At 39.4% G+C, this 288,358-nt stretch overlaps 4 protein-coding genes and 1 long non-coding RNA gene across 12 annotated transcripts; 2 read left to right on the top strand and 3 right to left on the bottom strand.

The window, feature by feature from the left end:
* Window positions 1-70,803: 70,803 nt before the first annotated feature.
* On the bottom strand, window positions 70,804-203,431 carry FNIP2 (folliculin interacting protein 2). 6 transcript variants are annotated; one of them, XM_026499566.4, is made up of 18 exons: window positions 203,094-203,431; window positions 138,435-138,561; window positions 135,397-135,534; window positions 132,898-132,998; window positions 132,724-132,795; window positions 130,835-130,935; window positions 130,572-130,661; window positions 128,943-129,014; window positions 114,650-114,779; window positions 107,837-108,038; window positions 107,430-107,518; window positions 104,713-104,859; window positions 104,426-104,595; window positions 96,562-97,915; window positions 95,505-95,661; window positions 80,182-80,382; window positions 76,597-76,712; window positions 70,804-74,589 (listed from the first exon to the last, which is right to left on the bottom strand). In XM_026499566.4, exons 1-18 carry the CDS (start codon window positions 203,204-203,206, stop codon window positions 74,511-74,513), a joined length of 3,459 nt encoding a protein of 1,152 aa, XP_026355351.3. In that variant the 5' UTR covers window positions 203,207-203,431; the 3' UTR covers window positions 70,804-74,510. The 6 variants fall into 6 exon arrangements, with proteins under 6 accessions (XP_026355351.3, XP_044240335.3, XP_026355349.3 ...); XM_044384400.3 differs by lacking the exon at window positions 203,094-203,431 and adding an exon at window positions 202,155-203,069; XM_026499564.4 differs by lacking the exon at window positions 203,094-203,431 and adding an exon at window positions 163,854-165,342.
* A 1,612-nt stretch (window positions 203,432-205,043) lies between these two features.
* Window positions 205,044-236,075, bottom strand: LOC113255805 (uncharacterized). 2 transcript variants are annotated; one of them, XR_008958658.1, is made up of 4 exons: window positions 235,880-236,075; window positions 232,148-232,428; window positions 208,318-208,416; window positions 205,044-205,575 (listed from the first exon to the last, which is right to left on the bottom strand). It is a non-coding gene; the product is annotated as an uncharacterized LOC113255805 (long non-coding RNA). The 2 variants fall into 2 exon arrangements; XR_003316447.4 differs by lacking the exon at window positions 205,044-205,575 and having other exon boundaries at window positions 208,063-208,416; window positions 235,880-236,073.
* A 30-nt stretch (window positions 236,076-236,105) lies between these two features.
* PPID (peptidylprolyl isomerase D) lies at window positions 236,106-248,680 on the top strand. Of its 2 annotated transcripts, XM_026499562.4 has the most exons (10): window positions 236,106-236,324; window positions 237,575-237,715; window positions 239,487-239,593; window positions 241,507-241,695; window positions 242,589-242,711; window positions 242,827-242,933; window positions 244,876-245,017; window positions 247,288-247,374; window positions 247,467-247,509; window positions 248,294-248,680. In XM_026499562.4, the coding sequence occupies exons 1-10, from the start codon at window positions 236,240-236,242 to the stop codon at window positions 248,380-248,382; spliced, it is 1,113 nt and encodes a 370-aa protein (XP_026355347.1). In that variant the 5' UTR covers window positions 236,106-236,239; the 3' UTR covers window positions 248,383-248,680. The 2 variants fall into 2 exon arrangements, with proteins under 2 accessions (XP_026355347.1, XP_044240334.1); XM_044384399.3 differs by having other exon boundaries at window positions 247,467-248,563.
* On the bottom strand, window positions 247,381-280,407 carry ETFDH (electron transfer flavoprotein dehydrogenase). Its single transcript, XM_026499561.4, has 13 exons — window positions 280,147-280,407; window positions 273,191-273,331; window positions 272,550-272,779; window positions 271,202-271,283; window positions 270,663-270,781; window positions 268,332-268,409; window positions 260,459-260,605; window positions 258,431-258,571; window positions 257,005-257,148; window positions 253,612-253,780; window positions 251,127-251,309; window positions 250,503-250,724; window positions 247,381-249,466 (listed from the first exon to the last, which is right to left on the bottom strand). The coding sequence occupies exons 1-13, from the start codon at window positions 280,178-280,180 to the stop codon at window positions 249,303-249,305; spliced, it is 1,854 nt and encodes a 617-aa protein (XP_026355346.1). The 5' UTR covers window positions 280,181-280,407; the 3' UTR covers window positions 247,381-249,302.
* Window positions 280,408-280,435: 28 nt separating this feature from the next.
* Window positions 280,436-284,862, top strand: CUNH4orf46 (chromosome unknown C4orf46 homolog). The gene is made up of 2 exons (XM_026499563.4): window positions 280,436-281,059; window positions 282,714-284,862. Exons 1-2 carry the CDS (start codon window positions 280,874-280,876, stop codon window positions 282,867-282,869), a joined length of 342 nt encoding a protein of 113 aa, XP_026355348.1. The 5' UTR covers window positions 280,436-280,873; the 3' UTR covers window positions 282,870-284,862.
* Window positions 284,863-288,358: the final 3,496 nt, after the last annotated feature.

The raw sequence follows: 288,358 nt of genomic DNA, 5'->3' as shown, positions 1-288,358 counted from the left end.
GTGTTTCAGGAGAAAGAGATCCATCAAGAGTTAGGGCCACTTGGGGTCACATACTAAAACATGAATGGATTAATCCAAGAGTGCTTTTCTCATTTTTGTTTTAAATTGTGGTGAAATAAACATACATAAAATGGTCAATCTAAAACTTTAAAACAGAAAATGGTAAATACTTAAAAACATACAACTCTGTATCATTAAGCGCATTTACACTGTTGTGTAACCATCACCACCATCCATCTCCAGAACTTTTTCATCTTACAAAACTGAAACTCTGTACCCATTAAACAGTAACTCTCCTTATCCCCCTCCCCCACCCCTGGCAACCACCATTTTACTTTTTGTCTCGATGAATTTGGCTACTTTAATAATCTCATAAGTGAAATCATACAGTATTTGTCTTTTTGTGACTGGTTTATTTCACTGAGCATAGTATCCTCAAGGTTAATCCATGTTGTAGCCTGTGTCACAATATCCTTCCTTTTTAAGGCTGAATAATATTACATTGTATTTATTATGGACTGAACTGTCCCCCTACCCCAGTCCACATTCATATGTGAAGCCCCAGTCCCCAATGTGACCATATTTGGAGTCAGGTCCTTTATAGAGATAATTAAGGTTACATAAGGTCATCATTCTAATCCCATAGAACTGGTGTTCCCATAAGAAGAGGAAGGGACATCAGAGGGCTTTCTCTGTGTTTGTTCAGAAGAAAAGCCACACAAGAAAATAGAAAGGGGCCAACTACAAACCAAGGAGAGAGGTCTCACCAGAAACTGACCCTGAAGTTACCTTGGTTTTGGACTTCTAGCCTCCAGAACTGTGAGAAAATAAATTTTGTTTAGGCCACCCAGTCTATAGTATTTTGTTATGATGGCCCCAGCAGACTAACACATACGTATATAGCACATTTTTAAGAAAGAATTATTTATTTGAGAGAGAGAGCGCACACATAGGTGTGAGCAGGGGGAGGGGCAGAAGGAGAGGGAGAGAGAGAATCCTCAAGCAGACTCCATGCCGAGCATAGAGTCTAATATGGGGCTCCATCCCAGGACCTGAGATCATGACCTGAGCTGAAATCAAGAGTCGGTCACTTAAGCACCTGAGCCACCCAGGTGGCCCTATCACATTTTTTTAAAATCCATCCATCCATTGATAGATGCTTGGGTTGCTTTGTATTTTGGCTACTGTAAATAATGCTGCCATGAACATGCGTGGACAAACACCTGTTCCCGTTCCTGCTTTCACTTCTTGGGTGTATATCCACAAGTGGAATTGCTGGGTCATATGGTAATGCTGTGTTTACTTTTTTGGAGTAATCATCCCATCCTTTTCCACAGCAGCTGTGCCATTTTACACTCCCACTGGCAATGTGCAAGGGTCCCAGTTGCCCTGTGTCTCCCATTTTAAAAACATATAAATAGAAATTTTGGTTTCTGCAAGGAACCTGTGATTACTCAGTAACAGTTGGAGACTTGGAACTATTGACCACGTAGTCAAATGTGTAAAATTAATTTGCTTTCCTATAAGCAGTGATGTAACAGTACACGATACTGCTTTCGAGGAGGAGATTCAAAATAAACAGGAATGTTTCATGCCATTTCATATCAGCATTACTTCCAAAATTATTTCAAAATTCTGTGATGTTAGGTTAGCCAGGGTTATTCATGTTTAAAAGAAAAGGTCACCTCCCCTGCCCCCTCACCCATGTCATCTGAAACATATTTCTAATTTTTCCTCCCTGGGTAGTCTAAAGTTGCCAGATCCGATATCACCTCAGAGACCACCCTCGAATTGAATTACGGCATTTGTGATCTTGACGTTATTTGCTTTCAGCTCCACATCTTACATAATCATGCAGCTCGTAAATTGAGTTTAGGAATATGTTTCTTTGCATAACCTATAAACTCTACGTTCTGCGCTAAACAGGAGATTTTTTTTAAAACTTAATCATTATTTTCAATTTTTATGGATATAAGGGGCCACTGGAGGAGCAATTGCCGTACACATAAAAACAATTCGAAGAAAATTTCAAAGAAACAGATTGGTAGTAACGTTTTTAGTATAGTTATTATCCATGCTAAGTACCTCAATTAATCCAGGATTATGATCAAAGCTTTTAATTATTCTATGCTATTCTTAAACTGTCTCTTGCACACATCAAAGAATGGAGATATATACGTCAAATAAATCTGTTAAAGTACCCTAACTATTCCCTAGGAATTATTTACAGCGATTGCAGCGTTTTCGTTTTTCGGGCTACAAGGCAGACTGAGGTACAATTGGCAAGTGAAAGTCAATATTTAACTGGTACGTCCCCTGGACATTGTATTCCAGTTTTAAGCTTTGACGTTTAATAATTGAGGGAGGAGAGCATGAGTGAGCTCTGTTTTGTTCAACAGTTTTCTCAGTGATTTGAATAGAAAGAAGGCATGCCATTAGGTTTGCAGAAGGCATAAACCTAGGAGACAGAGAAAAGGAAAGAGAGAATAAAGTGAGATGCTGATTTGGGTCATAAAAGATAGTATTTCAGAATTAGGGGCTGAAACTAACAAGATCATAATTTAACAGGAATAAATATGAACCTTGCACTTAGGGTTAAAAATCAACAATACAAAGGAAGAATAGCTAACATGTTGTGTAATTGCTTGGTGTGGAGGTTTTGGCTGACAGGGGATTCAAGATGAGCCCAACTCAGGTCAGCTAACTCACGTTAGCACAGGGGCCGACAAAGCTGAAGCAATCAGAGAGTTCCGTGTTCAACAAGCAAGCCAACTCTGCCCTGACTGGACCACACGGTAGCATTATTTTGGGTGATGAGTGCTACATTTTAAGGAAGAGATTAACATATTGAAGAGCATCAAGAGACAGGATAGTGAAGAGTCTGAAAATCATGTTACATGAAGAATACCCAAAAGAAATGAGGCAGCCCAATTTGCAAAAGAAGCTAGGGTGAGCCTTTCCTTTATCTGACAGGCTGCCCACTAAGAGATTATTAAATAAAATTCAGAATTTAGATGACTATTACAGGAAGGCAGATTTCAGTTCAATGTATGGAAGAATAATTAGACCTGTCCAAAAATAGAATGTGCTCTGTGGCTGGAAATATTCTGGCAGTTGGGTGAACGTCAGCCGCAGGACGGAACCCTACTAGGGTGTAAGGTTGTACCTGCTGACCTCTAGAGGCCACACCAATCCAAAGCCCCCCAAGAAACCACTGGAAACATGTACCTCTCTGCCAATACTGCGAATGCAATAACTGGACTTAGGGCTGTATTAATGTGATTTCCAAAACCAACTGGCAATCAAAGTTGATTAATATAACCGCTAATGCAATACGACATCTATTTATTTTAGCATAGGAGTTTTGCCCATGGTCTCTACTGCCAAAGCCACCGGAAAGAAATCACAACCAGTCGCACTTAGTAACCCATTCTCAGAGCCGCTGAATAGCAGATGAAACACGGAAATATTTGAAGATGAAATTACCTTGCTCCCTTCCCATAAGAGTAGCAGCTTGGTACCCTTTCTTGATTCCAGGAATATATGAGTTACAGTTGCAGAGGCCATAATTAGATGCTTTTAAGAATCAAAACACCAACATTGTTAGTCATTAGTTGGCACACTAATTAATATATGTTAGAAGCTACTTTGCATTCTTGCTCCTTCGGAAACAACAGCAGTAGGATAAGGCTGTGGTTTTCAAACTTGGGTATGCAACAAAATCACATGGAGGGATCGTTTAGACACAGACTGTCAGCTCCCCCCACTCACAGTTTCTGTTTCAGGGATAGCAGGAAGGGCCTGAGATTTTGCATTTTTAATAAGTTCTCAGGTGATGCTATGCTCTTTCCACCCCTGCATTCAATGACATCAAATTGGTAGTTTTAAATTGGCCATGGTGGGAATACTGACACCACAAAGTTTGGTATACGTAAATGCTAAAATCATAGCTTTTTCCGAGAGCCAGTTGTTAAACATTTACAGGGAAACCACTGCTACAGACTCCGAGCAGAAAGAAAATACTGGATGATCCAATGTCTAGTGCAACATTGCTCACATTCACTTCATTCATGGATTTAATGAATGTTTCTTGAGTCTTAGCTCTGTAACCACAGCAGTATTTTTTCAATTAAAACGTGTTGAAAGAATTTAATAAGGATGGAGTTAGCAAAATAAAGTGTACTGTTGGATTAAAGTGGATAATGAAATATGATTTACTATCTTAATGATTTGCTGTAAAAAAGTCAACATTTGATCCATTTTGTAAATATGTGTTAAAATTTTAACATGAAAATGATCAGACCAGTGATCATTAAATAAATGTACGTATCAGATCTTCTTCATCATCATCATCACTATCATCTAACACTGACGACATAGAATATGCGAGGCACCGTTCTAAATTCTTTACATGAATTATCTTAACGTAATTCTTGTAAAAATCTGTCACATGGATATTGTTATCCCCATTTTACAGATAAAAAACTGAGTCACAGCAGGGGCGTGTGTGTGTGTGTGGAATATCTGGCAGCCATGTATCAGGTGATCTCACATGTAATGTCCTGAAAACCTCAAATACAGCATTTTTTAAAGACAGTTTATTGACAACTACATTATTCTTAATCACTATATTCTTAAATATATTTTTAATATGTCTTAGAAGACAATACTGCTAGCATCAACACTTGCACAGAACTATACTAGAAAAACACTGGCGTTCCAAGGAAAGCAATGTGCAACATTGATTCAATGGCATTAAATCATGATAGCCTGACCCTCCTCACTCTCCTCTTTGAATAACACCTCTCAACGGGAGATCCCTCAGCCCTCTTTTACCATTAGCAGACACTATCAACATTTGCCATTGTAACTACCTAATTTCTATGCTTCCATGAAGTTGGCCTATCTATACTTGACATATTTTTTAATTTATACCTCATTATTAGGTTATTACTAGTCTGCAATTGCTCTGACTTAAAAAAACTTCTGTCCCTAAAGTCCTCTTTTATCTATTTGATTACAACTCATATAGATCCAGGGGATTTCTATTTGTCACCATCTAGTATTGCCTACAACCATCTTTCATACTCAGTGTTTTATTCAAAGCCATAACATGACCTAAAGTGAGTATTATGTGGAGTGAAAACTTAGAAACTCTCGAGATGTCAGCATGTGCAACATATCCTGTAGGGAGTGTAATCGCACCTTAAAAGGGATCCAGCAGTGAGCAATTAGCTATAGAAACCTGGGAGGCAGGTTTCAGGGATGAGTAACAAGTTGAACATGACATTGCACTGACAGGGCGTGGTCACTTATCCACACATTAAAGCCACTAGCTCTTCCCTTGCATAAACACAGTTGCTCAAATTAGTTTCATTTTGGTCTCCTGAATAGACCCTTCTAGACTGCTTCTGTCTGACTCTTCAGTGAGTTATGCTCACTAAGACCTCGCCCTCTTTAGCAAACATTGAAGCAAATACTCCCGATCTTAAGAGCCACATTATAATTGCCCACAAGCTTAAGGATCATAGAATTTCACAAGTTTCCAAACTCGAGACTAGCGCTGTTCAACAGGACTATAAAGCAAATCACAAATATATAATTCAAAGTTCCCTAGTAGCCACATTTTAAAAGTTAAAATAGGTGAAATAACTGTAGTAATAGGTTTTATTTAACTCAATATATCCAAATTCTTACCATTTCCATATGAAACACATATCACAAGGTATTAATGCAATGTTTTACCTTCTTTCTTTTCTACTCAGTTTTGGAAATCTGGTATGTTTTCAACTTACAGCACATTTCAATTTGAGCTAGGAACTTTAGTACATCATACCACTTGTGGCCATGGCTAATACATTGGAAGGTTCAGCTCAAGAACTGTTAAAGCTCAGATTAAAATTTTTGTGGAACATCCAAATATCCAAACACCACGCCTGTCGATGGGTTTTTAACTAAGTTTCTGGAATGAAGGAACAATGAAACACACTCGACCTGTAGCTTCTATACCAGGTCATCATTTATAATTAGGATGAATAACAAATCAATTATATGAAGAACAGCTAGACGCTTACCACATGTAAGTAAAAATGAGTAAATGTATTAAAATTGTGATACGGTACAAAAATAGAACAACCATGCTGGCTGTCAGAATTTCAACTAGGCATAATCAGGTTGTGTGTACCTGGGCTAGGAATGCAGGAATTCATAGAGTGGTTCCTTGATTATTTTTAATATTTAAGGAAGCAAACACAACAAATATAGTCTCCAAATCCACTTTGCAACAGACTCAACAGATAATAACTCTTAGACAGACAGTGGTTCTGTCTGAATTTCTCTTCAGTGCCGGACATTTTCTCAGCTGGTATAAGACAATAGAATAATAGTCTTGCCCCCATTAGCAATCATAGAACATTCTAATTGGTGACTTTTAGGTTCTAGGGAATGGTAGTTTCAGCTACAGCTTTGGTCCTTTGAGCTGAATGGTTTGCATTTCCGGCAGCTGCGTTCTGTCTAGAGGGGAGTATTTTTCTGTCTACCTTGACCATGGGAAGAAGATTTTTAAGGTCTCTTTTGTGGAAGAAGAATTTTTCTTTTTTAGATTAAAATTAAATCTGATCTCCATCTGTTTGGCACCATGATACTTCCTGTGTAATAGCATTAAACATTTCTCACTACAGTAGCCCAGGGCGTTGTATTTACTCGTCTCAGGGCTAATCTTGTAGAAGCTACAATAGCATTAGCGTGGAAGAAGGAACAGGCCGGGCAGAAGGTGACGGGAGTAATAGAAATGGTGGTCAGAAGGTATATAATATGACAATAGCTATCATCAGGCATCTGTTACGTGCTAGTTACATGTCTAGGCACGGAATACACATGCTACATACAATATCTCTCATTTCCTGCAAAAACTGTATGAGGTTATTAGATGGTGGTTTCATAGTTCAGATAAGGAAAAACTGAGCCAGAGAAACTAAGTATTTTGAAGAAAGCCACAAACTTATTATGAAATAGAATTCAGATGAGGTATGGTCTCTTCTCTTTTCTCCACATCATGATGCCTCCCAACAAAGCAAAACAAATGAGAAAGGAAATGGTTTGCCATAAACCACCTGCAAACCACAAGAAATACTGAATGAAAGGGCAGAGTGTGAATTACACAGGGAGAGTGATATAAACTCAGTGGGTAGAAGTAAAGTAGGAGAGAGGGAAAAAAAGTAATTTGAGTGACCATTATATCAACAGCTTTCAAACTTTTCTGACTGCAACCCACAGTAAGAAATGCATTTTATTCAGGGACCCAGTAAACTACCAGTGTGTGTGTGTGTGTGTGTGTGTGTGTGTGTGTGTGTGCATTTAGTGAGGTATATAGTTAGTGGTATATATATCACTAAAAAAAGGATCAAAGGCAATTCAGCAGAGAAAGGACAATCTTTTAAACATGGTACTAGAGAAACTAAATATCCATACACAAAAAATTTGAACTTTCGAAATTGCATCTCCCATCATATATACAAATGAACTTGAAATGGATCATAGACCCAAATGAAAAACCTAAAATTATAAAACATCTAAAAGAAATCATAGGAGATAATCTTTGTTAGACAAAGAAATTTTAGATTCAACATCTAAAGTGTGATCCATAAAAGAACATGTAGAAAATGGTCTGTATCAACATTACTCTCCATAAGACACTGTTAAGAGGATAAAAATACAAGGAGAGACTAGAAGAAAATATTTGCAAAATACGTGTTGATAAAACACTTATATCCAGAATATATAAATAATTCTCAAACTCTCAATAAGAAAACAATGCAATTAAAAAATGAGCAAAAGATTCGGATAATTCATCCCAAGAGATATATAGATGGCAAATAAGCACCAGACGCTCGACATGATCAATCACGAGAGAAATGCAAGATAAAACTGCAGTGAGACACCACAACCCACCGATTAGAATGGCAAAAATGAAGAGCAGCTCTAACAAGAATTACATGGATGTGGAGAAAATAGAACTCTCATACCATGCGGGTGGAAATGTAAAACGATACAGCCACTTTGGAAAGCAGTTCAGCAGTTTCTTAACAAGTGACTACACCCACCATATGATCCAGCTATTTCATTCAAAGGTATTTACCTAAGAGAAATGAAAGCACATTTCCATACAAACATCTCTACACAAATGTTTATTAGTAACAGTTACACACTGAAAACAACCTCAAAGTCCATCTGCAGGAAAATGGATAAACTGTTGACTACCATACGGTAAGATACTGCTCAGCAATAACAAGGAATAAACTGTCCGTACATGTCATAATACGGATGATCTCAAAATAATTTATGCTTGGTGTAAGAAGCCAGACAAAAGAGAGTGGATACTGTATTGGTGTCATTTACATAAAATTGTAAAAATGCAAATTAATTATAGTAACAGAAAGCAGATAAGTGGTGCTTGGGGTACGGGAAGAGGGTAGGGAGTGAGAAAAAGGATTTGCAAAGGGGCATGACGAAACTCTTGGGGGTGATGGGTACATTCTTTTTGTTGATTGTGGTGATATTCCATGACTAGGGTTGCCAGATTTAGCAAGTAAAAATATAGGATGCCCAATTAAACTTAACTTTGGATAAAGAATATGTACTAAAAACATATTCTTTTGTCTGGAACATACTTAGACTAAAACAATTACTCACTGTGTACCTGAGATACAAATTTGACTGGATATCCTGTATTTATCTGGCAAACCCGTTACCTGTGTACATATAAAACTTAACAAATTGTACACTTTAAATATATGTGGTTTGTTATATTTCGGTTATACCTCAATAAAGTTGTTGGGAAAAAAAGAAGAAGAAATTGAGGTTAACCAAGGAAGACAAAATGACTTTCCCAAGTTCACTCAGCCAATGGCAGCGAGGCTAAAACCAAAATCCCTGTTGCCATTCTCCTTGTCCAAGTGCTCTTTCTATTATACCAAGTGGATTCTAGAGGAACTGTTTGCTCACAGGGATGGAAAATAGATCCCAAAGTAAGGATATTCAGATACGGAGTGGTAAGGAAATTTAATTTATAATTTGTAAATCTCTGCTCTCATGTGGCTTTGTGAGTCTAACAGTTCACCTGTTCACAAATCCATTTCAAAAGCAAAATACTGCAGCGTAGTGAAATCTATTCTAGGAATAAGTAAGCAGTCATTTTATTTCAATCCTTTTAACTGTCTGGGAGCACAACCAGTTCCCCAGGGGTCCAGGTAGAAAGGGCTAAAGGTGTAACGAAAAAGGTATAAGAAATAAAAGAGTACCTATCTGTTGATTACTGCTTTCTTGCTTTTTACAATTAAATATTTCTCAATAATTCAAATGGCAGGTTTCATATGTTTTTCTTATAGCATAGCTTCAGCCATTTCTACTTTTTTTTTTTTTTAAAGTAATCTCCTCACCCAACGTGGGGCTGGAACTCATGACCCTAAGACCAAGAGTCACATGCTTTACCAACTGAGCCAGCCAGGCATTCCTGTACTTGTTTATTGTATCATTTACAAGGTGAGAAATACCACTTACTAGTCTAAATTGCCCTGGTCTAAATTGAATTCCCTTGCTGGCATCTAGAAATAGACAATCCTTTCCTGATACACTGTTTATCGAGGCAATACAGAAGGAAATTGCCATATTTCACTTAGGCTAAAAAGTATTATTTTATTTTAATAAATTACATTTTAACTTGTCTGTAATTGTGATGTGCCTTACTATCAATGTCTACATTTAAAGTTGTAAATTTCTTTTCTTTTCTCATTTGAAGCAAAGCTGGTATTAAGTCAATGGTACATTTTCTAATTCATGGCACTGTAACTGGTGTAGCTGTTTCTCCCCGGTCCAGTGCTGGTTACGCTCTTCTCCTTGGATTAGGTGGTAATTACCGTCATTACTCAGAGCACCAATGGAGCAATGTGGACTCTCTCGGCTCTTTCCAGTGGGGTAACACCAGTGTAATTCTTACCTGACGCTATTTCTAATCTATCTGTATAATTTAGTATCCCACCCCACTTTTTTTTGGTTTTTATTTGCACTGGCAGGATAACTATGTTTGCATCTTCTCCTTGGTCACTTAGGCAAGCCTAATAATAAAATTAAGATCACAAAGTCAGAAATGAGATGAGACCAAATTCACACCAGCAAAGTAGAATAAAACAATGCTCTTTACTGGGACCTATTATACAAATAAAAAGTGAACACTTCCATGCAAAATAATGCATTTAAATGAAATGGTTTTTTTAAGTACTTTTGCTGTGAAGTAATCAGCACAGAAGCTTCTTATCTAAAATGTGAATGGCAGCTTCCTATCTAATGGTAGCTTCCTCTGTAAAATAAAAGGCAAATATGAGACACACTCTAGATCAGGGGTTAGTTAACTACAGCCTGTGGACCAAATCTGTTTTCACACCTAGTATTATGCAGCCAAAAATCGTCTCTAACTTTGTAAGTGGTTGGAAAAACTTAAAAGAGGAATATTTGTGACATGTGAGATGACATAAAATTCTAACTTCAAGGTCCATAAATCAAGTCTCGTTGGAATGTAGGCACACAATAGTTCACATATTGTCTATGGCTGCTTTTGTCCTGCTGGGGCAGGGTTAAGGAATTGTGACAGAAATGGTGTCACGCACAAGCGGAAAACATTTACTCGCTGTCTTTTACAGAAAAGTTTGCGGACTCTGCTCTCTTTCAAAGGGTTGAAAGAGAGGGGTGCCTGCATGGCTCAGGTGGTTGAGGGTCTGACTCTTGATTTCAGTTCAGGTCATGATCTCAGGGTCCTGGGATCGAACCCTGTGTCAGGCTCTGTGCTCAGGGGCGTCTGCTTGTCCTTCTCTCTCTCTCTCATTCTCGTAAATAAATAAATAAAATGTTTTTAAAAAGGGGGGCGGTTTAAATAGAGAGGAACACCAATGACTGCTCTCTCTCCCTGCATTTTGAGAAGATGAGTTCTGATGGAGCCCCTGGTTTACCTCCATTTCTATGTATCATTTCAAGATAAAGCTCTATCTTCAGGTAGGAGAGCAAAACACCAAAACAGATTATAATGGTTGGAGATCATGATCAAGAACCAAAGGAGGGTGAAGTAGTGACTCCAAATAATTGATTCGGTCTTAAAAGTAGATTATAAAGCAGCAAAAAGTTACATGATATGTGTGTGTGAGATTTCTTTTTCTTTCTTTTCTTTCTTTCTTTCTTTCTTTCTTTCTTTCTTTCTTTCTTTCTTTCTTTCTTTCCTTTCCTATGAAGAACATTTCCCTATATTCTTTGCAGCAGATAACTCAGAGGTCAATACACCCTCTTCCTTTTAGAGAACCTCCATTTTGTTTGGGTGTCTACACTCACCTCCCATGACTCAGGGTTAAACCCTGACTCATCCAAGCCAGTCACTGAAATCTCAATCCTCTTCCCAGTGCTTGGTTTTCAGAAGAAATGAATGACTCAAACCTGGCCAATAAAATGAAAGAGGAACTCATCTGGGGTTTTCTAGGAAAGGCTTCTTCACTGACGAAACACCCCCCCCCCCCCCCCGCCATGGGCATTATGGTATCTGCATTTGACACCTGGAACTGACAGCCTCGTTGGAACCTCAAGGGGAGCTTTGCTTGAAGGCACCTGATGCAGAAAACACAGATGGCAAGACCCTACACTTCTGAAGACATCACTGAGCTACTGAATTAAGCAACCACACAATCTTCATACCGCAGATCTTATTATGCGACATAATAATTTTCTTTATTATTAAATCCATTTGCCATGGATTCCCTGTTATTTATAGTACTCGTGATGAGTTTTTATTAGTGCTACATACATAAATCTTTCAAAAATCCTTTTTCAATGGGACATCTAGAGCCTGTTTCCATGAATGGTAAAAAGTTCCTTATAATACAATTGACTATTTTATGCATGTTTATACTAGGAAAATTCCCAAGACAAAAACCAAAAAGGAACAATGAAACCTATTCATTATTATCTCCTTATATTTCCCCTTCAGGTGAGATGAACCTGTAGAGAATCACCTGGTGGCTAAGTTTTGTCAGGATGAGGCTGTCAGTTTTATTTTCCAACTAAAAGCCCAGAGATGTTTGCAAAACTTCTGATCTTGCCTTCTTCCTGCACTCACCAGGAGAAATACAGAATTGTATAGTTTGGGATTATATCAGCAACCTTAATGATAAAGTAGTCATTCTTTCAAGAAATATTACAAAGTGTTTGCTTAGTGTATTGCATTGCTCAGGATGCTGTGGAAGTTTCAAAGCAAACAGAAGACCGTTCGTGTCTCTAACAGGAACTAACAAGGGCTGGCTTGACAAGCAGGGAGACAGGACGTGCAATCATGAAACAGCTAGGAAACCTAAGCAGACACATGAAACATAGATCAAACTGTACTTTAAAGTTTCAATGAATAACAATGTCTGTCATGAGAGCAATGTTTCCTAGCGGAGATGAACACAGTCTTCTTTCGATTGTATGGTGTCTTAGTCTGTTTGGAGTTACTGTAATAGAATATCATTGCCTTGGGTGATTTATTCACAACAGAAATTTATCTCTCATGGTTCTGGAGGCTGGGAAGTCCAAGATCAAGGCACCTGGTGAGAGTAGATTCCGTGTCTGGTGAGTGCCCACTTCCTGGTTCATAAACGGCTGTGGTTTTTGCTATAACCTCAAATGGTAGAAGGGGCGAGAGAGCTCTCTGGGTTCTCTTTCATGAGGGCGCTAAACCCATTCACGAGAGCTCCACCCTCAAGACCTAAGCACTTCCCACAGGCCCAACTTCCAAATATCATCATGTTGGGCCTTAGGAGTTCACATATGAACTTGGAGGGGGACACAGTCGTGCAGTCTACAGCATATGAAAAAGCCAAAAGACAGAGGTCATGTCTTATGAATCTTTGTTCACCTTGACCCAGTTCCAGGCACTCAGGAGGGTGCCATTAATATGAGTTCAACCATTGGCTGAACTGTGCATAAGTATCAAGTGAAATCTCTATTTCTTTATAACTCTAAATTCCAATTTATAATTTCATATATAATTATCATATAAGTTACCTTATTGACACAATAATCCATGAATTTATTGGAGGCACTTTGAGTTTATTGGAGACTGCTTCCAGTTTCCATGTTTTCGGATTATCCACAGGAGGTTTATTGTTTGACACAAGAATAGATGCATGTAGCAAGGATGTTTCTGCCTGATGTTTATTTGGCTCTTTCAGAAATCTTATAAACTTAATCTTTCAGTTCGCTTAATGGTTAGACCCACTACATAATTGCACCAATGGGATTGAAATGAATGAAGTCCTTAAGATTTTTCCAGTCCGTGGGTCCATTCTGTGGTAATTGTTGGAATTCAAGAGTCCTATTCACATTAGCAGTTGCAAAATTTAATTTCTAGCATCGTCTCCTCTCTTCTTCCTCCCACATGCATATGTGAGATGTATCCATTAGCGTTCATTTCATAGTTCTGCATTCTTACTGTCACCTCTGACCTCTGTCTTGCCTTGAGTCTCCCAATAAGCCCAGCTGTTCTACACAGCGCATCTGTAATGGCAAATTTATGCCCGTATTGTCAACAGATTTCCAAATATACTTATTAAAACACTCATTTCCATGTTTCACTTGATTCCTTTCGATTTATTTCCTTGGAATGTTTCATTTTGGTCACTGAAGTGGAGAATTGGCCTCATGAGGCAATATTATAAAATGAAGTAATATTACTGTGAGCTCTCATCCTTCTCTCTGCCTCTAACTAATAAAAATAAATGTTGTGAAAAGCAGTTCTTCCTCTGACCTTATCCTTAAGTGTCATATCATAAAATCCAAAATAGGAGGATTTAAGGCAGCTCTGGAAAGTAGATTGCTCTTTAGATACTTAAAGAAGTGCTTGCTTCTCTTTTAATATGAGTTTCTATGCTTCCTGTCTTATGATGGATTTCTGTTTAAGTTTATTGGTTCATTTATCTTAAGTAATCTCTACACCTGACATAGAGTTTGAACTCACGACCCTGAGATCAAGAGTTGCACGCTTTTCAGACCGAGCCAGCCAGGTACCCCTTTTGATGGAATTTTCAAACTCGTTTATTCAACTAACAACTCACTTCAGCATTCAATGCATATTTCTTGAGGACCAACTATGTTCAAAGCACTCTGCTGGCAGCTAAGAGTTTACAGAGGTAATACATATCTACAGTGGAATATTATTCAGCCGTGAGAAAGAAGGCCATTTTGCCATCGGCAACAATATGGATAGAACTTGAGGACATCATGCTAAGTGAAATAAGTCAGACAGAGAAAGACAAGTACTATACGATACACTTATACATGGAAACTAAAAAAGCCAAACTCATAAAAATATAGAGAAAATGGTGGTTACCATGGAGACTGGGGGACCAGGAGAGATGTTAAGGATACAGACTTGCAAAGAGTAGTAAATAAGTCCTAGAGATCTAATGCACAGCATAGTAAATATAGACAATAATATTGTATTATTTGTATTATTGTATTATTTTCATCAAACTTGCCAAGGAACTAGATATTAATTATTCCAACCATTACAAAATTATAATTATGTGACAGGATAGATGTGCTAATTATCACACTAATGACAATCATATTACAATATATGTATCAAATCTATATGTTGTACACTTTAAATGTACACAGTTATATATCAAATATATTTCAATTGACTCTTTTTAAAAAGTTTATAGACATAAATAAGACATAGCCTTTACCCTCTAGGAAGTTAAAAATAGAGAAGATCCAATAAATATGATATAAAAAGGAGAGTGAAGTTAAAAGAAACTACTGTTGAGGCAGTGTGGGAGTGTCTAATTTTGACTTGGGGGGTTAGGGGTGTTTTCTAGAAAAGCATCACTCACAACAAACCTTGAAAGATGAACTCTGATAATGAGAAAAAGTGACAGAAGGTAAAAATCAATTCGTAGGCTAGGGTCAGATGATGAAGACACTCAGCAGCCATCCTAAGAAGTCCGGATGGAAAAAATTATGAGTACTGCAGAAAACCATTTCATGTTTTTTTAGGAGAGGAGGTATTTATTTTAACTGAGCTTTAGTTCCCTTTAGGCAGCTGTGTGGAGGATGGATTGGACAGGATAGAAGCCGGAGCCAAGGCTAGTTAAGAGGTTATTGTGATAGGGGCGCCTGGGTGGCACAGCGGTTAAGCATCTGCGTTCGGCTCAGGGCGTGATCCCGGCGTTATGGGATCGAGCCCCAAATCAGGCTCCTCTGCTATGAGCCTGGTTCTTCCCCTCCCACTCCCTCTGCTTGTGTTCCCTCTCTCGCTGGCTGTCTCTATCTCTGTCAAAATAAATAAATAAAATCTTAAAAAAAAAAAAAGAGGTTATTGTGATAAGTCAAATGAAAGCTGATGAAAGACTGTTTACTCTTACTGCCTGCCTCTTAAAGGAAACACAAGCTCCATGAAGGCAGGGTGTTTGCTTTGCTCACTGCTATATCCCCGGCACGCAGAACAGTGCCTGACATATAGATCACTAAACACTAGTTGAATAAATGCATAAGTGAAAGAATTAATGAATGAATGAGTTCATTATTAATTAAATGAAACCATGCAAATGTAAAGAAGTCAAAAAAAGACATTTGCCTCAAAGATGGAATTTTCTCTTTTCCTATTGACACATGCCATAGCTGGGTCCTTCTCAAGGGTTGGCAACAGATGAAGCTTGTTGGGAAACCTCCCAGACTGGCCTGTCTGTGCTCTTTTCAGCCTCTGTGGCAATCTGCTTCCTTAGTGTCCACCATCTTTCCACCATCTAGAGCAGAGGTCAGCCAACTATGGCTCCTGGTCCAAATTTGTCTTGCCACCTGTTTTTGTAGGGTTGGTGAAAAAAGAATGGCTTTTACATTTTCAAATAGTTAGGGAAAAAGCAAAAGAAGAATAATATTTTGTTACATTCGAAAATTCCACGAAATTACAATTTCAATGTCCATAAATAAAGCTTTATTGGCACATAGCCATGCTCATTTGTTTACATGCTGTCTACTGCTGCTTTTGCCCTACAATGAGAGAGTTGAGTAGCTGAGACAGAGACGGTATGCCCTACGAAGCCAAAAATATTTATTCTCTGGTCCTTTATGATAACAGTTTGCCAACCCCTGATCTAGATCCTTTCCTCTCAGGAAACGATCTGAAGTTCACAATAAGGAGTAAATCGTTCATCAGTGAAAGCTCCTAAAATATGTTTTTTAAAAATGCAATAGGTAAGACAAAACATCAAATAAAAATAAAAAACAAACAAAAAAAAGAGGAAAAGGCGCAAATAATAATATTAACTATATATTATATGCTACATTCTCACCTAAGCAGTTCTTTAAATAAAATTGATTCTCTCCTCTCCATCAACATGGCCACAAGATAGGTAGGCATCACCATTCTCATTTTACAGATAAGGAGCCAAAAACTCGAAGGGTGAGCCACCTTTCCTGGGTCACAAAGCCGCCTAAGACAAAGCCAGGATTTGAAACTACAGTAGTTTAGATTCAAAAACCACATCCTTAACTGCAAATCTAGAATTTCAACACAAATGAGCAAATACTGTTGGGCACATGCAGAGGGGAGAGGAAATGTACACAGTTTTTCCATGGCAGGAGGATGGAGAAATGTGGAGCCACGAGCCTGGCATAGGTTTTAATGGAAGTACATCTTCCCCCATCATAATGGGGCTACACAGTCGGAAGAGTTCCAACTGATTGACCGACATGGGGCAGATCTGTGTGAGCACCGTAGCTGCCAGTGGTCCCACTAGAGCAAGCCTTTAGACAGAAAATAGAACTTTAAAGAAGATAAGCAAGCGAGGGCTTTATTAACCCCAGAGCTACCGACTTCACTTTGGCAAAAGAGGGCTGAAGTTTGGGGAAGAGGATGAAAGAACCAGGAAAACTTGCCATAGGATGAAAAAAAAAAAAAAAAAACCCCAAAACCTAGAAACACCCTAAGGGCTATAGCAAATGTAGTTGAACAGAGATGATCATTGTTAACGGAAAAATAAAGAGACCATGGATTGCACACAAGTTGGAAGTTTTACTTTTAAGCAGGGAATCAGAGCCAGCATTGAGTCTAGGATCTGGAGGATGAGGTTTGGAAGAGCAAAAATGACACGCTTAAAGCCAACCACCTGTGCAGCAGTCTCATTAAGGAAAGCCCCTTTCTGTGTGCTGCTGGCTGGGCAGTGAGATGTGGGCGTGTGGGTCAGGTAGACACTGGGCTGGCTCTGGGCCATCCGCTGTGAATGTGGACCTGTCTTGGGCTATGACGTCTAGCTGCCTCTGTCTCGTAAGGCAGATGCCTGAGTCCATTATGTGCCCAGGGCAGGGTCTTCCCAGGAATCTCCCGTTCCACGAATATCGTGTCACACTATTTCTAAAGCACAGATGAGGAGACGGGAATTTAGAAAAATCCAGTGGCTTGACTAAAGCCACAGGGAACCCTGAGTGGAGCCCTCTCCCACCTTAAACACACTCTTGTTTGCAGATTATTTGTACCTTCCGCTACACTGTTTAAAACTAAGTGCTTTTGATTCGGCTGTCAAGTCATGGGTCTTTTTAAAAATGGCTTGCAGTCCCCAGCGTGACTAAGGAACTAACTACAGATATATATCTTCTCTCACATCTGTAGTAGCATGTGGTGATGACAAAGTTTTAATGATAACTGAAACATTACACAGAGGCTCCGTATTTCCCCCAATCCATTGGTATCTGCAGAATGTGTAAACATGACCCAGTATGGAGAAAAGATGCATGTTTAAATAAGTTTGGGAAACACTGGGTTACCTAGTTGTAAACACGTTTATTTACCACAGGATTTCTCAGAACTTTTAATATGCTTTCATAGGCTGTGAATATCTAAAAGGCAAACGTAGCAAGCCGTGTTCCCAGATGTTTTTGACTATAAAGCACCCCCGCCCCCGATACATATATCTTCAGGTGCACTCATGGGAGCAGCATTTGACAAAACATTTGGGAAAACACTGGCCTAAACATACACTGAAGTTTTAGCAAGACTAACCACAGTTCTGTATTTCATTGCCTACAGAAGAGCTTGCAAAAATTCCTTATGACAGGAGTTTTGTAGGTAAGACCTCAACCCCTACCACATTGAGAAAAAAATAGTTTTTCATGCTCTGGCCATTCTGTTCTTTACCAAAGTCGTTACACCTGAGGGAAAACCCGACATGAATACAATGTAAGCCCCAATGTATTCATCAAGGGAAATTAGCCACAGTGAATCCTCAGTGCATCATGGGGAATGACGGTGATTAGGAAGCTGTGATAACACCTGCCCAAATCACGTGTCTGAAGAGCGATTTCTTATGTTTCCAACTTCCTGGGAAAGCTTAGAGGACTTTTCCAAGCACAGACTTGTTAGCACGTTGACCATTCCATCGGAGTACCTGGTCAAAGCCCTGACCCATCTGTGTGCTCTGCAAACACTGAGCTCCCTGAGCCGAAAGCCAGATGAAAGGAGCCACAGGGCCGGGAGGGACCCAGGTGACATCACGGCCATAGCACAGCTTCTGCCTCCAACATCTTTGGTCAACTTCTGGTAACGAGAACGAAGTTTCTTCTTTGCATCCCTAACCTGTCCATACAGTCTTGCAGCTCTGTTGGTTCTGGGATCTGAAACTCTTCCTGGCCTGCAGCTCACTTTCTATTTTAAATCAGTACCATTCTTCCCATAGATCTTTGCTCCCCTTTACATTTCACATCCTCACCTTTCAAGACCAGGTTTATTTAAGTGATCCTTTCCCAGACCTTCTCCTATTTTTGCTTGTTTTACCCACTTCCACAATTCATGGATTCCTTTTTGTTCCCTGTTTTGCATTTAAAATACTACTATTTATTAAATACCCCTGCATTTGGCCATCATCTGTTATAAGCTGCCCTTCTCATCTGAGAGTCTCCATTTTCCCATTGCCTCTGATACATTTGGGAAATTTCCTAATTCTCATTTCAGGATTTTATCTATCTACATCAAACACCCCAATGTCTCAAAGCCCACATCCTACAAGTGTGGCACGAGTGAGGGTTTTTGGTATCTGAGACATGTCTGTGTTAAGTTGATTCTAAACAGAGCAGTAGACTGTGGGACAATTAAGAGCCCAACCTGTGAGACAGCCTGTCTGGCAACGAAGAGCTTGTTAGCTGTGACTCCAGAAGAGTAACCAGTTCTTCTGTGCCTCATTTTCCTTATCTATAAACTGGAGAAAACAATATTACCTATCTCATGGTTATAAGGATTAACTGAAGTAATTATCTAAAAGACTTATACTAGCACCTAGAACATGGTAAATGCCATATAATCATTAGCTATTCTTATTTTCACCATTTAAAATGACAAAAGCATTGGGGCGCCTGGGTGGCTCAGTCCTTATGTGTCTGCCTTCGGCTCAGGGCGTGATCCCAGAGTTCTGGGATTGAGCCCCACGTCAGGCTCTTCCGCTGAAAGCCTGCTTCTTCCTCTCCCACTCCCTCTGCTTGTGTTCCCTCTCTCGCTGACTGTCTCTCTCTCTCTGTCAAATAAATAAATAAAATCTTAAAAAAATAAAATAAAATAAAAAATAAAATGACAAAAGCATTTTAGAGTCAAGTGTAGAGTTGTTTTTTTAAGTAGGCTTCATGCCCAGCATGGAGCCCAATGCGGGGCTCCAACTCAGGACCCTGACATCGAGACCTAAGCTGAGATCAAGAGTCAGACGCTTAAACAACTAAGCCACCCAGGTGCCCCAAGTGTAGAGTTTTTAAAAAGTCTTTCTTTCTCTCTTTTTAAGGCCCCGATTATATAAAGGATCATCTGCCTAAAGTTCATCAGCACACTTCGTATATAGGAGAAAAGCGCCCAGCATTGGAAAAGACTGGAGATCTCAGATATTTGTGGAGGCCTGCCTCAAACAGAAGCTTACCAGCAAAATATAAATATGAGTATGTTGGTGAAGTTGGTTGGGGAATACCAGAGTATGGTTTTATCAACCAAACAAGGCTTCAGACTGGCTTTCAGATCAAGGTATTGCTCTTAAATACGCTCTTCATAGCATATTGTTTCTGATTTGAATCCTTTCTGAGTATGCTTCCACAGGAAATGTCATGTTCCTGATTTGTCATTGAGAAGTAATGGGATTTGAGTTTTGCAGAAAAATAAATGTGTGAATAAATGGACTTGCTATGATTCCCTTTTAGGCTCTTTAATACATGAGAGGAGAGGTGTGAAGAGAAGGAAGCCATGCATAATCCGAAAGCATTTGTGTTGGCTCTGGAATGCACTCAGATTCACATTTATGCTGCGACATTCACACATACTTCCCCCATCCTAGCACTGCATTCTGAGTGGGTGGTATAAAAGAAGCCTGCGCTGGACATCATCCACAAGCCGAAATAGAGAGTTCCAGATCTTTAAAATGCACTGTGTTGATAATGCCTTTGTATCAAATAATTCAGGGTAATTAGCCAAAGGGTTCTTAGAAATCTTGTCTTAGGTCCTTTTAGTGATGTGTATGTAGGCATGAGCCCAGACAGGCTCTCTGAAACAAAAGAGAACCCAGGTGATTTTAGAAGTAAAATCTGAGAATTCAGACTTTTTTTTCCAGGCAGGCCTTTGCATTATCTGAAAATTGAACAAGTATCAATCATGAAATAACTGGATTTCCTCAAATGCTTAAGGCAATATAGTACAGCCTCATATAGTAAAGGATAACAAAAGAAAAAACCCTTTTTCTGGCTCAATCTATGGCAGTGGGAGAAAGTACTCGCGAGCTCAGGCTTTGAAGAGAGAGTCGGATTCAAATCCTGACTCTGAGTTGGGTTTCACTGTGTGACCCCGCACTAGTGAGTTCACCTCTCTGGGTCGCTGCTCCCTCCTGGTCCACATGAGAGTAGGTGGTACGGTGTCTGCGTCACAAGGTCACCTGAATTCCCATCCTCGTTCTGCCATTCTGCCGCCGGCTTGCTGTGAGTGGCCTTGGGCAAGTTCCTTAACCTCTTTGCTTTCTTCGTTATGAGTCTTAGTATTTACCTTCCTGGGATGTTGTAAACATTAAGCAAGTTAATATCCATAGAGGGCTGGGAACAGTATCCAGCACATATCAAGCCCTCTATGTATTTAATACTATTTTTGTTATGTTGTGAGGATTAAGTATGAGATTACAAGGAACACCCTAGGTATGATGCCTGGCACATGGTTGACAACCAAATGTCAGCTCTTAGTACTATGGTTGTTGTACTTAATGTTACTCAGTGTCATTTAATGGAACTAAGGCTCAGGTTCTTAAACTGTGTCCTATTCCACTTAAGCAAGAAAGATGAAGATCAGAGATCTGATTAAACATCAGAACTGGCCACCATAAGGAAGAATACAGCCCAAGCAAGGTGCTGGTTTGAACAGAGTCCGTAACTTTGGTTGCCTTTTTGCTTCTCGTTGGGTGATGCCCTGCATCTGTCTGCCCATCTTGAGTGTGCATAGCTTCTCTTCCTTCTTTATCTTTAAATTAAGAACACATTTGCCTATTCAAATGAAGTGTATTCAAGTACTCGTTGGACTTTGAAACTAGCTGTGAATCCAAAAGAGATATCAGCCACAAGCTAGCCTTCCAGGAAGGAATTTATTCTGTTTCTTCCATTCATATTTCACAGACAACTTTAAATCACTACTCTGTTCGGTAGCACTGTCTTCTTAACCCCTGTGAGATGGTCTATACCACACAAAGTATTTTCTCCCCTGACTTGTGGCACATTCAGAAGCTGGTCTTGTTTGGAATAAGCTGTGAGAGTTGTCGCCTATCCTCTGTGTACTTTCTTGGCCCTGGCATTTTGACAGGAATTGTTTCCAAAGATGTACCTGTTTCATAACAATCTTAAACAACACCTTATAGGTTTCCTTGGACTCAGAACTCGATAATGAGAACAGCAAGATTCACTGAGAATGACTGTACATTTGACTCTTGAACAGTGAAGGGGTTAGGCGTGCTGACCCAACAGTTGAAAATCTGGGTATAACTTTTGACTCCCCCCAGATTTAATTACTAATAGCCTACTATTGACCAGAAGCCCATGGATAATATAAAATGCTCAATGTTGATGATTATGACATTTTGAATAGGTATTATATACTGTATTCTTACAATAAACTAAAAAAAGAAAATGTTACTAAGAAAATCATAAGGAAGAGAAAATACATTTACAGAACAGTACTGTATTTGCCAAAAAAAATTCCTCATCAAAGTAGACTTGCACAGTTCAAACCCATGTTGTTCAAGGGTCAACTGTACATATTAGCAAATAACCATCTATAATTTATCCACCGTGTAAGGCCTAGATTTTGTCATCAAGGCTCCTAATCTTCCCCTCCACACCCAGGCATGGCTCCCTCTCTACATCTAAGGCAATATTTGTTTTTGAGTCTAGCCTCAGACTTAGATTCCTTACCAACCCAGCGCTTCCGGCAGCTACTTCTGGTCCATATGACTTGGTGTGAATTGACATTTGAGCTGACACAAACACACACACTCCATGCATAAAAATGAGCTCCTAATTACAAACAATATACGAAAGTCAGTGGCATTAACTCACACTCCTCCCTCACCAGGGAGCTGGCTAATTCCTTAGTTTGATGTAACTTAGGGAAATGGGGAAATGTCTCAATGTCCCTCCTGTTCTTTCCCTGGTTCCTTGTCTTTAGTGGACCCTTTCTACATCCCTCCACCATCCTTGTGCATAATAACCCCAGTGAAGTCGGCGCTTTGTTTCAGCCTAACTTCAGGGATTGCTCAGTGTCTCTCACTGCAGTTGCTCAGAACTTTGATTTCAAGCACAAACCTTCATCTAGTGGGTTTTTATAGCCTGAATAGCTACTCTTTCTAATCCACTGCTCCAGGTTTGTATAAGACCAGCAGCTAAGGGCCCTCAGGCACCTCCATTAAACTCTTGGTAAAATGCCTGGGGCAGCCGCTTCCTACCTGGGAATGGTCTCTCCTATTTGGGGCATTAGGAAGGGTTTTACAGATCATCTGCATTTTGGTAGAAAGATAATAACTTCCAGACTGAGTGAGACCTGAAAAATGTCCCCAGATCACAAAGGTCAGTAAAAATCACAATATCGGGTTTCTTTTCTGGATCTTTTTATGTTTAGCTATTTCCTACTCATATTTATATGGGCTGCAATGTCATCATAGTACGTGTGTATATAAACCAGTAAAGATCATTGCTTTTGTTATTATCTCAGATTTAAGAGCAGTACATTCCTCTTCTTCTTCTTTTAAAAAATGGATTTAGTCTCTGCCAAACTATATGTGATGTTTTTCCAAGAATATATGAAGACCAGGCAACCCTCTCGGGTCTCTTTCCTCTTCAGAGCTTTGTACTATCACTTTATTATCGTTCAATAAACTTTGCTTTGCTGCCCACCAAAAAAAGAATATGTGAAGACCATTGAAACAATTTTGGTTTCAACCCCATGCTAAACTGAGGGGCATTTCTAACTCCTTCTTAGCTGGGCATGTCTCCCCTCCCCCTGGTTTTCTCGTTAACCCAAACCTCAATAGTATGAGCTGGCTTCCTGGCGCCATTTTCTGCTCCTGCACTCTGACCTCATGACCAGATGATTTACTGCATTTGGTTTTCCCAGAGAAACAATGTTATACTGGACGCGATAACTAGCTCTTCATAGGTGTGATCCCAAAGACAATATTAAACTGATTAATCATAACATATATTACAACCAATATGTCATGGACTATAACAACTGGAAAATCTATAGGAAGTAATAAAAAGAACTTCATGGGAACCCATCAATATATTTATATGTGATACAGTATAGTATAATAAAAAGTAAAATCTTCAAGACTCTGAAACTTCTGCCTCATTGGTAAATGCCACAAATTCCAGGGTTCAGAAGTGCAGAGGTCCTCTCGATGATGGTTTCAGGGATATTGGAACAGACTTTTGATGAGACGTTGAGCTTCTTGATGGCTGTGAGTAAACTGATCCAGGTTTGTTTGCTTCATTAGACATTTTTTCTGTGAATGTATTTAGAGAAAGCAAACGTAAAAATAGCTTGTGTATTTATCATGTGAGAAAGTTTCTGTAATTATCTCCATTTTACAGTTGAGAAAACTGGAGGTACTGACAGGTGGGTTTCTTGTCTGACGTCGTGCCGCTAGTAAATGGTAGAGCCAGGATTTCAACCCAGACTGTGAATTCAAGGACTCAGTGGGAGTACAGTGTATATGAGATGATAGCATTGAAAATGAGGTCAGAACCTTTGACTCGGGGGCCACCGTGTGAAGCGCACATCTGCGTGATCATCATTCCGTGAGGCAGTCTGGGGTCAACCCCAACCGCCTTCTCTTATAGACAGTGCATCATTTCCTCAAGTTTCTCTCAATTTTCTCCCAGCTTTCCATTCTGCTTCATTGGCACCCCAGAGACTTCATTTACACTATTAAAATGAATGATGAGTAGATATTACCCACATACTTGATATAGTGAGAAATAGCTTAGTACCAGTTATTTTTGAATTTCTATTTAATAAGCACTTTACAGTGCTTCAAAATATATCATCAAATTCAATCTTCAGCATTATGGAAAACAAGAAGACAGTGAGGTCCTAGTGAACCGCCCCTTGTTTTCTTGTCCTAGCACGACCCCGTGCATTCTTCTAAACTATCCACCTTCACACAACAGTGTCCTAGAAAATCTTCAGATCCACCTGGGAAAGAGGATCGCCAGCATGGAGGTGGTCAATATGTAGACCGCCAATCACATATTTCAGAATTTCTGAGTGTTTTCCACACCAAATTTCTTATTTACCTCTGGGTTTACTTGGGAAAAACCCATACAGTCTCATTAGAATTCCTAGAATCTCACATTCTTAATCTGCAGATTTTTAAAAAAGGTTTTATTTATTTAACAGAGAGAGAGAGAGAAAGCAAGCAGAAGCAGGGGGAGTGGGAGAGAGAGAGAAGCAGACTCCCCACTGAGCAGGGAGCCCAATGCGGAACTCGATCCCAGCACTCTGGGATCATGACCTGAACTGAAGGCAAACGCTTAGCCGACTGAGCCACCCAGGCACCCCATTGTTATTATCAATATAGAAGATTTTAAAAAGATAACAAAACTCCTTTTATCAACCAAGTTATAAAAGCAAAACAGAAAATAGCTTTTCTAAAATTAGGCACCTCCTTGCATTGCTGCTGTTCTTCCCCAGATGGGCGTGTGTTTAGCTCTCACTTTATACTTCTTAGAGTTATTTGCATCCTAACAGTTTGTGGTTTCATATAAAAATAATTACATTAGCACCTTTCATCCTTGAGTGCTGAATAAAGTCATGCATTTTCTGATAGCACAGGAAGCCCTCCGTGAGGGAGTGCCACATGCTGACCATCTGTGAGGGAGGAGAAACATTGGTGAGGACGGCCAAATAACCCTCCTTCTTCTCCAAAATAATATATTAATACCATTAACCTCCTGATACATAAATGGTATATTTTCCCCATTTTACAAAACATGGCTTTATAAGATGCCTCAAATAAACTAAAGGAACTAATTTCCTTATAAAATCTTACTTGTAGCTGAACTTCTGGAAAATAGATTTTATGTTTGATGTTTCCTTTTTCTAACAGACCATGAAAACAACAAGGGAGGCATGTATCACTGCTTTGCATTCTGTATTGTGTTCAGAGCAGTTCCGTGAAGAATAACACATTTGGGATGGAAGCGTCTGTGTTGGTAGCTAGGGACACTGCCATGCCACATTTTACCGGGCAGCCCAGCCCCGGTGACCTGATGCCCTAACCAAACACGGCTTTCTCTCTCTTGTTGAGTTGACTTTATAGAGACCATTGGCAAATTGGGAAAAAAAATACATCTTAATTTTCACATCTTTTGTTAGGATGTGGAAATGTAAGAAAGAAAGAAAGAAAGAAAGAAAAGAAAGAAAGAAAGAAAGAAAGAAAGAGAACTGTAATTTAGAGCCTAGGGGGTGATTTTATTCCTTAAGGAAGGCCTAAAATATGCCATGGTGGTTACTAACTTTTGCAGGACTTAACATAACATCTTGAGTATGTGTCTAATGGTAAATGTCACTTTTTTTTTTTTTTAAATCACACTACCTAAAGTGAGTAATGAAGCATAGGCCATCAGTTTTTAACAAATGTTATTTAATGATGATAGGGAAATACAAAGCTAAGAATGAGTAAATTAGAACACATTCTAGTAAACCTGTGGTTTAACTCCATAGCCAAGCTCCTTTCACCGTATTGCCAAAGAATTGTGAAATTTGCATGTGATCTAATACCCTCAGCACAGGTGGCTAAAATACCAGGACATCTGTTGTTTAAATCTGGCATTTAGGGACACCTGGGTGGCGCATTCGGTGAAGCGTCTGACTCTTGATTTCGGCTCAGGTCATGATGATCTCCGTGTTGTGAGATTGAGTCCTGCATCGTGCTCTGTGCTGGGCGTGGAGCCTGCTTAGGAGTCTCTCTCCTCCTTGCCCTATGCCCCTTCTCCCTTGAAAAAAATCTGGCGTTTATCCTGGCTTTTGAAGATCGTTGGGAGAAATTCTAAAATTAATATAAATTGAGGATTATAGTTTTCCCTACTATTCAGGGACAACACTCCCAGGGTACTTTGGTGGTATTGACAAAAATGCATAGAATGCATAGCAGGTAAGACTAGCAATCTGGAGTAACCTACTCTTTTCCTGGGATTGAACCTAGGACATCAAGAAATCTTAATTGAGCAAAGTGAAAAGGTTTCATTAAGTACAGGGGGTCCCTGCTATGTGGTCCCAGCTACATCCTCAGGCAGAAAGAAAACAGAACTAAAAGTAGATGCTGTTAGGGATCTGCATAAGCTCCCTCAGCTGTTGGGAGAACTCACAGCAAAGTCTCTTGTGTTGTGGCGGTGGTGGTGGTGGAAGTTTTTAGTGTGACTCTAGTCAGCAACTGGACTGCACAAGCCCAGCCACATTTTATTTTTTATGTTGTTAAAATTATATATTTGGATATTTACTCAGGGTTTTTAATTTAAATTCAATTTAATTAACATATAGTGTATTATTAGTTTCAGAGGTACAATTTAGAGATTCATCCGTTGCATACAACACCCAGTGCTCTTTACATCATGTGCCCTCCTTAATGCCCATCACCCAGTTATCCCATCCCCCCACCCACCACCCCTCCAGCAGACCTCAGTTTCCTATAGTTAGAAGCCCCTATGGTTTGTCTCCCTGTTTTCATCTTATTTTATTTTTCCTTCTCTTGCCTTATGTTCATCTGTTTTGTTTCTTAAATTCCACATAGGAGTGAAATCCTATGGTATTTGCCTTTCTGTGACTGAGTTATTCTGCTTAGCATAATACCCTCTAGTTCCATCCATGCCCTTGCAAACGGCAAGATTTCCTTCTTTTTGATGGCTGGGTAATAATCCATTGTATCTATATACCACATCTTTATCCATTCATCTGTTGATGGCCATCTGGGCTCTTTCCATAGTTTGGCTCTTGTGGACATTGCTGCTATAAACATTGGGGTGCAGGTGCCACATTTTAAATGGCTTTAAGCAACTTGAGTCTGAGATCTGTTTTATTTAACTCTGTACTGACAACATCAACACCACTTTCCTGCTGCTTGGCAAGGTGTTGATGATTACCAATAAGTAATGGGAGATGGGCGGATATGGCTTCCCTTCTCATGCAGTGTCTTTGTGCAGAGACGAAGTTGCAGAAGGGAAGAAATGAAGTTTTAAGTGTGCATTAGATTAAGAATTGTTCTACTCCTAACTTATTCCATAGGCATTTGAAAACTATTCACCATCTTTTTTTTTTTTTTACTGAGACTTAGTTACACTGTTACTATTCATACAGCCCGAGTTGCCAACCCTCTTGTAATTCTGTGTTGTAAAAGCTAATTGGACAATTAACTTGGGAGAAGCACACTTTTTAACCTTTGAATTAACAACAGTGCCAACACATTAGAAAACTCCAAGGGTGAGAACACTTGCAAAGCACGCACTTGACTGTATTTCAGAAACTGTGTCCTGAGCACAAACAGAGACTTGGGAAGCTCCTGTGTAGTTTCTCTGTATCTCCAATACTTGAATCTCTGCAGACGTCAGCCCCTGGATCAACAACCCACTCTGGATAAACGGCTGATGGTAGAATTCAGCACAAATCCTAACGATTTCCAACAGATCAAGTTCTGGTCTTGCTTTAGGAGAAAATCCTTGGGTATCTTGAATAGAGAATGAATAAGGAGAACATTTATTGTCCTGGAGAAGTATGGGGAGAAAATAACAGACATTTGCCTTCTCTCTGAGAATAAATGGGGCAACCAGCACTCTTAATGCTTTTCAGGGCAAATCTATGTTTGTGGCTTTAGTGAAAAACTGAATGTGACTTACAAGCGAAAGCAGCCAGTTGAAGAGCCTTTCATTTTCCCCATTTTCTCCCTTTGCATGCTAGGCTGCCTATTTTTTATAATGTCTCAGTTTTCCCATCTGTAAAATGGGGCTTGTATTAGTTTTCTATTGGGCACAGCAAATTACCACAAATTTAGTAGCTTAGAACAGCACCCATTTATTTGTTCACAATTCTATCGGTGAGAGGTCCCAGAAGACATGGCTGGGTTCTCTGCGTGGGTCTCAGAAAACTGGAATCAAGGTGTCCGCTGTAGCTGTGGTCTCATCTGAGGCTTGCCATCTTTTCCGAGTTCATGTGATTATGGCAGATTTCAGTTCCTTTTGGTTGTAGGATTGGGGTCCTACTTCTTCGCTGGCTCTTCGCCGCGGGCCATTCTCAGCATCTAGAAGCTGCCCACATTCCTTATCATGTGGTCCCCCTCTATCTTAAAACCAGCACAGAGAGTCTCCCCCATATCAAATCCCTCCCACACTTCAAATCCCCTTTGCCAGGAAGAGCCCAGAGCTCACTTTTATGAGCTCACTTGATTAAGGGTGGTCCACTGAGGATAATCTCCCTTTCTTAAAGTCAACTGATTGAGGGTCTTCATTACAGCTGCAAAATCCCTTCACAGCAGTAATTAGATCAGTATTTGGTGGAATATCAGGGAGAAGGTGTATACACCAAGGGATGAGAATAGTGGGGGTCATCTTAGAATTCTGCCTACCATAGGGATAATAATAATAATAATAATAATAATAATAATAATAATAATACCATAGAGTATTGTTAAATGGATTAAGTGAGGTACGTGTGTAAAGCTCTTATCACAGTATCTAGGATAATGTCTCAATAAATGGGATCCAGTATCACTAATGCTTATATATACTATACTTTCTTGCCTACGTGGATTTTTGAATTATATTATTATAAGCACATAAGAAACATGATGGAATATGTTGCTTATTATTTGGATACTCCACAGAAAACAGAGATGCCGGGGCCATAGTCAACAAACTCATTAAACCCAATGTTTAATCTATTTGCTGAAAGTGGATGTATTAATTCAAATTATTTAAAAACACTGCAGTTAAAAAAAGAGATACCAGGATATAATTTATGTTTGAACTCAAGCCCATATATAATGTAGCATAAAATGAAGTATGGGTCTCTGCATTGTTCATTTTTTTGCATTTTAATACAAAAAACACATCAGAGAATCCATGCCTTAAATAGTGACATTTTTCAGAAAGAATTGTTTTGTTTCTACTCATGCTCTGAATATAAAATGAATACTTCAAATGCACCATTCATACAAAGGCCTTTATGCCCCCTTTCTCCCTTCAATAGTTCCAGTCTAGAATAGGCAACATTATGCAATTCGGTGATCCAGCTACAACAATGAGAACGCTTCTCACAGGCTGTGGGAAGAAAGACACCTAAGGGGTTAACAGTAATATTTTGCAAATTGAAGCAAGTGAAGAAAAAATACATTAGCATAAGAAAAGGTAGCCTTAGGGAATTTTCCACTCAAATGTTTGGTACTAAGAGCTCTATGTTACCAAGGAGGAGGGTAGAGAAGAGAAACCCTAGTGTCTATGCATTCTTGAAATGCATTGCCATTGTATTCATTCTACTGGTAAGAAAGACCTCATAGTTACAGAGATGAAAAATAGTTCTTTCTAGTAAAATAAATAAATAAATCAAAATTGGCTATATTAAGAAAACTATGTTGACTCAAGTACAGTAGAAAAGCAAGAGGATTCTTCAATGATCAGTCCCAAAAAGATTTCTTAAGTATGTCAGGACTAGACTAGAAGTGGTTTGAGATTAAAAGTGAAAGTATTATATAACGATTTTAGTTCTTAACTAGAATGGGCCCCAAATGTCTGCAATTAACTCAAATTTAACAGATTTTAACTCATTTCAGAAATCATATCTAATTCACAGGACCTGAATGTAGTTAGTAGATATTTCCCTTTTATTAATGCCTAGACTTCTTTAAAGATTGCTTAATAGGAAATACCCACTTTTGAGTTATGATTATTTGGGCTCGTTAAACATTCAAAATAACTGATTTCCTTAAGATAGAGACTGTACTAACCCATTGTTACCTGTTTCTGTGAAGATGCTGAGTTAGGTTTTGAGTCAGTCTTTTCTTTACTCTTAGGAACAACTGACCAGCTTAAAAACAAAAAAGATCTTTTTGATTCTGAATTTTATTAGATTTAACACCACAGAGCAGCATGACTATCCAAATAAATTGTGATGGATTTCATTAATAAATTGAGAAGGGACAGCTTATTTTAGGCAAAATTTTTTTTATGACATTATACACTAATAGCTAAAGGACAAAAGGGGGAGGTAGCAGAAGAATCTGTTGCTTGTTTCTAATGAAAGTCTTTCCAGATTAAGACGATGTAATTTTTGAGTTCTAAAAATGGGAACAAAGATCAAAGAAGATTGTCCAATTCCTGGAAAACTTGTCAAAACGCTGATAACAAAATTATTTATAAGTCAGTTGATGAGGTCATTTTTAGGGAATCACACGTCAGAAATAACTGAGAAAGTTATACCACGATCTATACAGACTACTACTTTTCAAATTTTCTGTAGAATAATAGCATTTAAACCTGTAGAATAATTGCATTTAAACCTTGTTTTTCTTGTCCCTTCCTTTATGTATTTTATACATGAATATTAAAGAGCTAGAAGTGATCAAGGTTTCAACTTCATCTCTGAGAAGATGACAAGTAAATAGATCTGTTTTCCCAGCACAAATAACTCTGAAGGACTTGATCAGGAAAGTTCTAAAGTAAAGCTTGAGGGAAAAGGAAGAAAAGGGGAAGATAAAAAAAAAATAATAAAGTACTAAGTAATTCCTCTGATGTTCAAATTATAATACGATCTTGCGACTTTTTGAGGTGTTATGAATATAGCATCCCACATCAATGTAAGTGAAAAATGCATTCCAAAACTGAAATGAAATACTTTTGATAATCCAGATCATTGTTTTCCAACCCAAGTATGGAAAATTGAGTAAGGATTATAGACTGAAACCCTTTCCAATATACATCTGATGCCCCTATTCCCCTGGTTTATTCATAAGACATGCCATCCATTGGCTAGTTCCTGGGGTAAAGGAGCCCATAGAGAAAGGTCATTTGTTCAGTGATAATAGATTATTTCAATGTACATGAGAGAGTGTGGGGACTGTTTTTATTTATGTGGGAACTGGTCCTAAGCTACAAATATTTTATCAATGTTCTAAATTATGCTTTCTGAAGGGAGTTTTCAGGTCTATATTTTACCACAGGCTGTCTGTAACCCAGCTCTTTCCTACATTATTCCCACCACATTTGCTAATTCTGTGAGGATAAGGTGAAGTAAAAAGAGCTAGACTGTTTGAGTCTCAATAGTGGTTTGGAATGCCTGCTCATTTACAGACAGAATCTTAGAAACAGAAAGGAGCTTTGAGACTATGGGCTACACTCTTCCTACTACCAATATCTGTCCTTTTGCAGAGAGGGAAAATAAAGCACACAGGATCATATTTATTTACTTGCATTTTTCCCCTCTATTCAAGAATCAAAAGTCTATGTTCTTTTAATTGTATTTACCATCTACTATTTAACTTCCCAGCCTGACTTCCTTTTGGACTAGGAATACAGACTGTTAGACATGTTGGTGCCGATTTACCCTGGAATTAGATTACATTAGTTTTCTTTCTTTTACAGTCTGGAGAACTAAGTCAAGCCAGTATTGATAAAATGAGCCACAGATACCAAAATCCATGGTAAGCACATGCTAATACTTTTTAATTAATAATTTAGCTAATTAATTAATGTGTTTCCTTCCTAAACTAGTAACAAGGTTACTTTTTCTTTAACTTTTGAGTATATTACCACTTTCTTTCTTTTTATTTCAGGTAGTTTTCTTTGTAAAATTACTAATTCTAATTCGTAATAAAAACATAAAATGTTCACGGTCTGTTAGGTTTAATTAGGGGGAGGAAAGGGGCAAAGCAGGCAGAGAGTAAGCAACTGTGAGAATATAGCAGAAAAAAGAGAGCCCGCCTGCAGCTATTCAGAACAGCAAATGGAGGAGTAAGATAGAATTAACTACATAAATAATTCCTTCTGTGAAATAGCAACAATATAATTTTTTTTTTTTTTTTGGTTAAAAAAAACCCTCATTTCATGCTGTTGGCCTAGAAACCGTCATCATGGGTAACCTGGGTTAATAAACGTAATCCTACTGAAGTCACACAACGACTTGAATTCATGCTATTTAAAGGCAACCTAATTAAACATGTCTTACCTCAAGGTATGCTAAATTATGGGAAAAGGGCAAAACCTAGGCTTATCACCTATAATTCAGATTCCTAAGAGGGAAGGGATCAATCAGCATTGCTCTTATAAGACTTCAGATTCAATATGTCTTTGTTATCCTGACATTTTTGGAGGTGAGAGTTTCTGGAGCCTATTTCACTCATTTTTATTTGTTGAAGGACACAGCGATGATCGTGTGCAAAATTAATGAATTCCAGTCTCTTTCTGCTCTACCACAACATAAGCTGTGTCAAAAAGAGAAAAGCCCTCAAACCCCATGTCAAAAGCCTACTAGTTACCACAACAGAATCCCAGGACAACAAAAGATCTCATTGGACAATTCCTGTAACTTACAAAGCATATCCTGTGTTTAAAGCCATAGAGAAATAGCTACAGTTTATTGCTTGCAAAGCACAGGTTCTCATTAAAATATCAACTTCTTCTATTCAGATAACATTGCAGACATCTATCAGCAAATGCTCTATCAAAAATTTCTAAGCCAAAGAAACCCATTAAATTTCACTGAAAATCAAAGAAATTTCCACAAACATTGGTGATATAGGTGTGAAAACTTGCTGCATTTATTTAAATATAGAAAACTTGTTAGAAAGTATCTGAGAAATATTGAAGCTTTGAAGACTTCCCTTGGGTGAAAGAATGTGAGCTCTATTCATTTCTAGGGAATATGATACGCATTGTGTCAGGTCAGGACATGCAAATGTTTATAAACAAAGACCCTGTACTTAAGGAACTGTGGATTCAATTGGGGGAACTGGAGATCAGATATATATTTGTATAAATTATAAAACCAACCTGCATATGTTAAGTGCGAAAGGCATAATGAAGACAATTATAATTACAAAATGGTAACTAGAAAAGTTTAAACTTTTTAAAAAGTATAATGATGACCCCCTAGATTTGCCTGTAGCCTCTGGCCCAGGTCCTTTTTTAACTAGTCAGATGCCAGTAACCTGAATGCTGCCTCTGTCTTGAGACTTCAACCATAGCCACTGTTTAAGAGCCTTTCTGTCCCTGTCTTGGGCTGGTGGGATGCTCTTGAATAAGATGCTGACTCAGACAGGCCCAGGTGTGCCCCACCGCCTTGTGTTCTCTAAGTGGGACTAAGGGCCATTGACTTTCTGGGCAAGGTTAGTGCTTAGCCTCCTATTCAGTTTTCATGTCCTGTCTTCTCAATCAATGGCGTTCACTCAATAAATCCAGGACCTCCTGTGTTTGAAGCATAGGTCGATTCTGTGGCTAGAGTGGTGAGCAGGACAAGCCCAACATATGCTCTTCTTGGAATTTGTATTCTAGGGGAGGAGATAGACATTAAACAACTATATGACTTTTAAAAAAACATTATGCTATTTCTCATGTTTTTTAATAACTTTTAAACATTACAAATATAATTCATGCTGTGGCAACAAATCAAACCATATAGAGGTTTATTAAGAAAAAGTTAATATCATACTCTATTCCATCCAGTGCATGATAAAACATTTCATTGCAAAGGATATTTATGGGATGTAAAGAGAAGATCTTTCTAGGGACACTACTGGGACCGAGGGTCAGAGAAGTGTTCACCAAGGAGGTAATTATCAAGGTGACTTTGGAAAGGTGAGCATAACATCATTCTTGGCAGAATGAACAGTATGAGCAAGTCTCTGAGGTGGGAAAGAGTATATCAGATTAGAACCAGTGGGACAAGAGTATGAAAATCAGTGAGAGAGAAACAAGATGAGGATCAGATTTCATAGAACCTTATAGCCAGGTTAGAGAATTTGGATTTTAACCTAAGAACAAAGAGAATTCATTGGAAGATTTAAAATAGAAACAATGTCAAAAAAAAAAAAAAAATAGAAAGCAACATGATCTAATTTTTCTTAAGATGACTCTGGAATGTTGGATTGCTGTGTAGAGAAAGAATTGAAAGGTAACAGTAACAGCTGTAAGAAAATCAGTGAGGAGGCTTTCATTTTTACAGGTCCATCTTGAGTTTTGAGTATGATTTGCAAGCAAGAAAAAATAAATTGTGATTATGGAGACTGGGGGAAGGAGGAAGGATTTAGTTGAGTTTTCAAGGAAACGCAGGCTTTAAATAAATGAAAAAAAAAGAAGAGACGATATTTGCTGTTATGATGGGGAATAAGAACGTATTAGGCAATCTGATGAAGCAGATTTTAAAGTCATCTTAATTTTACAAGTGAAGAAATTGAATTTTAGAGGTTAAGTTACATGACCAAGGATCACAGCGCTAATATTTCAGCCAAGTTGACTGATCCCATTGATCCAGGCTGGGATCTGGGCTTGGACATTTTAAAACGGCTCTCTGAGTGATTCTGATGTGCAGCCAGGGATGAGAAACACTACTGAAGCCTGAAAAAAGAAGGGAACTGAGCTTGGGACGTGCCCACATGGAGACAAAATGAATGAGAGCCACAGAAGGAGAAAGAAGTCTTAGAGGAAGGGCCCTTGAGACAATAGAAGGCCATAAAGCCAGGGAGGAATTTTGAACAGAAGTGTTTAATATAAGGAAATGGAAATCCAAGAAAACAATAACAAATATTTGGAAGTTATCAGTGGTCTCAGAAAAAGCACTGGGGGAAGAGTAAGATGATTTGAGTCAATACAACCAGCACTGAAGAATTTTTGTCCAAAAAAAAAAAAAAAAAAAAAAAAGAATTTCTGCCCACTGACATAATGGAGGCGAGTCCACTCTGTTTTGGGGACCAGAAGTCAAGTAAAGGACAATTAAAGGATTTCCTCCATTCTGAGGCATACTTTTTAAACTTTGACTTTCTTGAAATCAGGATGTGTTTTATAATAGCTGTTTACAAATGTAGTATACAGATGTGGTGCCTCTTTTTTTCCTCCCATGTAAAGCTGTTATTAAATCAAGGGTGTGTTATATAATTTATTGCATCCTAAAGACCAGTAAAGATATACTTCAACAAACATGAAATGAAAATCTGCTCTGTGCCTGGTGCTCAGAATTAAAGAATTAATAAGCAGGGTCCTTACTTGCAAGTAGTTCACCAAGAGATGTAAACAGAAGATTTCAATACAATAGACATTGATGGAAAATAACTACAGTAACAGGGTGTGGGTTACCTCCTTTTATCCTTCTGAATTAAGGAAAACATTCTTGGGGCGCCTGGGTGGCTCAGTCGGTTAAGCATCTGCCTTTGGCTCAGGTCATGATCCCAGGGTCCTGGGATGGAACCCTGTGCAGAGTCCCATGTTGGGCTCCCTGCTCAGTGGGGAATCTGTTTCTTCCTCTGTGCCCCTCTCGGCCCCCCACCTCCCCTCCATGCTCTCTCTCTCTTGCTCTCTCACTCACTTGCTCTTTCTCTCTCTATCACAAGTAAGTAAATAAACTCTTTAAAAAAAAAAGCATTCTCTTGTTTTAAATATCTTAGGTTTCTCTAGATATGTAACCCAGTGATAACTCATTTTCACATGGTCTCTTCTATTTGCAATTGGGTGTTTTCCAGTATATACGTACTGTATTTCTAATTTCAACAAGAAGGAAAAAAAGCACAGATAGGAAGAATAGTTTACAGTCAAATTAAAAGAGGTTGTAAGAGAATGCACCGAAAACAGTGAACAAGCAGGGATTTTTGTTTTAAGAAGCAAGTAAGTTTATGGAACTAGAAAAGACCCCAAATAGCCAAGGAATGTCGAAAAAGAAAACCAAAACTAGTGGCATCACAATTCCAGACTTCAAGCTCTATTACAAAGCTGTAATCATCAAAACAGTATGGTACTGGCACAAAAACAGACATATAGATCAATGGAACAGAATAGAGAACTCAGAAATGGACCCTCAAATCTGTGGTCAACTTATCTTCAACAAAGCAGGAAAGAATATCCAATGGAAAAAGACAGTCTCTTCAACAAATGGTGTTGGGAAAATTGGACAGCAACATGCAGAAGAATGAAACTGGACCATTCCCTTACACCATACACAAAAATAGACTCAAAATGGATGAAAGACCTAAATGTGAGACAGGAATCCATCAAAATCCTAGAGAACACAAGCAGCAACCTCTTCGACCTCAGCTGCAGCAACTTCTTGCTAGACACGTCTCCAAAGGCAAGGGAAACAAAGGCAAAAATGAACTATTGGGATTTCAAGATAAAAAGCTTTTGCACAGCAAAGGAAATAGCCAACAAAACCAAAAGACAACTGACAGAATGGGAGAAGATATTTGAAAATGACATATCGGATAAAGGGCTAGTATCCAAGATCTATAAAGAACTTATCAAACTCAATACCCAAAGAACAAATAATCCAATCAAGAAATGGCAGAAGACATGAACAGATATTTCTCCAAAGAAGACATCCAAATGGCACATGAAAAAATGCTCAACATCACTCGGCATCAGGGAAATACAAATCAAAACCACAACAAGATACCATCTCACACCAGTCAGAATGGCTAAAATTAACAAGTCAGGAAAGGACAGATGTTGGTGAGGTTGCGGAGAAGGGGGAACCGTCTTACACTGTTGGTGGGAATGCAAGCTGGTGTAGCCACTCTGGAAAACAGTATGGAGGTTCCTCAAAAAGTTGAAAATAGAGTTACCCTACAACCTAGCAATTGCACTACTAGGTATTTACCCCAAAGATATAAATGTAGTGACCCAAAGGGGCACCTGCACCCCAATGTTTATAGCAGCAATGTCCACAATAGCCAAACTAAGGAAAGAGCCCAGATGTCCATCGACAGATGAATGGATAAAGAAGATGTGGTATATATATATACAATGGAATACTATTCAGCCATCAAAAAAAGAAATCTTGCCATTTGCAATGACACGGATGGAACTAGAGGGTAATATGCTAAGCGAAACAAGTCAGTCAGAGAAAGACAATTATCATATGATCTCATTGATATGTGGAATTAAAGAAATGAAACAGAGGATCATGGGGAAGAGAGGGAAAAATGAAACAAGACAAAACCAGAGAGGGAGACAAACTATAAAAGACTCTTAATCATAAGAAGGAAATTGAGGGTTGCTGGAGGGGAGGGCAGGGATGAAGGGATGGGGTAACTGGGTGATGGACATTGGGGAGGGAATGTGTTGTAATGGGCATTGGGTATTATATAAGACTGATGAATCACAGACATGTACCCTCAAAACAAATAATACATTATATGTTTTTTAAAAGATTTTATTTATTTATTTACTTATTTACTTATTTATCAGAAAGAGAGAGAGAGCACAGCAGGGGGAGTGGCAGGCAGAGAGAGAAGCAGCCTTCCTGCTTAGCAAGAAACCCGATGTGGGACTCGATCCCAGGAATCTGGGATCATGACCTGAGCCAAAGGCAGATGCTTAATCTACTAAGCCACCCAGGTGTCCCAAAACTATATGTTGATTAATCGAATTTAAATAAAGTTTTTTTAAAAAGAGGCAAGTAAATTCTGGAGAAGCTACACGCCATCACTGAAGATTGTGGGGCATGGAAGTATTTTGTTTTCTTCTTCTTTCCATTACATTTCACACAGTGCTTGACATGTATGGGCACTCAATACATACTTGCTGAATCAGATATAAAAGACAAATCCCACTTCTTATACTCATAATGGCACAAATTGGTATAGCTCAGGCCAAAAAAGCTGGACAAATTCAAGCCATGAGGACTTCCTGAGAGAGATGAAATTTAAACTGGGTTTAAAGGAACATTTTAGGAAAATCTCTAGCTGCCTACTTGGGTGGATTTTTTAATCCATGCAAACAAAAGACTTGCTGAGATGATGATATCAACAGAATTCTTCACAGGTAAATATCCTTCCAGAAAGGAGTTGCTGACCTGCCTCTGACCTAATGTCATGACAAAGTTGCCTCTTTGCCAACCAGGGACGATGATATTGGCCACTTATTTGCTAATTTATAGATTTATCTTAGGAATAATGTCTTAAAGAACACTTCAAGTTCCTGTGGACAGTAGATGGGGATGGAAAGCAGTTGTCAAGGAGGCTGCAAATTCCAAGGGAAGGACAAACGAACATGATGCCAGCCATGAAAAGAAGGGTAGCATGGGTTTGAAAGGATTGGAAGTAATGACAACCTTCTCTAACTTCTCATGTACTTGAGACTCACAGAGACACAGCTCTTTGCAGAGTTTTGGCTCTCCCAATCTACTTTCTTATTGTGTGCCTTTTCAGAATGACAGGATTTGTTAGCACCATCCTCAAGAGGTGCACAGCATGGCATCGTTGAAAAAGTGCTGAATCGAAGATCACAAAAGCTGGTTTTGCTAGGAATTTTTCCTTCCCAGTGGAATAATAAAGGACATCACAAAGGTTTAGCTAAAAGGAAGTCCAACAGCGTTTACAGTAATACGAAGTCAGAAACAACATAATACCTCCCAAATAGGGGATTGCAAATAGTTATAAAGCAGTACCTATACAACCTGGGCTCTGTGGGTGCCCGGGTGGCTCGGTCAGCTAAGCAACTGAGTCTCGAATCTGATTTTGGCTCAGGTCGTGATCTCAGGGTCATGAGATGGAGCCTCTCTGTGGGCTCTGAGCTCAGTGGGGAATCTGCTTGAGATTCTCTGCCTCGCCCTCTGCCCCTCCCCCGCCACTCTCCCATACTCTTTCTCTCTTTATCTCTCTCTCTCTCTCTGTCTAAAATAAATAGATAAATAGAATCTTAAAAAAAAAAAAAAATCCTGGACTCCGAGGACAGACTTCCTAAGTTCAAGTCTCAGATTCATCACCTATTAGCTGTGACATCTTGAACAATTATTTGAATTATCTATGCCCCAATTTCCAAATTTGTATAATATGGTAGCAGAATCCACTCTATTTGGTTGTTGTATAGATGTGTTGTTACACACATAGCACTTAAAGTAACACTTGGGGGCGCCGAGCCAGCTCAGTTGGTGGAGCATGCAATTCTTGATCTCAGGGTTGTGAATTTGAGGCCCATGTTGGGTGTAGAGATTACTTAAAAATAAAATCTTAAATATAAATAAATAAATAAATAAATAAATAAATAAATAAATACAACACAACACAACACTTGGTACATGCTAAGTACTCGGAAAATAGTGTGGCCATGTAACTTATCACCCAAAACAGGATACTTTTGGAAGTGAAACAGAAAGCTAATCAAATAGGTCACCTGGACAACAAACTAAAGTGAACAAATCAGGCCCATCTATTAATAAATGTTATTATTAGTTAAATAAATGAAGTATATTGAAATAATGTAGGAAATGCACTTCTCAGAATTCATATTATATTGTTAGCTAAAAAAAAATCACTATAGAGATTCAGTATGGGATATAAATTTCAAACTATATAGTTGAGTTAATCTCCCAAAAGTAGAACAAAAAGTCCAAGAGATGGAAAAGAAAAAAGGGAAAAATATGAAAATAAGAAATCAATTAAAATTAAATTAGTTTAATATCTGACCAATAAGAGATCTAGAAAGAGATCAGAGAAAACAGAAGTAAGGAAATCAATATTATAAGAAAATTTCTCAGAAGGGAATAATATGAATTTCCAAATTGAAAGTTTCCATCAAAGCCAAAAAAAAAAACCTCTATCCAAAACAAAATATATCACGTCATATCACTGTGAAACTTTGTTATGGTAGGGATGAAGAGACCATTTTAAAGCCTTCAAGAGGAAAAACAGGACATATACAAATGGTCTGGAATCCATAAGGTATCATACTTCTCAACAGCAATACCGAACTCTAGAAGACAATGGGGCAATGCCTTCCATGTCTGACAGAAAATGACTTTCAACCTAGAATTCTATACCCAGCCAAATAATCAAGAAGGAAGGTGGAAAAGAGACACTTTCAGGCATGTAGGTACGCAAAAAAAAAAAAAAAAAAAACCTCAAAGCATTTTTTTCCTAGGAAGCAACTAGAGAATATTATCTAGCAAGACAATAGAAGGATACATCAAGAAAAGACAAAAGAAAACAAAGCAAGAAACACATTTCCCTTGACAAGAAAAGGGGATTCCCAAGATGGTGTTAAAGGAAAGTACCAGAAATATGGCCATGCAGGGCCTAGGGAACTGTCAAATCAGATAGGAACAGGACAAATGGAGGCTTTGGAGAGCACGTTTATTGTATACAAATACTGGGTTAAGTTCCAAAAGAACCAAAGGAGCTAAAAAGTGGTTACTTCTGGAGAAGAGAACATGGGACAGGGAGCAGGGAGAGAAAGGAAGTATTTTTTTACTATAAGTTTTTTAGTACTATTTATATGTGTTATATACATGTACCTAAATTATTTCATTAAAATTGAAAAAAATTAGGACTACATTATGTACAATGTACAAGCATTATATTTTGATAAAAGTAACAATTACAATAGTCAACCAGAATTTTAGTAGTTTGGGCTCCTAAGTGGAAAAAATTTCTGTCTAAAACTAGGACTTTTAGTATGAAAGAAATACTCACTGACTTGAATAAACAGGGCTTTCTGTTTATTCAGAGAGGTGTAAGGTGTGCCTGTATTTGGCATTAGTGAGGGGGTGTATAGAAGATTGCTTGTTTTATTCCGTAATGAAATACTGCCAAAACCAGTTGTTAAACTAGTACAGACTTAATGACAGCCACTATTTTAAAAATATATTGGTTCATAAATGTGAGCCTTTTCCCTTGGAGTTGTTTTCCTCAAAACAGCCATAAATCTTGACAATTTTCTATTTTGAAAGCTGTCTGTGCCTGACCCATTGGAGGGATTTCCATGAGTGTTAAGTAGCAAAGTTCTACAATTTTTGAGATCATCAGCACCTGCTTCTACTTCGGCCCCCTTTTTTTTTTTTTTTGGTCCATTACCTAAAAACTGTCTCTGCACTTCCATCCACCAAGCCTCCCCTCCGTCAGCCCCATCTTCAGCTGGGTGGGGAGGGAGAAGGGCTCTCATTGAAGCTGCAGGTGCTGTTCAGTCAACAGAGAACTCCCATGGTTATCATTGCTTCAATGCCACAACAGTAGTTGGCGCCTGTCTATCCATTCAATTAATATCCAAGCGCCAACAATGTGCTGGGCACAGTGAGAGGCCTGGGGATTCAGGTGTGAACCAAACAGATAGAATTCCTGCCATTCTTGCGTCCTATCAGCAAGGCAGGACAGAAACAGCTGAAGATATCATTGACAATTTAATTGTGGGAGGTGCCATAAGGGAGAAATGCAGGATGTGTGTAAATGTTTCTTACGGAATGAATGAATATTCGTCATCCCAGGATGCAGCACTTGAGCAACAGGGTAAGATGCAACTGTTTTTGAAAATCTACTGTTTTTAAAAGAAAACTAGCCAAAGAAGAGATGGTGCTGTTATGCTTTATATATATATATATATATATATATATATATATATATATATATATATATATATAGAATATATATATATATATATAGAATATATATATAGAATATATATTCTTTATATATATATAATGTATATTTGGTTACCTTTCTTTTTCTTTTTTAATTTTTTTTATTATGTTCAGTTAGCCAGCATATAGTACATCATAAATTTTTGATTCATTAGTTGCATATAACAACCAATGGGTAAAAGGCGGTGCTGTTATTCTTAAGAAACTTACTAGGCTACCACTTGATGCCCAGGTGGAGAAAAATTTAGTTCATTTCTGAATGTGGCGCTTTACCACGCATTATTCTCTGTATAATTTATGAAAGATACAGATGTCTGATGTGCGTAAGAAAGAGGCGCTATCAATTCCCTGGCTTATCATCTATAATTTCTCAGCATTTCAGATATCAGAACTGTAGCTCTTAGAGCCTGTTCAAGAGACCTCTCAACCCAAGGGAGAAAGAGCTCTCAGGGTTACTGAGAGCGCAGCTGCTGGGCCTCACAAAATGGTTTATGGCAATGAAATTCAAGCACGGATTGCAAACTAATAGTAAACAGATGAGCTAAAATTTTAGGCCCAGGCAAACAGAGTTTATGTACTGAAAAGAGTACAGAAAAACGAGGATGAGTTACGTTACAAGGGCTCAGATTGTCTTTATTTCACTATTACCTATTCAATTTTGTGAAGCCACAAACATGCCCTGATCATGGTAATTTTAAACATTCTTACATCACCAACATTTATATAAATGGCTCATGAAAGATCAATAGTATCACTTAGCTAATATCTATATTACCAGACGAAGCAACAGAATAATAATCACTCCAGTCCATTTAATATGCATTACTTATTATCATTCCCGCTTTTCATTATGTTCAATTAGCTATATGTTGGCTAATTGAACACAATAACTTTTTTATTTTTTATTTTATTTTTTTAAAAAGATTTTATTTATTTATTTGACAGAGACAGACAGACAGTGAGAGAGAGAACACAAGCAGGGGGAGTGGGAGAGGAAGAAGCAGGCTCCTAGTGGAGGAGCCTGATGTGGGTCTTGATCCCAGAACGCTGATGTGGGTCTCAATCCCAGAAAGCTGGGATCACACCCTGAGCCGAAGGCAGATGCTTAATGACTGCGCCACCCAGGCGCCCCTGAACACAATTACTTTTTTAAAGTAGACTCCTTACCCAGCATGGAGCCCAACACAGGCCTTGAACTCACAACCCTGAGAATTAAGACCTTAGCTGAGATGGAGAGTCAGGTACTTAACTGACTGAGCCACCCAGGTTCCCCTCATTACTTCTTTTACTTTTTATTCTAAGCCCATTCATAACTTCAGGTTCCCATATCTGGAAGAGCAAGACTCTGAAATTGGACAGAGTTGGGTTTAATTCCCTTATCTATGAAATGTAGATGCTCTCTGAGCCTCAGTTTCAAAGGAAAAGGGGGAGTGATAGTATCTATCTCATAGGCTTGTCTTGAGAATGAAGAGTCAACGGAAGTCAAGCACCCAAGCATGGATCTGACATGCAAAAGATTAGCTCCCTTCCCCATTTTAAGAAAGTCTCAAAATGACCACAGAATTAGCCACTTTCTTAAGGCTTTCTATTCATTTTTTAAAACTATCACCTCGAAAGTGATGAATTCTAATTTTATTCTCTTCTATAAAATTTTCTCTAAGAGCACTATTTTGAGATACATTATTTGCTTTCTGCTTTAAAAAAAATGATCATTAAAATTTTTTTTTTACCATCTTCCTGGTGAGGGGTTAAACTATTTCAAAAAATTTGAGGTTAGAAAAACTTCAGCTGTTAGTAGTGGTGAATTTATTATCTGTGGCATATAATTTCTCATTGAAGTCATCATGAGGGCTCTGGTACATTTCCCCAAACATTCATTGAGCACAGTGATGAGAAAGAGAGCTTCAGTGCCCAGATGGGATATTTAAAAGACGGGGGAAAACAAACAAAAAACAAAGCAAAAAAAAAAACAACAAAAAACAACCCACAAGAGCTCCTGTAGCAGGGATATTTTGAAATTATTAATAAGCAGAAGGAAAGTTCTTGTTCAGCACAAAATTTTTTTTAAAGATTTATTTATTTATTTATTTATTTATTTATTTATTTATTTATTTGACAGAGATAGAGACAGCCAGCGAGAGAGGGAACACAGGCAGGGGGAGTGGGAGAGGAAGAAGCAGGCTCACAGCGGAGGAGCCTGATGTGGGGCTCGATCCCGTAACGCCGGGATCACGCCCTGAGCCAAAGGCAGACGCTTAACAACTGTGCCACTCAGACGCCCCTGTTCAGCATAAATTTTATTCCAAATTAGTCTCCTTGATATTTAAAGAGGAAATACCCTCTTCTGACTAATTTAGTTTATAGGCTTTAATTAGACCACTCATTTATTGAGTCAATTAATCAATAAATAAGTTTGGGGCACTATCCTCTCCATCAAACAGCTCATACATAGTGTAGTGGGGAAAAAAGATGTATAGATAATTCTAAAACACGTCCAGAGCAATGCTATAGCTGCACAGGTGTATTATGCAAATAACCGAGCACAGGGGTGAGGGGAGGAGTCTGAAAAGGTGAGGTTAGATAATAGGGGATGAGTGGGGATGCATGGAAGGAGTGTTTTAAGAAGAGCAGATACCAGTAATAGAAGTTCAGAAGTGATAAATAACACTGATGGATGCACAAATATTTCAGTGCTACTGAATCCCAAAGTGTTATGAATGGTGCAGGGACAGGTGAAGCCAGAATTGAGTCAGGAGTTAGATGAGTTCACTTCTTTTCTTTTTGTTTTTAGTTTTTGTTTAAATTCCAGTTAGTTAAGATGCACTGTAATATTAGTTTCAAGAGTTCACTCTTGATTCCTGACTTTTAGAGGATGGAGAACCCCAAGAAGAAATTCAAATTTTATCCACCCCTCCTTTTTTACACAGTACCCAAAGTGATAAAGTCATGTTTAAATTTTGGGTAGGGGATGTGTATGAAGGGGCATTACTGGAGACAGGCAAGACCAGGCAGGAGTCTGTCTTTTAGGCCCAGGAGAATGATGGTAATCCAGAGAGATAGGAGTTAAGATGCAAAGGAAGGAACAAAGTCCAGAATGAAGAAAGACAAAAATTGGCAGGACTTAGGTATTGGATGTAGGAGATGAAATTAATAATGCAGGCAGCGACAACTCCCGATTTCTAGTCAGAGTGAATTATTAGATAGTGGACCAACTGAGACCAAGCATAGAAGGAGCATCTCCATTAAAGGGAAGAAGGTGATGAGATGATGAGTTCAGGCGGATCTGAAGTACCTGTAGGACATCCAGTAAGAAGAAGATAGATAAATATGTGAAACTACATGAAAGAGCTGTGCTGAGGAGCTTTTTCTGTCATCATAATTCTGTTGTATCTGAAAAAACATGAGTGGATGAGAATAGGGAAGACCAGAGAAATAAAGACAGAATTGTAGGGAATTCAAACTCTTAGTGTTTGAAAAAAGAGAAGAGCCATGAAAGAAGACATAGAAGGGGTGTCTGAGTGGCTTAGTCAGTTAAGCGTCTGCTTTCGGCTCAGGTCATTATCCCGGGATCCTGGGATCGAGTCCCACATTGGGCTCCTTGCTCAGCAGGGAGCCTGCTTCTCCCTTTCCTCCCTGCTTGTGCTCTCTGTCACTGTCTCTCTCTCTCTTTCAAAAAAATAAATAAAATCTTTTTTTAAAAAAAGAAGAAACATAGAAGAAATAGAGGAGAACCAGGAGAATCAGATGTCCAAAGTGAAATAAGATGTGAATTGTTCAGTTCAATGTCTACTGAAGAAAGTAGACAGAAAGTCATCAGAGAACATAGTGAGACCAGAATAAATAGAACAAGTTGGGAAAAGTGGAAGGAAGAGAGGGATGGAAGCTCCAGTAGAATGGGTTGAAGTATGAATGGAAGATGGAGTCAACAAGTACAGGCATGGTTTTGAAAAATTTTGGATAAGAACAGAAGAAAATATAATAGCAACTAGAGGGGATAAAGGGCCAAGTGTAGGCTTTTTTAGGATGGGAGAAATGTTATCCTAGAGAAGTTTTCACTACTGTGGAGCAATGTTCCTGGGTAAGTGGTGATGCAACTAGGGGTTCAAGGCCCGGGGTCAATGTGGAGACCCCAGATGAGAAAAACTCCCTCATTTCCAGAGACCGAAAGGAAGAAGATAGGGTTTCTTTGGCTATGTAGGTGGGGATGTTCTTGTACATGTAAGTGTGGGGTAGGTATTGATGGTGGTAGTTGAAGGAGTAGAGACCTGATGGCCTCAGTGTTCTTGATGGACTCCTTGTGTATAGATTTTTTTTATAGTGGTAAAATATATATAACATAAAATACTGTGTTTTTTTTTGTTTTTTTTTGTTTTGTTTTTAAAGATTTTATTTATTTATTCGACAGAGATAGAGACAGCCAGCGAGAAAGGGAACACAAGCAGGAGGAGTGGGAGAGGAAGAAGCAGGCTCATAGCAGAGGAGCCTGATGTGGGGCTCGATCCCATAACTCCAGGATCACGCCCTGAGCCAAAGGCAGACGCTTAATGACTGTGCCACCCAGGCGCCCCCCATAAAATACTGTTTTAATCATTCTTATGAGTACAATTCAGTGGTCCATGAAGTGTTATGCAAGGCTCTGTCCTCTAGAGGACCAATGAAAATAGTGGGAATGAGATGCAAGTAGGAGTCCTGAGGAAACAAGGAAGGTCTAGGGCAGCTGTTGAAGATGCACACTAAGGATGAGTAAAAAGCTTGCTGTTCTGTAGAGTACTGAAGGCTCATCTGAGGTAGGAGAGTACATGTCTATATCAGCAAGGATATCTAATGTCCCATGGAAGAGTTATCCACCGTGACATAGGACCCAAGGAAAACTGGAGTTGGGGCAACTGGCTCAACTTTTAGAAAAAGTAAAATTACCTCTATACTTCATAACATATAATAAGATAAATTCCAGATGGACTACACAATTAACTATTTTTAAAGTGAAATAATATAGAATGAAGTATACAGGAACATTCATATTACGTTTATATAGTCTAAGGGTACAGATGTCAGGCTGTAGTATTAAGCCAGTTGAGAATTTATGAGTGTGTTATTCATCAATTTATCTTTAAATGTTGCCTCATACTTATAATGTGATCCTCAAGAGCATCTTGTGTTTACACTCAAGAATTCTAATTCAGTTTTCAGTAGTATCACCCCTATTCATTATTCCATCCAAACTATGGGCAAGTGTAATACTGAGGAAATAAGACAACTCCTGCCCTCAAAAAATTATCTTATGGAGGGAAGAGATACATCAACAGATAATTATACTAGAGTATATTAGGATGCAGTGATAGAAATATTGAGTCAATCAATATTTATTGATTACCTATTTCTGCTGTTGTCTGGTGTTGTGTTTAGATACTTAACAAAAGTGTAACATTGAAGTACAATGCCTTTTACAATACAACAGGAGTATTTTAGAAGGTACAGGAAAACATGTATCTGGGAAACAAAACTTTGCAGGAGGATCAGGAAGGCTTCATAAGATCCCCTGAGCTTGAAGCATGGATAGCAGTTAGCTTCTAGAACTGCTGTAGTGGGATTGCTATCACTTTAGAGATGGAACTTCACATATTCAGATACATTACCTTGTAGCACATTATCACATATTTGACAAAACTTTTCATTTCTGGCTTCTATAGCAATGCATAAAGACGGTAGGATTTTACAGAATGCTGCAGCTTGCTTTCTGTCTAGCAGCCTAAAGGCTAACTCATTAAAATTCAAAGATGAATTACATGGTGGGTGGCAGAACAAATGTTTTCTTCACTGAGCCCAGCTAAGGCCTTCAAGACAGTTTCTCCCAGAATCAAATTCCCTCTCTGCAGCTGTTCAGTAGGACATGATTCTGGCTTCACCTACTCCTGCAAATCTACCATGACACCATCCAACCCTTCTGGTTGGAGGTTACATACGTATGGTAACAAGAAAAGAATTAGGAAAACAACACTTGGTTTGACTTTGGAACCATGTGCATAACTTACAGGTAAGATACATATCTTACCTCATATCTTACCTTTCATTATAAAATAAATTTATTTAAATACAAAATTAAAAAAAACTAGACATGTACCCAGTTGATGGGTTACCCCACAGAGAGGAACTAACCCAACGGACTGTAAAGCACAGTCATGTGAGTACAAATCTCTGGTGGGGTACACTCCAAGAACAAAAAGAACTGCAAAACGCTGGGTGGACGTGTTGGTGGTGTTACTCTGACTCTGTTGTGGGTGTATTGTGGGACAAAGCAAATGAGCAAGAATGTGGTGTTCTTATTCAATCATTCCCGGTTTGGTTGAGTACCAGGATTCCTGGAGTGGGAGAAAGGAAATACAGATGTTAAGATAAAAGAACTGAAAAACAATCCCTGAATGTGATTGGAAGATATATATGTACATATCGGTATGATTGTATGTGTTTACATATATTTTTTTCCTCACTCTATTCACTCTGAAGACCTAGACATAGGAACCAACTCGGTAGCTATGAGCTCCTCTACTACTCAGATTCTATCTATCTATCTATCTATCTATCTATCTATCTATCTATCTATCTATATACCTAGATTTGTATCTATTTTTAAGTAAGCTTTACACCCAACGTGGGGCTTGAACTCACTATGTTAAGATCAAGAGTTGCACGCTCTACCAACTGAGCCAGCCAGGTACCTTGAGATTCTAATCTTCGAATAACTTTTCCACTAAAAGGAATTGGGGCTTTTGGAGAAATGATTGCTTCTGGATCTGGAGAAAGAAATGGAAAACAGGACCATAGTACATCATGCCATACCGGATGAAGAAACTATCCAAAACTGCTACAGTCCTGTCTAAGGGACCTAGGAGCCAAACTTGAAGAGAATCCCATCAGCCAAAAATAGGACAACTGGAAGAAAAGGGTAATAACCACAATGGAGTAATAGATATCATACATACATATACGTGAACATTTATGAACTCATAGTGGCTACTTTAAAAACCACAACAAACTGGCCACATTGCAGGATTCCAATAAAACAACTTATTATTTTAAAAAATGGGTAAATACAAGGAAAGAAATATTAATCTTGCCTTTCTCATATTAACTGTACCACTGCAAACCAAATAGAAGATGAGATGACTTTTTAGAAATCATTGTAATCTAGCTAATAAAGAAGGAACAACAGAATTAGGGCATCAGCTCTTTGCAAACACCAATAAATTGATGAATCTAGGGATTCATCATCAATGGCTACCAAAACCTCAAAAGAGAAATGATAAGATATTATGTACCTCTTGATGGAAGAGAATACCACCACCTGGAAAGTTATTATGAGCTGCACTGTGTCCCCCCCAAAATTCATGTGTTGAAGTCCTAACCCCTAGTACTTCGGGATGTGACTGCATTTGGAGGTAGCGTCTTCAAAGACGTAATTAAATTAAAATGAGGTCATTAGGTTAGGCCCTAATCCAATATGACTGATGTCCTTAAAAGAGGAGATTTGAGCGCACGCGCGCGCGCGCGCGCACACACACACACACACACACACACACAGAGGGACGATCATGTGAAGACACAGGGAGATGATGTACCATCTATAAGCCAAGGAGAGAGGCCTCGGAAGAAACCAACTCTGCCAACACCTTGAGCTTGGACTTCTAGCCTCCAGAATAGTAAGAAAATATATTTCTATTGTTTTAGCCACCCAGTCTGCGGTATTTTGTTATGGAAACCTCAGCAAACTAATACAGCAGTCTTGCTGCCAAAACCCAACTTCACTTAGATCAAGCCTCTAAATCCAATTAACAATGTATAGGAAATAAGATGGCAGCAGAAAATGTTAAATGACATCATGGAGATGTCAGAAAAACATATTGTGGGAAGTTTTATAGGACAAGTGACCCAGTCACTTCAACAAATAAATAGTGAGAAAGAGAAGGAGAGAGAAAAGGAGGCAGTGGGGAGGGCAGCAGAAGGAGGACGAGCAAAGAGATGAAACAGAACCTATGAATGAAAAGAAACTCAAAAGATTTATCAACCAAATGCAAGGTGTGAAACTTACTTGGATTTCGTTTCTAACAAACTATCAAAAATATAGCATTTATGAGACAACTAAAATTTTGGATACTGAATATACGGTCAAACTGTAAAGCTTTTTGGAGAAATTACAGCATGGTGACCATGTTAAAGAAAAAGAGTTTTTAAATTTTTGAGAGTCATACCTATAAGATATGATGTCTTGGTGGGGAAAGATTAGTAAGTAGAAGTGAAATAAGACTGGCTATCAATCAAAAGTGTTTGAAGTTGGGTGATGGGTGCCTAGGGATCTTTAAACTATTTTGTCTGTTTTTGTGTATAATATTCAAATTTCCAAAGTAATTAAAAAGTAATTGTATCAACTTTATCCTTAGTTGATAAAGGTCAAGATTCACCATCTGGATAGATAAAACTTGTCCAAAACGAAGTTGTGTCAATACTGTTGTAGTCTCCCAATTACCCTTCACCTGGGTTTCTGCCAAGCAGCTGAAATCAATGTTGCTCTCCTTGCTTCCCCTCGTCGTTCTCCTTTCCTCCCACAAATAAGTAAGCGATGCCCAGGAAGCACCAGCACCAAGAGAAGCCTTGGACTTGATATTTCAGGACTCCTTAGCTGCTCAGATTGGCAGAACTTCCTGAATGTCTTATGCAAAATCTCCCCTATCTCTAGCAACACTAGGAATTATATTTAACATTCCTAATAGGTGACCCTCGTCAATCCAATATGCTGCATTTCTGGTAAGATTTTGGATGGCGCCCTCCGAGGCCACGTGCACGAGAAATAGTCACTTCACATAAATCATTTAAAAATACAGAATGAGAGTCAATAAACACCTCTGTGTATTTCTACATTGTGGACACGCTCTTGGCAACAGGAACCTTTTGGAGGACGTTATTCTGCACAGGAAGACAACATGTTGGATTTCGATTGCATAACCCGTGGAACGGGAAGCCCAGCTGGCACCCATAAGGGCAACCAGCAATGTGCTGGTGACATCACTGTGGCAAGGACAGCATTTTTCACAATCTGGCAAAGTCATGAAAAAGTGTTCATTTAGGGTAATGCAAAATCTTTCTTGTTTCAATTAATTCTTTACTTCAACATAGCGGTAGACTATTTAACCAGCCTTTTGAATAAAGTGGTTGTGTTTCCTATGAAATAAAACAATAAATCAAACCAAAACGATCCCAATCTGAGGTCTGAAGCAGATGGTGTGTGTAATTTTACGGAACTGCACAAGCCTTTGATACTCTCCTTCTAGAAGAAAGTCTGAGAGTGGGCTTTTTCTACTTAAAAGAAAAATACTCTTACAGTTAGCGATCTCTTTCGGTCCTTTAAAAATAGCTGTTAAGCAATATTCTCATGTTTGAAATACGCTGCCGTTTGGAAAGACTTCTCTCGTGTTTTCCCAAACACTCCTTTGAGAAGCAATTTCATTTCTATCCTTGAGACAGTATATGTTTCATACTAGTGTGAATTACACACATTTTGTTTATAAATTTAAATAATCCCACCTACTTTTGCAAAACAGTTTGTGCCCATAGATACGCAGACCCATGTAATAAATTTGGTTTTGAATTGTTAATGACATAAAACTGATCATAGGCATTTTTGCTATTTTGGAAAGGAGGGAACTATTAAACAAGAATAAAAGATTCAAACAAATATAAAAATTTATCTTCTACATTTCATCATGAATGATTAACTTTGTCATGAAATATATTGTAATCAGATAAGCTCTTAGTAAGGATTTCACTCATTCATGGGTACAGCAGTAAATAAGCAATTGCTTATTCTTATACTAATGTCCTTTTGACATGTGTCCATTTTATGTAGACTCTCAGCTTTCTGTAAGACCCCCCCAGAGGACCTGCTACATTGCCAAACACAGACTAGGTATTTGGTCAATACACTCTAGCGAAGACTATAGCTGTCTAAAGACAAAATCAGCAGATAGATAGCTCTGGATCTTCAATGCTATAAATTACTCAAATTGTCCTAATCATTCAGTTGAATATTACTTTGGACTTCTATCTTAAATAGGTTAAGTTACAACTCAGAGGCAGCACCTCAATTTTCCTAGTATCCTGAAGACAGAACATTAAACAAGTAAGCATGACATATGCCTTCCAGATAAATCTCTATAAGCTCCTTTGGTTGTGAATTACTAAAAATTAGCTTCTTCCATAAGCCTCTTTTTCTTTACACTCAGTAAGAGTCTCCTGGGCAACAACTAACCTAGGACAAATTCTATTAGCATTAAATTTTTCTCCATTAATAACTGCTAAATATAATTGCACACTCATTTTGTTTGTTCAAATATGAAATACTCAGAAAATGTCATGTTTTTAATCATCTCTATGACAGCCATTGATATAGGATCAAACATGTGTTAACCCAGAAGATTAAGATTAGGTCTTTTGGAAACAAGACAAAACATCATTGTGCATGATTCTATAGGGCCAGGGAGAGAAGGAAGATCACAGTGTAAGAAACAAGGTTGGACTTAACTAAATGCTGACCTGTGGCACCCCAATTTCCTCAGTTTCTCCTTCGTGGTACTGCCCCTTCGAGATCCATTCTCTCTAGAAGGGCCAGGTGAAATGCTTTGTAGTGCCTCTCCCCGACTGTGTGCACTGAAAGCCTGGTCTCTGGTTGTGGAATAAAAGGAAACAGCAAGGGAGGGTCGAAGGGAGTATTTTCTCGGGCAGCTGGTGTCTCTGAAATCACACGACATATGTGGATGCCTATGTCAGCAGGAACACCCACTCCATCGATGTAGAAGGCCAATTCAGAAAAGGAAAAATACAATTAAAAACATCTTTAAAGCCCTAATGCTAATTCCTTGGCAGAGTCTGACTTTAGGTGTAGACGACACCATAAATTCAGAAAGATCTTTCAAAAACAGGGGTCTTATTTTCTTGCAAATGTTCCAAAGAGAAAATAACAGGGAGAGAAGGCCTGTTCTCCCAGAAAGCAGAGATCCTGCCAAATGGTTTCTAAATGTGTTTCTCAAAAATTTCCATGTGCCATCAACGGCTTTTGAGTACTTCTGGAAATGGAAAGAGCAGAAACCAATGACCCTGTGAGAAAGCAAACATTTAAGGTAACTCGCATGCTGAGAAAATAGGTCGTCGTGCTTTTCAGTCACCACATATACTGACCAGACACAGCACTAGTCTCCTCACAGGCTAGACAGGTACCGTTCCATCCCTTTGTGACACTGCACAGAAAATACTGAGGCCCTCAAGGGAAGTTTCCATATATTTCTCTATTTGAAACTCAAGCAAATAACTGTTTTCTGGGTCTATATTAGGCGACCAGACTGACTCACTGGAACCTAAACAGTTAGTAATTTGTTTCCTTAACTGTGGAATCCAGAAGACCGTAATTTTACCACTTATTAGCACTATTTTTAGCCAACCAGAGGGATCCAAAAGATGTCCAAATAGTGGAAAAAGCTTCGCTCCTGGGCAAGACTGATGCTGGGTGGTCAATCTCCAGAATAACCAGCTACTTTGATCCGTTTAAGTAAACATATTAATTTAGGCTGGTTATTTCGCCAACGTACTGAGACTTCATTGACTTGTTTGGTCATGAATCAAAGTGGCTGCCCCAGAGTCTCCTATGGGTCCAGCTCTAGTCACAAAAAGGTGGGAACCCCGAAGACTAAGCAGAGCCCCACCCCTAGCAGAGCCCTGTCCTCAGCTCTCCAGAGTATTTTCTCTGGCAGAAGTGTCTAAATGAGAGTTGTTTGTCCCATCAGTTTTAGATGGTTACATAAGCGAGGCCCAGCCAGTTACTTCCTAACTTAGCACTGAATCTGTTTTATCTTCTCAGCCCATTTCTCTGCTGCCCAGGCTGTGAGGAAAATTTTGGTCATTTTCCAAGTAACCAACAATTTTTAAGGAAAATTCAGACATGTTTTATTATAAAAATAATACCTGCTCACGGTTTAAAAAATTCAAACAGCAACAGGGAGAGTATGAACTTAAAATCAATTCCACGTCATGCCAAACCCTCTATCGTGCACCGTCACAGACCCCCTCGCTGGAGATGACGACAAAGCATTTTTTTTTCTTTGTATCTTTATAGAAGCAAGCAAAATTGACTGAAAACATGTTCTGTGTCAGGAACTCTACTAGACATTGAAAACACAAAAAAGTAAGAAACAGTTCCTTCCCTTTACTTACAGACTTGCTGAGAGTCACCATGATGACACCAAGATAATAGGTATGAACAACATAGTAGTAGTAGTATGGGGAACAAAAGCGCACATGACTGTGGCCCACTGTGGAAGGTCAGGCAGCTATTCAGGAATGCTTTGTAGGAGAGGTAACATGCGCTGCATTATAAAGGCTGCATGGGATATGAAAAGGAGGGCTTAAAAGTGGAGCTAGGAAAGGAACTCCCAGCCATAAGGAATCGCATAAGCAAAGGCATGGAGGAGTGAACCCTCATGATGTGCTGAGGAAATGACTGGGAGTCTGGTGTAGCTAAAACAGGGTACTGGTTGAGGGGTGTGGTGGGAGGCAAGACTGGAACTGCAGCACAGGGGCCAGATTGTGTAGTGTTTCAAATTCCATACTAAAGATTTTGTGCTTAATTCTGTAGGCAACAAACTGTTGTTTTTATGTTTTTAAGTAAGGAAGTGATATAATCAAATCTGTGTGTTAGAAAGGATACCTGGCACATAAGGGGTGTAGAAAACTGTTTGCTGAATGGATGGAACAGAGAAAAGGGAGCCTGAAGGAAGGAAGACAAGTTAAGTGATACTCTCATCATTACAATGAAGGGAGCCAGAATTATAGAGGTGGGGATGGCGAGATGGTTTAGAGAAAGACTCAGTGACACTTGGCAAGCAATTAAATGTAGAGAAATGGAGGGGATAGAAAAGTCAAAGGCAGTTCTTATGATCTCTTCTGGGTGGCTGGCTATTCGGTTATGTCATTGACCAACACAGAATACAGGAAGGAGAGGGTATTTGAAGAGGGATAAGAAATAGGGAGATGGGGAGATGAGTTGAGAAGCAATATATGGCCAACACTTTCTTGAAATTTTACCATGGGCCAGATACCATTTTAAGTGATTTATAAGTATTAACTCATTTAACTCTCATAAAGAGTAGTAGTATAATAATATCCCCATTTTACAGATGAAATTGCATAAATTCAGAATCTGACAACTCTGAGTTCAAGTCCCAGTTTGATCTTGGATGAAGTATTTAATCAATCTAACCTCAGATGTGAAAAGCAGAAAATGATATCACCATATGGGATTATTATGAGATGAGAGGTAATACATATCAAGCAACTAGCATAGTGTCCAGAAGCTCATATATCTTAATGAATGCTAGAAATTATTACTAGCTATGAGGTATCCTGGTACTATGATCAGAAAGGAGCTTGGAATTTCTATTTAAGTTATAGAGGTGAAAATAGAAATTTTATACATCAGTATATTGTTGTTGGTTGGGTCACTGGTTGTAAATGCCATTTCCTGGTTTGGAGATGGGTGGTAGTGTACCAAGAGATGAGACTCAAGAATGGAATTCTGGGAGAATACCAATGATAAAGGAGCAAAAAAGAAAAAGAGATTCTTCCAAAAGAAATGTAGATGAAATAATACAAGAAGAGGAGAGACATAAAGAGAAGAGCTCTAGAAGCCTAAGTGGGAGGAAGATAATGTCAACAATTGCAAATGGTTCTGGGAAGTCATACTAGAAAGTCTGAAAAGAGATGATTTGATCTGGCAGATGGAAAGGAGTTGCTGTTGGCTGAGGTAAGAATTATCACAATGAAGTAATGGCAACACAAAGACAATGCAGTGTATGGAGGAGGTGAAAATGAAGAAGTGGAAACAGAAGACACAGGCAATTTCTCCTTAAATAGTCAGTCTCCATTTCACTTCAAAATGATTTAATTTAGGAAGCACTTTAAGAATGCTAGAGTGAGGACCTCCAAAAATCTGCTCCTCCAAGAAGAAATAAGAGCAGCGGCAAAAATTATCAAAATTACTTTTTTTCAAAACATTGGAAGTTAATAAATAAATGCTTCCAATAATCCATGAAGTATTTTTTTTAAGAAAAATCACTGGATCTCAGAAAGAACAATAATGTTTGGGCATTTTAAATTTAAATTGCTCTATTCCCCAGAGACAAGCCAAGAAACAGACTCTTAAGTACAGAGAACAAACTGATGGTTACCAGAGGGGAGGTGGGTGGAGGGATAGGGGAAATAGGTGATGGGGATTAAAGAGTATATTTATGATGAGCACTGAGTAAGATATATAATCGTTGAATCACTACCTTGTACCCCTGAAACTAAGAGAACACTGTATGCTAACTATACTTGCATTAAAATTAAAACCTTAATAAAAAATACAAAAAATAAATTGCTCTATTCCCATCCTCCCTTCCCACCTCCATTTTGCCTTTGAAAAACCAATAGCCTCACAACCATGGTAGCTGTGAAAACTAGCAGCCTAATAGTCACTGGAAGGGAAACATGGATTTGAAGCTCCTTGAAAAGACTCATGCTCAGAGAAATGTCACGTTTGATCCATCTTGAGAATCCCTGGAAAAGCTCCATTCTTAGGTTTTGTCATTATTTGACCTGATTCTGTGTGAACAGCTCTATCTCATGGGCATTCATCAAAAATCATCATCAGCAACTGTTTAATACCACAGCTGCCTGAGGGGACAGCACGAGCTGGGGCAAAGAGGAGCGGATTTAAAAATCTTAAAATGAAAAACTGGGAGATGAGATGTCCATAGGGGATTTTGAAAGGCTCCAACATATTCCTAGAAATCTGGAAGGCTATGAACATGCACAGTGCTGTGCACATGCTCAGGAAAAATCTGAGAAGGTCCTAATCTCTCATCTTTGGCTTATCCTGAAGCTCTATGCAAGCAGGAAATGAAGGCTAAGGTGGACTTGTAAGATACCTGCCAGTGCACTGAAGGTATGCCTCAATACAAACAAAGGCCAGAAGACATATTGATTTGAGACGTTTAAGGAAATTTCTATCCAATCATTAGCTGACCACTAAGCTAACCAAGCAGAAAATTTAGAAGGCACACATGACAAAATTTAGACAATTAGTCCAGGAAAGTCATTGAACAACTACCAAAAACAATAAAGCAGCCGTAGGGAGGGGAAGGAAATCTCATTTCCAGAATTGACACATTATATTATTTGAACTGTTAATTTTTTAACACAAAATGATAAGACAAAGTGTGGTAGTTCAGAGTAGGGTGAGAAAGACTGCAAGAGGGCATCCTGAGTTGGGGTGTTGGATCCCAGATGTTGTGAGGAGAACACGCACAAAGTGGAGGGGGTGGTGGTAGCAGCGAGACATTGGTTTTTGACAGGAAGACTGATCAAATAAGTAGATACATAAAGAGAATGGGAGTCAGGTTTGTCACTGTAGGAGAAGAGAGCTACAAATATGGAAAGCGAGGAATCTAGAACAAACACCGGTTAACGAACCCTAGGTAATACTGTCTGAGAAGCTTGTGTGACAATGACACCTCAAGACAAAGAGAATGCCTAGCACCTGGCTCTTCATTTGTAAATACTATTTCCCACTAAAAAGAACCAGAGTTCCTTCAAGAAATGGATTATTCCAGGGCTGAGGAAGGGAAAGATGAGCCTGGAACATCTTTTTGTGCTAAAAAATAAGGAAGTGCCCAAAGAATGATGGGGGCAGTCAAAAGGACACAGAAGTGAGATTGAAAGAGCTCCCTCTAGCTGAACCTGGGACAAACTGAGCATTAAAATGAATGCTCTACAACTTAAGCCAAGTTCCAGTATGGATGTGCTTAGCGGAATACCAGGAGCCACACATGAAACAAACAATTGTTGTTTACCTGCAGCCAGCATTTGAAAGAATCTTCCAACATCAATTTCTAAATGTATGATCATCATCACTTTTGGTTTTGGCTTTGAAACTTGATCTCAAGAGACTTTTAATAACAATACAAGTTGGCTGACAACCAAATTCTATTTCAGTTTATAAACATTTTATTTTTAAATTTATTTGGGGGGGGAGCAGGGGGAGAGGAAGAGAATCTTAAGCAGACTCTGTGCTTAGCGTGGAGCCAATGCTGGGCTCCAACTCACAACCCTGAGATCATGACAGGAGCCGAAACCAAGAGTTGGTGGCTTGACTGACTGTACCACCCAGGCGCCCCATCAGTTTATTAACATTTTTGAACACACAGTTTGTGCCTGTAGCACTCCTTTTTTTTTTTTTGCTTTCTCCTGTCTTTGCAGGTGAAGGTGCACTTGGAGTCTCAAAGTAAGTTAATTTTACCTAATTGGTTAAATTGGTTAATGGTTCAGCTGTACTTACTTAGTTTTTAACATATTCCCATTGCATGTTTTAGACTACTTTTGAGGATGAAGAATTAGGTAATGGGGCACCTGGGTCGCTCAGTCAGTTAAATATCTGCCTTCGGCTCAGGTCATGATCCCAGGGTCCTGGAATCAAGTCCCACATCAGGTTCCCAGCTCACCAGGAAGCCTGCTTCTCCCTCTCCCTGTGCCCCTCCCCCAGCTTGTGCGTTCTCTCTCGCTCTCACTCACTCTCTCAAATAAATAAAATCCTTTTTAAAAATTAAAAAAATGAAATAAAATGAATGTTATGAATGGATGATAGCCCATTGCGCAAAATAGGAAATCCTGAGTCCATATTGACATTAATTAACTAATTGAACATTTGACGTGGAATGAAGTCATTACATAAATTCCAAGTATTTTCTCACAAAATACTAATAACAAAAGGGAAAAGTAATTTTACAAAGGAGAAGCCTGGCGGGTAGAACCTGAATCAAGTGACCTTAGTGAACCTCGCCAGTAACGGGACAAACCACACCATCGCCATCCCCTGTTATTCGTGCCCAAGGACGCACAGCCTAAATCTAATCGAGAGAAAACATAAGATTCACCCAAATTGAGGGACATCTACAAAATAACCGGCCTGTGTTCTCCCACAGTATCAAGGCTGTGTGAAAGTCGCAGGATGATTGGGAAAGTGTTCCAGATTTAAGGAGACTAAAGAGATGAGAAAACTAAATGCAACGTGTGGTTCTTAAATAGATCCTTTTGCAAAACAGACATTATTGGAAAACTTGAATGGTGTCTGAGGATTGGGTGGTAGCGATACAAACATGTTAATTTCCTGATTTCCTCTGCTTTGCCCTGCAGTTTTATTGGGGAATAATTATTGACATACGTCCCTGCATAAGTTCAAGACGTAGGGCACGACAGACTTTACATATATTGTAAAATGATCACCAAGCAGGTTTAGTTAATCCATCATCTCATGTGGATTCAAAAAAAGAAAAACAAATTTCTTTGTGAGGAGAACTCTTAGGATTTACTCTCTTAACAACTTTCCTACACATCACACAGCTGTGTTAGCTCTAATCATCATGTTGCTCATGACACCCCTAGTGCTTCTGTATCTTGTGCCTGGAAGCTTCTACCTTTTGACTGCTTTCCTCCAATTTCCCTGCCCCCCAACTCCCACTTCTGCTTACAAGTCTGATTTCTTTTTTTCTATGAGTTTGGTAGTTTTTGTTTTTAGATTTCACATATAAGTGAGATCAGACATTATTTGTCTTTCTCTGTCTGACTTATTTCACTTAATGTAATGCCTTCAAGGCCCCTCCATGTTGTCACAGATGGGAGGATGTCCTCACTTTTTATGGCTGAAGAATATTCCATTGTATATATATATACCACAACTTCTTTATTCCTCCATCCATCAAGGGACATTAAGGTTGTTTCCATGTCTTGCCTACTGCAAATAATGCTGCTGTCAACATGGGAGAGCAGATTATCTTCCTGAGTTGCTGTTTTTGTTTGCTTTGGATATACTCCCAGAAGTGGAATTGCTGGACCATATGGTGGTTCTATTTTTAATTTTTTGATGAACTTCCATACTCTTTTCCACAGTGGCTGTCCCAATTCACATTCCCACCAACAGTGCACAAGGGTTCCCATTTCTCCACATCCACACCAACATTTATTATCCATTGTCTTTTTGATGATGGCCATTCTAACAGGCATGAGGTGATATCTCATTGTGGCTTTAACCCGCATTTCCCTAATGATTAGTAATGTTGAGCAGCTTCTCATGTGCCTGTTGGCCCTTTGTCTATCTTTGGGAAAACGTCTATTCAGGTCCTTTGCACATGTTTTAATTGGATTATTATTTGTTGTTGTTTGCTGTTGTAAGTTGCTTGAATTATATATTTGGGATATTAACACCTTAGCAGATACATGGTCTGCAAATAAATTTTCCCATTCTGTAGGTTGTCTTTTCACTTTGTTGATGGTTTCTTTGGTTGTGTAGAAGCTTTTTAGCTTAGTGTAGTCCTACTTGCTTGTTTTTGCTTTTATTGCTCGTGCTCATTTTCTCTGATTTTGATAGTTATATTGAGGTTATGTAGAATGTTCTTATTTGTAGGAATTAACAGACTCAAGTATTTGGGGATGTGGGTATCATGTCAATTATGTACTTTCAAATTGTTCAGGAAAAAAGCTTTTGGACTGTGCTTCTACTTTTCTGTAAGCTTGAAATTATTTCAAAAAGAAAAAAAATCTGACTCTTAGGGGCCTACTTAATGTAAGAATAGTAAGATTGTTACATGAAGAATATTTGGTTTTGTTATTTATTTTGGCATGTGTGTGTGTGAGAGAGAGAGAGAGACAGAGAGTGAGTGTGTGCGTGTTTGCCTCTGAGTGTTTGTATAACATCGAATCGTTGCTGATGGCCTCGCATTCATACTCCAAACCATCCTGGAGCCAAAACTTCTACTCCTTGATTTACCCCTTTTGACTTTGGTGGCTCAGTTGTAAATTCAATTCTGCGTATGTAAATCTCCACAGTTCATGTGTCTATTATTTTTGTAAGATTTTTAAACTCTTTGAAATACAACTAATTTTTAGCTTTCCATTGCTCCTGGGGATTCAAGATTCAGGGATATAGGATATTCTGAAATTAAAATAGAAGACAATAAAATATCTGACTACATGTAAGGATTTTCCTTTTCTATTCAGTATAATTACTTCTATAATACATTATTTTTATTAAATTTTTTCAAGTTTTTATTTCAATTCCAGTTAGTTAACATATACAGTGTAATATTAGTTTCGGTTATAATACATTTTTATAGAAGATGTGGCACATTTGCATGAAATGATTCTCTTATGAATCATTAATCGAGCTACTATAAAAAAATACCTGTCCCATACATTCTACTCACTAGTTCTCTTGTCCTTTAAACTTCCTTGAAATTATTCCCAGCTATTCATCTGTGTTTGTAAATAATAGCACTCAGACAACCCAGACTATAGGAATCCACTCCTCCACATCTGCTGGGGGTAGGAGGAAAAAGAGGGTGCAGAAGGATGGTTGAGTGGCTCAGTGGGTTAAGCATCTGCCTTTGGCTCAGGTATTGATCCTGGAGTCCTGGGATCCAGCCCCAGGGTGAGCCCCAGGTTGGGCTCCCTCCTTGGAAGGGATTCTTCTTATCCCTCTCCCTCTGCCCCCTGCTCATGTCCTCTCTCTTGCCCTCTTGCTCTATCATCTCTATCTCTATATCAAGTAAATAAAAATAATCTTTTAAAAAAAGAGGCTGCAGAAGCAGGCAAATGGAGAGGAGTGGGAGGGAAGGAACCTTTAGAGTAACTCAGCTCTGATCTTCTCCCTCCCTTCCTCATTACTCCACCCACCATAGACTAGCTGAGTGTCCACGGTCAGTCAGGCCAGGTAATGAGCACTGCGGATCTTGTGATGAAGGAGACACATTCTGGGCTCTTTAAGAAGCCCTGAGTTCGGAGGGAGAAAGACTGCTGCACTAGACATTTAAGCAGATTCTAATAGTTTCTACAAAAGAAATCAAATACAAGGTGCTATCAAAGGAGAAAAAGTGCTGCCTGATAGGAATAAGGAGTCTTTCCAGAAAGGATGAGGTTTAAAGCCTCGGTTGCAGTTTGTCAGGAGAGGAGGAGGGAGGGAATTACAAGCAAAAGGAAGAGTTGCAGCAGAAGGCCGAAGGTCTGCAAGCGTGACTTCTTCAGAGCTCACACAGGGACGGGTGAGCGCACAATGGAGCGCTCTGTGGGTGTCTGGGAGGAGGGAGGGGCTGAGCACAGACCAGAAAGGCCCATGTGGGCAGACCATTTAAAAAAAGAAAACAGATGAAAAACAAACAGCAACAGCACACACCCCTGTGTGCTGTGCTAAGGAATTTGGACTCAATTTTGAAGGCTATGGGGTGTCAGCGGAGGGTTGCTGGAGAAAGACATGCTCAGCTCCCGCCCGCTCAGGGATCTGTGGTTCTAGGACGTGGGAGGGAGTGTCCGACCCCCGTGCACTGCGAGAATCCCTGGCTCCCTCCCTTCAGTAAGCTCTCTGCTCAAGTGCTACCTCCCCCTCCTCAGCCCACCCCCATAAAAACAGCAGCCTGGCATTTTCTAGTCCTTATCTGGCTTTTGTTTTCTTCATGATACTTTCCCAATACTTGACTTACCTGTTTGTTGTCTGCCTATTATTGCTGTCTCCCCACCACCTCCTCCGGTGCTGGGCATATAGTAAGCACGTATCTTCTCGAATGAGCAAAGGGTAATGCAAACCTGCCACTAATCTTGGTCCAAAGAACTTGGGAGCCCATAAAGCTCAGATTCTAGGAAGGGAAATCTGCAGTGGCTAAGAGGCTCTGAGCACTCAGGGAGAGGGATGGTGGGGTAAGAAGCTCCAAGAAGTTCTTCAGTACCACAGACGTCCAAACGACATGGCAAATCCTATCCTATCATCCTTTTTGCTCTTCCCCAGGGCTGGCCCTTTATAATGGGAAGGCAGGACTTAGTATTCTAATTTAGGGATGTTGGAACCTAGAGGAGGATTTCAATGGGGAAGAAGCGTAGATCTTTCCTCTAACGTATTGTCCAAAGCCGGAGTCTGGAATCATGAAGCTGGTGTTTTTCTGAATTCGCCTAAGATCTTAAAATGGATGGACCATATCCTGCCGAACTCTCAGGCCACATGAGGTCTCAGCTTGAACAGGCCACCTTCAGCATCTTGTCTGTATGGCTCTAAAGGACAGGAGGATCAGTTATGATACAGGGGTGACTTCATCAACAAGATTCCTAGATCAGTATCTATCCTGGGAGGTAGTTTCCTGAGCCACCACAGCTACACATCTGGCGGAGTAGGCAGAGTCAGAAACTTCTCAGAACACTGGCTGATGGGTCAGGTCCCTAGCTTTCTTGAGCCACTATGGCTAAAAATCACCTCGAATCACAAGAGAAACAGACAAATCTCAACTATCTGAAAACTAGTAGTGGCCTAGTTTCTAGATCTTTCCAATTTGAGAACCGACCAATTTGTTCCAATTGCAGGCAACCCAAACCTGATATTATGGATATGCAAGGAAAATACAGTCGTGGTTCTATTGCCTGGCATATGGGTGATTATGAGAACACTGATGAGAGAAATTCCAAAGGAGCTGTCCTTGTCAGGCAGAGAGCAACAGCGTTGCCAAGAGCTTCCAGATCACCTAAGCTGTCCCAGCTGCCAAGAAAGGAGGAGGTACGATCATTTGCTTTTCTGAATCATCACAGAAAACATAAAATTATTTTAACATGAATTAGAGAACGATATTTAGTAGTAAGACTACTAATAATTAGTTTTATAGCTCCCTTTAACCTATCAGAACATTTTGGAATTTATATTGGATTTCCACAGTAATGTCCATACTGTGGGTAGGTGGGTATTATTCCCACTTTATAGCTGAATAAAACAAGAGGTTGTAGAGTTCAGTCCTTAAGATTATTTATTTATTTATTTGAGAGAGAGGGAGAGCACGAGTCGGGGGGGGGGGGGCAGCAGCAGAATCCCGGCTGAGCAGGGAGCCCAATGCAGGGCTCAATCCCAGGACCCTAGGATCACAACCTGAGCTGAAGGCAGATGCTTAACTGACTGAGCCACCCAGGTGCCCACTATATGGGTTTTTCAATATTGAGTATGACTAATTTCCATGATAGAAAGGGAATGGGGTAGCTTGGATTAATTCAGAGATTCCTATTTCCTACATGAGAGAGTCTCCTTGCTCCATCCAAGAATCTTGCCAACTCCCTAGAATATTGCTTGCCCCCTGTCACCAGAGATCTGATTCATTAGCAGTTAATTATATCTATTTGAAACATTCTGTGAGGGAACCATGGAAGTCCTCCTTGGTAGGTCCTGACTCCAGGGGCACTTCATATAAAAAAAGGGGGGGGGAGCAGTTCAGATGCTTGCATTCCTCTGTGGTCTGATTTTTGGGCTGGGTCCAAATGAAATGATTTATTGCAATGTGTGTGGAGGAGGCTTGGGCTAGTTACTTCCATCACTGAACTAATTTTGTGTAGGATTAGAGCAATCATAGATTAAACGATCCCAAATGCCTCCTCCTATCATTCACTAAATCCAACTGAGATATTTTTGTGCATTAAAAAAAATCTGTTAAAAGACTTTTCATTTTGGAATGATTTCAAAATTATAGAAGAGTAACAAGAACAGTACAAAGTAAATTCTGATATTCTTTACCCAGAATAGTCAGTTGTTTATTTGCTTTAATGCTTTCTTTTGAAATGTGTGTGTGTGTACATATATACACATAAACACACACACATTTGTTTTTCCAAATCATTTGACGGTAAGTTGCAGACACGATTTTTCTTTACCCGTAGACATTTCAGGGTGTATTCCTAAGAACAAAGATGTTCTCTCATATAACTGCAGTTCAATGATAAGATCCACAGAGTTTAACATTGATTCAATATTATCTATAGTTCATAATCAAATTTTATTAATTGACCCAATAATGACCTTTGTGTTTTCTCCTCATCCAGGATCCAATCTAGATTTTATACATTTAGTCCTCATGTCTCTTCAGTCTCCTTCAATCTAGAACAGTTCCTCAGTCTTGGTCTTTCATACACGGACATCTTTGAAGAGTATAGACCAGTTCTGTAGAATAGCTCTTAATTTGGGTTCTGATGTTTTCTCACGAGCAGATTCAGGTTATATGCTTTTGGCAGGGATCTCAGCTAAGTCACATCATGTGATTCTCAATGCATCACATCAAAGAAGCACCTGATGTCAGTTTAACTCATTGTTGGGAAGGTTAATTGAGCAGCTGGTCACATCTTTTCCCTTTCAGAGACCAACAAAATACTGTATCACCCAAACCAATCTCTTTTTATAACCTAGGCTTTATTCTAAATTTCTAGATATACATTAGAAACTTGTTCCGTAAGTCCAATTTTTGGACCAGCCCACAGGATTCTAGTGGAGATACTTCAATAAGTACTTAAGCTTGCGCCTCTGTAATAGAAATCCTCTTCAGGGAAAATAACTTGAAGCAAGTGTTCTTACATATTCCAAAGCAAGTAACAAATACAATGTGTGTAAAGCCTCCAACATAATGCTTTACCCCAGCCACCAATGAGTGGCTGCCTCGACTATACTTAGCTGCAGTGCCAGCACATTTTCCATTCTTATACTGAAGGAATCCAAACCACGCGCAGAAAGCAGTCTCAACAGAGTAAATAATTGTCAATGGTACTGGGGGACTTGAGGGAAATCCTTCTTCTCATGAAGACAGATGGTTGAAAATGGGGATATTTTATATTCACATTCTTGAGTTTGGACCTTTACTTATAAATCTAAGTTTAGATCTTAATTATAATGTTTCTAAAACTGCAATTTATGATATTTAACAGTATGTATCATTCTTGTATACATTTATCCAAAACAAAACGGGCACAAATTGGGCACATTTCTTAACTGCTTCTACTGTATTTCCCCAAATTTCTTTTTTCCCCTTAATTTCAAGTTCTGTCTCCCAGTATGTGTTGTTTTCCCTTCTTGATTTTTGGTTCTTTCTTTCCCCCCACATAAATAATAGCCATGTATGGGTTGTCAAATTTACATATATGTTACACACACTTTTAACACCATTCATTCCTATCTCATTTCTTGGCTTGCAAATTCTCTCACTGCCCCCTTTCATTCCAATACATGGACACAATCTCAGTGATTAGTACTTCCTTTCCCTCATCCATTCACTCACATCGATTTTAACGTGCATATCAATCATTTAGGGATCGAAAGAAGGCACAGATTCTGAATCAGTTGGGCTGGGGATCTGCATTTCTATGGAACTCCCAGGCAAACCAGCTGTTGCTAGTCCAGGACCTTGAGTAGCAAGGTGCTTGAGGATTTGATACGGAATTGCAGTCTGAGCTAGGAACAGGAGGGGCTTGGACCAAAGGGGAGAGGGAGACAAGAAAGAACAGCAGGGCAAAGGTAACTTTAATGTAGTGCCTTTGGGTAAGTGCATGTGGTTTAATCCGGCTAGATAATAGCATGCAAAGAGGGGTATCTGGTGAGGAGGCTGGGGAAGAGGAACCAGCTGGGGCATTTGAGTGCAGGGTGCCAAGGAACTTGGATTTTACTGGGCTTTCAAACAGAAATAACAGTATTAAACTTTCATTTTGGAGGGGTTCAGATAGCCTGGAAGATTGATTGGACCTGTTTGATATGACAGGGAGATGAGTTTTGAGGCATTTTGGTAACTCAGTTGAGAAATGAGGGATTGAAAGAGGCAAGAGAAAGGAGAAAAGGTGATGCATTTGAGACGCAAAGAAAGTAGACCCATAGCTCTCCCCATGGGAAGAGAAGTGGAGGCCAAACCACACTGCAGAGTTTGTGAGGGGTCCCCGGGGGCAACAAGCAGAGAATGAGTAGGAAGCAAAGAAGTGAGTGCCAAGTAAACCTCTCTAGAAAACACTTAGTTGTTAAAGGGAAGAGAAATTTGGGATCAAGACTAGGCAGGGAGACACAGGACAAAACATGGGAGAAACAATTTTTGCTTACACTTTGAATAGAAAAAGTCTGTAGATTGAACCCTTGCAGCTGAGAAAAAGGGAGGATAACTGATGACTTGAGGTCCCCAGAAAGCAGAGGGAGATGCCCAGCTCTAGGAATTAACACACAAGGGCAGGGATTAATCTTTGTGGGAAGGGGGCATTTTTCTCCCACTTCTGTGAATGAAGTGTCACCTCCTTCCTTGCCATCTGAGAGGGTTATTTCTCACTCATGCTTTTCCTGTTCTCCCACATCTCCTTTGCCCCATATATCCAGAGACTATTGTGACTTGCCTGTCAGCCTTTAGGGGATAACTCTGAAATCTGTACGGTGTTAAAGCTCTTTGCTTCCGAGTCTACTTCCTATAGTCAAGGATGACAATATGCTGACTACCCAACTCCTTTTTTTTGGGTCGTAATATATATCATCCGACTGGTATCTGAAGTACCTGTATTAGTCAAGGTTCTCCAGAGAAACAACCAAAAAATGGACAGACAGACTGACTGATTTTAAGGACTGGCTCAGACGATTATGGAGGCTGGCAGATCCAAAATCTGCAGGGCAGGCCAACGGGCTGGAGACGCAGGCAAGAGTGATGTTGCAGTTCCAGCCCAAAGGCAGTCCGGAGGCAGAATTCCCTCTTCACCGGGACCTCAATCTCTTAAATCCTTCAACTGACTGGATGAGGCCCACCCACATTCTGGTGGGTAATCTGCTTTACTCCAAAACTACTCATTTAAATGTTAATCTCACGGAGCCCTATTGCGGCCCGCGGGAGATGGGGGCACTGGAGGCGGCCAAGGTCCACCTGCCTCCCCTTTACCCCCCACGGGCTCCCGGCCCAAGGCGGGAGGACTGGGCTTGTGGGGCAGGACGCGGTCTGCGGTAGGGAGCTGCGGGATGAGAGCCGTCCGTGGGCTCCGAGAAAGCCTCGGGGTCAGAGGGGTGCATCGGCCACCAGGCAGGGCCCGACCCGGGGCGGGGAGCGAACTAGAGCTGGGGTAGAACCGACGGGAACTGGGCGCGGGTCTCTGCCCGACCCACCTCCCCCTCCGCCGCGCGTCACTGAGCCCCAACCCCTCTCCCCGGCTTTACCTGGCGGGCGTCTCTTTCTGGCCTCGGTCGGTTCTCCGCCAAGCCTGACGTTAGCTGTGAGGGCTGTGGGACTCGCACGGCGGGCCATCAGCCGGGCGGGCTCTTCAGGTCTGTGCCGCCTGCGCGGAGAGAACCGTGCTCGCACAGCCCGCGAGCCGGAGGCGCTGCGCTGCAGTCTCCCGTGTGCGTTTGGATCCTCAGCACTTTAGAGCAGGTTGAAGCCATTACCACCCTCACTTCACAGCTCTGATAACCGAGACCAGAGAGGCTGAGAAATTCGCCCAGTGTCACACAGCTAGAAGGCAGCCTAGTCGGGATTTGAACCCAGGCAGCCGACCTGCGACCCTCACCCTGTCTTTGGACACCACCTCTGTCTGGAGCACAGGCCATGTTAACTGCTGGAGTCCACAAGAGGGAAGCCTTCAGAATAGGACGTACACCCTGGAGGGGAGAAGCGTTGCTGGTGGGACACACGGGTCTGCAGGAGCGAGGCCTGTAACACGATGGTTTGCTGAAGGCGGGTGACATCTGGTCCCGGCCTGACCCCGCCTTGGCTCTTGGCTGTGCCTCTCCCCTGGCCTCGGTTTTCCCTTTCTGCTGCCGGGCGGGGGTTGATCGCTCTTTCACTTGTTCTTGGGGCAGCACGGAGTTTAGCGGGACCCTAAAGAAGTTACTTTCCCGAAGGTTAGCTCTGAGGCCCTCTGTGGCAATCAGTGCCCGGCGGGAGTCAGCCCTCAAGCAGCCAGCACCACAGCGTTTTTGTCAGTCACTTCCCTCAACCTTCATCTCCTCGCTGGAAATCAGGTCCTAATAAAACCTAACATGGCGGGGTGGGGGCGCCTGGGGGCTCAGTGGGTTGTGTCTGCCTTCCGCTCAGGTCAGGATCCCAGGGTCCTGGGATTGAGTCCCCTGTGCGGGGAGTCTGCTTCTCCCTCTCCCTCTGCCACTCCCCCTGCTCGTGCTCTATTGCTCTCTGTCAAATGAACAAATGAAATCTTTACGGAAAAAACCCAAAAACCTAACATGGGGCCTGTTTTGAGCAACCTCCCTTCCCACCCCCACCAGAGGTGCCCCTGTCTTCCAACCTGGTTTTGAGCTCCTCCGTAGCTAGCACAGGCTCCGATGTTATAGGTGCTTTGTCTGTAACCCTGCACCCCCTCTCCCCACCTGCCCCCTCAGCTACCAAGAAGATCCCACTTGGAAAAGCTTTTTCTACTTCTGTCCTGTGCACTTCGACTAGTGCCTAGCACCCTAAATATTTGTTGCATGGCTGAGTGCATGGGTAAGGATTAAAGGAGGTGATGTATCAACCAAGCTTAAATAATAAAAAACAAATATTAATCACATCTAAAAAATATCTTCACAGCAACTTCCACATTCATGTTTGATCCGAATATCTGGGTACCATGGCCTAACCAAGTTGACATGTAAATTGAACTATCACAGTACCTATCTCATTCAGGTGTGAGGATTAAATACATATAAAGCATCTGACAAAACTGTCCCCACACCGGGGAACCAAAAAGCTATGTGGTGTGTGTGTGTAAGTTCTTTATCAGTGGCATGGTTTTAAAGTTGCTTGAGGGAATATTGAAAACACTTTTGAAATTTTCATTTAATCCAAAAAGGAGTTTGAAATACCCAAGGTTACTTCTCCCTATAGTCTTAAATACAGCATAATTCAGTATGGCATTATGTATGTTACAAAAGTTCTACTTAAAAGCATTTTTTTTTTCCTGAGACTATATATATGGATGATCTCATCCTTTACATAGCAAATATTATATAATGCCCTTTACTTTCCTAAAATAAAATTCATAAATAATATAACCTCCTTACACACATAATTTATAACAAACCAATGTAATGCCCTAGATGTACTATTTAAAAAGTAACATATTAAAATATATTTTAATAGAGAGACATTGAAACACTAGAAAACACAATGAAGCAGGCAGAAGCTTCCATCTCTATGTAGTCTCCATGAATGCTACAATTACAAAGGAAGATGGATATACACCACTCAAATTCATTAGTACAGTAGCTGTTATTAATGTTGTTTTCCAAATTTATGTTAATTCTTTTAAAAACCCTGAATCTTACAAAGTAAAATCTTCCCTCGATTTATACAATGGTGGCATTCCTGGAAAATTCAGCATATACTAAAATCATGTGAAAAACACATTGATCTTTTATGTAAAGCAGAATTAAATTCTTAGCTTAGATAATTATAAACAGCTTTTTCACCCACATGAATGTCCAGCAGAACATTTAAAAGTCATGCAGGAGTGGGGGACAATTCCTCATTCTGTGGGGTGTCCCATACATTACAAGATATTTCTGTTACCATCCTCAGCCCCCATCCACTATGTGCCAGTAACTCTCACCCACCATTATGCTAACCAAAAATGTCCCTACACTTCCAAAACATCCCTGCTGAAAATCACTGACATATGTAACCACTCGTTTCAGCATGAATTAATGGAAATGAGACCTCTAAGTTTTTAAGAGCTAAGATTAAATGTAACAAATCACATGCAGTACCAGGAAAATGTTCAAGATAAATTCAAAAGGTTTATTGCACCAAATGCCACAGAAAAATGGATCAAAATAATACATGAACAAGTTTTAAGAAAAAATTTCTATACATTGACATTGATATCTATTTACCTGATCAAAAATATAAAGTCCTATCAATTTGTCTTACTGGAGCTTAATAACAAATCTCAGAATTTTCTCTTTTTAAACACCACTTAAATTTAAGCATATTGCAATCTTGCTCCCAAGATATATATGGTCACCAAAATTTTGACATTTAAAAATTAACACTCAGAGGGGGCTGCTTGATTTAGGTAAATATTGTATTAAAATATCCCCTCCCCCACAGCACAATAAAAAAAACAAATGCTTCACATTTACCAAGAGAAGCTAAAGACTTTTTCAATTTAATGGTGAAAGTATGCATGAACAAAATACTTTCAAAAGTACATATTAGTGGGTAAATCCAGACATTTAAAAGAATTTTAGGGTCACTTTATATTCTTTATTTTTATGTACAACCAACTCTAGTGAAGAACCTAAAAAGCTACAGACTAAATTTTTTATAAAATCTCAGGACCTAATTATAAGAGCCTAAACAACAGTTTAGTATCACTTAGCAAGCGGGGACTTTCCTCCCTCCAAAAAAGTTACTTTTGAAAAATATGGTAAGTTTAAAAAGTTGCGATGTGTAAACGGCAGTTCCATGGGATGTGAAAAGATTATAGTTACTTTTATTAAAAAACAGCACACTTCAGAAAAATGGATTGAAGCCTGTACAAAAAGCTATTTAACACTGATAAAAATAAAATACTTTGGAATTATGCACAAGTATGGAAGCTACATTTTAAATTTTCATTGTCAGGTTTAAACATACACAATTATCTTTACATTCATATCACTCATCAATCTATTAAAAATAAAACTGCAACATGCTAGAAAGAGGTCCATCACAGTAACATTTACACACTTCTGCTGTCATGCCTCACTAGCTTGCTTAAAAAAGCAAGATGCTACAAAAGTTACACTCGACAGGTAAGACTGAAAAGTTGAAGAAACCCTAAAGGTGGAATCCTGTCAACTGAGGTAGTTTTCTTTTCTTTTTTTTTTTTTTAATTTTAATTTTTTCTTTGAGGTGGGCACTGGGAGGGGGCGGGATCCCTTTCTTGCCTCTTGGGCTACTACAGAATGAAGCCACCGGGTGGTGTGAGGGGGTGTATCTCAACGCAATTCCATGAGATTTTTTTTTTTCTTTTCCACTTTTGGGAAGAGGTTGAATTTCAGACAAAACTTGAGTGTTATTTAAAGGAGGATTATAAAAGAGCAGCAACATTCTTGGTCTGTTTTTGTAGGCAATAGATGTGAGGATTAGGTTCTGACTGGAATCCTGAGTGTCACTGGGACAACCCCCACACGTGACCCACCTGTAGTTTTCCAACAGACATTTTCCGAGAGAGAGTTTTAGAATAGTAGATTGAGAGGCAAATTAAATTTTCTCCGGCTTTGAGAGGACTGGGCTAAATTTTGATGTTTGGAGTTTAGAATCAACCATTTAAAGCTCCATTTCCCTCTACACGGGTCTAATTTTCAACATGCCGCTATGTATACACATTTTGAATGAAACTGGTTTTGTATCTAGTTATTTTCTATGAATCCCTGGAAAGTGGTGACTGAGGGAAAGTGCTCAAAACATGTAAACAAGGAAAGGGGAAAGAGAGATGAGGGGTATGCTCTAAACTGGTACAGACGGGAATGATGTAACATCAGCTATTATAATTTATTCACACGTAATGAGAAACAAATGATGAGTGAGCTGAGCCACAGGTGAGGTTCATTCTCTGTGTAACATAACAGCAAGCAGTGATGTCACGAAACTGGAGACTTTGAAAAACCAAACTCAGATGTCAGACAGAGGAAGTAAGATAAACATAAAAAGGATGGAAAACGTCAATCTTGTGAAGGAAAGGCATAAAATAAAAAAATTACAGATCTTAAGAGCCTTAATGCACCCACCTACATTTCACATCATAAAGAGAGAGGGAGAGGGAGAGAGGGAGAGAGAGAAAGGGAAAGCAGCGGTTCTGACATATTCCTAAAGAATTGTTACACCTATTTTTCTCCATTGGTACTGCTGCAATACTCTTTCAAACAAATAACTTGCATTTGTAAAAGAATAAACAAATTTATGTAACTTGGTGTTTAGAATCAGGATTTTATCAAATAAAAAATCTGAAGTCATTCTAACCCCTAAAAGCGAAGTTACTTCATAATCTCAGGTACGAAAGGGTACACGAGAAGGACCGGAATTAATTCATACAGCGGTGAAATGAAATCAGAGCCTGGTTATAATCAACCTCACTCAGGATCTGCAAGGTGCTAACAATGTTCTGATTTGTGAGATTAGCGCCTGTCTTTTCACGATCTAGTTTTGAAAAGTCTTTTCCTTTACCCTGGACGTCAGTATGTGGTCTGACGTGGCCAGAGTTCATGGCCAGTAAACTAAGTAAAGTTTCTTTTACATTTGACAAAAAATTAAGGTTTCTAAAAAAGTGAACCATGCTAATACACACGCCTTCATTTTGGCAGATTTTATAATGGGTAAGTTAATTTCTGGAGAGGTGTTTTGCAAAGGACTTAGGGATTAGAAGGCACAGAGATGATAATGTAAAAACTGAGATCATTTATGGATTGTTGGTAAATGTACAAACTAATTCCTACCATTAGTCGTCCTGAACTGTTGCAAGTTCATTTCCCGCCAGGCCAGTTGTGCCTTTCTAAGTACAAATAGTCATTTGTATTAACTATTATAAGAAGAAAGTGGCTTCAGGCGGAAGAATTTAGCAACAGAAACACTCTTGCGCTTATAGAAATAACTTTGGTAAATGGCCTCTCTTAAAAAGGCTGCTGAAAGCTCTGAAGTATGAGGATAAAACATATGGTATGAGACTGTGCACTCTGCTGCTCTGAACTACATCTTGATGAGATTAAGATGCTACATTGATTCCTGGGTTTATTGCACCAACAGTCCGTCTCTAACCTACCTGTGGCCGCATCTGCAACAAGGTAAACTCCAAGAAGATGTGGAAACAGTGGGTCCCTCAAGCACCCTCTGCCCAACGGTCGATCCTCTGTCTTGTCTTCTGTCAGGCAGTAATGCCTACAGCCGCCAGAGCGGAAGATGGCACAATGCGGCTTGCTTGCTTTCAACCTTTTGTAAAAAGCAAACTCTACCCTGGAATCCAAATCCCTTGTTCTGACTGTCTTCTGAGAATAGCAAACCGCACGTTCTCCACTTTGGAGAGCTCATGCTTAAACTGTGAAACGCTGTCCTACTGGAATGGTGTGTACACCGGTTACCCCTGCTCCCAAGTCCCTTGTCATTCTGCCCAAACACACAAGGTAATCAGTACCAGCAGCTTAGTGTTTAGTGTAGTGTTTACGTCTCCTCCTACCAAAAAGGTCACTCTCTCTGTTGATTCATGGGTAACAAAAGGCCAAAGAGTATTCACGAAAAACACAAATGCCATTATGTCAAGTAAACCTAAGTCGTCCAACGAAGCATCCACCTGAAAGCAACAAAACAAAACATAACAAAGCGCTGGAATGACTGTTTCCGTTCGCTCTTCTCATGCTTTTGACGTCACAGAGAGCTTATTCCTTTCACCTTCAGTTGAGAATCGGATTTTTTTTTCCTTCCAAGGAAGAACTGTCCTGAGCTTTAGCTTATAAGAGTATTTGAGCGACATAAGGAGAATGAGTACTGGCAATAGCAGTCAACAGAGGCAGGTCGTTGGATTCAATCCTGAACAGTGAAAAAAGAAAATATTAAAGTAGCATGATTTTACAGGAAAGCATTATTGCTAGGTACCAAGCTTGCCAGAACATTGCTTAAAACTAACGACAAAGTGAGAGATGGAAAAATGCTAAACCTGGTCTTTTAATGTGATCTCCCAGTGGCCGCCACCCGACAACGCAGAGAAAGATGCAGGTGTGCTGTGTGGGGGGGGGGGGGCGGGGCACAAAGCTCGTCTTCCCACAGCCAGGGTCGCCCAGTTTAAGCCCAGAACTTGTCTATTTTCCTCAACAATGTCATCGGGCTGTACTCTAACATCCTCTTCTCCAGTATCTCCTCACTCATGCAGTGGCACTCGAACACGTACTGAGATTCTGCTACCTGGGCTGGAATCAGGCTTAGGAGAATGATGAAGGTGGGAGAATTTTTCCAAAAACTTGGGGATTTGTTCAACAGGTTAGACAATTTAGATCCTCACTAAGCTGAGCTACAAGATACTGAGAGCAAAGTGACACTAATAGATATTGAGTCAAGAGACATCACAGCATCAAATGGACGCGGCTTTGGCTGCCTCTCTTACAGCAGAGGCGGATACAGCATGGTCACTGGCTAAACACTGCCAAATGTCCTGAAAAAAATTAGGACTGCTTCAATCCGTGGAATATGTCCTATTTTTTTTCCCTTGAATTCCAAAAATGAAAAATCAAAAATAAAATTTAAAAAGGTAGCTGGCATTACTTTATGGAACTTTCTATGCTTTCTCCAGCAACGCTGCCTACAGATCTCCTTTCAGGGTAGATAAGAAGTTCTTCAGTACCTTTTGTGCTGCTGGCTCTGACTAGGAGAGGAAGGGGCTAGAGTGAGGCTGATGTGACCCCCATTAATAATGCACCAGGAGGACCGACAGATCAGGAAGGTAAATAAATCCTTATGATCCTTCTAATAGTGTCGATGGACACCTGCCAGTCAGGAGCCAGGTAAAGATCCTAGAAATGTAAGGCACACATCTGGCAATGGAAACCTGGTGAGGCAGGGCTCACGTCTGAGGCTGGTAAAGAAACCTAAACAACAACTAAGAACAACATCAACAGCAACAAAGATACATCGCAAGTTAACTGCAAAAGCAAAGGCCTCAAAAGGGAAAAACGTTTTTTTAAATAAAGTATGGGGAAAAAAAGTATGACAGGAAATGCCAAGAGCCAAACAAAACACTAAGTCATATCCTGGGTGTGAAAGATGAAAAGCCTGACAAGAATGCAAAGGCCCGAGTGTTGAAATAGTACTTTGATTAGCAGGCTTGATAGAGAATTTCAAGCCTGACATTATATACACAATATTTCCTTGCCCTGAATTAGGAGAACCATCATCACAGAAAAGGGGGTCAATTCCCCATAGACACAATGTCTTTTTGTTAGCTCTCTGTTGAAACATTAAGCCGAGAGTAACATAAGTCAGAATTTCTTCTCTGAGAGAAGGTACGGCCAAGACCCAACCCTCTGGAAGAGGTCTACACTGTCAGTAACATCAGTAGGTCTCCTCTTCCAAGGGGCTTCTAACGAAAGAGGGGAAAGTACGGTCACCCTGCGGACATGCAGGTGGCCCCTGAGAGTCCAGGAGAAGGCCTTTCTTGCCTCCTCCAGGGAGCGAAATGTAAACACAAGCTCTGCTGCATGTCTGACAGGCTGCACTTTTGATATCTTACCGAAATGACTAGAAGTGGGCAGGCAGAATGGGATTAAATTTTTCACTTTCAAGCATAAAATAATCCAGGGAGGAGACTAACATAAAGTACCACTAGCTTAGAGTTCTGCCTTTGTTCGCAGGTATGAAACTCCAGTATCAGAGATACAAAGATGGGAAGCATCAGAGGCACACATCTCATGAACCCCGAACATTTCAATGGGGCACTGGGGCCCGCGGGTTCTGGGTGAGACAGGCTAAATGGGTCAGTCAGTGGGTGCAGTGCTAGGATCAGCCCTATCACAGGGGGAAACAGTGGCACTTCACAGAACTCACCCCAGTACGACACCTAATTCTTTCACATGGACTCGTGTGTGTCCACGAAGATATTCAGACAGCATCTTACTTTTAAGGTACATCTCCTGTAGTCTATCTTCAAGATGCATGATGCACTGTGAAGCCAATAACATTCACAATGAGGGCCAGGATTCAAGTCTCTGCCAATATTCTAAGAGCTGGAATTCTCTTAATTCATTTCTAAGGACATGGCTATAATCTCATTCCTTCCCAATACACTTAAAAATTACAAACCATATCAAACCATTGGTAGGTGTAAGAAAAGGTTTTTATAAAACAAGAGTTTACTTTTTCTAATGACGATTAAGATTTTCATACATATCGGCTAGTCTTTTTTAAAAAGCATTTTTAACGTAGCTGAAATCATTCTGTAAGTGTAATTATTTCCTACTTTTTAAAAACTTTGAAATAATCCTTTCCCTATGTTATTAATAAATTATCAATGTAATTTTTGTTAAGTAATTTTTGAGAATGTGAATTATCATTATTTACTTATCCACATGGCAATCTGAGTTTTTGTTACTGTAAGTAATTTTTTAAAGAATATCTTTGTTGTTTTCCTATAGCTAACATTATTTTGGCGAAATGTATCCCCAACAGTAGAGTAAATGGAACAAGTTTACTTTAAATTTTTTTTTTCTCTCAAGAGTGTATTTTAACTAGGTCTTTAATAACAATAAAGAAAAGGCAATTATTCTCAGGACATCTCTACCCTTGGAATTGTGTCCAACTTCATTTTTTAGAGAATAGCAACCATCTGTGTCTTTCACCAGAGGCAAATGCTTTTGCATTTGGCAGGCAGAGCCATCCAAGCATCTTCAGTAAGACACCTGATGGCTTTGGCAAGGGTAATTCCATCATACATAATTTTCTTCTAGACCATTACGCCTGTTATTTTCAAGGTAAAAAGATTAACAGATGCATTTGAAAATGTTGATCTTGATCTGGGCTGATCAGTGACATGGAAAAGTCTCTATTCGAGATGCAATCTTTTCAGTTTTTCATTGGTTTAAAATCTTAAATGCATTGTGTTGAGTGGATGAAAAAAACTGGTAAGTGACTAAGAGTAATAATCGAAGCAAGGAGGATTTCACCAGTTCTCACGAAAATGTTCCTCCAAATAAACACAGTTAAATGGTAAAAGGATCTCCTGCTAAGTTTCAGTTCCTTAAGTAGTAAACACGAGTTTTTAATAAGAGTGTTATAAAATATTAAAAAGAACATTCACATTACATGGCATCCTTTGTTTTAAATCGTTAATTTACGGTGTTTTCATAATCCCCATGAAAACTGTAGGTTGTAATGTGGAAATAAAGACAACACTGGTCTATATGGAACTTGAAATCAAATCATTTAGAATTTTTTTTTTTTTTTTTACAAAAGGTTTGATTATCAAATAGAACTGCTTTGGGTTCTGCCTTCCCTTTTCTGGGATTTTATTCCTGAGATGGATTTCTTTAATTTTTACCTTCTAAAATTTTAAATAGCTAACTTTCTCCTTTCAAAAATATTGAAGGCTCTAATAGTCATTTAGTCATGTTTCATTCAAGTGATTTTTAAAGGAGAATTTTAAACTGCAGATGAAATTTTCTTTGCGGTTTTATTAGGTTAAGTAAGTCATTCATAGTATCAAGTAGCTAAACATACTTCTGTCCAAAGGAAGTAAAAAGAATTAGCTATAGCAATTTAGCCTGGATAACTAAAATGTCTAATGTAGCTATGTCATAAGAGTTATGTATTATAGAATAAAATATGAAAGTTTGGCAAATACTTCTAACAGTAAAAGAAGTATAAAATCTAATGTATCTTCCTTTCCTTACAGAAAAAGAGAGTTCAGACTCCAAGTCAGCGTGATGCAGCTTGCTACTAGGAAAAAAACGGCCTGCAAATATAGAACAAAAGTAAGGTCGTCATAACCCTTAAGTGCTTCTCACATTACCCCCTGGAACAGAGGTCCGGCAAGAGTATGCTTCAGTCTAAAGCCCAAATAAAGATTATGGTGAAAAGCTGTTGTCAGTCTTTATAGCCAGTAAAATTATTTCATGAAACTAATTATTACTAGCTGTTTCCTGGGAACTCATGACATGTAACGCTGTTCCAAGTGCTTTACCTGAATTGTTTAATTTCATTTTCATAACTGTATGAGATAAGCTCCAGCATCTCCTCAGTTTTATAGATGTAGGTACAGACTGAGACTTTGAGAAGTCACACAGTTAGGAAGTAGCGGAGCTTGGATTTGACCCTAGACTACTGGACTCTAAAGGCCACACTCTGCTGTACAGTGGCTGTTAGAGTGTCTCATATTGGCATAGTGCTTTGCCAGTTTTTTAAAAAGCAGTATCTCAGACCTAATTTTCAGAGGATTCTCACAATATGCTTGTCGAATGGGTACTATCTCGCTTTTACAAGTGAGAACACTGAAGTTCAGAGATGCTCAGGACTATCCACCATCACAAGACTCACTGATGGCAAAGCCTAGACTTTAAACCAGTTGCACTGAGGGGTCTCCCTGTTGTGCCACACTGCCACAGCTTACATGACACACTGTATTTCAAATCACCTTCTTGAAGGCCATGGGAGCCCTGGGAATTCCAAGGTATGTGGTGCAACCGTAGGTCATTAGAACCTGGGGAAAATTACCACTCCATTCACAATTACTGTAGGTAATTAATACCCAGCTTCCTCCTTTGTTATTAAATAACTCTGTATCTGCAGAAGGGAAGTGAGGGATACTCTGGTCTGGGGGTATACTGCAGAGGGCAATGGAGTTTGGGGCGGGGGAAGGGAATAAGCCGAGAAGGTGGGCGCGCTCTCACCTCAGCGCAAATCCCTGAGGTTGGCCATCTCACTTACGCTTCTCCTAGCTATCTGCCCTTGAGCCTCTCTTCCACTTTTGAGACCTTTCTCCCTCCTTCCCAAAATGTATTTTTGCTCAGTCTCTGCACAGACACACACATATACTTGAAAAGTATCTGTTTTATATATTCATTCCAATGCCTGGGGGAGAGCTGTTAATCATTTTCTAGGAGTTTACTGGCTCTATTTGCTGTGTTTAATATAATGTTACGAAGTCGATTTTAAAATCTCGTTTGAAAAGGAACAACTGATACCATCTTCTATGGGTATAGTACGTCAAAATTGTGTTTATACAAATGATACTCCGTTTTATCCTTAGCAATTTTATGAGACCAGTCCCTGAACAAAAGGAACTAAAATCCCTTCAGAAACTGGCTTGCTTGATGTCGATCTGATAAAGGAGAACTAATGAGTTCTCCAAAGCAAGATTTTAAATTTCCTTTTATGCCTGATCCCTTCCCCCATACCTTTTTTCCTTTACCATATAACTTATTCAAGATTCCGTGTCACTGTGTGTTGTTTCATGGAAGAGCTACTGTTACTGAAATCTACCCTGTTTGCTGGTGTTATGTTGCACGTTCTATTTTTATTTATGCTAATATCCAATTATACTAAAAACAAAACATTTGGATCTGTGATTTTTTAATCAAGGTACTGTTAAAAGTGCTCTAACTATCTTTCTTTGGTGATATGAGAACAAGTACTTACAAAATCAGCAGGGAGGTGAAGCTTGTAAAGCTGTAAAATGGAGTGAAGCAAACTGGACACCTGACTCGAGACCAAGACATCCTGGCCCAGTTTCATGCTGTCCGTCACCTTCCTCTGACTTGTGGCTACCTGGACACTCCACTTGTCCGTGTCTGCGATAATACAGACGGCTTCAGCGATTGGCTCATCAAGCACTGGATGCTGGAAGACAAACACAGGGGGTCAACTCTCCACAGCACTGCCAAGTGGGACTCAGAATGTCCAGAATGTTTCTATAATTTAGCATTAGCCTAACGGTTCACAAGTTGCCAGCAGGAGCTACAGAAATTGAGAGTGTTACAGGGACTAAAATAGGAATGTCATCAAATTGTCATTTGAAACTCATGTGATAAAAACTGCATTTAAGCAGTATTTTTTTTCTTCCACCCCGGAGGTACGCTATAAATGTTGTTAATGTTCACAGATGAGTGAAAAGATATGTGCCTTCCCTACATTCCAGGATAGTAAAATTCCTTTCCTTTGAAAGACTGCACTTTCCTTTTAAAATGGAGAAAATTAGAATAAGGTGTAGGATTCTACTGCCATTTCTTCAAAACAGGGTCAGGGCAACTTAATATTCCCTTAAAGTTATAGCTTTAATCATTAAGCAGTATTTATTTAGTGACCATGTGTTACATACATAAATCAACTCTAACAACCAACTAAAATCAGATGGGGGACAAATTTTTCTAGAGGAGTCCAAAAGGTCAATGATGACTACTGATGAGTAACTTAAAATGCAAAATCCTCAGTAACTATGTAGTTACAGATACAGCAGGTTGATAACCAGTATATGGTGCCATTGGGCAAACAGAGTAAACACTGAAGCAGTCAAGGAAAAGGGCCTTAAAAACAAACAAACAAACAAACAAACAAACAAACAAACCACTAATGGCCTGAAACTGATCAAAGTGTAACTGCTTCATCACCAGCACCTGCAACAAGGGCACTGTGGCTCACTGGGGAGGTCATGGATGGGGGGGTTCTCCAAACGAGTTATTTTAGAAGGCTGCAGATCCAGATATGGTAACAAAAAGGGACAGAGAAGTTGGCTCAATTATTTTAAAAGGAGAAACTTAATGGGCACAAGAAATGTAAAAAAAAAAAATCAAATGTGAAAAATGAGTCATTTTTAAATCACTGGATCAAAGAGAAAAGACTAATGACAAAAGGGTGCAGAGCTGAAACAAACCGTCAGGAATCTGTGAGCCCGTTCTTGAAGAAGGGGCCTGAATCTTTTCTGCCTGAATTCTTAGCCCCTAGCATAGGACCTGGCATTTGAAAAATGTTACGAAGTTAAAATGAGACAGGTTAGGTACAAGCAAACGACAGAGTTGATGAGCACCCTGTATCCCCTAACACAGCATGGTGTTGCTGACTTCTATGTTTGCAGGTTCCAGCACACAGAAGAACCGGCCAAACGTTTACAAAAGAGTACTTTAAAAGAAATATTTGAAGCCTGATACATTCTCAGGCTACTACATATCTAACACAGAGCTCCCTGAATATATCTGCAGGGCAATCCAACGTTTCCATCCAACCGTATCATTTAGTAGCTACTCACTTATTTACTGAAGAGTAAACACTTTTATTTATTTTATTTTATTTTATTTTTTTTAAGATTTTATTTATGTGACAGACAGCCAGCGAGAGAGGGAGCACAGCAGGGGAGTGGGAGAGGAGGGAGTGGGAGAGGAAGAAGCAGGCTCCCAGCGGAGGAGCCCGATGTGGGACTCGATCCCGGAACGCCGGGATCACGCCCTAAGCCGAAGGCAGACGCTTAACGACTGCGCTACCCAAGCACCCCAACACTTTCATTTTTAAGATTTTATTTATTTATTTGACATACAGAGAGAATGAACACAAGCTGGGGGAGCAGCAGGCAGAGGGAGAGGGAAAAGCAGGCTTGCTCCCAAGACCCTGGGATCATGACCTGAGCCGAAGGCAGATGCTTAACCAACTGAGCCACTCAGGCATCCCAAGAATAAACACTTTTTAAAGGAAGATGGAAGTAAAGGAAAATGTAAATTAGTCAAGGAAAAAAAAAGAAAAGAACGCTGGAGAGATAAAAATATCATGAGCAACTACTTTAGTTACAGTTTTAAGGGATGCCAGGGCTACTGGTGGTCCATCCCTGACCTGGTCTAAACTTCTATGGGGTCAGAGAGTTGAAGCTTAATTAAGTTCCAATGATTCTGGAGATTTCTGATATATATCTTTCCAAAGAAAACACAAACTCCCCTAAAGAGATTTGGCTTATTAGTCTCTAAGCTTTCAGAATTTGAAAAACTCTAAGATCCAGAAGACCATGTTTGGATTTATCACAGAAACACACACCCATACACACCCTATGCCCTGGTATTCAATTAAAAATTCCTCTTAGGAAAGGCTCTACTTTTGAGGCACATGTACAACTACAATAAACAAAAAAATTACATGTATGCTTTTTTTTAAAAAAGATTTTATTTGAGAGAGAGAGAGCACAAGTAGGGGGAGCGGCAGAGGGAGAAGCAGGCTCCCTGCTGAGCAGGGGCTCAATCCCCAGGACACCGGGACCATGACCTGAGCCGAAAGCAGATGCTTAACCAACTGAGGCACCCAGGCACCCCTGTATGCTTCTTTTTTAATACTAACTTTTTCTTATTCACTGTGTCTTAATCATAGAAGTAACTAACAGTGAAATCTGTCGGGGCGATTTTTCAAGTTCACGTGTACACCAGGGTACATAACAAACACATACACTTAGCAGCAGTAACATACGTGGAGCAGTACTTCTGAGAAATTAAGTACCTTAAGAAATGCTGTAAAACCTAAGACTGAATGATTCAAGCGCTTATTAAAAGCCAGATCCATCCATCTGCTATTCTTAGGGCTTGGAGTTTGGGTGTAGAGACTAGAAAAAAAGAAATGGGCAGGAGAGGCAAGTCAAGGCTGCATGCTGGTGGAGACTTTGGTCTCCTATGACTCTTAAGAAAAGAAGATACAATATGGAGAGCTATCAGCTGGGCAAGTAATTTTACTTAGTAAGATTCCTCTTCTTAATGTTAAAAAACCCTTAAAGGGATGGGGGGCACTTTGTTAGTCTGACTAAATATCATCAGAAAACCAAAAAAGCCCCCAAGTTCTCCTTCCCACCATTAGTGTCTGAGATTAAACAGGACCTCTGATGTTTGAGTTTTGAATGAAAATCTGAAGGAAATATTAATATTAAAAACAGTCACTTCCCCTTAAAAATGCTTGTTTGGTTGAAAACTTTATGAACCTTAGGGACACTGTTACGTTTTCCTTTTCTCTCTCAAACCGAAAAGAATTCATTCCAAGGTAAGTTTCTTGCCCACAGAGTTCACTAAATTTTCTTATCAGAATGGGTCTGCAATCGCTTCTCGGCCTTTTGGCTAAAATCAAGTGCAGAATGGGTCTGCAAAGGTGCCTGGGCGGTTCAGTCCGTTAAGCATCTGCCCTCAGCTCAGGTCATCATGTCGAGCTCCCTGCTCCACAGGGAGTCTGCTTCTCCCTCTGCCCCTCCTCTCACTCGTTCTCTCAATCTCTCTCAACTAATAAAATCTTAAAAAAAAAAAAAAAAAGTCTGCAGTACCTTTCTACATTCTCCATGATCTGAGACTTCCAAAAGTGCTGCCCTATTCCCACCCTTACAAGGGCTCACACCCCGCTGAGCGCACATCCACAACCCAGGTGGCAAGGCAGAGCTGCCAGGCCCTGCCCCTCCTGCCCCTCCTGCCCCTCCTGCCTCCTCTTCCACAGGGCTCCCAGCAGCCTCCGTTTCCGGGCCTCCCTCAGAAACTCAATCAGATAATTGAGAAACTCCTGACAGAGACTGGAGGACTAAAGAACACTGGAGATCAATAGAGAGCTAGGTGATTGTTAGGGTGGATGGCCAATCTCCATCAGAGGAATGAAGTAGCGGCAATAAGCCAATTATCTTTTTTGCCTTGCTCTGCTCTATGGAAGTTAGAAACAGTCATTTATTTAGCTCCACTATGTCAATATCTCATTTATTCAATCTACTTTCCTGTGCAGATTTCTCAAGATAAAGTGACAAACGAAATGCTTTGTAATTATAGGTCTTTAAAGGTCTCTCAAATATCCTTTGGCTACTGTATTTTGTTGAATCATCAGATTAAGTCTGGTTAATTCATAGCCACTAGGGATATGTGGGTCTGTTTTCCAGGAGTTCTAGATGTCCAGGACATTCCAATTTCAGGGTTCTGGATCAGATCTCTGAGTACACAAAATATGCTACCTTGGCTGATACACCATGACTTCTGCCTAACTTAAACTTCCAGAACCAAGAAATGTCTACAAGGTTTGAGTAATCAGAAGAGCCGTGATTCTGATATTTCAATGAAGGGCCACAATAAGACAACTGCAAGGGCTCTCAAATAAGACAATTTGGGGCTGAATATTACTTAGTAGCTGTGGGACCTTAGAAGCTCGTTAATCTGGGCTTCAGTTTCTACATCTGTAAAATATGACCTAATTCGCAGAGGTTCTGTGACGTTTAAGTGAGGTTTAATTCATGGAGCTTTTTTGTGAGAAAAATGTGTATGAAATTTGTGGCACAGACACTTACCTGTCATGTTCAATTTGCTCTCTTATACCACCCCCCATCTGTATTAATCACATCCATGAAACCCGCAAACTTCCTAATACCATGTCATCATTTCCCTTACCAACTCAAAAACCTAGTTTAACACCTGTCACCCAAACACCTAAGTTCAAACTTTTCTTTTTTTCTTTCTTTTTAAAGATTTTATTTATTTTTGTGAGAGCGAGAGAGCACACAAGCCGGGGGGAGGGGCAGAGCAAGAAGCAGATGCTCCCCCCTACCCCATCCCCCCAGCCACTGAGCAGGGAGCCCAATGTGGGATTCGATCCCAAGACCCAGGGATCATGACCTGAGCAGAAGGAGGACGCTTAATCGACTGAGTCACCCAGGTGCCCAATTCAAACTTTCCTTTTTCCATACTTAAAGCTCTTCACAGTGTGGGCCACATTTACCTACACATATTTACTTCCGGGATTAAGAAACCCCCTCTCCAGGCTGGGAGGGTCCCTGCCTCTTACCTCAGGCTGTGCCCAGAATGTTTTCCCTGATCTCTTCTAAATTTTTCAATCTTTTGGGGGCATCTCGGTGGCTCACTTGGTTAAGCATCTGCCTTCAGCTCAGGTCATGATCCCAGGGTCCTGGGATCAAGTCCCACATCGGGCTCCCTGCTCAGCAGGGAGTCTGCTTCTCCCTCTGCCCCCCACCCTGCTCTCATGCTGTCTCTCTCTCAAATAAATAAATAAAATCTTTAAAAAAAAAATAATGTTGCTGGAGCGGAGGGGTGGGATAGGGTGGCTGAGTGGTGGACATTGGGGAGGGTATGTGCTGTGGTGAATGCTGTGTATTGTGGAAGACTGATGAATCACAGACCTGTACCCCTGAAACAATTAATACATTATATGTTAATAATAAAAAAATACCTTTTTCTAAAAAGAATAAATAGATGTTAAAAAGATAAAAATTAAAAAATCTTAAAAAAATAAAATTTTCAATCTTTCAAGGGCCCAACTTTGGTCCCACCCCCCTCAATCCCACCTTACTCCACAAGACGTCTTTCCCACATTCACTGCTCTTCGTTTGACTTCTGAGGGGTTTTACAATCTACATTTTTAAAAAAAAGATTTTATTTATTTGAGAGAGACAGAGAGCATGAGTGGAGAGAGGGAGAAGCAGACTCCCTGCTGGGCATGGAGCCTGACACAGAGCTTGAACCCAGGACCCAGGGATCATGACCTGAGCCAAAGGCAGATGCTTAACCAACTAAGCCACCCAGGCACCCCTACAATCTACATTTTGACATTTAATCACACTGTCTTAACTTGTTCTTGATTTCACATCTGTTTGCCTACTCAGTGATTACATAAGTAACTCAAGGAAAGAAATCACATTTTCTTTTTCTTCTGTAGCCTCTGAAATGAGCATAACAAAACGCTAGGCATGTGCTAAGTAACATATGCTGGCTCTGTTCAAGAATTCTCTATGCAGATTTCTTTATTTTTGGATTTAGTCCAGTTCCTATTAAGTCATCTGCACATTTATTAATTTATTTCTTTTCCATGTACCACATTTAAATGACTAACATTTCACGTAATCACCTATTTTTAACTTAAGGGCAGGAAAATACTATTCTCACATACATGCTTCCTATAACTACTTATTAATTCATCATGCCATTTTTCCTGTAGGTTGGCCAGGAACACAGCACTGCTCTACAGACAGAAACACTGAGGACAAAAAATGTAAGAGCTTATTAAGTATCTTGGGATGTCAGAAATAGAAGCTAGTAACGCACACAAGTGTTTCCAAATTTTAGCTCAGTGAGCCTGCCAAACCCTCCACACTTTGAAATCCTAGGACCTTGTCAGGGTGGAAATCCCTCGAAAGGTAAGATTGCCAAGTGTGGATGACAGTCTCAACTTAACGTCAAAATAGGAGGAAATAACAAAGTCTTAACAGTCGCCTCTACTAAGACTTTGTTAAGAAACTTGCCCATCTTTACACTGTTGGCATTGCCCAACACATACTCTGAGCTGACCCTTTATCAGTCCTCAAAGATGTCCAGCTCCCACGTGTGGGAGTGTGGACAGACTTCTGTACTCATAACCAGCTCCAAACTACGCACACTAGTTGTAATGGGGCAGGTCTGATCACCAGGGATGAGCCACTGAGCGGCCTCTTTCCAACATACAGGGAGCAAGTGAGTTATGATTCAGGCGATTGGAAACACCTCCCTCTATCTTTTATTTTTCTCTGAAATATTCTGAATAAAACATAAGATTCCTTGGCATCATTTGAGTGTCAATTTGTTATTCTATGTAAGATAATTCTGGTACATTTTGTAACTTCATTAAACTGAACTTAAATAAGACGATGCCACGTGACAGAATGCCTTTCAAAAAGATTCTTGCGCCATTCTGTTACAGCACCATGACTTAGTAATATTGCCTTTTACATAGCGTCAGGTGAGGCCTTTCATTAGTCCTCCGAAGACAACGGGATGACTAATGCAGTGAGGTTCACCTTCTCAGCACCTGCTCTTGGTTAAATGTCTTCAGATTCCCCCTTTTTATTCTTCTGCCTCATTAGAAGCAAAGGCCCACCTGCTTCACCATATTCTCCAGCGCCCTGGAGCTGATGACTTAAGCAATGTAACACAGGCCTGGGCCAAACCACCCCTCTTCTGGATGGATAAGAGCCACATATAAGGACCGCAGCCACGTGTGGACTGCTGAACGGTTTTGTCTGGTTTCAAAAAAAAAAAAAACCAGAAAACGATTCAGTGTCACGTTCATTCAGAGAAAAAGGAGCCTGGTTATCACTCACCATTCTTAAACACTTCCTCTGGTCTATAAAATCATGCAGATTACTGTCTTTTACTAAATGCTTGGCATCTAGACTTTTCTGACAGCACTTTGAGCAAGAACCAGGACAGACAGAACCTCCCGGGATGGCGGAGCCAGCTCTGCCTGCAGGTTCAGAAGATGCCCGTCAACACAATCAGGCAGAAGGATCTTCTGTTGCCTGACAGAGGCACATGGTCCCCTGCACCCTCCCGTGGTGGCGCACGCTCACCCCCTACGGACAGCACCTGGTACAGACACCACTTCCAGAAGTCCTTCCACGCCTGTCCTGTGCTTCCCACTGCAGGAGACGCTACTGCACTCTTCTTACTGCTTACTGACTTCTCTGTACTTCCTGTTATCGATTTCAAACTCCTTGAGGATAGGTGCCGTATCTTCTCTCGGGCTGCTTACAAGTTTTCTTTGTCTTCGATGTTTTGTAGCTTAAGACTGGACTTGTTTGTATTTACACTTACTTAGGAGTCAGCGTGCTTATTTAATCTGAAAACTCGCAGTCCTTCCTTCCTCAAATACTGTTTTCCTTCGCCTTCTCTGTTCTCACCTTCTAAATATGCTATAGAATTTTCTCGTCCCAGCCTCCATGTCACAAAGTCTGATTCTCTCCAGCGGTATTTAATCTGCTCTGCTCTTCAACCTACCCCTTGGGATTCAAATCTAATGGCCGTATTTTTCACTTTTAGAAGTTCTTGTTAGTCCTTTTACGAATCTAAATAATCACTTACCACACCGTCCCATCTCTTTATTAAAGTTCCAATTCCTTCTTTTTTATGACTGTAACCATTTTAAACACAGTGACTTAATTGTTATTTCAGATTGTTCTGGGAGTGCTAATTGTCAGGCTTGTATTTGCTTACTCTCCCTCACCATGACTTCCTAATCTTTGAACATGAGCCCATCTAGTTGGGGTTGTTTTGTGTGCTCTGTGTGCCTCTTGGAAACAGGTTCAATGGCAGTCACTAGGGTTTAAGAGTTAAGGTGGAGAAGAGGAAAAGCAGCAATGTGTGTCTTTTATAAGCTGGTGGTGTCCAATGTGCTTCTTTCCGCCAGAGTCCTAGAGTCTGAATCTTACATTTATTTCTTGGGCAGGGATTCCCAAGTCACTCGGGTAGAATAAATCTGGACCTCCAACCCACTCACGGAATCCGCCTGGGGCTTTGATTTCTCACAGGTGACTTTATTTTCTCCCACCCAAGTTTCCAACTTGTTTCTTTGTTGCCTCACTGTTTATGGGTGGAGTTTTCTAATCCCCTTTTCATGGAAGGATAGCTCTTTGAAGCTCCAGGCTTTATGTAAGGGGCTCAGTTCCAGGTCCCAAGCCTCATATACATATGAGATCACATCTTTCGCCCTGAGTAGATCTTAGAAACCCAGTACCCAATTTCTAGGACCTGTATCCAGACTGAAATCCCAGAAGGCCATGGTTCTATCAGCCGAAACTTACTGTTCTGGCTTTGATTTTGATTTGTTTCTGGCACAAAAGGATTTCTGCTTTTTTTCATGCACAGGTATTAGAACAACTGGGCTGGGTGGGCATGGTGTTATTTTAGCCATGTCTATAATTTTAGAGAGGACGCAAGCCATTTGCAGCAGCCCAACGTGGTGCTACAATCCTCCCACCTCACACCTTGACCATGGCTGTAAACACGGCACCTAGCACGGAAACGGTACTCAGTAAGTATTTTCTGAGAGGAAGTAAATTTCCAAGGCATGACTCTCCTTCTCTTCCCCAAAAGTCATGTCCAGGCTCCCTGCCTCATTTCTAGCCAAACAAGTCAGCCAGACCACCTGACATGCCACCATCAGAGATTTCTAGTTTATATCAAACAGACTGTTAACATATGAAAATACCAGAAGAGGTAATAATTGTATGTTCTTATCATAACTCTATAAGCATTTCTTTAGCAGAATTTTTTTTCCTCTTGGAAACAGTTTCAATGGCAGTCTCTAAAGGCTTAAGAGTTGTTATAAGGTGGAGAAGAAGAGAAAGAAATCAATCATTGTGGACCACAGACACTGCTGAGGGATCCTGGCAGGTACAGCAAGGTGGGGGCTGTGGGAAGCCCAGAGACATCATGAAGACATAGGGACCTGGTGGCAGAGGGAAGGAGGGGAGAGTCTGGTGAGGTGGTCTGCGAGGGGCTACAAAGGAAACATCTGACTTCTGTGGGTTTGTGCCTGCGGCTGTCATCACCAGGCTCACTAGGCTCACTCAAGTTCAGCCTACAGCTTTGTAGTTATAATGCACAATCTTGGGCACAGCTTAATTATCAGGCCTGTCACTTGCTGAGAAAAGAAACAATTTAAAGTCCAGGAAAGGAGCTCAAGGTCAAAAAGAATCATCAGACTCAAGCCATGTGATGATGTACAGGACTCCAAAATAAAATGCAAGAATGTTGATCGTTTCTTTACAAAGAATGGCACAGATGTCCAAATATTTTGTACATGGTGAACAAATTTAAGAAAACATCAAAATTAGCCATGTGTCTACTATTTACAAAATGCAAGAGCACTGAAGCCTGAGTGACCTATAATAAGCTTTTTACTCTCCTTTAGGTAAAGAAAATGAACACAGAGCCAAAGGCATCATGTCTAAACACATTACTCTTCCTTTTATTCTAAAAGGCTATCTGCCATTTCTCTTCTCTTTAGAAGAAACAGACAAACCAATCGTCACAGTTTTAGCCATAACACAGATTCCTAAATTCAGTTCTGTAGGGAACAGTCAGCTAACGTCACTGAGCACTTTCTAGGTGCACAGAGTGAGCTGCTGGGAATATGAAAGAAACTAAGTCTTCTTTCTCTGCTCCAGGGGCCTGCAACCCAAGTGGTAGAAAAATGTCAGAAGTAGAACAAAGCTGTGGTGCAATGTGCTAAGGAGCCTGCAGGTGTAAAGTTCTACCTGGGGCCAATTCCAGCCAAGGAGTTTATATTTTACTCTCTGAAAACAATGGGAAACTATTAGAGCAGAAGAGTAAATGATCATATTCAGGGGTTAGCAAGAGCCCTCCTTGGCACTGTATGAGTTGACTAGAAGGGGAAAAACTCAACACAAAAATTTTAGTTGGGAAGGTTAAGGGGAACTTACATAAGACTATATTGTAGTCACTGTGAGAAGGAGAGAGAATCAATAAGATTTCAGATTAGAGTTGGTGCTACCCGGAGATCAATATTTCTTTTCAAATACTTAAAAAAAAAACACAAACCACTGTAAGAAATCCATTTTAACATCATAACCCCAAGTACATGCTTATACATGTGTGAACATGTATGTCCATAAACACGTGTGTGCATGCACATGTTCCTTACATACATACACACACAGATTTTATGAAACAGTAAGACAGGCTCTAAGCCCAAGGCACCGTCATTCTCATTATCCAGCAAAGGAAAATGAAAGCGACGAGAGGTGTTCTTAGATAGCTGATCTGTCCTATGTGGATGTTTCCTTTGCAACACTATTGATTTTAAGGTTGTTGTTGACTTGCGGCACCTTAATGTTGTCTGCATTACTTAAGTAATGATTTATCATTTGATGCGACTTGCTGTTCTTTTGTAGCCTCCTGGCTGATTACACTGCATGGCATAATTAGGTATTCATGAGCATATATCACAGCCAAGCTTTTAGCAAAGCTCCTTATCTGTGCGACTGATTCCTGCATGGTATTTCTGGAGTCAATCTGTTGCTACTCTTAAAATTAAATGAAAGAGGCTGCAATATTCAACTGTTAACTTTGTTTTATAGATTATTCTGTAAAATGCCTGAAGCCCTGGAACACAGTTTTTTAAAAAGCATTACGATGTGATGTTGATTTTGGTCTTGATGACCCTACCCTGCAGTTAGCCACTTGGCCTGCTCCTTGTGATTTCATAGGCAAGGAGAAGTGGACGCCTTTAGCCCGGAATGAATGTGTATATGGGTTTTCTGTTCCACTATCTCTAACAGGAGTTTCCTGGGAAACTCAATTACAAAGCGCTTTCACATATATTAATAGCTAACATTCACTGGGCATTAGAAATGTGCCAGGCACTGTGCTAAACACTTGATATGCATAATCTCAGTCTTCAAACCAGACCTGTAAGTACTGTTCATTTTATAGAAGCTGGAACTGATGCTTGGAAGAGTAAAAAAACCTGCCCAAGGCCACAAAGCCAAAAGGGGTGAGCCATGATTCAAATTCAGGTTTGTCTGTCTTTAGAAGCCAAACTCTTAACCAGTGGATTGTATTTCAGCTGTTCCTCTAAATACATTTTTTTGAGGCTTAGTGATACCAATTGATTTACTTGACCATCAGCAAATGAGTGGTAACACTAAGACTTGAACCCAAGCCATCAATGCTCAACCAGTGCCCCTCCCCCACTACCCCATAATTTAATACCCCTAACATCGCCCTAGGCAGCAGTATTCGTGGCAGACAAGCACATGGGAGGAAAAAAGAGAGAAAAAGCTACTTGAGGGTCATAGGCACAAAGTGAAGCTGACTCTCTCTCACTCTCTCTCTCCCACTTTAACATTTAAAGTCAAAAGGAAAACAGAGAAAGAATGCACAGTTAGATATGGCAGGGGGGAAAAAGTGAAACTAAATAAATATTACTTTAGCCTAATTTAAGGCAGCTGTATAATCTACATGCGAGGAGACAGAGAAAACAGTTCAAATGACAGAAAAGAGGTAGTATATGGATTAAACAAGAACACGTGTTTAAATATTTAAAGACCATCACAATCTTGATATGGAAAAGCCAATAATAAAAATGGAAATAAAGTTAATATATCTTTCCTTTAATGAGACAAGAATAAGGAAACGCATAAAAAGAAATTCTTAGTATTGGAAGCTCTAGAATGCAATCCCTCAGTGAGAGAAGAAATTCCATCAACTCGTCCACCATGGTTATAAAAGCGCACATTTACAGAAGACATTTTACAATCCACTCATGCACAGGTCTAGAAAATAGATCAATAACTTAAATCAATTGCTTTTAAACAGTTAATAAAAATCCTTCGCTAAAAACGATTATGAATATCAAAGTCCAATGAAGTCTTGCATGAACACTAAAAAATATTAATGTCCAAAAAATAGGTTTTTGAAAGCTAGTTAAGTAAAGCAATTTATCCCAATCTCTTCTACCTCAACAAGTTATTATTTCAGCTCTAACTGTGGTCATGTATTTTTGTTCTTGGATCTTTGCTTCCTTCTCTGGCAACATACTCAAGAATTTAAATAATTACTAGACTTTACAGAGCAGTAAATTCAATGGAATGTTTAAAAAAAAAACCCTAACTTATTTTTCAACAAATATTTGTAAATGGCAGTTGAAAGTAAGGTTACTTTTATTTAAACACTGTCACAGACCAGAGTCCCAATCTGAGAGGCAGTTTAAATGGAACACTACTTCAAAAGCAAAATTCATTATGATAAATGTGCCAAGTTGAATTAGAAATCTACTAATGCTAATTGGATAAATTCTGAATGTATTAAATTTCCAAAGATATTTTTATGAACCCTTTGCAATTTCCTATTAACACCCATGCATGGCTGCACTTTGGATGTCACCACAATTTGACACAATATAGGTTATTATGCTTAATAACTTTCGATCTCTCAGGGTGATTGCATAGTCTAAAGAAATGAGAAAAGCCTACAGTGTGAAAACACTACTTCGGAAAGGAAGGGAAAATGATATATGAAAAATCTTTAAGAGTACTAATAGAGGAAACATGGATTTGTTTTTTCCAAATGTAAGAATTACAGAGCTCATGGTCACCATTAAAACCTAATATACAAAAAACTGGAAATTGTCAGCCTATGGAAAATAGTTTTAAAAAGTCATGAATGGTTTTACAGATAAGTTCAAGGAAGGTTATCAATCAATTAATGATACTTCCATAGAGGTAAGTGAGCAAGTCCAGGGCATTTGGGCAACACCTTCCACCTCCCCGGCTAGGAAGATCAATGGCACTGAAGACAAGCCACCCTAGTTCACACTGATCTCCTGGCACTTCTGTCAGAAGCAGAACACAGCGCTTCATGGAAGAAGGGTCCAACAAGCAAGAACACCAATGTTCTTTTTCTTTTTAAGATTTTATTTATTTATTTGAGAGAAAGTATGAGCGGGGGTAGGGGGGGTAGAGGTGGGGTGGGGGGAGGGGAGGAGGAGAGGCAGAGGAGGCAGAGGAGGCAGAGGAGGAAGCAGACTCCCCACTGAGCATGGAGCCCAAAGCAGAGCAGGGCTCCATCCCATGACCCTGAGATCATGACCTGAGCTGAAACCAAGAGTTGGACACTTAACCGACTGAGCCACCCAGGCGCCCCATAACACCAATGTTCTTACAAATCAAACTGACAGCAGAACAGAAAGAAAAACCCCACAGGCTTTGCATATATGGATATAAACACAGAGATCGCTGATAGAAAAGGAAAGGAAGGCCTCTACTTCCCTGCCTTAATGCCACCAATGGCTACAGAATGTATGCGAGTCTCTAACATCACTGAGACTTCCACGGTTCAAGACAACCTATACAGTATCACACAATGAGGACACTGTTCTTATTCTAATGTCACTGACGTAGGGACCTCTGAAATGATAAACAAGGATACAGTGTTCATTACAACTATGAAAATTAAATGTTATGACATTTTTTACAAGAGAAGAAAGCAACCTCGTAGCTTCATTCCTGGAATATTCTGGTGAGGGGTGGTGTCTGACCACAAAGCAGGGTGGAGTTAGGAATGTTTGGGTGTAAATGTATACACTGGACTGGCCTTCCCAGCTTCTAGTCACCCCTTCCCTATCTCTTCTCCCTCCCCATTCAGGGGGGTTTATGAGGGCATCGGCTTCACTAACTGAGCTCTTCTTCCCATTTCACATAAATACCTTTAGCCTGTTTGGCCTGTGTCTGATGTATGTTTAGTCTTCACAGAGGAGATGCTCAAGGCCAAAGATAAGATACGTGCCTTCTGCTCCACCTCTCAAAAAATACTTGTTGGGTGAGCAGGTAGGTAACAAGCCAAATTCCAATTTTCTTAATGCAGTGAAGACTTTCCCTATTGCGCAAGACACAGTATGTTTCCAATGCACAGCATCTATTTTTGCACATCTGCCCAATAGCAGCTCAATTAAAAACAGGCCCATCAGACTGACACAGTTTCCTTAACTGCTCAGTTCCTGTCATGCTGCAGATAGCAGAAAAGCACTTAACGGCAGCCACAAGGCAATTTTCCAGTAAGACTTGTTAATCTTTATACAGTCATCCTCGTGCAGCCATCAAAGTGAACTTAATGACAAATCAGTTAAAATAAATTACTCTTAGGAACTTGTAAGGATCGGATAAAAAGCAAACCATATGTGACATCTCTTCGGTCCTCCCCGTGACGGCATATAATTGTCACCATCTGTGCTGTTTACTCTATTCTGCCCAGCCTATGTGCCCCCCAGATCCACTCTCTGCCCTTCTCTCTCCTGTGCTGGCCCCAGGAGGCTGACCTCTGTGGACCTCGGGACTGTATCTGCGTCAGTTTTGACCTTGCTCTCTGGCTTCCAGCTGGGCTCAGCCAATGGGAGGGACAGAAGAGCTCAGAGGCTGAAGGCAAGAGATGGCAGGGAGCTATCCTCCACCCTCCTCAGTGCTCGTGTGGTGAGGTGGCCACAGTTCTGTGTTACTGCGCCCCACTTATCCATCAGGCCCAGGTGTGCTCATAGCTTTCAGCTGTTGCTAACCCCTGGGTGCTTCACCAGTCCTTGCCAGCGTCGCTAGAAACAATCCTGTAATTACACACTCTTCAGTCTAAACATCTGTTGCTCGCCAAGACCCTGGCTGACATCGTGTCACCAGTCAGGGGCTCCAAGATGGGATCACTTACATGGACTGTGTGGACCAGATCAGCCACCAGACACTGCTTCAGCTTCTCGTCGCTGCTGGTCCCATGAAGCACCAAATCAGGCATGTACGTGGGGCAATAACCTGCCAGAAGTGAGCGGCCAAAGTTTCTTACATTTGGGTTGCTGATGCTCTGAGACCTAAAACAATATTGGTCCATTAGAATACACAATTAAAAATGTACTCCCTTCTTGCATTACAGTTGGAACAAAAACCCTAGTAACACAGGTCAGAAAAATAGATCCAGGGTGGTCCATTTCACCAATCCTCCAGGAAGTGGATCGTCGACGTGGGAAAGGAAGGGGATAGGAAGAGAAAAAGTATGTTTTGTTTTTTTTTTTGGATGGAATGGTAGAAAAAACAGTATTCTGATGGCTGGTTATGAGTTTGTTCTTGAACCTCCTATCAAACATCTACCAGGCCGTCTGTGTCAAGAGAGTGAAGGAAGAGAAAGTCTACCGAGGGGGGAAACTTGCCAAAAACCTGGCTTTAGGAACTCGACACATCTGCACAGGGTGGTGCCCACGACAGTGCAGAAGAACAGAAGAAATCTCTAATTACTGCTTTCAGTCATCACAGACCAAATAATCAACCTGATGGAGTGTTAAGGAAGAGGTGTTGTTTCCCAACCCCTTCCTGCTGCTCTGACCTGCAGGAGAGAAGCCACACGGTGAGGGGAATCCACCACCTCCGAGGCAAGGCATCTGCTGCCAGCCATCTAACTTCCACGCGGATGACAGAAAACTAAAACCCCTCTCGCCGCCACCACCTCCACCGTATCCTTTAGCTTCCCCAAATGTCACAAGAGTTGCGAAGGCAACAACTTGCCTCCTCCCTCAGAGAACTCGGATGCACTAGGCCACAGTGATGGCCCTCGGAGAAAGGGGGGGCTTGAAGCTGTGTGCATCGGGTGGATAACACTGCTCCTCTCTGAGGAAAAAACCCATTATGTGTGAAACAGCCGACAGTACCTAACGTGCTCACGCGTGGTAAGTCAGAACCGCACCTGAACCCGGTTCCCAGTAACCTGCCAGTGTTACCTTGGCAGAGGCAGCTCCACCTCCAAGGACCCTTCAGTGCGGTCATCGCTGGGCTCTAGATTCAGCGAGGCTGACGCACACGCTTCCTCGTCACTGTCTCCAAGAGCGCTATCTGAGCTTTCGTTTCTGGGAATGTCTCCTTCCATCCTGAAGCTGGCCTTCCTGTCGGCATCCCCACAGGGGACATCTGCAGTGCCCGAGAAGCCAGAGGCCTGCTGTGCACACCTGCTTGGAACAGGCTGCATCAAAGGTCCTTCTGCAGCCTTCAAATGCAAACGTCTTGTTTCCTCCAGCGGCCTCGTTCCAGCTCCTGCCGCACGGCCCTCGGGTGCCAGCGAGTCAGCAGACTGGTCAGGCTGCCCAGCAGCATCTGCCACAGCCTCGGTTTTCATGCCTCTGTCCGCGGCAAAATCCCTCTCAGATTCACCTTCATCCCTCTCACAAGATGGACTCTGAGGACAGTGGACATTGTTTTGGAAGCCAGGTGTGAAGGAGCACCTAGAAACCTGCGGGTCCTGAGGCATGTCGGCGTCCATCCCGGGCTTAGCCGAGGGATGGCAGGCTAACTCCAGATATTGTCTACAGGCCGAGAGACGCTTCTCCATTTTTTTGGTGCGGCTTTCCAAGTCAGACTCTGGAGATACGGAGCTTCCAATTTGGAAAGTGACCTTTTCTAAGGGAGGTTTCTCCCAGGAATGTCTGTCAGGGCAAGGCCAGGCTGGTGACCGGTCTGTGAGTTTCCTGGGCATCTCCCCTTTCAACTCCTCACTGACAGTCTGCTGGCTGACCTTCGCTCCTGCCCCCAGCCCTTCACAGCTGGAGAGTCTTGAAGAGCCATCTCGCGGCACCTCCTTCTCACTTCCTTCCTCCCCACAAAATGTGCCCTGAGGTTTCCAGGAGCTGTCCGAGCCTGGCTCTTGGAATCCCATGCTGCAGGCCTGAGAACTCTGCTCTGGCCTTCTGTGTCCTTCTTTGTCAGGTTTAGAACACAGGTCTCTGATGTCAGAGCCCTCTGGGGACACATCCAGCCCCTCAGGCCTGGGGCTCCTTCCCTCAGCCATACTAGGTGGCAGGAGAGGGGGAAGGAGAGCAGGCTCACTCCTCACCGTGACCACCACATACTCAGATTCCTCCACTTCTCCCCTCTCCAAGGCTGTGGTGATGCTGCTCCCGTTTAACACCTGGTCACCTTCGCCGTGACTCCCACTCCAGGTCAGCTGGTTCTCTTGCAGCTCAGAGCAACGGAGAAAGTAGGTCAGGACATAAAGTATGCGTTGGACCAAATCCTTCTGCTTCCCCACCACGACAGTGCGAGTCAGCCTCACTGGAGAGCCAATGGCTCCGTAAAGATCACCTAGAGAGCAAAACAGACACAAAGAAAAGTCGTCTGGGGCAAGGCATGTCATGGATAGGTCAGCCTCTACGAGAGGACAGACGACTTACACTCCCAAATTAGAGCTGCTTCTTCACACACCTAGCTGAGGCAGAAAGGTAATTCCAGTAATGACCATGTTTTAGTTTTGCCTCTCTGATGGAAAGTGCGCCTGGAAAGGCTGATGCCCAGCAGGCTCGGGGCACGGGTACAGTGCTGGTGTACGCAGCCCCTCCCTGTGCTTGTCAGGTCTTCCAGGCAGCTCACGGGGCTGGCCGGCTCCCACTAAAGCCAGCGGCCTCAGTATGGGACCAAATCAAATACTGTATATTAAAAACTAGAATGATGAGGTTTTTTTTTTCCCAGAAGAATCCCAGGACAATAGGCCTTGGGGTAAAATCCAAATTCAGAGATCTCTGAATAAAAGTGCAGTGAATCAATTCAAAATACTTAATGAAATGGCCGCTCAGAACTCCCCCCCACACACACCCCAAGTAGAATCAATCTGATTAACAAGAAGAAATCATTTAGTCATGAATAATGAATCTGAGTATTTTCTATCACTTCACACGAAAACTCTACTGGAAGAAAATATGTCCCATAAGTTATATCCTGACAAGTTGATTAAAAACTACCTAATGAGCCACAAAAATTTAGCTTAAAGGTGGAAGAAGGCCAAATAAGGGCAAATGTGTCAATGAGCCCAGCATTATAAGCTTTTCATCCAAAGTGTTTAAGTGGCTATTGAAATTATTGCATTTGATAATCAGTTTATTACATTTGGTAAGTTGTACATTTGATGCTTTGATAATAACAGTGACACTTATAACAAAAAGCCAACATTTACTGACTATGTCGGCACAATGCTAAGTGTTTCACCTGGATTTATCTTGTTTGTATCTTAGAAACCGTTATGGGGATAATCAGAAGGCTGGAATACATCAAAACTTGAAAAGATACTAAATAAAGGAGAGGAGGTACATGGGTACAGTTATAAGTAAGAACTCAGGAAGTTAGAACTCATCTGAGAAATGCATCTAGAAAGGAGGGAATGCATTTCTATAAAGGCATATACTAGATAAAACTAATTAAATCGATAGATTAAGACAGGAAAAAGTGATGGAAACCATTAGGAAGTACTCCCCCGGGGAACCATCTGGAGAGCATTCCCTAGTGTCAGGCTACCACTCCTGACGACATACAGAGGGCAGGACACAACTGACTTTAAAAGATCCTCTCTATAAAAAAGACTACAGGTTAACAGAGCTTTATCTTTGAGGCTTTTGCAACTGACAAATCAAGAATTCAAAAAAAAAAAAAAAATAGCTCAGGACTATAGTCTGAGGCTAGGACGAGTCCTTCTGTTTGAGAAAACTTTCCTGACTGATCATTGCTGCACGGTGTCACAGTCATCTCGGGAATCCATGGGGCATGCTTGTTAAATCAGTCTCAGTGCTAATAAAGAAGATAACCATTACAGATCTGAAACCTGGTACAAAAAAACCACAGAGGAAAGAAAGGCCACTCAGAATGACAATACTGTCTTTCAGCAATGCAATTAACATTTGCTTTATACATTTTAATAACTAATAAATGGAAAAAAGAAAACAAGGAAAGCCATTAAAATATAATTTATAATAATTTAAACTATATAAAGTAATGACAGCAATATGTGTGAAAACCGTGCCTTTATTTTAGGGTCAACCTTCATAAAATAATGTATCATTAAAACAACAGACCTATAATATTCAAGATTTACAGGACCCTGAACTGGAAGACAATTTTTTGAGTCCCTGTGCTGACACAGCTACTAATTTTAGAGTAGATTCCTTTGTTTTCATGAGTATAATTTTACAAAATGAAGAAGTTGCACAAGAGGGCGAATAGACAACACTACTGAACTTAGAAATGGTTAAGATGCAAACGTTATGTTCTGGGCTTTTTTAAAACCACAATTTAAAATATAAATTTAAGGGACGCCTGGGTGGCTCAGTTGGTTAAGCATCTGTCTTTGGCTCAAATCATGCCAGGGTTCAAGTCCATGCACTGGGCTTCCTGCTCAGAAGGGAGGCTGGTTCTCCCTCTGCCTGCCCTGTGCGCTTTCTCTTTCTTTCACAAATAAATAAAATCTTTAAGAAACAAAAAAATAAAATATAAATTGAACTTTTAAAAAGAGAGAAGATGAGAAGATGACAGTGGGAAAAACAGGGTAAAAAGAGTTATCTGCAGGTGAAAGAGAGAGGCCAAAGGCAGAGTGTGCATGGAAGCAGGAAGGGATCTGGGTGTGGGGAGAGGAGAGACCCAAAGGGAAGGAGACAAAAGGGCACCAGCAGGAAGGCGCAGGAGGGAGTGGGAAGGAACGAGAAGGAGCGAAGAGCAGGCAGAGGAAGAGACAGAGCCTGCCCAGAGAAAAGAGAGGGGAGTCCAGAAGGAGGAAGGCGACAGAGAAAAGGGTTAGAAGGAGAAAGAGAGGAGGTGGGCAGTGAAGAGGTATAAACAGCAGAGAACCTGAGAGAAGCAGAAAGACGTGAAGAGGTAAGCAAAGCAGTGAGGGGGAGAAAAAGTATCAAGGAGACGGTGAAAAGATAGAAACTAGAAAGCTGAGAAACTGAGAATTCAGAAGCACTGTAAAGAGAGGGTGATAAACAGAGAGAGGGTGGGGGGCAATATGGAGGCAGAAACAGAGACAGAAGAAGAAACTGAGACAAAATTTTTATTAAGGGCTACTTACTCCTGGATGACATTCTTTTTTTTTTTTTTTTAAGATTTTATTTATTTATTTGACAGAGAGACAGCCAGCGAGAGAGGGAACACAAGCAGGGGGAGTGGGAGAGGAAGAAGCAGGCCCACAGCGGAGGAGCCTGATGTGGGGCTCGATCCCGCAATGCCGGGATCACGCCCCGAGCCAAAGGCAGACGCCCAACGACTGAGCCACCCAGGGGCCCCCTGGATGACATTCTAATACACGTATATATGCTATGAAGTTCCCTTTACACAATGTTTCCCTAATCCCACGCATGGTAATTTATTGTATCTTTATTATTATTTAGTTCCAACTGTCTTCTAATTTCTCTTGTGAAGTATTCTTTGGTTTCTGGGTTACTTAAATGGGTTGTTTAATTTCTAAGCAGGTGGGAATTTTCTCCCTATCATTTTTTCTTATTCATTTATAGTCTAATTCCACTGCATTCTGAAAAATACAATTTAAACTTTAGGAGAAAAGAAAATGAAGAAATTTCAGACATTTTTACTTATATTAATTTAAACCAATGATCCCCAATGTTTTATGAGGAGAAAAGCTGCTTTTCACTTCCACAAATTCTTGAGGTCATTAGTGTCATAAGAGAGACCCACATGGAACTCCTTCATCAGTGGTGAAAGAAAGTGACTTTCTTTTTTTTTTTTTTTTTAAAGATTTTATTTATTTATTTGACAGAGATAGAGACAGCCAGCGAGAGAGGGAACACAAGCAGGGGGAGTAGGGGAGGAAGAAGCAGGCTCATAGCGGAGGAGCCTGATGTGGGGCTTGATCCCATAACGCCGGGATCACACCCTGAGCTGAAGGCAGATGCTTAACCGCTGTGCCACCCAGGCGCCCCAGGAAAGTGACTTTCAAACTACACCTACCCATCCCAAGAGAGAAATGCATTTCTACTGCAGCCTCACTCACCCTCTGAAAGAAACACTTTACAAAACTGTATATGTGTCACTCTGATATTTTCTACTATATTGACCCTTCTAAATGCTTTTTTGACCCACTAAATTGCTTCCACAACCCACCAATGGCTGGTGATCCATTTGGAAAGCCCCTGCGTGGAGTGCTCGTGTGAGGCAGAGGGGAGGACGGCTGAGCTCCAGGAGCCTAAGCCAGGGAGGGTGTGAAGGGCTCAAGCGCTAGCTGCTTCCAGCTTCTCTCCTCCCTTCTCCGGCAATGCCAGGGAGCCAGGCAGAAGTGGGCACAGCAGTGGTACCGGTCCTGGCAAGTGCTCAGATAAGCCTTTGAAATAATTCAAGATAAAGTCCTTTCTATTATTTAGGAACCTGGATTAAAATTACATCCGCATCATTGTGTATTTCTAGAAACTTTTATTTTCCTGTTTATTGTGACTCAGTAAATATTTATTGAAAATAATAATAATTAGAAGTGGCTCCCCTGTCAAATTACTGAAGCCGCTTGATTTTCTGTAATAATGGAAACTCAACCATCATTTACATTTGGCTTTACAAAGCTATCACATGACTCTGTGCTAGGGTCTCAGCCCCTCTCACACTGCTGTCAATAGCCAGACCCTGGCTAGATTGTCTGAGGGAGGGAGGATTGGAGACTTTCAATAATACGTAACCTACTGGGGTACCGGGGTGGCTCAGTCAGTTAAGTGTCCGACTCTTGATTTCAGTTCAGGTCATAATCTCAGGGTCATGAGATCGAGTCCTGTGTCGGGCTCAGAGCTCAGTGGGGAGTCTGTTTGTGATTCTCTCTCTACCTCTCCCTCTGTCCCTACCCCCCAACTCATGAGTGCATTCATGCTCTCTCTCTCTCTCTAAATAAACAAATAAAATCTTTTAAAAAAAATAATACATGATCTACTAGATGACTGTGAGCCAATGGGAAAGGACTTTGCCTTGTTATACTGAACACAGGAAATTAATGGCTCTCAGTTAGTTAAATTTCAAATGAGAAGCATGTCTAATGACAGATACATTTATCTAATTAAATGCAAACTGCTTAATTAGCATTGTTTTTAAATGGGTGACCAGGCAGCATGGAACACCATGTTTCCTTAATACCAAGCCCCCTTCCCTTTGCCACTGAATGATACTACATTTTTTCAAGACTATTGTTCCATAACAAGAACAATAATGCTCCATCCTCCCCAGAACTGTATAACCCAGGGCGAGGCAAGCTCTGAGTTCTTTTCTGAGCTCAGTACTGACTGGTTGTATTAAATCCATTTTTAACATCCATAAATTCTTTAATTAGTTCATTTAACATGTACCTATTATCCCCCTATCTGTGAGACATATTCTCTCTTTCTTACAACCAGGGCACAAGGGCAAGACATCTTTATTATCTATAATATGAGGACAATAGTAGTAGGTTTGGAATGAGAATCTAAGAAATTAGTAACATAAAAAGCACTAAAAACAATGCCTGGCTCACAGCGTCAGCTTTCATTATTGTTATTATAACATGCTGTTTTCTAAGATTAGAATGCGCCTCCCTAGGCTTCTGAAAATGTCTTTTTAACATTCCTCAAGTATGCTTTCCTTGAAAATCCCCTCCATCTTCTCACTTTGTCTCCTGGTGTCCCTCTAATGTCAATATCTTCACCAGCAGCATAAATAACAAAAGTACTGTATGTAGAACTAATTCCCACAGCAACCATGAACTAGTATCATCCCATTTTACAGATGATGAAACTGAGGCACAGAGAGTTCAGTGAAGTCACTTGCCCATGGAGACAAGATTTGATCTATGTAGTCCAGCTCTGGATCGCATGCTCTTAACCTTCACACTATACTGTCCCTCTCTTGCATCCTTCCACACACTCCTATCGAAGGAGTGATCAGGTTGTTTTGAGGTCGTCTGAATACAAATCTGCCACCTCCATTAGGCAGCTAGCTTCCCAAAGCTAAGCCATGTGTGTTAACTCCATATCCCTGGCATCCAGCATTGGCTCCAGATCAGAGTGAGCAGCAAGTATAACTTTGCCACTCTCTGTTTGATCAGTGAGAAGTCCCAGAGTAGACACGAACCCAAATAGGCCACTCTGCTGTCACAAGCCCCAAATTCTATAACCAACTGTGCCAAAGCATGAGGTTCCTATACCGTGCCTAAGTACGAAGCTGTAAGGGAATACACACCACCAACTAATTGCAAGGAAGCAGTACAGAGAAAGACAAGGTTCCTAACATAAGCCAAAATTATAAAGCTAGTAAAATTAGAGTGCATTACTTTCTTTTTTCTATTTTTTTCCTATCATGTCCATCCTTGAAAACAGTGGTTCTCAGCCAGGGAGTGTCTTGTTGCCCAAGAACAATGTCTGGAGACATATTTGATTATCCTAACTCTAAAGGGAGTTTTTCCCAGGTAGCTAGTGAACAGAGCCCAGTGACGCTGCTAGACATCCTACAACATACAAGACAGTCCCCACCCCCACCCCTCAACCCTGCCCCCAAAGAATGATCTAGTCCAAACATAACGATGCTGAGCTTAAGAAACCCTGCTCTAGGATGAACTGCCACTGTGGTAGAGAGGTGGGAGAACAGTTGACCTGTACTGCTTTAGCGGAGCACAACAAAGCTGCCAGCAGTGGGAAGGAGAAGAACATACAGACTTACAACTAGAATCTGTGGGCCAGGCTCCTACTGCCTGTCCGCCCAATGACAACTCCTGAATCGCCGGGATGGAGAGCCAATATCCACAAAAAACTCAAGCATTTTCTCCACTCCATCCCACAGAGTCTCTCAATAGTCAAATTAGGTACTAACCCAGCTGTGCCCAGAGAGGATTATATGGATGTGTTTTGGCCAGCGTGTTCACTGACTGAGAGGTGCGTTTCTCTGAGAAGGCTCTAATGGGTGGGTGATCAACAGGCATGACAGTCGGTACCCAGGCCAGGTGGTAGGTTAACACTGCAGTCAGTAAGGCAGCAAAAAACCTTGGAGAAATGGAAGAAAATACAACCAGATGAGTCAAAGCAGGAAGAATATGTCACATGCAGCAAATACACTGGCTATGGAAGTTGCACTCAAGGCTCCAGAGAGTTGACGCTTACTGGTTTTTGTTGATCTGTTCTATCAGAAGTGTAAACTCCTTGAGAAAGCGCTGGCAGAGTTGGGTTTTTTCCAAAGTGCTGGACATCATGGTAAGCCATACAGGTTCAGCTATCCTTGGAACAGAGTATAAGTTCCAGATTGTTCCTCTACAGAAAAGAGAAGGGATACACAAAGCTGTCACAAATATCATTTTGGATACTCTCTGTATAAAGGAATAAAGATGAAAACAATAATCTGAAACTTTGCGGCCCTTAAGGGATTCAAGCAGTATGTAAGTCAGAGACCGGCAAACTATGATCCACAAGCCAAATCTCACCACCACCTTTTTTGTAGATAACATTTTATTGGAACATAGCCACGCTCATTTGTTTACATATTATCTGTCGCTGCTTTTACATAATGGCAAAGTTGAGTAGCTATGACAGAGGCCTTTTACAGAAAAGGTATACTAACCCTTGACATAAAATATTCATTTTTAAAGCAATTTGTTTTCACAAAGCCTAGTATAGAACTTTATGGCTATTTTTTTAAGATTTTATTTATTTGTCAGAGAGAGCACAAGTGGGGGAACAGCAGGCAGAGGGAGAAGTAGGCTCCCCGCTGAGCAAGGAGCCCGACGCGGGACTCAATCCCGGGACCCTGAGCTGAGCTGAAGGCAGACGCTTAACTGAGCCACCCAGGAATCCTGACAGCTGTTTAGATAGGTAGATAGATAGATAGATAGATAGATAGATAGATAGATAGATAGGGAGGAAGGAAGGAAGGAAGGAAGGAAGGAAGGAAGGAAGGAAGGAAGGAAGGAAGGAAGGAAGGGGCAAAAGGAAGAAAGAAAGTACATGCTATATCAAAAATGTGACCAAAGGCAACTCAACACTCATCAATTGCTAGCTGGTGCTTTAGTTCTCGAAACCAAAGCATTCTGTTCATTTCAGATGGAAAAACTACAGTAAGTGGCTCTTCTTCACTATAATATATATACTGAGTTTTTATAAGGATTAACGGAATCAAATTCTTAGAACTATAAGCTATTAGCAAAACTGACTAATATAGTTCTATCACCTTACCAATTCAGAAACAGCCCTAGAGAAGTTAAGTTACTTGTATAAAACAATGAACGACAAGGTCAGGATGAGACTTCAGGTCTCCTAACACCTGGTGCCCAGGGTTTTACTGCAAGCTTCATGACTCACAAGCATATTTCAAAGAACACACGAACTTAGCTTGGGATCTCCACTGGAGAACACATCCACTCCAAGTTAGAGAGCTGAGACATATTCTGACTTGATTTTCTGGGCTTGAGATGCAATAGAATTCCACCTTGGCCAAAAACCTTTGCTGAGTTAGGCAGCAATGACAAGTTAAAGTCACATGGAACTGGGATTTATTTACTAAAACTAAAGTCTCCAATTGCTAACACTTTACTTTGTCACCGTTTCTGGAGGGGCAGACTGCTGAAGAAAGAGTAAGACTTGTCTATGAACAAGTGAGGCTCTCTGGTTCTGTGTTTTCAGATTCCTGACCTCTGAAAAATTAATACTTTCATTAAACTAGCCACAACTTCATGCTATTTTCAACTATATGACTTAGGTCTTAACAACCACCAGATAATGACTGATGTGTTACTTCAGTACTTTATACATAACCCAGGATTCAAAAACTACTGAGGATTTTGCTCCAAGAAGCATTACAGAATTCACCTTAAGTATCAAAAAAGTGTTCTAAAATTCTAAGAACTGTAAAAAATATTTTTTTAAAGATTTTATTTATTTATTTGACAGAGAGAGACAGCCAGCGAGAGAGGGAACACAAGCAGGGGGAGTGGGAGAGGAAGAAGCAGGCTCCCAGTGGAGCAGGGAGACCGATGCGGGGCTTGATCCCAGGAGCCTGGGATCATGCCCTGGGCCGAAGGCAGACGCTTAATTAGCCACCCAGGCATCCCCTGCAAAAAATATTTTTATCCTTCAGCTACAGAGTTAACAGTTTGACTCATTAGCTCATGACCCATTTGGAGTGTGATTCCACTCCCCATCAAGAAACCAGCTCAGAGAAACGGTGTGAGAACGCCAGCTCAGCACCATGAAGGAGAACCCCACCCACTACACTACACCTTCCCACCCAGATACCAGGAGCAAGGACAATAGAAAAGCAGTCTCAGGAGTACAAAGATCATGAATGAAAAACTGACAACGAAGACTCACTAGGGTGATCATATAATTTGGTGTCCAGACCAGGACACTTGCAAGAGGACACTGGGTACAAACAAGGATCATCCTGGCAGACTGGAAGGTTTACATCCCTGACATACACTCTCTCTCCAGCTACGCTGTGGATAAGCAGCCCTGAACCCAGGTTTCCACATCTGTAAAATGGGGCTAGTTAATAGTACTTACTGGCAGGGCTTTTTTGAGGATGACATGAAATAACAGACTTGTAAGAGACACCTAAATATTAGTTTTCTCCATTTATCCTGTTAAAAGCAATCAAAGACTGGATGACAGGCAGCAATGTGGATTACACAGCGCTGAGTGACCTAAACTTTTTGCTCCAGTTGATCTCGATTTCCATCTTGAGGGAAGAAGCTGCTAGGTCAGTAATAACCGCCGGCCCCGTGATTCTTCCACGTAATGGTCTCTATGTATCTCTAGACCCTCGGCTGCCGTGGCTACTGCCATTTATCAATTTACCCTCTGGGGTTTGCCAGACGCTGCCGATATACCTGAATTCTCCCAGAGCTTCCATCAGACGGCTGACGTAGAACTGGACACGGAGACTTGATTCTGCTATCTTCCTGCAGGAGATCATGGCCTTCGTGGAAGAGAAAACAAACCAAATTACTCTCCGAGAAGAAATTCCTTTATAACTTGTCTACTACTGGGCTTTTGTTAATAAAATAATATTATAACCCAAACACTCAGTGTGGTAATGACTTAAGGCATCAGGAAGCAGTGATCTCCTTTCCTGAAATACTCTAGTATCTGATATCTGCTATCAATGTGCCTAAGGGTCTATTCCTGTTACAATTTAACTTCTCTAAAAAAGTGATCTGATACATAAACCATGAGATGCTACCTTAAAGCCCCCTAATCACTTCTCTATTTGACACCAGAACTACATTCTTATTACCTTTTCAATGGCACTCTTCAACCTGTTCATGTGAGATTCAAACAGGGGAAAATGAGAAAAAAAGAAGTCCTGGAAATTCCTCTGTGCTTCTTCTTTCTCACACAGAGAAAAGATGATGCTTATGGCAATTTTCTTCCTCCGAACTATGGCCGGATTAGAACTGCAGGTTTCTTCAGCCAGGCTGAATGTCTCATCTGTCGACCTGAAGGAAAAGTAAGTTTGAAAAGTTGCCATGCATCAAAAAATCACATTGAGGATAAACTGTAATGCCAGGGGATGACATTCAGAAAGCGAACCCAGAACTCTCAGAGTCTTAAACAAGAGTTGTCTGCTTCCAATTCATTCTCTTCTCTAATTCTCTGTCATGAAAAATGAAAACATCAACTTACCACATGGTATTTTCTAACATGAAAAGAAACTTAAATAAAACCTAAAAGTAACTTTAAATGTCCTCTTGTTAGACTCTTAGTCTTTTTCCCTCGGATTATTTTACATCAGACTGGTGGTATTTGGGGAGGGGGGAAGACACATCTGGTCACTCAAAACACAGGCCCTTTGTTTTGGTTGATAGATACCAATAGATAGGAACATTAGAAGGGAAATGATCCTGTGGTATTCTGTTTAACCAATGCGTCATGTTTGGAAATTTACTGGTGGTTGAGGCTTACTTTCCCAAGGCTATTAAAACCATTAGATGAAGTAACTCCAGTAAATGTTCAGATTAAGCCATGCAATTGATTAAGCTCTCTGGGAAATCCCCCAAGCAGAAAGATGTATCTCTCATCTGGGTAGTCAAGTTCTCAAAAAAACTTAAGATTCTTTTGAGAGACTCTGCTTATATGAAAAGGGAGAATCATGAAGCCAGTAAATTATGAGTATGTTCTCAATCTATTTTAAGGGATAAGACTCACAAATATGACCTAACCCTGCTTCTTACTGAACTACTCTGAAAAACCAACATTGACTACCTCATAGCTACTAACAGCAAAACTGAAAATAATTTTTTTTTTTTTGCACAAAGATACCAAAAGCAAAGTACATAATACATTGCACATGAAAGCACCTTGCCTGGCACATAGGAGGTATGCGATTAACTTTCTCTTTCTCACCGATTTTCACTGTTTAGTCTCATTATCTCCGCCAATATGGGAGGGTACTCCTTCCTGTTTTCTTTACCACAAATTACCACAAAACAATTACTTATGCTTGGCAGGAGTCAAGGCAGTTGGCCTTCATACTCCTGATCTTAAACTCATTTGGTACTCTACGACTCACAGCCTATAATGTTCCTGTGATTTCAAACATATCCATATCTTTGAAAACATGCATACATCAAAAGTTTTATGGTCAGCAAAGCCATTTTACTTTTGAAGGAAAGGAGATAGACATCTCGTTCTAAGCTCAGAAAGGATATGCTATTGTTCCTCTTAACTTTAAGCAAGATCCCCGAGATGCAGATGTGGCTGATAAATCAGTACTAGGCTCTCACTAACACACACGCCACTGGCAGGACATGAACTCCAGGTGCTGCTGGAGATGCTGTGCGTTGTAACAAACCATCAACAGTTTTTTCTGAAAAATTCCTAGATCCTAATCATCTGCTCATCAGAAAAAAAATCTTGAGCCTCTTTTAGAATTTTACTTAATTTCATGCAATGAAATTTCATATGGCGAATACTCTTCTTTTCCCAAAGTACCTGTACTGTAACTTTGTTTTTTGCACGTTTATTTCTGTTTTTATGTAGGAAGTTCTGAGCTTATACATGGCCAACACTTCCTTGCAACACTTTTCTTGTCTGGCATCTCATTTTTTCTCTTCTTTTTCAAAAGTAAAATGACCATTTCAGTCCATTCACCTTCAGCCAATGTGGTCCTTAATAATGAAATTGTAATAAACACTTAACCGTATGCAGGTTTGTGCCTCATCTTCATCTCGCTTATAAACAATCACTAACTCATCTTAACGTAGCAGAGAGTGCCACCTGCTGCATTTCTGAAAAATCTCCATAGCTGCAACAGTGTGGATAGCTCTTACATGCTTCGCTGTCTCTCTCTCTACTGACTTCCAAAGCAACTGAGCTTCATTCTGTAGTCTTGGATCAACCACACAAACTAGAATAAATCAGTTCACACAGTACTGTGATTATATTCTGGAGATTATTCCACAATGAAAGAACGTTTCAGAATGTTTTAAAGCATTTGAGTATGTACCCTAATACTTTATCGTCTCCTCCTCACCCTCAAGTCACCACGTAAGGTACACAGGCCTTTTTGCAAATGTGGAAACTGAGGCAGAGGAATTCATCAACTTGCTTCAGGAACAGAAAGCTTCATAGTGACCATGCTGGAGCTAGAACCCAGGGTTTCTGTCTTCTAAGCTAGGCTCATTGCCTAGACATTGGCAGTGAGCAGGGACCCGGCCCCGTGTTGGATCCATCTGCTGTCTTCACGCCATCAGGTACATCCTGCCAGCTGGAGCACGAAGAGAAAATAGGTGGGAGCAAGCACACCAGCTGACAGGACTTCAGGTCAAGGAAAGACCACTGCTATGCACTTAAGTTTTCTCCTTACAAAAAAATCAAATAGAATTTTGTTGACACTTATGAATAAGTATTTACATACATTATTTTTACCTCAATATCATAAATAAAGCAAAAACTATGATTATTTAAGTACCTCTCAAGGATCTATAGTTGATATCAGGGCTGCTTAGTCTGTTTTTGTCAGCTTTGAACTTAATCTGAATCTATGTATTATATTGGGACATAGGAAATTGCCATTTTTGTAGGTCAGAAAACAAACCCACAGCAACTTTATATGGTTGGTTCAATTTAGTAATTCAAATCAAGGAGCGCCTGGGTGGCACAGCGGTTAAGCGTCTGCCTTCGGCTCAGGGCGTGATCCCGGCGTTATGGGATCGAGCCCCACATCAGGCTCCTCCACTAGGAGCCTGCTTCTTCCTCTCCCACTCCCCCTGCTTGTGTTCCCTCTCTCGCTGGCTGTCTCTATCTCTGTTGAATAAAATAATATAAAATCTTTAAAAAAAATAATTCAAATCAAAAGCCCTTCTGGGTATTTAATACCTTGGTCCTTTAGGGTTTCTCTTACCTCACTAAGGGATGAAATCTCTGCAGTTTCTCTTCTATTACAGGTGGTACTTCCCCACCAGGTGGGAAATGCCCAAACTTGACTCCCCATCCAGTAACCAAAATTTACCACCTGGCACAGCAAGGGGCCTGGAGACAGGAGTATCCAGTGCACAACCAACTGTTAAGGATTGTGAAATCATCCTTTTTACCTTTAACTCTCTTAGGAAGTTTTTGATTACTGTGAATTTTCTCTCAAAGCCAGAGGCAATCATATATTTGGAACCCACTGTTCTTCTGTCTAGCAGAAAAAAATTAATTTTCCTACCTGCATACCTGCCAAAAGTAAGAGATCAACTGCAACATCTTTAAATGAAGGGATCTTCACAGGCGTAGTGATCAATTCAAAATGTCAGCTGCACTGACGTTCTCTATGTGTCAGCTTCATGGGCATGAGACCCCACTCACACAGAGTCCCTTTCCCGGATGGGCTCTAAGGCCTGATTTAATGTTTTGCGGTTGCCATCTTGAATTCTTAGTAATTTTATCTTTGAGCCTGTATTCTAGAAGTGAAGTCTGATGGGACAATGAAGCATGTGAATGAGCAGTGAAGACACCGGGCTGCAGAGTGCACAGCGGGCTCAGGCCTAAGGGCATATAACCCAGACGCTGAGCCACTGGCTGGGCAGCCAGGCACACACCCACATGTCTGAAAAGTCCAGGGTGCCAGGAGGCCCCAAGGCGGTAAACCTGGGACCTGAGCCCAGACTGGTGGCTGTGACAGCAGCAGCAGAAGCAGCAGCGACCACAGCCATGGGAGAGAGGAAGGACTTGGGTAGTGCCGTGACCCATGGTGTGAGGCCAGCTTACCCATTCATCATTGGAACCTGTCCCTATAGAGTGTGCACAAACATTTAATTCTCTGACCCAAGCCCCAAGATAGTAAATTATCACAAAGAGACTACAGTAGACATTGCGCTAAAGCATATTCAGGAATAATCAGAATTCTTCAGTTTTATCAAAATTTCCAGTTTTGAAAACTATTGCAACATTGCAAAGTAAGTATCTACAGGCATAGAAACAAATTAAATGTAAAGCTTGTTGCACTGGACAGAAAAAAAACCCCACTATTTTCATATGAAGCTTCAGATAAACAAATTATTAATAAGGAAGCCCACTTTAAAATTAATTTTCCTTTTAATTCAAGATGCAGTGATAGAATGCAAAAACAGGCATTTTGAATTATATACAACTCATGAAGACACTTTCAGTTGTTTTTAAGACCTCCATAAGTTACAGAAAATGTCAGAGGAGACATTAAAATAACTTTGTATAAATTTACATTTAAAATTAAATTCAGTCTTAAACAAAATGGATTTGTGTGAAGAATTAAATCTTTTTAGAAAAACTGTTCCATAAGAATCATCAGATCTAGATGTACCGAAATTTATATTTTGAAAGTTTATCAGAAACTTAATCCAATGTTTTCATAACCCATAAAGTTTCAGTAACAGTTATATCAGCAGAAAGATCTTTCTCAAAAAATTGTCAAAAATTACTTGCCATCTTGCATTTGCCAAGAGTGATTAACGCTGCTTTCAATTATATCAACTGAAAGCAAAGTTGCTAAAAAGTATAAATTTTGATAACCTAACAAATGAAGATAGAAAAGTGTGCCAGAGAAGTCTTGATGAATCAAAATATAGCATTATTATTTATTATATTATGTAAAAATATGATACCAAAATATTATTTCTTGCAATTTGTAAGTTTATATTTAATTCATATTTCACTACTCCTATTACATTTTGTAGTAAAATTTTTTAAAAGAAAAGCTTTACATTTTAGTACCTTTAACAGCCCTTTTCCCCACTTTTTGAACAAAGGGGCTCTGCATTTTCATTTTTGAACCAAAGGTATTTATTTTAGGTGTAAGTTTAGTAGAGATTCATTAGTTCCCAAAGCCAGATCTCAATTCAAATTAGAGTTCTGAAGAATTTTCAGAGGAGTGGGCTGAAGAATGCTATTCAACTTTGGATTTAAACCTGAAGGGATAGGGGGAGCATGGGTGGTTTGGTCGGTTAAGTGTCTGCCTTTGGCTCAGGTCACGATCCCAGGATCCCGGGATCCAGCCCCACATCGAGCCCCACATCAGGCTCTCTGCTCAGTGCGGAGCCTGCTTCTCCCACTTGCTCTGCCTACTTGTGGCTGCTCTTTCTGTCAAATAAATAAATAAATAAATAATCTTAAAAAAAACAAAAAACAAAAACCTGAAGGGATGGAAAAACATTTTTAGTAAAGAGATGTCTAAAGGGGAAGGCTTCTACAACCCATCATTCTCTTCAATCACAGAAGCTGTTGTAAGGACAGTGAGGATGGTGGGATGCCTTCTCCTGACAACTGCAGTGATGGCAATCATAATGATGGCAATAATTGTAAATAAGTCCTACTGGCCAATATTTTCTTTACTATATCTTGTCTTACCTTGGCCTGACTTGCTGTATGTCATTTAACTTTCCCAACAACACTGTGAGGCTGGTACTAGTACGATGATAATGCGGACGAGGAAGCAACACTTTGCATGCAGATTAATTCGCTGTCATGTACACCCTAGTGAACGGCAGAGCTAGGACCTGTCCTCACACCGAATTCTGAGCTCTTAACCATTCCACTCAAAGCCCACCAACCACAAAGCAGTTCCTCGGTGAGTGAAGCAGCTCTATTTTTTTCTTGTTGTCGAGCTTGCTAGGACTGTGAGAACAACAGGAGAGAGGCAAGCATCCTGACATGTGCTACACACAGGCCCTGACCCTCGTCTCTTGGCTTGCCCTTTAAGCACCATCTCTCCCATGAAGGGGTCTCCAATTCCCCGCCTGACCACCAGCAAGTGTTCTCTCCCTCCTCTGAATCCCAAAGCACTCGATGCCCCGCCTACGGCATTTGTAGTTCAACATCTTTGCGCTGTTGTTTATGTGTATATGCTCTTCCCCTAGTCAATAAACTATACTAATGGTCCACAGATGCAGGTGTATATCTGAGTCATCTTTACACCCTCACAGACCCCTACACACAGTGATTACTAGCAGACTCATTAAATCAAACAACTGACATGTAAATCTTTATAGATACGACCTATGTTAATTCCCTTTTAAGGTTTTGGGTTATAGGGAGAAGGAGGTGGAAGCTACTGATGTAACATCATAATAAGCCAAAACGTATGTTTTCTAAAACAAGTAAACTTTAAATCTAAAATTCAACTGCAATGAAGGAAGAATATACCTCGATGCCATCTTTATAATCAGATTCATGACCATTTCACATTTAAGAATTTAAGTTTTCTGAAAACAGTATGTCACAATTCTTGAGTTCGTATGTTTTCAAAGACCGCATTGGTGTCACAGTAAGCCAAGGAAGGGATTTATTCCACCCTTCTAACTCACGAGAGCTACAACTGGAAGGGAGCCAATTCAAAGAGGGACCATACTCATTTTAAATTAACACCAAGTCTCGCTCACGGCTCATGTTTCCCAGTGTCTTCCAAACCAGACTGGTTTTCAGCTTTTATATTTACTGTTTATAAAACTTCTAACTTACTCATTTTCAGCCTAAGCTGAAGCTAATCCAGCTGTTTTAGTTCTTTTTCCACTAGCAACAGGTGAGCGCTGCCAGTTTGTTCAAGCGGTCTACAACTAGTACCTTTCTCAGCAAGAACAAGCTTGCAACTCACCTCCTTGGAATGATGCCATTTTCCAAACTGGTTGTCTGACTTCGAAGCCAGCGGCGCTGGTAACTGCTGGAAGAGGATGTAGAGGAGCTTGGAGATGGAAAAGGTGTAATCAAAAGGCTGCTTAGTGAGGCTATAAGGAAGAAAAGTTGAAAATTTAAAGTTGAGGTAAATGAATCCTCATGTAGCTACACAAAATCATATGTGCCAAGTGACCTAAATTTTCAGGTTCTACCAGTCACATCCAGCAGGGGGAGACTCTAACTTCTCTCTTACTAAGACTTCTGTACCGCAAAGAAAACTCCTTTAAGAAGGAAAATAAATTTTAAAATAGGGATTACAGACTACCAAACACACCAATTATCAGGCCCTATATTTCAAAGGCAGCATAATTATTAGTCACTTAACCAGAATGCAGATTTCTGATAAAAATAGTCCACATAGCATAACTGTTTATATTGCTACCTGATAACTAATGTTACACACGATGTTTATTTACATGTCCTCTTAACTACTTCTTCACTCCTATTTTGAAGTGAAATCTAGGCAAGTAAGTAGTTTCTTCACAGAGCATCCCCTCTCCTATTGCCTATCTCCAAATACACAATACTTATCCTCCTTCCCTCCACCAACCAGCTCCCCCACTAACCCATCACCACTCCCCTTGGCTGCGAAAAAGCAACCTCTAGTCTTAAATGTATTTTCTGCTTGGATTACTTACTTGCCTCGGGGCCTCTCTCTGCTTCTTTTTGCTATATAGGATTAGATGCCTACAGCCCAGACTTCTCTAACAGGCAGGGAAGGACTGGTCCCTTTCAGGGTAGGCAAAGGAATTCTTACAAATCAGAGCTGCTTGATGGATGTCCACTAGTTTGGAAGAATGAAAGAAGAGATAGACTATTTTCCTTTTACTTTCCTCAGGCTAAGGCATTAGACACTGAAATGTCATTCAGTCCAGTGGAAAAGGAAATGAGGTGCTATGAAAAGCTGGTCAGTGTTTTCAGAGGCAAATCACAGACAAAGGAAATTGATTTCAGCACACATAGTATACTATGCTCATGGATATCACGTGAAAAGGCATTTCCCCATATGAAGTTTTACATTTTAATTTACACTTTTATAGGTAGATGTACATTACATGACTCCTTGACCTGATTTCTTAAATACTACAAGAATTACTTGGCTGTTAGTCAATACTCAATAAGCAAATGCTGGAGTGTGTACAATGTGCCAGGTGTGCCAGGCAACTGGGTTGCAGTGGTGGACAAGTCAGACATATATTTGCCTGCACGGAGCTTCAAGTCTACATGAACAGCAGTGAACTTGCCAGGCTACAAAATCAGATGTAGAATGGCTCAAGGTTCTTTCCGCAACAGAGGTATACCGAGATACTTTTCTTCTAATCTAGTCAACACTTGTAACAAGTTTGTTTGGTAGATCTAAATCATCTTTGTATCCCTTGTATCCAGGACAGCCCCCTGGATAATTTATTAAAGCAATTAATAAATTCTTAGTGAATGTATGGCACTTCTTCACTACAGTATTGCCCAGTTATGGCTGGCACCAACAGTCTGCCTCTGTTCTGACCTGGTTTCACCCTTTGAAGCTGGACTTAAATCTCCAAAATCAAATCCATATTTGAATTATCAGTGGTGGGTAACTTTACTGAGAATTTTGAAGGGAGACAGAGTAGAGTTTTACTTAATAAAAAGTGCCAATCAGACATTTGTGCCCCACCCCCAAGCTCTAAAAGTCCCCTATAAGGTACATAAGCTCCTCATTCCCTATTCCTAAATCTTCAGGGTCCCCTGTCTCTCTTCCTATCTTACACTGATCAAGTCAACTTCTTGTCAGGTGGACGACAGGTAGTACTTGTATTATAAACATTTTTTCCCTGTCACAGAAGCAAGATGGAAATGACTCTGAGGGCCAAATCTATTCTGGAAATTGTATGTATTGCTATATAATTCAGTTTAGCAAACTGAGTGAAAGCCCAGGCTCCCGGTTCAAATCCTATCTCTGCCCCTCACCAGTTGTAATACCTGGGCAGTTTCTTAACCTGTCAGCTTTCTCATCTGTAAAATGAGGACAGTAAAGTATCACATCTCAGTATTTTTCATGAGAACTGCAATCTGCTAGTGAGTTGTGAATTACTTAGTGAACTGACACCAATAGTTAAAAGAAAACAAGAGTATATTGCAATGCTAATATTAACTGATGAAACTTGTTATACATAAAGATGTTTGTTGCTGAATCATAACATAAAATGCATTAGCATGAACTGCAGACAAAAGAAAAGTTTGAGAAGTACTGACCTATTTCATAAGGTTTCTGCGAGGATTAAACAAATCAATACACTTAGTCCAGTGCCCTACACAATAAATGCTGGCTATTTACTCCCTCTGATAATTCCTGAACAGGAAAGCTAAGTAACACATTCCAGAGTACTAAAAGGTTATTGGTTCTGATTAGTTATCATAAAACCACCTAGGACTTGTAATAGACACATGAAAGGGAAAGGAAAAAATTAAAATAATAAAATAACAGAAAGAATATTCTTTTTTTTCATTATAAAATTCTGAATAAAAATTTGTAACGTATACAAATGAAATATTAAGCTAAAAGTGTTGGCTTAAAGGAAACAGTCAGAAAAACTAAGAGGCAGCCCACGGAATGGGAGAATATATTTGCAAATGACACTACAGATAAAGGACTGGTATCCAAGATCTACAAAGAACTTCTCAAACTCAATACACGAGAAACAAATAAACAAATCAAAAAATGGGCAGAAGATATGAACAGACACTTTTCCAATGAAGACATACAAATGGCTAACAGACACATGAAAAAATGTTTTCAAAATCATTAGCCATCAAGGAAATTTAAATCAAAACCACATTGAGATACCACCTTACGCCAGTTAGAATGGCAAAAATAGACAAGGCAAGAAACAACAATTGTTGGAGAGGATGTGGAGAAAGGGGATCCCTCCTACATTGTTGGTGGGAATGCAAGTTGGTACAGCCACTCTGGAAAACAGTGTGGAGGTCCCTTAAAAAGTTAAAAATTGAGCTACCCTATGATCCAGCCATTGCACTACTGGGTGTTTACCCCAAAGATACAGACGTAGTGAAGAGAAGGGCCATATGCACCCCAATGTTCATAGCAGCAATGTCCACAATAGCTAAATCGTGGAAGGAGCCGAGATGCCCTTCAACAGATGACTGGATTAAGAAGTTGTGGTCCATATATACAATGGAATATTACTCAGCTATCAGAAAGAACGATTTCTCAACATTTGCTGCAACATGGACGGCACTGGAGGAGATAATGCTAAGTGAAATAAGTCAAGCAGAGAAAGACAACTATCATATGATTTCTCTCATCTATGGAACATAAGAACTAGGATGATCGGTAGGGGAAGAAAGGGATAAAGAAAGGGGGGGTAATCAGAAGGGGGAATGAAACATGAGAGACTGTGGACTATGAGAAACAAACTGAGGGCCTCAGAGGGGAGGGGGGTGGGGGAATGGGATAGACTGGTGATGGGTAGTAAGGAGGGCACGTATTGCATGGTGCACTGGGTGTTATACACAACTAATGAATCATCGAGCCTTACATCGGAATCCGGGGATGTACTGTATGGTGACTAACATAATATAAAAAAAAAAAAAAAAAAAAAGTGCTGGCTTAGGGCTACCCAGCATTTCCTTATCAAAAATATTTTAATATTATTTAATACGATTTTTACATTAAAGTATTGTGGTATATCATTGTCATGTCATTGTGAGGAGGCCCCTTATTTCCTCTCCAACCCTATCTTACACCACTCTCCCCTTACTATATTCCAGCCTTCTCTCTATTCCTTATACACAAAGCTCCAAAGCCTGTTTCCACTCTAGGTCTCTGCACTAGCTGTTCCAATGACAAAAATGCTCTGCACTCTGATCTTCACGGAGCAGGTTACCAAACAGCAATCCAGTCAGATGAAAACTTCACCTTCTTGGAGAGACCTTCCATGAGCACCTCCTATGTTTTACTTTCCTCAGTGATACATGCTTACCTACATTTTACTGCCTGTGATCTGTGTTTCCTTTATTGAATATAAACTCCACGAGATCAGGGATCATGTCTATTTGATCACTGGTCTATCCCCATATCCTACGAAAATGCCTGGCACATAAAATCCTCAAGAAATACTGCTGCAGGAAGAGTGAGCGAACAATTATGCAAAGGACAATGATGTCTGTCTCAATCGATAATTACGACAGAAACGAAGCATTAGAGAAACAAATTTCTAGAGAGAATTCCAAGTCTGAATTTATCGAAGGTCTCCTATGGTCAAAGCTGTATACACAGCACTTGGATTTTCTCTTTTTCCTCCTACCTTCATTTTTAAAAATTCGTTTTTGTTGTTTGTTTTGTTTTGTTTTGTTTTGTGGGGGTGGTGGTGGTGGTGGATAGCGGTGGACCGGCTCTGAACCTGAACACGTTTTCTTTCTGTTTGACACAGAGGGTACTACATCCAGAAGACAGGAATGATCTTTTTTACTGTAACACTGACAGTACTTCCCTTACAGTTTCTGCTTATTTAAACACTTAAAAAGTATAAAGTTCCTTAAAGGTTAGCAGTTATATTTCTCAACAACAGAAGTATTTAAAAAGGTCAATTAATAGAGCTGTGACTATTGACTGATAGGAAAATGCCATTTTTAATAAATGGAATACATTAATAGGCAAATAAAATTTTAGTTAATACATTGTAGTTACCAAATCACAGAGTGATTTTGAGACCAGAAAGGGTCCTCAAAAGCATCCCAAGGAACTTCAAGTTTTAACACAATTCCTACAAAGTCCTCACCATCATGATTTCAAAACACCTTTATTTTCTCTAAACGGACTTTATTTTTTTAGAGTACTTTTAGGTTGACAGCAAAGCTGAGTGGAAGGTACAGAGATTTCCCTCCATGTAGCCCCTGCTCTCACATACAGAGAGCTTCCGCACCATCAGCGTCACTCACCAGAGTGGTGTACTTGTTACAACTGATGAACCTACACTGAAACGTAATGACCACCCTTAGGGTCACTCTTAGTGTTGTACTTTCTATGAGTTTGGGCAAATGTATAATAACAGGTACCCACTACTACAGTATCAATCAAAACAGTTTCAGTTCCCTAAAATCCTCTGTATTCCAACTATTCACCCCTCCCTGCCCCTGTCCCCAACTCCTGGTGACCACTCTACAGTTCTGCCTTTTCAGAATGTCATACAGCTGAAATCATGCAGGATGGAGCCTTCTCAGATTGGCTTCTTTCACTTAGTAATATGCAATTAAGTTTCCTCCATATCTTTTTGTGGTTTGATAGCTCATTACTTTTTAGCATTGAATTATACTCCATTGAAAACACCTTAAATCTTAATTTCTTACCTGGGACATAAACTCTAGCCCAGCCTTGGTGATCAGCTCACTCTCTACATTTATTTGCCAAGTTATTTAACCTTTCTATGCCTTTTAATCCATAATCTGCAATCTAAGACAGAAGTGTCTATAGAGACTTTTGGGAAGTATAAATACTCTTGGTTCTTTGCCCCTTCATATAAATAGGAGTTTTTCTGTCTGGCTGCACAAGGGATTTTAACTGAAGTTACACTGAATTTATATTTATTTGTGAAACTTCATCTCTTTCTCCATCTCTTTATTTTTTAATTTTTTTCCTTTAAGACATAGTTTCTTCTACTTTATTTTTTTTGAACATTTTTTAAATTTAAATTCAATTAATTAACATATAATGTATTACTGGTTTCAGAGGTACAGGCCTGTGACTCATCAGTCTTCTATAATACCAGTGCTCATTACATCACATGCCCTCGCCAGTGTCCATCACCCAGTTACTCCATCCCTCCCACCCCCATCACTCCAGCAACCCTCAGTTTGTTTCCTGAGATTAAGAGTCTCTTATGGTTTGTCTCCCTCTCTGGTTTCGTCTTGTGTTATTTTTTCCTCTCTTCCCCTATGATCCTCTGTTATATTTCTTAAGTTCCACAGATCAGTGAGGTCATATGATAATTGTCTTTCTCTGATTGATTTATTTTTGCTTAGCATAATGCCCTCTAGTTGCAAGTTTTTAAATCTCTCCAGAACTGTATCACATGTTTTGTTTTTTGATTGTTTTGTTTGTTTGTTTAGAATTATTCCTAGATCCCTTACAGTTTGGGCTGCTATCTGCATTACTTTTTTATTCTAATTTTTCTTAAACGGGTAATAAGAATGCAAATGTAGAAAGGAAAAAATACTAAAGCAAAAGCTAGCAAATTTCTGAAACTGAAGAAGATACCTATCCATTCCAGGAGAATACCAAAGGTCTGACTAGAAATATGAGAATTATAATGAAATGAAGAAACTGAGCTCTGTCCAAGCTACATTACAGACTGCCAACTTCATATATAGAAAGCAAGGCAAAACCCAAAGTAAAGATTTGACAGTAATGATACAATAAGACATTTTTATATTGGGACAGTTTCTTACATAGACTGTGGAAAGAAGAATAAGCCAAAAAAAGTGCTAGTCCCTAGTGATCCTTGCCCCACACACCACAAAGGACCATACTGACACAAAAGAGATCAGATGCCCGCTCCACGATTTGTAGGAGACCCTGGTGCTGGGGAGCCAGTTGTAGACTATAGCTAAGCGGTCTTCTGTTCTGCACCTCAGTCTCAGGTGGGCTGGCCAGAAGGATCCAAATCTTATCTGAACCTTGGAGATGATGAGAAACTGTTTCATGACAACTTCCCAGGGGAGACAGAGAAGTGAGTGGGGGATGACCTCCCAGCAGCTCCTTAGAGGCCTCCCATTCTTTTGTGTTCTCTGAGAAGTACGAGTTGTACTACCAAGACTCAGATAAGCTGAGTTCAAGCCTTACCCTATATGTGTACACGCAAGGTCAACAGGACGCCATGGCCAGACAGCAAACAAAGCAGTACCCTCCTGGACTCTCGCCCCTCATTACAAAGCACTGTAGCAGTTAAGTCAATAAAGAATTCAGATACAAACAGGATGTCAATTTGCATCATTCAATGGTGACCCGAGTTGCAATAAACAGTGTGACTCCATGTTTTCATGTTTAACTGCTGATACCTTTTCAGCTTCTCCCCCCCAACTCCCTTCCCTTTCTGTCTTCCATCTGGGCAAGGTGATGAGAAAGCCCAGGCTCTCCCCTTTGGAACCAGTGGGAAGTTCAGCCATGTGTGGAAGCCCTCACCCTGGCCCTACACCCCAACCACCATAAAAAACCCAAGATCATCTCCCTTCCCTTTCTCTCATTTGCTGACCAGCTTAGGAAGCCCACCCTGCTCTCACCAGAAAGCCATTATGTGAATGATAGATATTTTCATATCCTCTTGGCATGTGTGTGGTGTCATGAGTCTTGACATGCAAACTGTATTTTGAGTGGGGTCCATTCTGTACCTATATATGGCCAAAACACGTACTATTCGAATACTATGATGATGCGTATTCTCACGCTGAAGGTTCATTTTAAAATACCTGAATAAAGAGGCCCCTGGATGGCTCAGTCGGTTAAGCATCTGACTTCGGCTCAGGTCATGGCTCAGGTCATGATGTCGGGGTCTTGGGATCTAGCCCTGCGTTGTCAGGCCCCCGGCTCAGTGGGGAGTCTCTGCTTTCCCTCTCCTGCTGCCCCTCCCGCCATTTATGTGTGCTGATGCTCTCTCAAATAAATCAAATCTTAAAAAAATAAAAATAAAAAAACACTTCAATAAAAGTATCTGAAAGTACATTACTGAAGTTTTTCTCATATTGATCTTCTGTTTATTTTACTACTTTTAAGAACAGAGGAAATGCAGTTGCTCAGTGAATGAGGAAATTATTTTTCTTGTCAATGATTTGAACATTTTGATGAGGAAGAGAATTGAAGCCTAAATTAGGGTGATGGATTAACAAGGCTCAGCGGCTCTGGTCTCAATTCTGGCCCTCCAAACCTTATTCTACTCATGCACGCGGACTTCCAGATTCTGGCTCCTGTTGCAATCCATCTCTTCAGAGCCTGTTTCCTGTTTCTAAATTACAGCTGACTACTCACAGCTAAAGGACTTACAGACACATCTAACTGAAGAATTATCTCAGTATCTGTCTCCCTGGACTGGCCTCTGCTTTCCCTGTACTAGTTAGTGCCATTATCCTCCGCTTGTTTACCTGAGTCAGAAAGTGTAGACGCACCCTTGGTTCCTCCTGCCTTCTCCACATCCGGTGCCCCCTTAGTCACCAAGCCTTGCCAATCCTACCTCCTAGCATGGCTGAAACCTTCCTTCCCTTCTCCCAAGACCTTACTCAAAAATTTTTAATGGTAACCATTAAAAGAACCACCCCTGAAAAAATAATTAATCTTCTAGGTTAACATATGCATACAGCACACATTATAAAATATCCAAAAGAGAATACGATGAAAATGCATTTCCCCTTCTTCCTTGTCCCAGCTTGCATCCCTTCCATAGACATTATGAATATACTTTTCTATCTTTGTATGTAGGAAGAGGGCTTGTATACGTCTTTGTTTTGATGGTTTACTGAAACACACTGTTGATACACTTTCTTCTTCCACTTAAAAAGACATCTAAGAGAACTTCTCTATTTCAAGGCACGCTGAGCTGCCCCGAATCTTTTAACCACCATGTGGTATTACTTTCCTGGAAAGTATAAAATTTCACCAATACCTAGTGATGAACATTAAGGCTGCTTCCAATCTTTTTTAAACATCTCATCCTGTCTCCTTCTAGTCCTCATCTTCCAGAATGATATCAGAAACACAGTTCTTGGGGTGCCTAGGTAGCTTAGTCGGTTAACCGTCTGCCTTCAGCTCGGGTTATGATCCCAGGGTCCTGGGATCAAGCCCCACAATGGTGGCTCCTTGCTCAGTGGGGAACCTGCTTCTCGCTCTCCCTCTCCCTCTGCCTGCCACTCCCCCTGCTTGTGCTCTCTCTCTTTCTATTAAGTAAGTAAATAAAATCTTTAAAAAAAAAAAGAAAAGAAAAGAAAAATCATTCTCAAACCTGTTTATAGGAAAAAGCCCATGAATATGAATATTAAATTTTAAATAAAAATGTTATGTATTTCTCACATCCTTACTACATTCCAAAAATTCAGAAAGTAAGGCAAATACCTTTAAGTAAACTGCTGGTCTTATAAGGAAAAAACATTATAAGCTTATGATTTACTTTGTTCCTTTACTAAAGAAGCTTCTTTTAAAAATTCTAGTTAAGGCAGTAAAGAAGTTAGATACTCTTTTTTTTAAAAAATATTTATCTATTTGAGAGCGAGTGAGCAAACGCGAGTGGAGGGAGGGCAGAGGGAGAGGGAAAGAATCTCCAACAGACTCCCCGCTGCTTATGGAGACTGATGTGGGGCTCAATCCCAAGACCCATGAGATCATGACCTGAGGACACCTAACTGACTGAGTCACCTGGGTACCCCCCCTTTTTTTAGTAAGTTAAATATTCTTGTTATTGCTTTAATTCTTATTCTTTCTGTATGTTATAAGCTTATAAAGAGGCACTGGAGTACTTAATATGAAAAGTAAAATACATTAAGACACAGATCAGAATTAAGTTTTGATTTCCTGTCTGTTATTACAAAAAGCTACTGGGTAACTTAGAAAAAAAAAGTTGCATATTTTTCAAAGAATGCTATTCCAAAAAAGGGAAGAGAAAAAAAATGGACTGTTTTTCAAAATTTTATGCTAAATCAGATTTTATACTAGCTACATACATACTCTCTCTCTCTCACAACATATACACACACACACACAGAGTGGTGGGAAGCCCCCAAAATTTGGGAAAACTATATTGAAAAAAAGTTAATGGAAAAAAACCAAAGCCCCTTCAGCCCCTGCTAAATTAGAAAGCATCCCCATTAATGTATTTTAGCAATGGATACATTGGTCCAGCTTTTTCTGGAGCACAGTTTGTGAAGTACCACATGGATCTCAAAAATAGAGCCAATTATGCTATATCCCTTAGCTGCCCCTGCTAATAAGATTAAATCCAAACTCCTTTTTTTTTTTTTTTAAAGATTGTATTTATTTATTTGACAGAGAGACAGCCAGCGAGAGAGGGAACACAAGCAGGGGGAGTGGGAGAGGAAGAAGCAGGCTCCCAGCAGAGGAGCCTGATGCGGGGCTCGATCCCAGAACGCGGGGATCACACCCTGAGCCCAAGGCAGACGCTTAACAACTGCACTACCCAGGCGTTCCTAAATCCAAACTTCTTATCATGGGACCGGTGCAAAATTAGCCTTTCATAACCAGTCTTACCTGCTGACATTCCCAGCGCCATGTTCCAGTCCTGCCAACGTTCAAACATTCTAACAGTATACTTACCTTAAGGATCCACACCCTTGCACAAACTATTTTCAGAAATGCTCTTTTCCTAAACTCCGGTGAAGTTTTTTATTACCTTCAAGGTGTCACTCAAGTGAAGTTACCTGTTCTATGAGGCCATCACCCTGAATTCCCAGGTAAAGTTACTTAATGTTCCTCTTTGTTCCCATAGTATCTTATGAGGTAGTACTCATCAGAGTGGATTTTAACTCTTGGTTTACACGAACTCTTCCTGAGGGCAGGTGCTATAGTCTACGCTTCTTCAAAAACACCCAAATTCTGGCAGAGTCCTACAATACGGTGGGCTAAAAACTGCTATCCAATAAATGTGGCTTGAAGACTGGCTAGTTAGAAATCAGTGCTACCCTTCTAACTCCTTCCTTAATTTCAAATGTATCAAATTGGTCTTACTCTGGAAACCACCAAAATAATTCAGTTTTCTAACAACAGAGTAAATCCCTTTGGGAATTCAAAACTCTATGGCTCTTTGTATTCGCAGGGCATACTCTGCACAGAACAAGTTTGCTGCTGAACGTGACACAGCTCTTACATCCACTCCCTCCTTTCAAGTTGCCTGCAGAAGGGGCTAGGTAAGGAAGGCACTGGTGGGATAGGACAAAGAACCTCAGGTTTCTTTTGGATGGGGAACTGTAAACTCTCCTTTAAAATTCCTTTTTATCCTAGTACAAGTTTCTCTGTATAAACAATGATTTAAAAACAAACAAACAAACAAAAAAAGCTTTTCTCAAGTTACTTCTCTACTGGACTATTGTGGGGGAAGAACCTTAAATTATTCTTCAGACCTGACTTGAGATAATCCGAATTTTGGGCAGTATTCACGAAGCCTTTGCAAGGTGAAATGGTGTGAACACTAATTTCAGAGATTCTACTGGACTGGCACATATACCTACAAAAACTCCCCCACCTCAAAAGGTGCTGACCTCGGGGCACCCGGGTGGCACAGTCGGTTAAGCACCGATTTTGGCTCAGGTCGTGATCTCAGGATCATAAGATCAAGCCCCACATCAGGCTCCGCAATCACCACGGAGTCTCCTTAAGACTCTCTTCCCCCTTCCTCTGCCCCTCCCCTCCGTGCTCTCCCTCTCTAAAATAAATAAATCAATCTTGAAAAATAATGGTGCTGACCTAGTAACTTTGGGACAGAGTAGACATCTTTAAGACTAAAGGTAAAAGGAACTGAATATAAGTCTATACTCTAGTTAATAAAGTTGTTTCTTTCATGGGTACGGGTTAACAATTCCAACGCTGCTACATACATACACTGAAATGAAACAAGATTAATCAAGTGGATGGCAGACAGTGAAACTCCCTACTCACCGCTGGAGTAGGGAGTTTCACATAAGCAAGGGGAGGAAGGCAGAAAGATCTATGTGGTAATGGCTATGGATAATGGAGGTATCAGTATAAATTCATATTTAACCTAACATACACACATATGTTACACATAGCAATATTATAATATATGTAAATAGTTAGCATAAACTCTAATTTTTTTGCTTGTCAGCTGACAGGGCCTCTAAGAAAATGACATTCCAGTAGCAACAAGCATATCTAATATCTAGATCTTAGAATCTAATACCGTTCTCCAATGAAAGAACAGGGCTCCATGGAGCAATGGCTGATTCTACGACTGGGGTAGGAGATATATAAGACAATGTGCAAGTCTGAAGCATCTTACAGGGTCAAAAGGTAAGGAAGTATTAAAAACACATACATCCATACCCATGCTGATAGGGGTATGTTAAAGAAACACAGAAGCCAGCGAAAAGAGCTCCATGGCTTCCATGGCCAAAGCTGGAACCACTTCAGCACTACTGACTGAATCAATGAATGAACAGATGAGGGGAAAGAGATGAGTCCCCCATGCAGAAGAATTCCAAATAGTTTATGTAGGTACAGATACTCTGCTTCAAGGAAGGTGAGCAAAACTCTCCCACTCCTTAGGTGTGGACTATGCATAGTGATTTCCTTCCTAAGTTACAGTAAAGGGGAAATAAAGAGTAACTTTACAGTGGAGAAACCTGACAAACACATTTACCCTGATATGATGTGATGGAAATGGCACTTCACCTCTGGGATCTTTCTTCAAAAAACCCATAACCCTAGTAATCATGTGAAAAACATCAAATGAATTTGAATAGGGGCATTCTACAAAATACCTGGACACTATTCCTCATAACTGTTAAGGTCATCAAAAATAAAGTCTGAGAAAATCGAGTGGAGCCCTAAAGAAATATGATAACTAAATATACTATGGTCCTGGAACAGAAAAAAGACATTAGATAAAAACTAAGGAAATAAATAAGATTATGGACTTTAGGTAATAATAATACATCAATATTGATTTGTGAGCTATAACAAATGCACCATACTAATGTAAGATGTTAGTAATAGGGCAAACTATGTGCAGGTTATATGGGAATTCCTGTATTCATCTTGACGTTTCTGTAAATCTGAAACTGTTTTAAAAAATAAAATACATTTTTAAAAAAATTCTCCCATCTCTCAACTCTTTAGACGCAAAGCTGAAAATTATAGAAAAAAGGAATAAGCATGTTTTTAATTTCTCTACATCTCTTGCTAACTCAGTTCAAACACCTGAAGTCCCTATTCTGTTTCAGGATGAGGACCTTGGTCCCTGCAATGGAAGGTGGGTAGAAGAAGAGATCTTAAGAGAATTAACTACAGTAAGGACATAAAGAGGATTTAGATTTTATCAACAAACTGCTGAACCCTCTCAGGGGTGTAAAGCTCACACTGGTCTTTACTGGGATTTTAGAACAGTGCCCAGACAGGAGCGGAAGGCATGTGAATGTGAACACATCTACCAGGAGAACAAGGGGAGCAAAATGCCCCGCAGGAGCACCTGCAGCCCTCTCCATCTCTGCCCCCTTTCTCCTGACAAGAGAACTGGGAGACTCAAAGTATAGACTGCTGGGAACAGACGCCAAACTATCAAAGAAAGATAGTGTTCTCCCACTCTTGTAATTCACACTGGTATCAGAGTTCTACCCCTCGACCCTTCCCTCCCACATCTACTCAGTCCCAAGTTCCTCTCATGAGAAAACATTCCGATCTGGCTGCTGACATGAATGGAAGGCTGGGAAGAAAGGCATCTGAGGCCTGGATCCAGTCCCCCACATCCAAGCACTGACCAGCTGGCTTATGTGGTAAAGGTGCCACTATCACAGGTAAAACCAGCAGGGTGCCTTAGTCTATAGTGGAAGGCAAAAGTGGCGTATGTGGTATGTGTTTATCGGGCAAAACCCAAACACCCCCAAGGCCTCCAGTTTCAGATCACTGGTTCACTACCCTTTTTCTACAGCACAGAATCTACCTCAGATCTAAACCACAAATCAAAACTCATAGCAGAGTCGTGTACAAAAGCAGAAACCAAGAGATCTTAAAAGCACTATTAGAAAAGCTGAAGGCTTGAGGGAATGAGAGAAAAGGGTATCCAAGATAAAATTCAGATCATCAGCCAGACTCTAGGACAGAAGAGAGGGTGATTGGCAGGCCCTCCCCCAGTCATGGATAGACTTACTTCCACAGACACCCTTCTTCCTCTGATTTTATATTCAATATTCAGCAGGCCAATTCCCAGAAAAACTGGCTCAAGGAAGCTTCCCTTTAAAAAGAAATTTCTCAAAGTACAAGAGTCTCCTAGGAGTTCGGTTTAGAAAAAAGCTAGTCGATTTTGCACAATCACTCCTAGATGCTGTATATCAAAGTTCTACATCTTCAGACACATGAGACTACCTTAGAATGTGGAGAAGGAAAAAACCCCAGAAGATGAGGCCTGTCTTCTATTTTCCCGCCTACCTTCCCATCATGGATGATGGTTCACTCTACCAGCTAAACCAATAAAAGGAAGTACAAATACCTGATCTAGCAATGCCGCTGTCCCGGTCTTCATTCTGTCCTCTGCTCGGCATGTCAACCGGAGTGCTGTGCGCTAAGATAAAGGCAAAAGGTAAGCATGTCACTGAAATACCCAAAGAACGAGTTTTTAAAAATGACTCCTGACTGGAGTCATTTTTACATTTCAAAGTAGGCTAGCGCTACTGATGACTGGCTTATGTTTATATAAAAATTAACCAGAAAGCAAAATTAAATATGTAGAAAATGAGTGAAAAGAAGACAAAGCCACTGCCTTTATCCTACTGTAACATAAACACTTTTTGGAGTGATGCTCATTTCTAAAACGAACTGTCATAATAAACTATTCATGCACTTGACACAATGAACAAACATTCTCAGGCAGATACTTTCGGCCACTTGCCTCATTATTAGTAATATTCAGATCGCCCTGTATTTTCAAAATGCTTTATAATCAGTTTCATTAGTAACTATAGGCAATTTTAGGAAACAGGAATACTTGAATACCATTTCGTACATTTAAAAAATGTTTCTCTTGTTTATAATCCACTCTCTTGGCAGATAAAAAAACACTTATATTCATTTTCCAATATTTCTTCCTCCACTTCTTTTCCATATACACTCAGTATTATTGTAGTTACTGAGAAAAACTCATATCCTGGCATGAATTTAAAAAAAAAAAAACCCTAAGTATTACAGACTTCTAGGAATGCTTCAGATTCATCTCAACTGTGTACTGATTGAGCGGCAGGGTAGATGGCAGGTTGCTATAGAAAGCTTTACAATGTACAAGAAGCCCAGTGCCCTGCCGGATTGTTGTATTTGCCAGCTATTTTTGAAACATGTTTATTTTCACAATTTTAAAGACAGCATACAAACATCTTATCCTCACTCTAAGTAGGTGGGAGGGTGTCAGTTTCATGGTGTTTAGCATATTTCCGGCTACAGAGAAGAACAGAATGAAGAATACCATTTGCCATAAACGTAACCTTTAATGTTAGTAGTGAAGATTCCCCACATTTGTTAATCATGCCAGACTACAACAGACATTCAACAGCTTTAGCTAGCAAGGCCAGTTAAATCTCAGAATTACCTACCCAGAGAGACCGAGATGATTATACCTGTAAAGAACCTAGAAACTATATTTAAACTACTTAAATGCTAGAGAGAGAGAGAGAAGGAGAGAGAGAGGGAGAGAGAGAAAGACAAGGAAGAAAAGAGAACGAGAAAGAGAGGTCTTCCATGCTCTTATTAGGGTGACTTTTGAAGAAACTCTGTGCAGGTAAGGATGCAGGTGAACAAATGGATAAAGGTATACCATGAGAAAGGGAAACAGTTCAGAGCAGCAGAAGAGGCCCAGGAAAATCAGAAAATATAATCCTCTTAGAAACACTAAGGGCTCATTTCAGATCAAATCAGCTTACAGTGGGGTATTAGCAAAGATATTTACAATAGAGGTTCTTCGGTGGAATTTTCAAAACACCATGAACTTGGCTGCATGTGAAACTAATATCTCAAGAGCCCCTTGGATTTCTAGAGAGGCACCAAAAAGGATTTTTTTTTCTAAGAACCTGCACAGGATTTATTATTCATATGTGTGTGGGTCACACTGTACTCAGCATTCCACACAAACCTGCAAAGAAAGAAGCACTCCGGGTGAGCCGGAGAGGTCCTCCTTCAGCTACGCCCTGCAGCAGTTTGCTGCTGCATGCCTGCAGCACACCTAGGGACAGAAACACACACGAGAGGGCAAACAAAGTACACACACAGAAATAAACACGGATTAAAGATAATGCAAAAAAAAACACACAACACAACAAACTCAAATAAAGCAAAACACACACCCACAATAGTGGTATTCAGAAAGAAAGAGCCCAGTTATGTGGTGGATTTTACCTAAGTTACTCCCAGTACGACAAGGACCCAAATTATTCTGATTTGTGTTCAGTTTTCCCAAATTAGGATCCTGGTGGATGTACTCAAAGCTGTCTTGCAAGCTAAATCCGGAGGGGAAGGAGGGGAGAGAGAGAGAGAAAAAAAAATCAAGAGACAAATAAAGCTGTTTTCTAACAAACTCTCAAACATGAGACAACTTACCAGCTGCCCAGACTTTTCTTTATAAATGAATAAAGTCTCACATCTAGCAAAGGAAACAAAACTTCAGGGGAATTTGTTGGAGGAAAAGACAAAAAAAGCTTTTTGGAGGCAGTCCAACCTATAAAACTATACAATGCTTTCCTAACAGTTTCACGTTATAAGATGGGGGGCATGGAACTCTACAGTAAATTTTGCTTTGGTGACTGACAACGAGGATACTGCTATTCGTTTCTAAATTGTGCTTTAGTAACTAATACCCAAGATGTTGCCATTCATTTCAAGGGTAATTTCACATAAACCTTCAAAATGAAATTCATCTTAACTCTTAGTTAACATCTATAAGCAATCTGGCAACTTTTTTCAGGAGGACGATATAACAGAAATTATGATTCCTCTAGGAGTTTGACTTCACGACACCTAAAAAGTTAGAGTTACTCATAAACACAAATGTGAGAGCAGATTTTAATAATTTACTTGATTTATTAGCCAGTTAAATAAATATCAAGACTTTGAGGATAATACAGCAGAATGAGGCCAAAATAATGTTTACTTAAATCTGAGCTTGATATTCCATTATAGGGAACCGGTGTAATAACTGAGTCTGAAAAAGAATATCTCACAAGAGAAAAAAACAAACAAACATCAATTCCCATACTGGCTTAAGTCATGTCAGTCCAATGTTAAATGCTTAAACAAGTTAAATTCAGGGGCGCCTGGGTGGCTTAGTCGGTTAAGCATCTGCCTTCAGCTCAGGTCATGATCCCAGGGTCCTGGGATCAAGTCCCACATCCGGTTCCTTGCTCAGTGGGGAGCCTGCTTCTCCCTCTACCCCTCCCCCCTGCTTCTGCACTCGCTCTCTCTGGAAAATGAATACACAGAAGCTTTAAAAAAAAAAAAAAGGAAAAGAAAATTTTTTTAAAAAGTTAAATTTATTATTTTGTTGAAGAGTAAGCATTCTTACTCAGTAGTACCCAAATGTACAAAGGAAAGTATTTTTAATTTCCCAATATAAAAAAGAACAGCCTTCATTTGACCCCTAAGAATACTCCTTTAATTCAGAATAACTTTCAAACTTACCAAAGTATAACAAATGTTTTGCTTTATTAAAAAATGAAGCATATGAACTATTTCTGCTTGAAAAGTTCGAAATATATGAACAAATGTACCAGAATGAGAGTTAGACACATCAGTATTCTCAGTCTACACAGAAGTGTAAAATTAGAGGAGGAAGAAAACTGAGAGGAGTGACGATCAGAATGGCGTATGGCCCAAGTACATACCAATCATGGAGGCTACACTGACGGCTAGAGACAGTGAGCACGTATGGCCCATCCTGCCATGCATATGCCCAGCAGCCTGGAAAAACCCACTACTTACTTCATTCCTTTAGAAATAAATTAACACACGAAGTAACCAACAAGTTGTGGTGTTGTTTTTTTTTTAAAGATAAAATAATGTTGGAAAATAAACAGCCATCTGTCTTTAAGGCCACCTGATAAAGTCAAAGGCCTTTTCATACTCATTATGTACAGGAAAATGGCCACTTTTAAAATCCCTTTGTTAATGTGGACTCTTCCCACTTCTCATTTCAAAAGAACTTACAGCCCTGGAAGAACTACTCTATCCAGAATAGCCACTTAAAAAAATGGGGGAGAGGGGGAAAAACAGGTATAGAACCCCACACTTACTTATTTGTACTCCCACAGAAGCTGCCCATTCTAGCAGAGAATACTTTACTAATCATCAGTTGTGGAGGAGAACTGGAAGAGAACAAAAAAAGGGGGGAGAAATGCATTTCTGATTAAGAAGCCACATCACCATTCCATTTCTCACAACTAGTAGAAAAAGCAGCTCAAACTCACCGGATATAGTGTATCTTTAAAGTGGAGCCTTTGTAACTCATTGCAACTGAGCCAAACATCATTTCCCCTAGCATATTGACATCAGAAGCTGGTCTTGTGTACTGCCACACATGAAAGAGACCACAATCAAAGTTAGTATGTGGCACAATGTGATATATAATGCAACAGAAAATAACATTTATTGACCTATGGGTCCTTCTTAAGTGAAGCAGGTAACTAAAACTGTTTCTCAAAGCAGAAACTGGTCATTTTACTCTATAACGGTGATTGGCTATTTTTTTCTCCCAAATTATTACTATGTTCATGATTTAATCTTTATGTACAACATCTCCGTACAGGATCCCAGTGTCTCAGCAGGGGTCATTCTTAATCTTGTTATGAAAAACAGAGATTTCTCATTATCACCATTTGTAAACTCTAGAGAGAAAGCTTAAGTTCTGGAAAAAAAAAAAAAACAGGGTAACTCTTCTCTTGGTACTAAAAATACATGCTGAAAAGAAACACAGTTCAGTACTATTCACCTAAATAATTAACGGTGTTGAATGAAAATGCCAATTGGCACAGGGAGGGTTTTGTGAGGGTCCAAAAGGTAACAGACGGTCTGATACTTGAAAGTTTTACCAAAAAATATTTCAAAAATATTTGACCCCATTAGCTTCTCAGCAGTCTTTCTTGTCCCTTTTGTCATTCAAAAGGGTGGCCTGAGCTACCTCCAACTTCCCCAAGTCTCATTTGCTTAACCTACTGCAGCCTATTCAAACTGCTCTAGTGATGGCCTCTGCCTTCCTGTCAAATCCAATGCACTTTCCAGTTTGCTTTCTTAAACTTTATCTCCCAAGCTAGCTGTTTTGAATCTCTTCTTTCTTAGATCACCCCTTGAACAGGGTTGTTCCTCAGAGGGCACTCCTACTCACTGTCTGTACTCTGAACCACTCTTGGGATTTTGGTTATTCTTCACATAGGAATACCTCCCACCTCTTTATCTCTAGGCCCAAACCTCTCCCTGAACTCTAGAATCCTATATCCAAATGCATTCACTTACATATCATAACAATATATTATTATATATCATATATAATATGTTACATGTAATATGTATATTATCATATACATATAATGATAATGTATTATTAGGATATATGAATGAATGCATTTGGATGTAAGATTCTAGGCAGCTATTCTAAATGCTCATGACACACTGATGAACATGACAGATATGAATATCAACCAACCTAGTGTGCCACAGGCACCACAACACAGCCTGACCAAGACAAAACCACCATCTCTCTCTGACCCAGCCCCATACTCTGCTAGTATGCTTTCCACCCAAGCAAAAACATGGGAATTGTTCTTAGCATTCTCTTCTGAACCTTTTTTTTAAGCTCCAAATACACACACACACACACACACACACACACAGATACATGCGAGTACATGCACACACTAATGCACATATACACACCTACTTAGACATGTTTCCAGAGAAGGAAAGAGAAACATAAATCTATCAGCCTTGTTTAACTAGGCTCCTCTGTTTGGTTATAGCTCACGCCAACCTCTTCTCACTACATGCAGACAGAAACCAACTGTCTTTCACATTTTTTATTAATAACTTCCACCCACCACCTCCATTTTATAATCTGCTTTTTCTTGGGGTACAAGGTCTACATGCTGATTGTAATTCTCAACTAGCTGAAAATTTCACTGTATACTGTTTTAATCACAAACTGTCTTGAGACCCAGGAGCACGGTGAAATTAAGGGCAAATGCGTGGCACAAATCCGGAACATGAAATTAACAAAGTTCTATAGACCAGTGGCTGCTGGCAATTTACCTGGCTTTGCTTTTCCAGCAACATGGAAAATTCCACGAGTCAAAAAAAAAAAAAAAATTTGCTACATCCTCCATCAGTTTACACCCTCCTGCTCCTCTTCAGTATTTATGAAATATTTATTCCCTTAAGTCTACTACACCAGTATTTTTCAATGACCCTAATCCCTATCCTCTACTGCCTTACTTACACACACACACACACACACAGCTACCAGCCCCATATCCCTTACATTCAAATTACATCTCGTTTCTTTCTTCTCCTAAACACAGTTCTCTTCATCCTGCTGGCAAGTGCTATTTTCTTAGGATGCCCATATACATTCCCAGAATCCTTAAAATTCTCATAACAAAACTGGAAAATCCATGCTTTTTAATCAGGTTCTTGCAACAAAGGAAGTAAAACAAAAGGGTTTCCCTCGTTCACAAGATTTCTTCCTCATTCAGTATGTATTATCCTGGGTCACCTGAACTCAATTATAGTTTTTATCAAGAGACAAAAACCAAAGTGTGAGAACAGCACTGACATGAAAGACTTCAGAGCACATTTGAATACTTATGCTCATGTTCCTGGAGTGGAAGCCTCAAGCAGGTGTTCTTCCCTGTGGAGAAATCACAGTAAGTGACGGCAGCCCCCGGGGGTATCGGCCATGGCAGGGACGCCTTTACCTGGTACTTTGGGAGCTGCTCCTTAGTGTGTGGTAGAGATCCCCCAGAAGAACTGTGGGAAGAGACGCTGCTGCTGCTGCCGCTGCCGCTGCCCTGACAGCACTTGGCTGACAGTTTAATAGGGACATCCTCTGTTTTCTGGGGTGACAGACAAGCAAGATAAGGTATTGCTAAGTGTATTGGGCTCCCTCAACATGCTCTTCACTGGGAATTTCTTTGTGAAATCACTCTGGTATGTTGTTCCTAACTTGCACAGAAAACCAGAAGCCTTCTTCCCCCTTCCTGATGAGGACAAAAATGTGGTTCCTGAGAGTCTGTAATACCTGGGAGGGAGGCAGGTGGAAGAAAGGTGACTGGACAGAAGATGGGGGTTATCTAGTATGACTATTCTCAAGTAATTCAACCGTTACTTATGTTTGCATTCACCTCTTGAAATTGGCAGTGAGATCTGATCTCTGTGCGGGTTACTGGAGGGTCTGTTGGTACTGTGGGGAGTCATAATCTATAAGATTATGTGGAGGAAGAAATGGCTTCAAATTTAAAATTTCACCAGGCAAACAGAACGAAGTAAGAAAGCAAAATTACTGGGGCGCCTGGGTGGCACAGCGGTTAGGCGTCTGCCTTCGGCTCAGGGCGTGATCCTGGCGTTCTGGGATCGAGCCCCACATCGGGCTCCTCTGCTGGAAGCCTGCTTCTTCCTCTCCCACTCCCCCTGCTTGTGTTCCCTCTCTCACTGGCTGTCTCTGTCAAATAAATAAATAAAATCTTTAAAAAAAAAAAAAGAAAAGAAAGCAAAATTACTAATCTGGAAAGTCTGAGTTAGTATTTTTAATGACACACCTTCTCCAGCACTCCTTCAAAGGTAACAGGAGAGAAAATCATGAGGTCGAAGTTGTGAAAGATGAACCAAAACTTGGAAATAGGAGCTCCTGTGAATTATACATCATGTGATGGAAACGTGGCATCTAAAGGTTAGGAGTAATAGTAGAGTATCTACTAGATATTCCCTAAATAGAGTTCACTGCTAATTTTATGACAGTGACATAGAGGCATAAACATACACCTTTATTAATTTTGCCCTTCCCCCTACACCGAAATGTATTACTCCCTACAGAAGCATCCTGTGCCACTATGATAAGTTGTTTCTATTCTGTCGGAGTCTTACTTGCTTTTTTGTGTGCAGCTTTTGCTTGGAAAAACATGAATGCAACTGCAGCTTATCTAATCTCCAGTGTGACAGTCACATTGGTGGTCTAATGCAAATGCCGGCAGTCATGTGCTTGACACAAACTCATGACGTTTTGTGCTTGCCAAGGGAGTGGGGGGCTGAAAATGGGAAAAGACTGTAAGGAAAACACACACTGTGCTGGTCCCTAAGAGCCACTCCAGCAGCAACAGCACTCAAAGTCATTCTTGGTTATTCTGGGTATCGGGCACCTCTTCAACACCCTGTTTAGATCTAGCTGTTACTTAATACCACTTAAACCAGAAACACAGCCCCTCAGAGAGCCTAAAGTGACACTAACTCTGCACCTGCCTCACAGAATGCTCGACCCTCTGGCTGGGGTACAACATACTGAGCAGTCTATAATTGGAGATAACACCTGCTACGGTGAATAGAGCACTGTCTATTTTTTTTGTTTTTGGACTCTTTGTAGCCTTGGGAAAGTGACAAACCTCTCTGGACTAGCTGCCTTTTCGATTAAATGAGTACTTCCAGACTCTAGGGTTATCACTGCTCCAATATACCAAAATTCCAGTTCCTTTTGAAAACCAGTGAGAATTTTTTCCCTCCACCTGTTACCACCATTAGGAGCCTTAGTGATGGTGTGCGGGCATTCCAACTAAACGACGGGTACAAGGCCTTCAGGGAAACAGGAAACGATGTGGAAAATCAAGGGGAAACCATGTCCTGTCCACCAAAGGGTCAAGTGCTGGCTCACCTAAACTTTAATACAAATCTACTATTAAAGCCTACACGTGAATCACCTGGGAGATCCCTCCCCCACCCCCATCCCCAACCTAACAAGCCCAACAACTACTGTAATGATTAGCTACCTGGCAGACTTCCACTTTAAAGCACTATGGAATCTACCCAGCTAAACTGCCTTTAACCAAATACTTCCTTCCTGCAGAAATGATCTTTATCAAAAGCAGGAAAAGAGCCCCTTGGCCCTGATGAACAAAGACCGTGAAATAAACTATTCATTTACTTAGCTACACATTCTATGAACTGCCAGAATTTGGTCAGTATAGATAACAAGGTATTGAACACGAAAAGAATGAAAAGTCTAAAGGTGACAACTTAGAGGTACCCTGGGCTGATGTAAGACTCAGGGAGGACTGGACTCTACGCCTCACCTGGACATGTGACCTTACCTTTCCTGTTCTGGCTCCCAGGGATCAAGGGCTGTTATGTCCTCACTTTACCCATCCCAGACCCCCCACGCCCCACCACCAGAACGCCATCACCACCATCCTGTTCTCCACTAAAAACAGGAAATAAATAAAGATTCCTTGGTCAGATGGGTTTGAGAACTACTCCCTTTTGAAGATGAAAGTGTATGTTAGCATACCGAAGCCCTATGGTAAGGAAAGCTATTTAATTTTGTTTAACCTACTGTAATGTAATACTTCTTATTATCTATAAGAAATACTAGACAGAATGATCTATTAACTTCCCTTCAGGCTAACACTTTATGAATTTGAGTTCTCAGTTTTCCTATCACACAGCACATGTTTGGCATCCAAATCATACCGAATTGCAACTCCCCAGCAAATTTACCTCTAGTAATATTTACAGTACACTACTGAGCATCTGTCATGATTCCTTGCTAACAGTTTCACCTGTGTATATTAATAAGAATACAAATGCAGCAGGGCGGGGTGGCGGAGAGCCTTTGTTTATGTTTCTTCTGAACCATTAATGATACTGTACAATACAGCCCAAAGAGAAGATTATGAATTAATAAACGATTGCTCAGAGAAGTGGTTAACAGCACAAATAAAAAAGATGAAAGCAAATCTGCATTTCATACCTGAGTTGCCACCTCTTCAATCTTGTGAACCGCTTTAGAATCAAATAAGACTTGTCTGCCCCTCCTTTCACAGTCCTGGTAAACTATCAGGCGGATCTCATTCAAGTCAAACTCCGAACATGACCAACTGTGGATTAAAAAGGGAAAAAGAAGTTATGTTATCCACAACACTTGGAATGATCATGGAGAGCTAAGTTTCCTAGCCAATGAACCTATGTGCATCAGAAGGCCACAAGAGGGCAGAGATTATGACCCCGTCACACCCAGGGGCAGACAGCCTTGTCTGCGGGATCAAATGGGCCATACAAATATTGCCAAATGTCCGTGACAAAGGTTGGGAAGACTGCTGTAAATAATAAATCACTGGAGAGAAAGTGTCTCCTTCCAAAGCCGCTCTGGGCAAAGATAGCAACCAAAAATCACAAGGATGTGTAGAGAAAGCTAAATTTGGATGCCTGCATTCTGGGGATGGCACACCTGATGTACAGGAGTGTTCAAGCTTCTGTGTCACTGGCCGGGAACCATTTGGAGCAAGTGAGTGGGGCCTTCTTTCCTCCTCTCCCATCCACCAAGGCTCAGGTAAAACTGAGTGGAATTACATATCCTAAAATTTAGAATTTTCCTCTATTATAGCTAGCTCTGATGCAGAAGTTTTGAAAACCAAGTGCAGGGGCTCCTGGGTGGCTCTGTTGGTGAAGCATCTGCCCTCAGCTCGGGTCATGATCCCAGGGTCCTGGATCACACCCCGCATCGCGCTTCCTGCTTCTCCCTCTATCCCTTCCCCATGCACACGCTCTCTCAAATTAATAAAATCTTAAAAAAAACCAAGTGCATCACTGCAGAGAATCTGAATTGCTAACAGTTAACAATCAGCAATACAGAAGCATGGCTTATTCCTGTTAAAAAGAAAACCACAAGCCCAAAATGGTGTCACTTATGCCAAGTCACCAAACCAGGATTGAACACCTAACTTAACAGTTTCAACCTCCCCTAGAAATACAGTCTTAACCAGTCAAGAATTTTCTGACCAACGTGAGGTAATCTGTCACTTGGGCCTTCTCCAGGCCTAAAAGGAGATGAGGTAATGTGCATGATAAGACCCCTGTCCTTCCCCCTACGGGAAAATGACCAAGCCTCAAACAATCCTTTCTTTTCTTTTGCTATTAACTCCTTGCTCCGTCCTCCTTCCTGTAAAATCCGTCCATTCTGTACAAGTCCTCAGAGCACTCCTCTACTTACTGGATGGGACGCCACCCCATTCACGAATTGCTTAATAGAGCCAATTAGAACTTCAAATTTACTTGGTTAAATTTTTGTCCTTTAACATTCCTAAACAAACCAAAAGTTGCTGGGATAAAACTGCTCTAAACACAAGTTTGTTCTTGAGTAATGAATGAAATGAGAATGCAAGAACTACAAAAAAGGTAATCATTTAAAATGCACTGCTTTGGGGCGCCTGGCTGGCTCAGTTGATAAAGTCTGCGACTCTTGATCTCCAGGTCGTGAGTTCAGGCCCCATGATGGGCACAGAGCTTACTTTTAGAAAATTTAAAAAATGAGTAAATATAAAACGCAGTGCTTTGGATATTTTCAGTTATTAGTCTGTTAATCCATTCAACACATATTTGAGTGCCTACTACGATTCAGGTGCTGTGGTCCTGATGCTACGTATTCAGCAGTTAACTAAACAGACCTGGCTCCTGCCCTCACAGAGAACGTGGTTTAGTGGGGAATACTGAGCTAATAATGATATGAATGTGTAACTACAGACTGTCGCAAGGGCAAAAAGGAAAAGTAAAGGAGTCTCATATTTTTAGATCTGAGGAGCAGGGAAGTCCCGAAGGATTTAAGGAAGTGAAGCAGGCATCTGGCTGGCTCAGTTAGTAGAACACCTGACTGTTGATCTTGGGGTCTTGAGTTCAAGCTGCATATTGGGTGTCTTACTTAGTAAGAAAACAAAACAAACAAACAAACAAAAAACAGAGGATTTAAGAAAGTAACATTTAGGGGCGCCTGAGTAGCGCAGTCGTTAAGCGTCTGCCTTCGGCTCAGGGCGTGATCCCGGCGTTCCGGGATCGAGTCCCACATCGGGCTCCTCGGCTGGGAGCCTGCTTCTTCCTCTCCCACTCCACCTGCTGTGTTCCCTCTCTCGCTGGCTGTCTCTCTGTCACATAAATAAAATAAAATCTTTAAAAAAAAAAAAAAAAAGAAAGTAACATTTAAACAGGGCTTGAGAGGGGAGCCTGGGTGGCTCAGTAGTTAAGCATCTGCCTTTGGCTCAGGTCATGATCCCGGGGTTGTGGGATTGAGCCCTACATTGGGCTCCCTGCTCAGTGGAAGTCTGCTTCTCTCTCCCTCTGCCTGCTGCTCTCCCTGCTTGTGCTAATATATAAATAAAATCTTTAAAAAAAAAAAAAAGCCAAACTGATACAGTGTCTGGTAGCCAACCACAAATTGTGCATTTTGGCTTTTTCCTTTTTCAGGCAGTGGAAGTTAATATTGAATATATTCTTTCAAGGTAGCAGATTAGTTTTCTTAAATCCCAGTACCGAAAAATATAAAGTTCTGGTTGTATCTTCTTTTAACAACCTATGTTCTAAACTACTATGTCCAGCCTTGCTCCTGATTTTGATAACAACATGGCAAGTTTATTTTGGAAATCATTTTCTTCTCAGTCCAGAGGTAGTCTGTGATCCAGGCCTGGCCAATCAGACCCCCAGCTAGGCTGTGAAAGCCAGTCCCCAAACTCAGTTTGCTCGGCTGGCAAATGATGGTGCCTGTTTTTTTGCCATTATGAGGTGAGAGCCTCTCTCTGAAAACAAAGTCAACGTGGAGCAGAGCAGAGGTGAGCAATGGAGTGAGATGGATTCTTGTTGGCAATCGAAGCCAGCTGCTTCTGAGTGAGCACTACTCCTGCAGTTAGTTTTCTGTCACAACCCCAAAAGTCCTGACGACTGTGCCCCAAACCACTAAATTTTAAAATCACACAAAGTCAGTAATCATACCCTCTGTGGGGTGCCTGGATGGCTCAGTCAGCAGAGCATGCGACTCTTGATCTTGGGGTTGTTAAGTTCAAGCACTACACTGGGTGTAGAGATTACTTAAAAAAAAATCTTCAAAAAAATAGCTTCCAAAATTATTAAAACATAGTACACAGGCTAAAGTTACTGAAACTGAGAAAGCAAAGAGTGTTTAATTGTCTTTTTTCTTGTTCAACCTATTTTGCCCCAACAATTACACTTTGCCAAAATAGCTTTATAATTTATGAAGCAAGTTGTTCAATCCTTTTCTTTTTTTGAGGAGTAATCACGACTCAAATATCAAACTGAGGACAGCCTGACTAGAAGAGCTGAGATTTAATAGTGATCATACCACCTTATTAAATGTTTCATGCTATTTTTCAATTCTGAAAGAATGGAAATAAAAGCTGTGGAAGGGAAAAGTACATATGTTGGATTGTCCAACTTTCTGACCCAAATACCTTAAAAAGGTATGTTTTATAAAATATAAGGCAAACTCCACTCTCTTTCCATATGAATATTATCTTATTTAGTATGTAATCAAATTCTCGTCAGCTGTCATTACTAATATTAGTAGAGGAAATCACAGTTGAATAATCTGACAATGAAAATACAGGCAGGACAAAGGAGATACAACTGAGTGCTTCAGAGAAAGGCAGGCCTGGGATCAAATCTCAGCTCTGCTTCCCACTGGTGTGCAGCCTTGGGCAAATCCCCCCAAGCAGCACTCGTGGGGCCTGGTGTGAAGAATAAAGGAGATAATCTGTGGAAATCTCCCAGCGCACTGTCAGCTTTTTCCCCTACCATCCTCCATATACAGAACTTGGGTTAGTCATCATCACATGCCACATGTATCTTCTGCATGTCCGCATTCCCTTCAACACTCAACCAAAAGTTATTGTGGGGCTTCTGTGAGTACCAACCATGGTTCCTGGTGTTTTACTGAGGGTAACTCTGCATGACTCAAAGAGGTATGAAAAAATAAGCCTTGGGCTTTTGCCTTAAGATATCTATTTGAAAGATGTTTATTCTCATCAGAACATTTCTTTGCCTTGGTTGAAGGCAAGGATAGAACGCTGGTCTCTTGTATCATCTGTCTACTCTATGGTCACAGCTGTCTGACTGGAGGCAAAACAAAATAAGATGGTTTATCTACCTTTTCTTACTGTAAAATTTAAACAAAAGGACTTAGATGGACCCTTTTCAGTTTTAAGATTCCATGATGCTAAGATAAGCCAGGAACTGAAACCAGATCTTATTTTTGGAACTACTCAAGAGCAGTAAGAAAGTGACCAAAGTCTAAATTACTTACCTGAAAGGTGACAAGCAATAAATGAGTTAAGCATAGAAAACAGAATTCTCTTTAAAATAAATATAACCCACCTGAAACTAATGATGTACTATATGTTGGGTAACTGAATTTAAATTAAAAAATGTAAAAAAAAATAAAATACACATAACCATGTGTTGTGCATTGAATCCTGTCCCTCAATTTCTCTCAATTCCTAATTCCCAGTACCTGTGAATATGACTTGTTTGGAAACAGGGTCTTCGCAGATGTAATCAAGTTAAAATGAAATGATATTAGATTAGGATGGACTTTAATCTAATGACTAGTGTCCTCATAAGAAGAGGGAAATTTGGACACAGACACAGAGGGAGGTGATGACAGACAGATCGTGGAGTTACACTGCTACAAGCCAAGGAAAGACAAAGAAGGCTGGCACTTGGGGATACAATAAATAAGAACTGGGTAAGTCCATACTCTCAAGGAACTTAAAATCTAGAAGACACAATTATACAGGAAACTACATGAAAATAAAAGGGCAAGGCAGAATATAGAAAGCAAGAGGGAAAAAAAAAAAACAGGAAAAAATTCCCAGAAGCAGCAATATTTGAACCAATGAATTAGGAAGGACGGCAAGGATTCCATGTAAACAGGGGAGTCAATCATTGCAGAATAAGGGCATGGCACAGACACAAAAAATCAAATGATACAAAGCCGAAGTGTTCATTGGTTGGATTATGTTTATGGCAGAAGAATTACACAGGAAATGAGGCTGGAAAGACAGTTTAGGACTACTTGTGGCGAGCCCTGAATGCTATCCCAGGGAATGAAACTGTTTGAGAAAACCATTTTCAGAGCAAACAGAATGGTGGTAGTGGGGTGCCTGGGTGGCTCAGTCGTTAAGCGTCTGCCTTTGGCTCAGGGCGTGATCCCCGTGTTCTGGGATGAGCCCCGCATCGGGCTCCTCCGCTGGGAGCCTGCTTCTTCCTCTCCCACTCCCCCTGCATGTGTTCCCTCTCTCGCTGGCTGTCTCTCTCTCTCAAATAAATAAATAAAATCTTAAAAAAAAAAAAAAAAAAAGAATGGTAGTAGTGACTTGCATACCCAGGGTTTCAAGGAGTCATGGCTAATAAGGATGAGAGAAGTAGTTGTAGGATTTGCAACATCCTCCAAGACCAGTTGGAGGAGTCAGGCTAGAAGTGGGTGGGCTCAAGTATGCCCATGTGAAACATGATCTATGAAAGATGAATGCTTCAAATTTTTTTCCCTCTTGCTCTCACACAAGGAAATAACCCTATATATTCAAAAACAAGCTCAAAAGAAGAGTTAACAGGGCAGTCTTGTGATCCAAGAATGTGGATGTTTTAAGAGTCAGATATGATAGGGAACTTTAAATGGTCCAAGAAAAAGTAAAATTAAACAAAACAAAACCAAGAATAACAAGCACAACAGAAAGTGGCCATATTATCCATTTAACAAGTAGCTCCTGCATGCCTACTGTATGCCAAGCATCAGCACTGGGATACAGGAATGAACAAATCATAATTCCCGCTCTATGAAACTTACTATATTTATGATGATATTTACTCTTAAACCCTATTCTGTGTCCTTTTTTCTACCAACTCTCACCACCCCTCTTTCACAAAAAGTTTCTAAAAACAGAAACGCTTTCAAAAGGTTTGCTCAAGAATAGTGAGGAAGACCTAATGACTCTTACCTAAAAATATATGAAGACTAGGGATGGAGAAAAGGGGAAAAATTGCACTTGAGAGGGCCATTAGAGTTCACCCTGTCAGCACAAACGTACATTATTTCCCACTCAGTAACAAGCTATTTAAGAAAAAATTATGTAAATAGATGGCAGTAACAAATTTGGATTCCTTTTTTTTGGGGGGGGGGTCTGGGTTAGTACTCTCAGGAAGAGAGGAAACAGGAAAAGTAATCTGCAAATCAGTTGACGTTCCTATTTTATACTGTAAAAGTCTTTGTGCACAACTTGCCAAGTTCAGTTTCAGAGTTACTCATAAAAATTTACCACTGAATTACTGTTCTGTGGTCAAGAGTATAATAAAAAAGTATTTAAAGATTCCAATTCTTATCAGAAGCTTTAATAGATGAAGCTAGCCTAAAGATATAATTTAAAAAACGATTCCAAATAAATGTATCCCACTGTTATTTTACCAAAAGAAATTTCTATTGGCTATTAGCTGCAACTTTGTCTTTAAGAAAGTAGATGATGTGTAAATTTGACTCCTTTTGCAGAAGAATACAAGAATGAATCCTTATTATCAGCAGCATAGCACAGAAAGAGCACTTGGAAGTAACATGAGCCTCAAAGCACACTCCTGCATTGACTCCTTTCACACACTTTTAGGACCTGGCTTGACCCAGTACCATGAAAGATACGAGGAACAGAAATTACCTAGATCCAGGTCCTACCTCAAAAGGCTTACAACTTGATATGGGAAGGCCAACATACAAACACTTAAGTAAACTACACTGTCACAGATACTGAGATTAATGTCCATGTGGCTTATAGAACTTAAAGGATGAAGAGGTAAAGCCCACATTGTAGGGGTAAGGGATGGATGAAAGTCACAGAGGCTGTGATGCTTGGGACGTGAATTGGTATTCACCAGGATAAACAGAACTTTTAACTCTAGCTCTACCACTTTTAGCCCAGGTGACTTTAGGAAAGCACTTATCCAGGGCTCACTTTCCCAAACTGTATCTGCCTTATCTGTCTCACAAGGTTGTTGGGAAAAACAGAGACTAAGTATGAAAGTACTCTTAAACCTGCAAAGCATAAGTCAGAGGTAAGTAAGTTCAGACACACAACTCTTTCACCGAGATCTTTGGGGCCAGGTGTTTAAGAATTCGGAATTTTTTATATTTTAGAAGGTGCTCATACCATATGTTATGTGGGGCTCCATGTATAACCAAATCCCAAAATAATACAAATTAGTATTACGCCAGGCCAAGTTATGGATATTTATGCGAGTGGATTAGACAGGAACTATGCATAGCCTCACAATAGTTCAGGTTCATTCCAAGAATCTTTTCAGAGATTTTAGGATTTTAGAACTGTAGGATACAAGATTGTTGACCAATGTAATGCTTACTATGTCTTACGGAAGGTCAAAAGACTGGAGTAAGTAACATTAAGTCCACCAACATTATCCCAGATACAACCAATCCCTAACAAAGATGACCATCAAAGTTTATGTGTAAGTAGGTGGTAACTCAGAACTCATTTCTCCCTCCCACTGAAACAATACTATAAATGGTTGCAAGGGTCACGAGATAAACCACCTAAGTCTTTATGTGTTCACACAGCAATAACAAAACATTATGAGTCATAAAATAGCCTGAGGTTTGGGTACCATGTACTGTGAACTATGAAGTACAGAGGAGGAAAAGACAGAATTCCCTCCTTTTCTTCCTGAGTTCAGGGTCATGTCAAGTAAAACTGTGAAATAGGTAAAGTTCATGTATGGCCTCATGGGACCATCACAGACCCCCTACTGCCCTAGGGGCCCCGTGGTATTGACAAAACCACAGAGCACTGCACTGGGCGTCAGAATGCCTGAGTTCTAGGCAGGATCGATGGCCTAATCCTGGTCACACTTCTTCATCTCATAGTCCAGTGTTTCTTCCTCTATAAAAATGATGGGTCAGGGCTAAATTCACCCCTCAAGGTCTCATCCTTCCAACTCTCACACACAAGAATTCCAAATCATCTATAAAGTACACACAGTGTGATTTAGAACAGATGACCCCAGCCAGGTATGTAGAAAAGCCACCATAATGAATTAATCCACATTACTGCACAGCATCCTTTAACCCTTCTAGATATACTCTATACTTTGACAAACATGCTTCTAACACATCTTTAATCAACAGAACTTTCAAAAGATGCTAACAAAATCTGCAGAGGAAAAGTACAAGTTCTTTTGAGGCAAGAGGGACTCTTGAGGGGACAGGTGACTATGCCACTATGCCAACTAGGATTCCACCCCGGCCAGATTTTGTTGTTATTATTAATAGGTTTTTCCCTCTCTCCCCTTAAAAACTCACGGAATCTCTAAATATGGCCCATATTTTCCAAAATAGTTCCTTTAATTCATGTTCTTTTCTGGTATCTTTAAACTAGAAGCTATCAGTACTTTCAAAAAAAAAAAAAGTAGGGGGCGGGGAGTGCCTGGCTGGCTCACTTGCAAAAGCATGCAACTTTGGATCTCAGGATCATGAGTCTTAGTCCCACGTTGGGTACAGAGATTAGTTTTAAAAAAACAAATAAAAAAAACCACTAAACTTTGCTGTTCATCTCTATGCATGCTTTAATTCAATATTCATGAGCTAATTCATCCATACACATGTCAGCATAACCAAAATGGTCAACATTCATTACTGTATTTCAGGATTACTGAAATGCACAATGGCCCTGCTGAAAGCTAACTTGCAAAAACATGATTTCATATCTTCTCCTGAAAGTAAGGTTTTCCTACCCACCCAGGGAAATTATATACTAATAACAGATAAATATTTAAGACATTGGCTTGTATATTAATTCCAGATCCATTTAAACTGTACACAAATAAGGTAATAATTCTATTTTCCTAGAGGTTTCCCAAGGTCAAAAGCATGGTTCTCTCTGTAAGGTTTTTTGTTTGCAAAATGAGAAAGCCAGGATCAATATAAACTGTACCAATCTTTGGTTGTAAAATATTAGCTCTAAAAGAAACAGGTGTGGGCGAGCACGTGGGGGAGTGCTCAGAGCATAGCACTGTAGGGTCGGGCCATGGGGCAGAGGCAAGAACCAAAATAAGGGGGGAAAAAAGACAGACATGGGTACAAACACACATACTTACTCTTTGACCCAGCAATTCCACTTGTAGGAATTAATCCTACAGATCAGTTTGCAGGGGTTCAAAATGATTATGTACAAAAAGGTATTTACTGTTTGGAATGGCAAAGGACTGGAAACTGTCAACACAAGATTGTTAAATTATGGGGTCCATCCATACAATGGAGTAATGTACTACAGATATAACAACAAATGAGGAAGAGGAAGATCATTATGTAATTATATCATAAGCCAAGACATCACTTAGGAAGAAGTACAAAATACTGTGCATAGAATGCTACCATATGTATTTAAAAAAAAAAAAAAAGAAAAATGGAGAAAAAATTCTGGATCTTACTATATATGCATAGACTATCTCTAGAAAGATAAATAATGGTTAGGCTGGTTGTGTTTAGAACTATCTTTTTAGATTTATTCATTTATTTTTAAAGAGTGAGTGCGCATGTGCTCCGTGCCAGAGGAAAGGCAGAGGGAGAGAATCTCTAGCAGACTCCCTGCTGAGCACAGAGCCCAATGCTGGGCTTGATCCCATTACCCTGATTTCATGACCTAAGCCAAACCAAGAGTTCGATGCTCAACTGACAGAGCCACCCAGGCGCCCCCAGAATTATTTAATACATATCTGTCAAAACAGCACAGCGTGTAGACTCTGGAGCCAGGCAGCCTGAGTTCAATTCCTCACTCTGCCTCTTTCTAGTCATGTAACTTCCTTGTTCCTCAGTATCTCATTTGCAAAATGGGGAGAGTAAGTCCTACTTCATAAGTGTTGGAGGATTAATGCAGAGACAGGCACACAGTAAGTGTGCTGTAAGTACTAAAACTTTGTACCTTTTGAATATTTAACCATATGACTGTACTATCTCTTGAAAAATTAAAAATAAATTACGAAACTGAGGGATACAAAAAGAACATGCTATTTTTTTTACCCATCAAATATTCTATTATTGCCTTAAGACAAACAACCTTAATTACCGTTTGCTTTAAAAAGCTTCTTGGTAGCTGAAGCATGAGGCAGTGGGTGAACTCCTACAGGGAAACCACCTTAATAAATTCAAGGCATTTAGATTCAGTTTCAAATATGAAGTTTGGCCTTAGACAATGACATTTATTGAGCTTTCTTGTCAGCATTCATATACCACATTTTCCTGCCCTTCTTCATCCCCTGCCCCTCCCAAGGACAGAAAAAGTTTCTCTCTAAAAAAGTTATCCCTGTTCTCATTTATTAAACCTATTTATGGCCTTTATTACTGTTGTAGTACTACCTCAAACTGCTTTCTACCATATTAAATAACTGCCCTTTTATTACTGCATAATCTCATAGAGCCTAGAGATACTACTTCGAGAAAGTCTAATGTTTGGATATAGGGGGAAGACCAGTGATCAGAGCCACAAAGCACAGATACAAATAACTGCCTAACATTTTAGAGTTTGCCGAATACTTTATAGAATTCACCCGAGCTAACCCTCACAAATGTCCTGTGAGAGCCTTATTAATTACATATTTTATATAGAAATTAGGGGACTATTAAAAAGTTATAACCAGTAAGTGGCAAAAACAAGACTCAAACCAATGTTTCCTGATTCCGAATTCTGTGCTCTTCCAACTCTGTGATACTATCACCTTCGTATCAGTAGCAAACTAGTCAGGGTAACAGCCTCTATGCTCCAGAACATCCCTCTGCATTTCTTTCTGAGCTATAAAAACCCGTTACACTTGAAAAATAAGAAAACTAGTGATATAATGTAAAGACCGAAAAGCAGAACACAGAACTACATATACAGTATGAATGACCCAATTATGTAAAAAAAAAAAAAAAAAAAACCTGTTATCAAAGCTTTCTAAAAAGTTTACCAAAAATTAGTAGCTCATATCACAGACAAAAGATTAATCTCTCTAATATATAAAGGACCAGAAATCAATGAAGTTAAAGACTTGCAAACCAATGGAAAACTGGGCAATGGATACAGCTAGTTCACAGAAAATATTAAGATGATTTTTAAACAGGAAAAGATGTTAAACCTCTCTCTTAGAGAAAAGCAAATTAAAATCATACACCTATCAGATTGGTGAAATTCTGTAAGTTAAGACACCCTACTTGATTAAGACAAGTAGAGACATAAAATGGTATGACTACATGGGGAGGGTAATTCATCATAGCTGTAAGAATTACAAGTATTTGTAACCTTGGACCCACCAATCCGACTTCTGGAACTAAGCAGATATAAACATGTGATTGCAGCATGTTTGCTAAGAGCAGAAGCCTGGACAAGTGGAGAAGACACTGGTAGTGGCAAATTGTATCACTTATGCTAAATTCACACAACAAAACAGCAAGCAGCTATCGCAGAGTGTGTGCAAGGATGACAGCAAACCTGTAAGATCTCCAGATGATACTGAAGTCCAAACAGCAAAGAGCAGATTCCTGTGTATAACATGCTATCTTTTGTGTAAGAGGGAAGAATACATATTCGTATTTACTTATTTCTACACAAACGAAATATTTAAAAATTTAGTTTATATATATTGAATTTTAAAAAGTAGAAAAAGGGACAAAAGTTCTGACTTCTGAAAGCAAAACTCACAAGAATATTCTGCTCTCCCAGGTAAAGAGCGAGATTAGTTTATCAAAAGTGGTTGTTCTTCCATTAGTTCTAAAATTAATTTCTAGATCTTATAGTCCACTCCTGTCCACACAGAGGCATGGGGATGAAGCAGACAAAACAATGCCCAGCACCTCCTAGGCTTGGTTTTTAAATGTATGGCCCAGGTAGTTGATAAATTTTCCTGAAAATGCTCTCCTTCGGTGGGTGGGGAAGAAAAGCTTTTCAAAAGGCAACACTGGACTGCTGTCCTAGAGAGAGAGAGACTGGCAGTCTGGGAGTCCATAGTTGAGGTAAGATGCTGTTGGAGGCCAGAACATTTATTAATGCACAAAAAGGCAAGTTGGTGGCCACAGGCCCTTGCGGGGGGGGGGGGGCTGAAGCCAAGGTTAGGCTTCACATGCTGCCATGCCTGCCACGTGACGGTGAGGACGTGGGAAAGTTCTGAGCAATGGCAGCCAACAGGGCCGGAGAAAGGGCTCCTGTGGCTTTCTCACCCACCTGTACCAGGTGGACACCTGTGACCTCTGTCTATTGCTCCTGGAATCCAAAGTATGATTTCTGCATCCAAAACACAGTCCACATAAAAACATGTACAGGAATATTTATGCAGAATTATTCATGATAGCCAAAAGGTGGGGGGGGGAACCACATGTCTATCACTGGATAAATAAAACGTGGCACATCCATACAACAGAATATTATTTGTCAATAGAAAGGAATAAAGTACTAATACATGCTAGAACATGGGTGAACCCTGAAAGCATCATAAGTGAAAGAAGTCAATCACAAAGAATTATATGTTGTATGATTCCATTTATAGAAAATGTCCCGAATAGGCAAAGGTAGAGACAGATGGTAAATTACAGTAAAATCTTGTGTGGGGTGTGTTCTGGAGTCATGAAAATGTTCTGAAGTGAACTGTGGTGATGACTGCACAATTCTGTGAGTACGCTAAAATCCACCGAAGTATATACACAGTTTAGATGAGTAGATTGTGTGGTATGTGAATGACATTTCCACAAAGCTGTTTCAAAAGAAAACAAGATACATTTTCTGTACACCAACACCATCACCCCCCACAACCCCACCCAAGGATGATGAGTGGTGGGAACATGCATGCACTGCTGTTGGGAAAGGAGTTGAGGCAATTACTTCGGAGAATATCTAGTAAAATCCAATATTCATATATCCTAAAACTTAACAATTCCTCCTAATAATTCCACTCCACCCAATGGAAATCCATGGAGATAGCAGAAAAAGACAACTGTAATACTATTCACTGCAACACTGTTTATAATAATAATAATCTGCAAAAAAAATTAAAATGTTCATCAATAGACCAATAGGTAAATTGCAGCATGCCATAATGAATTTAGAATTACTAAACTAGAACTACATGAATACAAATAGGTCTCAAAAACACATATATAAACATATATAATATATGCTTCAAAATAATATGTACAGTATGATATTTGTTCTATAATGTTAAATATGTTAAATACTATTAAGTATTATTTATCAATACATCATGGCCATAAAGTAATAATATGCAGAGGCAAATATTCAGAATATGGTTACCTCTGGAAGGAAGAGAGGGAAAAGACTGGGCCCAGTAAGGGTTATGCAGGAAGCAACATCTGTTCCCCTAGTGTTTTAGATTTTTTTGTTTTTAATTATATATGTGAAGCAAAAGTGGCAAAATGTTAAGATTTAAGAAAACTGGGTTGTGGGTACACATATGGTTATTATAAGATGTTCTGCATTTTCTGTATGGTTGAAGTATTTCATAAGAAAATGAAAATGTAATCCCTCTGAGGTTCTTCAAAAATTAAAAATAGAACTACCCTATGGTCCAAGAATCGCACTACTGAGTATTTGCCCCAAAATTACAAAAAAAAAAAAAAAAAACTTCAAAGGGATACATGCACCCCTATGTTTATTGCAGCATTATAACTACGGAAGCAGCCAAAGTGTCCACTGATAGAGGAATGGATAAAGAAGATGTGGTGTATACATACAATTGAGTATTACTCAGCCATAAAAAAGAATGAAATCTTGCCATGTGCAACAGCATACTAGGGAGTATAATGCTGACTGAAATAAGTCAATCAGAGAAAGACAAATACCATATGATCTAACTCATATGTGGAATTTAAGAAACAAAACAAACTAGCAAAGAAAAAAAAAGGGGGGGAGAGAGACAGACAAACCAAGGAACAGACTCTTAACTCTAGAGAACAAACTGATGGTTACCAGAGGGGAGGGGGGTAGTGGGACAGGGGAAGCAGGGGACGGCCATTAAAGAGTACACTTATCATGATGAAAAATAAAAGTAAGTGGTTAAATTGAGGAGGAAAAAAAAAAGAAGAAGAAGAAGAGAAATGATGCTGGCATAGACTAGGTTGTAATAGCGGAGGCGGTAAGAAGTAACCAGATTCTGCGTAGCATTTGAGGGCAGAGCCAGTTGGAGTTGCTATGGATTGGGTACAGTGTGTAAGGAAGAAAAAAGTAAATAATAAAAAAAAGATGAGTCCCATAACTAGGACCATCAAGTGGAGAAGGCTGCAGGTGAGGCAAGTGGTTAGATATACAAATCTGGAGGTCAGGGAAAAAGTCTGGGCTGGAGTTATAAATGTGGGAGCTGTTGGAATACATGTGGTATTTAAAGCCAAAGGCTGAATGAGATCACTAAGGAAGTGAATGTGGGTAGAAAAGAGGTCCAAGGACTGAGCCTTCAAGCACGGCAACATTAACAGGTCGGGAGAAAAAGAGGACTCAGCAAAGGAGATCAAAATGGCGTAATCAGGAACCGGGAGAATGCTGGAGTAAAAAAAAGAAAATGCTAAATGGATTTTTAAATGAGACAAAGAGGATTTGCAAAAAAACTAGTGAAACTGATTACCTAAAGGGCATGGGGAAAAATAAAGAGGTGGGAACAATATATTTCAAACATATATTTCTATTGTTGAACCAAGTGAATGCATTATCTCTGAAGACATATAGACAAAACACTTTTTTAAATGTTAAGGAAAAAAACCTGCATTCATACCCTTTAAGAGGTGATTCAACCTACAGATGCTCAAGCTGTCTTCGGCTCGGGTCATGGTCCTGAGTCCTGGGATGGAGCCTTGTGTCGGGCTCCCTGCTCAGCGGGGAATCTGCTTCCCACTCTCCCTCTCTCTCTCTGTGCCCGCTCTCTCTCTTCCCCCCCCTTCTTAAATCAATCAATCAATAAATCTTTAAAAAAAAAAAAAAAGGTGATTCAACCTAATAAAGACATTAGAGCTGGGAGTGTCTCTGTACCTTGGCTTCAGGTTTCCAAGTAGTGTAACACTTAGCGTAACAATCCCAATTAGTATGACACAATCCCAATTAGTGTAACACTCCTGTCTTCACCCCCACCTGCTCCTTCCCAGGGAAAGAAGAATGATTTCTGATTGATAAATTTTCCTTTTTCCTTTGGTATGTATCTGCCTGCAGAGCACACACAAGCTAATCTGATCCTCAACTACTCAACATCAAGTTTTATAGGGGTGAACCCGTATGTGGCAAGGCTTGTATGTGCCCTAGGCTGCTTATGACAAGGTGTGTGAACAGGTCTAATTCTGAGGTTATTTAGGCAGCTCCTTGTTGTTACACACACTAACCATTTTCCATATGTAGATATATTTTGGTTTCTATCTATCTGACCAATTTCTATCTTTCAATTTTCAGATTCTATTGGGGAAGGAAAAAGGGTCTCCCTCAAATTTCCTACAAGGAAAATTATCTCCCAAGGAGATGTCAGAAATATGAACAAAAATAGGTTTCTTTCTATGCATTGTTAGCAGTCAAAAAACTGGAAACCTAAACATCCACTAGCAGAACATATCCTACGTTTTTGAAGACATCCACTTAAGAACATACTATGAAGTCATTAAAATTTGTTCTTGAAAACATTTTAATAACATGGGGAAGATGTTATACTGAATAAAAACGCAGATTATGTAACTTGATATATATAACGTTATCCAGTTAATATAATACAGCTTATATCCATGTACCAAAAAAGGACTGCACAAGGGGCACCTGGGTGGCTCAGCTTCTGACTCTTGATTTCAGCTCCTGTCAAGTCATAGGGGTTATGAGTTTCAGCTTCTGACTCTTGATTTCAGCTCCTGTCAAGTCATAGGGGTTATGAGTTTGGGCTCCAAGCTCATCAGGGAGTCTGCTTGAGAATCTCTCCCTCTCCCTCTGCCCCTCCCCTCACTCACGTGCTCACTCCCTCTCTAAAGAAATAAATAAGATCTTAAAAAAAAAAGGACTGCAAGAAAATAAAAGTATTAGTAGCAAAATTTGTGTGATAGCATTATGAGTAATTTGAATTTTCATTTTTATATTTGCTTGCATCTTCCAAAAGTTATATAATAAAATTGTATCATTTTGATAATCAGAAAAAAATATTTAAGGAAAATCTTCAATTTTAAGTTTAGTAACAATATAAAAGAAAAAGATGGAGGAATTTAAAAACAAAAGGGGAGGGGTGCCTGGGTGGCTCAGTCATTTAAGCATCTATATTCGGCTCAGGTCATGATCCCAGGGTCCTGGGATCAAGCCCCACATCAGGCTCCCTGCTCAGCGGGGAGCCTGCTTCTCCCTCTCCCACTCCCCCTGCTGGTGTTCCCTCTCTCACTGTATTTCTCTCTGTCAAATACATAAAATCTTAAAAAAAAAAAAAAAAAAAAAAAAAAAGGAAAAGGAAAAGGGGAGGGGTTGTCTGGCTGGCTCAGTTGGAAGAACATGTGACTCTTGATCTCCGGTTGTTAGTTCAAGCCCCATGTTGGGTGCAGAGATTACTTAAATAAATAAAAAAATTTTAAAAACCAAATAAGATAAATAAAAAGAAAAGGGGAAAGTAGCTAGCTTGACATAAATGCAGTCATGCTCTGGAAAATACACCTGTTAAGATAGTTTTAAAAATATTTCATATGCCAGCAATCAACAAGTGGAATTTAAAATTAAAAACATAATACCATTTATATTAGCACACTCCCCCGAAAAAGAAATTCTTTGGTATAAATCTAACAAAATATATACAATATCTATATGAGGAAAACTATAAAACTCTGATAAAAGAAATCAAAGAACTAAATAAATGGAGAGATATTCCACGGTCATGGATAGGAAGACTCAAGATGCCAGTTCTTCCCAAATTGATCTATAGATTCAATACAATCCCAATCAAAATTCCAGCAAGTTATTCTGTGGATATAAACAAATTCATTCTAAAGTTTATATGTGGAGGCAAAGTACCCAGAATAGCCAACACCATATTGAAGGACAAGAGCCAAGCCAGGAGACTACAACTACCCAACTTCAAGACTTTCTATAAAATTACAGGAACCAATAATACAGGATGGTCTGATGAAAGAAGAGACAAATAGATGAATAGAAAAGAGTAGAGAGCCCAGAAACAGATTCACACAATTACAGTCAACTGATCTTTGACTGAAAAAAGCATAGGTAATACAATGGAGAAAAGACAGCCTTTCCACAAACGGTGCTGGAACAGATGGACACCCACATTATTAATTTTGACACAGACCTTAAATCCTTCACAAAAATGTAACTCAAAATGAATCACAGACCTACATGTAAAATGAAATGTAAAATGAAAAACTATAAAACTCCTAGAAGATTGCATAGGAGAAAAACCTAGATGACTATAGGCATGGTGACGACAACCAAAGCACAAGTCATTAAATAACTGATAACCTGGACTTTATTAAAATTTAAAACTTCTCAACTGTGAAGGACAAAAACAAAAAAATGGGAAGATAAGCCACAGATTGGGAGAAAATATTTGCAAAAGACATATCTGATAGAGGCCTGTTATCCAAAATATAGTAAGAACTCATAAAACTCAGTAACAGGAAAATGAACAATCCAATTAAAAAATAGGCAGAGATCTGAAGAGATGCCCTATAAAAAAGACATATAGATGGCAGATAAACATATCAATGATGCTTCATATCATGTATCATTAGAGAAATACAAATTAAGACAATAGTGAGAGACCACTACACTATTAGAGTGCCCAAATCCAGAACACCAACAAAACCAAATACTGACAAGCGTATGGAATAACATGTCATTCACTGCTGGTGGGAATGCAAAATGGTACAACCACTTTGGAAGTATGGTGGTTTCTTTCTTTTTTTTAAGATTTTATTTATTTGACAGAGAGAGACAGCGAAGAGAGGGAACACAAGCAAGAGGAGTGTGAGATGGAGAAGCAGACTCCCCGCAGAGGAGGGAGCCCGAGGCGGGGCTCGATCCCAGTACCCTGGAATCATGACCTGAGCCAAAGGCAGACACTTAACGGCTGAGCCACCCAGGCACCCCAGTATGGTGGTTTCTTACAAAACTTAAACTTTTACCTTACAATGCAACAATCACACTCCTTGATGTTTACCCAAAGGAGTAAAACTTATGTCCACACAAAAACCCACACAGAGATGTTTACAGCAGCTTTATTCATAATTGTCAAACTTGGAAGCAACCAAAATGTCCTTCAGGAGGTGAATGGATAGATAAATGGTGCTACACCCGGACAATGGAATTCTATTCAGCAGTAAAGAGAAATGAGCTATCAAGCCATGAAAAGACAAGGAGGAAGCTTTGATGCATATTACTAAGTGAAAAAGCAGCCAATCTAAAAAGGCTACAGACTGCGTGATTGCAACCCAATGACATTCTAGAAAAGGCAAAACTATGGAGACAGTAAAAAGATAAGTGGTTGCCAGGGGTGAGGGAAAGATGAATAGGCAGAACAAGAGGATTTTTAGGGCAGTGAAATTAATCTGTATTGATACTATAATGATGGGTACATTTCATTACACATTTGTCAAAACCCACAGGTGTATAACACCAGAGTGAACCTTAATGTAAACTATGGTGTGGAGTGATAATGATGTCTCAGTGTAGGTTTGTCAACTGTAACAAATGTACCACTCTCATGCAGGATACTGATAGTTGGGGAGGCTGTGCAGTGTGATGAGTACAAAAACTCTCTGTTCTTGCTGCCAATTTTGATGTGAACCTAAAGCCGCCCTAAAAAATAAAGTCTATTTAAAAGGAAAAAAGTTTTTCAATTGTCCAGGGAACTTTTAAAATATAGGAACTTTCAGTAATAAGCACTAGTTTTTAAAGTTTGTGATAGGATTATTCTCTGAAGATCATTTTGGTCTGTTATAGTCTGCTAGAGAATGTCCTGTGAAGATGAAAACCAAGGACATTATTTGAGGCTTTGGATATGGCTATCAAAAGTCTCTGTCCCTGTTCAGCTGAGTTATAGGCTGTCTCCCCTCAGCTTGTCCACTCAGCTGGAAAGGAGAAGGTCAGCCCTCATATGCTGCTCTACAGAATGAGCCCACACCTTTCATATGGTCTGTTCTTCTCGTAACAGTTCTCACTAAGGTGTCACTGCCTTGAGAGAACAATGCTTAGATACAAAGAAATGAGGTTCTAATAATAGGAATTGTTGTTATCAAGCAAGGGCCAATGGGAGAGAGATTAGGGAGCAGACAACCTCCCACCTGCCTCTCATATCGCCCTGCACAGCTGCTAGCCCTATCTAGCAGCCCACCTTAGGCCCGTTCACATTCCCCTGGAAGGACAATTTACTTTCTGAATCCAAATCATTTTTGCCCCTAGGCAATACTTTGCTTTTTAGGGTGCGCAGCAAGCATGATCCTGCCTTGGGATCTCTATCCTTACTAGTCCCTCTGTTGAGAATATACTTCCTCAAATATCCATATGGTTTGCTCCCTCACATGGGAAAGATTACCACTGACATAGTTCTGGCTCCATTGACTACCCAAGGTCTTCACATTTCTCTAACATCCCTGTTACTCATGGGTCACTGACAGATAATCAGAATGTCAGAGCTGGAAGGGACCTCAGACACCACCTATCTGATGGTTCCCAGACTTGACTCATCATTAGAATTACCCCAGAAGTTCTGTGTATTCGTTCGTTTTTTAATCAACAAAACTTCACAGGCTCCACTTCCACAAATTCGGTCAAGTGGATCTGAAACGGAGCTCAGGAAGCTACATTTTTTAAACCAGTTTACATATTTGACATCACTGACATTAATCTACCACTTCTATTTTTTTTTTTAATATTTTACTTATTTATTTGAGACAGAGAGAGAGAGAGCACATTGGGGAAGAGGATCAGTGGGAAAGGGAGAAGCAGACTCTCTGCTGAGCAGGGAGCCCGATGTGGGGCTCCATCCCAGGACCCTGAGATCATGACCTGAGCCAAAGGCAGATGCTTAACTGATTGAGCCACCCAGGCACCCCCATTTCTATTATTTTTTTGTAGAAGAGAAAATAGAAGCACAGAGGTATGAGGTGATGTTCCCAAAGACAAAGTGAGTTCAAGGCAGAGATAAACCCTCAGATCCTAAGATCAGGATCGAGAAGGTCCCCAGATCAAAGATGCTTCCACTGTATCTGGTACTACAGTCTAGATTCTCCCATGTTAGAGTTAGATTTTTTTTAAAAATTAGTAAGTGAAAAAACTAGCTAAGCATTACTAAATTTTTTCTCTTTTGCGTTTGGGTAGGGTGGGGCATGCAAGTGAAAAGAAAGGGCCCATCAAAAAAGGACAGCATTTCAATTCACATCTGTTCTATAAGGCCCTGAGAGCAGCTTGCAATTTTTTTTAACCTTTCTAACCTAGTTAAGAGGAGGATTAAACCCTTCAAGATACAAACACTGATGGATGGACACGTGTCTCATATCCAATAACCCATATAACCTTGGGATCCCATAAAAGGGGAAGAAAACTGCCAGGAACCTTGGTGTTTCTAGAGCCCACAGACTGGATACCCTTTGGTGAAAAAAAATTTTTTTTTTTTTTAAGATTTTACTTATTTATTTGTCAGGGAGAGAGAGAGAGAGAGAGCACAAGCATAAGCAGGGGGTGCGGCAGGAAGAGGGAGAAGCAGGCTCCCCCACTGAGCAAAGAGCCTGATGCAGGACCTGATGCCAGGATCCTGGGATCATGACCTGAGCCAAAAGCAGCCACTTAACCAACTGAGCCACCAGGCGGGAGTCTCCCCTTTGGTGAATTTTGATGGGGAGTTTAATTATAATCTTAGATTGGTCACAGGTTACTCCTCTCACCAATTCCCACCAGGGCTTGCTACATCATTACTCAGCAGTTATTCAGCTTTTGTTACTATAACAATAAAAGCATAAGGCTAAGCCACAGCCTGAATCACAACAGGAGTCATAACAGAAGAACCAGGAATCATGGACCTGTGTAGCCGCCATGTTCCAGCTCAGCATACAGCTGAGTGGGATTCAAGGGAAAAAGGCTTCAGAAGCTGCCCAATGACTTGGCCTCCAGACCCTGGAGCTGGAGTATCTTCATCTTCTGTCTGAAACACAGTCATTCTGGACATAATTAGTTATGGTAACTAATAACAAGGACTTTACCCTTTAGGTCATCAACACTTAGCAAAATAAGCCCTAGACGGACGTTACATGAGTTGTCTCTCTACATGAAGCAGGTTCACACTTCCTTCAAAACCCCTCTATACACAGGGGCTTTAGCAGGGGCACCTGGGTGGCTCGGTTGGTTAAGGGTCTGCCTTTGGCTCAAGTCACAATCCCAGGGTTCTGGGATTGAGCCTCACATAGGGCTCCACGCTCAGCCGGGGGAGCCTGTTTCTCCCTCTCCCCCCTGCTTGTGCTCTCTTGCACGCACTAATAAATAAATAAAATCTTAAAAAAAAAAAAAAAAAAAAAAACCCTTTATACCAAGACTGCTCTGATTCATTCCCAAGAAGAGATGTGGCCTCAGAGGGAAAAGATGAATGTTTTTTAAAACCTAAATCAGACATAACTTTGCAGCAATACCAAGTTACCACTACATTCCTTCATTCATTCACTCATTCTCAAATTACATCTCTGAATCCCAACCATCAGCCAGTGGAAATAAACTCTTAGCGAGTCAACAAAAATTCCTCCTGGCACATAAAATCAGTGAAAAGGGAAGGAATGCAGAAAGGGCAGAAGAACTTGTGACAGCAATACTCGATGCGTCTGAAAGAGTCACACCCAGCAATTTCAACCTCTCTGTGAAGCTTGTTGCAAAGCACAAGACCATCAGCTGACTAGGGTTTGGTTTTTTGTTTTTTTTTTTTTTTTTTCTCTACCCACTTCATTCAACCTGTCCAACAGCTACATTTTCTACATAGTATCAAAGCAGAATAGTTTTCACAGTGTTTCTAAGTAAAGAACACAATGAAAAACACTCTCCCCCCTTCCCTACAACCTGCATTAGACTTCAGCCCTTTCTCACCAAATTCTTCAGAATAGAATGCTTTGGTCTGTTGCCTTAGCATATCTCTCTCTCAATCTGTGACTATCTTTGTATTTCCTACTCAGTCATTCTAACTGCTATAAATAAAGACTGGTAGTAAAATCGCAGTAGGCTTATCTCTGTGAAGCAGTTAACTAGGGGCAAGAAAATAAACCTTCGTTTCTGTACTTCTTTTCTTGTTGAGCAATTACCACAAACAATCTAAGCTTCTTTCTTTTCTGATAGAATTGGTTCATCCGAATTGTAGACGAGTCGGATATATGCACTCATTAATTCTTCAGCCCTTCCTAGCCTGGTGATTCTAAAGCAGTACAAAGAGTCTCTGTTGAATCTAAATTCCAAGATATAAAACTTACAGCACCATTGACTCTGAAGTGCTTTGTTTCAGTTCCTCTTCTGTGTGGGTAGCGTATATTTCTCAAGACAAGGTTATGTCAAATTTTCTCTTGCCATCTGAGAAACAATGATTCGCTGATAAGCTTGGCAAATAATCCCAGATTTCTCACATGAACAGCCCTATGGTTATCTAATTTGCTGGCAAAGTGAGAAAAATCAAGTCATTAACAGCTTTGCCATGGTTGGTATCTTAAGGAAGAAAGAAGCGATTATGGAAGACTATATACCCAGTTTCCTACCAGTTACTGGATTTGAGGTAAGTTTTAGAGAAGAATTTATTGATCAACCACTTAAAATGTTTCATCAAACTCTGCAGGTTTTCGTTGATTCTGGAGTTTTGTGAAATAAATGAAACGCCAATATCTGTCATTCTAAAGATTAAGGACAAAGGAAGTGATGTTAAGAACAACAGACTTCTATCCTGCAATGTTTCATTCTGCATGAACCATAACGGGAAAGATTAAAATGTTTCTTTCTGCACTGAACTGTGTCAGCTTTACACTGTGGCCAGTCACTGTTAGGTGTCCAACATGACATGACTCCTCTTGTATTTGTGGAATCTTTCTCTTCACCTTTAGAGTAACTGGAAAATCATGAGGAAAGACAGAAAAAAACAAAAACAACAACATAAAAAACAAAAAACAAAAACCTACTTATCAGTGTGATCAGCTAAGACCACCTAAAATTATTAATTTAAGATACCCAAGAGCAAAGAGGGAGTTGGAAGTCATACTTAACTGACTGCCTCCTGACTTGGACAAACAGGTAACTCGTGAACACTTTGGAGCCAGATCCTTACTTACAGTGTAAGCTCCTGTCAATAATTCACTCTACCCTTGAGACTGGCCCAAGTCCTAAAGAAATTCAGGAAACCAAACACAACACTGCAAATAATGAATACATTTTCAAGATCACAGAAAGGGGAAGAGAAAGTGTATGAGATCTACCAAGACAACTGGTCTTACTAGAAATGAATTCCAATTAATTGACAAGTATACGTCATCACCATACAGAATTTAAAAAAAAAAAAATCTCAGCACCAAAGAAGTAAATCTAAAGGAAGTTAAAATAAGAAAAGGCAATAATGGATATGAAATTTTTTTGTTGAAGTTTTGTTTAATTAAAAATGATTAAAATCCACTAAAGAATATTAAGCTCAGCAGAAGCTCATACAAAAATGTTTTCAAGTTAAAAAAAAAATTGTGTGGCCCTGAGTATTATTCTTATGTGGATGCTGTCTCCATCACCCCAAACACGTGTTTGGGGAATCTAGAACTGTAAGAATAACAAAAATAGGGACTACAAAAGGTCCTGATGCTACATCTTAGGATTTCAGAGGAAGAAAGGATTTTTTAAAAAATAATCTGAACCAACTTCACAGCCTAGGGTTAAAAGTGAGACCAGAAAAGCAAGGAGCCTCCCACATGGTTACAAGGCTCATGGGCAGCAGAGCTGGGTATCAAGATCAGGATCCAGACCGACTGGGTGCCAATCCATTACTCTTTCCTATCACTCAGCTGTCCTTTCCTGATAAGAAACAGATAAAAACAGATAGTATAAAAGTGAAATTCTTATCTGAACAAATGTATTTTTCTAATGTACCACATCATTCATTACCACTTCCTCCATAAATATCTCTCTTTAATTGAGTGGACAGCAAGTGACCCAACACCTATATAATTTCCACACTTCTCCCTAACTCTTCAATCAGCTGGGCTCTTATACTGGAGTAGCCTATACACTATTTTGTTAAGTTTCTACTAAAGAAAGATGATTTTTACACAACAGAAACTATATCCTGATTTTTAATCAACCAAGAAATGTATTGATGGATAAAGTTTATAACATGTTAACTGTAAGAAAACTGCTATAAAGAAAAAAAATAACATTTAAGTAAATTTAGAAACCTACTTTTACACTAACCATGAGAAGCAAGCTTAACTTTGTAACTTTGGCTCTCCTTCTACCTATCTGTATCAGATTTTGGAATGAAATGCAATTCTCGAAAGGATTTTTCCTTTTCCTTGATATGCAATAAAATTCTTTACAAATATGTTTCAGTTAAGAGCTATTACTAATTAATAAACTCTTCCAAAATGGATGACATAATCACCCTTAAATAATACAGCAAATACAATGTTCTCTTTATGTAAGCTGCATTATTAAAATCAGTTCAGCATAATACCATCCTTCTCATGAAAATAATTTTCCTGAAAACTGGACTCTCTCCCATCACCTTGCCTCCACCTACCATTCAAACTACAAAGTGAGAACTCCCAGTCCTGTGTCCCATCTACCAACTGCAGTGGTACTTCAGGACTGCAAGTCTTTCCTGATCATCTCTGTGAATAGTACTGTTCAAACTTCAACATAGGACAAGGACGTAACCATTTCTTGGAAGCTGCCTCCAGCATAAGTAACGAAAGTTAAGAAAGCAGATGGGCAAATAACCATGCCAGGATGCCTGGGTAGCTCGTGTCATGATCCCAGCATCCTTGGATGAGTCCCACATCAGGCTCCTTGCTCAGCAGGGAGCCTGCTTCTCCCTTTGCCTGCCACTCCCCCTGCTCGCGCTCACTTGCTCATGCTCTCTTTCTCTCTCTCTCTCTCTCTCTCTCTCACACACACACATGCACACACACATAAACAAATAAAATCTTAAAAAAAAAAACAAAAAACCATGCCTACACCTTTTCTATACAGGAAATGACTTGTTTCTACACACCCACCACCCACCCCATATCCTACTAAAAGTACTCTTGAAAAACAACTTTCGGATCAATATAATTTCATCTGTTTGGTACTCAATGATTTAAATAAGAATTTCTCTGAGACTTTAAAACATAACTAAAGTTTCAAACCTGTTGCTGAGTTCCGTGTGATCAATGCCCCTTCCTACCCTGGCACCTTTTCGATACTTTGTGCAAAAAAGTGCCTTGTAAGTCCTCCCAGCACCAGAACCGGCATTACACACGCATCTGGCTGAATCCTGCCAGCCTCTGGGCCGATTTGCTGTCTTCACCGAGCTGCCACACATCTTCCGGGTGGTTGAACTTTCTTCTGGTTTATCCTGACTATCGACATGGACCTGGGACACAAATGCTGAAGATTCTTTGTTGTTTGAGGGATACTTCACACTGACCAGCCGTCCTAAATAATCACCGTACTCCCTATACAGTAGGTGAGGCGAGCTACTTGGCAGCAGCCTACTAATTTCCTCTTTCAAAATGAAAAAAAAAGAAGAGAGAGAAAAAGGAACATTCATACGTTACGTAAATTAAGCCTGCCAAAGTATTAGGAAGTCAGATGTATCCATCACGTTATAAAATACGCTCTCAGCAGGACCATTATAAACAGACAAATCCAAATCCCACTTCCTACTTTTGTTCCTAAGCTTGTACTCCGGTCAGCAAAAGACAAAACACTCAACAGGTTGAGCAGCTTGGTCTGACTCATTCCATCTGTGCTCCCCTGTTGGAGATTAGGTAGTAGTCAATTAATTGGTCACAAGACCTATTCATATGGCTCTGGGCAAATGCAGTGACTTGCCTTCAGCAGCAAGGTTGCACTGACATTGGCCACACCACCCTCTTTAATGGCTCTCATGTGAGCAAGTGTCAGCTGACAGGTCTTACTCTGCAACCTTGCAAAACTCTACCCATAGCAAACGAGGGAGATGGTTACACACAACAAAGGTAGGGCTTAATGTACAGGAGGTGATGTGGGGGAGTGAGAGTAGGGACACGTCCTTGCTTTAATACTATGTAGATATGTAAGAAAAATTTTATACACACACACACATATACACATACGTAAGGAAAATAATAGTAAATGAGAAGCCATAAACCCTCCCACAACTCTTGCAATGAATTCCCAATTTCCTGGATCTGTTTAGGCCAAGAAAGCTCTGAACACCAGAACGCAAGGACAAGTAGTTCAGTTTTGAATTATGACACTAACATACTTCATCTGTAAAATGAAATACTGCTACAGAATCTGTATGATTTTTCCATAGTACTGAGGTCATGGAAAAAGTAATTTTTCTTTAAGAAGAAATAAAAAGCATAGGTCATTAAAATACTGGTCAGATCTTGAAAACTATAAGGGATTGTCTCAACTCCTTTTCCTCTTCCTCATCCTTGAATCTGGCTGAAGAAAATATTAATAGATCCCTAAAATCTGATGAACCGTTGGCTGGATCTCTAGTGTCAGGAGGATTTATATGTGTCTTTAAACATGGCAGCGAAGTATTTCACCCCACAAGTGTGAGAAAAATCTAATGATATCAGGGCAGAGGCCTCAATTACCTTAAGACATTATTATCCATATGACCTTAAGTTCCTTTATAACAAATGCAAAAAAGATCTTAAATACACCCCCCCCCGAGAAATAAAGATTGCAACACACCTACAACAATGACTAGACTTCTCTGTGCAGTAATAAACTGACAGTGCCAAGATAAAACCAGATTAGTAGAAAATGAATTCATTTTTCCAGGAAGGGGAACACATTTTGACCTTAAAGCTTAACTGTGTGGCCACCATGTGATCATGGGTTCTTCTTTTTTCCCCTGTCTTTAAAATCACTTTCTCTTTTTAACAGAGAATCAGAAACTCACTTATGCAAGCACTGTAACTCTTCCATTTTAGGCACAGGGCAGCCGGATGAGCAAAGGCTGAAAGGAAAGCCTCCTTTTGCCATTATCATGCCCACTTCATAAGCGACCCAAGTGAGGCCCCAAATCAGTGTCTCCAATTCACCTAGGGTTTACCTCCTCCAAAATCACAGGAGAAATGAAAGTATAGTTTGTCAAAAAGAAAACCACAGGCCCCAAAAGGTGTCTCTCCAGCCAGACCAAGTCATCAAAACGGAGCTTAGTAACTAAACTGTGGTTTCAATCTCCCCCAGCATTCTTCTTAACATGTCAATCAGGAATTTTCAGCTAAGCACCAATGAGGAATCTATCACCCGGGTCCCCTCCCCCAACCCCCATAAAGCAAATAGAGGTGATCTGCATAGTAAGACCCCTGCCCGCCCTTTCTTTTTTTTTTGCTTATACTTTTCTTGCTCCACCCTCCTTCCAATAAAAACTTTCCAGTTTGTACAACTCCTTGGAACACTCCTCTCCCTTTGCTAGGTGGGATACTGCTTGATTCATGAGTCATTCAATAAAGCCAATTAGATCTTCAAATTTACTCAGCTGAATTTTATCTTTTAACATGTTCAATGTTGATGGAGTAGGATCTGTAAAAATACCAAAATAACTGAATTTTATAAAATATGTAGAAATGCTCAGGGAACATATCCCATTTTTTATATGTGAAAAATAAGTTTTAAAACTGTAATCTCTAAAAAATATTTTTCTAGAACCTAATGAAAGAATATGAAACCCTCTTTTTATTTCTTCCTTGGGGGGAGGGGGGGTGTGGAGGCACAGAAGAAGAGGGAAAGAATTTTAACCAGGCTCCATGCCCAGCGTAGAGCCCAACGCAGAGCTCAATCTTACAACCCTGAAATCATAACCTGAGCCTAAATCAAGACCTGGACACTTACCAGACTGAGCCACCCAGGCACTCCATGAAACCCACTTTTTAAATACGTATTCTGAACAAATACTTAACCTAGTAGTGAGCCACAGAGCTGTTCGATCATCCTGATGTTTTACATTTTTTAAAGGCTTCAAATACTGTTATAAAAGGCAAATGCTATCCCCTATCCAGATGATGCAAACATTTTAAATGATCAGAACAATAAAGAGATAAAAATGACAACACAGTTACAAAGGATAATTGGATGAAATAAGGATTAAACTGCATTGGGAAACAGAAGCTAAAGCCTTTCGGTACGTTTCTTTCATTCAGCCAGCCATCTTTAACTAAACACTACACACCAGTCACCGTTTCTCCCTAAATTCAGTCAGCATACCTTTTACCCACCACTTCCTTGGTTGAGTGGTGCTCACACTACGCTCATGAACAGATTGCTGGACCTACCCCCAGGGTTTTGGATTCAGCAGAGCTGAGGTGGAGCCTGAGAATGCACATTTCCAACAAGTTCTGAGCATGCTGTTGCTGCTTGCCTGGGAACCACACATTTGAGAAACACTTCCTTGGTAAAAATTTCATTTTCCCCATGATGACTTCCTAGGCTGGAAGATCTTTTTCTCCTTGAATTCCTCTATGATTTTTTTAAAAAGATGTCTTTATTTTAGAGAGAGAGAGAATGTGAGAGGGGGAAGGGGCAGGCAGAGGGAGAAGAGAGAGAGAGAATCCTCCAGCAGACTCCCCCGAGCCCAGAGCCCTACAGGGGGCTCCATCCCAGGACCCTGAGATCATGACCTGAGCCGAAATCAAGAGTCGCAAGTTTAAACGACTGAGCCACCCAGGCGTCCCCCTCTATAATTTTTAACTGCTTTGCAACAGAGTAGTGTACATATCTTATGACCCTAACCAGATCATAAATTCTCTGAGTCTAAAAAGTGTGTTTTGACATTCATCTTTGTACCTCATATAGGTCTTACACTTGGTAGATGCTCAACAGGTTAACTTTGTGATAGCTTTAACGTAAATACTCAGTGGTATTAAACCTATGATACGAATCTACCTACAGCTAGCAGTGCGCTCCTTTTACAGTCTGAGGCATATTTTCTGCCCAAGAGGGTGCTTGTGCTTAACCGCATGCACTCTCGCTCATTTATTACAGCAAAAGTTCCTTTAGAAGTTCTAACATTTTGTGTTCAATCAATGCGACTCATGCAGTATAGTAACGTAAAGAAATTTAAAACTTGTAAAAAGTGAAAAAGCCACTTCCTCTGTCCCTCCCCTTAATAACCCTTAATTCCACAGCTCAAAATCTGATAAAACATAATAGAGATGTGTATCAAAACCACAACCATTGTACTTAAACGAGATGCCTCTATACCACTCCAATTTCCTTATGTTTAAATGCAAGTTTTTAAACTTCTTCGGTAAATGGAAAAACAAGTAATAATTATATCATCACAACCATTCTTCTGAGACATTATGAAACCACTTAAAAGCATAAAGTTGGGGGCGCCTGGGTGGCACAGCGGTTAAGCGTCTGCCTTCGGCTCAGGGCGTGATCCAGGCGTTATGGGATCGAGCCCCACATCAGGCTCCTCCGCTATGAGCCTGCTTCTTCCTCTCCCACTCCCCCTGCTTGTGTTCCCTCTCTCGCTGGCTGTCTCTCTCTCTGTCAAATAAATAAATAAAAAATCTTAAAAAAAAAAAAAAAGCATAAAGTTGAACAAAAATCAAAATGGCTGCACTAACACTTCAGCAAAGCTCGGTTTCAGTAACCTCTTCCCTCTATTCTGCAAACCTCCACTCCCCCCTTCTGAGCCTTTTGTTTCAGGAACCCAGTCCCACCCTAAAGAAATGACAAAGAGGGCTATTAGCCGGTGCACAGTTTCTGCCAAAACCAGCTAGAGCCTGTATTTCCCTATAAACCAACCCCCCCCCCAGCCCCTTCCCCAGGGCTGCTTGTACTTTTTGAAGGCCATAGTCTGCAGCAGCCTCCTTTGCCCAGCAAAGCGATAAAGCTATTGTTCCTCTTTATCCCAAATTTGTCTTCATGTTGTATTTTGGCTCCAAAGCATGGAGGTCAGTTTTCAACAACAATCAGAGCAGCTCATACAGTAGCTAAGAGAAAGGTAATCTTCAGATCTTCAGTGCCCCCAAATTCTGTTCTGTCCCTCAATCTGATCTTCCTTTTTTCTCAATCTTCCCTTTCCTGAAATGACATCATACTCATGTAGGTACCCATCCTATGACTCATTATCACGCTGGACATCCTGATCTTAAATACTAACTAACAATACGTAGAAAATTTATCATCATCCCTATTTGCAATGCTACTCATGGTAAAGTTCTCTATTTCCTTCACACAGTTGGGCCCTGTTTCCCCATTTAGGAAAATATCTGCAGTCTCTGCCTGGACTCCCACACTCCACCTGCAGTTCAATGCATTGACCGGAACTGCTGCTGTCCCCACAGATACTTTCACAATGCACATGAACTTTATCAGCTGTTAGAGGGGAGGATTAGGGAAGTGTGGAAGTATGGTGAGGTCACATGACAGATGTAAGGAAGGAAGACGACTGGTTCAACCTTTTTTTTTTTTTTTTTTTTTTTAAGTAAACTCTACCCCCCAACATGGGGCTCGGACTCACAACCAGGAGATCAAGAGTCACATGCTCTACTACTGACAGAGCCAGCCCGGTGCCCATGGTTCAACTTTTTTTTTTTTTAAAGATTTTATTTATTTATTCGACAGAGATAGAGACAGCCAGCGAGAGAGGGAACACAAGCAGGGGGAGTGGGAGAGGAAGAAGCAGGCTCACAGCAGAGGAGCCTGACGTGGGGCTCGATCCCATAACGCCGGGATCACGCCCTGAGCCAAAGGCAGACACTTAACCGCTGTGCCACCCAGGCGCCCCATCATGGTTCAACTTTTTAACCTATATGTGTATTACTTCCAATCTCATAGCCAGTACTAAGTAGTCCTAGAGAAGAGTGCTAAGTTTGAGAGTCCAGAAATGGTGTTAAGTATCATTCGGAATACACAAGGCCACTATATGGTACTGAGGATACTAGTCCAATCCCTTTTTTTGCCATTGGCCAAAATCTCTAATCAACCCGAACACTATTTCCTGTTGTGCCCAGACTCCTCTGCAAATGCTTTCTTCTTATTATTAACATATAATGTATTACTTGTTTCAGGGGTACAGGTCTGTGATTCATCAGTCTTACACAATTCACAGCGCTCACCATAGCACATACCCTCCCCAGTGCCCATCACCCGGCCACCCCATCCCTCCCACCCACCTCCACTCCAGCAACCCTCAGTTTGTTTCCAGAAATTAAGAGTCTCTTATGGTTTGTCTCCCTCTCTGGTTTCTTCTTGTTTCATTTTTTCCTCTCTTCCGCTATGATCCTCTGCCTTGTTTCTCAAATTTCACATATCAGTGAGATCATGTGATAATTGTCTTTCTCTGACTGACTTATTTTGCTTAGCATAATACCCTGTAGTTCCATCCACGTTGTTGCAAATAACAAGATTTCATTTTTTGATGGCTGCATAATATTCCATTGTATATATATCTACCACATCTTCTTTATCCATTCATTTATCGATGGACATCTCGGCTCTTCCCATAGTTTGGCTATTGTGGATATTCTGCAAATACTTTCAATGCAGTGTTCCAGGGACCCACTGCAGCTCAAAAGATTTGGTATCTGAGGAAAAATCCATTCCCATACCTGATTTAGAGTCGGGACAATTAAAGTCAGGAAGGTTTCGGGTAAGCATGCATTTCTTCATTCCCTTGACTTCACACTCTTCAGGTGATAAAAACAGTGACCACTATATGTAATGAAAAATTAACTCGAAAGTCACAAATGAGAGAGAAAAAATGAAGGCCTAACATCGTTCCCAAAAAATCCAGTCTAATTATTCTTATCTACTATATCTTTCTCTAAAGAATCGTTCTCTGGGGCTCCTGGGTGGCTCAGTCAGTTAAGCGTCCAACTCCTGATTTCAGCTCCGGTCATGATCTCGGGGTCATGGGATGGAGCCCTGCATCGGGCTCTGAGCTCTGTGTAGAGTCTGCTTGTCCTTCTCCCTCTGCTCCTGCCCTCCCCCACCCGCCCCCCACTCAGGAGCTCTCTCACTCTCTATCTCTAAAAAAAAATAAATAAAATCTTAAAAAAAAAAAAAAGAATCTTTCACTGCCTATTCACATTACCTTAGTGAGAAAAAAAGAACAGTAAATGGAGGGCAGGGAGTGGGGCTCCTGATCCTCAGCTACTACAACAGACCCTCCTTTTACCGGGTAATTCCCTCTCTTCCATCAAACCGCTTCCACATCCACACGCAACTGATCACGAGCCTTTTTGCCAGTTGTTTTCAAAGCACGATCCCCAGAAGGAGACACAAAAAGGTTATGAGATGCTGGCAAACTGCTATTCCTTATACAGGTGCTGGTGCTGCGAATATGTAGCAAGCAGAACACGTATACTTTTCTGTATCTTATAGTTCAATTTGAAGTTTATTTTTTTTTAAGATGTTTAAAATTTATTTGAGAAAGAGAGTGTAAAGTGGGGGGAGGGCAGAGGAAAAGGAAGAAGCAGACTCCCAGCTGAGCAGGGAGCCCGAAGTGGGGCTCGATCCCAGGACCCTGAGATCATGACCTGAGCTGAAGGTTGACGCTTAACCGACTCAGACATCCAGGTGCCCCAAAGTTTATTTTTTTTTAATAAAAGGCACTCATGCTAGGCTAGCACAAACGGACTAAGGCAAGGGGATGAGACAGCTTTCTTGAAGAAGTGTGTTTTCGGGGAATGGGCTTTAGAAACAGATAAACAGATCCAGGATTAACACTAAGTCTGTCGGTATTTGGTTGTTTTCAGATCACGAACAGCTCCCCAAACCTAAGGAGCAGCCCATCCTCACAATACCTGTTCAGTATGCAATCAGAAAATAATACACCTGCCCTAACACCATCTCAACTTAACTGACAAGCTCAGCACTCCGGAAATTTGGCAAAATGTACAAACTCAGTCACGCAAGGTAGATAATAACCAGCTAGGTTTATTAAGTGCTTATTCTACACGCGAGGCATTGTTCTAGCATGTTTCATTTGATCACAGGAAGCTGATAGCTCTAATATCTTCTTTTAACAGAGGAAGAGAATGGAGCACAGAAAGGTTAAGGAACTGGTCCAAAGTATGCAGCTTGTCAGAGGCAGAGCCAGAATGTAAGTCCAGGCATCCCTGCTCAGGAGCGAGCCCCACCACTCCTCACACCACTCTGGTCAGAGGGAGGTCACAATGGCACCTGACCATCTGAGGACGGATTTAGGAAGAGGTTAGGGAGGAGGCAGTTGAATATCACTGACTGTCAAATTAAGGCAAATTCTTTCTCCTACATCCCGAACCCCACACCACTTAGGATGTTTAGATTCTCACTAATTTGGTTCTCTGTGAGGACAAGGCCTCAGTCATGTGCACTGTGGGTGACTAAGTCTCTTGTCAGACACCTTGCCATGAACCATGCCCTGCTGTCTCGTAAACAATCCCTGTCCCGGAGCCAAGCACACCAGCTATCCCACAGGATGCCTGCTCTGCCCTCCTCTCTTGACCCTGTCCAGTTCAGGACTTTGGCTGACGGACAGACTCCTAAGCAGAGCGATTTCTTGATACACAAAAAGTTAGCTCAAATGTACAATAAAATCAACCAGTATTACTTCTGTGACTTAAAATGAGGAACTACCTGGGAGACAATTTAGCTTTCAGATTTAGATAAAAGTTACATGAAAATTCAGGATGATCTTGCAGTATGTAATTATAATACAGATTATTTTCCATTCCTATATACCCACACTTTGGAAAACAAAGCATCTGTTATCCAGCACCGAAGAGCAACTGACAGAATGAATGAATGAGTGACAGGTCTTCAAGAAATCTGTGAAACACAGAAAAATTCTTTTTTTTAAAAGATTTTATTTGTTTATTTAAGACAGAGCAAGAGGGAGCACCAGCAGGGGGAGGGGCAGAGGGAGAGGCAGGCTCCCTGCTCAGCAGGGAGCCTGATGTGGGACTTGATCCCAGGACTCCGGGATCATGATCTGAGCCAAAGGCAGAGGCTTAACCGACTAAGCCACCCAGGCACCCCCAGAAAATTCTTATGTTACAAAGTTAAATAAAAAGAACGAGATACAAAATTATATATGTACTTTTGATAACAAGTGTGCTTTTAAGAAACCAAACCTAGAAAAAAGAACAGGAAAGAAGTATCAGAACATCTTTGAATGGCAAGACTAAGAATGCTTTTCCTTTTATTTTTCTCTACTTTCCATTTTTGGGTATGTATTATTTACAAACAATGGGTACAGCTACTTTATTTTTTAAATCCTTGCTGCCAAACCAGTAATGATCACTTGATTTCTTTATTCTATAACAATTCTGCAGGCTTTATTGTAAGGAAATTGTCAGAGTCAAAACAATTTCAGACAGCTGAAAGGAAAAGCACAGCATTCACCCTGCAAGAGTGCAATTCTACTCACACTATTTGTCCTTCAACATAATTGCTATCATTAAGATTTATATAAGCCAGCAAAAAGTACATAGCTGCAGCTATATGCTCTTTTACAATATCTGACTAAAAACAAAACTCCCCAATTTCCCTTTATTTGGAGACTTAGTTTTAGTACCTAGCAGCAATACAATATACATAACAATGACAGGATTTTTAAGCTACACACATTACACTTTTTTTTTTTTAAGTGCTATTCAAAAGGCTATCTAACCAAGTACCAGCATGCTTACAACATAGATAAGGAAAAGAAAGATGAGACTCCAGGAGATCTCAACCTAATAAATGAAACAGTGGCTCTGAGGATGAGAGTTACAATACAACTGTGGCTGTACCAATTTCATATCTAAACTTTAATGTGAAAAAGAGGGGCCAGGCCTGCTAATTCATGGTTGTAAGGCTCTGCTGTGTTAACTCCCCACCCACAAGAAGGGGCACTGCTTGTTTTTTTGTCAAATGATTCACCCTTTGTGGAATCAGCTAGATAACCAGCAATTTAGATAAAAACTTTAAAAACTTTTATCACTTCTTTTTTTTAAAGGTCATTATCAGACCTCAATCTACAATCCTTTTTCCTTATGCATGATTTTTACAACTCATCCCCCCAAGTTTCACTGAAATTAATAACCACACAATTCCTTTTAAGATTTCCTAAAGTTAGAAACATATTAGCAACAAAATATTACACAACTTTTAAAGTTTAACTCTGATGTCCATCTGGGCTCTCTCTAGCATTTGGACCTTAGCATAAGTATCAGCAGTCCAGACCTGCTTAAGAAGTTGGAGGGGAGGGGGGTGGGGGAATGGGATAGACTGGTGATGGGTAGTAAGGAGGGCACGTATTGTATGGTGCACTGGGTGTTATACGCAACTAATGAATCATCGAACTTTGCATCAGAAACCAGGGATGTACTGTATGGTGACTAACATAATAAAAAAACATTAAAAAAAAAAAAAAGAAGTTGGAAACGGAGCTACTGGGCTGGGGCCATCATCTCTGAAATCATTCACAGGTCTCTGATTCTCTGCAAAGCATGTGAGCAGGGCACCCAGTTACAAAGAAAAGAACAGGAGTCTGACCACAACTGAGGGAAGGTGGGGCCAGGGACTTGGAGTCCCAGGGACACTCGGATGGCCTGGCCAGCCACCCAGACTGCAGAGGGGGCGGCGGCAGCAGCGGTGGCAGCGGGTGCCTGTAGTACTATGTGTCTGAGCTAATAAAATGGCTGAAGAGGCAAGACAACGTGGGGCTCCCTGCTCCCCCACCCCCAGGATGCTGCCAACTGTCCCTCTCCACCCCCTGGGGCACAGAGATTATTTATAAAGTCTTGAAATCTGGAGTGTCTTTTGGGGGGCACCACTGTCTGCCCCTGGGGTCCTTTTTTATTTCCTGGAAAATCACTCATGAGACTGCTGTCCTCTCTGCTGGAGGCATACGCCCCAGCCCCTGCACCACCTCTGCCGCTACCTGGGCAAGAGTAAGGGGGCGGGGGGGGCACAGTACCTATAATTATTAAATATGAATTCAATTTTTTTAAAAACATACCTTGAAGAGTGGCTGCGGAAATTCCAATTCAACACATTGGCTCAGTCTACCTATTTGACCAAAAATGGCTCTGTGTTATTGCCAGTGTTCAGTGTTCCCACTCTCCCCATCAAAACTGTCACTATTCTTACCAAACTGCATGATTCATGAGAAGCACACTAGGAAAAAATACCTAGTGGAGAACTCTCAGCTATCGCCACCCTCCTTCCATTTGGATGTATATTTATAACATAAGGAAACTTTTCTGTTGATGCTTTGGAACAGAATCAGCCTGGATTACTCCAAGTCTAAGTCCTAAAATGCTGTCAGTATTGAGACAGAAGCTCACAGGCCCAAACCACAACTAAAGGCCCAGCCACCCGGCTGAGCAGTAAGACCCTCTGCAATAAGCCTTCTCATTGTTCTGTATCTTCTTTTTAAATTTTTTAAAAGATTTTCTTTTAATTTTTAAGTAAACTCCACACCCAACATGGGGCCCAAACTCACGACCCAGAAATCAAGAGCTGCATACTCTACCGACTGGGCCAGCCAGGCAGCCTGGTTCTGCATCTTCTTATATGCCTTGTTCCATTCAGGTCAACTAACCTGTGTCCCATACTAGGCTGGTCTCTGAGTCTTCCTGCCAAAGAGTTTCATTGTAAAAAGGCCTTTCTCTCCCTCTCTCTTATATTTATAACATTTTAGAAAACATTTTTGACCATTTGTAATTTTTTTGACATGTATAACATGAGGATACAACTATCTCATAGAGGAATAAATAATTCAATCAAATTACTGTAAATGGCATTACACCAACAATAACTATTATTATTCTATTATAGCCACTGGGATAATTCTGGAATTACTATGAGTTATTCGTTAATCTGTGCTGTAATTAAATAAAATAGCAAATGGGATTAAACAAAATAAAAAGCACATGACACTCTTCCACAATTTATAAAGATATTTCCCTGGTTTTGCAGAATAGTTTACTAACTTGCCTTCAATACATGCTATCTAAAGACTTAGGTACTCCATTTATTTATCCTTTCAAATATTTGATGTGTCAGGCAGGCCCTGTCCGGGATGCAGATGATACCGAGAAAAATGGTATTAGCGTGCTACCAGTCTCAAGGCAGATACGGTGATGGTGTAACAGGGCTACAGTGTTGTGGGTTTGGGGGTACTTATTAGAAGTACCCAAAGCACTAAGGCCCTCTCTTCACTCACCACTGGTGACAGGAAAGCTAGAGAAGGGGAAGAAGTTTTATCTGGAGCGCGTGGTGCTTCTGGCTCCCTGTTGACCCCTGCCTATAGAGATATGGCAGCCTACACCACAACCTCCACCCCTACCGTCCTGGCAGTGACAGATACTAAAAAAGTCGCTTGGGAGTGGATAGAAATCAACTTATGAGAAGAGAAAGCTGGGAAATGAGAGGCTGGGAAAAGATATTCAGCTCTGAATCAGCAGACTCTCATTTCTCTGAGTCAGTTCCTCATGACAAGGCTGAGTACTAGGAACCCAGCAGATGCCAGCAGCCAGATGAGCAGTCACCGTCAGCAGTGTCTCTGCTGAGAGGGCGTCATACTAGGGAAAAGAATGCTGGACTAGAAGGAGAGAGCTATATCTAGCTCTGGCATAGTCATTCACTAGCCACATGACCCCAAGGAAAGATACTCAGCCTCTCTGAGCCTCAGTTTCCCCAGCTGGAAATAAATGGGTGATGGTGATACTTATCCCACCTATCTTAAAAGGACGTTAGAAATATTAAATGTGAGCAGGTGAAAGTCCCTCTGAAAAACTGTACAGCTCTAAGCAAATGTGAGGGTTTTTTTAATATGCACGTGTCTAAAAGTACTCACTGTCCTATTTGAGTTGCTACACTCATAGATGACTGCATTGTATTTATACAACATGAAGCCAAGATAAATAACTTTGGCCACAGTGACATCTGGCAAATAATAATTTTATCCAAGAAAGTCAGTCACCTCTCCACCCCCCTACCCTAAATCATGGCCAATTCTCTGGAAGTTCCAGGCCATTAAGCCCTCTAAAATAGACTCATTGCAAAGTCCCTTGGGAGAAATAAACTCTAGAACGAATTAATGCAACAGCTAGAAAATTGTATCTTCAAAATAATTAGCTTTCAAATTAACATAAGGCATTCTTCCCTCCACTGATAAATTCCTTTTCCGCCTCCTCTATACTTTCAATCATACCAATTCCCCTCCTAAAGTACCTTTCCTCTAATTCTCCAAGTCAAATCCTCAAAATTTTTTCAGGACCCAAACCAAGGGCCATCTACCCCATAAAAACTTCCCACAATGACCCTTTTCTGAAGACGTTTCAACATGTATAAAGGGAAGACAAAAGGGACTCTATACACAATGTTTTGAAGGATTCTCTATTTGTTTCTTGGAGTACAGAATCTCCCACAAACCATGGTTCAGCTTTTCCCACTGGCTGCACCTTAGAACAACAGTCCCTGTCTCTTACACACTGCCGCGGTCATGGTGTAAAAAAGAACAGCCGCAGGTCATGCACAATTCCCACAAAAGAACACACGCGGAAGTGGTGTTTATCCAAAGTACCCCTGAATCTGCATTTTTGTAATAAAAAAGTTCCCAGATTTGAATGCTTTGTCACTACTGGAAGGTACAAATCTCTCCTCGTACCTCATCACATACAGAATGTTAGAAGGTCTGTTAGGAACTTCTAAACCGAATGATAAACTTCTTGAGGACACGCACACCACATCTTTACTTTCTTTTGTGTTTCACTTGAGTAGCTCAGCTAACGCTGAGCAGAGTAAATGGTGCTTAAGTTAGAACTAACCTCTTTTCTGGCATATTTACTAAAAGGCTGCTTGACAAAATAGCTGTTCACCTAAATTATGAAAACAGTCACTCTCTCAGGGAAAACAAAACTCCTACACTACAGCTCAAGGTGACACAGATTCAAATGTTCCTTTGAAAAATAGTTACACATTTAAAAATCTGACTGTATTTGATTAGTCCAAAACACAATCTAATGGTAATCCTGCTATCAGTTCTTAAAGGGATTCAGTTATATTCCATCCAGTAGAACTGTCGTGAGCACTGACTTTATTTATAACAGGAGAGTTTCCAAAGAAAAAGAAAAAACTTCTTAGGGGGAAGTTTTCTTAGCAGGGAGAATTTCTAGTATTCATGACAGTACTTCTTTGTTTAAAAGAGCCACATTCAGGTACATTGGCAACTTCAATGGCCTTAGAAATACAAGTGGACCCCAAAATGTGGTCTTTAGAAGCAGTACCATCTAATAGTCATTTTCAAATTATTCCCAGGAAATTTAAAGGGGCGCAATGAAACACTGCCCATCAGAAATATACTGCAAGCCCCATATACAATTTAAAATTTTCTAATACCCACATTTTTTTAAGATTTTAAGTAATCGCTACACCCAATGTGGGGCTCAAACTCACCACCCTGAGAACAAGAATCACATGCTCTACCAACTGAGCCAGCCAGGCACCCCTCTGGTACCCACATTTTACCAAAGCAAAAAGAAACAGGTGCAGTGAGTTTTAACAATTTATGTTATTTAGCCACAATATATACAATCCTATCTCAACACGTAATCAATGTAAAAATTAATGAAGTATTTTCCATTCTTTTTTTCCACACTAAGTCTTTGAAAGCCAATGTGAATTTTATACTTCAAGAACATCTCAATTCAGACTAGTCACATCTCAAGTGTCCACCAGCCACATGTGGCTACCCAGATGAGACGCACAGCTCTAGAAAACTCTTGAGAAGAATTACAGTGGTGGCATATGTATACGATTTGCCTCTCCTTCATTTCCAAACCCCATCAAAATGACCAAAGAGAAAAAAGACAAACCTAAGCTGGTGGCCAGTGGGAAAATTTGGAAGACAAGCGTCAGAGTCAGAGTGTCCACAATTGTCAGTGAAACCTTACTGTCAAGGGGAAGCTGGCTCACTCCCAGCCCCCACGCAAACAGAACTGAGAGGAATCATTACCTCTATTTACCAGACAGTAAGTGCGCACATTCGCCAATCTCAAATGCCGTAATAATGAAAATCACAGGACAAGGGAAATGTAAATTGAAGAATTTGGGTCACCAAGAGATAACAGAGAAAACTCTGGAAGTATAACATCAACCTATCTCCTCTACAGAAGAAAAAGGATCTCATGACAATTAGTCAACACTTTGGAGCAACTCTTGACCATTCACCCCATTTCTCTCCTCCTCTCCCTAAATCTAATCAACAAACAAATCTTGTTGATTCTTCCTCCTGTCCTTCCCATGGTACAAAGAGGGTGGGGCTTGTAAACCAAAGAAGTGTATTGTACTCTGTGCAGGAAAGAACCTTGCCACTCATTTGATCCTCTGCATAGGCCTCTTTATACCTGCTTTTACACCTGGACTTTTAAGATTCCTGGATCATGTCTCAGGGCTCTTGGACTCTCTGGAAGCATGCACATGGTTACACCCCCTGGGCACTGAAATTACCTTTGTTAGCTCTCTGGGCTCTTTGATCACTATATCATCCCTTGGGAACTCAACATTCCTTCCCATGAATGGTCGATCCAACAACAAACGTGCTGTTCTCTGCCTTCTTTAAAAACAGCCTTGATATCTAGCCCCACCCATTTTCCAATATGACTTTGACAACAACCTCCTATTCTTACAGCTATCTTATTCCCTCCAAGCCTGACCTCTGACTTTACATAATCTTCCAGTTTCTTCCTGTACCAAGCCTACTCTGGCTTACTTCTTTATCTTTCAAGCCCTACAAGTCATCACTTTGATTCCCCCCTCATCATTCCCTCAGTTGGAACAGCCCCCCAAACTCAGAATCAGTTGCCCATTTACCTTTTCCACTCTAAAGGTGATGGACGCTGCACAGTACTTCCACTGTACAATTGAGTCTCACTATTTGCAGTACTTCTGTTCTATAAAGTCTCTGCGATAACTGAATTAGTAAATAATGAACCATCGCTCTTAGGGGAAATACCGGGTTAGGTTCCTGCAAGCCTTGTGGCCACAATGTTTTCATCAATTGATTAATACTTAATATCGTTTTGTGTGTGTTTCTGCTTAAAGATACCTTAATATATATATTGTTGTTTTATTAACATTGGAATCACCGTCAATGGCACTGTAACTCATCACTGAAGGAAGCTTACCTAACACACAGATGGTCTCTATAAGCACAGTATATCACAGCCTTCTTGCCTTAGGAACGCTAGACAGCACTTCAGCCCTATGCTTTGGGAGCATTTCAAACAGCAAAATCACCAACAACAAGCACAAAGATGCAAAACAAAAACAAACCAAACAAAAAAACCCAACCTCAACACTAAATAAAGGGACTGAGAAAGCAACAACAACAACAACACTTGTTTATAGTATGAGAGCTGATAGAAGAAGGCTGTGCTGCCTGACCTCTGCTGGGAACACGCACATCAGGCAACTCTAGTATTTTACTGCTCTGTGGATGTCCCTGAATGACCATAAAAGCACCACAAGTATGACTTTGGTGTTATAAACAAATTTTAGTGAGTAGGAGAATACACAAACCTGGAATCCACAAATAATGAAGATGGACTGCACTTAGTACCTGACTGGGCTTTCGTTACCATTTCCTCTGCTAAACTGTAACCTCCCTGAAAGCAGATCATGTTTCAATCCTCCATTTCTTCCCAGAAACTAGCACAGTGCTTGACATACAGAAACCACTTACCCACGTTCACCTTTGCTTCCTATGAGAAAAACCTTTGTTTTTTCTAGTCTAAGAATAAGACTAGATAGACCCTGATCACAGAGTCTCATTGTCTCTCACCTGCTCAGGGACACTGCTCTATCAGTTGCCCCCCAAGCCCCCTCAGCCCCCCAGCCCCCCCACCACCTTTTGCCTACTTTCAGCCCTTAATAATGTACTCAAAATTATCAATTTATGTAACCTTCATTTTTTATTCTACACAATACAGAGAACGTGTGGGAAACGAAACACACAGGGTCATTACCCACAGTGCACACTGACAGTTGAGGAGGCATTACCCTCTGTAAGCCTGTGGAAAGCAATGACATTCCAAAACAGAATTTCCTTTATTTAAAGTGGCCAGCTATGACTGGTAAAATTCCTAGTATCACAAACATACGAACATGAAAACTCCTTAAAGGTTCTCAAGGCAAAACAAAACAAAACAAACCCCAAAAAACAAAAAACAGAAAACAAACCCATTTAAAGCCTAGAGTATTTGTGAACACTAAAAGAAAGAATGAAGTTACAGAGGAGACTGGAAACACTGAGAGTGTTTAGGGAGAAACCATGAATTCCCATTAGAAAAGTCCACCTTCTCATTTATTGCTGCTCTCTCCTCCACACATCTGTCACCCTCACCACTCACTATTCCACAGAGTTAGGCTTTCAGAAAACTAGTAAGCAAATTCTGATCATAATAACCTAGTTTTTATTTTTAGAAAATCATCCACAGGTAAATGGAAAGACAAGAATAAAAAAATTATGAGCTCAAATATGAGAATGACTTATACATGCATTTATTTAATTCTCCATATGGTAGGATAAAAGGTAAGAAAGAGCTAAGTGAAAAAAAGAACCGAAAAAGGAAGGAATCTACCAAGCTCAGAGACTCATGTAACAGCCATCTACTGAACACTTTCGTAAGCCTCCCTGCCTCAACCTTTTGGTATACCGCCAAGTCCCATTACACATGTTAAAACGGAATAGTATGAAAAACCCTCAGGAACTGAACTGCTCAGGGTAGGGATGTGTCTTACTCATTCTTGTATTCTACCAATTCATTATATCTGAAATACCAAAGATAGTCAACAGATGTTTTTGAATGAAGATTTATTGTATAGGGTCTACAAGTTCATTCATAATTTTAGAGTTCAGAGTACAAATCAGAAACATTACGATAAAGGGTGGTCAGAATGCCTGCCTATTCTATGAAAACTAAATTAAACTATAATACAGCCATTATCCTAATAAATAAGTGAACTAACTGTTCTTCATAACAGTAACATCTTTAACACCTTAACTGTGGGAAAATGTCTTCCAAGCGGTAAGAGCCTCCTATTTTACATAGACACATAGACACACACACACACACACACACCCCAATCCTGCTCTTTCAGGGCCTCTGAGTGTAGAAGAGTGTATCCAAGAGGATAAGGAGTAGTTGCTGGAGGAAAGTAAAGCTTTAAGAAGAGTAATCTGAAGTGGTTTAGACACCGTGAATACATTATGGTCCCCTCTTGCTCTGGGAAACAGAGTGGTTCAATGAGGCACCATCACTTCCTGGTCTGAAGAAACACACTCGTCTAATTTGTTATGACTTTACAAAGAAATAAAGTACCAATGACAAGGGATGACTGGAGATCAAGAAAGATCTGGTAAGTCTGGGCAGAGGTTACAGTGCTCTCATCTCTTATTGGTAAACAATGGTAACACCATCAGAAGCACATATAAATGCACCTAATTAACTTCCCAGTCAGAGTCATAGCAGAAATGCTCTGAAATTTTTTATAAATTTCCCTGAACACCAATCAAAACAAAGGTCACACCCAGGAGAAGACAATATAACAATGGTTAATTACTTACCTAGCTAGCACAACTCAGCGGCTTACTATGAGCCTAGTCTAGCACAGTACTTTGCTCTCACTACTTCATCTAATAAGAACTTTATTTCTGCTTTTAGATATAAAAAGTGAGATGGAAAGTAATTTGCCCAAAATTGCACAGCTAGTAGGCGGAAGAAGTGGAGTTCAAACCTGACACACATACACACTCTTTTTTTTTTTTTTTTAAAGATTTTATTTATTTATTCGACAGAGATAGAGACAGCCAGCGAGAGAGGGAACATAAGCAGGGGGAGTGGGAGAGGAAGAAGCAGGCTCATAGTGGAAGAGCCTGATGTGGGGCTCGATCCCATAATGCCGGGATCACACCCTGAGCCGAAGGCAGACGCTTAACCGCTGTGCCACCCAGGCGCCCCACACATACACACTCTTAACTGCTACACATCTTGCTTTGCTTTCTTTGGAAAGAATAGAAGACTATATAATATACTGTAAATACTGAATGTATATACATTGGCTATATATGGAAAGCACTTAGAACAGTGCCTTTACATAGTTTGTGCTCATTAAATGTTATTATTTTCATTATTCTATTAGGGCAGATTACATGTAGGAAGGCAGAAACAAGCTCAAGAAATGGAACTTGTTTTTCAAATTATACTGATGTGAAAGTCCAGTCTGGAGTTAACCTTTGCTTTTTACTACTGTCCCTTGAAAATCCGATAAAGTCTACAGCAGTTAATTGTTAGTCTCATTCTTCTACTACTCCAAATCTTTAACGGCTTTAATCAAAAGAATCCTAGCAGCATAGCAAACCCCTTCCTCCTCCTTCCTTTTCCCCTAAGTAAGATATTATTTCCACCTGGAACACCATCAGGGGACCTACCATGACTATGCCAGATGACTACCACTACTAGAGTAAAAAAAAGTCTGTTACTTTCAGCCGGAAACTATTTTACTCTTACATAAGCTTTTCCTTTTACATTGTTTTTATTCTTGACTATAAAGACAGAGCTAGTAAGGGGGAAAAGTCAAGTGGCTTCCATAGCCATAGGCACACCTGATTGCCAACAAAAGCTGAATGCCGGGAAATCCTGTGATTTCCAGGGAGGCTGTGACAATTATTAGTTTAAATCCAAATTGTGGTCAACATCCATCAGGTGCTCCTCATGAGTCTAGCCTGTTCTAAGTGGAACCCACTTTAACCTTTCTTAAGGAACACAGCAACTTTTCAAGAGGCCTGTCCTTACGTACAGTGTCTTCTCGCACAGAATGAACTACACCAAGCAATAGAGTGTTACAACTCCAAAAGCTTCCATGAAGAAACCAAGGCTAAACTATCATCCCCCTTGTCCTAAAATTACCCTCATCAAAAGCTCTAAATAGGAGCGCACAGCCAGCTCAGTCGGTAGCTCACACGACTCTTAATCTCAGGGTCATGAGTTCAAGTCCCATGCTGGGTGTGGAGCCTACTTAAAAACTTTTGAAAATAAATAAAATTTTTTAAAAAAGCTTCAAATAGAAGCTTAACAGGTCTTCACGAAAGGATAGGAAAGCTGAGGTCAAAGACACTAAGCTTACATGAGGTAACAGAGCCTTGCTTATTCACTTATTCAAACAGTTCCCAAGTGCCTATGTATATGCCAAGGGCTGTATCCCAAAGTGAACGATACAAATATGGCCTGGTCATCCCTAGTCTTAGAGCAGGGTGGCAGAGTCATGCACAGGCAATTCCAGTCCAGCGGGACAGGGTGCAAAGTGCAATGAGGAGTATGAGAAAGATCAGGTATATCTAGTCCACTGGAGGCTCAGGACACTATCAGCACAGGCTTCCAGCTATCAGCACTTACCAAGTACCAGGCACTGTTCTAACATCACAAAAGCCAACCCATCTAAATCTCATAACCACACCATGAGGTGGTTACTATTATTCCCGCAGCGTAGAACAGAGCCGCTTGGTAACTTGTTCAAGATCTTACAGCTTTCGGGGCACCTGGCTGACTCAGTTGGTACAGCATGCAACTCTTGATCTCAGGGTTGTGAGTTCAAGCCCCACACTGGGTGTGGAGATTACTTAAAAAAATAATAAAATCTTAAAAAAAAAAAAAAAAGATCTTACAACTATTAAGCGATGGTGTCAGGACTAGAAACCTGAAGTCTGGTTCCAGAGTCCACACCCACTTCTAAACACCACACGAGGTAGGAGTCAGTAGGTTAAGATGGAAGAGAGGAAGTGAGTTCCAGGCAAAGCAATCTATATAAAGGGAAAGCTCAAAGTTGTTTGAGGAACTGAGATAAGTTCACTTTGACTGGTGTTAAGAAGTGTGAGGGAAAGAGCAAAGAGAAATGAGACAGGGCCAGCCATGTAAAGGAGTTTGGAGTCGATTTTTAAGACTTACATGTCACAGTTCTGAGCACCCCAGTACCAGAAAAGGGCACAAATCTAATGCAAATAACACAAAGGTTCGGCACACAAAAGAATGCAGAGCTATGATCATTAAAAATAAAAAAGATGCAGGACGCCTGGGTGGCTCAGTTGGTTAAGCGCCTGCCTTCAGCTCATGATCCCAGAGTCCTGGGATACAGTTCTCCATCAGGCTCCCTGCTTAATGGGGAGCCTGCTTCTCCCTCTGCCTGCTGCTTCCCCTGCTTGGGCACTCGTTCTCTCTCTCTCTGACAAAATCTTTAAAAAAAAGAAAAAAGGTCCATTTTAACTACAAATTCGTAGCAGCTTTTAGTAAGTGCAAAACAAGGGAACTTGCCATACCTTTAAGACTAAAAATTAGCTGAGACAAATGCCTCAGGTCTGTGTTCCAGATCTGGCCCTACGCATATAGGCAACTATCTGTGTGACCTTGGCCAGTGAGCCTGTTTTCTATTCTATAAAGCAAACGCAACGGCTTTGGAAAATAAAACCCACGTAAATGTGAACCAATACAAAGCCCAACTTAGTGATTACCCTTTCTCTGAAATACTGATCTTGAATACACAAGAGCACAGTTAACCTATATGCATCCTTCCCACCCCCCCACCCCCCACCCCCAGTTTTTAGACGAGAATATCATGGGGAAAATTGGTTAGGATGTCTAACTTTGGCATCCTAAACCTACAGCGTGGCTTCTTTCTGCTTTGAACCCAACACCATGCAATGTAGATCTTTCTTTGTCTTTGCCTAGGAAAAGAAACGATTTAATTAAGAGGATCTCTGGCTAATCCCACCCCCGGGGGGGGGGGGCAAGGAGTATTCCTAACTTTCCCAACAACATCTAAGTACAAGATCCTCCATCTCCTGATGGCCCCCCTCCCAGACTACTGGGAGGTGACAGCAGCCACCTGGAGTCACAGGTGCTTCTGTCTCAGGTGTAAAATTCAAATCAAAGACTTGGGGATCAAAAGGAAGCTTAGGGTCTTGAAAAACAACACTCAGAAAATAATCTCTCCCTCTGGTGTTTCCTATCCCATGAAGAAATTACCTCATCTAAGTAAATTAAAGTGGGAAATTAAAGGTATAGCATCATGAATAAGAAATCACAAAGAAGCTTAAGGAGAAGGAAACCCCAGGAGATCAAAATTGCAATACCTTTGACTCTGGTTAATTTGTCACTACTTTTTTAGGAAACAGGGAGCAAGAAATCTCGCAGAATAAAGGTTGCAGAGGGTGACTATCAGAACCTCTCCTCATCCCTCAGCTGCATTCTTTGGAACGATAAAAATCACCGTCAACTCTTATTACCATTTCAGAACAGCTGCAATTTATGGCTGAAATAAATACTTTCAAGCCCTGGTTGATCCACTTATTTCAAAACTGATACCTACAAAATTCAAATAGGAGAAATGAACTTCTGAGGGCCCACTGAAATTGTAATAGTATATGATTTATGTACCAGTAAACTTAGGTTTGGGTTTTTTTTTTTTTAACTATGTCCATGAGAAACCAAAGCAAGTATTCCTTTATTCATCTAAATCTCATTTGCCATTAATGTTTTCATTACATGAACTGCATTAGTACACAGGTATTTGGCCACTTGCTTTTATGAGGATAAAATAGTGTGAAGCCAGTAGAATATTTATCTTGGGACAGAGAACTGGATTTGGACCAGAAAGCAAAAGTAGGAATAAACAAACATTTCTCTGGAAAAAGAAGTATTAACAGAGTGGTCTTTCAGTGACAGGTGTGAAGACAGAACTTAACATTTTTATAACTGATAAGAGTAACGGAGTGGCCAGGGATAGGGCCATCTTTATAAGTGGCACTAAACATTTTCACCAGGAAAATACCCAACTAAAGGGAAGACACAGCAATCTTTCAGGGTTCTTTGAACAAATGGATAAGTAAGTGCCAAACGACTTTTGGTTTGAGCAAAAGTCTAGTCGGTCAGTTGAGGTAAAGATGGTGGTCAAGCTATTCTTATGACAGACCAAAGCTCTAAAAAAAAAGTATATTCTTACTAGAATACGTCATACATTTCTTGGCAGTGAGCCTCAGAAATCTAAACTGAAACTGGTGTAGAAAAAATAAAATGATCTACAGAGAACAGTCTCTGAGGTTTAAAAAAATTACATCACCTGGTAACTGAAATTACAAAAAGAGGGTAAACACACAGTTAGAGGTATGGACAGGATAAACATACCTGCTGGTTAAATTCTGAAATATAAACACTAAGAAATGTTCTTAAAGCTTCAAAGAGGAAAATTTATACAAAAGTTTAAAAAGGAATTCTAGATAACAATAAATTATATTTCTCTAAGTAGTGGTACTAGCTGAAAATAAACATGTTTAAATAAATGTATTTAAATATTTACCAAGCTCCTAGTAATGGACTCAGTGCTATGCTACATACTATAGGGACATACATATAATGTTCCTTGCACTTAAGGCATAATTTGGTAGTGCTTGGATAATTAAAAAAACAAAAAAACAAAAACAAAAACAGCTAGTGGAGTGCTGTAAGTGCCATAAAAAAAGAAAAACTAAGTTCAGGAGTTCAGAAGGCATGCACATCTGGGGCAATCTGCAAAGACATTCAGAGGTGGCATCTGGACAACCTGGACAGAGTTTGGAAGTACGAATATAATTTTGACAAAAGTAATTTGGGGGAAGGGAACAGAAAGTCTTAAGAGCAAAATATGGATGTCCTGGGCCCTTTGGCAAATATGGGTTACTATCTGCTCTGATAACCACTGCCTCATGAACACCACTATTTGTGGAGTATCCAACTGTACCTCAAACTCAGTATGTGCAAAACCAAAAGCATATACTCTCTTTTTTAATATACATATTTTAAGTAGGTTCCACGCCCAGCGTGGAGCCCAACTTGGGCCTGAACTCATGACCCTGAGATCAAAAGCTGGGCTGAGATCAAGAGTCGGATGCTTACCCAACTGAGCTACTCAGGCGCCCCAGGAGAAATTACTTTTAAGAAGTGAGTATACGGGCATCTGGGTGGCTCAGTTGATTAAGCATCCAACTCTTGATCTCAGCCCAGGTCTTGATCTCAGGATCATGAGTTCAAGCTCAGTGTTAGGCTCCACGCTGGGTGTGTAGCCTTTAAAAAAAAAAAAAGTAAATTTCTTCTTACAGCTGTCCTATTTCCACTAATTATGCTACCATTCTCCCAGATTACTCATGCTCAAAACTTTGATTTTCTGTATTACTACTTGTTTAAGTTTTTTTTTTTTTTTTTTTTTTTTTTTAGTAACCTCTACCCCCAACGTTGGGCTTGAACTCACGACCTTGAGATCTAGGGTTGCATGCTCTTCCGACTGAGCCATCCAGGTGCCCTGATTATTACTACTTTTTAAAAATCATTTATTCTCTTTGTTTACAATTCACTCTCTCTTTCATATCCCATCCAGTTTTTCCTCCAAAATATACCTCACATACCTCCATGCATACCAGTTAGGTCCCCAAGGAAACTACATTCAGAGAAAGCAAAGGAAGATAGATAAACCCTTAATTACTTGCTAAACTTTGATGCCAAATCTCAGCCGCAAATCCTAGTAAGCTGGACTGGGCCAGGCTCTGGAACTGGATAGGACCAGATGGGAGAATTCCAGCTATGAGGATTTTAGGCCACCCAGAGCCTAAACCAATGTAGGTCAAATGACCTCCTCCTCTGCCCCCAAAAGGTCATACAAGACCTAATCTGATGGTGAGGGAAAACCCTTACTGGGAATCCCAGCCAGCAAGAAAAAGAAAAGAGAAAAAGAAGAGAAATTTAAACACTGCTTGCCCCAATGCATAGTGCAGAGTTGGTGCCCCATACCCCAAATATTTCTAGGATGGAAGACAAGGGGAGTCTTCTAAACAGAGGGGTGATAACTGATAGATTAACAATACTTTGGGATTTGTTTTGAAGGAGAGACCCTATTATTTTCTCCTCGAGAATAACTGTGTCCCTCCCCCACTAAAAATATGTCTGGGGTACTAGCGGCCCAGGGCCTTGCACATAAAGGTTTCTAAAATAAAGGGAAGAAGAGAGAACATGTCTGACATTATGGCAATACTTTAATCCAAGGGAAGTTACCTACTATGGTCTGCTGATTGGACCACAACAATTCTGACAATGAAGTGCTAATTATAACACAGTTCTGAAAAGAAGCTTCCTCTTAAACAGCTACTTAACATGCTAGTTGGTCTAGACGAGCTCAAGAGAACTCACGTTGCTACTGCTGTGTTAAACACAATATTGACTTTTAGGGTCCAAGGTGTAAAACTCAATACTCGCTGGAATAATCTAAAGAGCAGCACAGCACAGTAATCAGCTGTAAGATCAAAGTCCAACACACCCCGGACTTGAAGGAAAGAAGACTGGAAGAAGAAAGACACAATGACAGATTATAAAGTGTTGAGTTTGCACCTACAGCAACTAGACTGCTTTTTAACAGCTTTATTGGGAACACGCAGAGGTTGCACACTTCTCTTGGCACATTATCTAAACTAGTACTCCACGCAATTATTGAGGGCAGTACTTAGCACTTCAGTAAGATTACTGAACAATTAACAGTTTTTCCTTTTTCTAGTTTCTGAGGCAAATGCTTCTCCCCTCTTCCCCTTCCCCCCCTTTCCATTTGTAAAAAAAAAAAAAAATCTGGGGCACCTGGGTGGCACAGTGGTTGGGCGTCTGCCTTCGGCTCAGGGCGTGATCCCGGCGTTATGGGATCGAGCCCCACATCAGGCTCTTCCGCTATGAGCCTGCTTCTTCCTCTCCCACTCCCCCTGCTTGTGTTCCCTCTCTCGCTGGCTGTCTCTTTCTCTGTCGAATAAATAAAAATCTTTAAAAAAAAAAAATCTGACTATCATGTGTAACTGAGCTAGTCCTCAAACACAAACTCCTCTCCTTGGTGTAAGTCTGGAATTTCAGGACACAGCCAACACAGGCTCTTCACAAATGTTTGGGAAACTATTCAATACAAGAAGCAGAACTATCAAGAAACTACTTAGAGAAAAAAAGAGGTCCTGAGATACAAAAAGAGATATCTGGAGGTGGGGGGAGAGATGACTAGGCTGAGCACAGAGGATTTTTAGGGCAGTGAAAATACTCTGTGTGATAGTGTAAGGATGGATGTATGCCGTTTTACATTTGCCCAAACTCACAGGACGTAAAATACCAAAAGTGAACCGTAAGGTGTACTATAGACTTTGGGTGAATATAATGTGTCAAAGTAGGTTCATCCTGGGTAAAAAATGTACCACTCTGGTGAGTGACGATGATAATGAAGAAGGCTATGCACATGTGGGGGCAGGGCTGTATGAGAAATCGCTGTACCTTCCCCTCAATTTTATTTAAACCTAAAACTGCTCTGAACAACTAAAGTCTTTACTGAAACAAAACAAAAAAGACAAAACAAAACCAAAAAAAAAACCAAAAAACAAAAAACAGATAACTATATCTGATAGGTTCTCCAAGTATGGATTCTGTCACAGGCTAGGAAGAAAGCCATAAAGGTGGTAACATAATGTTACTGGCTTGTGATCATTTGTGGCTTTTCCCCTTGGAGATGAGAGGCCCGGGGTTGAGGAGAACAGGAAGACTAAGAAATACAGATAGTGCTTGCTGATATCATATGTGGTAAAACTGCACTAACTTGGATCCCAGCACCAAAATTTAGGTTAAGGTACCTGTACTGAGCAAGCGGCTTCACCAATCCATTACTCAAAATTGTAGTGGCTCCCCAATGCCTTCAGAGAAGGAACTCAAACTTTTTTTGATGAAGACAAGCTACTTGCCATTTCCCTACAATCTGGAGATGGCCAAGAGATGGGATTAAGACAGGGAGGTAGCTGGAGAAGCTGGGGGAGAAACAGATAATATTTAAGTCTCTGAAAGCTACAAGAGTTACCATTTATCGAATGCCTAAGGGGTGCCAAGCACTGTGCGGCAAAACTGACATGTATCACCTTTAGTCTTCAGAACAACCTCGCAAGAAAGGAGATTTTACATCCATTTTACTGATGAAAAAACTCAGGGAGGGTAACGTGGCATACATCATAAGTGGGGGAGCCAGGTTTGAACGCAAGAAATGCAGACCCACAACAAAGTCCCTACTCTTTCCATTAACCCTCAAAGTATAGACTGAAGACCCCTCATCGACTCTTTAGGGTCCCCTAAACTTAAATTTAAAATCAGGGGCGCCTGGTGGCTTAGTCAGTTAAGCATGTGCCTTTGGCTCAGGTCATGATTTCCAGGTCCTAGGATCGAGTCCCGAGTCAGGCTCCTTGCTCAGCAGGGAGTCTGCTTCTCCCTCAGCCTGCAGCTCCCCCTGCTTGTGCACTCTGTCAAACAAATAAATAAAATCTTTAAATAAACAAACAAACTTAAATTTAATAATGTTTTCAAGGCCCTGCACAATCTGGTCCCAATGGATCTTGCCTCACTGGCGCACTCTTATTTCCAAAACAACAGTCCATTCATTAAACCTGGAACACATCTAAGATAAAACATCTTCATCCTCTTCTCTTAGAAGATAGTCTCCCATCAGATTTGACCTCCTCTGTAAAGCCTCTCCTAACCAGCTCAGACTAAAGAGCCCTTACTAATTGCTTTCATCTTAATCTGACACTGAATATGTGGTCCTGGAGTCCACTGCTTCATATTATTATTTAGTTTTTTACACTTAATAACCATTACTTGCACAGTTAAAATGGGAAGTTCCCTAAACATACTACTTATGACTGCATGTTTCCTTATAAACCCGACAGAATCTACCACAGAAGCTTCATCTCAGGTATCTCAAATTAATCTGCACAGTGGAGATACAGATCCTGTATGAGTAAAGAACCCTCAGACGTGGGTTTGAATTCCCAGCATCACTAGTTAACCACTCAGTAATCTCAAGCAATTATTATGACTTTATAATCTAGAAATTAGCTAATAAAAATATCTACCCTCAAAGGAGAACGATGAGACGTGGATGAGATGATCTAAGTGGAAGCAACTCAGCACAGTGCCCAGCACACGGCAAAGTTTTATTCTCGACAGTTAGAGGGGTCTCTTAAAATCCTTGAGAAGGAGCTATCTATAGGCATCTTAAAAGATTTCAAAGATGCCATTTACATACATATTCTATAATATGTCCCCACTGATTAACAAGGTTCGCAATATGAAAATGCATCTTTTTTTTTTTAAGATTTTATTTATTTATTTGACAGAGAGAGAGACAGCCAGCGAGAGAGGGAACACAAGCAGAAGAAGTGGGAGAGGAAGAAGCAGACTCCTAGCGGAAGAGCCCAATGCAAGGCTCGATCCCAGGACTCTGGAATCACGCCCTGAGCCAAAGGCAGATGCTTAATGACTGAGCTACCCAGGCGCCCCTGAAAATGCATCTTTAAAACCATAAATGGCTATTTGCATTATAAAAGAATTTGATTTTTTCCCCTAATTTTTATTTTTTGCCCATACAATTTTGTAATTGTAAAGGATAATTTTTTAATTATCCTTAAAATTTAAGAACATTTACCCACAAGCTCATTACCCCATTACATCATCTGTTGTATTTTTGTTTTCCTTTTTATATTACTGTTATATTACAAATTAATGTGTTAATTATATTAATAATCATATAATCGATACATTAATATAACATTATATTAAAATATTTGTGACTTGATTACATTAATAAGTCATCATAATCATTTAACCATCAAAGAATATCCCATGAAACTAACATCACAATTTAGCTGCTCTCCTACTGTTAGTTACTATGATTCTTTTTAGATGTTATCATTACAATGATAATGTCTAAAGAACCCATGCACTAAAGTTATTTCCCTTTTTTAAACATATTCATGCAGAGAACTTCTTTTTTGTAAATCACTCAAGTCAAAAAAGGACAAGCACTATTATGTCTAGATAGCACTGCTGAATTGAACTACAAAAGAGCTTAAAACAATCTGCAGGGACACTGGACTAGAGAAGTGATCAACGACGAGCAAGAGGGAGCTAAGGTCTGAGTTTCACCACTACCCCACCAGTCAGCATTGTTTCTTTAGAGTACTTGAAATCATCCCCTCAAAGAGCCACTGTTGAGTGCTATTGATAGGAGTATAAATAGGTGGAACATCTCTGAAGAGCAAAGTGGCAGAAATTCCATCCCAGGTTCTTATCCTAGAAAAATACCTTCTGATGAGCAGTTCACCATCTGCAACAAAAAAGCCTGGAAACAATCTAAATATCCATCAACGGGGGACTAGTTAACCTGGGAAGGGTTTCTAAAGACAGACACGTAGGGCCCTAACCCAGACCAATTAAATCTGGATCTCTGAGAGAGCAGCTCGGGCATTTAAATCTCTCTAGGTAACTTTAATGTCCAGCTAGATTTAAGAACACGGGGTTTAAGTAAAGTATTCAGGGGTGCCTGGGTGGCACAGCGGTTAAGCGTCTGCCTTCGGCTCAGGGCGTGATCCTGGCGTTATGGGATCGAGCCCCACATCAGGCTCCTCCGCTATGAGCCTGCTTCTTCCTCTCCCACTCCCCCTGCTTGTGTTCCCTCTCTCACTGGCTGTCTCTCTCTGTCAAATAAATAAATAAAATCTTAAAAAAAAAATAAGTATTCATACATGCATTTATTCAATGGAATATTAGGTAACTAACTATTAGCAAAATGCAGAACAGTATAGGCAACTACCACTTTGAGTGAATGAAAAAGAATACTTTTCCCTGTATTTGCACAGAATATTTCTGGAAGGATATAAAAGAAACTGTTATAATAATGGTAGCCTTTGGGAAGAGAGATTGGGGTGTGAAGTGAGAGGTTTATATTTCAATGTATATCATTTTATATTGTTTCATTTTTTAATCAGGTGCATTTAAAAATTCAAAAATATTTCAATTAATTAGAATTCATTTAAAAATTCAAATAATCTTCAACAAAATCAAATCATAATTTACAGACAATTTTTCAGAAACATGGCACTAAGAAATGTATGGTATCCCACAGCAGGGGCCAGGTAGCAATGTTCATAGGGTCTCTGTGAAGACCCACAATAACCTGGAAAGAACCAAGGGGCTACCAGGGGTCTTCTTTGCCCTTTGGGCAGAGACAGTAGTTCCTGTTCTGCTACCTCCTTCTGCCCTAGCAACTAACTTATTCAGTGTACCATTCTAAAGCAAACAGTCATTGCTTGTTATGCTTGGTCAAAATGTTTACTCATAGTTCACTTCCTCGCACAATGTAGGTCATCTTTATATGTTAGTCTGGGTTATACGCTTCTTAAAGAACATGTCTGATTTATAACCCATTTTTAAGTTAGTTTCTCAAATGGAAAGCAAAGATGATTCCATTTTCATGTAACATGCAAACACAGTCTCTGCAGGGTTCAGAGGCCCAATACTGTTTTTATAATTAAGTGTGCTATACCTTAAATTTGAAAAAACCAATGAACTAACTTCACCGTATAATGTATTTCAGGTTTACCAAGCCACACAAGAATTCAAATAAATCTAAAAAGTATAGAACAGTGTTTTACATTTATCAACACAGCTAATTATAATTTGAGAGGTTCACATTGTTTAAATACTTTTTCAATAGGTTACTTCTAATAGCTGTGGGATTTTATAACTGGGTTTCAGGTATATTACTTAGGTATCTTTTTTAGTTTAGTTGTGGTTTTTTGTTTTGTTTGTTTGTTTGTTTGTTTGGAAGAGGAGACGGTCCCTTTAGAATATTTATCCTATGATTTTGATACCAGAAAATTTTTCATTATAATTAGTGGAAAGAAAGGAACTGAGTTGTGTAAAATAAGATTCCTTTACACAATGCCACAATGCATACCAGAAACATCAAGAAAGGAAGTTCCCTACAAAAAAAAGCATTAATATTTCAAGAGATCAGATTCTGGAATATCAGAGTATATTTAAGGACTGTTAGTCTTTAAAACTCTTAAGTACATTCATTCGGTCATTCATTCAACAGGTATTTATTAAATGCAACTTCCTGCCAAGCACTGCAATAAGCACTACAGATACAATGACAGGGCTAGGATTTAGAAGAACTCCCGTATCAGTGCTCTAACCATAACACATACATTTCCTTGTTTCATTCAATCATTTTCAAATAATACATGCTTTAAAGTGGGAAATTTAAAAGATATTCTTATGACTATTTCTCAATCATATTTTATAAAAGACCCTGAAGAAATGAGGATAATTAATTAAGAGCTAACTGGTAACACACATTTTTTTTCTATAACCCTAACAGTTTCAAATGTAAGGAAAAAAAAAAAGTCCAATCTTGTGGATACACTAGGGAGAGAGAGTTGGCAGTATGAAGTATTTATAAGGTGTTAAAGGCAGAACAGATTAGACTGGTGATTTTGTTGCTTCTTCCTAACACATCTTAAATCAACACCTGTTTCATCTCTAGAGGAACGTGCAGGTTAACATCTAACTTGTCTTCAACTTGTGAAGAAATAGAGTTGCCATGACAACTGAATGAAAAGTTTAGTTAGCAGAATTTATCCAATGAAATGCAAAAATCCGCTCGATGGTACTTGTAAGCAAATTCTATTTTTCTGTTTGTCAAACTATCAAAGCAAATGTTAACCTATTCTCTGGAAAGTTTCATGGATAAAATATTAAACACACACACACCTTTTTGTTAGAGTGGGCCACAAATAAATAAAATTGAACAATAACCGTTTGACCATTAAATCTTGGCAGTGCTGCATTTAGTATTACAGGGTCTCAAGTAGACCTGAATTAAGGAAAAGCAGACACTTGTTAAGTTTATTTCTTGTTATGTTAAACTGTCAAGTAAATTCATGTACATGTTTAATTTCTACTTATGGCTATTACCCAATGCAACCTAGGGTATATTCAAATACGTGAACTATCAATTTTTTAGAGAAAATATTTCCATCATAAACACAGAGTTTAGTCTGTTTACATATGCTGCATAATCATTAACTTCCAACATGCAACTAACCTTACTGGGAACTAGACTAAAGTCCCCACCAGACATGTGGGTTCTCAATCTGTCCCCCTCAATTTGGAGGGGATAAATTTCTACTGCACCTGTTCTTACTCTCACATTGGAACCTTCCATGAACTGGTTGTCATTTTCAATTAGACAACAGTGGATAATCAAACACCAGTGATCACTCATTTACAGATGTATTATAACAAATACAGAAGTGCTCTTATTTATGACAAAAAAAAAAAGTCAGGTGTAGTGATAAAATCATCTTCATAAAGCAGTATACATATCTCTTTATAACACTATGCTGGGTGCAAATTCTAGAGTATAATCTATAAATTAAGCAAGAGTACAGGGACAAATAACTGGAAAAATATTCCAAATATATATAAATGAAAGTCATACAGTTAAAGAGAGAGGAATATGATAATCAGGGATCCAGATTATCCATGCTGATACTAAAATCTTATGTAATAGAAGGTGCTCTCTGCCATACAACACTTACCCACAACGTTATAGTATTAATGACGGCATTTATTGCATTTCATATATTGCATTATTTTGGCACAAACAGCACAATAAGAAAAGAAATATGTAGCATGGTGTGTGAGAAGGCACATTGTCCTTTTCAGAAGTCCATTATAAAGGCAGCTGGACAGATTCTGGCTAAACACAAGTGGGATGCCAGCCCATCTCCTTCCATCCCCATCCTACCCTCCCATTCAAGCACTGGTTACAAAAGTGCCTGTGTGGCCCTGAGAAGTGAGTCATGGATGTTCCATTTACAGAAGGGGTGGAGTTGAGGGAAATCACTATTACATGCCCGGTTAGCTGGAAAAGTCCATCCTGTTTTTCCTCTTTTACATAATAATCATGTTTCACAAACCTGAGATAAAGAATACTCGGTAAGTAGGAACTCACCAAATATTTCAGCACTGGGACGCAAAAGGGAAAGACTTACTTTTACAGCCAAGGACGTGACCTCATAGTGCAGGCCTAACAATTCACACTAGGCAAGGGACTTGTACAATCAGGATAAAACATTTGTTCCTTTTCGCCCACACCAAGAAAAACAGTGGCTGGAGAAATAAGCACAGTGCCAGTTCCCAAATCAGATTCACCCACCAGGGGTTCACACAGACAGCCAAAGCATTTCATGAGTGCAAAGACAATCTTTTACAACTTCCTTTGCCTAGGAAACAAAACAGCAAAGTGGCTTCCTTAAGCTGACCTCACAAGTAAACCATGAGAAACACAACGTAAAGCCACAATGACAAAAATCAATGCTCTCTTTAGATCTATACTCTGTACATTAAAACGCCACATGCCTGGCCCATCTCTCAATACCACCTACTAAGCCAAATGACAATGCGTAACATGACCAATTCACATTTCAGAACTCAAAATTATAATACATATCTTAGCTTTAAAAATATCTATTCCAAGCCTCTTAATTTTTCCAAGTTCTCCCAAAATCTAAAAGGTTGTGTCACTTTTTCTAAATGTTACTTCAAATAAATCTTAATTAGATCTCTCTCTCGGTCACCAACTGAAGACCCACACGCAGCTCCTAACCTGTGTTCTGAGCCATGATAAAGATTACAGGGGGCTCTGAAGCATGGGGGAAGCAGTGACCCCACCCAACTAGGAAAAATTTTGCATATGTACATTGCTGACAATTACCAATATCACCAATTAAATTGGCCTCCTAAGGCTCGTAAGGAACTTAGGTTGTTAAACACATTAAAATTCACAGCATATATTTTAATAACAGGAACTACCAGTTATTTTAATGAAGAGGACAATTTCTATGAAGAGTTTTTATTCAAATCAGGTTTCTCCCCCAATATTATCCTTACCCCCATCCACCTCCCCCTCACAGCATAGAGTATTCCAAAGACTACTTAACATTTAAAATAATTTAAACCACAAAAGCCACACAAATTCATTAGAGCAAAATCCAAAATACCCACAAAAAATAATACACAAAAGAGTAAAATTCAATTTTCAGCCACCCCTTGGCAGCCACTGGCTGCTGAACAGTGCGGCTCTCTTCCATATATGCATAATCGGTCACACACTCCTATTTTTAAAAACTAATCATGTAAGTTTGTATCTTGTTTTTACTTTTTCTTTTCTTTTTTAAGATTTTATTTATTTGACAGAGAGTGAGAGAGAGAGACAGTGCGCGTGCACAAGCAGGTGGAATGGCAGGGAAAGGGAGATACAGGGCTCCATGACCGAGCCAAAGACAGATGCTTAACCGACTAAGCCACCCAGGCGCCCCTTGTTTTAACTTTTTCTACCCAGAACTCCTTTCTGTGTGTGTATACATATACCCATATGTATGTATGTGTGCATGTGTGCATGGATGTATGAATACGCACATCCACACGTGCACACACACACATAAAATAACGATTTGGCTGCTGCAGAGTATCATCCATGGTGCAATGGGTATCATTTTGCTTAACAATATTTCCCCCTTCAGCTAAATAAGATTTTTTTTCTTGATAAGAAAAATAGCATAGAATTCTGAAAAACAAATATACCACACTCCTAAAAATACTCCCGAATCCCAGTCACCTCTATCCAGGTCTGAGTTACAGCCTGCTGGGCGTCTTAACACTCCTCTAAAAACTTAAGGTCCCTATTTCACCACTGATAACATCAAAGTTAGAAAAAAAAAAGAGTAAATAAAAACATGTCACTTAAGTTCTGTCTCAAGTCTCTGAAAAATGGTCCAATTTTAATAAAGCCTCAATGTGAATAATACCGAACTCCATGACTTAAAAGTCTCTTGTTAACACTTAAAAAATCATTTTGCACTGCATTAGATTCTTTTGAAAAGATTTTCAAACTCAGTGTATTACCTCCTTACCACCTATGCAACCCTATGACATAGGACGGTGCTATAACTCTACAAATGACAAAACCGAGCACCAGAGATGTAAAGAGACTTGTCTAGGCCCATGTCGACATGGTGACTGAGGCAGGACTAAATCAATGGTCTCCTCAATTTGTCTTCCAAGTGCTTTTAACAGAACCCATTGCATTAGCTGGAACAGTCCCTTCTTTACCTCTGCCAAAAATCTCTAATAACCCCCTATGGTGTATGGCATGTTTCAAGAGAAGAAGGTATGATGTAATGAGTATGCCAATAAATCCAAAACCACAGGCAAGGAAACCTCCAGGAAGACTTTCAGAAAGAAGAAAACAAGAAATCAAAACTGCTATTTATGCCATGTGTGTCACATGTCTGATGTCATAGGCATTAAAAATTAGTGTAGTGAAACTACACTGTATCTTCTCCAGAATATTCTCCCTACTTCAGAAAAATCTCATTAACAATGCGTATGTCCTGGAAGCTGACAGTGGGAGGGCAGGAAGCACTTCTGTGTAATTTCCTTCTGTCCAAGAGACCAATTTCCACTCCTACCCTCAGTCACACTAAGCATAAGAACAGTGAGTTCTTAATCCTATACTTAAAGATTTACTCTTTATCATTGTTTGAATTACCTTCTCGTTATAGTTTCTAATGTGTACTTTGCTGTTTATTCATCTTGGTAAATAATCTGTTATCCTTTAGATTGCAAACTCCGGTAGGCAGGACCATGAGTATCCTATCTTGATGTGTCCAGGTGGAGCACAAAGCCACAAGCACATGAGCATCAGATGCTACTTGATAATGATGATAAGTAGATTAAATTATACTTATACTAACCCTGTAACAGGGTACTTAAATTTGTTCTAACAGAACAATGTGGATTAGTAGTAACTAGGCCATTTGGCCTTAGATATTCGGGACTGGAGGGGAAAAGGAATGGAATCTACTTCTAGCCTTTACAGAGCTAGCTACCAAGCAGCTGAAATGCTTCCACTTACTTCTCATGTCCCAGGTGATACATAAGCTTACTCACTTCATCTAACTGGTCCAAAATAAAATACTCGATTACCTAAGATCCTTTTACCTCCCTGTTACATATCCATTTTAGATGAAGACTGGTCTACTAATTTAACAGAAACATTAAAAAACAAAACATGTTGAAAAAAAGACACCACAAGATAAAACCTCAAACCTGAACCACGTGAGTCAATGGGCGTACCTTGGCTTTTAAAATTTTCTACATTCCTATGTGAACATGGTAACCTCAAATCCAAGGTAACCAGGAACCCAATTTTACTTCTGACTTGAGCCACTAGACAAATCACCTCTTTTTGTGCTACTTTATCCTTCTAGAACAAAGGGTTGTTCAGATATATATTTATGTATCAACTAATTAAAAGTGAAAGTATTCTGAAGACCAGCAAATAGAGAATAATCTCAAAGCTCAAAATCATGATGGAATTTTATAACTTTAAATAGAGCTTACACTTCACAAATACCATAATCATATATTGTTCCTAACTACTTCTCCCAAACATGTAAAATCAATCTCTTTTGATTTCTTTTGTTTTCCTAGAAGTCTCTTTCCTCAAAGCTATGAAAGGGCTTTTGTTGAGATCCCAAACAAAATACACTTAAGAAGGAATCTTGACTGTGATGTTCCTCTTTTTAAATGGAACACCAGAGAGCATGAAGATCTGAAAATGACCTGTGAGATAAGCCACTTATATTGGACAAAAACTGTCCTCTCTAACCAACTATACGGTATGTGAAAACCGGTAGAGAGGGAACACTAAGAAACCGAGGGAAGTGCCCAGGAAGTACACAAGAGTAAACAGAGTAACACAGAGGGCAAAACTTGACAAAAGGCTAAACTTCAGACAACTGGAGAAAAGTTTAAAATAACTAGTGAAAGTCCATCACAGAAAGAGAAGAGATATAAAAAGGCTTTCACAAACTCTAAAACAAATATATGTGTGTGTGGGTATATATGTAAGCCCATATATATATTATATATATATTTATAAAATATATATAAAGTTGGATCTTATTTTTACTTGGGCTTTTCTCCAAAATATATGTTAATATATGCTACAAAACTGCCCAAAAAGTCTATCTGATTCCTCAGGAGACTTTCATTCCCAAGATTCACAAGTTACATACTGTATTTAAATGCACTGAAAAATATAAATTCACGTTAGGAATACTAGATTTTTAACCTAATTTTAACTAGATTTTTAACTTTAACTTCTCCAAATCTATTCAACTATGAAGTGGGTTCCTGCAGCTAATCCCTGTATAAGGCACCCACTTCCCCCAAAACACATGCCAGCTTCTATCTAGTAAAACCTGGATAAAGTGAAGCACAAGGGCAAGAAAAGGAAATTTTCTAGGAGACTTTTCCCAGGAGGGCTACACTGCATCTGAGAGTTAGACTAGGTGGAGAGACAGGAGCAAAGACTTGCTTGGGTGTCCTTTGTTGATCTGGTGTGCACTGGCTGATTTGTCCCCCACCTTCCTGCATCTTCACAGACATGTGCTTGTTCACTTCTTTTTCCATGATGACCCCTAGCAGGGACACTGCTGAAGGGCCTCAGGAGTGAAATGTTCAACTGACAGCTCCAATTCTCCCAATCTACCTCAAAAATCTAACTCAAAAAACTTGTAGAAAATCCTAACGAGGTCAAGAAAAAAAAAACAGTCCTTGGCATACTTTTATGTTCTTCATTATACACCAATGGGACGTCAGAACATTATACTGAAAATGTTCCCACAAAATGGGAATCAATTGCCCTAATATGGCCAAGCCCTAAATATAGCCACAATTTTTTTGTTCAAAATACACTCAATTAAACTTGTGGATGGAGGAAATGGTGGTGGGCAACTGGGCAGCGAGCACAGGAAACAATGACAGTGTAACTCCACTATCTCCACCAGCATGAAAACGGCTTTAAATGTCCTTGACAAGGGCTGCCAAAGTAAAGACACCAGCAACACACATGCCCTTTTTTCTCCAGGCTTTGTTCCCTTGATCGAGTCTGGGTTACTGGGAAGGAAGAAAAGAAATTCCATACCCCGGGTCTGAAGTAATTCTACCATTCTGAGAAGGGACACAACATCACTAGTACTCAAAGCAGTGAAAGGAATAGGATTCCCTACTCAAATTATAAGGATCCAGTTAGTCTAAAGGAAACATGAGAATTTAACTAGGGTAGTTTAAAGTCCTCACAATTTACCTTCCAAACAACATCACACCCACACACCCTCACAAACACAAAATACTGATATTTAATATTCACATAACTGCAGTGAGGAGCTGTTTTCAATGAATGGAATTCAAGAAAAGCAAAATCTAGAATACAAAACTCAATCCAAAATTTATTCAAAGTTTCACTCCAAACTTCTAAAAGGTTTATTATATTGGTTCTGGACTTGTTCAATAAACTATTTTTGCAAGACATTTTGGTCAAAGAAACGTGTAGCACTCTGTCACAGTTGAAGTAGATACTCAGTTTGAAACTTTGCTGAATAAAACTTGTTAAAAGTACATGCATAAAACTTCTCAACATATGTGTGCTGAAAGGCAACATAGGACATTTTACGTCACCTGCTAAAAGTTAGGTCTTGAAAGCAGAATAACATTGAGATTTTAAAGACTGGATTCCGGGGTCAAACTGCTTGGGTCAAAACACAGGCTCAGCCACTTACTCCGGTGGATCTTGGGCATGCTGTTTAAGTTCTCTGTGGCTTTAAGTTTCCTCATCTGTAAAATGGGAGTTGTAATAGCACCTACCTCACAGGGTTGTTGAAGAAAGAAATGAAAGAAATCAACATAAACCATTTAAGTTGGTAAACGCTCAATAAATACTAGCAATTATTATTCAAAGTTGTGTGTTCACAAGGTCGGATCTATTAGATATATGCATCAGCGTTGTTAAATTAAAAACTCAACCATTTCATAAAAGCATCTTACTCCCCTTTTCCATACATCAGGCGGCATCAACCTTCAAAATGATGTGGAAATTACATACTTTCATTCATCCGTCTAAGAGCCTGTCACATAAGCAAGAGAGAAGGAAGATGCCTTTTTCGTGACTGTTGCTCCTTCCTAACTTCAAAATACTGTCACGTACACAATAGGTTGGAGCTGCCCTCAAAATGACAGCTCACAGCTTTGCAGCGCCCGCAGAGGCGCCCAGGCGGCTCTGCCGGGAAGGGGTTCACCCCAATTCACGGCGAATCTCCCATCTCCACAGCCAAGCAAGCGCACGCCTGGGAATGCCAAGGAACACAAGAGAACTCTCTGCCAGGAGGAAGGGACCCTGAGTAGTGGGGAAAGAGAGGGAGGGAGGAAAGGACCCTCCCGGTCAAAGAGGTTTCGGAGCCCCACTCGGATCAGGCGTGTCCACGATGACAAGCCCGGGACCCGGTGCCGGCGACGGGCTGCGACGTCCCGAGCGGCCCACTCCCTTCTCCTTCCCTCCCCCGGCGGGCACCGAAGCCAACTCCGGTCCCGCTCCAGTCTCGCCTCTCGGCGCCTCCTCACCTAAACGCGGGTCCTTCCTTGGAAGCCCTGCCCTGGGCAGACGCCGACGCGGAGCTGCCGCCGCTGCCGCTGCCCTTTTTGTTAAAGAGCTTCTGGAGCAGGGTCGGGGCCATGATGCTGCCGCCGCCGCTGCAGCTCCGGCCGTGGCGCTCGGGGGGCCGGCAGCTCAGCGCGCAGCCGGGGGCGGCGGCCGCGGCGGCGGGGCCATCGCGGCGGCGGCGCGGCCGCCCAGCCTTGTGGGAGCGCGGGGCCGCTGCGGCTGAGTAACTCTGCTCCGCGTCGGGGCCGCCGGAGGTCGGTCATATGACTGAGCCGGCCCGCCGCCGCCGCCTCGCGCGCTGACAGTTATCTCCTGCGGGAGGAGCCCGCAGCCCCACGGCGGCGGCGGCGCGGGAGGAGCGCGGCCGCCCCGGCGGCGGCCATTGGCCCGGCGGCCGCCCGCCCCGGGCTCACGTAACCCCGGCGGGAGGCGAGGCCCGGATCGGGCGGCCCTGTGCTCCCGGCACTCGGGGAGCAGAGGCGGCGCGGGCGCGGCGCTTAAAGGGGCCCGAGAGGCGGGGGCGGCCGCCGCGCGGAGGGGTGGGATGCCGGTGGGGCGCAGCTCCGCGAGCGGCGAGGGGTGCCGGAGGTGGCTGCATTCTTTCGAAAGCGAGGGAGCAGCTGGGCCGATCTTTGTTCTTTTGAGACAAAGCCCCTGAACTTGGGTCCTCGCTTTGTGCAGGTGCAAGTGCTCGTGTATAGAAAGCCCATGGTAGGGGAAAGGATTTAATACATGAGGTTGCTGTTTCACAGGACTGATTCGAATCTCACGACACCCAAGGTATTGGCATGTTTCTACCATACCCAGATTAGATCTCTCCGGGTTTTTTTGTTTTTTAATTGAAACTGTTTAGTCGAATTATTTGCTCTTTAGCATCTTGGGTCACTAGTTATAAAAAGTTGCTTGTGAAATTAAAAAACACATGGAATTCACTACATAGATTTAGAAAATTAAGAGAAGCTATTTCGTAACGAGAGAATGCTTTCCTAATACATATTTAACAATCAAGGCATATAATAACCTGATATCAACAGCAGAGAGCTATTATTTGATTTGGGGAAGGGAGGAGTTTTCGTATTTGAGTCGACTTTCCTACCCAGTCCCACCCAGCCTCTGTGAGAACTTTAGCCTCTGGTGTGGAACTCTCCCAACAGCCTCTGATGGTGTAGGAACGTGCCAGACTCAAACCAGCTTCTTAATCTGCCTTATAGCGTTAGCTCTTCAGTTTTTCTGCTGAGAAGTAATCGAGATAAAAGTAAGATTCCAACCCTGCCTCTCGTAGCTTCTCCTTCATGAGCAATGAACAGTGACTCACCTGGATTCTCTTAGACTTGTTCAAAGGAGATCCCTTGGAAACTCAAAAAGGCAAATGTATTTCCATGAACATCAGTAATCAAAAATACTTCTTTCTGGCTTTGGTAGGAAACTAGCTGTGAATGATGATGTGCTGAAATTTCACAAAAGTAAGGGAAAAGTGGTAGAAATTGAAATTCAGTCATTTTTTTCCCCGTTCAGATTTCTACTATTAAAATGGTGGATTAAGTGTTCATGCCAGTAAGCAGTCCTTGTTTTGCACAATGGAGTGTACACAGAACTCTGATTTGCAACGTTGGTATCTCTGTTTACTGGGAGCATCTACCTCATGGAACTGCCAGTATTGGTCAGTATCCTATGTAACAGGTATTGGCTTCATCTGGTGTGACTTTATTAAGACATGGTTCCAGGTCATGTTATGGCTGGCACTTGACCACTCTCCCTTCCCCCATCCTTGCGCAGAAAATGTCCTTTATTCTCCAAACTCAAGTGCATTCTCATGCCTACAGCTTTTGTAACTGCACACTTAAGAGGAGTTCGGCATGGTGTCCCTTGTGTCCCCCCACCTCCAAGGACTATTTCAATTCGAGCCCCAGTCCAAGTGTGCAGAATCACCCAAAAGAGGCAATTCAAAAATCAGCCTGCCCCAGACATCACCCTCAATTTTGATCTTCACTGGGCAACTATAAAGGGGGTGTGTGCATTTCAAACTATTAAGGACAGACTTCAGTTAGGCGAGAAAGAAAGGAACTACGATGGTTCCCCTCTCTCCCTTTTCTCCCTTGGCTTCCTCTCAACACCACATTCTTCCTCATTCTGGTTCTGGCCACACATCGCACTCTTAATTTTAAAAGCATACAAAAATCCTGACCAGCAAAATGTGGGGAGATAGCTGTAGGCAGCTCTCCTATCCCGGTTTCGTTATTTCTCTTCTTGTCTGTTCAAGGCCTCTTCAAAAACCCCATCTTTTGCCTGTCGTCCATTGGTCACTGCCTTACTCCCTGAAGTTCGTCATACTCCCAGTCTCCAGCATGGTCGTGTGGCTTGTCCCAATTCCATACATCTCATTTGCCTCATCCCACTCACTCCATCTTAGAAAATCTACTGGCTGGCTTCTCCTGTATGCAGCTGTCAAGAAGAGAAAGGAATAAAACAATATCCAGAATTCTTGGGAGATGACAGAATAACACTTAAGATGGGAAAGGAGGAATTGTAAGAGAGCTAACTTACTTATCCTGTTCTGTTCTGAGTCCTGCTGACAGTTCTCTCCAGTGAATGAATGTATGTTCTGGAAGTTGCTTTAGGAGTTTCACTTGTACGATTAGATTGCCCTGTACTCTATAGCCTACCTAATATCTATTACCCCTTCTTCCTAACAGAACTCCAGTTTTGTTCAGGTGTCCATCTCTCCCCTAGGCCAGCGTGCTTCAGGTAAACTGACATTATCCCCAAACTAGCTGAATGATCTGAGGGTCATTCCATTGCTTGTGCAAGGTATTGGTTCAGGAATGAGCCCGTGAGGCAATTCTAGCCAAGGAGGCAAGAAGGAAAGGAGCTAGAGAAGGAGTGATTTCTCACTCTTAAGAGAATTCTAAGGAGAGATGGGGGTGGTTGTTGTTTCTTCCTTTGGATGTTGTTTGTGTCCGTGTAATTCTACAGCTGTCTTACTAGCAGCCTGGGCATAAAACCAGTTAGTTCGGGAGAGGGCAGAGCAGAGAGGTGGAAGCAAGCTGTGTCTTGATAAGATTGTGGAGCCTCAATACGTCTACCCTAAGCTAACCTTCCCCATTTGATTGGATGATATTTCTATTATCTGAGGCCAAAAGCAGTCTGTAAGAGGGTCCTATTTTGTGTTCTCTATTGCTTGTTATGTGAAACAAATAAGCCCCTGCTTGTTTAACCCTCAGGACACCAATCATCACCAAAGGAACTACTTTATTTTTTCATAGTTTAAAAAAATTTTTTTTGAATTTTATTTGAGAGAGAGAGAACGATTGGGAAAGGGGCAGAGGGAGAAGCAGACTCCTTGTGGAGCAGGGAACCTGACATGGGACTCAATCCCAGGTCCCTATTTTTTCATATTTTTAAGTCATTTTGCAAATCATTTATAAGAAGCAAGAATAAAGGATAGTAGTGAAACAATTTTAAAATAAATTTTAATAAGAATGTAAACATAGTGGGGCACCTGGGTGGCTCAGTCAGTTAAGCGTCTACCTTCAGGTCAGGTCATGATTCCCGGGTCCTGGGATCAAGCCCCACATCTGGCTCCTTGCTCAGCCAGGAGCCTGCTTCTCCCTCTCCTCTGCCTGCCACTCCCCCTGCTTGTGCTCTCTATCAAATAAATAAATAAATAAAATCTTTTTAAAAAAAAGAATTTGAACATAGCAAATTCAAATTTTTATCCTATATTTTCCTGCAATTAAAGAAATATTACCCTAAATGGGCCATGTCTTTTTTTTTTTTTTTTAGGTAATCCCATGCCCATCGTGGGGTTCAATGCTGAGATCAAGAGTTACATGCTCTGCCGACGGAGGCCAGGTACCCCAAGCCATATCCTTTACAACTATTGATCAGTCAATATATATGAACCAGGAACAAAATCATCTCATAAATATTGACTCCAAATTAAGAATACATCTCTAATGTGCTAGTTTATTCTTACTTTTGCTGCTTCTTGCACTTGAATCAACAAAAATACTTTTGAAAATGGTGGCTTGAAATCTTGTTGAAAAGAAGATAGCTATCTTCTTAGCTATAAAACATGTTCATATTTTTTATTATAATAATATTTTTTTATTATATTATGTTAGTCACCATACAGTACATCCCTGGTTTCTGATGTAAAGTTTGATGCTTCATTAGTTGTGTATAACACCCAGTGCACCATGCAATACGTGCCCTCCTTACTACCCATCACCAGCCTATCCCATTCCCCCACCCCCCTCCCCTCTGAAGCCCTCAGTTTAAAACATTTTCATATTTAGATTTATAAACAACGATTAGAACTAACGATTTAAACACATTGGACTTCTTAAACTTATACAAGGTATGTCAATTATATCTCAGAAAAACTGGAGGAAAAAAGAATTAGCAATTCAGTTAATTTTTCCTCTCTACGTCATGATTTCCTTCCATTCACCTTTGCGTATACATTGCCTTTAGCATTTGTTGACTTGTAAACTGTATCAACTATGTATGATGCAAAACATCAAAAAAGATGACAAAGTACATCTTTTTTGGATGGCTCAGGTTCTTGTTGCAAAATATTGAATAATGAAGTCATTCCTGTTGAATGGATAAGAATACCATATTTCCTTTTTATCTTTAAATATATATTGTTGAATTATCAGTTCTTGAGTTTGAGAGAATTTAGGATATCATCATCTAAAGACTCATCATCTGGGGCTGCCTGGCCCAGTTGGTAAAGCATGCAACTCTTGGTCTCGGGGTTTTGAGTTCAAGCCCCACATTCGGTGTAGAGATTACTTAAACACACACACACACACACACACACACACACACACACACACAGATAAAATATTTTAAAAATAAATAAAGACTCATCATTTGGTATTCCGCTTGTGTGATAAACTTCACCATCATCATTAAAGTCTAGTGTCTTTTTGCATTTATTTTCTGATTTTTCTGATACTTTTGAAGTGTTTTCTTCTATCAGTTTCTTTTCTTTGCCATTATGGAACAAAACATGAAATTTCTGAATTCTCACCAGTGATTAATAAAAGGTTTAATAAAAAACTACAAAGATAATGTTTCCAGATTTTTTTTATACCTTCTTAAAAGATGAGATAGTGCTTTGGACAACATAATAAGATAATAGAAGAATGATGTAATAGTGATAATTTATTTTACCATTGAATCAATGTTCTAGGCAATTCCAAATTGTTGTCTTCTTATGTTGTCTTCTCTAGCATAATGGGGCATTGTTGTTGACTAATGTTGAAATAATTCCTAGAATGATAATACAGCAAAATGGTTAAAGCTAAAGAAAATTAAGATCACTAAGATCCCATAAATTATAAAAATCTTCAATGTACCCATATGGTAATTGCAAAACAGAATAAGTTATTACATTTTTTAAGTACATTTACTTTTTGTTTTTTGGGAAAAATAGGAGTTTAGGAAAACTCATAAAATATCCATCCTTATAAATAGGTGGAACCTCTCAGAAAAGAAACTCAAACTCTAAAATTGGATCCAGTGGACTCTTGATGGTGCAAGGGTTAATCCACAGTAAATGACTCTGTGATATTTGCAGCAGAACTCAATCCACCTGATAATCTCACTATACCAATCAGTGACCTCCATGATGCCAAAATCAAGGGACATTTTCATGTCTTCTTTGCAATCATATAATTTACCATTTCCTCCTCTTTGAAACCCTTATTTTTAGTACTTATAGACCTCTTCTAGTTTTAAACAACCTGACCAGCTACTCCCTCAGTCTCTTCTGGAGGGTCCTCCTCTCCCCATCCTTTAAAATATGAAACTCAGCGTTTCTCTTCTCCTCTCATTCGTACTCTCCCTCTCCCTAGATAAGTTCATCCATTCCTGTGACTTTAAATGCCATCTATATATTGACGATACCTAACCTTTTACCTCCAATCCTAACCTCCATTCTAGATCTTTATAACCAGCTATCTACCTGATGTGTCCAAATGGATAACTGACAGGCATCCCACATTGAACTCTCAATTGTTTCTTGTTCCAAAGCCTGCTTCTCTTGCCTTTTTCCTCTTTACACATTTATAACATCTGCCTTTACACATTTGTTTACAATAGAAACCTAGGAAGCATCCTTAACCTTTTGCTTTCTCTCCTCATCCAAAATATTTCTCACATCCATTTTTCTCCCTGTCCATTGGTACTACCCTAGTCCAAGTCAGCATTATCTCCTGCCTGCAAGGGTTGTAATTGGTTACTTTCTTGCCCCACCTCAAATCTATTCTGCATGCAGCTGCCATTGGGATAATTTAAAAATATAAATTGTTTCTTGTCACTTCTTTGATTAAAACTTTTTAGTGGCTTCCCATCGCACTTAGTAAAATCCAAAATTCTTCACATAATCTTCTATATAATTAGGTCCTTCCCTCCATCTCCAAACTTATCTCACATCCCCCCCCCCCACTCACTTGCCATCCTCCAGCCACACTGGTGTATTTTCATTTCTTCCACCAGGCCTCCTCTGCCAGGAATGCCCCCACCCCCAGCTCACAACTCCATCTGAATAATTATTTATCTTTCAGTTCTCAATTTAATGTCACTTACCCACATCGATTGTCTGACTCTCTCAGTCTACATTCTTAATTAAGGACTCTTTTTCCCTCCAGTGTTTGTTATAGCACCCTTTTCTGTTCCTTTAAAGCACTTATCAGGGGTGCCTGAGTGGCTCGGTCGGTTAAGCTTCTGCCTTCAGCTCAGGTCATGATCCCAGGGTCCTGGGATTGATCCCCGCATCGGGCTCTCTGCTCAGCAGAGAGCCTGCTTCTCCCTCTCCCTCTGCCTGCCACTCCCTCTGCTTGTGCTCTCTCTCTGTCAAATAAATAAAATCTTAAAATAAATAAAATAAGGCATTTATCACAATTTATAATTAACCAATAAATAAATATATAGCACCTTTGTTTCCCTCCAGACAAACATATTCCTTTAGGTCATGAGACTATGTCTGTCTTGTTGACTAATATGCCTGGCACATGGTGTCTTCTCAAAAGTACGTTTGTTGACCTCATGAATGAATGAATGAATGAATGAGCCAATGAATGAAGTTCACAGTCCCTACTGCATGTAAGCTCTAGACCCTCACAAAAGAATTCTCTGTAATAATCACTAGATGAGGAAAACTTCCTGAACTTTTTCCACTTACTTTGGTTGGAAAATCAGATCACTGCTGGCCAATTGTAAGTCCCCATTAGGAAACTGATCGTTCATGGGGCTTACACTTTTGTTCCCAATTTCCTGGTTTAAACTTGAAGCGCTTTTGCCTGAGCATGACCAAATTGGTTCGGCAGAGAGTCCTGCCCCAGGTGTGGATTTTGTTTGTCTAATTTGCTTAACATTTACTAGTGCCAGCTGCTATTCCTCTCATCAGCCCTTGCACCAAAGCCCCTTCCTGAGACGAAGCATACTCTATCAGTTAGGATGCCTTTTGCTGCAAGTAACAGAAACTCCAACCCAAACTGGAAAGAACAAAGAAGGGATGTTTTCTGTCAGAAAACAAAAGGTCGGGGTCAAAAGGTCAGGGTCCAAGCATGGTACATCAGAGTTCTGACGCTGCTTCTCTAGGTTTCTTTTGGCTCAACTTTCCTCTGCATGTGGGATTCTTCTTCAGGCTGATAGCAATATGGTCACCAAAGCTCCTGGGATTCTGTGCAGATGGAACAACATTCAACAGAAGATGGGGGTGGTCTCTTCCCATGTGTCTTACTTTCTCGGAAGCTCTACAGAATTTCATCATTGGCAAGGGAAATATGGCTTTACCATGATTAGCTTTGATTAATGGGGAGATTTCCTAAATCACGTGGGGAGGGTGAAGTCACTGGAACAAAATCAAAGATCTAACAAAGAGAAGTGCAGAGTGGGGAAAGTGACTGTTGGGTAAAAAACCAAGAGAATTGGCCACATATGCATTCATTTATACATGATAAAATGCAGGCAGCTGTATTTTCCCTGAGTGTTTTTCAAGAACCCACCACACCATCACTAAGGATTCTTAGTCTAGCCTACAGATTCTTTTTTTTTTTTAAGATTTTATTTATTTATTTGTCAGAGAGAGAGAGAGCACACTTGCATGAGGCAGAGAGAGAAGCAGGCTCCCTGCTGAGCAAGGAGCCTGCTGGGGAGCTTGATCCCAGGAGCTTGGGATCATGACCTGAGCTGAAAGCAGATGCTTAACTGACTGAGCCATCCAGGCGTCCCAAGACTGTGGATTCTTGATCTCCAACTCCATGCATGGAATCTGTGAGATGATAAGCACCAGATACGTGTTTTGTTTTTGTTTTTAAACAAAGTAAATGTAAAAATGTTGATAAGACACTGTTGCTTTTCGGTTTAAAAAATGCCCACAAGATACTTCCTTCTTCTAAACTTTTCAAAAACAGTTTCTTTTTCAGATCATGATTCAGAAAATATTTACCTATTTATTATTGCCTCTGAGGTATGTAACTTTGGTCTAGGCACTCAGTAAAAGCTTGTTCAATTAATCTGTGGACTTTATTTCACCTCCATAGGTGAGGTATTGGGAAAGGCACAGAAATTTTCTCCCATACACTCATTCACACTCAAAAAATAATGATCCACAGTGCATTAAATTTAGAAAATATTGAAAAGTACAAAGATGAATATAATAATACATCCAAAGATAAATAGAAATAGCTACAGTTAGGGATGCCTGGCTGGCTCAGTCGGTGGAGCATGAGATGCTTGGTCTCAGAGTCGTGAGTTCCAGCCCCATGTTGGGAGTAGCGATTACTTAAAATAAATAAATAAATAAATAAATAAATAAATAAATAAATAAATGTAGGATTTATTTTTTAAAGAATAGCTACAGTTAACATGTTTGTGATCTTCCTTCCTGTCCTTTTTTTCCCTTTCTTATTCATTTGTTTGACAGGAATTTTTTTTTAATAATATTTTTTTATTATATTATGTTAGTCACCATACAGTACATCCCTAGTTTTTGATGTAAAGTTCCATGATTCATTACTTGCGTATAACACACAGTGCACCATGCAATACGTGCCCTCCTTACTACCCATCACCAGTCTATCCCATTCCCCCACCCCCCTCCCCTCTGAAGCCCTCAGTTTGTTTCCCAGAGTCCATAGTCTTTCATGGTTCATTCCCCCTTCTGTTTACCTCCCCCTTTCTTCTTCCCTTTCTTCTCCTACCAACCTTCCTACTTCTTATGTTCCATAAATGAGTGAAACCATATGATTATTGTCTTTCTCTGCTTGACTTATTTCACTTAGCATAATCTCCTCCTGTCCCGTCCACGTTGCAGCAAATGTTGAGAAATCGTTCTTTTTGATGGCTGAGTAATATTCCATTGTGTATATGGACCACATCTTCTTAATCCAGTCGTCTGTTAAAGGGCATCTTGGCTCCTTCCACGATTTAGCTGTTGTGGACAATGCTGCTATGAACATTGGGATGCATATGGCCCTTCTCTTCACTACATCTGTATCTTTGGGGTAAATACCCAGTAGTGCAATTGCTGGATCATAGGGTAGCTCAATTTTTAACTTTTTAAGGGAACTCCACACTGTTTTCCAAATTGGCTGTACCAACTTGCATTCCCACTGACAATGTAGGAGGGATCCCCTTTCTCCACATCCTCTCCAACATTTGTTGTTTCCTGCCTTGTTTGACAGGAATTTTTATTTCAGAATCTGATGATCCCGCAGTCAATACTTCAACAAACATCATAGTTTGTTTTTCTTAAATCATTAATTCTACGTAAATTCATCAGTTCGTGTATTTAGTCAGCAGTCATCCAGTATTTCAACTATGTTCTAGCCAGTGGCCCTCAAGTGTGTGTTGCCCAAGAAATACCTTAGAATTCTGCTTAAAACAGTGATTTGTCTAGAGTATTTGGCCTCTACCTCTCCCCCTTCCCGCCCCCCCACCACTTCTTCAAATCTCTCTAAAATGACATCAAAGGAATAAAAAAGAAAAGGTATTAGCTTACAAAGAACAAAGATAAGAAGAGGGCAAGACAGTGATTACAGATTTTAATAAGTGTTTGGTCAAGGATAAGTGTTTGGTAGATGGAAAGTGGATGAAGGAGTAGTAATTAATTGAACAGAGAAGAAGAATTCAAAACATAAGAATGAAGAAGAGGGGGGCACCTGGATGGCTCAGTCCTTAAGCATCTGCCTTCGGGTCAGGTCATGATCCCAGTGTTCTGGGATCGAGCCCCGCATGGGGCTCCCTGCTCAGCGGGAAGCCTGCTTCTCTCTCTCTCCCCCTGCTTGTGTTCCCTCTCTCGCTGCCTCTCTCTCTGTCGAATAAATAAATAAAATCTTAAAAAAAAAAAAAAAGAATGAAGAAGAGGGCCAGTTCCCATCAGAGGCTCTGTAAAGCCTCAGCATTTGGGACCTGCCAGGTCCCTGAAGGGGAAGTGGGTGCAGGCTGAAAATAGGAGGGATAGGTAAAGGTCTACATATGAAATAGACCCCCAGGTTCCTTTCTATACTCAACCTGCCCAGCCAATTTTTGGTCAGTGGATCAGAAAGGAGGCATTAAGTGAATGTTCAGTTCCCAGAGAAATAGAATGATGACAGAGAACAGAGAAAAGCTCTCCAGACATTCACAACTAGGGGAGTCCAATAAAAAGCTGGTTCATTACTAGAGCATCTACTTGTGAATTTCCCAAATCAGTACTATACACAGGGAATTCTAGTAAAATGTTAGAATCACGAGAAATTTTATGAATACCTCCAACAGGGTAAGAAAAGTACACATAAAAGTGAAAGGGATCTGGAGGGATTAGAAACAATGCAAGGAGAAAAGGACTTAAAACCATAACTGATTATCATCATCAAAGAGACAAAAGGATATCTATTTATAAAACAAAAACAAAAAGTGACCAAAAAAAAAAAAAAAAAGGAAAACATAAAGAAAGAGCTCTTAAAAATAAAATCTATGGTGGTGTAAATTGAATATTCAATACAAACACTGGATGATAAATTTGGGAAAGATGGAAAACAGAGGAGGAAAGATGAGAACATTACAGAATCCATTCAGTGACTTACTAATATGAGTTTCAAAAAGAGAGATCAGGGGTGCGTGGGTGGCTCAGTTGGTGAAGTGTCTGCCTTCGGCTCAGGTCATGATCCTAGGGTCCTGGGATCAAGGCCCACTTCGAGCTCCCTGCTCAGTGGGGAGTCTGCTTCTCCCTCTCCCTCTGTCTGCCGCTCCCCCTGCTTGTGCTCTCTCTCTCCCCCCTCCACCCTCTCTGTCAAATAAATAAATAAAATCTTTTTAAAAAAAGGGATCAGAGAAAACAGAGGGGAACAAATCAACAGAGAAATAATAGAAGAAAATTTCCCAGATAGGACTCACCCAGAACAACAAATTTTTTTAAAGACCCACTTCAAGGCATGTCATTGTTACATTTCAGAACGCCTTGGTTAAGGAAAAGAATTCTAAAACCTTTCAGAGAAAAAATGCTGATCACAAAAAAATGGAATGACTTAGAATAGCATTGGAATTGCTACTAACCACTCCTGATGGTAGAAGACAATAAAGCACTACCTTAAAAATTCAGAGGAAAAACTATTTTCAGCCTAGAATCCTTTATGAAACTAAACTGTAACTCAAGTAACATAGAATACACAAAATTTTCATATATACAAGATCACACACATTATACCTCCATTCTTTCTTGGGAAGCTGGAAGATGTATTTTAGCAAAATAGGGGATTAAAATATGAAAATGGAAGATAAAGGAGAAGATCCTAGAAAGAAAAGCAGCAGGGAAAGTTGTAAAGGGGCAGGAAGGAATGTCCCAGGACTTCTAGAAAACAGCCAGGCCAGAGAGGAGGAGGAGGAGGGAAGAAGGCTCCAAGAGTAGCTCAGAAAAATGGAATAGAAGTTGTTGAGCATAAAGAACATATTATTAATAAGTATATGGCAGAGATGCCAGAACATTGGGGGAAAATTAACAATGGGTAGATGGAAAACCAAACAAATGATAAAATGAGGCAATTATTAACTTCAGAAAAATGGAAAGCTTATACAGGAAAAGAGGTGTGATTGCAACGCATTACTTGGCTCAGTGAACAATATTTATATAGTTTCAATGATGTAATGCTGACTATTGATTTCACAAAAAAATCGATATAATTATATTGGGGGTTAGAAGAAGAAAAATAGAGTTGGGAAGCAATATTCTAGTATTTATTCACAATGTCAGGACATCAACAGGCAAATCAAGGAACAGCTACATAAGCATATAAAGATATGGAGGAAAATTATCAGTGAAATTAGCTAGAAAAGTTGAGGGTGTTAACCTGTCATGCTTGGAGTGGGCATGGGGAAGGGTGGGGTAGGAGACTGCTGGTTTTAATCATAAGCCTTGCAGTATTATTTGACTTTTAAAATGATACACATGAATGTGCTTGTGTGTGTATGTGAATGTGTGTGTGTTTTTTCCTTTGATAAAAAAAACAGTTTATTTTGGGGGTGCCTGGCTGGCTCAGTTGGTAGAGCACGTGACTCTTGATCTTGGAGTTGTGAGTTTTTTGAGCCCCACATTTAAAAATAGAGTCTTTAAAAAAGATAGTTTAGGGGCCTCTGAGTGGCACAGTCGGTTAAGCATTCGACTCTTGGTTTCAGCTCAGGTCATGATCTCAGGGTCTTGAGATCAAGTCCTGCATTGGGCTCTGAGCTCAGTGAGGAGTCTGCTAAAGTTTCTCTTTTCCTCTCCCTCTGCTCCTCCTCTCTCTCTCTCTCTCCCTCTCTCTTTCAAACAAATAAAAAAATCTTTAAAAAAGGGTTTATTTTTAAATAGTCTCACCTGTGGACATTGTTAAACGTCTTCTTTCTGAGCGTGCTCCTATGCAATTCCAATCCAGTAAGTCTGCAGTGGGACTCAGGAATCTGAACTTTTAACTAGAACCTCAAGAAGTTTGGAGGCAGATCGTTCATGGATGATATTTTGAGAAATCTCATCCCGATCTGCTGAAATTATATATAAAATTTCATAACAATGTGCAGTTTTTTGGAAGGAGTCCATAATTTTTAGATTCTCTTTGATTCCTCAAACCCGAAAAAGTTTAAAAATTGATATTCTATGTCTGCCTTCTACTTTCCTTCCAAGAATAATTGAGATTCCATTAATTATTTAAGGTTGAAGCACAGCTAATTATTGTTACAGTGAATTAAACACTTCATAGAACTCATTACATAAGCACGAATTGAAAGCATTGGCAAAATTCTTAGTCAATTGCTTAGTATATTACCAAGGTAAATACCAGTGCATTACTACTGCAGTAAATTGAATATAAATCTAGTAGCTTGAAAAATTTCATACAAATCCGTTAGTACGTACCAGTGGCGTTGACTAAATCTATAGTTAAATTTATTCGGCTGAAAAAAATGTTCATTTATGGCCATTTGACAATCTTGTATTTTTAACAAATTCAGTAATTTTATGGTGAAAGCCAGCCTTCCTCCAACTTAGGCTTTTAGCCTTTTAAAAACTAATTTTTTAGTTTTGGGTCCCTGCCCTCCTTGGGAGCTTTGTACTATCACTTTGCTACTGCTCAATAAACCTTGTTTTGCTGCCCATAAATAAATACTGATTTTTCTCTATAAAACATTACAAGAATTCATGAGATGTGATTTGGATTAAACTAGACAGCAAAATGTGATTTCAGATTAATTGCTACAAGGAATTAAATTTTATTTTATTTTTTCTTTAAACTTTATTCAGTAAGTTAAAGAAATGAATTTTTTAAATTTTAGTGACTATAAAAGGTATAAAATATTTTAAAAGATAAATCACAAAAATCATCACAAACCAGGAGCTAACAAGTTAGTATGTGTTGTATGGACAATAATGTACAACATGACCATTATTAGTCATTTAAGCTGATTATGCACCCATTTGCATAGCAAATGTCCCTTCTTCATATATCAAGTCATCTCTGATATTCTTAGGTACAGCACACCATTTCTTAAAAATAATAGCAAGGCCATCCATAGCATTGACTGTGTCCCGGACCTTGTTCTAAGCATTTTCCTTGCAGTATCTCATTTAACTCTGACACTAGCAGTATGAGGAAAGTGTTATTATTATCCCTATTTTACAGACAAGAAAATTGACCCGCAAAGTTATATAGCTGTACACAGTCAGCGAACGGCTGAGCTGTGATCTGAACTCATCAATCTGGCACTGGAATCTGTCCTCTTAACTGCTCTGCTGTACTCCCCCAATGCATATTAATGTAGAACAATCACATAAACAATTACATCAATATGTATGGTAACTTCTTAAATATAGATGTTTTAAAGATGCATCTTAAAAGAAAAATATCACTATGAAAAAAATTGTTTTCATTGTTTTCACAGAACACCTTTAAACCTCATGTTTCAGGGAACACGTTTTCTGAAATGATGGTTTAAGTAATGGTTTGAAATTTTCATTTCCATCGTTCCTTTTCGGCTGGGTCCTTCTCTCAGCCCCTTCTGAATTTACTTGCCTCCCCTGAGCTGCTTCTTTTTCAAGACATAATAGGAAGACACCTTCATGCAACCCTCTGTCTACAAATGCTTACTTAACAAGCCTGCATTTCCTGTTCCTCCCACCCCCAATTAAATGCTTAATCTTTGAGCTACAATTCTCAATTGTTTTCCAGTCAAGGTGTAAATGAGAGTTAAATATCACTACATTCCATTTTTTGGGAAAAAAAATGTTAAACCATATTACATCAGTGTAAAGAACATATATCATATGAAATCTAAGTGTCCTAACAAAGTGGCACCTCTTCTTTAATAGCCAGAAATTTTTGCATCACTGTTTGATATCCTTGAACCAATATTTCTACTTCAATTCTCCCACTTGATTTTATCTTTTTTTTTCAAGACTTATTTATTTTAGAGAGAGAGAGAGCGAGCCAGGGGAGGGGCAGAAGGAGAGAGAGAATCTAGAGCACACTCCCCGCTGAGCTTGGAGCTGAGGTGGGACTCCATCCCAGGACCCTGAGATCAGGAGCTGAGCCAAAACCAAGAGTCAGTGGCTCACCTGACTGAGCCACCCCAGGTGCCCCATCCCACGTGATTTTATCTTAAAACATTTATATTTGAAAACCTTTGATTATTTGATTATTCCTGGGTTAATTAAAGCTCTAAATATTAAAAAACTCTATCAGTTTAATTATTAGTAATACAAAATTTATCAATGTAACAAATCTGTAATTCTTTTCTTTTTAAGATTTTATTTATTTATTTGAGAGAGAGGGAGAGAGAGCATGAATGGGGGTAGGGGAAGAGGGAGAAGCAGACCACCCCCCCAACCCCCCCACCCCCGAGTGCTGACCCTGACTCAGGGCTCCATCACAGGACACTGAGACCATAACCTAAGCCACAGTCAGACACTCAACCGACTGAGCCACCCAGGTGCCCCAACAAATTTGTAATTCTTAAACAAAAAATTAAATTGTGTTGTAAATGCATTTCTCAGTGACAGATGGAGCTAGATTCAATTTTACTCACTCTATGGATAAAGATTACTCATGGTGTGAATGAGACTGGTTCAACATTTATTTATGCTTTTCGTTTGTTTTTATAGTTATAAATGCTGAGAAACTTCATTTACAAAATAAGGAGATGAGAATTCAAGGAATTTTGTTACAGCATTATAATTTTTTCCATCCAAGTTTTATTTTAAAAATCACTGTGTTCTATCATTATAAATTAGACTGGTGTCCAGCATGTGGAAAACCCTCTGTTGGAAGTTAGCATTAAGTCTCAACTGTTTTTAATGGACTTTTTATTCTCTTCTATTTGTTTTTTCCTTTCCAGTTAATTATCATGCTCTGTAATTATTATAGATTTAAAGGATATTTTGATATCTGTCAAGGGCCAGTCCATCACTCTCAAAATTATTTTGGCTCATATTTACAGTTCCCAAAGGTTTTTATGATCAACTTGTCAAGTTTTAAAATTTGGGGTTAGTATATTTATTGAAGTGCACTGAATTTTAGATTAATTTGGGCATGTTTGATATTGCTCCAATACTGAGTTTTCTCATCTAGGATCTCAACAAGTCTCTCCATTTATGCAAGCCTTCTTTCATGTCCCACAGTAAAGTTTTATGGTTTCCTTCATATTTCTTTCTGAATGTAAGATAACACAAATACTTTGACCACTTTAAGTGCATTCCTTCTTTCTTTGTCCTCTCTTACTTCTTTCTTTCCTTATTCTTTTTCTCTTGCTATTCCAAATAGATTATAAACTTGCACAGGATTGGGACTGGATTGTCCTGATAACCTCCTAAGTGGTTAAAACTTTGCTAGAATGGTTGCTAAGGAAAGAAATACTTGTTGAATAAATAAATGAATGAAAGGCTTGATTCATAAACTAGAAATGCAACAGGAAGAATCTGGGGGATATTCCAGGAAAGGCCTCAAAAGAATTAAAATTCCTTAAAATGGATGGCAAATTATGGCTTGGTTATACCACAGGACAGATTTGACAAGCTATTCGAGATATCTATATCTATATCTATATATTTTTAATTAAAGAGATAAAATGACCTAGATATTAGATAAATTCTCCTACTATGGATTCACTCAGAGACCAGAGGAGATAAAATATATGCTTCTGATTTCCTCAGACTTTGAGAAAAATGCAAAAGTTTTTCTACCTGTGAGGTTTTCTGAAACATTATTGAATATCAAGGATAATTTAAACTTTTTTTTTTTTTAAGAATGTCTGCTGCCTAAACATCACAGACTTAGTCTTTTAAATAAGGAACATTTTAAACCCAAAGACTAAGAGGTATTAGGGGTGGAGAAGGAATTTTTGAGAGGAGCCCTTCTGTACGTTTTGTCTGTCACTTCAACCACTCACATGTCTGTTGCCTGAAAGAATATCATCCATGCAAACTAGTCCCATCCTCCTTTGCTTACCTGTTACCTTGTAGACAGAGCCATGGAGGTCAGTAGACATTGATGTGGGCTAGGAAAAGGAAAAGGGCTCAGAGTCACTGTACTTGGGGCAGGGGTACACGGGGGCGGGGGGGGGGGGAGATGAGGCATACATTTTTTTTTTTTAAAGATTTTATTTATTTGACAGAGAGAGACACAGCCAGCGAGAGAGGAAACACAACCAGGGGGAGTGGGAGAGGAAGAAGCAGGCTTCCCGCTGAGCAGGGAGCCCGATGTGGGGCTCGATTCCAGGACCATGGGATCACGCCCTGAGCTGAAGGCAGACGCTTAATGACTGAACCACCCAGGCGCCCCTGAGGCATACATTTTTGAGGCACTAGAGAGGTTGCACCAGCCGTGACCCTCTCTGTTCTGGAGTTAGAAATCGAAAGTGAATAAAACTTCTTAGGCAGCAGGAATTCATTGTGACAGAAAGTTCCACCGACCCAAGACTCCTGCCACAGCTTAATGAACAGAGCCTGGGGAGTGTGAGGAAAGCACTGATCTTGTTGCTGTGTGGTCCCAAAGTGAAGCTGAGGAGCCACCTGAAAATGTCAGAAGCTTTCATCCAGAAGCCTGAGGAAAGCCCTGCCCTTCCTCAAGAGAGGGAAGTCCTTTAACATGACAGCTATTTTTCTTAGTCTTTGGAAGAATTCACACCACTCCTTCCCCCAGCTTTGTGTGCGGTGGTGGGAGCAAAGAGGTGATCTCAGAATTTCTAGAAAGGCCTTAGTCCTCCCTATCCAACAACAGGCACAGCCTTGCTAACATTATCTAACTTGAAACCATCAGGATTAATCACATTATCCCTTTATCCCTGTTTACATCATCACTGCAAGAAGCCAGTGGACTCCCAGGTCATCCTCTAGCTCCTTTACTCCAATTCCCATACAGCTCTTAATCTCATTCTCCTCCCTTCTTCCACCCTCCCCTACTCTCAAAATGTGACCCCTGTGCTCACTATAATGCCCAGTCTGTCAGCAGCAAAATTCCTACAGGCTCTCAACCTGCTCTGCGAAAGTCCCCTTTCACTGTCCTGCTCCAGCTGAAATCTGAATCTCCCCAGGAGATTCCTCCTTCCCCCGTAGCCCTCTCTAGTGGTGGCCCTTTTCTCTACCATCTCTACCGCACCCTACCCGACTACAGAGTGAGGGTGCTCCTTGCTCCTCATTGCCATTTTCAAACCCTCTCCCCACCAAATCCCCAGCTTTGAACCACATGTCATCAGATATACCACTTACTGTCTCTTATTGTCACTTGCCCTTATTTCTGAGTTTAGCAGCTGACTCATGGTCACTTTCTCCAGTGGTGCTCCTAACATAATTCTAGGTAATTTCAATATTCATTTGGTCAGATTTCAAATATCCTGGCCTTAGTTCCTTGACTTCTTCTTCCTATAATTTTGCCTTTCACTCTTTATCAGTCACTCACTATGAAATCATACTGTAGACCTTGGCATTATCTGTAACAGTAACCCCTTCATGTTCTCAATGTCAAGCATCCCTCTAGTACCACTACTCCCTCCAGAGCCCTGACTCCTACAGCCTTCTCTTCTGCCGAGACCTACAGTCCCTTGACTCAACCACCTTTCAGTTATGCCTCATTCTCCTCAGATCCTCTCATAGCCTCATCACGTAGCATTAAATCCCGTGGTCAGTTATTAGAATCAGTTCCTTACAGGGAGTTCTAATTATTTGCTAAAATCTATCCTCTTGTCTTCCAAAATCAGAGCATTGTAGCTAAGCACAGAGCTGACCATACACACCACATTTCTCAGGCTTCCTTGCATTTAACTGTAGCCATAGGACTAAAATTTTGCTAATAGAATATGAGCCTAAGTAATGTGTGGGGCCTGCAGGCTAGGCCCTTAAAACAAGGGCAATGCTTGCTCCTTAACACTCTCCTTCCCCCTCCTGATAACTGGGAAAAGGTGTGCCTGCTACCCAGTTTCCAGGATTGAGTTGAGAAAAAAAAGTTCTGGGTCATGAAAGAGAAATTAAGGTAGAAGGCCCCTCAGTCCCTAAATGAGACTGAGACTCAATGGCCTGGAATGGTCATTTCTGCTTAAAATTGAAATAAAATCTGCCTTAAGTCACAGAATTAATGTTGGGTTGCTTTGTTACAGCAACCTAGCTCTATTCTAAACAACTCGCCACTCCCTTGGTGATCCATCATTTGCTAATACTCACCTGGCAAAACCATTCATGGAAGCTGGCCAGAGAAAACCCCTGCTGCTTAGTCTTACTTTCAATTCTTGGCCACTGAATTGCATTCGGCTTTATTTATTTATTTATTTTAAATATTTTTATTTATCTATTTGACAGAGAGAGAGAGAGAGTCAGCAAGAGAGGGAACACAAGCAAAGGGAGTGGGAGAGGAAGAAGCAGGCTTCCCGCCGAGCAGGGAGCCCAATGCGGGGCTCGATCCCAGGACTCTGGGATCACGCCCTGAACCGAAGGCAGACGCTTAACGACTGAGCCACCCAGGCACCCCTGCATTTGGCTTTAAATGCTGCCTGACAATCATATCATATCTCCTTGGTACACTCAGTCTCCCACTCTTCTAGATAAACTATTCTCCTTTCTCAAACTTCCAACACCTTCCCCTCATTCTCACTCTTACCTGATAACCCTGCATTGTATTTCATTGAGGGAATTGAAGGCTTCAGAAGAGAGTTTCTTTTTAATATTTTATTTATTTATTTGAAAGAAAGAGAGTGCACGTGCACAGGAGCAGGGGTGAGGAGCAGAGGGAGAAGGAGAAGCAGACTCTCCATTGGGCAGGGAACCTGACGTGGGACTCAATCCCAGGACCCTGGGATCATGACCTGAGCCAACGGCAGCCGCTTAACTGACTGAGCCACCCAGGCGCCCCTCAGCATACATTTCCTACAGATAATGACTGTAAAAAATGACAGTCACGACACCAACTTAATATCCAACAAATCTAAATACATGATCAGAATTTAAATTTCCTATATTGTCTCAGAAACATCTTTTTATAATATATCTGCTCAAATCAGGCTCTAAACACATTATATTTGGCTGGTATGTCATTCAAGTCTTTCTTCTTCTCTAAGTTTCCCTCCACCCTTTTCTCATGCCATATATATCATGCCATATTATATGTATATTTATTTATTTTTTTTAAGGTAATTTTTCCTGTATAAGTTTCCACATTCTGGAGTTGACTGTTTACATCCTCATGATGTCATCTAGCATGTTCTTCTCTCCTGTATTTCCTAGAAACTGGTAGTCCTATCTTGAGGCTTGATTCTCTGCTTTCTTCAATCCATTCCAGTCACACATTCACCCTACTACTACTGTGTGTGTGTGTGTCAAGTTCATCGATGACCCATATTGCTAAATCTAATGGCCCATTCTCAAGCCTTGATCCATTGGTAGTATTTAAATTGATCACTTCATCCTCCTTGGTGCTTTTCCTTTATTTGGATTATAGGACACCACACTGTCATAGTATTGCCTTGACTTACTTGTTGCTCCTTTTCAGTACTTTTGCTGGCTCCTGTTTACCATTGCTACCTCTAAATGTTAGAGTGCTATAGGATTATGTTTTGGTTCTCTTCTCTATCTGCACTAAGTCCATTGGTGATCTCACCCAGTTCTCAGGCTTTAAGTACCATTTTATACATGCTAACTTTCTAATTTATAGCTTTAGGCTGGATCTCTTCCAAGAAATCCAAATTCATTATGGCCAACTGTTTATTTGACATAATAACCATTTGAGTGTCTAACAAGCTCCTCAACTTGATCATGTCCATAATTTGACACATGACCTTCCTCCAAATCTGCTCCTCTCTTAGAATTCTCCATTCTATTTGATAGAACTCCATCTTTCCAGTTGTTCAGGTAAAAAAAAAATCTTAGAATAATTCTAGGTACTTTCTTTCTCTCCATCCCAAATAGACTCTGTCAGCAAATCCCAGTCTGGTCATCTTGCTTCAGTCCATTGTCATCTCTTGCCTCTTATCATAGCCTCCTAACTGATATCTGACCTACTCCTTTGTTTTATTAGGACAGCTGGAACGATCTTTTAAAAAATGTAGGTCACATCAGGTCACTCCTTTGCTCAAAATAGTCCAGTGACTTCCCTACTTCTTTATAGTAAGAGTTGAAGAACTTAAAATGACCTATGAGACCCTACATATCTTGTTCTAATACTTCTCTGACATTTCTCCCAATATTCTACCTCCATGCTTATTCTACTCAGGCCATGCTGGCCCTCTTACTGTTTCTATCACATACCTTCTCTCAATTCACCTTAGCATTTGGTGTTTTGCTTGGTATGTTCTTCCCACAATATCAGCATGGCTCGCTCCTTCAAAAGGTAACAGGTTTTACCTTTTCAATGAGTCCTTTCCTGACCACCATCTTTAAAATTATATTTCTCTAGAAGTTAAATTGAGAGGTCAAAGAGCATAAGCATTTGTGTTTTGATAAATATTAAAATATTACCAAATTACTCTCACCAATTATGTATGAGTATACAAGTTTCCCCCATAACCTGGCCAACTGAGGCTGCTAACAACTTTTGAATTTTTGATAATCACAGTGTAGTTTTAATTTTCATTTCTTCTCTTATGAGGGAGTTTAAATATCAATTTAAGAGCAATTTGTATTTCCATTTCTGAAAACTGGAAGTTCATATCCTTTGTCCAATTTTCTAAGGATGTTGGTCTTTCTCTTATTTATTTGCAGAAGCTCTTTGTATGCTATGTAAATTAATACCTAGTCTGTCGTGTGAGTTAGAATAAAATTTTCCTAGTTTGCCATTTGTCTTTGACTTTATTTATGATGGGTTGTTCTATGCAGAATTTTTTTAAATTGGAAGACTAATTCATCAATATTTTCTTTTATGGATTCTGAGTATACTGTCATACCACAAAAGGCCGTACCATATCTCTCACCTGGGATAATTTTTTTATCACACTTTTTTTTTTAAACATTTCAATCTTTTATCCATCTGGAATTCATTTTGGTACAGGATGTGAGATATACTTCCAATTTTATTGTTTTTCCAGATGGCCAACCATTTGTCCCAACACCATCTATTGAATGCTCTGTTTTCTCCATTGACATGAAATGCCACTCAGGAGATTCTTAGGCAAACTTTTATGGCCGTGAGCTTAGGTTGATGTAACACTGTTCTCTCTTTGTGAAACCTCCGCTGGCACGCAGAAACCTCAGATTTGCCACTGAGAGCTGCAAACTGGTCTAACCTGTAACATGCTGAAAGCCCACACCCAGTAAATGCATACATAATGTCTTCAAATTGTAGCTTGAAATATTGTGAGCACATGATTCTCATATAGTTAGTTCCTCCACCCCACCCACATTCTTTCCAATAATGCCAAAAGCTGGCAGGAAATAGTCACATGGTTTTTGGTTGTTTGTTCAATATACGAGGAAAACCAGAACTTAATATTTGCAAATCACATTAAACTGCGGAGAAGAGAACTGCTATTGTAATCCTCATATTACCTTTTGTACATCAAGCATGTTGTTATAACATCAGCATTCTGGGTTTACCGAAGTTTTATTCCAATTAGTATAAATTCATCTCTTTGTTCAACTAGCTGTGAAACCAGGTCACCAGGTATGGATTATGAGGGCCAAAATTTGGGGGGATGGAATGAAATTTTTCAGAATTGGTGATGTCATATGAGACCATTAAAGCTGGTTCACCTGGCATCTAGGATTAGGATTTTTTTTTAAGGTAAGATACATATTTATTGTTTAGTGATAATTATGACACTAAGATACTGAAAAATACTGTTATAGTTTTTGAATTAAGTGCCGAATCATCAAAAACAATTATGAAAAATAGAATTTAAGGTTCAAAGCTATGTGGCTGTGTTCCTTAATGGAAATACTATATGACAGAATAGGGGTTTGACAGAGACAGAGAGAGAGCACTAGCAGGGCAAGCAGTAGGCAGAGGGAGAGGGAGAAGCAGGCTCCCCACTGAGCAGGGAGCCTGAGGCAGGGCTCCATCCCAGGACCCTCGGATCATGACCTTGAGCCAAAGGCAGATACTTAACTGACTGAGCCACTCAGGCACCCCAGACAGACAGGGTGAGTTTAATCTTGATTCTTCCACCTTTTATCTAAGGAATTTGAGCAAGCAACCTAACTTCTGTAAGCCTCAATTTCCTCTTATATAAAATAATAATGATAATACTACTTACTGCTTTAGGGATTAATGAGAAAATCCACTTAAACCATAAGTAAGGCATTTCCTCCCTATCTGATTGGCAAAGACCAAAAAATGTAATGCTATATTGGGTGGTGAGAATATGGTGGAAACAGGTTCTCTCACACATTGCTTGAAGGAGTGTAAACTGGTGAAACTACCATATAAAACAGTTTGGCAATAACTATCAAAATTACAAATGCACATACATACCTCTGGCCAACAATTCCTCTAGCTGGAATTTATCAAGCAGATGTACTTTTATTTTATTTATTTATTTTTTTTTTTTTTTATTTGAAAGAGCAAGAGAGTGCGTGTGTGCGTGCAAGCAGGACGAGGGGCAGAGGGAGAGGGAGAGAGAGAGAGAGAGAATCTCCTTGCAAACTTGCTGCTGATAACGAAGCCCCCCCTCCCAGGAGCCTGAGATTACGGCCTGAGCCAAAACCAAGAGTCAGAAACCCAACCAACTGAACTACCCAGATACCAACCAGCAGATGTACTTTTTTATTTTTTTTTAAAGATTTTATTTATTTATTTGTGAGGGAGACAGAGAGAGAGAGAAAATCATTGAGCATGAGCAGGCAGGCAGAGGGAGAAGCAGCCTCCGCACTGAGCAAGGAGCCTGATGTGGGACTTGATCCCAAGACCCTGGGATCATGACTTGAGCTGAAGGCAGACACGCTTCACCAACTGAGCCACCCAGGCATCCCAGCAGATGTACTTTTAAATGAATGAATTGATAACCGTATGCTGATATTTATTGCAGTACTGTTATAGTAAGAAAAGAGTGGAAAACCTAGATTTCCATCTTTAAAGGGCTGTTTTGGACGCATGCAATCAAATACTATGCTGTAATAAAGAACAAGGAGACAGCTTTATTACTGAATGAGATATTACCAAAATATATTATTAGTAATCAAAAGAAGCAAAGTGTAGAACAGTGTGTAAAAACAGGGGATGGAAAGCACATAACATATATACATATTTGCTTGTATAATCATAGAAATGCTCAAGAAAAACACTCAGGAGGTAGTAGCACTGATTTCCTCTAAATCTAGAATTTCCTGGTGGAAATTTTCTAAGAATTTCATGTGTCCAGGAAACTCTTCACTCTATATCCTTTTCATCCCTTGATTATACTCTGAATGTGTAACTTATTTTTTACAAAATAAATCAATAGGGGAAAGCCTAGCTGGCTCAGTCTGTAGAGCATGCGACTCTTGACCTCGGGTTTTAAGTTTGAACCCCATGTTGAGTGTAGAGATTACTTAAATATAAGATCTTCAAAAAAAAAACAAAACCAAACAAATTAACAAGGGCACCTGGGTGGCTCAGGTGGTTAAGCATCTGCCTTCGGCTCAGGTCATGAGCCTGGAGTCCTGGGATAGAGTCTTGCATTGGACTCCCTGCTCAGCTGGAAGTCTGCCTCTCCCTCTCCCTCCACTCCTACCCCCGCTATATCTCTCTTTTCCTCTCTCTCTCTCTCTCAAATAAATAAAATCTTTTAAAAATAAGTAAAACCTACTAACAAACTAAAAAAATAAATCTAAATATCTAGAAAACTCATGACATATAGTAAGCATGTAATACATATTAGCACTTAATACAAAATTTTAACTTAATTGTAACTATCTTGCACTAAAATAAGATATCCAGAAAATTTTAAAAATCAGCTGCTTAAAAAATCTATATACTACAAGTTTTATAATTTATGGGTAATTTTAAACAAGAAAATTGGTCTTACTATAAATTGTAAAGGCATTTCTCTCAGCCCATGAAGGCTTACGATCTGGGTCTGTTATCATTTAGATTTCTCATAAAAGTATTAAAATATCTAGTAATTTAAAAAATCTTACTTATGCAAAGAACATGATTAGAAGGAAAGATTTTCCATATACAAATGCAGATGTCTCCTGTTAGTCATTGAGCAATTAGGGTTTTGGGAGGTAAGCGGTGTCATGTAAACTTCTCTCAAACATTACTGGATTTTGAAGAAGAAATAGAAATACTTAGAATCATTTATTTATTTACAGTTGAGTTTGCTTTTAGTTCTGAGTTTTGAGCAAATTTGGATGAACTGAGAATAAACGGAGAATTCTTCTATTTTACTTATATGTACTTAGACTATAAATAAACTCTGCATCTAGATTTGTCACACTTATCAGATATTCTGCTATTAATATCTTGTTCTCCCCCATACTTTGGTAATAATACTTTCTCTGGTTTTTAATTTCTTAGACATGAACAGTTTTTAGGCTATGCTATATATATAATATTAACAGGTATCCCTCTAGACTCTAATCTCCCAGTCTGGTGAAGTATTTTCCAGAATGTAAGTCTGGTGAAGTATTTTCCAGAATGTAAGAAGACTTAAATCATATGGCATCTTGCCTATGAAACTGTTAGAGATTTCCAAAGCCGGATATCCCAGTTTTTTCCCAATGTGTTGAATCTACCTCTATATATGTATATGTATATTACATATACATATACTGTAATGATCTGTCTCTTTTAGCAAACAGGGAACTCATTAAAAACATCAACTCTATTTTTCATCTTTATAATTATGCGCCAGGCCTGGCAAGTATTAGGTACACATTAATGTTTGCTGAATAAAGATCAGTTTTTTTTCCAGTAGATGTTACACTTCTAATGAAAGTACTTCAGCAAATGTTATCACTTGATTACATTTGAGTATTTTAGTAACTATAAAAGTAAATCAAATATATAGAGTTATCTATCATGTCTCAAAAATCTGAATACAGAGGAATTCTGTTTTTCTCGATCAAATTCCAATTTCATGTGTAATAAATACCTGTGATCTAAATTCCCCATTTTAAGCTTAAAAGATTCATGTTGTTGTTGTTGTTTTTTAAATAACTGAGTGCACAGCCTTCTTCCAACAGCTTGACCCAATGATCACTTTTAGGGGAATATTCAAGAAACATCTGAATCTGTTGGCTATTTTTTTTCTCAAAAGCAACAAGTCACCTCATTAATGATAAAAACAAAATTGTTACTGGCAGATGTTCCCAAACATCTAGATAGACAATAGGGAAATGCTTTTTCTGACCTAAGAGGGTATGTTTTGTGGTCTGAGCTAGAAGCAAGCATACTCTGACAGTTTGGCCCAGAGGCACATTCTTTAGCCTCTCTCAGCCAGTTTCTTCCTCTGTGAAATGGGATCCAAACACCGGCCTCACGGTTTTTCTAGCCAAGGTTGTCTGTTTTTGGATGATGCTTTGTAGTACAGATTTCTGGGGCTCCCAACAGACTTCAAGAATCCAAATAGATCTGTTGCAAATTGACAAAAGTCCGAACCCCCTCTAAAAGGTTTCTCCTTCACAAGGTGAGCTATTCTTTCTGTGGGCAAAAATACCACCTCATTTCTTTGCTGCCCACTGGTCTAGTAGCCAGGGCACTTAAATTTTTATTCTTCAATCAGCAGTATAGAAATCCTTCATTTCACATCGTCAGCAGTGATCTCAATGATGCAGCTACAATGGGGAGACTGTTAAAATCTTAGCTGGTAACAAGTGAAAGTCAGCAGGAATTGCATTAGGAACATAATAACCATTAAGTCTTATGGCCTAACTGAATATATCCATCCTTCAAATCTGAATTCTGGAAATCTGTACACCTAGGTAAACAGCACCACTCTGGCCGCCTGTAAAAATGACTTAATGATACGTTCTTTTGCATGTTTGTTTTGAGGGTCAATATAAGAAAAGACCCAGGGGAGTAGTACATTCTGTGTTTTTGGTATTATCAGGAACACCATCCATCATGTTAATGTTCCTCTTATAAATTAGGGGAGAACCTAGAGATGGCAGACCCATTAATTACTATTTCATTTAATAAGCTTGAAAGCTCCTGAACAGGAGGGAGGTGGCTTTGAGAGACATCATTTGAAAGACAGGAGGGAGAATAGACAAATTGTGACAATGAATGTTACTAAGTACCTACTGCATGCCAGATGCCTTAAATATTTCTAGCCTTCGGTACCTCTAAAAAAAATAAAGAAAGGGTATGTAATTTGAGTGTGGGGATTTGTAGATGAGAGTTCAGTTTGAACACAGCAACTTTGGTGGGACAGGATATAGGAAAGAGGACTCAAAAACTTCCATGTGCCAACTCATCTTTTTAGAGAACTTCAAACTATCACCACCAGTAATCAGTACTTATCTAGAATGGCTGACATTGACATTAGGATACAGAAGATAAGTTATAAGATATGTAAAAGCATCTGGCATACAGTACATATTCAGTAATGTTACTTTTCTCACAAATCATTCTTCCAGAGGTACTGGATCTCACCGTGGAAAAAAATTCTTTTTCCAAAGACATTTATATGTCTACAGGAATTCTGTATTGTACTTACTATTTTCAGAAAGTTTAAAGACATTAAAAATAATATTGGTTATTGGGAATAAATGTCTATATTATGAATTTAAGACTTTAATAAACCCAAATTATTCCATTAGAGATATAATGACATTGATTAATGTCTCAGCAATGCCCCCAAAGACCTCCGTGTCACCAAATTCAGTGGGTGTTTATCAGTTCTCTTTTACTTAACCTTCCAGGTATACATACCAGTCAACCCATTTTTCACTCCATCCATCCTTCTATGTCATATCCCATGTCCAATCTATTACTTGGAACTGTTGATTTTATATCCCCTCCCCATATGCCTTTCTCATCCAACCATTTTTATCCATCCTTACTATCATTACTTTAGTACAAGTTAGATTCATGTCACATCACTAGTAACTGGCTCACTGCTCTCCTCACCTCCATTATGGCTCCCTTTGATTTTGTTCTCCATGCTAGAGCCAAAGTAGTCTTTTAAAAATGCAAATCTTTTGAAGTTAACCCTACAAAAATTCCTACATTGGCTTATTAAACAGGTCACAAAAGTCTCTGTCAATCAATAGGACCTAACAGACCCTCTCTATATAAACTCTTCTACTTCATGTAATTCCTCTGTCGGAGTCACCAGGATTTATACCTGCACATCTTCTATTAGCTTCTTTTGCTTTCCATCTCTGCCTCTAATTAGGGAAATTCATAGAGATGCCGGTAGGTTGGCACCAACTCTCTAACCTCCATGCAAAGTGATTAGGAGGAAGTTTTATTATTGTTTTCATTTTCTGTGGAAAAATGTTTCTTCTCACGTCACAGTCTATAGATACAGAATACCTTTCAGAAGGCATAGAAGCCTAATCCGTTTTAGGATGCCAGATCAAAGCCAAGTTACGTAAGGACAAAAACAAGTCCAGTGTTAATGCCATGAGGAGCTCAAGGATCCTTTATATGCCATGATGTTTCTTACACGATATCTAAACCTTATATGTTTAAAGATAGATTGTCAGGTTCTATCTTTCTAGTACATAGGGAAGTGGCTTTGGAATAAGATGAGGCAACTTTCTTAACGTCTCCAGCACTTACCTATCTGCTAAAGTAAATAGGAAAATAAGATTACTGCTGACACAGAGTTACTTTGAGAATTAACATGAAGTAAGTAAAGCACTTAGCAGAGAGTCTGGCACATATCAATGACCAATATGACCTAGTTATTATTATTTTTGTTTATGATAGTCACAAAATCCATTTTAAGGAAGTCTTTAGATTAATGTAAATTTTTTTCTTTGGAGGAAGGGAATACTAAGGATTTGAACTAATAGTTCTGTTGGTTCAAATCATTGTATCATTGATTTTCTTCTATCAGATAAATACACATTTCACAACTGAAAAGTTAAAATTAATCTTATTATTACTCTTCAGGAAAGGAATACACACAAACCCTCTCTTACCTGGTGTTGTTGTAAACTAATAATCAATATCCTTTTTTGATCAAATCACTTCCAGCTCCTGGAAGAAGATTCTTATCATTTTGGGAGCTCTCAAGCACAAAGTTGACGGCACTATTTCTGTTTGTGTGATGATTTCTGTTGGTGGCAGAGACTCTACTGTCCCCTGGTGGTATCTCGTGTCCTCGATTGGTTCAATGTTCTAGCTCAGAAAAATTATAATTCTTCTTAGTCATGAATTTTAGCAGGCAGGCAGAACTTGAGAGTTGCTTTCCCGTTCTGACCTGGAAGAATAGGGATTCTTAGGTAGGCCTCTCTCCTACACATTAGTATCTCAACACAGATGCTTCCTCTAGGAGCAGAATCATTTTGTCTCCTTAAAGAGTTACACGTTAGCCTCTTGGAGTTTCAATTTTACGGTCAGAGTCTGACTCAACAGACAGGATCCTGAAACTTTCTCCCCTAACTCTGGTGTCCTTTCTGACTTCCTACCTGTGATGAAGGGGTTGGGTGTTATTTCAAACTTGTCTGGGTCCTGTTAGGATCTCAACGATCCACCATCTATGCCCGTATGAAGGTATGAACTCAGATGTGTGAGACACAAGTTTTTTCTATTACTCACCTTAAGTTCAATTTTGAATTGCCTATTGCAAAGGGTTGGTAATGCCATAATTTTGCCAATTTCTGGTATCTCACTTTTATCCTCTTGGGATTGGATCTAAACTTGATAATGTCTTAATATGGCAGCAGCAAGTTTTGGATTTAGGAAGCTCTGGTTCTCAAAGTTATCTGTCTACATAAGCATCCATGAGAAACTAGACATCCTACCTCAGTCATCAGTTCTCCAGGCCTCTACTGAGTTCAGATTTCCCTTCTGCAAACTCCCTTGAAGTATGGAGACCATCTTTCCTCTTCTCTGGTACACTTGGGAATACAGGGATATTGTTTTGCTCCCACTCCAAGTTAGGGCATAGGAAATCTTTGGGAGTCTGTCTAGTTCCCATCTACCTACTCACACCATTAAGCCATATTCTCTCTGGGTCCTGCTGCCTTCCTGAAGCTGTATTCGGGAATCCAGGCACACTGTTCCCTCTACTCTCAGATCTCATAAACCCATCTATGGAGGTTTGCTGACTTCCCAGGGATGTGACTGTCCAGAGACTTCTCATCTCTGGGATAGTGGAAATCTACCCTGCAATTGCTTCCCCTCCTACTCTCCTCTCTGTACCATCTGTAACCCCCTCATTCTCCAGTGTAGGAGATGGGTTTGTTTGAGTTTGACTATTATTTTTTTTGCCAGTGGAAAGCCATGATCTTACAAAAAATGTTTTGCCCAAATCTCTTGCTATGCCAGGAGTCTTTCTTGTTCCTGTAAAGCCAAGCCTTTTGCAACTCCAAAGCCAGGAAAAGACTCTTTTCTTCCCTGTTTTCTTTGCTGTCACATGTTTCTCCTTAAAGCAATGAGCACAGAATGCCTACCTGCTTGTTTGGGTGGAATAATGAGCAAAAAGACTGAGAGAGGATACTGGGTGGGGGATGCAATCTGTTAATATTATCCCTCCAAACTTATGGGAAAAAGACAAAAAAAGCAATAATGAAAATAGTGGTAACAGAGCTCTTAGAGCAAATATTCATCCCTCCATCCAGATGAAATTGTGTCCTTAGCCCTAAGACATAGTGCATGCTCCTTAGTCTTTCTTTCTACACATAGGCAAGAAGACTTCAGAACTCAGAAGACCTGTATTAAGTAAGCAGACTGACAATGGGATAGGTTGTCTTCTAGGAGGATTTATCTTTTCACTAGAGATCAGTACTGGAGTGGGTTTGAAAGGTATGATTCTGTTATTCAAGTTTGTTCTAGGAATATGACAGTTTGTAAAAAGCTGTTATGTTACTGTGAAAAATCTAGACACAGTGAGAGTAACATTTAGTCTTTTACACCCAGAAACCTATATAACAGGAAGAATCACGTTATGTTTTCTGAGAATGCAGAAGCATCCTCAAAGGATCTTTGCAGTTTTAACTTTCATTTTGAAATACATTGATACTAGTAATATTTTAAAAATAGTTAGGTAGGATTTTAAAATAGGTAGGATGTCTAGTTAAAATTATTAGCTATGATTAATAATTGCTTATACTTGTTGAGTACTTACTATGTTTCTGATATTAAAACATCTAAATAATTCTTCACCTAATCCTCATAAGGCACCTGGCTGGCTCAGTCAGTGCAGCATGCAATGCTTCATCTTGGGGCCATGAGTTTAAGTCCCACACAGAGCATAGAGTTTACTTAAAAAAAAAAAAAAAATTAAACAGACAAACAAACTTAAGAGATACATATCATTATCCTAATTTACAGATGAGGAAACTGAGGCACAGAAAGGCCAAGTAACTTGTCCAAAGTCACAAATTAATATCCATTAGTGAATGAATCTGAACCCCAGAAGTGTGATGGCACAAAAGCGCTTAACCATGTTACCTAGTTATCACAATGATATTCCTAATGATAAAAATGGTTAGGAGGTTATGGCGTAAAAGTGACAATTCTTGGAATAATATACTAGAGGCTAATTTTAAGCTGGTAGAGCAGAATAAAACTTTACATGTGATTTTATCATTTGATATTTGACAAAGTGTAAATTACCAGTTTGCAGCATGGAAATGAGACCGGATTAGTGAGTGATTTGTTTTGATTCATATTCACCAAAGAACACAGAGGTTATGTGCTGAGCTGACCTACATCCTCAGGGAACCATAATGAATAAACACTAGGGAATTCAAGGACATTAACTCATAAGGAATTAACATTTTACAATAATTTTAATGTGCTGGAATTTGAAAGGATCAGCATGAAGTGCCCATAATCTTCTCAAATTACACATAAATAGACATGGAAGTGAAATTTCTTATTAACAGTCTTATAAAAATTCTGAGGCCATTAACATTCTGTATAACTCATTCATTCATTCAAAAACATTTACTGAGCACCTATGGGGCGTCTGTGTGGTGCGGTTGGTTATGGGGGACTCTTGGTTTTGGTTCAGGTCATGATCTTAGGGTGCTGAAATCCAGCAAACCGCCCCCAGACCCCCACCCCAGCTCAGCAAGAAGTCTGCTTAAGACTCTCTCTTCCTCTTCCTTTCCCCCTCCCCCAACCCCGCACTCTCTAAAAATAAATAAATATTTTAAAAACCCCATTTACTGAGCACCTACTATGTGCTGGACACTGTTAAAGTGCTCTGAATAGAGCAATGAACAAAACCAAGTTCTTGTCCTCATGAAGTGTAATTCTAATGGGAGGAGACAGATGTAATAAATGAATAAACAATCTGAATATTACCAAGTGCTAAAGAACATAGCACTTCTCTCCAAAATTAGGTTTTATCAAGAGGTGAGTCTATGTTCATATAAATAGGTAAAATGTTTACACAAATTCCTGTAAGGGAAAAGTGGACTATAACACAGTTTTATCAGGAAACAAAACTGTGCTCTTTTCCAGACGTTCAGCTTCAGAGCCTTTGCCTAACCTCTCTTTATCACTTATACTGTTAAGAGCAACTTGTAACAAAATGGCAGCAATAACACGATCACTATGGATCACCTACCACCTGGTTGTGTTACGCACTGTGCTAAGCAATTTGCGTCTTTAATCCCCAAAACGACCCTCCAAACAAGGCATTTTAATTCCTATTTTCCAGACAAGCAAATTGTGTTGTCAGAGAAGCAGTCACACACCCGTTAGTGGCAGACCTGAGGCTGGAATGCAGAGGCCTGTCTCCAAAGCTCTTCTATACTATCACGGTAGGAAAAGCGATGAAACACACGCAAAAAGAATAAAAAGGATTGGCCCTGCAACTTCAGTACACGAGAAGAGAGGGAGGAGAGAAAGCAAGCTACGGAGAAGCGGTACGGGTTTGAGCATGCGGAGACGGCGCCGGGAGGCGGTGCCGGAAGTCGGGGCGTGGCTTCCGGACCTCACGCCGGAAGTGGCTCGTCAGCGCCGCCGACAGATCTCGGTGGAGAAGCTTTCGAGTTGAGTTGCTGGTCGTCCACGAGGTTCTCTGAGTTCACTTCCAAGCGCGTCTGCAGTTCGAAATGTCGCACCCATCCCCGCAAATTAAGCCCTCCAACCCCAGTAACCCCAGAGTCTTCTTTGATGTGGACATCGGAGGGGAGCGAGGTGAGCGGAGTCTGATACTTGCCGAATGGCCTAAGGAAGCTAGGCTTCCCGGGGTTCGGAGGATTCCGAGGGTGGTGTGAGGTTCGGGCCAGGGGCTGCTCTGTGGTGCCGCGGGGAGGGCTGCCCAGACTGGACTGCTGGAACAAATCCAGGCTTCCAAGGCTGGGTCGAGCCAGCGCCCTTGTACCAATGCCATCGGTCGTGCGGAAGTTTCTGGAAATTTTTGGTTTGGGGATTGTGGCGGTCTTTACGTTTGCCTCCTCTCATTTTGTTGTACCTCCTCGCCACCTTGCACTATCAGACAGGCATAAAGTAAGATTATGTTTCCAGTGGGACATTCAGAAAACTGATATGCGTTTGTTGGGTTCCAGTCACGCCTCGTCTTATGCCACGCGAGATACATCAGCAGTTCCCAGATTGTTTGTAAATTACAGCGACTTCTGCTTGTTGATTTTTCTTATTACCAGTTTGTAACTTAGAGGTCCCCTCCGATTGGCGAATGTTTTCTCTGTCTTGGCATTGGGGAAAATGAGCTCGGTGTAGCAATGTGGTTGCCTAGGCTACGTCAGCACTTCGGGAGGTCCTCTAAGGTCTTGTGAATTAGCATATTGTTTTGTAACTGAAATACTTTTGTTCTAGAACAGGTTAGAATGGTTAGGTAGGTTGTGTGAATGCATGTACAAACGGACACATCAGGATTCAGGGACCCCGTGGCTGATTGTGGATACACACGTGTATTTATATACACATTTATTTTGCTTTGAAATTAGTGCGAGGTTTATTTTTACTTGCCTTAGGAGTTGTCTAAAATGGGAACTTTTTCATCTTTTGCTTCAGCGGCTGCACGAGGGAGGTTCCATAGAGCACAAAGGCTATAGCTATACTTAAAACTCAGCCAACCAGACCACTCAAAGAATATTTAATTTTCTCCTATTGGTTACTTGGTGGTTGGAATTTCTGAGTACAAGTAAAAGAAATTACTCAGAATTTAAAACCATTTGGTGTCCCTTATATGGTGCCAATCTGCCGGCTCTGTATTTATGATCCTTTGTTAAGATATAGAAAAATAATTGTTTCAAATTCATCTAGATACATGACAACTAACAGTAGACTATTTTGAATATTAGAAAAATGACCAAAAAAACAGAACTTGGTATCTCAGTCACTATACTTTTACCAACCATCCTTTTATCATTTGCTTATTTGGTTGCTTGTTTTGCATACTGACATGTTTTCATTTTTTCTTTTAGTTGGTCGAATTGTTTTAGAATTGTTCGCAGATATTGTACCCAAAACTGCAGAAAATTTTCGTGCGTTGTGTACAGGAGAAAAGGGCATTGGACCCACCACTGGGAAACTTCTCCATTTCAAAGGATGCCCTTTCCATCGAAGTATGTGTAAATTTTTTAATTTGATACTTATAAATAATTCTGTTCTGTAGCAATTAGAGAAGAAAATACTAAGTAAAAAGAAGTAAAGAGTGGAAGTTAAAAATTACTATTAGTTTCAGGAGAATGCTCTGACATCTGAGGCAGTAGCTCAATTTCATAAAGGTGGGGCTGTTAATAGTGGTGTTATGAGAGGGTACTAAGGTTTACTTATAGAGAAATGGACTACCTAGCTTCACCAGTGCCCTAGCTCTTCACTCCATTGGGATTAGCTTGAGAAAAAAGGGTGTGCCGTGATAAAGAAGCAGACTTTAGTTTGCCTGGTGGCAAAAAAGTTATACCTACAACTTGGGCAGGACTGCTTGAGAAGGCTGTAGCTGATTTAAGGATTCAGTGTCTTGTTGTGATATTAATTAAAAATGACATTTCACAATGCTTATCACATTTTGTAATCATACCTTTGTTTAGTGATTATTTGATGCTTCCCCTGATAGACTGTAGGTTCCATGAATTCAGGAACTATATCTTTTCACCATCTTTTCCTTGGCATGTGTAGTATAGTTACTGAGTGGGTATTCAATAAATATTTGTTTAATGAATAAATAAGTTAAAGGATAATCATGAGTAGTTAGTTTATTAAAAGAAACTTGATTAAGAAAAAACTAACATTGATTTAAAAATGTTTAAACTGTTGATTTACATTCATGTTTAATAAAATCCTAAAATATACTAATAGAGCATAGTAGTTAGAAAAGAGTTGACATAGCAGGCCTGAGACCGCTCCCCTTGAAAAGGTTTGCTTGCAGCATGGCCATTAGCTGAAGTTTAGGAACTTGGCACTTCAACCATTCCCTGAATCATAAAGATAGTTTACTGTGCCTGGATTATTTGTACAAACACTTTGATTTATGCTGAACACCTACTTTCCTTTTCAGAGTCTGGAATTTCAGTACGTGCTAGGTAGAGAGTAACTGCGTGATCCACCCTGATAAAAAACCATGGGCTTACCTGGCAACAACATTGTACATACGTTGCAGCACTTTTTTTTTTTCCCTTGGTGCTCTCTGACCTTTCATGGGAGGGAGAGAGTATAAGGGAGCACATGGATTTCTTTTCAGACTCAGTATTTTCCTTTATCGAATTTCTATGTATCCTTACTTTATTGCTGTAATTCAACCAAATGCTGAGTCGTGTGAATCCTAGGAAATTTCTGAACATGAGGATGGTCTGGGGAACCTTTCACACCAAGTCATAATGCTTGCTGAAGTACTCCCATTGTGGTATAACAAATCTGCTGGGAATAATTGGTCTTACCTAGTAGACATCAATGAGTAACACATGTCTAGTAACACATGTCTAGCCATATGCACAATGAAAAACAGTTGCTGTGCTTAAGGAATTAACGTTTCTTGGAAGAGACAGATCATTGTGACATGCGTTATAAACGTTATAAAGTGGAAGTAGAGTCAAGATACTGTGGGAGAAAAATTATGAGATCCAATTTTGAGGTCTCAGTGACAGTTATACAGGGGAAGTACCATTTGAACTAATTTTTGGAGTATTAGTGAGTGATCAGTCAATAAAAGTAGTTTGGACCCGGGCTAAGAAAAGCCTTTTAAGAGTTTGGAGTTACGGGGATGGGTGGAGAAAGATAGGAGAGTGATATGACTAGAGTCATGTTTTAGGAAATTTCTTTTTTACTACATGTTTATTAGTTAACATTGCTGTAGTCATCCATATTTTAGTTTCTAATAGCTATTTTCCTTTTTTGTAGTTATTAAGAAATTTATGATTCAGGGTGGAGACTTTTCAAATCAAAATGGGACAGGTGGAGAAAGTATTTACGGTGAAAAATTTGAAGATGAAAATTTCTATTATAAGGTAAAGTAGACAAAAGTGAATGTTAATATTGCTAATAATAAAGGTTGTTATATGTCCGGGATATTGGTTGGATTGAAACACCAATAAATGTCTCAAGTGTGTGTAGATTCTCCTTTTCTTGTAAAAGATACCATATTTGTAAAGATGCTCTGTAACATACAAAAATTTCATCCACCAATTTTATTTGGCGAAAATAGGATGGTTATGTCCGTGTGGTCCAGGTTTACGTACTTCAGTAAAGACAATGAGTTTTAAGAGTGGCCACTATATAGCAAAATTGTTTCCAGGAAAAATGTTCTCATTATCAGAAGGATGGTAACTTGTGCATTTCTATGCTTGAATTTGAAGAGCAACAAAACCATCGCTAATATCCAGGATGTCAGGGGATTTGCAAAGTAGCGGATATGGTTAATGTCCAAGCTCCTAACGGACATTAGTGGTGCCCGTGCCTTCTTATCTTCATTGTCCCAAGATGTAATCGGGTATATTGCATCATTCAAGTTGTAAGAATGGACATGTAAGTACAAAAGTAAAGTAATAATCTTTGGAAATGAGGAATATGAGCAAGGTAATTAGGACAATTTGAAAAGAAAATGTCATCAGTCTTTTAAGCAGTATTTATTGCCTGCAACTATTACGTATTTAGTACTGCCACTGGCACCGAGGAGTTTATAAAAATGAACAGCCTTGATAACAAGGAATTTATGATCTTACAGAAGACAAGATTAAAACACATGGGACAACTGGAGAATAATATAATAATGTGCAAATAAATGCTAAATTGATTGAGACTTTATGTATGTATTATAGGAGAAAGGTATGATTTCTATATTCCAAATTATTAGGGAAGGCATTGAAAAGAAATGGCTACTTAAGCTGGACCTTGCAGGACGGCCAAGTCTTGGTTAGGCAGGAACTAAAATAAAACATAGATTACAGTTTGAATGAGGGATATAAGTAAGTAAAGACAAAGGCAATACGAGGCTGAAAAAGTTAATATTCTATTTGATATTGTGGGAAAAGTGCCAAACTTGGAAAAGAAAAAGGAAAGCTACCTCTGAAGGTTGAAAACTAAGATTATGTGATTGTTTTTATCAAAAGAAAGGGGGTTCTATTGAAAGGACACATAGTTTTTGCCTTCTGCAAACTTGGTAGCCCTGAAAGCTGAATTTTTTGGGTTGCAGGGGTAAAAGGCATTTTCAGTGGGAAGACTAACATAAGCATACCGTGAATGGCCCAACAAAGAATAATTTAGAAAGCCTAAGGATAAAGTGGGAAGATGAAGAACTGGTTTCACAGCACCTTTGAACAGGTTGATGCCAAGTAGAAATTTGATTTCAAGATGTATGCAGCAGTTTCTTTAGGTCATTCTCTGAAGAATGGTTCTCTGAAGATTCACCTGGGATGAAAGCCATGTTTGGATTCCTTTGAGATTAGGAAAGTACCTAAGGAATGTCCTGTCTAAATTGAATATCCAATCACTGTTCCCAGTTTATTGATGTGTAAAGGAAGAATCATAGCATAGGCCCATAAAAATGGGAAGACTATTGAGTTCGTCTCAGAAAAGAGAACATTCATTATAAAAAAGGAGGAAGTATAATCATTAAATTTCCTTAATGCAGCATCTTCATCTTAAAGTTGAGATATAAGCGTGTTCTCAAAATGGCCAATTTAGAAATCTAAATTGTTACTGTTATTTTATTTGGCTTCATAAGCTTTTTTTAAAGTCTAAAAACTGATTAAGTACCCCATGTTTGTGAATTAAAGGTTGCAATTTATACAAAGTAACACTACATTGTTTGCTCTAAATGATATTCCAGCCTGCCCTAGTTTTATGTGAATGGTCAGTAAAAGAACAGTTCAGACTAGGACCTCTAACCTTGGTTTTCTTTTACTGATTTGTATTTCTGCAGCATGATCAGGAAGGTTTATTGAGCATGGCAAATGCGGGCTGCAATACAAATGGTTCTCAGTTCTTTATCACAACAGTCCCGACTCCTCACTTGGATGGGAAACATGTGGTATTTGGCCAAGTAATTAAAGGAATGGGTGTGGCAAGGATACTGGAAAATGTAGAAGTGAAAGGTGACAAACCTGTCAAAGTAAGTAAAAAGTTACAGTGAAATATCTTAATTACTGTCTTTAAGAGATGTTAAGTAAAAAGATCAGATGATTATTAGCTGGGAAAATGTTAGGATGACTTTTGGCTTAGAAGCCTGGACCTGCCACTTTTCTTGAAACTTTTCTACAGTGGGAAAGGTAAGATTAGGGTAGTTTAAAAGGAGATTTTTATTATTTCCACTTCAATTTTGGTGATTTTTTTTTTTTGTGGGTTTCTTAACTCTTCTGTACCTGCAAAACTTTGAATCAGTGTGTACGCTAGTACATAGTAGGAAGAGGACAAGAAACCAAGAGTCCTGTTGAGACTCTGCTGTTTATTGGTGGTTTGGCCTTGATCTTGTTATTTAAATATTCTGGGCATGTTTCCTCCTCTTATATAAATTACTTTAGGGATTAGACTAGATTATGTAACTCTAAAGAGCCTTGTGTTCTCAATGTCCGTGAAATCACAGTGGCCACAATACTACCTAACCTAATGGACAGGGCTATGAGTGGGAATTGGAAACTGAAATACCTGCAGGAGGTAGGCTGTCACCGTTGTATGAAAGAAACAGTAGTGGAATTGAAAGGACATGCCTCACCTAAAGGAAATTACATAGAGAATGATAATATTGTCAACATATTCTTTGTATACTGAGCTGCTGAATAGCAGTAAAACACTTCCCTAAAATAGTGATGTGGTATTACTTGGAATGTATATAAAGGGCATTATTGTAATTAGAGCAGGTAGATGAGACTTTGTCAGTCCGGCATTTGAGAAGTGACTTCGACAGTGTTGCACATGACTTATAGCTGTATAACTTTTAAACCCAGATTTGTTTTTAATCTCATTAATATGGTAGAAGACCTCTACAATTTAGGGTTATTTTTACAGTTGTGCGTTATTGCAGAATGCGGAGAATTGAAGGAAGGGGATGATTGGGGCATATTCCCAAAAGCTGGCTCTGGTGACAGTCATCCAGATTTCCCTGAGGACGCAGATATAGATTTAAAAGATGTGAGTACTTTCAGATTAGTCAAATTTTAATTATTAAAAATAGTACTAAAATTTTGAAATATTCATATTAACATTAATTACTAAAATGCAACATATTTGTATTTTTTTTATACAGGTAAATAAAATTTTACTAATAACAGAAGATGTAAAAAATATTGGAAATACTTTTTTCAAATCCCAGAACTGGGAGATGGCCATTAAAAAATATACAAAAGTTTTAAGGTAATAAAATATTTTTAATAAATTAATTCTGAGAGCTTGTAAATGGAATTATAAACTGAAATTTAGAATCGTTTGTTACCTTTTTGGCAAAATTACTTTGTAGAATAATAGCCAGGTATGTTGAAATAGTTGCATTTCTTTTGTTTCCTCCAGCTTATTTTGAAAAATTTCAAAATACAGGAAAGTTGAAAGAATAGTATATGAATATACCTGTACCTTTACCTCTTTTTGCTAATTTTTAACTCTTGCTGTAGTTGTTTTTGTAGAATCATTTTGAAAGGAGGTTATAGATACCATGACACTTTATCCCTAAATAGTTGAGCAGGTAATTCCTAAGAAACTAAAACATGCTTCTACATAACCTTGATACAATTGAGACACCCTGAAAATAACATTGATTCAGTAATATCATCTAATATGTAATCCATATTCAAATTTCCACAGTTATTTCAATTTTCTTTTTTTAGTCCAGAGTCCATTGTATCATTTGGTTTTATGTCTCTAGTTTCTTATCTTTAGTAGTCCCTACCCTACATTAGGTTTTTTTAGTCATTTGTATCTTGCGGACTCTTAAGTCAGTTGTCTTACTGAATACCATCTGTATTTATTTGATTACTTCCTCAAGATTAGTTTGAGGTTAAATATTTTGGCAAGAGGACTTAAATCAGTGGTGGTGAATATTTCCTATGATACCACATCCTGAAGGCCCATGTCAGTTTGGCTTATTTTGAGTTCTGGCACTTGGTTAAAGTGGTATCAGCCAGATGCTTGTGTCATAAAGCTACCTTTTCTCTTTTGTAAATAAGTACTTTGTGAGATGATCCTGTGAGATTGTGTGAATATCCAGTTCGTAATCTTTCTTTCATCCAGTGGGTTTTAGCATCATTGAAGATCCTTCCCTGAATCAATTACTATGCTGGTCGCAAAACTGATGTTCTAATTTTATGATTCATTCTACAGTTATCTTGCATTCTAATGTTTAAAAGAGCCTCCTCCCTCTTCCCACCCCTTTTTAGTATCATTATATACTTGTGGATTTTTTTTTCAGTTCAACCCGTAATTATATTATCATTCTTCTTGATGTTCAAAGGGTTCCAGATTTGTCCAGCGGAAGCCTCCTTTCCTGTATCCTGTGGACATGTTCCTATTAGTCTGAGCACTTGCTTGCTTTCTGGCACAAGGTGTTTCAGGTTCATCTTTTACTGAACCTTGTTTCCAGATCTGGTATTAGCAGTTTCTCCAAGGAGCCCTGGTTCTTTTTATTGGGGGATAGATTTTAGGAACCAGATTCTGAGGGCCAGGTATGCCCATTGTTTCTGGTCCCTTTTCCATGGACAGAGCCAGGGACCGTATTCAAATACAGTTCAAAATCAACACTACAAGGTTCTAATTCCATTCCCTCTCCCACAGTGGCAACCTTGGCCCAAACATACTTACGTTGGAAAGTACATAATGGAGACCTGAGCTTTACAAATTGGGAAGTGTTAGTAGTGCATAATTATCTTTAGATTTGGGGAATGCTGTTAAATTGGTTTCTTTGAACGCTTCGGGAATAAAGTTGAAACAAATGAAAATCAATCTTCTAAAGGAGAATGATTGTGATCATTAAGAATATTAATATTAGGGATGCCTCCGTGGCTCAGTCAGTTAAGCATTTGCCTTTGGCTCAGGTTATGATCCAGAAGTCCTGGGATCAAGCCCCCAAGTCAGGCTCCTGGGTTGGAAGGAAGCCTGTTTCTCCCTCTTTGCCTGCTGTTCCCCCCCGCCAGTGCTCTTTCTGTCAAATAAATAAAATCTTAAAAAAAAAAAAAGAATATTAGTATTAGCATTTGATGAGCTTTTTATATCAGAAATGACATAACACTTTCCGACATCACTGAAGGAACAGAGTAAGTTGTATGTGGCATTCATTATATGCTACCTTTATTAATGTATTCTCTAGATATGTGGAAGGTTCAAAGGCTGTTATTGAGCAAGCAGATAGATCGAAGCTGCAACCTATAGCTTTAAGCTGTGTGCTGAATATTGGTGCTTGTAAACTGAAGATGTCAGATTGGCAGGGAGCAGTCGACAGTTGTTTGGAGGTAAGTCTCTTTGACGTCAGACTTTTTGAAGGAGTGAGATTATGATTTATCAACTTGAACAAAAGGAATTTTAAGTATAGTAATAGATTTTATTACAGAGGACCAAATGAAACTTGATGAAATATAATTTAAAAGTCACTTTATCTCTAACTATTTTGGACCTTCAGTTCTTCCTGTTAATCCATTTATTTTGCTGATAACATTATGTTTCTTAATATCTATGAAGATACTTTCCTTTTTTTCCTCAGAGCACATGTATCAGCTCATTTATTCATTGAATATATTGCGCATCTATTGTGTGCAAGGCATTGGAATATGGGTTGCAGAGCCAGTCAGACTTAGTGTTTTTGTTAGACTTCTGTCACTAACTTTGTGATCTTGGTTAAGTCCTAATTTTAGAGTCTTAACATCTTTTATTAAATGAAAATAATCCTTGCCTCATAGGATTGTTACAAAGATTACATAACATTTGTAAATCATTTAGCACAGTATTGGGCACATGTTAAGCACCTAGTAGAGATTAGGGGCTTTAATTAAAAGACTCCTACTCTTAAGGAACTTTTTATTTGGCTGAGGACAGAGTCTGTTTTAATTTAGGGTCATCAGGACTTGTACAGGGAGAATGGGTACTACTGGAACACACAAAGGTCACCTGTCTTTATGAGGACATCCAGGAATACTAACTGATAAAACTAAATAGGTGGCGGGGCGCCTGGGTGGCACAGCGGTTAAGCGTCTGCCTTCGGCTCAGGGTGTGATCCCGGCGTTATGGGATCGAGCCCCACATCAGGCTCCTCCGCTATGAGCCTGTTCTTCCTCTCCCACTCCCCCTGCTTGTGTTCCCTCTCTCGCTGGCTGTCTCTATCTCTGTCAAATAATAAAATAAAATCTTTAAAAAAAAAAAAAAACTAAATAGGTGGCAGCATTACTTCCTTAAAGAGAGCAATTATGACACTCTCCCTATTGCAGTTGAAAAATTTTCCAAACTTAACTATGTATTTAGAAAGGTCATCTGCAGTAATTTTTATGTATGTTGCACATTAAGCTATGCCCAGAGCAAGTAGAAATAAAATGAGATCTGGTGCACCTAGCTGGCTCAGTTGGTAGAGCGTGTGACTCTTGATCTTGAGGTTGTAAGTTCCAGCCCCTTGTTGGGTGTGAAGATTACTTAAAAAAAAGAAAAAAAGGAGAAAATGAGATCCTACTTTGGTAGGATAGGTAGAATAAGGGATAAGAATATATTTAGAAGGGAGCATACAACAGAGGGAAAAAACTTACTCCAGGAAAAAATGGGTCTTCACTCTAGATTTCTTTCTTTTTTTAAGTAGGCTCCACACCGGTGTGGGGCTCGAACTCATGACCCTGAGATCCAGAGTCACATGATCTCCTGATTAAACGAGCCACGTGCCCCAACTCTGGATTTCTTTTTGACCTTTGTGAGGCAGATAATACACCTTTTTCAGTAAAATCTTAGGATTGACCTTTAGAAGATGTGAAGTAAACAAAATGATTTCTAAAATGTTTATATTTCAAAAGAGAGACCTATTCAGCTTTACTTACACTCTTAAAAAAACCCGGTAGGTTTCAAGTAAAAGAGTGTAACAAAATTTTTTATTCATAACAGTTTTCTCTTATCATTTAGGGCCCAATCAGGAGATAGAAACTATATAGTAATTTTAAAAGAGAAAGTTTAATGTAAAAGAGTATGTAAAGAGGGGACTGGAATAATGAGGGAATGCCTAATAAAGAGAATTCTAAAGAATATGGGAAAACAGATTTTTATGTATCTGCTATATATATGATGCAGTCACTCCCCCTAGGCTAGGATGGGGACACCCCAAGGAAGAGGCACCTTTTGATAGCCCCTAGGCCGAGATCCAGACCTTATTGGGGAGGGGATGGCTGTGGCTTACTGGGTGGCAGAGAAGTTCACTGGCTACCATACTTATGGGACTCTGCTGTAGTGCTTGGGTGAGTTGCCTGCAGAGAGCTGCTGTGCGCTATATTGACCAAGCTCAATGCAGGAGCCTGCCAGCAGTGCGCTGGAACCTGGAAGAGAAATAGCTTTTTTCACCTGTGTCCCTTTAGCGCCCTCTACTGACAAAATGTACTGTGCCAGCTGGCAGAGTGAAAAATTTACAGGGTCCATCTAGCTCCATTATCACAGAGCAGTGAAGGGTTGATTTGGAGCTGACCAGCAATAAATTGAAATTTAGTACATATATTTAATCATATTTAGGTAAAAATATTAATTTTATAATTTTTTGTAGGCTCTTGAAATAGACCCATCCAGTACCAAAGCATTGTACCGTAAAGCTCAAGGATGGCAAGGATTAAAAGAATACGATCAAGCATTGGTAAAATTTTGTTCTACACTTTAATATTTTTAGACAACCACTTTCATAAATCATATATCTAATATTTCTTTAAATGTGTTTTTCAATTAAAGGCTGATCTTAAGAAAGCTCAGGAGATAGCACCAGAAGATAAAGGTAAGTGGGCAGTTTTTATGGTGAAAGTTCATTTTGTTCTGTTAAGAATTTATCTTTCTGAACCATTTATGAACCTTTGCCACTTAGATATTTATTTGTTCAACAGATACTACATAATGACTGTTACTGGCACTGATCAAGGTCCCTGCCCTCAAACAGAGCTTACATTCTAGTTCCTTTTCAGAATACTGATTTTCACATACCCAAATATTTTTCTGTCATATCATTTGAGATCTGGTTCCTATTATTGTAATTCTGGTTGAAAGCACAGCACTAAAAGATATAACATTTATGATGAATTTAACATCTCGGACCATTCCTTAAGCTGATTGAAGCCAAAATGCAAGTATTCTAGTTATTGGGTGTATATTTTAGGACAGCTTTGGAAAGTTGGGACAAAAATTAGTTTGTTTTTCAGATACACCTGCTACAAATAGTCCTACAAGAACTAGATATTAAAATATCTTAAGTCTCTCACTGGTAAAGTAAAACAGCGGAGGCACTTAATTGCCTCCTCTCAAGGGGAGAGAGAAGGCAAATTTACATAAAATTCAGTTAGACTTCTCTCAAATTGACAGTCTTTTAAAATTATGTTTCATGGTTTTTGTCAGTTTGTGTGATTGCTTTGTCAGTAAAATATTCTGTTAATTGAGCTCAGTTACTCTACAGAGAAGAGTTGTATCAACGGGGGGAATTAACTATCATATTTAAAACATGAGTTGTTGGGCATCCTAATTTTTTGGATGTTTTGAGAAATAACCCCTATTATGTATTTATTTTACAGCTATCCAGGCAGAATTGCTGAAAGTCAAACAAAAGATAAAGGCACAGAAAGATAAAGAGAAGGCAGCATATGCAAAAATGTTTGCCTAATAAGAAATTCAGTTTTACTCAAATATGCATTGATTGTTGTATAAAGGCAGTAAGAACATTTAAAGGTTTTTGTCTGTTATATATGATCCCTGATGTGTTTCCTTTGATACTTCAGTTTCCCATTGTTTACAGTTTAGGAATACCAAAAAGAGTTCACTCTTAATAAAACAGTGTTACAAAATACAGTGAAGTTTTTTTTTTTTAATGACTGTGTGCATTAATCACAAAGAATGTGGTGTCCAACCTGTTTCTAAATTCCTAAAGACACATCTTGTTGAATAAACAGATTAAAGCTTAAGTGTGTATACTGTTTCCCTCAGTTCTTTGATGTATTTCTCTGTGGTTGGTTTTTGCTGGTGTTTTATACTTAATGTACAATAGATATTCAGGGGTCGGCAAACTTTCTCCAAATGGCCAGACAGTAAATATTTTAGGCTTTGTGGACCGTTATCATCTGTCACAACTACTCACTTCTGCAGCTGTAGCCACAGACAGTATGTAAACCATTGGGCATCACTATTCTAGTAAAACTATTCATGAGAGAAGTGGTGGGCTGGATGTTAACCTCTGGTCTAGAATATACACTTATATTCGAAGTCTTGAATTTGACAAGTAGATCTACATTAAAGGCCAGTAGTGTATTTGCTATTGGTACTGAATCTGTGAAGAATTACAGAGGTAAGCAGATGCTACCTCATTTGTAAAGTTTTATGTAGGGAGAACTATTCATAATTTTTATGGGACAATTTTAGATGTAAGTATAAAATTTTTATTTCATTGGTCACTGATAATTTTATGAACATTCTGATCAGTAATATGCAGTAAGATATTTTGACACCTGTTGACTTACAAACATTTGAAGTTAGCTTGCCGTATGTTTTAAAGAAACAAATGTGCCTGCAAAAGAAGTCAGTTGCAGTTTACATTCCATTGTAAGCAGGTCCTCCACCACCTTCGGGTACCACCCAGTTAATATTCTGACTTGGATCTTTAATGTCACATGTTTTACAGTGCACGCAGTTCTGAGCATTAATCTGTAACCGAAATCCATCACCTTGTTCCAAAGGTACAAATTCATAAACTCCTGGAAGGAAAAAAAAAATAATATTGTGAAGTACCTATTTTAACTTTCAAAATTCAAAAGTAGAAAATGAAGTTCTGGAAACAGTAGCTACAGAAACCTTGAAGGTTTGTTTTGTGAATGTTTACCCACAGAGAATATTATGAAGATCTTGGTGTGTGCTATTGCTGTTAGTATAAATTAAATATGGATAAAAGCAGAAGGTACAGCAGTATTTGGCTGAGTTAGTCTTATTAAATAAGAGAACAACATTTAGCAATTTTTTGAGTTCTGATTTTATATGTGCGTTACAACTGAAAAGACAAATAGATCTAATCCTTGCCACTCGAGGAGTTCACAAACCAGTGTAAGGACAGAAATGATTTAAAAAGTCAAAAGACAGTCAAGGTCCCTGCCCTCAGAGCTGACATTCTAATTCTAGTCCCTCCGGAATATACTGATTTTCATGTACCAGCATACTCTTCTACCATATCAGTTGAGATCCAGTTCCTATTATAATTCTAGTTGAAAGTTCACATTAAAGGATACAGTATTTATGGTAAATTTAATGTCTGGGGCCATTTTTTGAGCTGAATGTGGCTATATCCTGATATTTGAGTATATACGTTATGTATGTGTGTGTAGGAGCAGCCATGACAGGTGATTTAACTCGTGAACATGGAAAGAGGTATCTGGTGTTCCATAATCCTTGGTCTAAGGGTAGACCAGGAAAGACTTTCTTTTTTTTTAAACTCATGACCGGGAAATCAAGACCTGAGCTGAGATCAAGAGTCAGCCGCTTAAGTGACTGAGCCACCCAGGCACCCCAGGAAAGGCTTTGAGAAATGTCAACTGAATTAGGCTTACCAAAAATTCCCATTTTAGCATTGCTAGATTAAGAACCATAAAAATGAGTTTTCTAAAGGAAGCTGGATGTAGGGGGGTCATTTAAAATTTCCATGCAATGGAAGGAGAAACTTCTTAAAATAATGGAAGTGTATTTCCAACATGGTTAAAACAATTATGTGTGTTAGGCACGGATGGAAATCACATTACTGACCTGCTGGGCAGAATCGCTGCTCCGGTCCATCATATATTGACAGATTTCTATTTACAGGAATACTGTCGTCCTTTAAGGTTAAATGTGCTGGCTGGTCGTGTTCATGATTAGTACCACTCAGAGCCACGGATGACAAAAGGTCAAAACTGATCTGTCCATCGGGTTTTGGATACTCAATAGGCGTGCAGTCCTTGGCTGGCTTGAGCTGATCAGAGTCAGAACCTTAAACAGTTTTGAGGAAGATTTTGAATAAAAATAAAACACGTAAAAGTACTTTCTCAAACATTTTTATGAAAACTTGAAAATACACTAAAGAAATAAGACTTTAGTCCTCTTATAGTAATGATACATGATTAAAGATACTGAACTTATTATTTTCTCTAAAACAAGTTTGAAACATTAAAAGAAGTCACTATTACTTAATGGATCCTACTGAGATTAAACAAAATTTAAAAAAAAAATTTTTTTTAAGTAAACTCTATCCTCATGTGAGGCTGAACTCACCACCCCAAGATAAAGAGTTGCATGCTGTACTGAATGAGCCAGCCAGGCCCTCCGCCCCATTCAGGAGTAGCATGAGTAGTTAATGATTAAAATATTCATACTCAAATATGCCAGAATTACCTTTATGTTTTAGAGTCCATGGCTCCATTCCTCTAAATATCCAGTAAAAGATTCCAGTGTAAATCATCCCTCCATATACACCCAGTATTCCATGGCAGGATGGTCTTATATTTCTAACAGTATATAGCTCTTTCCACACCCATGATTTCTTTATATTGTCTTCATACTCAGTTACATGAAGTCCTTATATTAAAAACATGAAATGTTAAGTGTCAAATTACCTTAAGTATAAAATACTTTATCATCAAGGTATTTTGCTATTAAAATATCTGATGAGTGAATCTTAAATAAATTTAAACAGGTGGTCATATAAGACCACACTTGAAGAATCGTTCATGTACAAATGCTAGCATCTTCCAAAAAGATAACCATTTGATATATGTTAACAGGTGGTAAGGCATTTGAACTTAGTATATGGAAAATTAGTTTTAAAATTCAGTGAACCTGAAAATTACTTAAAGAGTTCATGCTACCCATAAAAGTGAAAAATTTTTATAGCTGATTAAATGAAACACTTACACCTGTTGCAAGTTGAACTATGTCCCCCCAAAAAGATTATTTTCAAGTCCTAACCCCCCAGTTATCTCAGAATAGGGTCACTGCAGATATAATTAGTTAAGGTCCTACTGGAATAGAGTGGGTCCTTAATCCACCAACTGGTGTCTTTATGAGATACACAGAGAAGAGAAGAGAGGACAGAAGCAAGAGATCCAGAGTTATTCTGCCCCAAGCCAAGGAATGTCTGGGTCTATCAGAAAGCTGAGGGGCAAGAAGACTAAAGACAGGAGAGACGAAGGTCCTATCAACACCTTAATTTTGAACTGCTAGCCTACACAACTCAGAATAAATTCCTGTTGTTTTAAGCTGCCCAGTTTGTGGTCCTTTGTCGTAACAGCCCCAGAAAATTCATAACAATACCGAAACAGTGCATGCATTTAATATTTAATGGGACAAACTGGTTCTTCTTACTAACTTCCACAACCTCCCTAGTGGCTATACACTTTCCAGTCACTGGTTCCTGTTCTGGATCCATTCCCTTTCCCTCTGGCTTTAATCCTCACTCTGGTCTTCGGTGACGCAGCTGCTCCAGTGCCATCTACGTGCGGGTGCTATGTGTACATGACGTGCAGGTACGGCCTGTGGTTCCAACAAGGAAAGCTACTTGGCAAGAAAGTGAGAAAAAAAGTTCCACTACTCAACGATTACACTCCTTCTTACCTATTCTGTTCTCCCTGAAGGGGCCTCTTGCCTTTCCTATGCTCTATCTCCTTTCTCTCCCACACCCTAGGCCTCCATTTCTACAAAGACATTTGAAGGCATAATCAGGGTTCGTACGTCTACCTGCAGGAACGTTTGTTACTTGGAATTCTAAGGAATAAGGTTTATTTATCAAATATCTACTGAGTTGCTACTATGTGCCAGGGATGTGGGATTCATGGTGAACAAAGTCTCTGCTCGCTTGGAGTTTATCCCAGAGGAAGGAGACAAAGTTGATAACTAAATTATGTGCCAAAAGGGGGAAGATACTATAGGAAAAAAACCAGTCTGTGGGGGTGAAGGGGTGGAAGTGCTCTGTGTGCGTTGCAGATTAACTGGTATTGTCCATATAAGGCCGCCACGAGAGAGTGATATTTGAGCAAAGGTGAAGGGAGCAGGGGATTTGGCCGTGAGTAAAGACCATGAGATGGTCTCCACGGTAAAGAAGCCAGTGTGGCTGGAAGGGAGACTAAAAACAGATGAAACCAGAAGAGTGAGAAAACTTAGGCTTTTATTTTGAGAAAAATTGAGAATTACTAAAGGGTCTTCATAGATTAAGGGTTTATGGAGGTGTAAGTGTTAGCTCTTCCTCTCTATCACAGCAGAAGGGTCACATCTATGCCTGTGCTTGCAAAGCCCGCAAAGGAAAAGGTGCTGCTGGATTCTGCAGTCTGCAAAGCTGTTTTGTTTTCAGATTGAAGATACTTCAGTATTTGTGAGGTTATCTTAGTGTGTATAATATGATATATATGAAATGTAACACAGTACTGTCAAACTTGAAATCATTTTTTAAAACATTTTTAAAAAGTTTATTTATTTAAGCAATCTCTATACCCAGCGTGGGGACCCAAACTCATGACCCTAAGATCAAGAGCTGCATGCTCTACCAACTGAGCCAGTCAGGCACCCCAAACTTGAAATCATTTCTAAGTAGGTGGGACATCACTGGCTCTATTCTACTTTTGATGTGAAAACAACAGAACATTGCTATAAAAATCTAATTACTGAGATTAGGTCATTTAGTTTTCTTTGCACAGCACACATCTGAATGCTTTGTGAAAGGGGCAGATCTTTTAATGTCAATTGAAATATGCATACAGAAGACCTCAAGATTTTTAATTGTATTTATTTTCATCCTCTATATACTAAAGTGTATGTTTAAATAGCTTTTTTTAAATATCTCAAGAAGAACCTGACAGTTTTCAATGCTTTAAATAGAAGTTCTTACCTATTGTCTTTGATTGGAGATTTTCACTAGTTAGTTGATTAAAAATAGATTCTGCTGCCAAAATTCCACTTTTCATTGCTGTGTGGGTACCTTTGATCTTGGGAACATTCATGAAACCTGGACTACAACCAATTAGTAAGCCACCAGGAAAGGTGAGTTTTGGTATAGACTGAGGAAAGAAACAGTCAAAGTGCATTTTTAGCTTAAATTAAGCAAACAAAACAATACTACAGATTATAGTCTCTTAAAGTCTTCTAAGGCTGTAGGGAAAAATGTGAAGGAAAAAATCAGAACAAGGGCAGTTTTTTTCCCCCTTTCCTAAGAATGAGGATTAGAACCATTACTATTTTTCTAAGACTTTTTCCCCTTCTTACCCATGACTAACCTACATGAGACAGATTTAGGACCAGAGCATTAACATATTAAATAACATGTTATTATTTTTACTATCCATGTCTAAAAATACTCCCTAAACCTAAACAACTATTATCTAAATTGTAATCTGCTTTTACATGCATTCCCAGTAACACATGATTTACAAAGGATGTTAACTCTATATGCCCTTTTTATTTTACTTTGATATCTAGGAACGGAAACTTAAGTTCTCATCACAGCATTATTACGATTAGCTACTTCCTTGAAGAATATAATTAGCTTAAGAGTAAGCTGAATTTCCAAAATACATTTTAAGACCGTTGTTTGGGCCTCAGTATATATTTTTCATGAAAAACAATGTAGTAAGAGGTGGTGGTATTTTCTGGGTTAGTCAGTAAAAGCTTATACATACCCTACAATGTAGTGGCTAAATGAGATTATTTGCATGCTAAAATGTATTCTAATCTATAGTTTGAAAAGGAAAGAAGAGAAAGCCAATGCAGAGTTGTTCTTTCTTCCTTCTGCAGTTTTTCTTCTTAAAGGGCTTCCTAAAGTAAGCCACAGTCTCTATTGAGAAAGTGGTGGGTGGTTAAGAATTTGGCTGATGGTGCTGAAAGGGGCTCAGAGGGGATAAACAGGGAAACCAGTGCCATCAGCTCCATCTGTCATAGTGAGGGATCTGTGGCCACAGCTCCCATCAATCACAGAATTCTAACTATGAGGGAGAGGTGGTGAGAGGAGAACCTGGAGGGCAGAAGGAACGCTGGTATGAGATGGATCAGAGTTCAGGTCCTTTCACGGTACATGTGGGGAATGAATTTATGATTACGGTTCTCAGACTGAATTCAATATCAGAACCACCTAGATAAAAGTGCGTGAAATCACGATCACAGAATAGATAAGAGGAGGGAGGGCCTTCCGGAATATTACTAGCTGAAAAGAGATAGGATAGTAATAGTTAGGAATTTGGATAATGACACTTTTCTTAAATAGGGCTGTGGCCCTGCTAACACTAAGTCTGACTCAAGAAACACTGTGAAGTTTAATAAAAGGACATGGACTGTTAGTGCAAGTTCGTCCAAATTGGTGCATAAATCCTATGAATAAAAATCTTATAGCCCAAGCAAAATGTATTTTTACATCCTGGGAATATCCTACCCTGTAGGGACAGTGTTACTGGCAGCTGGATATCTTGTTAAGGAACTATGGACTGAGGAAAAGTTGCACTGAGAAATGTATTCTAGAATATTCATTAAGCCACAAATAACGGGAAACCCTCCAGAAAAGGTAAGTTTTGGTACAGATTGGGGAAAAAAAGAAATAAAAAGTTACGTATACAGAAACAACCTCATTTATAAAGAGAACTGGTGGTTGCCAGAGGGGAGATGAGTGGGGAGATGGCAAAATATGTGAAGTGGATTAAGAGGTATAAACTTCCATTTATAAAATCATTATGATTTTAAAAATTAAAAAAAGGGAAAAAAAGCATGTCATATTTGTTAGCTCAAAATAAACAAAATCAAATGTTCCAAGTTATTGCTTAAGGTTCAAAAACTTACAAGAAATAAATTTCTCAATCTTTGACTAACTGAATCAGAAAATTTAAGTAGAAAGTGAGTGTGTGTGTGTGTGTGTGTGTGTGTGTAGTCAACTCTTCCCACCATTTTAAAAAATCAGCTGAGATGTTGAAACACACAGGCCGATGTTTTTAAATACAAATCTGTATGTCCTATTGAATACACTGGGAACTTTACACTATAAATTAAGAAGAGCAGAATTAGACTGACAGGTATTATAGAGACTGTGCAAAAGACCTGAATGGGCTTGAACATAGTTATGCAATTTAATAAATATTTGTTACAAATGAATTACTACTCTAGAAACAAAACAACCTCATGAGAAGTAATCCGACAGCAACAGAATTTAGGGATACTGTTATTTTAAGATTGTACTGAATACATTCATAAGTTAGCTATGGTTTTACTTGACTTTATGAACTACTGTTACAGTAATAATGGAACTTCACTTTAAAGGTTAACTCCCCCCCCCCAATTTTCTATCATCTGTTACTTTTAAAACAGAATTACAAAAAAAAAAAAAGATATCTATAAAATGGTTCCAGATTCCTAGAATATTAGAGACAGAAAGGATCATCTATAAAATAAAGGCCAGAGAAGATAAGTAACTTGCTTTAAATCACTTGGTATAAATTTTAGAGCTAATTTTTTAGATCCTACTTAATGTTTTTAGAGCAGTACTAACAGCTTTTATCATAGCTACCTAGGTTTTTATCTCATTGTCTATATATACTCAATACATTACCATTTTTTATAACCATGCTGTTTTATAGCTTGCTTTTCTTTTTCTTTTTACTTAATGTTGTATCTTTGACATCTTTTCCATGTCAGTAGCTGTAGATGTACCCATCGTATTTTTAATGACTACAAAGTTCTTTGTATAGACTTGAGCTACCAGTTTCTTTTTCTTTTTTTTTGTATGTTATATGTATTATATACTGTATTCTTTTTTTAATTTAAATCCAATTAGTTAACATATAATGTTACATTAACATTTCATAAGATTTATTATGAACATATACTAAAATAGACAATTAAGGGCAAAAGCTTGACAGAGGCCACCCAAAAGGCATGGATGTTACTAGGTAGTTGGGATGAATTAAATACCTTTGTGGAAAACTAAATCTGTCTTTGTTTCCCGGCAGCTAAGGAATAAAGGAAAATATCTTTGGATCATATAATTTTAATTTTCTGGTTAAAAACTAACCACCAACAAAAAGCCTATAAATTTATCTCAAGAAATCAATATATTCTTAAAACTAAATTCATGGTATAATTTTATTTAACTATGGTGTGACACAGTTTTATAAACACTAGATGTTCTGCTTAAAGTTTCTTCCTATGAGATAATTTTCTATTCTTTATCTGAATTTATTACATTGTATTTTCAATGTTTACTTTATAATACAGAAATAAGAAATAAAAAAGTTGGATGAGTTACCTGAAAGCCACCTTCATTCAGGGCTCTAGCTCCATACGCAATCCTTTTTCCACCTTCCAAAGTTGGCTGAATGCTGGGATGGTGTTTCCACCTCTGGAACTCTCTAAACGGACTCAAATATGGATTCTGGTAGTCTAGACCAACCTTAAAATTTTTATATTTAAATTTAGTAAATTTTTACAATTAGACATTTTATTATACAATAAATATAAATTATTATACAATATACAATTAGATATCAAATTATATCAAGCTAAAATGTGATCAATATTTATGAGAAAACATGTACTTCTTGTATTCAAGCTCTAACATGTAATTTCTTGTATTCCAAGTACTTGGAGAAATATATGTAGTAACCCAAACTTAAATGAATAACTGAGTAAAATCTGTTTGGAAAAGAAAGGGTAAACAAATGATACCCTATGTTAATAACTGGCCAATCTTTAAAAATTTAGAATATATAAATAAATCATTGTGCTCTGTAAACAAAAGCCCAAATTAGAAAAATATTTGTAGGTGTCTAATATTATGTTTCTACAAAAGGAGTTTTAATTATTTTTCATTTATCAGGACCCACTCTAGTAATCAACTAATAAGCTATATGTGGTAGTACTGAGGCAAAAATGAAGAAACAGAATGTAATCATACTTAGAAAAAAGAGGACAAGAAATATTAGAAGTTACATTTTATAAGGCCTTATCAAAATGTTAAAATTAATAGCCAAACCTTTTTTGCTTTCAAAAAAATTAAGTCACTGGAATAATTATACAAAGATGAGAAATTGAACACCTGGCTGGGTGTCAAAAAACACCAATAATGTAAAAACTTAATAATGTGTCATATGAGTCTAGCTAACATTAAATTATAAAGCTGCCACCAAGTATAAGCTGCAGAAGCCCTTATTTTTCCATTCCTTGCATTATTCAAGATGTAGTTGACTGCAAAGATGTAAGTGGCCAAAAAGGGAGAAAATGCTTACATTTTTTAAAAGTTATAGATTCAAACCGAGTGCTGATTTCATCTTTCGTGACAGCATGCTGTAGTGGAAAATGGGCTTTGAAGTCACACAAACTCAGGTGTGAATGCTGCCTCTGTCATTTAATGGGTATATTTGGGAAATTTGTGTAACTTGTTTGGATTTCAGTGTCCTGTCAGTAAAATAAGGATATAAATACTTCATAGGACTTTTACGAAACTTAGAATTCTCTGTAAGGCATAGGGCATAGTGTCTGGCATTTCACAGCTACGATCACAAAAGCTATGTGTGTTTAAAGCTATAGACCAATGCCTGTAACAGCCACAAGCACTTTACCTATTGACAAAATTAGAAAGTGACGTTTAAATGAAAAGCATTTTACATGCTCCAGATTTTATAACACTGATGATACATAATAGTAGAGTTTTCCATAATAGGCGTGTAACTCACCACAAAACCAAGGGCTACCAGGGGTTCGCCTTCATTTAAATGGTAGAGGAAGGAGCCTCCATAAGTGTGTCTGTCCAAGGGCCAGCCGACAGTGTGATCCACTCTTCCTGGTTTCCACTTCTTTTCATCAATAATCCATAACTTAAAAAAAGAAGTCCTAGAGTATTATTTAAATTTTTTCTACCACCACAATATATCAAACTTGCCAGGTTTTATGTCTTAGTTATGAAAATTTCAAGGGAAAAACTGTAATAAGAGAAACACAAAAAAAGTACTTCACATATCAAAGAAAATTATATCAAACAGCAGCATGATGAATTGGACTAATAAACAGGTCAGAAAAGCTATGAACTCTTTAAAAAATTTCTTTAAGAAAATGATTAGATTTTTAAATTGGTAAGACTTCCATGCGATTATAGGGAACACCACTGAAGAGGAAAACTTCTGGGGTGCTGGTAATGTTCGAGATCTTGATCGGGGTGGTGGTTCCATGGGCATGCTCACCTTGTAAAAATTAACTGAGCTGTACACTTAAGATCTGCTGCTTTCCAGTATATATGTTATTCTTCAGTAAAACAGCTTATGCTCTCCTGCACTCCCCTTTTCCCTACTGAAACAAATTGTTCATCTATTTTCAGAATGGTAAGGTTTTTTTTTTTTTTTAAGATTTTATTTATTTATTTGACACAGAGGGAGAGAGCACAAGCAGGTGGAAGAGTAGGCAGAGAGGGTGGAAGAAGGAGACTCCCTGCTGAGCAGGGAGCCTGATGCTGGATTCCTGGGATCATGACCTGAGCCAAAGGCAAACACTTAACCGACTGAGCCACCCAGGAGCCCCTAGAATGGTTAAGTTTTAAATTTTAAACAATTTCCATCTGAAGTATCTAAAAATCAGATAATATTATGTGCTATGTGCAACCTACCAAAACAATAAAGGCTTTACTCACAATAAATCTAGCTATATACAGAACTGGAAATGTCCTGAGCTTTATCCCCCCAAAAATTTAAACAGAAGGGTTATAATGAATCTTTTACACTCTAAAAAGCCTCAGGTTTGGGAAAACAGAGATTGGATAAATTGAGAAAATACATAATACTTAATCTAATTAAATTTTAGGTTTCATATCAATATACTATGGCTGAGTATATATTTCATAAACTAAGTTATCTTCTCAGTGCAATTTTGAAGAAATAATTCTTGTAGGATGTGGTCACCCTACAAACAGCATAGGGGTAACAGGTAAAATCTTATTAGGACAGATGGCATTACAATGAAAAGAAATTCATATTATAAATATTTTCAAGTTCCAGTCTTTGATTTCAAGCAATGTTTGATAAAACAATTACAACACGTAGAAACAATTTAGATAATAATGGAATTTGACTTGTCTGAGGAAAGCATCTGCATTCTAGAGACCGACTGGGAAGCCCGGGCTTTGGGTGAATGCACTAACTTCTGCCTCTAGACTTCCCAGCCTGCTCCCACCTCCACGTCCTGGGCCTGAGCCACGGCCTCCAGCCCAGCCGTCCCTGCTGCAGACCAGCTGCCCCCACAGCCCACTGCCCCCGCCCCCTGCCTAATGGGGTTTTGTGCAATTCAGGAGTGTCCATAAGCTGACCTTTGTACTAATAGAGTCTTTAGGAGATTTTTGATAGAAACTAAGAACCTCCCTTCAGCTCTGAGCAGGTTTTCCCCTTGATTCCAACACAAAGAATTATGTGCCTTTCTAGTTTAGTCAAATTTGTGGATTTCCCATTCTACATTCTTAGTCCTATGTTAGCGTCTCAAATGGAAATGTACATCAGTCCAATAAAATATGAAATAAGGAAAAAATAATGGAATTTGATTAGCAGTATTTTCTAGCTCCTTAAAAATAACCCAAATATTTTCAGTTATGATTAACATTTTAAGTCAATGAAAAATATAGCAACTATAAAATTAAATCAATGTTACAGACTTCACTGTAATACAAATGAGTTTAAACTCCATAGTTTAAAAATTAAAATTACAAAAACAAATCAGGATACCTCCTTCAGTCCAATTCCATAGGTTTGGGGATCACAATTGGCTCTCAAATCAAACTTTTTATATAGTTGCTTGGCTAGATGTCCGTGGCAACCCTCTGCAAAAATTGTAACTTTTGCATGTAGTTCTAGTCCTCTCTCAAATGTTGTCTAAAAAATAAAAACATGTTAAATTGCAACATTTGACAATTTAAAAAAAGACTCACAATCTGGTTTTGAATTGAACTATGATTCAAGTATAGAAGAAACAATACAAATACATAATACTAGAAATAAAACTACTGACGTAAGTGGAATCTAATTTAAATTTTATGATATATCCTGTGCCTTTGTTGTATTTTTCTTTTTTACTTCCAAAGTACCTGAACAGTTAAGTGTGTAAAAATTAAAAAAGCAAATAAAAAACACTCATGCTAAAAATATTCTCTACAAATGAAAATAAAGCAAAAAGTAAAAATCCATTCCCCCTCCCACTCCCGGTTTTTCAGTTCCATCATCTGAAGCAAAAAACACTATTAATAGCTTTCTTGTGAATCATGCCAGAAAATTTCCATGAATAAAAAACTATATAGATCCTATTTATATCCTTTTAACACAAACAGAATCATACTAAATATACTCTTCAGCTACTTGCTTTTTTCACTTTAATTTTACTTGTTCTCTATCACTGAATGTATATTCTAAAACTGATTTTTTTTCCAAGTGGAAAAACAGCCACAATTAAAGTCTTTACCTCTCTTTTGCTCTCTATATTTTGCACTTACGCCTACCACAAGGCACTCAATAAAGTTACTTAACAAAGGAATAAAAGAATAATCAGGAAAGTCTCTAATGAAATAAATCTTTTCTGATATTCCTCTATTCATTTCATTTGCATGTCTGTGTGTACGCAAAGACAAAAAGTAGTGTTACACTGACACTTTTAGAACCGTTTTCACTTTAGTTGAATGTAAAAGCAATATACACCAAGAAAAGTTTTTTTTTGTTTGTTTGTTTTTGTTTTTTTTTAACAGAGCTCACGGAGGGAGGCGGGTGGGGGCAGAGGGAGAGTCTGGAGAGAGAGATTCCTAAGCAATCTCCACACCCAGCATAGAGCCCGTTGCCGGGCTCAATCTCAGAACCCTGAGATCATGACATGAGCCAAAATTAAGAGTTGGGAGCTCAACTGAGACACCCAGGCATCCCTAAAACATTCATTTTTGATGCTTGAATAGACTCCCCTAATTTTTCAAACAATTCACAGTAGTGGGACGTTTAGGCTGTTCCAGTATGTTTCAGTATGTTCCAGTATGTTATAAACCATTGCTTAGATGAATACACTTGGTGCTAAATATTTTCAGTATGAATGGTAAGAATTATCTCATTCTATTATTTTTTAAAGATTTTATTTATTTATTTGACAGAGAGAGAGACAGCCAGTGAGAGAGGAACACAAGCAGGGGGAGTGGGAGAGGAAGAGGCAGGCTTCCAGTGGAGGAGCCTGATGTGGGGCTCGATCCCAGAATGCCGGAATCATGACCTGAGCCGAAGGCAGACGCTTAACGACTGAGCCACCCAGGAGCCCCAGAATTATCTCATTATTAATTTAATAAATTAATTACTTTGATTACTACAGAGTCTGAACATCTTTCACACATTTATTAGTAACTGCTATTTTTTTCCTTGTGCAATGCTTATTAGTGTCATATATATGCATATGTGTATATTACACTTGCATAAACACCCTGCAATTTCAGTTTCTTTTTATTTTATTCTTGTCTGCTCACTCTTATTACACTTCACTCATCCATAAACCATGTTAACAATCTAGTATGTACAGTTTTACCCAAATATTTAAACATACATACATACTGAAATACATATACACTAAAACTTTTTTGGTTACTGATTCATTTTACAAAAAATAGGATCATTTAATACAACGTATCTTACTTTTCTCACTTAATAATACTTCATGGAAATCTTTTTAAGTCACTGTAGAGCTCAAACCTTTCTCTTCAATGGCTGGATAGTAGTCTGTGTGAAAATACCATAGCTTATTCACTTATTCTGCTAATGTTTATTAATAGCTATTCACTCTGTTTCCAGTTTATTTGTGACCAAAAACAATATAAAACATACACTTCTGTGTATATATCTATATCGATATATATACATATATCTATATGTATATATAGATATATATGTACTTCTGTGTACATATCTATATCGATATAGATATATACTTACAATATTGGTGCTTTTATTCCTATAAGATAGATTCCCAGGAGTGGCACTGTTAGATCAAAGGGCACACCTATTTTTATTTTACTAGATATTACCAGTTTGCTTTCCACCAGCTATGTAAGAAAAGCCTTTTCTCACAGTATGGAGGTTCCTCAGGCAGTTAAAAACAGAGTTACCCTACAACCCAGCAATTGCACTATGGGTATTTACCCCAAAGATACAGATGTAGTGAAAAGAAGGGGCACCTACACCCCAATGTTCATAGCAGCAATGTCCACAATAGCCAAACTGTGGAAGAAGTTGAGCTGTCCTTCAACAGATGAATGGATAAAGAAGATGTGGTTCATATATACAATGGAATGTTACTTAGCCATTAGAAAGGATGATACCTACCACTTACATTAACATGGATGGAACTGGAGGGTATTATGCTAAGTGAAATAAGTCAATAAGAAAAAAACAATTATCATATGGTTTTACTCATATGTGGAATATAAGAAATAGCACAGAGGATCGGAGGGGAAGGGAGGCAAAACTGAATGGGAAGAAATCAGAGAGGGAGCCAAACCATGAGAGACTCTTAACTCCGGGAGGAAAAAAACGGGGGGGTTGTGGAAAGGGAGGTGGGTGGGGGGATGGGATAACTCGGTGATGGACATTAAGGAGGGCACGTGATGTGATGAGCTCTGGGTGTTACGTGCAACTAATGAATCACTGAACACTACATCAAAAACTAATGACGTACTATATGTTGGCTAACTGAATTTAAATTAAAAAAAAAGAAAAGCATTTCCCTCTAGTCTAGTTACTGAGAGAGATAACTTTCATTTTACATTTTTTGCTAAGTACAGTGCTAAGTCACTGTTATTTTAATTTGCATTTCCCTGACTACTGTTTTAAGCACTTTTTCCCTTTTTGAGTCAAGAAATATTAATGAATACGTACTGTGTGCCAGGTTTTATGCTAGGCAATGGGAATATAGAGATGAATAAAAGACACGTCCCTTTCCCTCAGGCTAGTCATAGAGGCAGACATTAAAGAAATACATGAGTATATAATTACAAATTATGATTAAGGGCTATGAAAGAAAGCAGAGGGTGTTACGAGAAGGAATAAAAGAAGGAAACAATTATGGATTGAGTGAACAGGAAAGGCTTCTTTGAAGAAATGACATTGAAGCTGTGGACTCTGAAGAAAAGGTACTTAAGTATCTTTCCTTATGAGTAGTCATCTGGATTTGCTCTTCTGTGAATTGTCAATTTTTTAGATTTTGCTCATTTTTCTAAAATGCTGTCTTTTTTCTTGTTAATGTATATGTGCTATTTGATATTACAGGTAATCAAAAAAATTGTCCCCCATCTACTATTTATCTATAGACTTTATAGTAACTTTGGTATAGAGAAGCGTTTAATTTTTATACAGTTTAAAAAGGTCTGTCTCTTTCAGGCTTATTACTCCTTGTCTCTATAGGATGGCTTAGCCTACCTTTGGTTGGAACTGTAATCTAGTTTCCTTCTAATTTTTTTTTTAAGAAATCCTCAGAATTTTTAAAAAATAAAGGCCCAGCTCTATTTTTTTCTAGATGGACATGCAGTCTTCCTGGCACCAATTATAAAACAGTTCAATCTTAATCAACTAACATATCACTTACTACATTTCAGCCTCCTCTTAGAGGCAGTATGTCCCATAGTGGTCAAGGGGCAGGCCCTGGAGCCAGCCACACTGTTTATATTCAAATACCAGCCCCACTACTTACAGCTGTCTGACCATGGGCAAATCACTTAACTTCTGAAACTTAAAAATGTCCAAATCAGAATTTTTATAATAAGATGGCTATTAGACGTGGCATACAACTATTGAATAAGCAGTAGCACATAGGATTCTGGGACTTGGGTATTTAGAGCCATGTGACCAGATGAGGTCACCATGGAGAAAATGTAGATAGAGGAGGACTCAACACTGAGCCCTAGAGCCTCACTATTTACAGGATAGGAAGAAGAGGATGAGCAAGCAAAGGTGACAGTAGGAAGTGCCAGTAAAACACAAGGAAAACCAAGAGAAGGTGTCACCAGCTAGACAGCAAGACCTGACATTTACTGCCCACCAGCTTGTACTCACCAAACTTTCTCATTTTCCTTATGCTCTTCTTTCTGGCTTACCTCTTAACTCAGGCAAATGAAACTCAAAACCACCCCTCAGGTGATGGTGACTGCCCTGACAAGACCTCCCACTGGCCCAGACCACCCAGACCTTTTGAGCTAAACCCCCCGATTCACTCCTGTGCAGACGGACCATGGTGTGACCCCTGGAATAACCAGCAATTACCTTTACCTCATTATAATACTAAAATCCCCACCCAAGGAGGAGCCTCGGCCTCACTTACATAATACACAATGTATAATTAGGCACGTTTCCTTAAGGCACATATACGGACCTTATGCCCGTCTCTACATACAATGACAAGGCATCCCTATCTAAATTTTCATCCTTACCCTAAACAGAAGGTACCCATCACCCTCTCTCAGGAGTAATGGCCTTGGAAGCTATTCCCCATGATCTTATTTGCTGCAAATGAAGTTTACTTTGTGTGACAACTCCACCTGGGGTATCTGTGCCTCACCAAGGAGCAAACTCACGTTGGCTCAGTGTAGAGAGCAAAATGGAGTCTCTCATGTCAAGCAGGGGCCGGTGTCAAGCAATAATGCCAGCAGCTCAGGCACTGCAGCTAGGAGATCTTGCCCGGACAATGTCAGCTGACGCCCCAGAACTGGTAACAAGCAGAAACAGAGGAGGTCTTCAGGGACCCAAAACTGATGATATCCCTTTGAAAAGGGGAGGATTTGGGCGGCAAACTGTCAGACTCTTCAGACATGACCCCTCTACGTCTGACCACTGAAATAAGGCAACTGCCGCTGAAGGCTCTGCCTGACTGATCTCCAAACAGAACCTCAATCCTCCATGCTTGAACAGCAGAAGCAGTGAGTGCCAAGAGCTGACCCGGACCAGACCGAGGCCTTATCTCAACTGCGTGCCCACAGACTGACTTTGTGTTCAGTTCGTTAACTTCCTGCACCCTCCTGTTACCATGTTTGTTGTGTGGCTCGCCTTCTGTCCTGCTTTGTATGCTGTGTAAGAAGCTAAGTTTAGGGTGCCTGGGTGGCTCAGTTGTTAAGCGTCTGCCTTCAGCCCAGGGCGTGATCCCGGTGTTCTGGGATCGAGCCCCACATCAGGTTCCTCCGCTGGAAGCCTGCTTCTTCCTCTCCCACTCCCCCTGCTTGTGTTCCCTCTCCTGCTGCCTGTCTCTCTCTCTGTCAAATAAATAAATAAAATCTTAAAAAAAAAAAAAAAAGAAGCTAAGTTTAATCACATGGTGAAATGTCATTGAGTTTGAAATCCTGAACCTGCTTTATCATTGTGATTTAACTTTGCTTTATATCGAATAAAGCTGCCATTGTGGAAAGACACAACTCGTGTGTGCACCTTCATAGCGTGTTCATGACATGTGGTTACAAAGGTGGCATAAGAAGCCAACTATGTCAGCGCTGCTCACTAGGATATCGCGTGTGACAAGACAGAGAAGTGATTACTGGATTGACAAGGTGGGGGTATTTGTGACTCTGATGAGCTGTTTCAGTGAAATGACAGGGAAAAAAGCCTAACAAGGTGTGTTAAATAGAGAGTGGAATAACAGAATAAACACAGTACTCGGTTCTCCCCACTCCAAACCTGTGGTACTAAAACAGTTATTTTGAAGACTTAGATTCACATCACTAAGACTCCACTGTACTCGTCTATGTTTTAACACCTATCTCTCATCTATCTATCCATCCATCCATCCAATATAGAAAATATATGTTTTTATAACTACAAAGCCCAAAACATGAAAATTTACTTTTGAACAAATTTGAGAACATACAAAAATGCAATATCAGAATAGCAGAACTTGTGGGCCTCAGTTCTGTTGTTATATTAAATATAAAAATCTTAAAAGAATAAAATATACTTTAAAATGATCCCAATACAGGAAAGAATAACTGTAACACAGGAAAGAATACAGGAAAAATAATATTCTTTTATCATTATGAAAAGTATTAGGAGACAAGGGTTGTTTGCAAACCTAGCTATGCACCAGAATTCTTTGGGCGCTTGTTAAAAAATAGCTTCTTGGCCTACTGTAGGACACACAGAGTCCCAGACCTCAGAGAATTCCGATGAAACCAGTCAAACCCTTAGAAGAACAATCAAGTAGGTAAGACTCAAGAGCTTTGCAACTTGCTTATCTCTAAGCAGGAAGTAATGAGAAATAGGAAAGTCTGCTGCCACAGACTCTACATTAGATTCCCCGTTCTATTCAAGAATAGAGAGATGGGGCGCCTGGGTGGCTCAGTTCGTTAGGGGTCTGCCTTCGGCTCAGGTCATGATCTCAGGGTCCTGGGATCAAGCTCCATGTCAGGCTCCCTGCTTCTCCCCCCTCCCCCGGCCCCTCTCCTTGCTTGTACTCTCTCAATTAAATAAAGAATTGCTCTCTCTCAATTAAATAAGTAAATAAATAGATAAAATCTTAAAAAAAAAAAAAAAAGAATGGCAGAGAGAAGGATAAATTCTAAGTTAACAAATTCTTTTTTGAGGACCTGACATGACTTAGCACTATGGTAGGTACCGGAGCAACGCTCCATGATCTCTGCCCTCACGGCGCTTATGATCTAGTTGAGAAATTAAGATAATAAACAAATAAATAGGAATTGACAAATTAATTTATGGAGATGCTAATTTATATTTGTTCTGTTATTATGGGAAAGCGAGGTGTTTTCTTCCTTGTTCTTTCCAAGGAATCTTACACAGTGAGAGATCCATATCCTGAGAGCTTTTCTTTGGCAAAGTCAAAAACAAAAGTTGTAAAAATCTGAAAACCATCCAGGATTACATATGAATGAGAGGAAAGCAATCAGTTTTATATTTGCCAAAATCACATCAAAGACTCTATCAGCATTCCTGATAGTAATGCAAATGATTCTTGTCCACAGAAATGAAAATTATGGAAGTGGCAATGTAGATAATTAATGACCTACATATATGTATGTTTTTTGAATTCTCCTTAAACCAGCTGTAACATCTTACTGATTCTGTCATTTATTAATGAATGAAATAAAATCTCTGTCACATGTTTATTTTATATTTGTATGAGTCATGTTTTTATCTTTAAAAAATTATTCTTTTTTTTTTTTTTTTTTTTTTTTTTTTTTTTTTTAAAGATTTTATTTATTTATGTGACAGAGAGACAGCCAGTGAGAGAGGGAACACAGCAGGGGAGTGGGAGAGGAAGAAGCAGGCTCCCAGCGGAGGAGCCCGATGTGGGACTCGATCCCAGAACGCCAGGATCACGCCCTGAGCCGAAGGCAGCCGCCTAACGACTGCGCCACCCAGGCGCCCCTAAAAAATTATTCTTAAACATGTTATATCTACTTGCCTAAGTCCCTTTTTAGTTCGAAGATGCCTCTATATTTTTTTAACAAGAGAAAAATTCCACGTTAATAATTACATTCTAACATATACTTTATTAATGTGCAGTTTGTAGCAGAGCTAAATTACTGCATTTAAGTTGATTCTTTTTTTGTCACTTTGTTACGCACATAACTGTTAAAACGTTCACCTTTGGTGCGCCATCCTTTTGGATCCCTACATCATTAGTGGCAATTCCTTTCACACTGCTATCTTCGTGAAAAAGGACCTAGAATAAAAGCACATTTGGTTATCACCTTAGGATTCATAATCACCCTGAAAAGAAGCAATAAACAGCCTTACATATTTAAGAAAGTGAACATGTTCTCTAGATTACAGGAATAACAGGCTTTAAAATGTTTAGGCAAAAAGAAACATGTTTTAAAGATACTCCCTTCTAGAGTATAAAAGAACACAGCTCAAACAGATGGAAATGAAAGAATGCCACGACCTTGATGAAGAAGAAAAGGGGGGAGCTACTACAGAGGTCACTAAAGAAACTAGTAAGAATAAACAAAGCGTTCTGAAGAGATCAGGTATCAAAAACAAGTACACAGACCCTGAAATCAGCGTCTCTAACAAATGAAGACCATCAGGGTTGGGTGGGAAGTCAACAGTGTCAGGAAAGCCTCTGTTCCAAATAAGCTAAGAGCCCAAAACACAAAACCCAAAGAAAATGACACAACAAAACAAAACAGAAAGAGGTCTAAGACAGCCCGAAGGTGATTAAAGTTTATTTCTGGAGCACGTAGGATTGGTGAAAACTGGTCAAAACTGTAATTGTGAGGATGAGAAACAGCAATATCTTATAATTCTTACTTGGTTTCTATTTCCTCTCCGGAGGAAAATGCCCTTTAGACAGGAAGTACAAAACATAGACTAGAATCACACAGACAGCACAGAAGTGGAAAGGTAAGCAAGGATTAGCGGCAATAGATATGAAAAGAAAAACATAAACCTTTTATTTCATACCCTGAAAATGAGTCAACAGTAGAACGTGGCTTTGAACTAAAACTGAAGTCTGGCTCAGAGTACCAAAAAAATCTGACAGTAATCTATTGAAGATGATCTTTAAGGGACTGAGGAAAAGAGGAGAGGTATAAGAGACTGTGTGTGTATGGTGTGTGTGTGTGTGTACACAAAAACTGAAAATCATAGATTCTACAAACCACCTACTTGTGATTTTGATAGTAACCCCAGTCAAGAACATTTTAACCAGGAAACCTATCTGTTTTATTTGACTTACATATTATAAGACTAAAAACAAAAACTATTTTTTTATTTTTCCCCAAGGCCAAAACCAAAAAAACTCCCCCTCCTGTCAATTTTTCCAATCATTTCCTTTAGAAAAGTTAACTGCAAACCCTTTCTTTGTCTCTCTGAGATATAGGAATGTTTCTGAAAGTCTTATTTAAGACTCCTGCCAGATCTGCGTCTCAGAAATGTGTTTCCCAGGGGCCTTGGAGACATATTTGAAATGTGAACACCAAAAAGAATGGCGTCCTGTTTACCTGTCACTATAGGAGTTTGGGCTAGGTGCTTGGCTCCCAGTTGTAACTTCCTGCTTGTCAAAAAGATACAAGAAATTTTACTTTTCCTCTGGATAAAGACAATTAACATGTATGTAATGGATTGTATCTGTGTGGCTATGTAGGAGGGTGAGATTTCTTTCTGTCTTGGCAATCTCCCTAGCAGACTGCCTGTGACATGCACTGCAGTCTTGGTTTAATGCTTATTAAATAATAAAACTTTTTAATAATTTATAGAGGTGATTTTTCTGGGTTGGCAGATTTTTTTAATCATTTCCCCAATAATACTTAGTGAGAGTCAACAGTATGATATGTTTGCCAAAAAAGTTATTTGGAAAGAATTAATAGAAGAACAGTTTCTAGAATGAAGAAAGCAAGAGCCCTGCTCTACACTAGGATTGAAGTAGTTTTTATATTGTGGATGCCACTTTATAAAGGGGATATAAAGGGAATGTGTTCAGAGGACACTGAGAATACTGAAGGAACTCAAACTATACATAACATCATGGCTGAAAAGAACTGAGAATATTTAACCTAGGAAAGAAAACAACACCAGAGTGAAAGTGGGGAAGAGAGCAGGGCATAATCATAATTGGAAAACTGTCCTTGGAAGAGGGCATTGATTTGTTCTATGTACTGTAAAACAGAAGATACATTTCTATTCAACAGAAGAAAGACAGTATTATCAACAATCCAAATGTCAGACAGAGATGATCTCATCCCCGATGGTGTTCAGTCGTAAATTAGACAATCACGTGATACACGTAAGAGATCAGGAATTCAAGTACTCTTTGGATTAGATCTTTCCAAGATTCCTTCTAGTCTTACAATTCTAAAATCCTGTGGCTTTTCTAAATATTTATTTCTTTACCTCTGTACCATTCTTGGTTTATATTCAAAAGAAAAAGAGATTAGTTCTGTAAATATTAAAAACAAAATAAAACCATACAAACCTCAGCAGCTGCATAACCAGGGTATACTTCAACACCGAGGCCTTCTGCTTGTTCTCCCATCCAGCTCACTAAATGTCCCAAGCGTACAATGTAATTGCCATGATTATTCATTGGAAGACCTACAAATATATGCTTAATTTATCAGACATTTTATCAATAAAACATCTCAAAAACATAAATATTTAATTTAAAAATTCAAAGCAATGTATAATTTCTGTGTAAATATACACATCATCCTACTGTCATAATTTCATTTATATTCTACAACTTTGGCATAGAGCTCTAATTTTTAAATTAAAAAACCATTACAACACTAAATTAACATTCTGGGTTGCCTTACAATTCTTCTAGACTGGAAGACAAAAGAACTAGGTTCTAGTCCTGTTTTACTACAAGCTAGTTATATAACTTTGGGTCAGTCCTTCATATCTCTGGGCACCAGTTTTCTCATCTGTAAAAAGAAGAGATTTTACCACATGAAATGTGGTTCCCTCCAGGTGCAGAATTCTCTGATTCTACAAATATTTATCATACCTTACCTGGAAGAATTGGCACAGGAATTCTGTATTTCTCTGTTAAAATTCCAAATCTGTCTTCTGTTACAGGAGTGTTAAGTGGAGCCTGAAAACAAAAGAAGGAAAGAGAAGGAAATTTTTAGTTCATATTTGTAATGGTAAATACAAAAAAAAACAAAACAACAACTGTCAAATGGGAAAGTGAACTACTCTCCTCACTTTTCTTTCATCATTTCCTTTAGAAAACTTGGAACTGTAAATCCTCTTTGTCTCTTTGAGATGTATAGGAATCTTTTTAGAACCTAAATAAGCCAGTTTTACATCCCAGAAATCTTTCTCGGGGACCTTGGAGACATCCTGGACATGGCTTCCTGTCTCCCTGTCACTGTGGGAGTTTAGCCTAGGTGCTCGCTCCAAGTTGTAACTTCCTGCTTGATGAAAACATAAGAGAAATTTTATTTTTCCAATTAACAGTTATGTCATGGATTGTATCTGCTCAGTTATATAGGGCTCTGAAAACCTTCTTCTATTACAACTGATTATTATGTCAATAGTAATTCAATAATATATTTTTGGTATAATATTGAAAAGAGAAAGTTAATGAGATTTAACTAAAGTATTTCTAGTTTAAAGGAGCTTGGTATTTTAGAAAGAAGAGCATAGATGAAATTTTTGGAATTCAATTTACGCCATATAGAAATAATACAGAAATCCTATAATTTTTGACCTTAACAAAGTATATTCACAGGTGATGAATATTCTAACCTTGGCAGGCATAACATAACCCATCTTATAGAAGAAAAAGCTAAGACTTGTAAAGTGTAAGATTTTAACCAAACCCATACAAATTATGAAAGCAGTAAAATTAACATTCAGTTCTCTGCATATCGTACGAGTGCCTTTTCTTCTTAGGTTATGAGAGGCCATATTAATCTATTCTTTAGAACATTTGATTAGATTATCCTCTTTGGGTTTTAGATATTACAATGTCCCAGGAAATTTACAAACAACTTTATTAAGAACGATGATATAAACACCCATAGAACAAGTTAGGAAATACCCTCAAAATCAAAATGCTGCATTCTATTTGGTACAAATACTCTAATATCTTCTCAAGATAAGGCCTTCTCACATATCCAGTACATAAATAAAGCATGTAGAAGGCATTATACGGGTATATGAGTTAATATCTTAAAATTTTAAGTATAGTTGATACGATTCAATTTTTTGGCTCTTTTTAAGTTAAAAAATGCTTATCTGTAACAATCCTCTAAGAGACAGAATTACATAAAAAGGGTTTTCCATATTCTAGTAGTTTGGAAATAGAGATACGATAAAGATTATATTTTGTATAAAAACCAATTTTTCATACTCCCTTCTCCTTCCAGTCTGGGAATAATTCTTCAAAAGCACGTGGATCAAGGCAAGCCCCTGAGAGAGTATGAGCTCCTATTTGAGCAGCTTTCTCTACTAGACACACACGGATGTCCTTTTCATGTTTAGTAGCCAACTGCTTTAGACGAATAGCGGCAGAGAGTCCTGCAGGGCCTGCACCAACTATAACTACATCTGCTTCTTCTGCAAACCTCTCCATGTTCATTCCTGGGAGGAAAAAAGGATTTAAAAAATACATGAAAATTCTGGGATGAATATGATCTGATAAAAATTACAAACTGGGTTACAAACACTCACTATGCTTTAGAGCATTTACATAAATTGCCCATCTGCTTTGTATGAGAATTATACTAAATATATTATTGCATTAATTGGATGTTCTCTTAGGTTCTGTTTCAGTGTATATCTTATTTTTGCTTCCATAAACCAACTTTTGACTTTGAGATTTACTACTACAAGCTTCACAGATATTTTCTTAACTCAGTATCAATATGTAATAGATTTGGTAAAGCTATGAAATATTATTAGATGATTTTACACTATCATGAAAAATATTTCCACAAAATGATACAAAGTATCTAGAAAAGCCTCAACACGTCTATAGAAATTATTACTTACCTTCCCATCGCTTGTCCTTATCCCGGGGATAAATAGTATAGTGGGTAGTAATTCGAGGTACAACAGAAGTTGAAGACCATCTTGTATGACATAGAGGTAGATAATTTTTCTTAATTTTTAAGGCATGAAAGCACTGATATGCTGCACAAAAATTATGAACATTAGTATTATTTTTTCAATTAGCTTTCCTCAGAGCAGACTGAAAAAACATTTTTTTAAAAGGAAAAAATTCTAGGATTAGGAATCAGATCTGGTTTCTGCTTAATTTTCTATCAATTAGCCTTAAACAAATCATTAACTTCTCTAGATTTCGGTTTCCTCATCCAAAAGAAAAAGGAAAGGGGCACTAGATGACCTCAAAGGTAACTTTTTGATCTAAAATTGTATGACTCCATGTGATATCTTACACTTGGAAATTCGTGTTTATATTCTCACCATATCAGCACTGCAGACACTGAATAGTTAGATCTATGCTGTTGAGCCATTAGTTGTGATATGATGTGAAACAGACTGTACTATTTCCTAGAAGAACTTACCTTCTTCTTATAAGGCAATGTTCTCAAACTATATTTAAAAAGTATCTAATAAATTAATTTATTCAATTTAGTTCATATCAAGCTTAACCTGTAAATAGGATGACCATATATAATTTATCAACCAAACTGGATACTTTTTTTTTTTTAAAGATTCTATTTATTTACTTGTCAGAGAGAGAGAGAGAGAATGCAAGCAGGGGGAAGAGCAGGCAGAGGGAGAAGCAGGCTCCCTGCTGAGCAAGGAGCCTGACATTGGACTCGATCCCAGGACCCTGAGATCATGACCTGAGTCAAAGGCAGATGGTTAACCAACTGAGCCACCCAGGTGTCCCTAAACTGGATACTTTTGAGAGTAATAATGGGCAGTATTAATGATTATGCTGGGACAACGTGGGCAAACTAGGCTTTATGGTCAGCTTTTTAAAAAACTGACTCTCCCGTATGGCAGTATCTTCTGAGAGCCTTAAAAATGTACATATTCATTAAGTTAGCAAATAGAAATTAACAGAAGTGTGCAAAGATTTATCTGCAATAATGTTCATTAAACCTGTTGTCCTTAAACCTTCAATTCTGCCTCCTCCTTCTCCTATCTGTGTAAGTACTGCGCGCTAACCGATTGCGCCACTAGAGCTCCATCCTTCCCCTATCTGAAGCAGATACTCTAACACACCAAACATCATAGAAAGATAGAAGCAATTAAGTGGGAACTTTCCTATTTCCCTGGCAAGAACTTCTAATGTAATCTGTATTAGTGTCCACTCTTTGTTCATTTTCTCAGGTTATAACAGATATCTTTCTTTTTTTTTTTTTTTAAAGATTTTATTTATTTATTTGACAGAGAGAGACAGCCAGCGCGAGAGGGAACACAAGCAGGGGGAGTGGGAGAGGAAGAAGCAGGCTCTTAGTGGAGGAGCCCGATGTGGGGCTCGAACCCAGAACGCTGGGATCACGCCCTGAGCCGAAGGCAGATGCTTAACCGCTGCGCCCCTATAACAGATATCTTTCTACTTAGATTAATGATGATGATAATTATCCCTCCCATTTTCATAGGGACATCCCTCCACCTGAAGCCTTCCCTTTCTCCTGTATCTTCAATTTCTGTCTCTCTTCTCTGGTATTCTTCCCCTTGATACTCTTTCCCATTATATTAAAAAAAAAAAGGACAGAGAATACTCCCTTGGGAATAGCCCTGACAGATACAAAACTTATATTTATATAGTAATTAAAAGTCTATTACAGGAGAAGGGATAGAATATTCAAAGGAAAGGAAAGAAATAAAGAGTTCAGAAATAGAATACACATAAGGATTTGCTGTATGCTAAAGATGCCATTTCTAATCAGGGAGAAGATCTATCTAAATGGTCAAAGACAGGGAGAAATTCATTTGGAAAAAAGTATACCTTTCTCTTTCTACGCAAATGAATTCCATTTGGTCTATGATTTTATCAGGAAAAGTCAAAGTATAAAAGATCATGTTGATACATCCCCAGATTATTTGTTTCTCCACTTTTGAGTGCAGACTGCAATTAGGGACTAGCTTCTAACAAGTAGAGTACAAAAGGGAAAAATATTAATTTTACAGTGGAGAAATATAGCAGAAATGATCAAACTTAACATTACTGGCAATAAGACATGTTGGTATCACATGCTCCCTGATATAAGAAGGGCTCTTTATGTCTGTGGCATACTTCCCCAAAACCTGTAACCTCAGTCTAAACATGAGAAATCATCAGACAAATTCAGATTGAGGGACATTCTACAAAATGCGCCTGGCTAGTATATATTGAAAGTAGCAAGGTTGTGAGAGACAAGAAAAGACAGAGGAACCCCCATACACAGCTGGCGGGAATGTAAAATGGTGCAGCCACTTTGGAAAACAGTCTACCAGTTCCTCAAAACATTAAACATAGTGTTTCCATACAACTCTCTCCCAGGTATATAACTAAGATAAATGAAAACACACAAAAGCTTGTATATGTATCTTTACAGATGCATTATTCATAACAGCCAAAATATAGAAAAAACCCAAATGTCTGTTCGTGAACAGATAAAAAGTGATATAATCATACAATGGAATATTATTCAGCAACAAAAAGAAATTCAGCAGTGATATATGCTACAATATGGATGAACTTCGAAAACCCTATGCTAAGCGAAAGAAGCCAGGGCTCCTGGGTGGCTCAGTCGTTAAGTGTCTGCCTTCGGCTCAGGGCCTGATCCCAGGGTTCTGGGACTGAGCCCCGCATTGGGCTCCCTGCTCTGCTGGAAGCCTGCTTCTTCCTCTCCCACTCCCCCTGCTTGTGTTCCCTCTCTCGCTGGCTGTCTCTGTCAAATAAATAAATAAAATCTTAAAAAAAAAAAAAAAGTGAAAGAAGCCAGCCATGAAAGATCACATATTATATGATTCCATCGGTATGAACTATCCAGAATTGACTAGAGAGACAGAAAATAGATTAGTTGTTGCCCTAGGGCTGGAGAGGTTGAAGAGTGACTGCTAATGGGTGTGAGGTTTCTTTTCCGGGTGATGCACAACTGTGTGTTTATGTTAAAAACCACTGAGTTGTATGTATGATTGTATAGTATGTGACATATCTCAATAAAACTGCTATTAAAAAAGATTTATAATCACACACAAAAAAGATTATAAGAAGACAAGGATGTGGAGCAACAGGATCTCTCATTCATTACTGTTGGGAATGCAAAATGGTGCAGCCACTTTGGAAGACATTCTGGCATTTCTTATGAAACTAAACATATCTTAACAAATGATCCAGCAGTTGTACCCGTTGTCATTTACACAAATGAGTTGAAAATTAATGTCCACACGAAAACCTGCAGTCAAGCAAGATGAATAAGCTCCAGAGATCTGATGTTCAACACTACCTATAGTCACCAATAATGTACACTTAAAAAATTGTCAAGAGGGTCTATATCATGTTAAGAGTTCTTTTCACAATAAAGGAAAAAAAATCTAGGTTGAAAAAAAAAAGCCCTTCACATGAATGTGTACAGCAGCTTTATTCATAATTGTCAAAACTTGGAAGATGTCCTTCAATAGGTGACCGGATAAACAGATACACTGGGATGCATACATACAATGGAATATTATTTAGTGCTAAAAAGAAATGAACTATTAGACATGAAAAAACATGTAGGGAACTTAAATGCATATTGAAAGAAGCCAATGTGAAAATGCCAATCTACATACTGAATGATTTCAACTATATGAGATTCTAGAAAAGGTAAAACTATAGGGACATTAAAAATATCAGTGGTTGCCATGGGTTCAGCAAGAGGGAAGAAGGGATGAATATGTGCTACACAGGGGACTTGGGGGACAGTTAAACTATACTATATGATAATGTAATTAATGGCGGATACATGTTTGTTGAATGTACATAAAATGTACAATAGAGAGAGCGAATTCTAATATAAACCATGGACTTGAATAATGATATATCAAAATTGGCTCACACCAATGCCAGATGTTAATAGGCAATGGGGGAAAGTAATATGGAAACTCTGTGTATTTTCTGCTCAACTTTTCTTTAAGCCTAATACTGACAAAAATTGTTTATTAATTAAAAACAAGACAAATACAAAAGGCAATATGGAAAAAGGCAGTGGTTAAGTGCATAGGTTTTGGAGTTTGTCTACATTGTGTCTGAATTCATTAAAACTGTCACCCCATCAGTTCTAAAGTTTATGGTCATTTTGCCTTGGAAATACTATGGTATAGACATACTATAGTATAGAATCTAGTGTAAGTCTTGCGCAAAATAAGTGGCTAATACATATTTGATAACTACATATCTTCCTAGTTACAATTTTCACTGTAATTTAGGAACCTGCAAATCTCTGGTATAATTTCCAAAAACTAACCTGGCTTATAGAGCAATAATAATAATGAAGCCTTGCCTCGTTTTTAACTTGTCTCTTACAATGAAGCATGTATCTACAAATGAACAAGTTTCTAAACATGGACTGTAACAAATAATTAATAAAGATCAACAAAGACTTTTGCATGGATTTGAAATGTAAAATGTAATAAAATTTACATTTTAATGGACATACTGAACAGTTAAGAATTTTCAATACCATGCCTTTTCCTTCATGATGTTATGAAAATTGTGGGGCAGCTACAATCCCCATTTACAGTAGATAGGTAGGAAATCAGACGATCACACCCAAGCTCTCAATCCTTCCAACATCAGTCAAGCTCTGAGACTATAATTGGATTTGAAATGATTTGTGAAGTAATGGAAACTGAGCTGTGATGAAAACAAGATTTTTCTTTCTTTCTTTTTTCTGATTAAATGGAGAGTTAACAGCCTGGCATAGCCTAGTTATTCTTTAGCACCTAATTGCAGAATTAAAATACTTTTCTGTTTTACTCTTTCCAATAATTTTTTTAAAGCAAAAATCTGGCATCCGACATCAATAATTAAAGATTGTGATGAATACAGGAAGGGAAGAGATTTAGAGTGCCTGAACTCTAAAGGCTTTAAACACTAAAAAATCTATTTTTGATCATCTTAAAGTGGCAAGGAAACTAATTTTCTCTTATTGCAAAGACATACTAAAAATTATACTATTGGGAATAATTTTTTAATTATTAGGTAACTTTTCCTAAATCTTGAAACAATGTACATAATACATATAAATATACTATAGGGTAATTCAGTTCTAGAGTTCAAATATTGCTTTATCATCATTCAAAAGAATACTTAAATAATTATTTGTATTATTTATTATTAAAAGATATTAAAATCCTTGTCTTATGATGTATTGTAGTTTAGTGTGTAAAAGTTATTTGCTGCTGAAAACTGTATCAGATCTGGTATCAGATAAAAGTAATTCTATTGCTTATACAGCTAGCTATTTTTTTTTTTAAAGATTTTATTTATTTATTTGACAGAGAGAGACAGCCAGCGAGAGAGGGAACACAAGCAGGGGGAGTGGGAGAGGAAGAAGCAGGCTCCCAGGGGAGCAGGGAGCCCGATGCAGGGCTCGATTCCAGCCTTGAGCCGAAGGCAGTGAGCCACCCAGGTGGCCCAGACAGCTGACTGTTTTTTTGAAAATATTTGGAACGGGGTAGTTTGATTCCCCCACAGGATAAAAATTAAAAAGTCACAACCTTTACTCCCTTTCTGAAAACAAATCTGACATTCCACTTTAGATATGTGAACGATTAGACACCTTGGCTGGATTTTGGTAGAGAAGAAAGGTCAAAAAGTCCATTGAACTCATAACATCACCATTTCAAAGTCACACTGCTAACACATTTATGTCCACCTCTTTGCGGCCGGTAGTGTTAACACTGAGCTATGAAAATGGCAATGATTTAAGTATCCATGGAAAATGGAAATGCCAATTTTGGTGGAATGTAGTTAACACCTGGCCCAAGAATGATTTCAGCTAAATTAGGCAGTAGGGCAAATAGTATCTGACTACTTTGATATTTCACAAAACATAAACTGTATCTACACATTAGGTGTAGTAATACATTCACGAGTATCAGGAACTTTAAATAAAATTCTAATTTAACATATGGTGCACAAATCTGACAAATTTCTACTTTTATGAATGTACATAATAAGAACATCCTTGAATTTGCATTATGTATACTTATTTATTCTATAACCATATATTAAAGAAACTAAACCAAAGGAAAAAAAAAACAAAACCAAATGTGACAAAATGCAAGATCCTGTAGTGAATCTTTTTGAATGTTTAAACTTTGTTTTAAAGTAAAACAAAACAAAGACCATCCAACTGCATTATTATTATTTTTACATAAGGGAAAGGGAAGGTAATGAGGTATTTTCACAAGTCATTGTGATGGTTCTAGGAGCATCCATAACACGTTAAGCCTCTAAAGTTAATTTTAGACAATGTAGAAAAACTCCTGGCTCCAGATATAATCTGGTGACTTGGGCAGCGCAGATGAATGTTAATCATGGTGTGGCAGATCAGACTTCAAATTCTTAAGAATGGACTAGGATGTATGGCTGCAAAGACGAAAGTCAGGACATGACTAAGAAAAAGAACTGTGCAAATATTATTTTATGCATTTCCAACAATGCAACAGAAAACACCTGAGCTTTGGAATAAGAATTACGGCCAGGATTTGGAAGATTCAGTTCGGGAGTCCACGGGAGGGCCGTGTTGCTAAGTTTCCTCCGCCCATGACCTTTAGCCTAGTTGTCAATCCTTCCAATTGGGACAACTTTATAGGGAGGAATCTAGGGTCCACTGCCAGGTGTAGAGAGCGTGATCTTTGCCCAAGTTTAACCTGAGGAAGCCAGGAGGGCAGGTGAAGAGAGGTAGGTGTCTAGATCCCCCCAGGGGTAGCCCTGCCCGTTTCGCCCTAACTCCTCGACCTTCCTCCACTTATCCCCGCCCGAAGTTCCCTCTCACCGGGGCAGGACAGCTTGGCTAGAGGCACCAACATATTCACTGGTCCCAGGACTGTCGGTGGGACACAACTGGAAGGGCTGTCTGTGGCTCACCGCGGGCGCGGGACCTCTAGGCCGCGGGGGGCGCCATCACCTGCCGAGAAAGAGCAACACCTCCGCTGAAGTTTGCCTCCCAGCTCTGCCCACGCCTTTGGCTTCAGTGTGCTCCCGCCTCTTTCTCGCTGTGCGCCGGCGCCACACATGACGCTACGGCAGGCAGAGACATCCGGGTCACGTACCCAAAGAGGAAAAGGAAAGGGACTCCAAGTCCCAGCACGATCCCGGCTTCAGGCTGAGGATTGGTTCTCGGTTTGCGTCTCACCAAAGCGTGGTGAGGACGCAGGAGTGCGGGCGAGAGAGACCCACAGATCCCATGGTGTACGCGCGCGCATCAGAAGAAGTGGGAGGTGGAGCGACGCATACAGGATTCTGGGAGTTGTAGTCCTCTACTGAAGCGTCTTCTGAGCCTGACTGGAGGTTTGCGCAGGAGCGATGAGCCGCCCAAGGTGATTGGCTGTCCCGAAAACATGACTGGTATTCGCGGACTTGGGCAGAGACCCACAAGGAGACAGATCCGGACTTCAGGCGGGAGGAGGCGGGGCTTCTGGGTGTAGGGCGCGATCAGTTTGAAAGACAGTTGGTGTCGGTTCGGCTGCTAAGGTCCGATTCCGCAGTGCCAGCCCTGCTCAATGGCAGCCCCTCAGGAGGTGAGGATTTCTTCGCCTCCCCCGCCGCCTCCTTCCTCTTCCTCGTCTTCAGACGACTCGTCAGCATCTTCCCCCGGCGTTCCATTGAGTTTGGGCTGGCCAGTTCCGAGCAGGAGCAGCGGCCGAACGGTGGACCCTCTGGAGGAAGTGGAGCTGCAGATTGGAGACGTGAGTGTCGCTCGACAGGTCTCGGGGCGCGTCCCCATTCGGCCCTTGTTGGAAGACAGACCGTTGCTGTGCAAGGGAGGGAAGGAGTAGGAATCCGCTTCTCGCCCTTCTGCGCCTGAGTGTGGGCTAGGGGGTGGGTTAGGTAAACGGGAGACCCGAGGCCGCTTGTCCACCATCCCTGAGGACTCGGCCTTTAGAATTAGTTTTGAGGAATAAGGGGTTATCCCTCCACCCGCTCCACCCCTCACTGTTTTCTTTTTGTCTCGCCTCTTGCTTTCAATCATCCTCTGTAACCTGAAACCACGCAGCTCTGCTGCGCCGACTTGTGCTGGCCGCGCCTGTCCTCTATTTCTCCTCCTTGTCTGTTGGTGCATAGGATCAGGCTGTGATTTCTTTCCTTGCGTCTTAAGATCCCGCTGCTCTACTTGGCCACCTGCCAGAGCCAGCTGGCAATGCTATTAGCGCCTGGCTCAGGCTTACTTCCCCCTGGACCCAGTTTGGAGGGGTTACTTAACGGCGCCTGGAGTCCAGATTGGTTTCATTAACGGCTAAGTCAAAGATCCCTCCCTATGATTGCTAGAGTGCGTAGTATGGTTTCTGTTGAATCTCGAATTCCACTGCCACACGCACACACACACATCCCAGCGGAGTTTCAGTATACAAGGACTCTTGGGTGGGTCAAGTGAATGAGGTATGTAGATGTAATCCTCCTGGGAGAAGTTTGTGGGATAGACCCTCCCGTGCAGATTGGAAGCTGGGGAATGAACTCGATTATCTCTCATTGCTTAAGAAGTTGTTGTTTTTTTTTTTAAGATGACTAAAGTGCTGATACAGCTTCAGTTTTTGCTGAACAAGCCTGGTATCAAGAGAATATGTAGCATGGACTGCTGATAGGTTATCTAGGAACAGTGTTATTTTATATTTTAGGTGAAGAAAACGTTTGAATAAAAAGTGAATTCCACCAAGAGTTTCTTATTTTCTGTATGCTGCTTTTGTTTTTATTTTGTTGATGTATTTGTCCGTTCAGAGTACCTGTTCTTTGGTCTATACATTTTCATGGTCTAAATAGTGTTCACAGGTAAAATTAGTGGGACAATACCCTTGCTACCAAAATATCAGTGAGTTGTTTATGATGAAGTAAGTCTGAGTCCTTCAGATACTTCTGGTACTTAGTGTCAGGGGATCCAAGTCCTCTTTTAGACCTAAATGAGTCTAGTGTATTTTCTTTCTTTTTCTTCTTTTAAAGATTTTATTTTTTTTAAGCAATCTACACCCAGCGTGGGGCTTGAACTCACAACGCTGAGATCAGAAGTCACTTGCTGTCTGTGACTGAGCCAACCAGGTGCTCCTGGTGTATTTTCAATTAAAAAAAAAAAGTACTGATTTGTTATGTCTGATGCATAATGGATATCTTTCCAGCAGACATATTTCCTCAAAGCTTACTTCATACTAAAGAATTTCTTAGGTTCTCTGAAAAAGCTAGTGTTTTAGTGTTTTAGTTTGAAGGTTTTTTTACTTTTATGGAAAATAAGTTGGGCATGGGAGTCAAGGTTTTAAGCTGTTTTTAACTATTTATAAAATGAGATGAAAATCTGAAAGATAAACGTACATTGTTTGACTCTTTTTTTTTTTTTTTTTTTTTTTTACATTTTAGGCAGCATTTTCATTAACCAAACTTCTTGAAGCCACATCTGCAGTATCAGCTCAAGTGGAAGAGCTTGCCTTCAAATGTACAGAAAATGCACGTTTCCTTAAAACGTGGCGGGACCTCTTGAAAGAAGGCTATGATTCTTTGAAGCCTGACAACTGATTTGCTGTGTAATAATTCATACTTCCTCATTTATGATGTTTGCACGTGTACCATAAGTATAAGATTGTCTCCAGCAGTTCTGTGTATTCAGAATGACATTTTCTTGGTTTTCTCACTTTTGTGAAAGCAGAATACCGATGATATTTTTGATGCTTGCCAATATTTATCTTTAAATACTTCCTGTCCTCTAAATTTTCATAGACTCTTTTATGAAAGTTAATTTCATCAGTAGATAATGTTAATAATGCTACAGTGTTACCAGTAGAAAAAAACCAGGTAGACCATTATTCTAGTTGATTTCCAAGAAGATGCTAAGAATGCCAGAGTTTGAAGTTGAGCTTCATTTTATGGACCAAGGGAAGTAACGTTAAGGTTTCCAGTGTTGGCCCAGCTCCTCTAGGCCAAGTTCCCTGGAACTAATGATTGTGTCTTACATACTTCTTTATCCTTAGCACCTAGAACAATGACAGTGTCATACAACAACCAGTAACTGTTTGTTGAGTAAAAGAGTTGACAATACGATTAAAAGCTGTTTTTTTGTGTGAAAATTATAATTGTTTTTCTAAAAAATATTTGAATCAGAACCTCACTGACTTGAAGGAAGACAAATTCTTTACAGGAATTTGAAATTTAACTGATGACAATTTTTTAAAGTATATGATAAATATTTTTTATTCTTTATGATGCTTTTTTAAAAGCTTTTACTTCAGAAAATGAAAGCCTGTCTGGAAAGAATGTGTATACATATATTTTTTCCCTGTTTATTTCTCAGGTTAATTGCTTTGTGATGTTGTATGTTAGATTGTTCTCTTTAAAGTGCCTTACCAAAATTATGACTCTGTACTATTACTTTTTGAACTTTGCACATAATAATTCTAAATTCTAAATGTAATTCTAAAGATACTTTGTTTTTAATGCATCGGATTAAGCGATGTGATTGGTTTCATATTATTTGACTTTAATGACAATGTTCTACTTTACTTGTCCCATATCTTATGTTGTTCTATCTCTTTTTTGTTGATTTTTGTCATGTGTCAGTGATTAAGCCAACTAATTCTCCAAAACTTACAGACACCTTTATATGGCATCTTAATTCTTTTGTAGATATGGAGATGTGTACAGAACTATATTCTAAAGCTCTACAGGGGGATTATGAAAGGGGACAAATAGATGGACAAAGAATACTATTGTTTAGTATATTAAGTCACAGTTCTTGACTAATTTTTTTAAGTTAAAGATAACACATATGGTGTGTTTATACCAAACAGATACTTATTTTGATACTAGAAAAATATTTTTCTTATGTGTCATCAAAATTGCAGTTTTTAAAATACACAGAAATAAACATGTTCAAAGCAAACTTTATTTCCATTTCTTTGGGTTCATTATTTTTAAACTTTTATTGAAATATTTCAAACATAAGAGTAAAATATTAGAGGATATATTCACACCTTGCAGATTTAATAAATGTTAGCATTTGACTATACTTTCTTCAGATCTATGTATATTTGTAAATGTTGTTAGATGCATTTGAAACTTTTGTTACCTCTTTGATCCCGTCCCTTCTTCTCTCCCCAGAAGCAGCCATTGTCCTAGAAGTGGTGTATATTCTAGTTTGTGTTCTTATATTTTTAATGCATATGTATGTTTTCAGAGCACTACAAAATACTGTTTTGTGTATGTGGTAGCTAACCTCCACGTGCCCACAATGGTCTGTCTCCTGGTACTCATGCCCTTGTGTAGTCTCACACATTGAATAGTGCTGACTTGTATAACTACTAGGAGATTGAGGAAATGCAGTGTGTGATTTCTGAGGCCATACCTTTTTCCATTTTTCCATTATGTTTTGTCTTTCCCTTATCAATTTCTGGTATTATGTATTTTGAATACCAACTAATGATCTGTTATCTCTGTTTCAACTATCTTTTGTAGTTTATGATTTATCTTTGTATTTGATTGTGGAGTTTCCTTAAATAAAGGTTTTTAATTTTAATGAAATCTTACCAATTTTTCATAATAGTGCTTTCTGGGTCTTGTATAGGAAATGTCATAAAGATATCTCCTTTACATCTTTATAAAAGTTAAAGAATTTTTGTTTCTAATGTTTAGGTGTTTAATCCATCTGAATTTTGCTTATGTTGTGATTTTGGGATCTTGTTTATTTTTGTATGTGTATTGGTGTTCCTCCAAGTATCAGTATTTTCAAATGCTACCCTGTCATTCAGTTACCATATAAGTGCTTGATTCTGAGCTCATTCTATTCTGATCTATTTGCTTAACCCTATGCTAAGATTCCCTATAACTTGTTATAGCTTTAACATAAGTACAATCTGTACTACTTTGATTTTTGTGTGTGTGACTTCCTCCCCCAACCATGTATATTTTTTATGTTAGAAAAGAAAAACCATATTAGTTGATTTCTAGTTTTGTTGAATTGTGGTCAGCTGAGGTTAACCCCTGATTTTAGGCAGTGAGTTTTCTGTGGACACTTAATTTATTCCTCAGCACTAAAACACATAGTGTCAGGAGTCCAGTAGTCCCAGAGCTCAGCTCTGTTTATGGTTTCTGTTGCCATGTGTGGCCCACAGAGAAGTTCATCTTATTTTTAGGAGTTGCTTTTTAAAAAGGCATCCCTTTTTATATTTCTTTTTGCTTGGCTTCATGGGAAGTGTTGGGGAGGGCTTCAAAACATAAACATTCTCTTAAAGACTTAAATTTTTTCCTTAATAGCTCGTTACCAGCTCTATATAAGCCTCAGAGGAAAACTTAGTGTTTTGACTGATGTAACTAAAAGCCTTAAGAGGCCAAAGTCAATATAATGAAATTTTTAATATTAAAAATAATGTGTTTCAAAACTTCTGAGTATGAAATATGTGTTAGGCGCCATGCTAGGAGTTTTATAGGCATTATTTTATATTAGCTTTTTGAGGAAAGTGGTAGTATTCCTACCTACAGAGACAGGACAGGAAACAGGCTGAGATGAAACGATCTATACCATACCTAGCTACCTAGCTCTTGGTTAGACCTATTAATAGTCAAGCTTACTTTGTTTCTCTCCCCACCCATGATGGTTTATTTTATGTGTCGACTGGGTCACAGGATATCCACATTTTTGGTCAAACATTATGGGTGTTCCTTTGAGGGTATTCTTGGATGAGATTAACAAATTGGTAGATTGAGTAAAGCAGATTGCCCTTGGTAATGTGGGTGAGCTTCATTCAATCAGTTGACGGCCTGAATAGAACAAAAGGCTGCTCCTGCCCTGAGTAATAGCATTCTACTTGATGGCCTTGGAAAAGTGGCTGGGCTTGCCTGATGACATTTGAACTGCGACATTGGCTTTTCTTAGTTCTGCAGTAGCTTCTGGCCTTTGGATTTGAACTGGGACATCAGCTCTACAGATTTTGGACTTGCCAGCCTCCATAATCATGTGGGACAATTTCTTATAATAAATCTCTTTATAAATATATAGATTCTGTTTCTCTGGAGAATTCTAACACACCATTTAAAAATGGAACTTACATGTTTGTCCATTCAGTTACCCATCATAGAATACTTGTGCTAATAACTGTATAGTATTCAATTTTTTGCCTTAGATTAATTTGAGAGCTCTAAATACCTACAAAGATCACTTGAGCAAATTACAACTGGAGTTATAGAAACTTGTTAGAAAGTTATTGCAAATATAGTGATGAGACATGATGTTGGCCCAAACTAAGGCATTGGGAATTGGGATAAAGAGAAGTAGATAGATTTAAGAGCTGTTTATTAGATAGAATGAAGGTGATTTTGATATGGTGGATAAAGAAGAAGGAAGAGCCAAAGGATGACTCAACGATTTCTAGGTTGGGCTGTTGGTACCATTCACCCAGATAGGGTCTTGAAGAAACTTAGATGTCAGAGTCAGAGTCCATAATAATGACATTAAAAAGCCACTGAGATACCCAAGTGTTAATGTCTAGGGGAGGTTGTATGCATAAGTGACTAATTTAGGAAAGAGAATAAGCTAAAGGCAAAAATGTGGGAATCATCAGTATATACATAGTAATTGAAACCACAGGTTTCAATAGTAGATAAGACTGCCAGTCTATAGATAAGAAAAAGATTTAAAAGAGAGTAAATGAGGCTTCTAGTGTAAGATTTTCTCTTTAAAAGAGGAGTACATTAGTAAAAATTAAGTACATTTTTGAAGTCTCTTACCTAGAGTGCTTCACTCCATCACATTGAAGTATCAATTCACTTATAACTTAGTTTATTAGGCAGTGAAATGCATGGACTTCACCATTCTGGCTGCATATATCCCTTTCTCGTTTGTTGTTTTCCTTCAACTTTATCAGTGTCTAAATTGCTAAAAGGCAGTAAATAAGTAATTGCCTTGTGAGAGGTTATGTACTAGCCTGATGTATTAGGAGCCCTTAAACTAAAAATAGAGAAGAAAGAAAGAAAGAAAGAAAGAAAGAAAGAAAGAAAGAAAGAAAGGAAGGAAGGAAGGAAGGAAGGAAGGAAGGAAGGAAGGAAGGAAGGAGAAAGAAAAGAAAGAAAGAAAGAAAAGGCGAGGTCTTTCTGATATTTATTTTTCAATTTAAAACACTTTGGTTTAACTTAGAGAATGAATTTGACCTAGAGCATGGTCTATGAGTTTTGGACCAAAGTTTTTTTTGTAAAAGAGAAAACTATGACTTGTACCTGCATCAATTTAGTGCTTCTATTGCACCTTACATTGAAGTTAGTAGGAACTAGTTACATAGTATGCTAGTAATTACTTATCAAATGAAATGGAAGTTATTGCATTTGGGGAGGTGGAAAGATGGAATAAGCAAGTAGACTGAGTAGACAAACCGAATTGGTTCAGAAAATTATTTGAAAATATTTTAAATGCTAAAAAGTAGTTTCAGATGTATATTTTGTAAATTCACTGCATTTCCAAGACCCTTAGACATAGGTTACAATCATAATTTTTGTAAAATTACATTTTGTCTAGTCTTCATGATTATTGCTTTTTTAAAAAAAATTTTTTTTAAGAGAAAGAGAGCATGTGGGGGTAGAGAGAGGGGCAGAGGAAGAGAAAATACTAAGCTGACTCCATGCCCAGCAGAGCACCCCATGTGGGCTCCACCTGGGGCTGGATCTTACAACCCTGAGATTATGACCCTGAGATCACAACCTGAGCTGAAATCAAGAGTTGGCCACTTAACTGACTGAACCACCCAGGCGCCCCTGTTTTTTTCTTTTTCAGAAATTCTTTTTTAGAAAAATATTTTTCGGGCTGCCTGGGTGGCTCAGTTGGTTGAGCGTCTGACTCTTGATTTCTGTTTAGGCTGTGATCTCAGGGTCGAGCCCCAGGTAGGGCTCCATACTCAGCATGGAGTCTGCTTGTCCCTAACCCTCTCCCTTCCCCCCTGCCATGCCATGTCCCCCACCCCATTTGCAAGCAAGCATGCATGTTCACACACACTCTCTCTCTCAAATAAATAAAATCTTTCAAAAAA

The sequence above is a fragment of the Ursus arctos genome, unplaced genomic scaffold (genome assembly GCF_023065955.2).
Source record: "Ursus arctos isolate Adak ecotype North America unplaced genomic scaffold, UrsArc2.0 scaffold_11, whole genome shotgun sequence".
NCBI lineage: Eukaryota > Metazoa > Chordata > Mammalia > Carnivora > Ursidae > Ursus > Ursus arctos.
The sequence above is the reverse complement of the archived record's forward strand: the minus strand, read 5'-3'. Positions and strand labels throughout refer to the sequence as shown.

Coding starts and splice junctions, on each gene's coding strand:
- FNIP2 (XM_026499564.4), bottom strand. CDS start 164,257: ATGAATGTTCCTTTTTCTCTCTCTTCTTTTTTTTTCATTTTGAAAGAG. Junction 135,535..138,434: donor TTGAAGAGGTGGCAACTCAG/GTATGAAATGCA, acceptor CTGTCACCCCAG/AAAACAGAGGATGTCCCTAT. Junction 74,590..76,596: donor GAATTAGGTGTCGTACTGGG/GTGAGTTCTGTG, acceptor TTCACTGTTCAG/GATTGAATCCAACGACCTGC.
- PPID (XM_044384399.3), top strand. CDS start 236,240: ATGTCGCACCCATCCCCGCAAATTAAGCCCTCCAACCCCAGTAACCCC. Junction 239,594..241,506: donor ATGAAAATTTCTATTATAAG/GTAAAGTAGACA, acceptor GTATTTCTGCAG/CATGATCAGGAAGGTTTATT. Junction 245,018..247,287: donor CAGTCGACAGTTGTTTGGAG/GTAAGTCTCTTT, acceptor AATTTTTTGTAG/GCTCTTGAAATAGACCCATC.
- ETFDH (XM_026499561.4), bottom strand. CDS start 280,180: ATGTTGGTGCCTCTAGCCAAGCTGTCCTGCCCCG. Junction 273,332..280,146: donor AGCCAAGCTGTCCTGCCCCG/GTGAGAGGGAAC, acceptor ATTTTTGTGCAG/CATATCAGTGCTTTCATGCC. Junction 270,782..271,201: donor TCCTGTGCCAATTCTTCCAG/GTAAGGTATGAT, acceptor ATATATTTGTAG/GTCTTCCAATGAATAATCAT.
- CUNH4orf46 (XM_026499563.4), top strand. CDS start 280,874: ATGGCAGCCCCTCAGGAGGTGAGGATTTCTTCGCCTCCCCCGCCGCCT. Junction 281,060..282,713: donor TGGAGCTGCAGATTGGAGAC/GTGAGTGTCGCT, acceptor TTTACATTTTAG/GCAGCATTTTCATTAACCAA.